Source organism: Oncorhynchus tshawytscha, unplaced genomic scaffold (assembly GCF_018296145.1).
Source record: "Oncorhynchus tshawytscha isolate Ot180627B unplaced genomic scaffold, Otsh_v2.0 Un_scaffold_1341_pilon_pilon, whole genome shotgun sequence".
Classification (NCBI taxonomy): Eukaryota; Metazoa; Chordata; class Actinopteri; order Salmoniformes; family Salmonidae; genus Oncorhynchus; species Oncorhynchus tshawytscha.
Genome location: NW_024609828.1, coordinates 403814 through 692171, shown reverse-complemented (window position 1 = coordinate 692171; position 288358 = coordinate 403814). Strand labels below are relative to the sequence as shown.

General features: G+C 43.2%; 11 protein-coding genes across 20 annotated transcripts in view; 3 read left to right on the top strand and 8 right to left on the bottom strand.

Annotated features, from left to right (window-relative positions):
* The window catches only part of grid2ipa (glutamate receptor, ionotropic, delta 2 (Grid2) interacting protein, a), a 68126-nt gene extending 44379 nt beyond the window's left edge, over nt 1-23747 (bottom strand). For 2 of the 4 annotated variants that reach the window (XM_042319214.1, XM_042319215.1), the window contains exons 1-5: nt 23270-23747; nt 21489-21545; nt 20133-20386; nt 19497-19829; nt 19175-19329 (exon numbers count right to left, since the gene is read on the bottom strand). In XM_042319214.1, the coding sequence (XP_042175148.1) occupies nt 19175-19329; nt 19497-19829; nt 20133-20386; nt 21489-21545; nt 23270-23351 (881 nt within the window). In that variant the 5' untranslated portion in view covers nt 23352-23747. Of the gene's footprint in view, nt 1-19174; nt 19330-19496; nt 19830-20132; nt 20387-21488; nt 21546-21676; nt 21725-23269 lie in introns of all 4 variants that reach the window. The other 2 variants (XM_042319213.1, XM_042319212.1) reach the window with 2 other exon arrangements.
* A 1827-nt stretch (nt 23748-25574) lies between these two features.
* Nucleotides 25575-36500, bottom strand: e4f1 (E4F transcription factor 1). 3 transcript variants are annotated; one of them, XM_042319219.1, is made up of 14 exons: nt 36350-36500; nt 35703-35845; nt 35511-35601; nt 32865-33055; nt 32565-32685; nt 32305-32457; nt 31682-31854; nt 31196-31393; nt 30189-30303; nt 29632-29849; nt 29176-29374; nt 28707-28879; nt 28326-28406; nt 25575-26876 (listed from the first exon to the last, which is right to left on the bottom strand). In XM_042319219.1, exons 1-14 carry the CDS (start codon nt 36444-36446, stop codon nt 26508-26510), a joined length of 2322 nt encoding a protein of 773 aa, XP_042175153.1. In that variant the 5' UTR covers nt 36447-36500; the 3' UTR covers nt 25575-26507. The 3 variants fall into 3 exon arrangements, with proteins under 3 accessions (XP_042175153.1, XP_042175151.1, XP_042175152.1); XM_042319217.1 differs by having other exon boundaries at nt 31154-31393; nt 36350-36499; XM_042319218.1 differs by having other exon boundaries at nt 31154-31393; nt 32865-33046; nt 36350-36499.
* A 75-nt stretch (nt 36501-36575) lies between these two features.
* On the top strand, nt 36576-53459 carry zgc:113333 (beta-N-acetylhexosaminidase). 3 transcript variants are annotated; one of them, XM_042319222.1, is made up of 14 exons: nt 36576-36730; nt 39846-39941; nt 40143-40401; nt 41015-41124; nt 41379-41466; nt 44564-44728; nt 45000-45183; nt 45433-45504; nt 49230-49434; nt 49858-49940; nt 51244-51319; nt 51654-51752; nt 51912-52001; nt 52169-53459. In XM_042319222.1, exons 2-14 carry the CDS (start codon nt 39856-39858, stop codon nt 52359-52361), a joined length of 1710 nt encoding a protein of 569 aa, XP_042175156.1. In that variant the 5' UTR covers nt 36576-36730; nt 39846-39855; the 3' UTR covers nt 52362-53459. The 3 variants fall into 3 exon arrangements, with proteins under 3 accessions (XP_042175156.1, XP_042175154.1, XP_042175155.1); XM_042319220.1 differs by lacking the exon at nt 36576-36730 and adding an exon at nt 37189-37367; XM_042319221.1 differs by lacking the exon at nt 36576-36730 and adding an exon at nt 37386-37523.
* Nucleotides 53460-53560: 101 nt separating this feature from the next.
* narfl (nuclear prelamin A recognition factor-like) lies at nt 53561-59981 on the top strand. Of its 2 annotated transcripts, none has more exons than XM_042319223.1 (11): nt 53561-53680; nt 54352-54447; nt 54776-54919; nt 55069-55198; nt 55320-55454; nt 56373-56491; nt 58099-58228; nt 58351-58423; nt 58572-58709; nt 59039-59196; nt 59529-59981. In XM_042319223.1, the coding sequence occupies exons 1-11, from the start codon at nt 53615-53617 to the stop codon at nt 59768-59770; spliced, it is 1431 nt and encodes a 476-aa protein (XP_042175157.1). In that variant the 5' UTR covers nt 53561-53614; the 3' UTR covers nt 59771-59981. The 2 variants fall into 2 exon arrangements, with proteins under 2 accessions (XP_042175157.1, XP_024263271.2); XM_024407503.2 differs by having other exon boundaries at nt 55066-55198.
* Nucleotides 59982-61608: 1627 nt separating this feature from the next.
* On the bottom strand, nt 61609-67278 carry hagh (hydroxyacylglutathione hydrolase). Of its 2 annotated transcripts, none has more exons than XM_042319190.1 (9): nt 67121-67278; nt 66216-66406; nt 66053-66117; nt 65784-65901; nt 65584-65692; nt 63702-63805; nt 63371-63472; nt 62774-62853; nt 61609-62545 (listed from the first exon to the last, which is right to left on the bottom strand). In XM_042319190.1, exons 1-9 carry the CDS (start codon nt 67191-67193, stop codon nt 62446-62448), a joined length of 942 nt encoding a protein of 313 aa, XP_042175124.1. In that variant the 5' UTR covers nt 67194-67278; the 3' UTR covers nt 61609-62445. The 2 variants fall into 2 exon arrangements, with proteins under 2 accessions (XP_042175124.1, XP_042175126.1); XM_042319192.1 differs by lacking the exon at nt 67121-67278 and adding an exon at nt 66564-66800.
* An 86-nt stretch (nt 67279-67364) lies between these two features.
* fahd1 (fumarylacetoacetate hydrolase domain containing 1) lies at nt 67365-68934 on the top strand. Its single transcript, XM_024407502.2, has one exon. The coding sequence runs from the start codon at nt 67646-67648 to the stop codon at nt 68300-68302; it is 657 nt and encodes a 218-aa protein (XP_024263270.1). The 5' UTR covers nt 67365-67645; the 3' UTR covers nt 68303-68934.
* An 8496-nt stretch (nt 68935-77430) lies between these two features.
* Nucleotides 77431-103815, bottom strand: LOC112239615 (heparan sulfate glucosamine 3-O-sulfotransferase 6-like). Its single transcript, XM_042319216.1, has 2 exons — nt 102885-103815; nt 77431-79543 (listed from the first exon to the last, which is right to left on the bottom strand). Exons 1-2 carry the CDS (start codon nt 103451-103453, stop codon nt 78925-78927), a joined length of 1188 nt encoding a protein of 395 aa, XP_042175150.1. The 5' UTR covers nt 103454-103815; the 3' UTR covers nt 77431-78924.
* Nucleotides 103816-124914: 21099 nt separating this feature from the next.
* Nucleotides 124915-130810, bottom strand: LOC121846131. Its single transcript, XM_042319194.1, has 4 exons — nt 130402-130810; nt 128324-128590; nt 126591-126706; nt 124915-125413 (listed from the first exon to the last, which is right to left on the bottom strand). The coding sequence occupies exons 1-4, from the start codon at nt 130704-130706 to the stop codon at nt 125163-125165; spliced, it is 939 nt and encodes a 312-aa protein (XP_042175128.1). The 5' UTR covers nt 130707-130810; the 3' UTR covers nt 124915-125162.
* An 859-nt stretch (nt 130811-131669) lies between these two features.
* LOC112239612 lies at nt 131670-134983 on the bottom strand. Its single transcript, XM_024408047.2, has 4 exons — nt 134581-134983; nt 134117-134383; nt 133795-133901; nt 131670-133328 (listed from the first exon to the last, which is right to left on the bottom strand). The coding sequence occupies exons 1-4, from the start codon at nt 134871-134873 to the stop codon at nt 133087-133089; spliced, it is 909 nt and encodes a 302-aa protein (XP_024263815.2). The 5' UTR covers nt 134874-134983; the 3' UTR covers nt 131670-133086.
* Nucleotides 134984-138430: 3447 nt separating this feature from the next.
* Nucleotides 138431-143434, bottom strand: msrb1a (methionine sulfoxide reductase B1a). The gene is made up of 4 exons (XM_042319206.1): nt 143223-143434; nt 142068-142210; nt 139706-139820; nt 138431-139521 (listed from the first exon to the last, which is right to left on the bottom strand). Exons 1-4 carry the CDS (start codon nt 143275-143277, stop codon nt 139502-139504), a joined length of 333 nt encoding a protein of 110 aa, XP_042175140.1. The 5' UTR covers nt 143278-143434; the 3' UTR covers nt 138431-139501.
* Nucleotides 143435-146304: 2870 nt separating this feature from the next.
* On the bottom strand, nt 146305-252513 carry pitpnc1a (phosphatidylinositol transfer protein cytoplasmic 1a). Its single transcript, XM_042319204.1, has 9 exons — nt 251802-252513; nt 172074-172222; nt 165370-165458; nt 163499-163506; nt 159991-160062; nt 157018-157116; nt 152919-153074; nt 151389-151452; nt 146305-147897 (listed from the first exon to the last, which is right to left on the bottom strand). The coding sequence occupies exons 1-9, from the start codon at nt 251847-251849 to the stop codon at nt 147581-147583; spliced, it is 1002 nt and encodes a 333-aa protein (XP_042175138.1). The 5' UTR covers nt 251850-252513; the 3' UTR covers nt 146305-147580.
* Between the last annotated feature and the right edge of the window lie 35845 nt (nt 252514-288358).

Here is a 288358-nt window from a genome sequence, read left to right as displayed (position 1 = left end):
CCAACTTTAGCCACACTATTAGAGAGGACATGCAGCAAGAAAACGTCTCTGTAACTTTCCAGTTAACGAGACATATAAACAATGCTCCAATATTTTCTGACTTTCAACTTACTATTTGCCCACATAATGTCAAATAACTACCACAGAACATTGCAGGACATACTGCACTGTATGCTCTTCTCCAGAGCTGCATCGTTTGATATGTGTGACACTTGTCACCCATATGTTTTGCAGAACATTGAAGTGTTCCAGGACTTGCTAACCCATGGGTTGTTCGTCAGTTTAAGAAGTTCTGCTGGCGACTGCATCAGAAATGGAAGAGAGAATTTATTAAAGGAAGTAGGCTGCTTAAAAATAGAACACATCCATGGGGAGAGATGGGTAGATTGGCTGGGACAGAAGCACAAGCTGGCTGGTCAAGTTTAGAAGAAGCTGGAGAGGACAGTGACTTCACCTATGAATCCACAGGGCAAGTGCACACCAAGGCAGTGATAATCAAATAGAGAAGGAAAGATAATGAAAGAGAGAGAGAGAGAGAGAGAGAGAGAGAGAGAGAGAGAGAGAATAATAAAGTCTGTGATAACACCCAGTGACAGATCATCTGGGTCCACCCATTATAAACAGAGAGTTAATATTGATGAGAGGGAATGAGACAGTGGTGGAGGTGTGACGCACACGCTGCTGTTCTCGCATGGTAATCTATGTAGGAGGCAGTGGAGACGTAGCCTTGTACGAACCATCCTGATCTCGCGATCTCACATTCAGTTTCGTTACACAGACACTATATGAATCCGGGTAGCGAAACCGAATGTGAGCTTGCAAGATTAGAATGGTTCGTACGAGGCTGGTGGAGATGCATATGTTAGTCAAATCTAGCTCATCACTGCCCAGCAAAGGTCAGAGGGATGAAAACAATAAAGTACAGCAAGCAACACAGGACAATCTACATTAGTCCAAATGGCAACAGCAGGAGCTGCAGGGTTTTTAGACTATATTCCAGAGACTGAACCTCATCAGCAACCATTTACATCAATCAGGACCTCAATCTCCTCAAAACTGAGCAAAACTGTTTCACAACAAACTGGATGCTGTAGTACGATGACATGTGAACTCAAACCTGTGCAAAGTACAGTTCAAAAGTACTATCATGACACAAGGAGAGACCCAGATGCAGACACAGGAGGCAGATGGTTGGAGTTTAAGCTGTTTAATAATCCAAAAAGGAATAGGCAAAGGCAGGCTGAATGGTCAGGCAGGCGGGTACAGAGTCCAGAACAGGCAATGGTCAAAACCGGGAGGACTAGTAAAAGGAGAACAGCAAAGGCAGGAGTATGGGACAAGAATGCTGGTTGACTTGAAACATACAAGAAGAACTGGCACAGAGAGACAGGAAACACTGGGATAAATACACAGGGAAACAACCAACACCTGGGTGGGGTGGAGACAATAACAAGGACAGGTGAAACAGATCAGGGTGTGACAGTTCCATAACCCTCCCAATCAACTAAGTACTGGAAACCCCTGCCCCATGGTTGAACCCTCAGGAGGTGTCTCACCGTAAATGCTGCCTGGCCATCAATGACACGGGGGGGAGGGACGGGCCTGGAAACAGAAAACAAAGGACTGGGAGACACAGGCTTAATCCTGGACACATGGAAGGTAGGGTGAATACGGAGGGTACGGGGTAACACAAGACGGACAGCAGTGGAACTCAGGACTCTGATAGGAAAAGGACCAATGAAACGGGGAGACAGCTTGCGGGACTCTACCTGAAGGGGCAGATCCTGAGGGAAAAGCCACAAACTCTGTCCAATGCAGTAGCGGGAAGCTGGGGTCCGGCAACGGTCCGCTTGTCAACAATACCTGGAGTTGGCCTTGAGAATAGCATCTGGGCTGAGGGCACGCTAACCTCCTGCTCTTGTTCCGGGAAAAATGGAGGTTGATACCCCATGGAACACTCAAAAGGGGAGAGTCCCTTGGCAGAACAGGGAAGGGTGTTCCCGGGCATACTCCACCCAGACCAGTTGACGGCCCCAGGTAGTGGGGTTGGTTGCAACCAGGCATCTTAAGCTGGTCTCCAGGTCCTGATTAGCTCGCTCCGACTGGCCATTTGATTGGGGATGGAATCCGGAGGACAGCCTGGCTGATGCCCCAATAAGGATGCAGAATGCCTTCCAAAACTCAGATGAGAATTGAGGACCCTGGTCAGAAACCATATCCACCGGGAGACCATGGATCCAGAAGACGTGATGCACCATGAGAAAACCGATCCACCACTGTCAGAATGATGGTGTTGCCATCAGACGGGGGAAGCCCAGTAACAAAGCCCAGAGAGATATGGGACCAGGGACAATGAGGGACTGGTAGTGGCTGAAGAAGGCCAGAAGGAGCTTGCCGTGGAGTCTTGTTCTTGGCGCACACCATGCATGCGGTGACGAAGGCAGAGACGTCAGGAACCATTGTGGGCCACCAGAAACGTTGTCAAAGGAAGGCTAGGGTAGGGTGGGAACCAGGATGACAGGTTAGTCTGGAGGAATGAGCCCATTCCAGGACCTGGGACCGAACTGAGTTAGGGACAAACAGCCGGTTGGCCGGGCCCCCTTCAGGTCCAGGCTGGGAACGTTGTGCCTTGCCGAACCAGGGTCTCAATACCCCAATCCACTGTGGCTGCTAGGCATGAGGTAGGGAGAATGGTTTCGGTGACCGAGGGTGTGGCAGAGGAACTGTATCGGTGAGAGAGACGGCAGGCTTCACATTTTTGGATCCTGGGCGGTAGGAAATGGTGAAGTTGAATCTGGTAAACAACAGAGCCCACCGGGTCTGCTTAAAGGTAAGGCATTTGGCTGTACGGAGATAATCCCAATTTTTATGGTCGGTCCAGACCAAGAATGACTGTTCTGCTCCTTCCAGCCAGTGCTTCCACTCTTCCAATCTTGACCACCAGGAGTTCTTGGTTGCCTACGTCGTAGTTCCTCTCTGCAGAATTGAGACGATGGGACAGGAAGGCACAGGGATGAAGCTTTTGGTCCTGTGGAGATCGCTGGGACAGGATGGCCCCCACTCCAACATCAGATGCATCCACCTCAACCACAAATTGAAGCGGCAGTTCCGGATGGATAAGGATGGGTGCTGTTGTGAACCGGAGACCATTTGAACGGTACTTTGGGAGAAGTGAGGGCCGAGAGGGGGGCCGCCAGGGTGCTGTAACCCCAAATGAAACGGCGGTAGAATCCTAGGAAATGTTGCAACTGCACCCTGGATGTAGGTTGAGGCCAATCCACCACTGCTTTCACCTTTCCAGGATCCATCTGGACATTACCCTCAGCAATGACATATCCCAGAAAAGTGATTATAGAGCGGTGGAACACACATTTCTCGGCTTTCACGAACAGTTGGTTCTCCAGGAGGCGCTGAAGGACCTGCCTGACATGAAGAACAAGTTCATGGGCAGACCGGGAAAAAACAGGATGTCGTCAAGGTAGACGAACACAAAACATTTGAGCATGTCCTGGAGCACATTGTTTACCAAAGCCTGAAAGACAGCGGGGGCGTTGGTGAGTCCAAACAGCATTACCTGGTACTCATAATGTCCGCTGGCTGTGTTGAAGGCTGTCTTCCACTCATCCCCTTCGCATATCCAAACCAGGTGGTAGGCATTACGAAGGTCCAACTTGGAAAAAACGGTGGCCCCCTGAGGGGTAACAATTCAAAAAAACAAAATTGAAAACAAGCAACACCTGGAGGGGTTGGAGACAATAACAAGGACAGGTGAAACAGGTCAGGGTGTGACAAGCACACATTTTAGTTGTCAACTAAACAAAATCATTAATATTTTCATGATTGATTTTTAATGTAAAAATACAATGTTATCTTCCATCTGTCTGGTTAACAACAACCAGTAAATCTTACAGAGTGCAGACAGAGTCACAAACACAGGAAAAGTAATGATTATATCATGACAAGACAGTGAACAAGACAATCTCTGCCCAGGTCTGTGCTTGCCCAGGTCTGTGTCTGCCCAGGTCTGTGTCTGCCCAGGTCTGTGTCGGCCCAGGTCTGTGTCTGCCCAGGTCTGTGTCGGCCCATTACAGACTGGGTCACAGCTCTCTGACTAACACCTAATGAATAAAGGGATTATGGGCAATGAGAGTCAGTGGCGTCATTATTCCCTAACACTTAATGTTTTTGGTCCAGCCCAAAAACGTAAAAATATGTTTGTCTCATTTCAGTCTGATATGAGTTTCCATAACTACACATCACTTGCGTTATGCAGTATAACATTTTAAAAGTTTTACTGGCAGATTGTAATTACAAAAATAAACACTACAATATACTGCGCTAGACAGTATCAGGCACTGCAAAAGTACCTAGAGTGACACGGAGCCTGCAGTGATAGGTCAAGATTTCTCAATGCAGTGGACCGCTCTCGTCCCTTGACCCCCCCCCCAGCACCAGTTAGATGTTAATGTTGTCATGACTGTCCTGTGAGGATCACAATGGGTCAGATCAGCTTGGCAATGGTTCACAATAACCAGACCTTCTCTCACCCACAGAAGAGGGGAGGAGGGAACTGGTGGGGGTTTTGACACCTAACGCCCTGTCGTAAATTTAAGTAGAAGAAGAACATCTATCTACCCTTTAGTATCAAACAAAGGAATGGCTATGTTTCACAGACAGTTTTCCCACTGAAACTCTCACACAGACAAAAGTGGATACTGGAACAATATTTCTCACATAACAATGTGGGGAATGGTCAGTGGGGAGCTATAGAAACTAATGTCATATTGTTTTTTATTTTGTGATGTCATTAAAACTGGTATAAAAGAAATACTATAACTTGAAAAGTATTTACACTACAGTATGAAGTCTCCATCCTTAACGTTGTGCATATAATATGAAAACATATTAAAGTATTTTGGTTAAGATAGGAATGTGTGTGTTCGGAGGTATGAGAGAATCTATCTCCTATAAACTGTGCATAAGTAAGTAGCCATGCCCCGAGTGAGGTCGGAGAGCGTGTCAGACTGACGGAACAATCCACTTTTGACAAGAGTGCATAAAAGGATTGCCCACAGTAATTAACATTAGACCAGGAAATGTGAGGCAGTAGCTACATGTTTGAAATGGTTGGAACTTTGAACCTCAACAAGAGATGAAGAAATAAACTCACCTTCCTTTAGACCAGAGAGACGGCAAGCTGCAGCTCATGTCCATCGTGTCCAAATCCTGACTATCAACACGAAGAGGAAAACAAACTCCCCTCTCAGACATTCACTGGTACAGCTGATTAGCTGTCCTGAGTCAAACCATCCTCCTACTCTTGTCAAATCACCGTAGTACACTACTCTCATCATCCCACTGGAACCATCAGCAGGGCTGACTCTTATCTTCAAATAAGCAGCTTCAGGAGAGAATGGATCAGAGTGAACTCTGTAGTTCTGTTCAGGACAACACGATGAACAAAGGCACCCATACGTAAATACATTCATGATTTCTTATTCCAAACGGGTGGCGGTTCATGTGCAAACTATATGATTACTGTGAGAATAGTTCTGAAAATGTATTGACGATAAGTGTCTTTTCCTCTCTCCTTCTCCATGTCGTTGTGTAAAAACCGTATTGTGTGTTAGTGTATATGTTTATTCTGTGTAAGTATTTAGTTAGCTAGTAAATAAATAATGAAACCAATTTGTGTCGTACTGAATCATGAGTAAGGCTGGGTTTTTTGCAGAAGCATGAGGTTACAACTGTTCAGAATGATGAAATGATACAAGGTAATGGTAAATAAGATGACTGTTTATCGATGTAATATATACCTTATGGAGTTTAATTCAGGAGATGGAAACTCTTTAAACAACCTGTTCCATGGTGCCCCAAATTCATAATGAGTCAGTCATTAAATTATTAATTTATTCGGGTAACAATTAAACGTAGTTAGTGGATTAAATAAATAACAGTCATCATATCAATGAAAGTAAAGTCATGACAATGTCATCACTCAGTAAAACGCCTGTTACTCAGTCAGAGTCTGTAGCATAGCACAGAGCCAATATGGATATTTGGAACTTCTTCCGAAAGAGAGGCAAAAAGAAGCAAGCAGGTTGAGCATGAGCATGCAGCAGTGTATGATGTGGAGGGGGCAGAACAGCCAGAAAGTCGAAGTTCAGCATTAGCAGCTGAGTTAGCCACAGGTTTGTGCAGGGTTGGTGGTAGCTAACTAGCTAGTCTCCCTCAGCATAAGGGTTGGCTAATGCTAGTAAGCTAACATTAGTGCTCAGAATCTTTAAGTGACAGAAGAGCACAGATGGAGCGAGAACAGAGGTGGGTTGAGCACACAGTAGACTGTATCACTTCAAGATGCTCTGTAGATTATTTATTTGCACAAATTAAAACAGGTGAAATACAGACAATGAAAACGTAAAACATGGTTTACAAAGAATTTGCAGGTTAGGTGAAAAAGCCACTGAAATGACTATTAAAACATTTTTTTACAACTAGGACAGGAAAAGAGAGGAGGGTAGACAAGACACAGTAACATAAAAGACTAAGATACAGCAACAGAAGAGGGCAGACGACACAGAGAAAATGATGGAGAGCGGCAGAGGAGGGGTGAGCACACAGTGGACTGTATCACTTAACCTCTCTTGGGTAGGGGGCAGTATTTTCACGGCCGGATGAAAAGCATACCCAAAGTAAACGGCCTGTTACTCAGGCCCAGAAGCTAGGATATGCATATAATTGGTAGATTTGGATGGAATACACTCTAAAGTTTCTATAACTGTTAAAATAATGTCTGTGAGTATAACAGAACTGATATGGCAGGCGAAACCCAAGGACAAACCATCCCCCCCAAAAATAATTCAGCCTACCACTATTTTCAATGGCGGTCTCTTTTATTAGAAGGCGAAGTCCTCCCTGATTGCAGTTCCTAGGGCTTCAACTAAATGTCAACAGTCTTTAGAAAGAGTTTCAGGCTTGTTTTTGGAAAAATGAGCCAGAAATTGTAGTTTTCTAGGTGGCTCCTATTTTGGCTGTAGTGTTTCCAAGCGCGTGGAAGAGAGTGCGTTCTTTGGTATTTTTCTCCGCTAAAGACAATAACGATTCTCAGTCTTAAATTGTATCATTTATTTACGTATTAGGGTACCTAAGGTTTGACTATAAACTTTGTTTGACTTGATTGGAAAAGTTTATTAGCAACGTTTGGGATTTATTTTGTATGCATTTTGATGGAGGGAAACTGGGTGGATTATTGACTGAAGCACGCCAGCTAAACTGAGTTTTTATGGATATAGAGAATGACATTATCGAACAAAAGGACCATTTGTGATGTAACTGGGACCTTTTGGAGTGCCAACAGAAGAAGATCATCAAAGGTAAGGCAGTTATTATATCACTATTTCTGACTTTCGTGTCGCACCTGCCTGGTTGAAATGTTTTTCATGGTTTTGTGTGCGGGGCGCTGTCCTCAGATAATCACATGGTGTGCTTTCGCCGTAAAGCCTTTGAAAATCTGACACAGCGGCTGGATTAACAAAAAGTTAAGCTTTATTTTGATGTATTACACTTGTGATTTTATGAAAGTTAAATATTTATAATTCTGCAGTTTGAATTTCACGCTCTGAAATTTCACAGGATGTTGGCCAGGTGGTATGCTACCATCCCATCTGCCCATAAGAACTTGAAGCTGCTTTATGGATTCTAATTACTGCACAGCGTGCATGCATGCTTGTGTGCGTGTGAGTGAGAGAGATTGGGTACTGTGGGATTCTTTAATCAGTTTGGCTAATTGGACAGGCCGGAGTCTGTTTGAAGTTGTTGAGTGGTATGGAGGTTTTTGGCAATACATTGTAGATGTATTTGGTCCAGAGAAGAGAGTAGAGAGTGTTCCAGAGTAGAGGCACAGTAGATTTGTAATTGAGTACGGGCAGTGTCTGCTGTGGGAGGTGGGAAGGTGCAAGTTATCTGTTCCTGGACCCAAGGAAGAGTAGCTGCCTTGGCAGCAGCTAATGGGGATCCATAATAAATTAAATCTCTCAATGTTCTAATCTCTCAATGTTCATCTCAAAGTGCACCAAATTAATGCATTTGGCTGTTGAAATTCCTTTCTTTTTTTTGGCTGGGGGAGAACACCTCCGGATATCCCTACTGGCTTTGGGCTAAGCCCCAAATCCTACAAAACGCCCCTGATGAGGGCAGAGAAGAGAGAAGTTTTTGGGAGTAAGATTCTGCTGTGACACATACAAATGAAACCCAAACTACATGATCTTCTCCCATTATCACATCTGTCACATTATGTTACATTACCTCTTACCTCCCCTCCCACTGAGGGAGGGAGCAGACTAAACTCTCTCCAGTCAACACTGGTTATGGAATAATAATATGAGCCTTCTGTTTTTGGAGTGGAGGAGAGTGAGCTAGGAATATTCCTTGATGGTGAGAGAAACTCATCATCACTGCACAAAATTTATAAGAAGCAGAAAGCAACAAACAACGCCCAAGCCAGGACATTCATTTATTTTGACAATTGATAACACGTAAACTAGAACCCCCACCGTTGGAAGCCTACAGTAGCTATCAACTAAGTATTAGTACCATTGCGTTCTGACAAAACAGTCCTCTCTACCAACCATCAATAGTACAGTTGTTGACAAATAGCAGCTATCTTCTAAACTCCAAACTCTATGACATTTCACCATCACAACTGGCCTCAGGGCATTATCAACTGTTAAACTTGCAGGCTTGTTTTCGAGTTGCTGTGCGTTTTGTTGCCAACCTGTTTTGCTACCTGACAACTTTACGGTTTTCACTTTTTAATTACCGTTCATATATTTATTTATTTTTTCCTCAACTTTTTCACTCCGGACGCTTTATCTGGACACGATTCGTCAGGACCTCCAACAGCCGAAGCTAAGTAGTAACATTAACATGATGCCTTCTAATTGCAGCCGCTGTACTCGCCTTACGGCGAGGATAGCTGTGCTGCAAGCCCAGCTTCAGACGCAATCGTTAGGCAAGGGTCATTTCAGTGTAGGAAAGGATGAAACAGCGTCTGTGCCACCAGTAAGTACAGATAGTAGTATAAATCCCCTGGCACAGTCCCCGCAGCCGGACAACTTTCTCACGGTTTCTGGAAGGAAATGCTGTAGGAACGCTCAACCGGTGTCGCTCATTCAGCCGACAGAAACTTTCAACCGGTTTTCCCCATTAAGCAGCGAGTCGGAGTCAGAGGCCGATTCTTCTCTGGTCTCTACTCCTCCCGTTACGGGGTCTGAGACGCCGAAGCTTTCCACCATTAGCTCTGACAAATTGAAAACTCTAGTCATTGGCGACTCCATTACCCGCAGTATTAGACTTAAAGCGAATCATCCAGCGATCATACACTGTTTACTAGGGGGCAGGGCTACCGACGTTAAAGCTAATCTGAAGATGGTGCTGGCTAAAGCTAAAACTGGCGTGTGTAGAGAGTATAGAGATATTGTTATCCACGTTGGCACCAACGATGTTAGGATGAAACGGTCAGAGATCACCAAGCGCAACATAGCTTCTGCGTGCATATCAGCTAGAAAGATGTGTCGGCATCGAGTAATTGTCTCTGGCCCCCTCCCAGTTAGGGGGAGTGATGAGCTCTACAGCAGAGTCTCACAACTCAATCGCTGGTTGAAAACTGTTTTCTGCCCCTCCCAAAAGATAGAATTTGTAGATAATTGGCCCTCTTTCTGGGACTCACCCACAAACAGGACCAAGCCTGACCTGCTGAGGAGTGACGGACTCCATCCTAGCTGGAGGGGTGCTGTCATCTTATCTACCAACATAGACAGGGCTCTAACTCCTCTAGCTCCACAATGAAATAGGGTGCAGGCCAGGCAGCAGGCTGTTAGCCAGCCTGCCAGCATAGTGGAGTCTGCCACTAGCACAGTCAGTGTAGTCAGCTCAGCTATCACCATTGAGACCGTGTCTGTGCCTCGACTTAGGTTGGGCAAAACTAAACATGGCGGTGTTCGCCTTAGCAATCTCACTAGGATAAAGACCACCTCCATTCCTGTCATTACTGAAAGAGATCATGATACCTCACATCTCAAAATAGGGCTACTTAATGTTAGATCCCTTACTTCAAAGGCAATTATAGTCAATGAACTAATCACTGATCATAATCTTGATGTGATTGGCCTGACTGAAACATGGCTTAAGCCTGATGAATTTACTGTTTTAAATGAGGCCTCACCTCCTGGCTACACTAGTGACCATATCCCCGTGCATCCCGCAAAGGCGGAGGGGTTGCTAACATTTACGATAGCAAATTTCAATTTACAAAAAAAAAAAAAATGACGTTTTCGTCTTTTGAGCTTCTAGTCATGAAATCTATGCAGCCTACTCAATCACATTTTATAGCTACTGTTTACAGGCCTCCTGGGCCATATACAGCGTTTCTCACTGAGTTCCCTGAATTCCTATCGGACCTTGTAGTCATAGCAGATAATATTCTAATCTTTGGTGACTTTAATATTCACATGGAAAAGTCCACAGACCCACTCCAAAAGGCTTTCGGAGCCATCATCGACTCAGTGGGTTTTGTCCAACATGTCTCTGGACCCACTCACTGTCACAGTCATACGCTGACCTAGTTTTGTCCCATGGAATAAATGTGGTGGATCTTAATGTTTTTCCTCATAATCCTGGACTATCGGACCACCATTTTATTACGTTTGCAATTGCAACAAATAATCTGCTCAGACCCCAACCAAGGAACATCAAAAGTCGTGCTATAAATTCACAGACAACACAAAGATTCCTTGATGCCCTTCCAGACTCCCTCTGCCTACCCAAGGACGCCAGAGGACAAAAATCAGTTAACCACCTAACGGAGGATCTCAATTTAACCTTGCGCAATACCCTAGATGCAGTTGCACCCCTAAAAACTAAAAGAAATTCTCATAAGAAACTAGCTCCCTGGTACACAGAAAATACCCGAGCTCTGAAGCAAGCTTCCAGAAAATTGGAACGGAAATGGCGCCACACCAAACTGGAAGTCTTCCGACTAGCTTGGAAGGACGGTACCGTGCAGTACCGAAGAGCCCTTACTGCTGCTCGATCATCCTATTTTTCTAACTTAATTGAGGAAAATAAGAACAATCCAAAATTCCTTTTTGATACTGTCGCAAAGCTAACTAAAAAGCAGCATTCCCCAAGAGAGGATGACTTTCACTTTAGCAGTGATAAATTCATGAACTTCTTTGAGGAAAAGATTATGATTATTAGAAAGCAATTTACGGACTCCTCTTTAAACCTGCGTATTCCTCCAAACCTCAGTTGTCCTGAGTCTGCACAACTCTGCCAGGACCTAGGATCAAGAGAGACGCTCAAGTGTTTTAGTACTATATCTCTTGACACAATGATGAAAATAATCATGGCCTCTAAACCTTCAAGCTGCATACTGGACCCTATTCCAACTAAACTACTGAAAGAGCTGCTTCCTGTGCTTGGCCCTCCTATGTTGAACATAATAAACGGTTCTCTATCCACTGGATGTGTCCCAAACTCACTAAAAGTGGCAGTAATAAAGCCTCTCTTGAAAAAGCCAAACCTTGACCCAGAAAATATAAAAAACTATCGGCCTATATCGAATCTTCCATTCCTCTCAAAAATGTTAGAGAAGGCTGTTGCTCAGCAACTCACTGCCTTCCTGAAGACAAACAATGTATACGAAATGCTTCAGTCTGGTTTTAGACCCCATCATAGCACTGAGACGGCACTTGTGAAGGTGGTAAATGACATTTTAATGGCATCGGACCGAGGCTCTGCATCTGTCCTCGTGCTCCTAGACCTTAGTGCTGCTTTTGATACCATCGATCACCACATTCTTTTGGAGAGATTGGAAACCCAAATTGGTCTACACGGACATGTTCTGGCCTGGTTTAGATCTTATCTGTCGGAAAGATATCAGTTTGTCTCTGTGAATGGTTTGTCCTCTGACAAATCAACTGTAAATTTCGGTGTTCCTCAAGGTTCCGTTTTAGGACCACTATTGTTTTCACTATATATTTTACCTCTTGGGGATGTTATTCGAAAACATAATGTAAACTTTCACTGCTATGCGGATGACACACAGCTGTACATTTCAATGAAACATGGTGAAGCCCCAAAATTGCCCTCGCTAGAAGCATGTGTTTCAGACATAAGGAAGTGGATGGCTGCAAACTTTCTACTATTAAACTCGGACAAAACAGAGATGCTTGTTCTAGGTCCCAAGAAACAAAGAGATCTTCTGTTGAATCTGACAATTAATCTTAATGGTTGTACAGTCGTCTCAAATAAAACTGTGAAGGACCTCGGCGTTACTCTGGACCCTGATCTCTTTTGAAGAACATATCAAGACCATTTCGAGGACAGCTTTTTTCCATCTACGTAACATTGCAAAAATCAGAAACTTTCTGTCCAAAAATGATGCAGAAAAATTAATCCATGCTTTTGTCACTTCTAGGTTAGACTACTGCAATGCTCTATTTTCCGGCTACCCGGATAAAGCACTAAATAAACTTCAGTTAGTGCTAAATACGGCTGCTAGAATCCTGACTAGAACCAAAAAATTTGATCATATTACTCCAGTGCTAGCCTCTCTACACTGGCTTCCTGTCAAAGCAAGGGCTGATTTCAAGGTTTTACTGCTAACCTTCAAAGCATTACATGGGCTTGCTCCTACCTATCTCTCTGATTTGGTCCTGTCGTACATACCTACACGTACGCTACGGTCACAAGACGCAGGCCTCCTAATTGTCCCTAGAATTTCTAAGCAAACAGCTGGAGGCAGGGCTTTCTCCTATAGAGCTCCATTTTTATGGAACGGTCTGCCTACCCATGTCAGAGACGCAAACTCGGTCTCAACCTTTAAGTCTTTACTGAAGACTCATCTCTTCAGTGGGTCATATGATTGAGTGTAGTCTGGCCCAGGAGTGGGAAGGTGAACGGAAAGGCTCTGGAGCAACGAACTGCCCTTGCTGTCTCTGCCTGGCCGGTTCCCCTCTTTCCACTGGGATTCTCTGCCTCTAACCCTATTACAGGGGCTGAGTCACTGGCTTGCTGGGGCTCTCTCATGCCGTCCCTGGAGGGGGTGCGTCACCTGAGTGGGTTGATTCACTGTTGTGGTCATCCTGTCTGGGTTGGCGCCCCCCTTGGCTTGTGCCGTGGCGGAGATCTTTGTGGGCTATACTCAGCCTTGTCTCAGGATGGTAAGTTGGTGGTTGAAGATATCCCTCTAGTGGTGTGGGGGCTGTGCTTTGGCAAAGTGGGTGGGGTTATATCCTTCCTGTTTGGCCCTGTCCGGGGGTGTCCTCGGATGGGGCCACAGTGTCTCCTGACCCCTCCTGTCTCAGCCTCCAGTATTTATGCTGCAGTAGTTTATGTGTCGGGGGGCTGGGATCAGTTTGTTATATCTGGAGTACTTCTCCTGTCCTATTCGGTGTCCCGTGTGAATCTAAGTGTGCGTTCTCTAATTCTCTCCTTCTCTCTTTCTTTCTCTCTCTCGGAGGACCTGAGCCCTAGGACCATGCCCCAGGACTACCTGACATGATGACTCCTTGCTGTCCCCAGTCCACCTGGCCATGCTGCTGTTCCAGTTTCAACTGACCTGAGCCCTAGGACCATGCCCCAGGACTACCTGACATGATGACTCCTTGCTGTCCCCAGTCCACCTGGCCATGCTGCTGCTCCAGTTTCAACTTCCACCTGACTGTGCTGCTGCTCCAGTTTCAACTGTTCTGCCTTATTATTATTCGACCATGCTGGTCATTTATGAACATTTGAACATCTTGGCCATGTTCTGTTATAATCTCCACCCGGCACAGCCAGAAGAGGACTGGCCACCCCACATAGCCTGGTTCCTCTCTAGGTTTCTTCCTAGGTTTTGGCCTTTCTAGGGAGTTTTTCCTAGCCACCGTGCTTCTACACCTGCATTGCTTGCTGTTTGGGGTTTTAGGCTGGGTTTCTGTACAGCACTTTGAGATATCAGCTGATGTACGAAGGGCTATATAAATAAATTTGATTTGATTTGATTTGATCAAGTACAGGAAGATGAGAGGAACACAAAACTAATCAAACTGGCCAAAGGCTTAGTCAAACAAACCAAAATCCTACCCACATTATAAAAATAAATATATGTTTTATTGTCACATACACTAGATGCAGTGAAATGTGTTTAACAGGGTCACTAATAATAGTACAGCGCCCCTGGATCAAATTAGCATAAAGTGCCTTGCTCAAGGGCACGTAGACAGATTTTTCACCTTGTCGGCTCAGGTTTTCGAACCAGCAACCGGCCCAATGCTCTAACCGCTAGGCTACCTGCCACCCCTCTACTGTATCTTATGGTGTACACAACACCTGCATAACTGTCTATTTCACAACACCTGCCCAAATCACAGTACTGACATCACTCAGATTACTAGGCAGCAGTACTCACCTGAAGCAGGTCATCATCAGCAGCATCGCTTTCTACAGGGTTCATAAATCCAAACCAGAGGAAGGAAGTGTGTGTGTGTATGTGTGTGTGTGTATGTGTGTGTATGTGTGTGTGTGTGCATGTATGTGTGTGTGTGTGTCCAAAGCCTGTCACTGCAGTGTGCAGATGCAGCAGATGTGAGAGTGACTGCGTGTGCATCTCTCTACCACCAACAGCAAAGTGTCTGCAGAGAAGCTAAGAGCTGGATAGGGACTGAAAAAACGATCATAATCAACAATGAGATGCAAAAAATGTGTGTGTGTGTGTATAAGTCTCTCAGACACACAGAAAGTGCCTGCGCACACAAAAGTGTTTATTTTCTACTTCGCTATCAATGCTGAGAAGAAAGAAACGTGATATTCCCTGGGGATTTTGACAGTTTCCCTCTGTACCGGAGGGATAAATGGGCTGCGTCCCCAAATGCCATCCTATTACCTACATAGTGCACTAGTTTAGAGAAGAGCCTGGTCAAAAGTAGTGCACCTTATAGGGAACAGGGCGCCATTTGGGATGTTCCCATGGAGTATGCAAACCAAACTGACATCTCCAGCCTGAGGAGGATTTCAAACAGGCAGTCCTCACCACGAGACAGCCCACTGGTGACATCTGATCAAAGTCATTGAGCTTCACCACATAACTGATTCTGTTCCTGCCACCATTCTGAGGAAAAAGTATGAGGAAAGCAGTTTTTCTATGAAATATTGATTGTTACGCAATTAAATTGCTCTTGTTCCTCCAATGCAGACCTATTGTTGTTGAAGACTACCATATCGATTAATACCTCAGCCAGGGCTTGTATTTATAAAGCATCTCTGAGTAGGAGTTCTGATCTAGAATCAGGTCCCCCCTGTCCATATAATTATATTCAATATGATCTAAAAGGCTAAACTAATCCTATATCAGCACACTTACTGGTCCTGGTCGATTAAACACACTAAGGTCTATTCGACTCTCCCCAAGCTCATTTCTGTGTAGTAGAACACTAAAACACAAAGGGTATTGGTAGACCACTTGACCACTTGAATATGATTAATTACAATGAACATTCAAAGCTCCCCCTGTGGGTAAAATCAATTGTTCTGATTCAATGCACAGTAAGTCATCCAGGTGAGCTGAACTGAACCGATCAATCTAAATGGGCGAGATGAATTTTGGATTGCTCAAAGGGTTCCGTTTTCCAGGACTGTGGAGGGTGGATCAGTTTTAATATTGCATATATATTGTAGCTTCTATCAATGTAATTGTCTGCATCATTTCCAATCCGCCTTATATATTTTCATATAAATATATATATTATTTTAAATATATACAATACCAGTCAAAAGTTTGGACACACCAACTCATTAAAATGTTTTTCTTTATTTTTACTATTTTCTACATTGTAGTTTAATAGTTGAGTACATCAAAACTATGAAATAACACGTATGGAATCATATAGCAACCAAAAAAGTGTTAAACAAATCCAAATCTATTTTAGATTCTTCAAAGTAGCCACCCTTTGCCTTCATGACAGCTTTGCACACTCTTGGCATTTTCTCTACCAGCTATTTGTATTTATTATGGATCCCCACTAGCTGCCAAAGCAGCAGCTACTCTTCCTGGGGTCCAGGAAAATTAAGGCAGTCTATACCATTTTAAAAACATTACAATATATTCACAGATCTCTCTGTGTGCCCTCAGGCCCCTACTCCACCACATATACACATTACTAAGTACGTAAGTAAGTAAGTGTAAGTGTTTGTGTGTGTGTGTGTGTGTGTGTGTGTGTGTGTGTGTGTGTGTGTGTGTGTGTGTGTGTGTGTGTGTGTGTGTGTGTGTGTGTGTGTGTGTGTGTGTGTGTGTGTGTGTGTGTGTGTGTGTGTGTGTGTGTGTGTGTGTGTGTGTGTGTGATACGCCAATATTGTGCTGCTTCTCAGTCCCCGCTGTTCCATAAGGTGTTTTTAAAATGTAATTTTACAGCTTGCGTCAGTTACTTGATGTGGAATAGAGTTCCATGTAGTCATGGCTCTATGTAGTACTATGTGCCTCCCATAGTCTGTTCTGGACTTGGGGATTGTGAAGAGACCTCTTGTGGCATGTCTTGTGGGGTATGCATGGGTGTCGGAGCTGTTGTGCGTGTTGACATGCATTCAACATGTCAATAACCTCTCATAAATAAAGGTAGTGATGAAGTAAATCTATCCTCCACTTTCAGCCAGGAGAGATTGACATGCATATTATCTGAGCCAATTGCAATTTGCAATTGCAAAGGCACCTGCCCACACAACTGAACAGTAGTCAAGGTGCGACAAAACCAGGGCTTGTAGGACCTGCCTTGTTGATATTGTTGTTGAGAAGGCGGAGCATCGCTTTATTATAGACAGACTTCTCCCCATCTTAGCTACTACTGCATCAATATGTTTTGACCATGACAGTTTACAGTCTAGGGTTACTCCAAGCAGTTTAGTCATCTCAACCTGCTCAGTTTCCACATGATTTATTACAAGATTTAGTTGAGGTGTAGGGTTTAGTGAGTGTTTGGTTCCAAATACAATGATTTGAATTTTAGGAATATTGTGGGCTAACCTATTCCTTGCCACCCACTCTGAAATTAACTGCAGCTCTTTGTTGAGTGTTGAAGTCATTTCAGTCACTGTAGTAGCTGACTTGTATTGTGTTGAGTCATCCTCATACATAGGCAGTCTGGCTTTACTCAAAAATGTAGATTCTTCAAAGTAGCAATATTTAGCCTTGATGGCAGCTTTGCACACTCTTCTCTCAACCAGCTTCATGAGGTGGAATGCATTTCAATTAACAGGTGTGCCTTGTTAAAAGTTCATTTGTGAAATGTATTTCCTTCTTAATGAGTTTGAGCCAATCAGTTGCGTTGAGACAAGGTAGGGGAGGTATACAGAAATACTCCCTATTTGGTAAAAGATCACGTTCATATTATGGCAACAGCTCAAATAAGCAAAAAGAAACTACAGCCCATTATTACTTTAAGACATGAAGATCAGTTAATGAGGAACATTTCAAGAACTTTGAAAGTCTCTTCAAGTGCAGTCGCAAAAACCATCAAGCGCTTGAAAATGGCCCTCATGAGGACCACCACAGTGAAGGGAAGACCCAGAATTAACTCTGCTACAGAGGATAAGTTCATTAGAGTTACCAGCCTCAGAAATTGCAGCCCAAACAAATGCTTCACAGAGTTCAAGTAACAGACAAATCTCAACATCAACTGTTCAGAGAAGAATCAGGCCTTCATGGTCCAATTGCTGCAACAACAACAAAAAAACACTACTAAAGGACACCAATAAGAAGAAGAGACTTGTTTGGGCCAAGAATGAATCATGAGCAATGGACATTAGACCGGTGGAAATCTGTCCTTTGGTCTGATGAGCCCAAATTTGAGATTTTTGGTTCCAACCACTGTGTCTTTATGGGACGCAGAGTAGGTGAACGGATGATCTCCGCATGTGTGGTTCCCACCGTGAAGCATAGAGGAGGAGGTGTGATGGTGTGGGGGTGCTTTGCTGGTGACACTGTCTATGATTTATTTAGAATTCAAGGCACACTTAACCAGCATGGCTACCACAGCATTCTGCAGTGATAGGCCATCTCATCTGGTTTGCGCTTAGTGGGACTATCATTTGTTTTTCAATAGTGCAATGGCCCAAAACACACCACCAGGCTGTGTAAGGGCTCCAAGAAGGAGATTGATTGAGTGCTGCATCAGATGACCTGGCTTCCACAATTACCAGACCTCAACCCAATTGAGATGGTTTGGGATGAGTTGGACTCCAGAGTGAAGGAAAAGCAGCCAACAAGTGCTCAGCATATGTTGGAACTCCTTCAAGACTGATGGAAAAGCATTCCAGGTAAAGCTGGTTGAGAGAATGCCAAAAGGATGCAAAGTTGTCATCAAGGGAATGGGTGGCTACTTTGAAGAATAGAAAATATATTTTGATTTGTTAAACACTTTGTTGGTTACTACATTATTCCATATGTGTTATTTCATAGTTTTGAATGAGTTGTTGTGTCCAAACATTTTTTTTTAAATATATGTTTTCCCCTAACCCTACCACCCCTCCCCTAATTTAAGTAAACTAATGGACAACACTTAGGCTTCTACTTCCAGCTCATATAGTACATACTATATACATTTTACAGACACAGTATATTTTACATTAGTTATCCTTTGTTTGTTTCTATTCCCATCCTTCAGCTACCCTCAACCCTTCCATCTCTGAACAGAATCCAATTTGGATCTATTTGCCATATATGATATTCTATTTGCCATATCTTTTTCAAATGTGCTGTGATGTTTCACAAAAAGTTTTGAACCTATATACATTTTACGGACATCCCCCCCCCCCCAGTACATTTCAAACTCTCCCTCGTAGGGTAAGCATTAGAATAGTCTAAATCGCCTCAATATTTGCAGCCATAGGTGACAATATCTCTCTAGGAGCTGATCCGTCGTCAGTATTGTGGAATCATTCTCTTTCTAATGACGCACTTAGTGAACGTTCTCTCTATGTGGTGTTTTGGGAAACGTATGTGACAACTTTGGCCGTTTTAGGAACAATGCATTGTTCAAATATTCGTAAGCTTAACGGGAAACCGGGCCCTTTTCTGACCCGACCATGACACAATGCCACAAAGAGGCAGCATGATAGCATGTTATAATCAGCTGATTGGTACCTGACGCTGTCAATCAGCTGCTGATGGTCCTCATTGATTAAGATGTCTGGGAGGGCTTCAGCTAGGTTCTCCACGTTCCGCTCGGCTGCGTACTGCTTCAGAACACCAAACAGCTGTTCCTTTATATCTGGCTCATCACCAAGCACCTCCTCCACCTGCAAGAAGAAGATAAACACAACTTCCTGTTGACCTCTTTGGGCTTCTGAGTGTGGAGACCTCCACAGATGGAGACACAGACAGAGACAGAGTTGGAGACAGAAACAGACACAGATGCAGAGACAGAAGACAAAGATGCAGGCACACACCCCTGCCACCCACACACCTTCTTGTTAAACTCCAGGGCCTTGTGTGCACGGTCCTGCCTGATACTATCCCCGCTCAGTGACACCTCCCTCATACTGTGGCTGAGGCGCTTGATCCTCCGTCTCATACTGAGCACGCCCAGACGCAGTGGGCGTCCCTGTGCCACCTTGATCATGGCCGCCGCCGTTTCGTGATGCTTGACGGGGATCCCGTTGACCTCCATGACGTAGTCACCGGCCCGGAGGCCGCTGCGGCCCGCCGGGGAGTTGGGCAGGCAGTCATCCACCAAGAGGGGGCAGTCTCCCACGATGGTGAAGCCGAAACGGCCGTCGGGGCCTGGATTGATGTCCATCTAAGGAACCGTCAGATTAGAATTAGATGTGAAGACAATAAACTGTCTATTTGATAACTATCTGCATGGAAAGTAATGGAGATTGTTTTGAAAGTACATGTCATTTTGCCCTAGACTTATGTGTTACCCAGCTCACAGTTCCAGATCAGTAGTAGTGATCACACTGAGGCTTAGGTAACATGCAACAACACTGTCACAACCAACTCCTATCTGCCTTTAAAAAATGTCTCTAGTGAAAAACCGAGGTCAAATGTCCACTATCTGCATCACTGAAGCCTAAATGATTTCCCAACTGTTCCAGACCTGTTCTATGCGTGACACCACTCCGATGCTGGGGGGTACAGTCTTCAGAGTCTGTGCCAGGGCCACCAGGGCCTGGGTGCTGAGAGAGGACACCTCCTGGCCCTCGATGTCCACCACCTGGTCCCCAGGCTGCAGGCCCGCCAGGTAGGCACTGCTGCCCTCAATCACAGACAGGATGTAGCTGGGGCCCGCGCCCCCCAGAGTGAACCCAAACTCCTCCGGCCAGTTCTGATTGGTAGCCGGGAGGGTCAGGTCTGGAGAGTAGTCAGGATTGGGTTGGTTACTTAAGCCTGTTATACATAGCCTGGGTGCCAGTCTGTTTCTGCTGTCTTGACAACTCCTTATGGAACATGTTTGACTTGGCAATGACAGCAATGTAGTTGACAAGAGCACAAACAGATCTGGGACCAGGATACTTCTAACACAAACACTGCTATTACCAGGGTCTAGAGTCCATGCCTTTCTCAAATACTATCCCCAAATATACCAGATTACAGACCCAGTCACATGCACGCCTCCTGCTGTGGTAGAATGGTAAAACCTCATGGGTCCTTATTTGTTTTTACACCAGTAGGAGGCGTGGCAGGAATTCAGGGACTATAATGAGAATCCAGGTTTCCCCAAATACACTGGTGGAGACCCAGGTAAGACCACGGTCAGACCTGCCTCTGGACCAGGGATCCAAAGCAGGGTCTGATAACCCGGGATGACCTGAACACACCAAAGACAGAGCCAGGTAAAACCAGGGTACCTTGATGTATTTGGGGTATAAGAGTGTAGATTATTTTAATAACAATGTCATGCAATGTCACATTATGATACCATTTAAATGGAGACTCAGCGATATGAGCAGCTGTGTGAAGAACCAAAGATACTGGAGAGTGAGTGCCATGCAAGAGGCTGCACTTGTGAGCATGCACACCACAGAGCATCTGCACATGTTCACGAGAGTTTGCGTCACTCTCCTGCAACATGATAGCTGCGTGACAACAACTGCGGAGGAGATTTGCCTCTTGCTTCGCGCTCTTTGATGTTTTGGAAGTCGTCCCGATCTGCTAATGGTACATTTGTATCGCTGAGTCTACCTTTAACTACATTGTAGTCTCTTTTCACAGTTGCTTGTCTCAGAGGCGGAGACAAGTGGCAGTGAAGACACTACTACAATGTAGCTGTACTTGACTGACCTGGGTTGAAATACTTTATCTGGGCTTGATTGAGCTTGCCTGGCACAATGGAACCAATGGAATAGTTGCAAAACTACAAACCTTACCCATCTGGAACCCCAGGCAGGCTAAACCAAACGCTAAATGTATTTGAACCCAGATCTGGGACTTGAAACTAGTTTAAAAGTCTTACTGATATTCATTGGATTATTCATTGGAGGACAGCCCATTTGTTGACGGAAAGCATCATCTGAATGGGCGAGAGAACCAGAGACTGAAGCGTCACAAGAATGAAATGGGTTGAGAAGGTTTTTCTGCTCTTAAGGGACATCCACAATGGTCGAACACAATGATATCACTTTTTAACAGACACTATCATACCTCCATAGTATAACGCCCCGCTTGGAGGGTTCGAGAGTGGAACATCAACTATTGGAAAAAACTTGACTTTATTATATAATAGCGATCAATGAGAAATAACCCAATCAATAACAAATATACTTTTATTTTGAAGAGTGAATATAGTCAATGTTTCGAGAGATCAAATATTAGCACCACATAGTTTTGAGCCCACCTGTCCTCTCCGTCAAGAACAGGTCAAACTGAATACGTTTCCACCATATTGTTTTTACAGATCAACCTGCTTTAAGACCAGTGATCATGATGGACAGAACATGAGCAAATGATGCTGTTTTAGACTGTTGGGACTCAGCCTATGTCTGTCATAGCTTTCTGTTCTGAACTGCTGGCCCTCCCCTGGTCACTGGCCTCATTCTCATACTGCAGTCAGTGGGTGCCACTCAATACTCCACAAAATGGCTTCCTATTCTCGTCTCCTCACACTCATCTGCACTGATCTGAACAGACGCGATAGCTGAAGGCAAAGTGGCAGATCGAGGCCTATCAAAATGACTTGCTTTATCTTGTCAAGTTGTTTCAGATCAGTGCAGTTGAAGGAAAGCTGGATACAAGGAGAGGAAACATCTTTAGATTATTGAGATGTACCCATTCATTCTCCTCACTCTCTCCTGTACCAGATTGTTAACCTCCTAACACTGAAGTCTACAGCCTCAGCCTTATTCATTTAATAGGCCATATGATGATCCTATGAGGATTCATGTTTAATGAAAAGATTAATAGGTTCCATGACTACAGCAGGCAGTTTATGCAATTTCAATGATTGAAGTGGCAATCTTTCTCTCATTATGAAGGGGTGCATGAAGACACACACACACACACACACACACACACACACACACACACTCTCTCTCTTTCTTTCGCCCTCTGTCTCTTTCTCTTTCTGTATCTCTCTTTTTCTGTCTCTATCTTTCTCTCTTAGAAACGGGTGCATGAAGAGACACACACACACACACACTCTCTCTCTCTCTTTCTCTCACTCAGTACCAATGTGTAAAGGTAGCCTATTGTATGTGGATTTCTTAAAGTGAACAAGAAATGGATGGTCAGATCAGTTTGAGACAATTCAAAGGAGAAAAGCTGGCAACAGTGGCATCATTACATAGTTCTACACTGACTTTGCAGGGAAAATAACAAAGTGATGGTGTTATGAAAATGTACGAGCCCCGGATTATCTGAATAAAAGTTCCGAACACAGTGAGAACAGGTCGTTCTATATTTCACGTTGTAAGTATTGTATGTATTGTGTCATAAAACAACTAAGTCTAAAGTAACGTGTCAAAATAAATTGGGACATCTAGACCTGTGAGAAAGTACATTGGTTAAATCAAACATTTCTTTCTCCGATGTACCAGGACACGCAACCCCACCGTCGAGATTAAACTTCCCACGGCCTTCTTCTCTCTTCTCCAAATCTGAAATACTTCTGAAGCCCGCGACCTAGATACACACACACAGCTTTAGTCCTTTTGTTCTCTTCTGTCTCTTCTCCTCCTCTCTTCAGAAGAGAGGGATGAAGCAGATAAGAGGAATAATGAAAAGGAATTAAAGACTTACAGAAATCTTTGGAGGCACCGCGAGGTCCAGACTTGCTCTGGCGCAGCGAGAAGCGGCCTTTGCGGCTCAGAAAGCGCCTCATCTTGACGCTGGTGGTGTCTACTGAGATGTCAAGGTTTGCGAGGACACGTCCAGTCAACGGCCCAAAGTCCCCGTCTCTGGTGCCCAGTCACGCCCTTACCCTCTCTCTGGCTCCTGTACCCAGCTCCAGCACCCCCACCAAGACCTACAACCCAAACCCTCTCAAGAGGTCACATCAGCATACAAGTAGGCTGATGTCTCCCTTTCACGGATCAAAGAACCAGAGATATGAGGCAAAAGAGGAGAAGGAGGCTGGGAGAGAGAGGAGACGGTCTGTAAGTCAGGCTCCCCATTGCAGGTAAAAATCTGCCGGCCCACAGCCCTAGCTAGCTGCTATCGCGGAGCGCCCATACAAAAACTGGGACACTTTGTCCTCTAATGATTCTTTCGTGAGAAAAGGTAGCGCGAAGCCCCATTTTTCTATAAATACCTCTGCCTCTCTCTCTTTCTCACACACTCTCCTCCTACCCTCTCTCGCTCTGGTTCTTTCAGATGGGGCCCTCTCTAAGGGCTGAGGACTGACCCAGAAACAGTGAGGAGAGCCAGCCAGGGACACTTCTCACTGATTAGAGCGTGTCAACCTCAGTGTTGAGGCACTGTAGTCTATAGGCAGTAGGCACACAATGGCTCCTCAAGGTTCATCTAGGAAACTGGAGATTGAGGGAACAGGTTAGAGGTAACACATTCCAGGTAGCATACCATCCTTACATTCCTGAGGCGAAGAAAAGGAGCAAGGCTGGTGAATGTCTATTATACCTGATGGTAACTTCCAGAACCTTGGCTGAGGATCAGCACGAGAGCAATCCTGGTTCCCTGTTAGACACTGACGTCAAGCTTGCACCCCCCCCAATCTGGCTACCTGAAAGTGAGACCTGTTCAATTTCAAATCACCCGTTACAGTACTCTTGTAGATCTGAAGTGATAGCAATATGGTGATAGCTCCACCTTGCACTGCAATAGGGAATGTGGACCAGCCATCGCATTGTTTACATATATAACCTTTCTGATCTAGTGTCTAAGAGTAGGGGTGAGGTGTCAGTTTTAAATTTGGCAGTATCCCTCAGTATGAGCCCTGAGGAAACCATTTCCTATTGGTAACAGTGTTCACCCCTCCGGGGCTGACTTGACCTCAATGGAATCGTGATCAGTGTGTTTCCAGTGGGAGATGCAGGCAGCAGCACTACAGCTGTGGAGTGTCCTCTGTTCTAACAGTGATCATGGCTCATGTGAAACTCTGCCAAATACATCTCTAGAGATGATCATGTTCAACAACATACAGTATGAGGAAACTAATCAGGGAAACAGTGATTGTGATGTTTGAGTAGGTGTGTCTTTGATTGGACACAACGTAAGCAGAGTAAGGTTTAGTTATGAATGGCTGGATCACCATGCCAGTATACAATACAACGGGCCAGAATCAATGCTTTGTTTAGTAGAGATGGGGACATACTCATTAGGTGTCTAATAATTTACTGTATTTACTTTGCTAGCCACAGGCATGACAACAAATCCCCCATGGGGGGGGAACACAATTATATTTCCTAATTCCACAACCAAAAATAGTTTGTACAAAATACTTCAAAGGCAACACAATTGCAGAAAAATATACATCAATACACCATTGGCATTACATCATGTGAAAATGCCCTGTTCATCTTACAGTAGAAGACTATGGGGGATTTTGGACTTTGATAAGGAAAAAGCCAAAGACATGGTTATACGTTTTGTTTCAGGATTGTTTTATTCATATCAAGTAGCCTGATCCCATTGCATCTATGATAGTTCAATGGACTCTCTCAGAGTAAAGGGCAGCTGTACAAAAAACCCAGAGGGGTGAAAAGATTTGTCTTCATTCTGACAGTCTTGAGAGAATGTGAGCAAAAAGCATGGGAGTAAAAAGAGTGAATGAGAAAAGTAAAGAGAGAAGAGACAGAAGGCAACAACAACCACGGGCAAGGTGAGCAGCAAGGCTGCTTTGTCCTGAATCTGCCAGGCTGATGAATCCACTCCCGCTCCTCCATCTGGGGCTCACTGAGAGCTGCTGGGTTGCCCACGGCAACTGTAAACACCAGACCCAATCAATCGATCAATAACTGAATCAACCGATCACTTCTCAACCTGCTTTTCAGTCAGGTATACAGTATATTTTTCACATCCACAGGACAAAGAAATTCCTTTTAGTCTTCTGCAGAAACTCAATCCTCAAAGATGACATACAAAGTTGTACTGAAAGTAGCATTTATTCATTCCACGCAAACGGAGCCAGTCAAGTAATAGATCACAGCATTTGGCAGTAGTGAGGCGTCTGTCCGTCTACTGTAAGGGTGATGTGTAATGGAGACACATATCAGCAGTACAGTCCAACAGCATCAGATCACAGTCATATTCACTGGGCAACCAAGAGTAGAAATTGTCTAATAAGAAATGCTCATTTAGTTTTTTCCGTTGCCAAACGTTTTAATATGGTATGCCCTAATGAATACAATCCAGAGACTCTCACGAACAATCACTAAAGCATTTTAAGTCTATGGTCAAGCATAAGAATATTTTATAATGACTCTGTCCAAGGTAAACAACTCCAGTCATTAGGTAGTATAATTGTTTTAATTAAGGGCGGGGTGTATTTTATAAAGTTGACATCTCCTGGTGTAATGTCTAAGTGTAACAGAAACAGTGAACATTCTAGGGCTTTTGAGACTATCAAGGCAAAAGGTAAGTACTTGAGCTCCTGTGACCTCGCTATAAGCTTACTGTTCGTACCTTGTGATTGGTTGCGCAGTGTTGACAACCAATGGCATTACAGTTAAGTGTACTAAAATGAAGGCAGCTCCACTTCTGTCCAAGTAAAACTTACACTTCAGTCCTCCTTACTTCAGTGACTTAAGACATAATACTCTTCCAATAACTGATTGCAATCCTTACCCAACAGAAATGGACTAATACTGTCAAATAAAATGTCAAACTTTATACAAACAGAATCTTTCAAACTGTCCATAATACAAGCTAACTCCTCAAACATAGACCAATGTTCCCATTCAAAGTCCTGAGTTCTCATAAGAAACTCTTCATAAGACATTCTGTTCTTATAAAAACACACCGTATTCATAACTCATGCAAAGTCCTGAGTTTTCATAAGACACTTCATAACACAAAGAAATCATATAATGACTGTCTGGATCTCCACCTCCTCCGATGACGTAATAACAAACTCCTCCTCCTGCTGCTGTTCCATCACCTCGACCATGTCCTCGGCCCCCGATGTTGTTACCATGGTGACCGTGCCATCGGGCGTTTCCAGTGCGCCGCCTCCTGCCAGAAGGGTTCCATCGCTGATGGCCGAGGCCAGGGTCATGGCGACCTGCGCGGTCAGGTTCTCAGGCGTCGCTATGGTGATGGTGTCGCCACAGTCGGAGATGGATGTGCCCTCGTCCATGGAGACATTGCGCACAATGATTTGGTGGCCGCCGATGCCACCACGTGATTGGTTGACGATCTGCTGCACCACCTTCATGATGTGGTTGCCCATCTGAAAGGTGGGTAGAGCGGGGTGAGTATTGAGATGCCTTCTTAAAGTCTACCTAATAGTTGATTTATCTATGTCAGGGATCATCAACTAGATTCAGCTGCTGCCCGATTTTGTCCTGAACGGATGGTCAGGGGGATGAAACGTAGACTGTAAATTGACCACAAAAAGTCCAAACATATGTTTGACTAAAATATAAGCATTTCAAGACCTGCTTATATTTGTATATGATCACATGGGAATACTTGGGAACAGATTCCTTAAATTAAAATCACTTGGAGATGGTTTCCTGGTGTTTTTACAGTCTTATGTCCAGCAATGAAAATCTTTAAAAAAAACACATTTAGTTAAAAATACATTTTGCTCAGAAAACTTGAGGGGCCAAATAAAACCACCCGCCAGTTGGGGAATGAAACTAAGTTTCAGTGCAATTTTGAAATGTAGACAGATCAGTTGTTGGATTTTTTTGTGTTATGATGAACTTCACAGGGTGGCGAGGGTCTTATTATTCTGGTGACATGATGATCGATGCTTGACAGCCGTTTGACATGTACATATATTCTCTCTCTTATCCATAATAATCTGATCATGTAGACTAGCCTACCTGCAATGTATCTGAGAGCTGTTGGCTAGAGCGCACGTGCCAGAGGAGGCATATTTGCTATTTAACAGTTTTTGGTAGAGTTGAAAATGAGATGAAAACACATTTAACTTTAGATTTTTATTCGGTATATGAAAAAGTAAGCCGGGAAAAAAAACGACATTTTGAAGGGCCTCCCGGGTGGCGCAGTGGTCTAAGGCAGTGCCACCAGAGACTCTGGGCTCGAGCCCAGGCTCTGTCGCAGCCGGCCGCGACCGGGAGGTCCATGGGGCGACGCACAATTGGCCTAGCGGTGTCCGGGTTAGGGAGGGTTTGGCCGGTAGGGATATCCTTGTCTCATCGCGCACTAGAGACTCCTGTGGCGTGCCGGGCGCAGTGCACGCTGACCAGGTTGCTAGGTGTACGGTGTTGCGCTGTGTTAAGAAGCAGTGCGGCTTGGTTGGGTTGTGTTTCGGAGGACGCATGGTGCCCGACCTCTCCCGAGCCCGTACGGGAGTTGTAGCGATGAGACAAGACAGTAACTACTAATAATTGGATACCACAAAATTGGGGAGAAAAAGGGGGTGAAAAAAAAGGACGTGTGCACTGATATCAGCAACAAGTCAGTTTGGTGGAAACACTGGTGGATAATCTGCAGATTTTCTTTATGCAGATTTGATATTTGCATGAAAATCTGTCACCAATTGGATGGAAACTTGGCTTTGGTCGCATGTTAAATATATGTCTATGACCAAGCAAACCGTGAAAGGTGTTTATGTGTAGGGAGGCGAGCGCGTCTAAGCCATCAAGACATAAAACCACTAGAACACAATTTCTTGGCTCCAGGAGAAATAGGAGAGCAGAGCACTGACCTGATTCTGGTTGTCTTGGATGAGAGTCACCTCCTCGCCCTCGCCCTGCCCCTCCTCCTCCTCCTCCTCCACTCCTGGGGCCTGGGGAGAAGAGACAGGACACGTGAACTACAGAACCTTCCATACATACTGACAGCATCATTTATGAATGTGATGATGCATCTCATTTCTGTGAGAAAAATAGATGAATATTCTATGAACAACTGCGTTTACATCAGCACCTTGTCTGTGTTGGTGCCTAAAGCTCTGCCAGGTCAAGTTGAAACATTCAGTGAATTCAGCAAAAAGTCTGGACATATTACTTTCACATTTTCGGCAGTGTGGAATGGGTAATAGATCCATAAGGAGAATAACCCCCCGCCCATCTATGAATGGTCTCACCCTAATGATGTATTCCTGGGTGTCAGCCACCACAGAGGAGAACTCCACCAGCACAGCGTGGGGGTCGTCTGACATGATGGCTGCTGTGGCCAGGCTGTCTGCAGACACCTGCTCCTCTGAGACCAGCATGCCTTCCTCCCCAGACCCCTCCTTCTGGCCAGCATAACAGCCACCTGGACACACAAACACATCAATGTAATCCTGTGTAGTGCTATTTGGCTGTTTGCTTGTGTCAATTGTGGAATTGATAACATGTATAGGCTAATATGGAAAATTGATTACTTCATCAATTAAAAAATCAGGGCCATTGTCAGCCTATCCAAAGTAATGTAAGTCGGGAGTACACGCATAAAGAATAGTAACACTAATATCACTGATAAGATCAATGCCAGATACATCGGATTCTATGAATCTGACATTGATTTGAATGCTATACATGACCCAGGAGACAAGTGTTAATCATCCTGACCTTTGGCACGTAAATGGCGGTTGAGGGTGCCATGCTCAGCAAAGCCCCGCCCACACTTGTGACACTTGAAGGGCTTCTCTCCGGTGTGATGGCGGATGTGGCGCACTAGAGAGCCCTTCTCCCTGAAGCCCCGCGAGCAGAACTGGCACACGTACGGCTTCTCCTGGGCGTGCGTCCGCTGGTGCACCTGCAAGGCATTCTGGGACAAAAGGGGAGGGGGGAAAAAAATTATGAATTAATCGACATCTGTTAGTCAACCAATTCACTTCTGACATGCGAGAAAAATGACTGAGATAACCGCTCAAACGAAGAAGCACCCCGAAACTTGACTTAACATTAGCAGACTCCTGCCATTTAAGAGACTAAATAAAACTTACGAATTCAACAACTTTCAGTCGGAATATTTTGCCTGCTCACGGCCTCCTTGGTTGAAATAAAAGTTGAGTATGAACAAACCTTGGTCTTGTATCCCTTGTCACAGCTGTTGCAGTTGTACGGCCGTTCCTCCGAGTGGGCCCTCATGTGTTCCCGGACGTGTCCGATGGTCTTGTACAGCTTGCCGCACTCACCACACTTATACCGCCTCTCACTCAGGTGGACCTCCATGTGCTTCTTCAACAGGTAGCCTGTCAGGAACTCTTTCTGACACATCACACACTTGAAGGGCTTGCAGCCTGCAGAGAACACACAGATGAGCTACTGTAGGTCGTGTTCATCAGTGAACGCAACAGGTAGTCCCTCCCCTTCAGACCGGTTTCCTTGGAGACTAATGAACACGACCCAGGGAGAGAGAGACACTGGGGAGATTTGAGAAAATGTAATAAACATGGAATACATGATATAGACGTATCTGATTTTGAAACCTTGGCTGAATCCTCTTACCACCCCAATCATTTGATATCAATGGATCACCTATGGTGTGTGTGTTGACTAATGATGTAAAGAAACAATGGGTTATGCCGAGACTATCGTTAAAGGAAATCATTAAAAAGAAATGGAGACAGTGGTCTTACCGAGGTGACCTTTGACATGGAAGCGGAGGTAGTTGAGCGCCTTAAAGGAGCGACTGCAGTGAGGACACTTGTGACTTTTAGACGGCGGCAGATCCTCCTGCTTGTCAGATGTGTCCTACATGGCAGGGCAAGGGACATACACCATGTTTTATCAACCTCCTGCTGTAGGTGAGAGTATACACCATGTTTATCAACCTCCTGCTGTAGGTGAGAGTATACACCATGTTTATCAACCTCCTGCTGTAGGTGAGAGTATACACCATGTTTATCAACCTCCTGCTGTAGGTGAGAGTATACACCATGTTTATCAACCTCCTGCTGTAGGTGAGAGTATACACCATGTTTATCAACCTCCTGCTGTAGGTGAGAGTATACACCATGTTTATCAACCTCCTGCTGTAGGTGAGAGTATACACCATGTTTATCAACCTCCTGCTGTAGGTGAGAGTATACACCATGTTTATCAACCTCCTGCTGTAGGTGAGAGTATACACCATGTTTATCAACCTCCTGCTGTAGGTGAGAGTATACACCATGTTTATCAACCTCCTGCTGTAGGTGAGAGTATACACCATGTTTATCAACCTCCTGCTGTAGGTGAGAGTATACACCATGTTTATCAACCTCCTGCTGTAGGTGAGAGTATACACCATGTTTATCAACCTCCTGCTGTAGGTGAGAGTATACACCATGTTTATCAACCTCCTGCTGTAGGTGAGAGTATACACCATGTTTATCAACCTCCTGCTGTAGGTGAGAGTATACACCATGTTTATCAACCTCCTGCTGTAGGTGAGAGTATACACCATGTTTATCAACCTCCTGCTGTAGGTGAGAGTATACACCATGTTTATCAACCTCCTGCTGTAGGTGAGAGTATACACCATGTTTATCAACCTCCTGCTGTAGGTGAGAGTATACAACATGTTTATCAACCTCCTGCTGTTCCCCATTGACTAACTCACCACCATCTCCTCAGCCTCCATCTCCACACACTCCTCCATCACCTGGATCTCTGTCATCCTGCCCTCCATGTCCCTGACCTGCAGGACCTCTTTAGGCATCCCGTCCAGTGCCTGCTCCTCGGCCTCCTCCACCTCCTCAGTGACTGCCTCCAGAGCGATGCCAGAGTTGATGATGGCCTGGCAGATGAGGTTGTCCCCCTCGGCCACCAGGGCATCTGCCTGAGCCTGGTCCAATATAACCTAGGGATGGGGAACCAGACAAGAAAAGTGGGTCCAACGTGGCCCTAGGAAAAATGTGTAACATCCAAAGAGGTTATATTAAACATCAGAGATTTGGGATACAAAGGAAATGCTTGAGGGTGGGTTTCTCTATTTTCTTTCATCTGCACTGATGTGATAGAAATGGACAGGCATTCACAACATGGCCTTTACCTATCCTGTGATTTCAGATCACTACAAATTAACAGGTGTGAGAGGAGACGAGTAAGACATTTTACAGTACTGGAATGCATCCAGATCTCCACACACCTGCTGTTCCTGCCCTTCTCCCTCTACCTCCATGTGGAAGTGGACCTCGTGGATGACTTCCTGTCCTCCGCTGTCAGTCTCCACTACGCTGACCACTGCCGCCTGCGCTTCCTCTTCCTCCTGCTGCTCCACTTCCTGCTGAGCAGCCAATGAGGCGGCCTCTGCCTCTACTCCTGAAATACAAATATGACACCATCAATACCTATATATTTCCCTGTCCAGCTACTTATCTACCGATAGATCCATATATTTAATCTTTCTATCCATATATTTACCTTTCCATATAGTAATCTCCCACTTTCCATATAAACAAAAGTACACTACCAGTCAAAAGTTTTAGAACACCTACTATTGCAAGGGTTTTTCTTTATTTTTACTATTTTCTACATTGTAGAATAATAGTGAAGACATCAAAACTATGCAATAACACATATGGACTCATTTAGTAACTAAAAAAAGTGTTAAACAAATCAAAATCTATTTTACATTTGAGATTCTTGAGGTTCATGCGGTAGTCACCTGGAATGCATTTCAATTAACAGGTGTGCCTGTATCCTACCATCTATCCATATATCTATCTATCCATGCATGCATGATCCCTCAATCTTTTGACAGACTGCTACCTTTCTGCTGTCCGTCCTTGCTGACGAGGATCTCCTTGTACTGGTTGAAGCGGATCTTCTCAGTGCATGGGGTGATGGACTTGAGATGTCTGGTCAGAGCCCCTGACTCCCTGAAGGAGAGCCCACACAGGTTACAATGGTACGGGCGCTCGTCTGGGGGAAGAGAGGGAGAGAGACTGATGATGGAGATAGGAAACAAAGCTGCATGTCACATGCAGAACAATCTCATTCTGAGCCCACCCACTTCCAGTCCACTGTACCTGTGTGACGGCGGTTGTGACGAATCAGGGAGCCTTTGGTGCGGAAGGCACTCCCACAGAGCTCGCAGGGGAAATTCTTATTCTCACTGTGGGTGATCATATGGGTTCTCAAGATGTTTGTCTAGAAAAAAGGTAGACAGAAAAATAGGTTTGTTTGATTGAGCATAAACAAGGGAAGAACAAAATCACTGACAGTCATGATTTCCAAACTTTCTTCCAGACTAGACAAGGTAGTGACAATCTGTACGGGTTCATTCTCAGATCTATATCAACAGGAAGCACAGGTGGAATACAACTCACCGTTTTGAATGTCTTCTCACATGTTTGGCAAATGTAGCGTCCATCTTTGTTGACCCTGTAGACTGGCTTGTCTGCACCGTCAGGGCTGTGGGCCTCGGTCCCCTCTGTTTGGACAGTAGACTTCCCTGTGCCACCCCTCTTCCTGCGACTTCGAGAGGAGTAGCCTTCAACTTCTACCTCACCTGAGAGAACTTAAGGCTGGTTAATTCAGTTCCCTCAAATAATTTAACCCATTTAAAAAAAAATGTTTTTACCTTTATTTAACCAGGTAGGCAAGTTGAGAACAAGTTCTCATTTACAATTGCAACCTTGCCAAGATAAAGCAAAGCAGTTCGACATATACAACGACACAGAGTAAAACAAACATACAGTCAATAATACAGTATAAACAAGTCTATATACAATGTGAGCAAATGAGGTGAGAAGGGAGGTAAAGGCAAAAAAGGCCATGGTGGCAAAGTAAATACAATATAGCAAGTAAAACACTAGAATGGTAGTTTTGCAATGGAAGAATGTGCAAAGTAGAAATAAAATAATGGGGTGCAAAGGAGCAAAATAAATAAATAAATAAAATACAGTTGGGAAAGAGGTAGTTGTTTGGGCTAAATTATAGGTGGGCTATGTACAGGTGCAGTAATCTGTGAGCTGCTCTGACAGTTGGTGCTTAAAGCTAGTGAGGGAGATAAGTGTTTCCAGTTTCAGAGATTTTTGTAGTTCGTTCCAGTCATTGGCAGCAGAGAACTGGAAGGAGAGGCGGCCAAAGAAAGAATTTGTTTTGGGGGTGACTAGAGAGATATACCTGCTGGAGCGTGTGCTACAGGTGGGAGATGCTATGGTGACCAGCGAGCTGAGATAAGAGGGGACTTTACCTAGCAGGGTCTTGTAGATGACATGGAGCCAGTGGGTTTGGCGACGAGTATGAAGCGAGGGCCAGCCAACGAGAGCGTACAGGTCGCAATGGTGGGTAGTATATGGGGCTTTGGTGACAAAACGGATTGCACTGTGATAGACTGCATCCAATTTGTTGAGTAGGGTATTGGAGGCTATTTTGTAAATGACATCGCCAAAGTCGAGGATTATTAGGATGGTCAGTTTTACAAGGGTATGTTTGGCAGCATGAGTGAAGGATGCTTTGTTGCGAAATAGGAAGCCAATTCTAGATTTAACTTTGGATTGGAGATGTTTGATATGGGTCTGGAAGGAGAGTTTACAGTCTAACCAGACACCTAAGTATTTGTATTTGTCCACGTATTCTAAGTCAGAGCCGTCCAGAGTAGTGATGTTGGACAGGCGGGTAGGTGCAGGTAGCGATCGGTTGAAGAGCATGCATTTAGTTTTACTTGTATTTAAGAGCAATTGGAGGCCACGGAAGGAGAGTTGTATGGCATTGAAGCTTGCCTGGAGGGTTGTTAACACAGTGTCCAAAGAGGGGCCGGAAGTATACAGAATGGTGTCGTCTGCGTATAGGTGGATCAGAGACTCACCAGCAGTAAGAGCGACCTCATTGATGTATACAGAGAATAGAGTCGGTCCAAGAATTGAACCCTGTGGCACCCCCATAGAGACTGCCAGAGGTCCGGACAGCAGACCCTCCGATTTGACACACTGAACTCTATCAGAGAAGTAGTTGGTGAACCAGGCGAGGCAATCATTTGAGAAACCAAGGCTGTCGAGTCTGCCGATGAGGATGTGGTGATTGACAGAGTCGAAAGCCTTGGCCAGATCAATGAATACGGCTGCACAGTAATGTTTCTTATCGATGGCGGTTAAGATATCGTTTAGGACCTTGAGCGTGGCTGAGGTGCACGCATGACCAGCTCTGAAACCAGATTGCATAGCAGAGAAGGTATGGTGAGATTCGAAATGGTCGGTAATCTGTTTGTTGACTTGGCTTTCGAAGACCTTAGAAAGGCATGGTAGGATAGATATAGGATATAGTCTGTAGCAGTTTGGGTCAAGAGTGTCCCCCCCTTTGAAGAGGGGGATGACCGCAGCTGCTTTCCAATCTTTGGGAATCTCAGACGACACGAAAGAGAAGTTGAACAGGCTAGTAATAGGGGTGGCAACAATTTCGGCAGATAATTTTAGAAAGAAAGGGTCCAGATTGTCTAGCCCGATTTGTAGGGGTCCAGATTTTGCAGCTCTTTCAGAACATCAGCTGAATGGATTTGGGAGAAGGAGAAATGGGGAAGGCTTGGGCGAGTTGCTGTTGGGGGTGCAGTGCTGTTGACCGGGGTAGGAGTAGCCAGGTGGAAAGCATGGCCAGCCGTAGAAAAATGCTTATTGAAATTCTCAATTATGGTGGATTTATCAGTGGTGACAGTGTTTCCTATCTTCAGTACAGTGGGCAGCTGGGAGGAGGTGTTCTTATTCTCCATGGACTTTACAGTGTCCCAGAACTTTTTTGAGTTAGTGTTGCAGGAAGCAAATTTCTGCTTGAAAAAGCTAGCCTTGGCTTTTCTAACTGCCATTAACCCATTTCAACTGGGCATAAAAGTCAAAACAGGAGGAAATTGGGTTTCTGACAGAATATAAAGTCTTTGCCATGAGAAGAAACCTTAAATCAATCAAATAATGTCTTATCAGTTACGGACAGATGATACTGGAGGGTGCCAGAGTGCAAAAAGTCAAGGAACATTGACTGACCGTTGTTGTTGGACTTGTCTGGTTCATCTGAAGACAGTCCACTTCCATCCATTCTTGTCAAGGTAGCAGAGGTTCCATCTGGGGCAAAAACCTGACCAAACAAACGTTTTGACATATCACCCCATTAAATTTATGAATTCTCAAATCTAAACCGAGTAGGCACCGGGTGTACAATTGCCCGGGCAAGCCTACCTCTTGGTTGTCATCTCGGGGTTTATTGACGGGCACCTGAGGTTCCTGTGCCCGCGTGCAGTTCTGCTGAAGCTTGTGCTGGATGAATGCCTCCAGCGTACAAAACTCGGACTGGCAGCGTCCGCACTTGTGGACATCTTCATCTGCAAGTGAAATGCGTGAAAAACATGCGTATAAGAAGAACAACACACTTAAAAATAAATTGTAAAACGTTCAATGTTGTTGTTGACTGGCTAGCTAATTAATTGACACATGCAAGTGATTGGACATTGACATAGCGAAGTTAGCTAGCTACTGTAGCAAGTGCAGCCGCCAGCTAACTTAGCTAATGTTAGCATATTTAGCAAGCCTAGCTGGCTGGCAAGGCTAAAACCGATAAGTGTAAAGTTAAACTACAATCCGAGGATGCAAACTAACTAAATCTGACCAGCGCGACCTACACTAGTTGGCTAGCTAGGTGGATAGATAGATAGCATTGACCCGATACAGCGCAAGCAAAGATGTGGCGCAAGCTAGAGTGCACCGACCTTATTTTGTCGCCTACCAAGCAAGCTAGCTAGCAGCTAAATAAATTGAATCAATTGGAGTGGGCCTACATATATGACAATAAAAATATATGACTGTTTTTGCACGTAAACTGTCTTTACCTTCATCTCCGAGAGTTGTTTGAATTGTGACGATGTTGTTGCCGTGATCCGTTTGCTCGCTCACTGTTTCTGCCGTATTATTATTTTCTACATTCATGTCGTTTGAGTTCTCCGTCTCTGTCGCAACGCTACTCGAGAGAAAACATGGCGGATTTACGACCTCGTAGTCATAACAACAAAAGTGCAATACGAGGGAAGGAGGGAGAAGAGACAAATCATAGGACGACTTGGATTTTGAATTATGCGTTTTACCAGATTTTGGTAAAAATTGGCCAACTCTGATGTCTGAAATTATCATGCGCAGGATTTAAATAAATATTATCAAGAATTTGCAAAATATTCCAGAATTGGAAATATTTCACGACATGTCTGCTCTACAATGTGAGTGTATTCCATAAAATCTATGCCCCTGTCATTCTCTACAAGAGGGCAAACTTGTCCACAGCATGACATTGATGCGATGCCTCATGATTTCCGTATTCTTTTCATTTGGAGACCCACGGTGCGGTGTGACCCCGAGCCGCGAACTGTCAAACGAATGCAACGTAACCCGATTGTTGCCTGGGGTCGAATTTTTGAGACTAATTCCATGCATGAAACACAGGCACAGTAGCTATTCCAAAGATTATGATAACAATGCGCGTGCCTTATTTCCCACACGTCAAACAATACGTGGACAGATCAGATAAAAGTCAATTTACTAGCCTGGATGATTTAATTATGTGAGGATGGGTGCAACTTCTATCTTCTCTGGTATTTCTGCTGCACAGAGCAGAGCGCTATCTTTTCGCAGTGCTTTTTTATGATTAAATGCTGGGTGGGTGCATTCATTTATAGCTCAGTGGGTAGTGTGTGTGACGAGATGCCACTAGTGTAACGCGGAAGTTCGTTGAAAGTTGTCGTGCATTTCGTGTACAGTAGACCTTCCACAACATTCGGTGTTCAAGTTCCTTTTTCCCCCGGGAATTGTAAGTGCGGAAACATTAGGACAACAAACTACATGCACGCTCTTCGCGGGGTAAGGATTTATTGTACCCTACCGCCATCTACGTGTTAATCTAAATCGTCATTGAGTTGATGCGTTGACACATGTGAAGTTGGATAGTCTACTGTTCATGCAATTCATTCATATTGAACATAACAATGGCAGCGCTGTAGTGGAGGCAATACGCAGGTATATGAAGTATATCCACTTTTTCCAAGTGGGAATTGCAAATTTGCTACCAATTTTTTATCCACGCTGATGCATATCAAAGTAGCCTAGTGTAGTGGCAGTATACACCGTAGCAATTATGTAGGCTAGTATAATAGTGAAATCATGCACAAAGATTACTACACAATCGCAAAGTACGTGAAGTATGTTCGCAGGGGCGCAGCACACATAGCCTAGTTATAACCGAATACAATCTTTCAGACAGGGGTGAAAGTGCAATTAATTTATTCCCGGTACGGGACTTCCTATTTCCACTCGCAACATATTGCCAGCCTCCAAACAAACAGTGGTGAATGGAAACATACATCTATTACACAAAACACCAGCAACTGTAATGAAGTGGCAATTGTATTTATGCTAGAATGTATGCGCCCACCGCTGTCCGCGCGACTCTCGTGTGCCGTCCACTCTTCTCTGCGTTGGCAAAATGTTAGTGAGCTCGTAGAACAGCAACGCATTTTGGAGAGTAGGCTGCTCACATATTCATGCCTCTGACCGGTACTGGTACGGCGTAACCCCTCTATTTATTTTGGCTGGACACGGTACTGGACCGCATTACTTTCACCCCTCTTTCAGGCAGCAAGAGCGCGCAGCCGCTTGGAGCAGCTCACAGAATAACGACATAGGTAGCGGGCCATTTCCTGGTTGCAATTGATTTAATTGTGTTCAGTTAATGTGACAAAATTAGCAAGTATAGTGTACAGCATGGATGAGCAACTTTGATAGGGGTGGAAGCCACACAAAAACGGACCGCATCAAGAGGGGCCGCAGTGGCTCGTGGGTCTGCTTACCTTCATCCATATTCCTTAAATTTTAGAACGGGAAATATAGCAAAAGTGCACATAGAACAGATCTACCACTCCTTAGACCAGCTTTTGATGAGAATGACAGATCTATAACACATATTTCTATGTGAATTTGATGGGTCACCCAAAACATTACGTATTGCAGCTTTAATAGAAAATGACTGAAGAATTCTACTTGAGTAAAAGTAAAAATGTACTTAAGTACAGTGATGGAAAAGGTACTAAACTGTCATACTTAAGTAAAAGTCAATGCTATAGGCCTACATCAAATTCCTTATAGAGCAAAAAAACGTGTCAATACATTGCCCCTTGATCACCAGCGTATGTTGTAAAAGCGTTACATGGTCACAGCCCATATTTTTAAAATTTAAACTTTATTTAACTAATCAAGTCAGTTCAGGACAAATTCTTATTTACAATGATGGCATACCGGGGAACAGTTGGTTAACAGTGGGTTAACAGTGGGTTAACAGTGGGTTAACAGTGGGTTAACAGTGGGTTAACAGTGGGTTAACTGCCTTGTTCAGAAGCAGAACAACAGATTTCTATTTTGTCAGCTCGGGGATTCGATTCAGCAACCTTTCGGTTACTGGCCCAACGCTCTAACCACTAAGCTACCTGCCGCCCCATAGTAATGGATAATGCAGAAAATACATGATAGTTCAGGGGCCTTACTTTAACAACGTTAACCATTTTCACTGTAGTGTCTAAAACGTCTTCAAATCAAATCAAATCAAATGTTATTTGTCACATACACATGGTTAGCAGATGTTAATGCGAGTGTAGCGAAATGCTTGTGCTTCTAGTTCCGACAATGCAGTAATAACCAACAAGTAATCTAACTAACAATTCCAAAACTACTGTCTTATACACAGTGTAAGGGGATAAAGAATATGTACATGAAGATATATGAATGAGTGATGGTACAGAGCAGCATAGGCAAGATACAGTAGATGGTATCGAGTACGGTATATACATATGAGATGAGTATGTAAACAAAGTGGCATAGTTAAAGTGGCTAGTGATACATGTATTACATAAGGATGCAGTAGATGATATAGAGTACAGTATATACATATGCATATGAGATGAATAATGTCGGGTATGTAACATTATATTAGGTAGCATTGTTTAAAGTGGCTAGTGATACATGTATTACATAAGGATGCAGTAGATGATATAGAGTACAGTATATACGTATGCATATGAGATGAATAATGTCGGGTATGTAACATTATATTAGGTAGCATTGTTTAAAGTGGCTAGTGATATATTTACATCATCTTGGCAGCAAGAGCCTCTCAGTGGATGCTGCAGTGTACCCAAGTGGCGTCGGGAGCAACTGCTTGCACGCGCGTTACCACTCCACTATGTCTCCCTGTCATGGCTTTTGTGTATTTGACTGCCATGTGGGTATTATTAAAAACTTGAACTTGAAAATGAACTTGAAATACTATTTTCTATTTCTTTCTGTCAGCTGAAGCACCATGGTAACAAAAAGGCAGGCCCTCAGAGCTGTTGTACTTTGTCTGGTGCTTGTTGCTGCTGTCAAACTTCTGCTTTCGGAATACAGGTGAGACATCCTACCATGGGCACAATCCTCATTCAGTGAGGTGTTTGTAGACTTAAATGATATAATATTGTGTTTTTCTTGGCCTCTTGGGTCAGCCGTTCGGTCTGTGTGCTGAGATTATTTCATTAAAACTTTCTCAAGCCTTTATTAGTCTTCAGAAGAAAATAAAAAAAGTTACTGTTTAAATCTGTCTTGTTCCAGAACTGAAAGGAAACAGAAGTTGGCCACCATGGATCCTGGCTCATTTTGGCACCCGGGGCCAAAGGTGAAGGAGGCTGTTACTGTACACAAGTCAGAGGATATAAACTCTTTGTTTAACTTGGCCCAGAAACCAGAGGTTCCAGAGCCTCCAGTAAAAAAAGAAGCAGGCACAGCACCTCTGGAAACCAGCAAAGGCCCTGCAAGAATAGTGCACCTGGATCTGAAAGGTGCTGCACCCAAAGTCAAATACATCAAGCAGGTGAGAAAAGTTCTCTCCTTGAGGTGGATCCCCCCAAAAATGTTATTTGCAGGGCCTCACTCTGGATAAGAGCATCTGCTAAATGACTGGTCTGCTAAATGACTAAAATGTAAATGTATTCTTTATAAGGTGTATCCCTTTCCTGCAGTCAAATGACCGAGTGACCTGATGGGTGGAATGTTGTTCATATCATTTAATAATTAATAAACATAAAAGATTCAGTGTATCTATGTCAAACGGCTTTGTTTTATTTCAGTGTTCTGTGATGTACGTATATAAAGTGTCAAATTTGGTTGCAAACTCCCAACGTAATACATTTCAACTCTATATCTGACATGGTACAGGTGTCTTCTTTTTTGAAGTCCGTAACCATGTGTGTGAGGTGTATTACTTTTGTTTCAAAGTAGAATTGTTTAAGACTACAAAGAAACACTCTGTGTAACCCTGATTTAGCCCACTGCAGTAAAAGGTTTTAAGATGTATATTTTAATGGAGATACTGGCATATGGGTAGTCTTGATTATATAGTATAGCATTAGAATTGAATTGAAAAACATGCAGTATAACAGCTGTATCCACCAGAACCAAAGTCATTGTGACGGTTTCCATTCCAGATCTTCCCGCTCTTCTCCTCTCTGGGTGCTGATGGTGTTCTGCTAGAGTACGAGGACATGTTTCCCTATCATGGAAACCTGACGATTCTCAGGTCACCGTATGCCTACAGGTGTGCACCAGATGGTGATGTCTCAGTCAATTTATGATTGATAGGAAAAAACTAGGGCCTGGAGTTTTCCTTGTCAGATCGCATGTCACAAGAGAAACTCCTGACCCTGATGATATAGAACTAGGATGGACAACTAGGATGGACAATTCATAGAGACCTGTATTACCTTTCTATTGGATTATTGGTGTTCTATTTAAATATGTGTCACAATGATGAACAGTCTGCTGTATATCTCTGTGTTCTCTGTTAAACAGCATGGAAGATATAGAGGAGATAAAGAGCCTAGCCAAACTCAACAAGCTGGAACTGATTCCTTTAGTGCAAGTGTTTGGACACCTCGAGGTAAGTCAGGGATACTGTATCAGTGATGTAGTGGGGGACAAAATAGGTGGTTACGCTGTTCACAGTGAGTAAAGTAATGCTCACTATACTTTCAATGCATCTCGTTGGCTGGCCCTCGCTTCATACTCGTCGCCAAACCCACTGGCTCCAGGTCATCTACAAGACCCTGCTAGGTAAAGTCCCCCCTTATCTCAGCTCGCTGGTCACCATAGCAGCACCCACCTGTAGCACGCGCTCCAGCAGGTATATCTCTCTGGTCACCCACAAAACCAATTCTTCCTTTGGCCGCCTCTCCTTCCAGTTCTCTGCTGCCAATGACTGGAACAAACTACAAAAATCTCTGAAACTGGAAACACTTATCTCCCTCACTAGCTTTAAGCACCAGCTGTCAGAGCAGCTCACAGATTACTGCACCTGTACATAGCCCATCTATAATTTAGCCCAAACAACTACCTCTTCCCCCTACTGTATTTATTTATTTATTTTGCTCCTTTGCACCCCATTATTTCTATCTCTACTTTGCACATTCTTCCACTGCAAATCAACCATTCCAGTGTTTTCTTGCTATATTGTATTTACTTCGCCACCATGGCCTTTTTTTGCCTTTACCTCCCTTATCTCACCTCATTTGCTCACATTGTATATAGACTTATTTTTCTACTGTATTATTGACTGTATGTTTGTTTTACTCCATGTGTAACCCTGTGTTGTATATGTCGAACTGCTTTGCTTTATCTTGGCCAGGTCGCAATTGTAAATGAGAACTTGTTCTCAACTTGCCTACCTGGTTAAATAAAGGTGAAATAAAAAAAATATTAAAAAATTATTTCCACAAAAGGTGGGTAAACGCCCACGCAAAATAAGAAAGTTGCGTAAACAGCATTTACCTGACACTAAATCCTGCACTATTTAAACACTTGCCCCCCAACCCGCCTTCACCAAAACACGTGTAAATATTGGACTATAAATTGTGCCTTCCTGTATTATACTTATGGTAAAATGTTTATTCTACTGAGCCATTTACTTTATGTTCGTATTCTTGTATTTTATTATTTCTTATTGTTGTTGCATTGTCCAGAAAAACCTGCTAGTAAGCATTTCATTGGATGATGTATACTACAGTGCCTTACGAAAGTATTCGGCCCCCTTGAACTTTGCGACCTTTTGCCACATTTCAGGCTTCAAACATAAAGATATAAAACTGTATTTTTTTGTGAAGAATCAACAACAAGTGGGACACAATCATGAAGTGGAACGACATTTATTGGATATTTCAAACTTTTTTAACAAATCAAAAACTGAAAAATTGGGCGTGCAAAATTATTCAGCCCCTTTACTTTCAGTGAGGATCTCTGAATGATCCAATGTTGACCTAAATGACTAATGATGATAAATACAATCCACCTGTGTGTAATCAAGTCTCCGTATAAATGCACCTGCATTGTGATAGTCTCAGAGGTCCGTTAAAAGCACAGAGAGCATCATGAAGAACAAGGAACACACCAGGCAGATCCGAGATACTGTTGTGAAGAAGTTTAAAGCCGGATTTGGATACAAAAAGATTTCCCAAGCTTTAAACATCCCAAGGAGCACTGTGCAAGCGATAATATTGAAATGGAAGGAGTACCAGACCACTGCAAATCTACAAAGACCTGGCCGTCCCTCTAAACTTTCAGCTCATACAAGGAGAAGACTGATCAGAGATGCAGCCAAGAGGCCCATGATCACTGGATGAACTGCAGAGATCTACAGCTGAGGTGGGAGACTCTGTCCATAGGACAACAATCAGTCATATATTGCACAAATCTGGCCTTTATGGAAGAGTGGCAAGAAGAAAGCCATTTCTTAAAGATATCCATAAAAAGTGTTGTTTAAAGTTTGCCACAAGCCACCTGGGAGACACACCAAACATGTGGAAGAAGGTGCTCTGGTCAGATGAAACCAAAATTGAACTTTTTGGCAACAATGCAAAACGTTATGTTTGGCGTAAAAGCAACACAGCTCATCACCCTGAACACACCATCCCCACTGTCAAGCATGGTGGTGGCAGCATCATGGTTTGGGCCTTCTTTACTTCAGCAGGGACAGGGAAGATGGTTAAAATTGATGGGAAGATGGATGGAGCCAAATACAGGACCATTCTGGAAGAAAACCTGATTGAGTCTGCAAAAGACCTGAGACTGGGATGGAGATTTGTCTTCCAACAAGACAATGATCCAAAACATAAAGCAAAATCTACAATGGAATGGTTCAAAAATAAACATATCCAGGTGTTAGAATGACCAAGTCAAAATCCAGACCTGAATCCAATCGAGAATCTGTGGAAAGAACTGAAAACTGCTGTTCACAAATGCTCTCCATCCAACCTCACTGAGCTCGAGCTGTTTTGCAAGGAGGAATGGGAAAAAATTTCAGTCTCTCGATGTGCAAAACTGATAGAGACATACCCCAAGCGACTTACAGCTGTAATCGCAGCAAAGGGTGGCGCTACAAAGTATTAACTTAAGGGGGCTGAATAATTTTGCACGGCCAATTTTTCAGTTTTTGATTTGTTAAAAAAGTTTTTAAATATCCAATAAATGTCGTTCCACTTCATGATTGTGTCCCACTTGTTGTTGATTCTTCACAAAAAAATACAGTTTTATATCTTTATGTTTGAAGCCTGAAATGTGGCAAAAGGTCGCAAAGTTCAAGGGGGCCGAATACTTTCGCAAGGCACTGTATGTGTATCCCGTACATACGACTAATAAAACTTAAACTAGAAACACTACACAGCTGGTCTGTTTGCATTATACTCATGTTGGTTCCTCAGTCTCTCCTGAGGCTATCATGACCTTAAATAAGCGGATCACTTGTTTCATATTCTAACCATACCAGAAAAGCAAGAATAACTATACATTCCTTGGAATGCTCATTTTCAGTCATGACTGCACTAAGTGAGACCAGAGCCATGCTAGATATCTATCTAAATATATGGCTCTGAGTGATACTATTCCATTGTATTGTGTAATGAAATTGAACCACTGTTGCCTGTGGGGTAAAAACTATGCCACAAATCTCCTCTTTAATCTGTCCTCCTCTTATTTCCTCTTGATAGTTTGTGTTGAAGCATGAGAGGTATTTCCACCTGAGGGAGGTGAGGGCTTTCCCTAACAGTCTGAACCCCCACCATCCTGGCTCTGTGGCTCTGGTCAAGGACATGGTCTCCCAGGTCATGGACTGTCATCCTGATGCACGCTGGTTCCACATGGGGGCTGATGAGGTTTGTGGGTGGGTGTGTGCGTGTGTGCATGATTTTGTGTGTGTGTGTACGCCGTGTGTTTGTATGTGTATGAACTAGAACACTACTAATGTATGTAATTGTATCAGTCTGTAGGACTTTCGGTTCAGCAGGATATTGAGATATGCAAATAAAGTGCATGTAGATTGTTATCATACCAATGAGATAGGCCTACATTTTTCATACCCCCTGGTTTGTATAGTTCCATTCATAATACAGTGTGTGTGTGTGTGTGTCTCTCCATGTTCCTCAGGTGAGGGGTCTGGGAGAGAGCCAGGACTCTAAAAACTGGTTACATAGCAATAAGGGGGATGTTGGGAAAATGTTCCTGAACCATGCAGTGTCATTGGCCCGTTTCATCACAGAGAGAAGGTCAGGGGTCAGAGTGATTCTGTGGGATGACATGTTGAGGAAGATCAGCCCTGCCACTATTAAAGGTGTGATGATGAGATCTCCTAGCAGTCCTATTGTACTGTGGATTGATTAAATGAATGTATGTTTTTCTAATTAGAACTGACTGACTTCAGGACACACAAGTGCTTCTATGTTATATCTTTATTTTAAAACTTTATACCATGTTTATTACAATGAATTATGCGATGTGCATTACAATGGAAATTGTTAAACCCCACTAAGTGTCTGACTAGTTGCTCTATAGCTGATTGTTCATCTGTTCATACCCCTAGAGTCAGGCCTGCAAGATCTTGCTTCCCCAACAATATGGAACTATTTGAAGAAAATGGATACAGATGGTATTGGTATGTTTATGTTTTCAGCCATTAATACTTTTTTTGTAATAATATATTTTTTATTCAAAAATTCCACCCCAGATACAAACATACACATACGAACAACAATTTACGGACGCGCACAAACATTGACTAGAGTTAATCTGCCCAGATTCACATGCTCACACCCCAATCCCTAGTGCCTGCATCATTGTTGTCTCACATGGCCTTAAATTGTACCAATTTGTTTTTTTCGGTCGTCCATGCTATTTAAATAATAAATCATGAGATTTTCCATTGTGTTAATGATGGCGCATTGATTGATTCCCAAGTTTTTAGTACATGTTTTTCAAGATGAGTGATGAGAGAATTGTCCAGCCCATTGTATCTCACTACACCCCCATATACCATATGTCTTGAGATATGCAAGCAGACGGGTTAAAAGTAAGTTGACATTGTAATACTTATAACATGCCAACTTTCTAGCTCCACCAATAACCTTTGGACTGTATAGCATTCCCAGAAAGCATTGATTATTGAGTCATATTTAGTTTTACACTTAAGACATGACTGTCGTTGCGCTGTAGAATTTGTGAATGTTGTCTCTTGTACAGTATAATACATTGTATACATTCATTTATACTGGACTAAGTGTACATTTTCGTGAACTAAATTCGTTAGGTATGCTCCGACATCCCCTCCATCTTGTGCAAACAAATCAAAAAATGAAATGTTATTAGTCACATGTGCCGAATACAACAGGTGTAGTAGACCTTACAGTGAAATGCTTACTTACGAGCCCCTAACCAACAATGCAGTTTCAAAAAATACAGATAAGAAATAAGATAAGAAATAAAAGTAACAAGTAATTAAAGAGCAGCAGTAAAATAACAATAGTGAGACTATATACAGGGGGGTACCGGTACAGAGTCAATGTGCAGGGGCACCGGTTAGTTGAGGTAATATGTACATGTAGGTAGAGTTATTAAAGGGACTATCCATAGATTATAACAGAGAGTAGCAGCGGTGTAAAAGGGGGAGGGACAATGCAAATAGTCTGGTTAACCATTTGATTAGATGTTCAGGAGTCTTATAGCTTGGGGTGTAGAAGCTGTTTAGAAGCCTCTTGGACCTAGACTTGGCACTCCGGTACCGCTTGTCGTGCGGTAGCAGAGAGAACAGTCTATGACTAGGGTGGCTGGAGTCTATGACCATTTTTAGGACCTTCTTCTGACACTGCCTGGTATTGAGGTCCTGGGTGGCAGGAAGCTTGGCCCCAGTGATGTACTGGGCCGTTCGCACTACCCTCAGTAGTGCCTTGCGGTCGGAGGCCGAGCAGTTGCCATACCAGGCAGAGATGCAACCAGTCAGGATGCTCTCGATGGTGCAGCTGTAGAAACTTTTGAGGATCTGAGGACCCATGCCAAATCTTTTCAGTCTCCTGAGGGTGAATAGGTTTTGTCGTGCCCTCTTCATGACTGTCTTGGTGTGCTTGGACCATGTTAGTTTGTTGGTGATGTGGACACCAAGGAACTTGAAGCTCCCGACTTGCTCCACTGCAGCCCCGTCAATGAGAATGGGGGCATGCTCGGTCCTCTTTTTCCTGTAGTCCACAGTCATGTCCTTTGTCTTGATCACGTTAAGGGAGAGGTTGTTGTCCTGGCACCACACGGCCAGTTCTCTGACCTCCTCTCTATAGGCTGTCTCATCGTTGTCGGTCATCAGGCCTACCACTGTTGTGTCATCTGCAAACTTAATGATGGTGTTGGAGTCGTGCCTGGCCGTGCAGTCATGAGTGAACAGGGAGTACAGGAGGGGACAGAGCACGCACCCCTGAGGGGCCCATGTGTTGAGGACGGATGTGTTGTTACCTACCCTTACCACCTGGGGCGGCCCTTCAGGAAGTCAAGGATCCAGTTGCAGAGGGAGGTGTTTAGTCCCAGGGTCCTTAGCTTATTGATGAGTTTTGAGGGCACTATGGTGTTGAACGCTGAGCTGGTGTCAATGAATAGCATTCTCACATAGGTGTTCCTTTTGTTCAGTTGGGAAAGGGCAGTGTGGAGTGCAATAGAGGTTGCATCATCTGTGGATTTGTTATGCAAATTGGAGTGGGTCTAGGGTTTCATGGATAATGGTGTTGATGTGAGCCATGACCAGCCTTTCAAAGCACTTCATGACTACAGACCTGAGTGCTACGGGTCGGTAGTCATTTAGGCAGGTTACCTTAGTGTTCTTGGGCACAGGCACTATGGTGGTCTGCTTAAAACATGTTGGTATTACAAACTCGGCCAGGGAGAGGTTGAAAATGTCAGTGAAGACACCTGCCAGTTGGTCAGCGCATGCTTGCAGTACACATCCTGGTAATCCGTCTGGCCCTGTGGCCTTGTGAATGTTGACATGTTTAAAGGTCTTACTCACATCGGTTGCAGAGAGCGTGATCACACAGTCTTCCGGAACAGCTGGTGCTCTCATGCATGTTTCAGTGTTATTTGCCATGTAGCAGCATAGAAATCATTTAGCTCGCCTGGTAGGCTTGTGTGACTGGGCAGCTCTCGGCTGTGCTTCCCTTTGTAGTCTGTAATGGTTTGCAAGCCCTGTCACATCCGACGAGCTTCAGAGCCGGTGTAGTACGATTCGATCTTAGTCCTCTCTAGGTAGATAGTGTGGTCTACAGCGTATCACAAGATACTCTACCTCAGGCGAGCAATAGCTCGAGACTTCCTTAAATATTGTTCACCAGCTGTTATTTACAAAAATACATAGTCCGCCACCCCTTGTCTTACCAGATGCAGCTGTTCTATCCTGCCTGTACAGCGTATAACCAGCCAACTGTAAGTTGATAGTTTCGTTGTTCAGCCGCGACTCCGTGAAGCATAAGATATTACAGTTTTGAATGTCAGTTCCTTTTAAGTCTTGGTTCCAACAGTTTAAGAGATTGTCAGTTGGATAGGCTCTCTGCAAGGTTTTCTATATCTTACCTATCATATGAACATCCATTTATGACTCAAATAAGATTCCCTCAAGGTTGCTCTGATGTCCAAAATATTTCAAATTGAAATTTTGTGATATGCAACTTTTAAAATGCATATATTTGAAAATATCTACATTGGTCAGTCCAAAATTGCTTTTGAATTCTGTCATGGAAATAAATGTATTTCTTGTTACCAAGTCATTTACAGTTTCTATGCCTTTAGTTTTCTATGTGGACCACTTTATTGGTGAATTGTGAAAAGCTATCCAAGGATTGTTCCATAGGGTTGAATTTTATGGCAGTGATATTGGTTCTTCTAGAATACATTTCATTTTCTTCATATTGTTAAAGTGTTCTTAACTATGAAGTTGTTAATGTTCTTAGCTTTATCCTTTGAAAATAGACACATGAAAATATTCTGGGGATGAGCATGTGCATCTTCAATATGTACCCAGGGTACATACCCATTGTTCCTCTTTAGTGAGTTCAACTATATGTCACGAGTAAAAGCCTTGGGTAGCAAGTTGATACAGTTCCAATTCTGGAAGGTTAAACCACCCTCCGACTGAAAAACATGTCACATTTTTATTTTATGAATTTTATTTGTCCATATAAAGTATGTTATGACCGAGTATACTTTTTAAAGAATGTCTTCGGTGGGGCAAATGTTATTACCGATGACAGAGAATCTAGACCATTGTAAAACTGTTTACAGCTTTTGAATAAGAGAGGGAAAATATGATGTTTACCAATACCCCATTTTATTGTTTTTTATTTTGAACAGGAACATTGATATCTAGATACCATGAGGCCGGTTTCAAGGGTATATGGTTCGCCAGTGCATTTAAAGGGGGCACAGGTATTGACCAGCGATGGACCCCTCTTGACTATCAGCTACAGAACCATCTGTCCTGGATAAAGGTCATGAACTCTATGACCAAATACCCCTCCATAACCCTCCATGGCATCCTGCTAACAGGATGGCAGAGGTAAGACGTTGATTAGGGTTGCAACATTTCTGTTACTTTTGCAAAATTCCAAGGTTTTCCAGAAATCCTGGTTGGAGGGTTCCGGATTTCATGCTTATTCCCTTCTGATTCCAGGAATCGTTCAACAGGGATTTCTGGAAAACCTGGTAATTTGGGGGAAATTACCAGAATTTTGCAACCCTGACACTAATCAACCACAATTGACTCTGATACTGATGTAATGTTCAAAGTGTGTGTACTAAACCAGAGCATGCGGAAGATATACTGTATAAGGCATGATGTTATATAGTTGAACTAGATTAATTGACTCATTACTCACTCCGTTGGCCCATTAAACTAAACCAACAGGATGATCCTGTCTTTTACTGTGTGTCTGTGTTATGAAGTGCTGCACCTAAGTGTTTGAAATATTTTACCCTCCAGGTTTGAGCACCATACCGTGTTGTGTGAACTCCTCCCAGTTGGCATTCCCTCCCTGGCTATGTGTCTACAGAGCTTAAAGCATGGTAAGTGCCAGGGGAACTGTAAAATAGTAACCTTCTCGCAGTCATAAGGACAAAGATTCATCAGGAGGCAGGCAAGTAGAGGTGCAAATTTGTGTTATTTATTCTATTTGCACAGTGCTGTTGATGATGGTGATACATGTACATGTTGATATATTTGCAAATGTCTGACTTCAAAATGTCAGTATTCAAAAAGAAAAAGCCTCCTAACAGGCAAAAACTAGCCTAAGCATAAAGGCACAGGTGGTAGAACCCTGCACGGGCATGAATTTTAAGCCCGAGCCCTACCCATGCCCGTGACGTTCAGGCCCTACCCTACCCAGGCCTGATTGCTTCTGCCATATTTAAGGCCCGGCCTTGCCCGAAACCAGAAATCCGAAATAAACTGTGAATATCCATTGCAACAGCTCCGCTTGGGCTTCTCTGCTCAATGAAGAGACATGAGACAGCAGTTAGCTGTAAGCTACTTTTCATCCCTCTAACACTCTAGGAACATCCTAGGAACATTATTATTTCCTGTGAAATAATCTCCTGGTTTATATTTGATGAGGTTGAAGCACTTCTTACACCTTGTTATGATCTTGGCTCAGCTTGAAAATGATAGTGATCAGTTTAGTTATACCCAAGTCCTGCCTATACCCTAGCTATTGATGAAAAAACAGGCCCTATCCGGCCCTAACCCGATGTATAATGTCGGGTCCAGCCGGGATTGGGTTGGGTAGCAGAGCTCTAACAGGTGGGGTCTGCTAGGCTCAGTTGCAGCCTCCCCAAACAAATCCTCAACCAGAACTCATGAGAACATACCCAAATGGACACTTAAAGGAAGAATCCACTCAAAAACTATATTTTGGAAAATGCATCATATGATTCAAAACGTATCATCATCATGATGATGTGGCAAGTGACACTGCTTCTTGAAAATCCTATATCTTGAAAACTTGACTGCTGACAAAAAAACGTAGGGACTGTATCAACAGTAGAGTAATGAAAGAAATACCAAAAGATAGTTGTTGAGTCGATTTCTTTCTTTAAATACAATAAACCACACCTATCCTGGCACTATGTGAGCGTGGGTGCACTCAACATTTACAAGTCTGAGAAACCAGACATGTGCTCCAAACAAAAGACAATAAAGCAATTGACAGAAAACTAGTGAATATAATGAAATTAACCAAAGCTTCTTACTCAGAAGTGTTGCGCAGTTTGTGAGCTCTCCAAAGAACGTGTCCACTACGGACATGAGATCGGTAAAGTATCACAGTACACCGGTCTTGTAACTAACATTATGCATGCGTCTGTTGGACAGGTGCATTTGATGAAAATGCAAAGATGGAGGCTCACCACATACTGGGCTGCAACATCAAGGTGGAGAAAGATATCTGGTTAGTAGTAGTCTCAGTTAGTAGTAGAACAGTACTATTTAATCAAATGTGAGTCAACTTCAACTGAAATACTGTTTTGTATTATGAGAAAGACCAATTGCAATTTTCTAGAGAAAGGAAAACGTACACCTGAAAGTTGGTGAGGAGGTGGAACTTGGTGATTTCTCTTTTGTGTCAGAGCAAGAGTGTGTGGCTACGTTCCTTTCTTAAGTCAACCTGTACTGTACCATGTCACATATGGTTTACTTGAAATGCCTTGCTTTGTGAACTTAACAAAACATATGTTGTTTGGTAAAGTGCTTGACCTTTCTCTCCTGTTTGTCTGCCTCTGTAGTGAGGGGAGTGGAGCCTTCTCAGGCTCTCAGATCTACCACATGGTGTTTTACATTCACACAAACCTGCAGAAGGAGGTGGATGCCCTCATGAAACACTAGTAAGCATCCATCGCTTCAATTTTTATTTGTGATTCCAGAGTATGAAGAATACAGCTTAAGTAATTAGAAGCAAAGAAGTAATTCAGATGCAAAGAAAATACCATATATTTTTCTGATGACAATTTATTGTCTATTCATCTGATGATTATCTCATACAGCCACATCAAAGGGGGTTTCAGTCGCTACCACAGAAAATATAATTTTGCAAATCCAAGAATTATAGCATTCTTCCAAGGTCGGCTGAAGAAGTAAGTATTGCTTTTTTAAATTCTTTATGGTTAGCCATCACCTTTCTCCTCATCATTAACACCACAGAGACATTATCTGGATGTATGAGAGATATTCTGCCACTTGGAGGACAATGGAATAAAAAGTGCCTCTTCTTCGTTAGTTAAACCCTTGTCTCCTCTTCCAGACTGTTGGATAAGTGGGAGACGTACATAGAGAACTTCCGTATGGAGATGGAGGCTATCTACTTCCCAGACACAGTGGAGGAGTGGATGGAGGAGAATGTCAACGCCAACATGGATCTACTGAGAGAGAACGCCCGGGATGCCGAGCGAATTCTAAAACTGAACGGACAGCCCAAGTCACTGAAGACCTTATAGTGTATATATGTTATAGTGACTGGTCTTGTACAGTCTCCAGACCTGATGCCGTTGGGTTGTAACTTTGCACATAGTACCTGTTGATGGTATGTCTAAAGGAGTTTTTCAAGACCGTGTGACTTGACCAGGAAATACTCTGGACGATAGTTATGCCGGTGCTAGTTGTAGCCTGTAACTAGGGTCCACAATTTGGCTCTCTGGCTACAAGCCATTAACTGTTTGATTGTGCTGAATAGTAACGTGTCAGATGGCTCATATTTACATTGCAAATCATGCTCTTTGAATACAGTATGGTAGCAGAATCTGCACTGAATCTGTTTCTTTGTATGTTTGTTTATTTGTAGAGGGGAGTTCTGATGAGACTGACATTCTGTTATAACACTGTCTGTATTGCATTATCATTATAGGTTTCCTGTATATGTTTTTTCTAGATCCTCCCTGTTGCCACATAATGATGCAACTAAGGGTTTTGCCAGTAACCATGGTATAATATGTTTTTTACTGCTTGGAATTTTAGCATGAGGGCCTTGGATGGTCTATGAGTTATGAGCAGATATAAATTAATTATTATGTGTATGCTTAAGTGTATGCTTGAATATGAAGACTACAGAAAGGAACACTGATCCTGTTATGATCAAATTGCACTGTAAGATTCATGCAGTCTATATTATACTGCAATGTTAACATGCCTTTACATGCCTTTAGAGCGTAGCTCTTTATGTTCTATTGATATGCTGCTGCACAGTCTCAGGTTAAAACAATGTCTGATTGTACAACATTGTTGAACATTGGTCATTACAAATGAACTGTGCAGTCATTACAAATTGAAGATTGTGTATTTTGCACATATTAGTTGATTATGCTTGATTATCAAGTGTTTAACTTGATTATTGTTATTTTATTGTTAATACTTGATATTTTCTTTAAAGAGGATCTCTGACAGTTCCCTGGATGTGTAGGTTATGGTATCATATTTCAAGTTTTGGTCACCTTTGGTTTCCTTTATCATAGCCTAAAAAGTACATTGATTCATAGATTTATATGATTTGATTCTGGTATGTGAATTCTGAGAGCTTAAATAAATGGGGTTCATACGCACATGATTTATTTTCATTTCATCGCTTCGGTAAACGTGGGTACTGTTTAAAAATACCAAGTATCAAATCTGGTTGGTATGAGAGAAGCACATTCTCTGACGAAACATCTTTACGACACTCAAAGTAAACACAAACTGCTTTACAGCAGCACTAAACATGGTGTCCCAATTTAGCGGTGTTTTGCAGTTGACAGATCTAGATGATTTTATCACTCCTTCCCAGGTAAATAACACTTAACCATACAACAATCATGTTATTAAACACGTTTTACATAATTTTAGCATAGGTATAATGTGGTTATTTTAATGTTAACGACTCACTGGTCGCCACTCTCAGTAGCTAGTTAGCTAGCTAGCTACTGTAGTTAGCTAACCTCTAAAGTACTGGCTAGCTGTCAAATAGAGTATGATCTGTCCAACTCCAAAAGCGTATATTGCGTTATTGGCATTGCTGTGTGAATTGATTGAAGCAATGGTGGTTTTCAATTGAACCCGCTTTTGTTCTTTTTTTAACCTAGTTAACTCGTAGCGGATGCTGGTGGGGGAGCTTTAGGAGGACTGGCTCATTGCAATGACTGGAATGAGATCATTAGAATGGATTCAAAGATGTTGTTTCCTTCCAGCCTCCTCTACTACCTAGTTGGTTTGCGCTCTCGCTAGGTCATCGAAATGACATGTGACTCATTTGACTAGCTAACGTTAACTTCCTAGGTTGAACAACTTAGCCAAAGATGTCCACTTTTATCTGTCATCAGACACACCATTAGTTCCTTTTACTTTAATTTAATTGGTTCTTGTACTGTAAGCACGATGTGACTAAGCTAGCTAGTATTGTTTGTGATTGTACTTTCCCCCCTAAACTGATTGCTACTTGCTCCCCTTGTCCTTTCTTAGGAATGTGTGAAACCAGTCAAGGTGGAGAAGAAGCAAGGCAGATCTGTGGCTAAAATTCAAATAGAAGATGATGGGAGCTATTTCCAGGTTAAACAGGTGCATATGCTTCAATGTTTCCCGCATAGTGACCACAGCTGGAGCTGTGATGATGTTACATTGACTAACATGTCAACTGGCATGAGCCTACTTCACTGAGGGTGAATCTCAAAACGTTCTTGTTGCTCTTCTCATCTCTCCTTCACCTGAACTTGTTCTGAAGACACAGGATCGGTAAAAGCAATATGGCTGCCTTATGGGATTTGTTTTGTCAAGTACTTTCTCAAATTCATTTAAGTAGCAGATGCTACTTTTTGAGACAAACATTTTCTTTCTCACTGTTAACCTACAGTACAATATTACTCCAACTTGTTCTTTGTGTCTCCAGGATGGTGGAAAGCAGAAGCTGGAGAAAGCTAAGATCACTCTGAATGACTGCCTGGCCTGCAGTGGCTGCATCACCTCAGCTGAGAGTGTCCTTATCACACAGCAGAGTCATGAAGAGATTTACAGGGTGCTACACAACAACAAGGTAGTGTGTGTGTGTGTGTGTTGGCATCCATCTGAAGACCCACAAACAGGACCCACCAGTCATACTCAACCCAGCGTGTTTAGGGATGATGATGGTGTCTGTATCTGTCTCCTCTGTGTGTAACTAGTCTCCCTTCATCTCCCCAGCAGGCAGGTGTAGCAGAGCAGAAGGTGGTGGTGGTGTCTGTGTCCCCACAGTCCAGAGCCTCCCTGGCAGCACGCTACGGCCTGAGCAGCAGTGAGGCAGGCAGGAGGCTCACCGCCTTCTTCAAGGGTCTGGGTGAGTACGAAGGTTAAAAGATAAACCTTTGTGTATCTGTGTAATATAGGACATCGGTTTATCTGACACATTAGTGAGATACATTATATTTAGATAAAATATACTGACTGTTGTGTTTCAGGGGTTCACCACGTGTTTGACACCAGCTTCAGCAGGACCTTCAGCCTGTTGGAGAGTCAGAGAGAGTTTGTGGAGCGGTTCCATCGGAAGGAGCAAGACAAGCAGGCCCTGCCCATGCTGGCCTCTGCCTGCCCAGGTAACCAGCTGTACCTCAACACCTTAACTAGCCCCTGATTATCTCCAGGTCAGAATCCTTCCAATAGAACTTCAGAAACCAGGGCCCAATTTCACAAAGTTCATCAGATTAGAAGTGGTGGGTACTTATATTTGTCCTGTTTCACACATGTACAAGTGTGTTTTAATTTGAAATGTGTTTTTTGCATATCCCAGCTCCCTCTGAGACACCCTAGGAGAGTGGGGTCACGGCCAGAAGAGGGAATAAGAGGGGGGACAGATCATCTCCTACTCTGAGACACTTTATAAATACAGGCCCTGGTCTCTTCCAGGTCCAGTAATAATACAGGCTTGTCTTCAGGTTCATTAATAATACAGGCTTGTGTTGTCTTCAGGTCCTGTAATAATACAGGCTTGTGTTGTCTTCAGGTCCTGTAATAATACAGGCTTGTGTTGTCTTCGGGCCCTGTAATAATACAGGCTTGCGTTGTCTTCGGGCCCTGTAATAATACAGGCTTGCGTTGTCTTTCGGGCCCTGTAATAATACAGGCTTGCGTTGTCTTCGGGCCCTGTAATAATACAGGCTTGCGTTGTCTTCGGGCCCTGTAATAATACAGGCTTGCGTTGTCTTCGGGCCCTGTAATAATACAGGCTTGCGTTGTCTTCGGGCCCTGTAATAATACAGGCTTGTGTTGTCTTCGGGCCCTGTAATAATACAGGCTTGTGTTGTCTTCGGGCCCTGTAATAATACAGGCTTGTGTTGTCTTCGGGCCCTGTAATAATACAGGCTTGTGTTGTCTTCGGGCCCTGTAATAATACAGGCTTGTGTTGTCTTCGGGCCCTGTAATAATACAGGCTTGTGTTGTCTTCGGGCCCTGTAATAATACAGGCTTGTGTTGTCTTCGGGCCCTGTAATAATACAGGCTTGTGTTGTCTTCAGGTTGGATCTGCTATGCAGAGAAAACCCATGGAGAGTTCATCCTGCCCTACGTCAGCTCCACCCGCTCCCCACAGCAGATGATGGGCTCTCTGGTGAAGGGCTTCTTCGCTGGCCAGCAGGTTGGTCGGGGCTCATTGACACTAGAGTCCTGCATAGGTCTGTTTTTTGGAGCCGCACCCACCCCAGCCACATAAATTCTGAGCCTACCCGACATCAAGAGAGATCTTTCTGTACAATCCTACCAAGCCTCATAAAATTCTTCCGCGAGTTGATCCGTCAACCCGCCAAATAACATCTATTTATTTAGTGTTTGTGACTCCTGTGTAGTAGGCTAATATTCTTCTTCCCTGCATGAATGAATTTGTCTGCATGTCTATTCAACATGAATTAAGAACCATATATATTTTTTCTTCACTATGCAATGCGTCACATTGACAACTCAAATCGCTTTGTAAAAAGGAGCCTTCCAATTAACCTTCTTACCTCATGAAAGCCTGTAGCCGACATAACGAAACAAGACCTTTACATTCAATATTGTTTAGATAATCAAATAATTGAATTGAAACTTAAAGGGATTCCCTGGTACTATTGTATACTTTCTAGCCAGTAGTTCTGAAAGTAGCATCCACGAGCTAAAAGTGGTCCCCGGTAATGGTGTACTACATCACATATTTGCAGATATGTGCTCCACGTCATTGCTCTCTCTCTTGCTCTGCTGTGTGTGATTCTTGCTAGTTGTCTCTCAAATAGCGATGGGCTGGAACTTGAATTGCTAGGGGGCTGGCCCATGTGGGGGAAGTTAGGGAAAATGGCACACCACAGTTTACAGAAAACAGTCGCTTTTAAACTAGGGATTTTGTGGTTAATTGAGGTAAGACAGTAATTCTGCTCATAGATTATGCGTATATAAACTACACATTGACACATCCAGCCCAAAGCGGGAGGTTTAAAAAATATTGACAAGTCACTAAAGTACTTATTCCCAGAATAACTTATTTACTAGGCTGCACTTTGCCTGAATTAACACAATAATTCACTGAATTATCATAAACAAATACCTGCTTGCACTTTTTGCAGGCTGTGCATCCATCTACCGAGTTGTTGACCGTGTCCATAATGACTCGCGCAGCACCTGTTTCCACGATTGTGTATTCCTCCATCATAACTTTTCTTTATTTGTCCTGTTACTTTAGCCATTTTCGCATGAGATAGGCTAGCCAGGGGAAGTAAACTTGGCAATGTATTCTTACGTGGGGGAAGGGAACATAAGCTCCACATATGGACAAATAAAAATGTTTCAGCACAACACAAATAATGGACAGTTCCCTGCTGGTAGCCTTCTATCTCTGCCTCACCACTCACAGAATGGAATTCACATAATGCAAAACGACAAGCTCCTGGGTTTGTAAAAAAAAAAAGAAGTGTTTTCTTGATTTAAAAAGCTTCTGACCTGCAATATAATTGTTCTGAACCGGAAGCCCCCCAATAATTCCGCCAGCTGATGATTCGGGAGTCTGACATTCAGCGATGAAGACTGCAGGGTTAAATATCTAGATGTTAGTTTTGGAATAGACTAAATGGAGTCAGGTGATCTAGATCAGAGATGTAGAGTAACGTTTAATAGATGATAAGAATTTGTGTTAATTTTGGATGATGATTCTATCATGTCTGTATAGTAGGATGAGATCTTGTAAAGGATATGACTGACAGGTGTGTGTTGTTGCAGGGCCTGAACCCACAGCAGATCTACCATGTGACTGTGATGCCCTGCTATGATAAGAAACTGGAGGCCTCCAGGCCTGACTTCTACCTGGAGGAGGCTGACACCAGAGAGGTGGACTGTGTCATCACTTCAGGTAGGGAGGACATTAAACCACTATGGCAGATAGTATTCAAAGTGTCTGTGTGGGTTTTCTGTTTTGAATCACATTTTTAAATGTACATTTTCTGATGTCTGTTTCTGTTTATTTCATGACAGGAGAAGTTCTGAAGATGCTAGAGGAAGAGAAAGTGTTGCTCAGCGATGTGGAGCCAGCCCCATTAGATACAATGTAAGGGTTTGAACCTCATCTTTTACGTATAAATTAATACATACTTGTGTGTCAGGAGAACTCCAGAAGGTGTGTGTGTGTGTGTGTGCAGCGTGCGTCAGAAGAACTCTACACTTGCTGATGTGTGCATGCACTTGTGTCCCTGCAGGTTCAGCAGTGTGTGTGGTGATGAGTTGCTGGGCCATGCAGGGAGCGGTTCAGGAGGATACCTCCATCACGTGTTCACACACGCTGCCAGACAGCTGTTTGGAGAGGAGGTGAAGGAGCTCACCTACAAGACACTCAAGTAAGTCAGTTTGGCCCTGCAGTATTAAAGCCCTGTTAGGAGCTCACCTCTGCTAATTGGTTAGCTTTCACTTAGTTGTGTCAACTGTGAAATAGTGCAGGCAAAATACTCAGTCTCTCTTCATTTCCATGAGATGTGCACGGAAGTCTGTCTGCTTCCTATCAGCCATGGATGTATAGATTTGTTGAGAAGAATAACCCTGAGATTAGAGCATGTTTAAGAAACAGCGTTTCTGATTGGACAAATCCAAGTTGTCCTTCCCTGTTTCAGTCTGATTTCTTGCATTTGGTGCCTAATGAACACAACCCTGATTAACCTGTCCCCTTTAGGAACAAGGACTTCCAGGAGGTGACCCTGGAAAGGGACGGTGTGGTCGTGCTGCGTTTCGCCGCAACCTACGGTTTCCGCAACATCCAGAACCTGGTGCAGAAACTCAAGAGGGGAAAGTCACCCTACCACTTCGTAGAGGTCATGGCCTGTCCGTCAGGTGAGGAAAGAGGAGGCTTTGTTTGTTGGTTTACATTTGCGTTTAATATAAACACAAGATACTATATACAAATGCATGTTTTTTTTCATCCCACATTCAAGTGGGTGGAATTGAATTATGTCTTGTCCATTGATTTATTTACTGCTATGGTTGAAGTCTCTATTCTACATCTGCACAGAAGCTACCACAGGCAGCAGCTAGTGTTAGAAAGCACACTGCGTGAATTCCGCTGGGGAATGGTTCCTGTTTGTAATGGCATTTTTTTGGTTCAAGTCAAAGTGAACTTGTAAAACCAGTTGTGTGTTGTGTTTCCTCACTGTGTGTGTATACAGGTTGTCTGAATGGAGGAGGCCAGGTGAAGCCCTTACCAGAGCAGAACAACAAGGAGTTGCTGCAGCAGGTGGAGGATCTGTACAAGGAGGAGCGCCCTCTAGTGCCAGAGGAGGACCAGCACGTGGCAGAGCTTTACCAGTCCTGGCTACAGAGTGTAGGAGAGGAGAGAGCCAGGGAGCTGCTGCACACACAGTACCATGCAGTGGACAAGGCCACCAACGGACTCCTTGTCAAATGGTGAAGAAGAGGGTGAAAGGATGTTGAAGGGTTTATGTAAGTGAATGGTCTGTGCTGAAGTGTCAGGGTGCATCTCAAGTGTCTAAAGTAGCCCTCTCTGTTTCATCTCCATTGAGTTTAACACAGGTTAGGTGGAAGCAACATGGCCGGTTCTTGTTGGGTATTTTCTGTCACCTGTCTTAGTTGTTTAATATCAGTAGAAATAAAGAATGATGCACATACATTTAGTCTATTGAGATGCATCCCTATTCTAGGGTTATTTGAACCATTTGAGTGAAATCACACAACTTGACCTTGGATTAATGTTTAGGCTCCATCTGTACTGGATGACTGAATGTAGCACTTTCCTTCACCGTCTCTTTCTGGTCTCTCTCCTCTCTCTCTGGTCTCTCTCCTCTCTCTCTGGTCTCTCTCCTCTCTCTCTGGTCTCTCTCCTCTCTCTCTGGTCTCTCTCTGGTCTCTCTCCTCTCTCTCTGGTCTCTCTCTGGTCTCTCTCCTCTCTCTATGGTCTCTCTCTGGTCTCTCTCTCTCTCTATGGTCTCTCTCCTCTCTCTCTCTGGTCTCTCTCCTCTCTCTCTGGTCTCTCTCTCTCTCTCTCTCTGGTCTCTCTCCTCTCTCTCTCTGGTCTCTCTCCTCTCTCTCTCTGGTCTCTCTCCTCTCTCTCTCTGGTCTCTCTCCTCTCTCTCTGGTCTCTCTCCTCTCTCTCTGGTCTCTCTCCTCTCTCTCTGGTCTCTCTCCTCTCTCTCTGGTCTCTCTCTGCTTTTAAGGACTCCTCATTTCTTTTCTCTGTCTATCCACCCCTCTCATCTATCCTTCTGTCTGTGCTTAAAGGACTGTCTGTCAGATCAAATGGAGCATTATCGCCAAGTGCTTAATTACTGTGGTGGCCTGTCATTTATTTATTTGAAAATAAAAGAGACTCTAGGAGCTCAGATGCAAACATTTGATAAAGACAGCTTGGTTGTAGAAACGTTGGTAATTCAATTTTTGCATCTGAGCTCCTAGAGTGTGCGGCTCTTTTATTTTCAAGTTTTCTACTCCGCTAGCCAGCACCTAGCCAGCACGCTAGCCAGCACCTTGCCTAAATAGGTGTGAGTTTATTTTTCTTCTAGATCTGTCATTTATTTATACCGACATAAAGCCTGTATACATTCAGGCTATAGATTATATACGCACAAGCTAATTCATACCAGACCACTGGTATGGTTGGACAATTATGACTACATTTAAGTGTGCACTAATTATGAATACAACAGCAAATTCTGTTATTTCTCTTGTATGCACTGAAAAGTATTTGGACTCTTGAAATGTTTTCTAATGGAATTCTAAAGAAATATTTTAGTTTAAATGTATATCATTTCTGCCTTATTGATAATAAATCTATGATACATATTTTGCATATTAAAATGTTAGTGTAACTTTCAAGTACGTTATTCACCATGTACCAGCAGTCATTGATATACATACTGACACGATACTAAGGAACAGTTTGAGCTGTAGAAATAAGCATACACTTTCAATATTTACATTCATGTTTTCAGTGTTTTCTTCCTTTGTATGGCATGGTGAGAACAAGAGGCACATACCTTCATACGGTATGCTCTGTCAGTTAAGCAGCTAGGTTCAACCATTTAATATGGACTAAGTAATATTAGCAATGTCAAAATATATTGCTTATATATTAAACTACATTTTTAGCAGCTCTTTTGTTACAGATATGTGGTGAAATGTTAATACAGAATGTCAAGCAAACATCACCGTTTTACCCTAAGAATTCTGCAAGCGGGTAATAGTCATTAGGGATATGAATCTCTCACATATGAAATTAATTGTTAGGCCAACAATAGAAACAATCTGCTTTATTGCTTTTTCTGTGAAGGAGACAATGGAGCTTTTAATAAAACCTATGCATCACGAACTTCACATTGGCACTCAAAAAAGACTGATATGTATGTATATATATGGAGCTTTTGATTAACAAAGAGCATAAGTTGTCTTATTTTCTATAGTATGAGAGATGTTAAGAAGCGCTTCAGTCTTGATTTTCTATATGTCCAGCAATCACACTAAGGTAGCCCTGGCTTCTCTAAAGGGACTATACCCCACTCCTCCGAAATATTGTCTTGAGTGAATATACCATATTAAAGTAAAACACTTGATAAGAAACCTTTATACAGAGACAAAAAGTCTAAATTAATTTACAAACATTGACAATTAAGACAATCTACTTATTCAAGCTTCACCCTGCTCTTTATAGTTTCGTTTTGTTTCAGCAGATAAGAATTGTTGGTTTATTAAAATATTATTTTTCACATGACAGAATATCAATACTGTATTCACTCTACATCAAACTGTACATTTCAGTAATCAAACCTGATTAAAAGCTAAATTAAAACTTAATTCAAGTCAAGATTCTTGAATCAATCTTCTGCAATACATATCAAATTGTATTCTGTAAATCTCTAATCTCTAGTCTTCCCCGTGACGAGACTACAATGTTTTGCTTGATGCTTGCATTAGGTCTACAAGCTAATGTACAGAATGTTGAAATTGAGTAAATACAGTATTTTATGTAGTGAATGAAACAGGTAGGAAATATTTTGCCATAGTTGTTAGTAACAAGTCCAGTGCACTGGTACGCATGTAGTGGAACGGATTTCACTAGACTCCATTCTGCAGTCAGTCCTTGGGGACCCGGAAGCCATCTTTCTCCTTACGGAGACTCCTCATGGTTTCAACAGGGTCATTCTGCCCAGCATGCTCTTGCACAGACTTCTCTCTGGAATAGAAAGGAAAGAATGTCACTTCAATTATTTCACTACATACAGAGTGAGCATTGGCAATTTCCATGCTAAAAATCCTCTCCCTCGTCTTCCCCGCATTCCTCTATGACACAAAGCTCAAGAGGGCACTTGTGGATTGTCTGATGCTCGTATAAGAGATCAGTGCTGCTTGTGCCCACCTGAGCAAGTGCTTTATAAAAATGTCAATCATTAGTTGTACTTACTTCACTCTCATAAAGGGGTTGAATTTGAATTCTTCAGCCACAGTGGAGGGGATGGTTGGTTCTCCATTACTGACTTTCTCCTACGGATTTAATAAAATGCAGATTATACATTTTCTTGATTACATTAAAGATCACCATGGCCATGTGTTCACACAAAATGTCCAATGCATCTGTTAATCTCAATATAATTTCTGGGTAACAATTCAATAAATTAATGTGATTTTAATTGAAAACAATGGTCAAAATAGCTTCTTAGCAAAAGGGAAATTTCTAAATATTTAGCTATGACTGTCTTGGAGTGGTCTGAGTGGGAGGGGAAAACTGAACATTTGTTATTGGCAGAGAGGTTTGGAACCCTTTCTTATTGGTCTATTAACTAATTAACCGCATGGTGATTTCACCATGGAAGGCCAAAACTCCATCCTACCAAAAACAGCAGACAATCTTTTAAAAGCAGCTCTTACACTAAGGGCATTAATCATAATGTTTTACAATTTCACAGTATTATTCCAACCTCAGTGAGGAAATGTATATAAAACCCAGGGAAATCATGTGTTTGACTGCACTGGGCCTTTAACTAAATGTATCAAGATATACCTTTGCCCATGCTAGTTTTTTCTTGATGACCTCGTTGTCGGGCTCCACATGTCGAGCGAACTTCAGATTGTTGATGGTGTACTCATGACCACAGTAAACACGCTGGAACACAAACACACTATTGTTCCCATCTGCTGCATGACTGTCGTGTTAACACGACAGAGGTTGTCAGCACACGTGCTTGGTCACATATAATGTAATAATAACTGACCGTTTCTAACCTATAAAAGACAGACACTGAATAGTGTTAATCCAGTAGCTGTCATTACATGTAAAGAAAGTTATCATATGTAGAAGTTAATTTAACACAGTGTGATAGAGGTATATTTACTGTTTCAGGGGGCAGACGTCCCAGCACGTCTATCAATGCCCTGTACATCTGTTCAGCTGTACCCTCAAAAAACTTCCCACAGCCAGCAACAAACAGTGTGTCCCCTAAACAGGAAGATTACAAGGGTCAAAGGGCTGCCATGAAAATCTGCTGATTTAATACTACATAGATAACTACTGTAGGTTTACTTAGGTAACTCATGTTTAATGATCAGAACTGTTTAAGAGATTGATGTCCCCTATGACTGGAACTGCATTACGACGGGTCCATCCAGACTTCAATAGAGTTCTCGTAGATTAAAAAGAAGAATTTTATATATATATCCCTCCAAATGTGTGTATTCGGCTATTTCAGCCACACCCATTGCTGACGTGTATAAAAAAAAGAGCACACCGCCATGCAATCTCCATACACAAACATTGGCAGTAGAATGGACTTACTGAAGAGCTCAGTGACATTCAGCGTGGCACCGTCACAGGGTGCCACCTTTCCAACAAGTCAGTTTGTCACATTTCTGCCTTGATAGTGCTGCCCCAGTCAACTGTATGTGCTGTTATTGTGAAGTGGAAACATCCAGAAGCAACAACGGCTCAGCCGTGAAGTGGTAGGTAGACCACACAAGCTCACAGAACGGGACCACAGAGTAGCACATAAAAATCATCTATAACACTCACTACGAAGTTCTTAACTGCCTCTGGAAGCAACGTCAACACAAGAACCGTTTGTCAGGCGCTTCATGAATTGGTTTCCATGGCCTAACAGCCACACACAAGCCTAAGATCACCATGCGCAATGCTAAGCATTGGCTGGAGTGGTGTAAAGCTCGTCGCCATTAGACTCTGGAGCCGTGGAAACGGGTTCTCTGGAGTGATGAATCACGCTTCACCATCTGGCAGTCCGACGGGCAAATCTGGGTTTGGCGGATAACAGGAGAACGCTACCTGCCCCAATGCATAGTGTCAACTGTAAAGTTTGGTGGAAGATAAATAATGGTGTGGGGCTGTTTCTCATGGTTCAGGATAAGCCCCTTAGTTTCAGTGAAGGGAAATCGTAACACTACAGCATACAATAACATTCTAGACAATTAAATGCTTCCAACTTTGTAGCAACAGTTTGGGAAAGGCCCTTTCCTGTTCCAGCATGACAATGCCCCGTGCACAAAGAGGTCCATACAGAAATGGTTTGTCGAGACCGGTGTCAAAGACCTTGACTGGCCTGCAGAGCCGTGACTTCAACCCCATCGAACACCTTTGGGATGAATTGGAACGCCGGCCTCGTCGCCCAACATCAGTTCCCGACCTCACGTCATGGCTGAATGGAAGCAAGTCCCCGCAACAATGTTCCAACATCTAGTGGAAAGCCTTCCCAGAAGACTGGAGGCTATTATAGCAGCAAAAGGGAAACCAACTCCATATTAACGCCCATGATTTTGAAATTAGATGTTCGACGAGCAGGTGTCCACACACTTTTGGTCATGTAGTGTACCTCAGGAATGGCTGAACGAACCAATTTGGAAAGAATGGGGTTTTAGGATAAATGCCGAAAATAAGGTCTGAGGTTAACACAGGCTCAGGAGAGCTTATACGTTTTGTTCTATGAGAATATCAGTCAGTTAACTTGACCTTATTGAATTATGAATTCTTTATGTGCCGTTTTGATTACTAAATGCTTCAAAATGCACAAAGGGACATTAGCTGACATATATTATCTCATAGAACAAAACGTATAAGATTTCCTAAGCCTGTGTTTACCACAGTTCTTATTTTCGGCTTTTATCCAAAACCCCTTTTATTTTCCCATGGGATTTAGCCAACATGCCATTATTATTGCTCTCTATTACAGTAGGTGATACAGTCAAATTGGAAAGATACCAGTAGCTTACCTGTGAAGACAGCTGGAGGCTCAGTGCTGTTGTCTTTGGTCACAAGGTAGCAAATGTGGCCAGTGGTGTGGCATGGCGTAAACAAACACTTGACTGTAAGTGAACCAACCTGGCAATGAAATACAGGTGTTTTGTTTTAGGTCTGTTATGGTTATTACTTAGGTTATTCTGCTGGTAGTTACTCAGGTATACGGCCTTACTTTGAACGTGTTGGAGTGTTTGACTTTCTTAGTGAGGGCATCCACGCGATCATCTCCTCCGTACACAGTGAGACCAGGCACCAGCCTCACCATCTTCTCATTGCCTCCCGCATGGTCCCTGTAGAGAGAAGGAGACAACGCATGGTACATGGAAATCCTATAATGCCGGTATATCTAATCTCAGTGTTATTGGACTGCTCACAATGGTAATTTCGCTGAGTCATTTGCACTGAGTGATATTCAAAACAATGATTGACATCTGGACTTACCAATGGTGATGGGTGGTCAGAACTGTTGTAAGTCTCACACCGTGCTTTCTGATAGCTTCTACAACCTGAAGAGACAATCAAATGATTATAAAATGTATATACATAATATCCTACTGTTGATCCATCAAAACAAACCTACAGCAGGCTATATTTCATTTCATACCTTCACTGGTTCAACTGGGTCTATGATGGCAGCTTCCTTTGACTCCTCATCAATGAGAAGGTACATGTAGTTGTCAGTGAGGGCTGGCAGCAGTTCTACCTTCATGTCGCTCTCCTCCACCAGTAAAGACTTCCTTATCGGGATATCAGGAGCTTCCTTGTGTAGAAGGGCTGCTTGGACGTGCGCAGGGGCTACACAATATTTACAATTCATCACATTAGACATAACAGAACTCACTAACCAATTTGTCATCGTAAAAATATAAATAGTTGACATAATATTAACCAATCCATTTTCGTGGAAAAATACAGTTCACATACAGGGTAAACAGACGGTAAACGTGCTTACAATGCACACAAGGGCTACGTGGTTCTTGGAGAACAGCCAAGTAAAGTTTAGCTATTGTAACCCTGTCAGAGAGAGCTTGCTGTCAATTTATTCAAGCTGTCATTCACATGAAAGTAAACAAGTAAGCCAGAGAACACAAAACCAAAGTACTATGGAGTAAGATCAGAATAATACATTAAAATAACTGGAATCCAATGGTTTGCAAATATTTCGATTGCTGCCAAATTCTATGCATAGTAGCTAAGCCTTCAGATCAGTCTGTGTGTGAGAGAATTGTAAGAGGAAATGCCAGACTAGGAAGGGGATGATGTAATAGCATCAGGGGCTTGCTAAGCGCTAATCAACACCAGTTAGCTAGCCCGGGACAGCTGCTTCAAAGATATACGGCTGCTTTGACAGTAGCTAGCTAGCATTTGAATATGCTGTGTAAATTACAAATATGAAAGCTAGCTAACCTTACGTTGGCGTGCCATCAGTGACAGCTCGTTTAGAAACTTTCAGGGTTGTTATGTAGCTGTGTAAAGAACCTGAAAGATCGGGATGTGAGCGAAACATACCAATTTTATACGTTGCAGCGGCTCCAAGAACGCCAAGAGTGCAGGCACTCGCTACCAGTGACCTGTAAAACATAGCCAGCAACACTGTAGCTGTTTGCTAATATCGCAATCGCATGTACAGGAACCAAACACTTTTGGTTTAAAGAAGAGTTCCGCCTTCTTTAACGTTGACCTCCACAGATACGCCAATCGAATGCGAGGGGAGTAACTCGTGAATATCAGCTGATAGGCTGGAGAAAGCGAATCCACGGGACCTTACGAGGTCATATTTGTAATCAGGTTTGAGTTTGTAATATACATGCACTGATTTAGCTTCATTGTAATATTTATATAATGCATTTCCTTCGTATCGAAATATCTCATATTTTTTAATGAACTTTTATTATGTAACACGTCACCTTTTTTGTCCACTCTGGGATACCGTACGTTTGACGGGTTTGTTCAAGGAAGCTGCAGCGGGCAAAGGTCGTTTTGATGGTAAGAACTGCTTCGGAGCAGCTGTAGACTTGACAAGATTTCTTTACAATGACTTCACGGAATATATCTCGATTTTGGGAGTGGGGAAAGAAGATCATCTGTGTTGGGAGGAACTACGCCGACCATGCAAAGGAGCTGAATAACATCGTCCCAACAGAGCCCGTGTTGTTCCTGAAGACTCCATCTGCATATCTGACAGAGGGCTCACCTATCCTCATTCCCAAATACTCCAACAGTGTACACCATGAAATCGAGTTGGGGGTGGTCATCGGGAAAGGAGGCACCACTATCCCCCAATCCTCCGCGATGCAACACGTCGCAGGGTACGCCCTGTGTTTGGATATGACAGCTCGGGACGTCCAGGATGACTGCAAGTCTAAAGGTCTTCCGTGGACTCTGGCCAAAGCGTTCAACACATCTTGTCCCGTCAGTGAATTCATCCCCAAAGAGCGTATACCCGACCCGGGAAACGTGAAGATATGGCTCAATGTGAACGGCCAGATGCGCCAGAATGGCTGCACCTCTCAGATGATTTTCTCCATTCCCTTTCTCATCAGCTACATCAGTGAGATCATCACCCTAGAAGAGGGGGATCTGATTCTCACAGGGACTCCCAAGGGTGTATCCGCTGTGCAGGTGCACGATGAATTACATGCTGGCATAGATGATGTTGTCAGCATGACATTTAAAGTTGGCAGACTTTGACAGATCATTAGCAAACTCTTAAAATCTGTGTTTTATGGTACATTTCTGTAATTTGCTTTTAATCAGAGCAGAGAGCTGGATGAAATGTATGGAATTTCACTGGAGTCATTAGGCAGGCCTATTTCATGCAGAATGGCCACACTGATCAAGTACATTGTTGCAGTTCTGAAACCAGCAGAGGGCAGTGCTTACTCAAAGATTCTAATACAGAATTACAATGTAGCCTATTAGACTAAAAAAATGTATTGATTTTACAATGGGAAATATGATAGATACAAAACTTGAAGTCTTGTTTTGAATTTCCGGTCCAGTAGATTTCACTAAATCAGATGCTCAACAAGTGGACCAGGTGCTGATCTTAATCTTATCCTGACCAATTGTTGTTTTCTGCTCTAGTCAACAGCCTCTGCCACAGCACATCACTGTGATCACAGTTAGAATGTTCACCTTAAAAATCTTGTCTTTTTCTCCTGTTTGTGAGGAACATTGCCCATGGCATTTTGAACTCCTGTCTACTCTACTATGAATAGGGGAAAAAATCTGGGGATTTTTCTCTTACAGATCCAATCCTCTTCAAAGCCAAATCAGCCTGAAGAAGTAGTCACATTAAACATTTACAGCCTGTTAATTTATATTGGCGTGACTTTTATCATCTCCAACATTTCACAGATGAAATTGAGTCTCCACTACAGTGTCACCGATGAGTGATGTTTGAGACGTGACTTATTGAGGGAGTTTAGGGAGGTTTTTGCTCTAGTTGTGTTGTGGGCCTGCTGCATGTTATCCCATTATAACAGTGGAGAGGAGACTGTCTTCATCCACTGGCTTTATGAGACAGCATATTACACCTGTGTTTTTTGGAAGTGATCAGAGTATCAGACTTCTGGCCTGAGGTAACTCCTTGTCACCCTCCATCTCCACTTGAATCTCTATCTTTTGAAGAGGAACAGACTAAAGAGCTTTTCACATAACTGAGTCAAACTAACCTGAGCGTTTCTGTACTGAGCTTGCCTAATTATGTGTCCACCATAGTGGCTAGTTGATATTGATATCGGAGCCAGCAAAGCTTGATTCGGGGCGGCAGGGTGGTGTGAAAATGGTATGATTTCTTTCAACCTGCAACAACTCTCAACTGGAATGTTTCTTGTCATAGGATCAAACAAGCCTTTTTCATTTACAGTGGGGCAAAAAAGTATTTAGTCAGCCACCAATTGTGCAAGTTCTCCCACTTAAAAAGATGAGAGAGGCCTGTGATTTTCATCATAGGTACACTTCAACTATGACAGACAAAATGAGGAAAAAAAATCCAGAAAATCACATTGTAGGATTTTTAATGAATTTATTTGCAAATTATGGTGGAAAATAAGTATTTGGTCACCTACAAACAAGCAAGATTTCTGGCTCTCACAGACCTGTAACTTCTTATTTAAGAGGCTCCTCTGTCCTCCACTCGTTACCTGTATTAATGGCACCTGTTTGAACTTGTTATCAGTATAAAAGACACCTGTCCACAAACTCAAACAGTCACACTCCAAACTCCACTATGGCCAAGACCAAAGAGCTGTTAAAGGACACCAGAAACAAAATTGTAGACCTGCACCAGGCTGGGAAGATTGAATCTGCAATAGGTAAGCAGCTTGGTTTGAAGAAATCAACTGTGGGAGCAATTATTAGGAAATGGAAGACATACAAGACCACTGATAATCTCCCTTGATCTGGGACTCCACACAAGATCTCACCCCGTGGGGTCAAAATGATCACAAGAACGGTGAGCAAAAATCCCAGAACCACACGGGGGGACCTAGTGAATGACCTGCAGAGAGCTGGGACCAAAGTAACAAAGCCTACCATAAGTAACATACTACACCGCCAGGGACTCAAATCCTGCAGTGCCAGACGTGTCCCCCTGCTTAAGCCAGTACATGTCCAGGCCCATCTGAAGTTTGCTAGAGAGCATTTGGATGATCCAGAAGAAGATTGGGAGAATGTCATAGAGTCAAATGAAACCAAAATATAACTTTTTGGTAAAAACTCAACTCGTCGTGTTTGGAGGACAAAGAATGCTGAGTTGCATCCAAAGAACACCATACCTACTGTGAAGCATGGGGGTGGAAACATCATGCTTTGGGGCTGTTTTTCTGCAAAGGGACCAGGACGACTGATCCGTGTAAAGGAAAGAATGAATGGGGCAATGTATCGTGAGATTTTGAGTGAAAACCTCCTTCCATCAGCAAGGGCATTGAAGATGAAACGTGGCTGGGTCTTTCAGCATAACAATGATCCCAAACACACCGACCGGGCAACGAAGGAGTGGCTTCGTAAGAAGCATTTCAAGGTCCTGGAGTGGCCTAGCCAGTCTCCAGATCTCAACCCCATAGAAAATCTTTGGAGGGAGTTGAAAGTCCGTGTTGCCCAGCAACAGCCCCAAAACATCACTGCTCTAGAGGAGATCTGCATGGAGGAATGGGCCAAAATACCAGAAACAGTGTGTGAAAACCTTGTGAAGACTTACAGAAATCGTTTGACCTCTGTCATTGCCAACAAAGGGTATTTAACAAAGTATTGAGATAATCTTTTGTTATTGACCAAATACTTATTTTCCACCATAATTTGCAAATAAATTCATAAAATATCCTACAATGTGATTTTCTGGATTTTTTTTTCTCATTTTGTCTGTCATAGTTGAAGTGTACCTATGATGAAAATTACAGGCCTCTCTCATCTTTTTAAGTGGGAGAACTTGCACAATTGGTGGCTGACTAAATACTTTTTTGCCCCACTGTAGCTTCTTTTCAGGAAAGGACTCCAGATTTTCAGGCTTGTGTAAATTCTGTCTGACTTGATTACAGTCCGTCATTTCTCAGTTTCTCAAATCCACAGTAAAATGTATCCTCTTATCTGTAACTGGCTCACGCTGTGCGGCTCAACCGTTGTCTATAATGGCGGTAAATAAGGGCAGCGTGGGTCTGCCAGCTCTGCCCTCTCCGTAACCACGTTCTTCCAGGGGTTTTAACATCTGTTCCAGGTTGAATTACATTTCTCCCACAGGCCTCTGCTATCAGGATCAATCACAGTCGCAGCCTGTCTCTCCCTGTAACCTGAGTCTGTGTGTAGTATACACCATCATCATCCCACACCTCAGAGGCATTCTATCACCCAGCCTCACAACTATATGTCCCATCAGCCTCCAGGGTACTAGAGTTATGTCCAACTTGTTCATCATCATGGCAACTATGAAAGGTTCCGTTTTAATATGTCTTAAGAATCTCACTGTAGCTGTAACTGTACCCAACTGTCGTCTATGATACAGTCTGGTGAACTATGATTGGGTTATAGCATATGCATATAGGTTATAGCATATGCATGTGTACTCTTTCAGGTGCTCCTTTTTACGAGATATGATTATCGTCATCTTAGCTTATATGTGTCTGTGGGTATTATCCTCTAGTCTCCTCTCTTAGGCTTGAACAATAGGTTCAAAGCCAAGTGTGGAGCCATGGCTTAGCATTCAGCAATGTGAAATGGCATGTTGTCATCGAGCGAGAGGCCTGAGAAGGTACACTTAACATTCTCAGGGAGTGGATTACCTGCAGTTAGACCACAGCGTGTCTTCAAACCAACCCAACACTCACACACTGACAGTAACAATGATGTCATTCATTGCAGGGCATCAAGCCAGTGGGGTAAAAGTGAGCCAAAGAGTGAAGTCGCTCTTTGAAGAAAGGGAATCCCATTGTGAAAAGAAAACACATCATTCTTTCTTTTGAGTGGAGAAACAAAAGCAATTCTGCTGTAGGGTATAGCTTTTGCATTTCTACACAAAAAATAAGCCCCAAGTTAACATGACCAAATACTGACACTCACTCACTCAGTCACACAAGAAAGGTATCAGTTACCATTTAATTTGTCTGAAATGCTCCCCCTGCGTGTGAACGCAGAGGTGAGTGTGGTGGATCTTTAAAAGATGACAGGGCTGGTAGCTGTCATTCCAGGAGCCGGCAGAGGTGAGGCACACAGGCAGGAAGGAAGGCAGATGAGTTTTGGAGGTTCATTTTACACAGACAGTCTGTATGACACACTACAACACCTTCATCCATCCTCAGCACTCATCAGCAACTCATGACTGGGTGGCAGGGGTAGTAGCAGGTAGTTATCTCTCCTCTCTTGGCTTGAGGACACTGAGTTCCTGCATTTGGGTTCATACAGACAGCAGCTCCCACCTTTTTTGTCGATTTCTCACCCCAAGCTCAAGCTCATCTGTAGGCTGGCGGTGATTGGGAAACAGTAGACAACTTAAAAAATGTTATTGTGTCTGTTCATGTGAAGTCATTTTTCAAGTACTATTGAGAAGGTCCTATAGACTTGACTTTGAGAGTCCTATAGAGTTTTTTCATAGTCTTGCCACGTCTGCGTTTAGGAAATGACAGTTTGTGATGTTCTACTTGCGTGCTGTGCTGTATGTATGTCACCAGACTGTACTGTGGTGTGGCCATCCTAAGAAAGCAGACGCCACAAGCACACACAGCTAGTGGAAAGACCGAGTGAGGGAGGATTCAATATCACATGCATGACAACAAGGCACAGATATGTCCACATGGCAACAAATAGGAAACTATCGAGGAATAGATAGTATGGGATTTCATTGCTGGCGATTAGCTGAGAAAAATATTGTGTGTAAGTTTGGATTGTTTGTGTGTGTGTGCGTCTGTATGTCTGTCAGTCTAGGAAACCAATAGTTACATAGTTTATCTTCTTGTCCGCTTCATAAATGTCCTAATTAATGATGGAATCTTTGACTATAGTTGATCTCCCACACATGGAAGTAATTACTTTGTGTTCAAGTCAATCCATCATAAATAATTTATAAGTGGGTGGTTGGGTTTAATAAAACCATGGAACATATCAAGAACCAATTAGTGCTTTAAATAGACATGGCAAAGCTTTACCATAGACTTATATAAAACTTGTCCTATACCATGGTACTTATATACTGACTTATGGCAGAATGGAGTCCTTGGCAGCTGAAATTGAACCGCGTAACATAACAGGTGTGCACTTCATTAAGGCTTAGCATGGTAGCACCTGAAAGGGGGGTACAATGTGGTGGATCTTTCTGTAGAAAGAGTTCTACATGGAACCCAAAAGGGTTCTACCTGGAATCAAAAATGGTTCTTCTATAGAACCCTTTTGGGTTCTAGATAGCACCTTTTTTTTCTAAGAGTGTAGGGCTCATTGTCTCTGAAGGTACTATGCTATCAATTGAAGACATATTCAACGGTGCACTAGGTAGTAGATATATATTTCGAGGCAATCTCTAGTCTTAAATAATTTGGTGATGTCATTGTGCTTTTTAGATGTTAAGTGATATAGATTCCGTTGTTTAGTGAAAACAGAATGCCTGGAATGTGGTGACTGTCGACAGTACAGTAGAAAATAATTTATTTAAAACCCTGTTATAGTTTCAAGTGTGAAGTTTTCTCATCCAATTGATAATAGCAATTTAGCTCTGCACCTTGCCATTTATGGGTGTCTGCCATCCAATGAAATGTAATTGTGTGATTTTTCCAAAAAAGACCCAATAAGCTAATTATAAATGACTGGCAACTTGGTGTCACGCCTTGGTCTTAGTATTTTGTGTTTTCTTTAATTATTTGTTCAGGCCAGGGTGTGACATGGGTTTATTGTGTTGTCGTATTGGGGTTTTTGTAGGCATTGGGATTGTGGCTGATTAGGGGTGTGTCTAGCATAGGCTTGGCTGCCTGAGGCGGTTCTCAATCAGAGTCAGGTGATTCTCGTTGTCTCTGATTGGGAACCATATTTAGGTAGCCTGGGTTTCACTGTGTATTTTTTGGGTGATTGTTCCTGTCTCTGTGTAGTGTTCACCAGATAACCTAATTACAGCCTTTCACGTTTCGTTTGTTGTTTTGTATTTATTTAGTTATTTCATGTATCGCTATTTTTTTCATTAAAGAACATGAGTAACCACCACGCTGCATTTCGGTCCGACTCTCCTTCAACAGACGAACGCCGTTACACTTGGATGCTAAGTGGTATTGAAGCAAGAGTTTTGTCCTGAAATAGTATGAAGTCCCATTGTAAAACTTCCTAATCCCCATCTCTAAAAAACATTCCCTGAAACAGGCTTACTCACCACCGGTTTAAAGTTAAACCATTTTGACCCAAATTACTCTGAACAATTAAAGCCAGAGTCACTGTTTTAACAAGATACAGTGTACTACCCTAACCACAGAGTGTGTGGAGTCTTGTAGAACGGACTGTCTTCATTTATGAGTAATCAAAAGAAACCTCTTTTACACTGTAACCCTGCTTTTATCTGGTGTGTACAAATCAGCCTTTTTTTCTTCAAACTGAGAACCCTCAAAATCGTTCAACCCTCCTTCGTGACTGGTTCTGATTAGTCTGCCATATGCCCATATACGTCTCATCCGTCCCTTACGCAAAATATATAGGTCCCTCATCACGGTTCATCTCCAATAATTACAGGGCTGTAACCGTATCCACGTCAGGTGATTTTCATAAGGGTAAACAAATCCACAATGCTAGGAAGTGATGGCATGCATGAAATGTTGGCCTCATTCTTAAGAGCTGCATACCACTAGGGCCACAACAAATTGCCTAGTTGGGGAACGGAAGACATTAAGGTTTATGAACCTGTTATTTAATTGATGTACCCCTTCAGTCATGTACGGGTTTTATAGGTCTACATTGTTAAAACCTCCATCCTCTTCAATGTAAACAAATCAGTCAGAACAACTGGATCACAGTTTCCCTCTGGGTTTATCTGTGGAATTATCTGTGTATGGAAACTGAAGTGCAATGATTGGTTATTGTACACTACAGTAATACTACAGTCATAGCATCACAGTTTGTCATTTCTGTTGGATAACTTAGTAGTGTCTTCTAAACTACAAAATCCCCCTTTTGGCTCGCGTATGAGAAATGATGTCTTGGTACTACTGTTTTCACGATGGGGCGCAATGATGTCAGGGTTGTTTTACGTTAGCATGTTCAATGTAACCAGGATGGAGTCTTTGACTGTCTACATGATCTGTCACATTACCAGACTTATTAAAGGGTTGAATCATATCTAGCAGATACATAGATCTTCAGTACATAGAGCCGTCAATTCGGATGCCGACAGTGGATATCAATGAGAGTTATGTTATGCATGCCCATAGAATGGAATGATTCAAATACATAGCCATTCGTCAGGGTCCCATTGTGCAGTGTTTTGGGACAGCTTTGCCCAGAGCATCCACTCATACCATGCTGTGGTTGCAGTCGGGTTGCAGTCCCATTAGAGCCACAGTAGTTCAGCCCAGTGTATAATAAACATGTAGCCAATGATTCATGTTCCTCTGATTTCATTAAGTTTACTGTTAGGCTGGTACCGAAGACATTGGTGCTAACGACTTGCCCAGATGGAGGGGGAATATGAAAAAATGGACACACGCGCAGACACAGACACAGACAAAAATACACACACACACACACACACACACACACACACACACACACTCCTACCACTGGGCTGGCACTCAGAAAAGGCAGCTATCAGCAAGACAGCTAAATAAAATGTGGGACAGATGAAGTGAGCCAGGGACATTAAATGGTACTGAGGGCACTACTAGCCTGTGGCCAGACGTATTTAAGTGAGGCGGATAGGTGGGAATGTGTGACAGGCATAGCCTACTGGGTGGAGGTACTGTATCCTACTGGGTGGAGGTACTGTTTTCTACTGGGTGGAGGTACTGTATCCTACTGGGTGGAGGTACTGTAGACTCCTGGGTAGAGGTACTGTATCCTACTGGGTGGAGGTATTGTAGACTAATGGGTGGAGGTACTGCATCCTACTGGGTGGCGGTACTGAATCCTACTGGGTGGAGGTACTGTATCCTACTGGGTGGATGCACTGTAGACTACTGGGTAGAGGTACTGTAGACTACTGGGTGGAGGTATTGTAGACTACTGAGTGGAGGTACTGTAGTCTCCTGGGTGGAGGTACTGTATACTACTGGGTGGAGGCACTGTAGACTACTGGGTGGAGGCACTGTAGACTACTGGGTGGAGGCACTGTAGACTACTGGGTGGAGGCACTGTAGACTACTGGGTGGAGGTACTGTAGACTACTGGGTGGAGGTACTGTAGACTACTGGGTGGAGGTACTGTAGACTACTGGGTGGAGGTACTGTAGACTACTGGGTGGAGGTATTGTAGACTACTGAGTGGAGGTACTGTAGTCTCCTGGGTGGAGGTACTGTATACTACTGGGTGGAGGCACTGTAGACTACTGGGTGGAGGCACTGTAGACTACTGGGTGGAGGCACTGTAGACTACTGGGTGGAGGCACTGTAGACTACTGGGTGGAGGTACTGTAGACTACTGGGTGGAGGTACTGTAGACTACTGGGTGGAGGCACTGTAGACTACTGGGTGGAGGTAGGCAGGAGGCAGAAAGTAGTGCTACTGCCAAGGTAACTGGGTACTAAACCTAAACTGAGCCCATTCATTAACTGTTAATCCTGGAGCTGTTCTGCATCCATCCCAGTCTACATTTCAGGGGGAAAGTTGGCTTCCTTTTTAAAAAGTTGTTCCACCAGAGCAGATGTGTTTTCTCCCTTTTGAAAGAAAGGAGTGGTGCTAATTCTGCCCAGAGAGGGAAGGATGGGGTCTTTTTAAGACAGCTGACATATTTCATCATTTAAGGCCACAGCACACACAGCCCTCAGACTGTACATGTGGTCTCACTATGTGGAGGGAGAGAAAGAAGGAGATCGAAGGGGGGGCGAGAGGGAAGGGGCAAAGAGAGGGAGAGAGAAGATGAAGAGGAAGAGAGGAAAGAGAGGAGAGGAAGTCTGTGCATGTTTTCTACTGAGGAGTTAGACAGAGTTTAGCCTCTTATTCGAGGCTTCTGAGTTCTCCGAGAATACACAGAACACAATAATACAAGGTCTGGCTATGCTAAACGAGGTAGAGTTGGGTCTACAGACCTCCAAGGGTCTGCTGATGGTGGGTCTCAATGAGACCTGTTGTAGCTAGTAGAACACTGACAGGTCACAAGAGCATAACCGCACCACTGTGTTACAGTAAAAAAACTAACATTATGTGTTCATTTCAAATGAAGCTTTACTAAACATCTCAACATCTCATTTCACTATGTACAATAGTGTTGTAAACTTCAGTATGGTTTAATAGAACATTTTTACAGAGTAATATGAATTGAAAGGAAATAAACTTTGACAAACATAATCTTTAAGCATGACATTTACAAATGACCTGGTAGAGTTAAGTGAACTGGTAACGTCAAGATAATGATACTCATTGTACATTGCGTTTCATCATTGAAGGGTAAACTATACATACAAATCTGTTTCGTTTGCCTGTACCCTAAGTGAGGTATCAATGTTGGATGCATCAAAGGTTTGCAAGTAAGAGCATCATTTTAAATGAGGCTTAAATAACTTTGCGTTAAAAGGTGAAATAAGTATCACATCATAATTAGCTCTTTACCCAAGGAGAAGAAAAAGGATTATGTGTACAAAGTCTTTATAATAGAGGTTCATCATCCAATGGAATACTGTCCCAATGTAATACTGTCCCAATGGAAATGCTGTCCCAATGTAATACTGTCCCAATGGAAATGCTGTAAACAGGGTCTGGTATTAGATTGACTTGACAGATAATGATAGATAGTTACACATTTGGTTTTTATATCTACAGTACCATTGAAAACACAAGTCAAAAGAAAAGGATTGTCAACCCTGATAAAGAAATGTTTTGTTGCTTAGTTGGGTGGTCACAAGAATAATTAAAGCTACGTACACTTATTGCAATAAATACACTTTTCTTACGGTATCTTAAACATGCACACACACACACACACACACACACACACACACACACACACACACACACACACACACACACACACACACACACACACACACACACACACACACGCACACACGCTGGTCAGAAACAGGTTGGTTATAATCCTTTGTATAATCCATTGTAACATGAGTCTCCTCACACAGAGGTATCAAGTCATCACTGTCCTTTGGTCTACTTACTGTGTGACATGTATCATGATCTCCTGGTTCATGTACTTTACACTGGCAAAACAATGAGTTCTTACATTATTCTTACATGTAGCAACATACACATACTGTAACTGAAACTATAAACGACAGCTTTATATCATTGTTCCATAAAATACCAAAAAATGCCAACATTTTGTATAATGCATACCATGTCACAAGTCAAAGTGGTAACCTAGAACCCCTGTTCCCTCATTGACAAATGTAATGTCAGTCTTGTGTTTCCTGTCTTGATGAAAGCAGTGTCCTCTCCACATGGTTTAAAGTAATATGTCAGTCTTGTGTTTCCTGTCTTGATGAAAGCAGTGTCCTCTCCACATGGTTTAAAGTAATATGTCAGTCTTGTGTTTCCTGTCTTGATGAAAGCAGTGTCCTCTCCACATGGTTTAAAGTAATATGTCAGTCTTGTGTTTCCTGTCTTGATGAAAGCAGTGTCCTCTCCACATGGTTTAAAGTAATCCTTTTCATCCTTTGGCTTGATTTCCATGTAACATTGGTGGACGGCTCAGTCCCATCCAAAGTCTTGTCCTGTCATCCGGGAGAACCTGAGGTTGAATGGCCTGTAGAAGTCCCTGAGCCTCTGCAGTACCTCTGGTGAGATCTGTGGATGAGGCCTTCCTTTGGACTTCCCCAGACACCGGGGCCTGCTGCTTCCCTCTGGCTTCTTCAGACAGGGGAATCCCTTCGTCTGGTTGAAGTAAAAGTGCTTGTCACTCACCACCCTCTTCAGACCCAGGAAGTCCTGTACCCGGCCCATCTCCCCCGCCGGGTCGGACACCAGCCGCTCGCCGCTGACGAACAGGAAGTGAGATAAGGGGAAGTGCTGGAGCCAGTTCTCCAGGTGCTTGGCGTACAGGCCGATGCGCACGGCGCTCCACGAGGTGTCGACCAATCCCGTAGAGGTATTCTTGAGGGCCAGGCTCTGGAAAGAGGGGAGGCCGGGTTGTTTGGACAGCGTCTGGGTATAGTCGGAGATTGCCCGGGTCACGGGGTCGCGGACGACTACAATGAGCTTAGTGTGGCAGTTCATGGTGCAGAGGCGACGAGGAGCCTCCTTGGTCACAAAGTAGCTGGGCGTCTTCTCCATGGTGATCTGACCTTCCAGGGTCCGAGGCATCAGGTTCCTGACAACAGACATGGAGAATAATCAGTTACTGTCCTTCACTCAACAACATGACAAACTTCACACTATGCAGTGTCATAAAGAGCTGGAACACTGATTCATAATATACTGTACATTGGATATGATTCTTACATCTGTGTGTTTTTACAGAAATAGAGAAGACATTACAGACCATTTCAGATACACATCTTTGTCTGAGCCAGATATACATCCTTCAAGTTCAAAACTTTGTCCATTTTGTTTTTAGTGGAACCATTTCATTTCCAAAAAATACTATTCCCTCTACAAGCTCAGGTATGAAAAATTGCATTCTTAACTGCCACAAATCCAGCACTGTATACCTAAATTAAACCTTCTCCAAAACAGTAATGATTAAAAGAGTACAGTCTATGTTTATGAACCAGTCCCCAGCCCATCCCAGTCCTGGTATAGGAGCCATGGGAAACTGGGAGGCCGCAGAGCCAATATGGATCTGATGAGCCAAAGCCACAAGAACCACTTAACAGCAATTTCCTTAAGACTTCCTTCTCCAGCCCCCTGTCCTCCCCCTTTCTTGCACCGCAGAGTGATGTGTTCCCCCCGCAGGCAGGCTCTGTGAAGAATCTAGCAATACCAGACGAAACAAATTCAGGACGACTATGAAACACAAGGCTAGCTAAGCTGCTTAGCTCAGTTACACCGCTTTTCTCACAGCTAATTTTAGTCTTAGATCATAGACAACCTCTGGTGAGAGATACTGAATACTGGAAAGAGATACAACACATAGAGTCCCAACTCTGTCCTGTAGGCAAAGATGTAACTGAGGTGTCATAAGAAACTGTTCCATAAGAAACAGTCTAGATTGAGTTCAGTCAGAAGAATAAGCCTCTGTCACCTCTCTCAGCATCTGTTCTCCTATCTGTTCTGTGAATGTTCTGACATGGCTGTTTGCCTCAACAACAACACCAAAATCAAGTTCAGTGAAGTTTACTATCAAGCTAAAGTATAAATCTGTCGATGTTCCCTTGAGCAAGGCACTTAACCCTAATTGCTCCAGGGTTGCCGTTGATAATGGCTGATCTCTGGCTCTGACTCCACTCTCCGAGGGTGTCTCAGGGGGGTGGGATATGCAAACAAACAAACTTGTATACTACAAATGTAAGCACCCACCTAATTATGAATTATCTTATCTACTGTACTGTACTGTACTGACCAGGGAAAACTCCTAGCTCTATTGTCTATAATTCTGCTTCATCTAAATTCAGATTAATAAATTCTGTTAAATGCCTTGTGTGTCTGGTCTCGGGGATTTGTGGGTAATGTATGGAGATGGTCCAATCCTCTACTGACGTCTGAGGCCGCTGTTTTGTGGTGAGAATGAATTCAGGGAACAAATTGTTTTACTTAACAAAGGATGAGAAGAAATGTTAGTTTATAGCAATAACTTTTCCATCCATCCATTCATTCATCCATCCACATCATAAGCCTACAGATGTAGGATCTTAATTTGAGTCAGTTTGCTACAGCAGGAAAATAATCCTGCAGCAACAGTATGTGAATTATTATGTGGAATATAACTAATGGACATTTTTGCTGGGGTTCATCCATTTTTCGTAAGGGAAAATCAAGTCTGAGTTTATCAGAAGCTTCAGAAGCCTTTTTAAACCTTAAATAAACTCTAAGTTTTACATTTCCTGCATTTTAGGAAAGTTATCCTGCAACAAGGTGACCAAATTAAGATCCTACATCTGAATCGTCTGTTATTCTTAAGGAGACCATATTGTGGCTTTACTGAAAATAAACAACTTCAACACATACTCTATGGACAGCCAGCACTTGAAAAAGTCTGTTTGTTTTTTATGAAAAGTCTTGAAGATTCGCCAAAACAATAATGCAGAATGACAGGAGTCCTTTCAATTGCTTCTATGATTGACAACAGATGAAGCACCCATCAAATGAAGTTCAAAGAGTTCGTCCAAACAATGTGGGATCCTAGTTTAATTTTGCCAGTTATTCACCAGCAGGACTCTGGCAGTGGTTGCTGACTGACTTTGACGATGGTTCAGAGACTTTGACGACAGTTCAGAGATGTTTCTGGGTAAATCAAACTGTTCATTAGGCCTTGTGTCTGCTGCCAGACATGACATGGCACTCAAACAGAATGGTTTAGCTGAACTATAGTTGGATTGAAAACCAAACCAAGAAAGGAGGGAAGTGAATCAAACTAATAAGTCATCTCAAACAGATTATAGTCATGATAAGCACAGCACCTCTGTACATTGAATATTTTATTTAAAAGACTTTTCAAAATGCTATTATATTTAAGTAATCGATAGCATGGGCATCATCTTGGTTGGTTTTTGAGGACTAACAGTGATTTAACTCCTCTCTATAATCTCTCTATAACATATTTTGACTTTAACGTAGTTGATTTACTAGGTGGATCAATACCTTCAACCCTGTTGACATTCTAGAGAGCTTCAACAATCTCTAAAGGCTCAAATCATACAGACAACAGAGTGGAGCAACAACATGACCCCCTATTAGCCCTGAGCTAAGCACTGGTTTACAATAGTTCAAAGAGTCATCTGAAGTCAAAGTACAGGGGTATTGTAGACTAGGTCTCCTGTAATTGCAGGTGGACAGACTAGAGCAGTGGTACTGTAACACCAGTGGAGGCTGCTGAGGGGAGGACGGCTCATAATAATGTCTGGAACGGAGCAAACACTGCAGCATTATACTCAGCTAATGTCTTTTCTGTTTACATGTAGCAAATAAACACGTCCCATTTATGATTAACATCCCAAAATGTTCATCACCTGTCCTGTCTGTCTGTCCCCAGTCCTGCTCTGCCAGATCGATGTGTCTGTCTCGGTATATCTGTGATGACAACAGATACGGCAGGACAGTGACAACAGATATGGAGGTGATGATGTTGGTTGGGTGGCTCTTCTGTCTGTCTCCTGTCTGGCTTTGGGTGTCTCTCCTCGTAAGTGATGTTTGTCATTGCTGTAATTGGCCATAAGGACGTCTCCTTCCATAGTTATAAATAGTTAATGTGATGCCCCTTCTCGCCACCTTCCCCAGGTCCCTATCTATCCCCCCTCACAATCTGCCTCATCATTACACAATCAATAAGAGCCACTCTCTCCCTATTACCAATGTCTTTGTGTGCCTTAAGTGTCAAGCACAATCAATATGAATCTGTAGAATATTGGGACATGTGCTTCAAAGGACATTCTTCTAAATTAAAAACAAGGAACAGCAATCGTCCAGCTAACTATAACAGAGTTTAGTTTAAGAGCTAGCTAAATCATAGCGTAGCCCGAGAGCTAGTTAAAAGTGTAGCCCAGGAGCTAACTAAAACTGTACCCCAAGAGCTAGCTAAAACATCTATGTCTGACTGTTACAGCACTTGGAAAGGGAGCAACAGGGCGAGGTAGAGTTCTCTATTTGGGGCTTTCTTGGAGAGCTTTGCTGAGCTAGCCACATTAGCTAGTGGGTCCCCGCTGTTGGAGGATGTGGGTATTTTACCCTGAAGTGATATGCTTCTGATTATACGACTGATATGTAGCAACCAATCCGGAGCGGAGCGTAAAACCCCCCGCGGCTAGGATGTGGCTGACACGTTTCCTGCCTTCACGATCATAACCCTGTAAAGTACTGGTACTACTACACAACATACTGTGCCTTCCTGTAATACAAACATGGGAAGTTTTCTGTCTATGGAAACGTGAATTGCTAAGACTTCACTGAATTAAGAATCATGACTGTACCAAAATGTTTATAATATCAAACAGTCAAGAAACACTATTTATTTGTATAAACCTCACACCATTCTGCTTTAGAAGTGTAAAGTAATCATAATGCCTCCACTTTACTCAGAGGCAGAAGAGAAGCTGATTGAAATGGACGTTGCAGGATCTGCTCACTAGGCATATAGAGCACAGAGCTTGTTGGAAGTAGTCTCTAAGTATTCAGGGCCCATATTCACAGAATCTCAGCGTAGGAGTGCTGATCTAGGATCAGATCCCCCCCCTGCCCATAAAATCTTATTCATTAAGATCTGAAAGCCAAAACTTATCCTCGATCAGCATTCCTTCTCTGAGACGCTTTTTGAATACGGACTCAGAACTCTGCCTGTGAGATCCAATTAGACTGAAAATCAGCCCCATAAAAGAGGCAGGAGAGCAAACGGCAAGCTGAAGAAAACAACAACTCCCAGCAGCCCTGCTGTGCACAGAGGGTGTCGGACAGAGACAGACGGCCTAGGGGACAGGCAGGGCAGGGCTGTCTGGCTGACTGTGGAAACCTTTCCCACTATGCAGTGCTTCCTGCCTCTCTGGATAGCTTGATAGCATGTTGTGTACTGTATTCTCATTGACATGGCACAATATCAGGCTAAAACCTGGAACATTTTAGGTTTAATGACTGTTATGTGATGTTATGTAAATGACATTGACATTCTAAATGCACAGTGGATGTTTTGACTCTAACATGTTTAATATTCACATGGAAAAGTCCACAGACCCACTCCAAAATGCTTTCGGAGCCATCATCGACTCAGTGGGTTTTGTCCAACATGTCTCTGGACCCACTCACTGTCACAGTCATACGCTGGACCTAGTTTTGTCCCATGGAATAAATGTTGTGGATCTTAATGTTTTTCCTCATAATCCTGGACTATCGGACCACCATTTTATTACGTTTGCAATTGCAACAAATAATCTGCTCAGACCCCAACCAAGGAACATCAAAAGTCGTGCTATAAATTCACAGACAACACAAAGATTCCTTGATGTCCTTCCAGATTCCCTCTGTCTACCCAAGGACGCCAGAGGACAAAAATCAGTTAACCACCTAACTGAGGAACTCAATTTAACCTTGCGCAATACCCTAGATGCAGTTGCACCCCTAAAAACTAAAAACATTTCTCATAAGAAACTAGCTCCCTGGTACACAGAAAATACCCGAGCTCTGAAGCAAGCTTCCAGAAAATTGGAACGGAAATGGCGCCACACCAAACTGGAAGTCTTCCGACTAGCTTGGAAAGACAGTACCGTGCAGTACCGTAGAGCCCTTACTGCTGCTCGATCATCCTATTTTTCTAACTTAATTGAGGAAAATAAGAACAATCCGAAATTCCTTTTTGATACTGTCGCAAAGCTAACTAAAAAGCAGCATTCCCCAAGAGAGGATGACTTTCACTTTAGCAGTGATAAATTCATGAACTTCTTTGAGGAAAAGATTATGATTATTAGAAAGCAAATTACGGACTCCTCTTTAAATCTGCGTATTCCTTCAAAGCTCAGTTGTCCTGAGTCTGCACAACTCTCCTAGGACCTAGGATCAAGAGAGACGCTCAAGTGTTTTAGTACTATATCTACTACACAATGATGAAAATAATCATGGCCTCTAAACCTTCAAGCTGCATACTGGACCCTATTCCAACTAAACTACTGAAAGAGCTGCTTCCTGTGCTTGGCCCTCCTATGTTGAACATAATAAACGGCTCTCTATCCACCGGATGTGTAACAAACTCACTAAAAGTGGCAGTAATAAAGCCTCTCTTGAAAAAGCCAAACCTTGACCCAGAAAATATAAAAAACTATCGGCCTATATCGAATCTTCCATTCCTCTCAATTTTTAGAAAAGGCTGTTGCGCAGCAACTTACTGCCTTCCTGAAGACAAACAATGTATATGAAATGCTTCAGTCTGGTTTTAGACCCCATCATAGCACTGAGACGGCACTTGTGAAGGTGGTAAATGACATTTTAATGGCATCGGACCGAGGCTCTGCATCTGTCCTCGTGCTCCTAGACCTTAGTGCTGCTTTTGATACCATCGATCACCACATTCTTTTGGAGAGATTGGAAACCCAAATTGGTCTACACGGACAAGTTCTGGCCTGGTTTAGATCTTATCTGTCGGAAAGATATCAGTTTGTCTCTGTGAATGGTTTGTCATCTGACAAATCAACTGTAAATTTCGGTGTTCCTCAAGGTTCCGTTTTCGGACCACTATTGTTTTCACTATATATTTTACCTCTTGGGGATGTTATTCGAAAACATAATGTACATTTCAATGAAATATGGTGAAGCCCCAAAATTGCCCTTGCTAGAAGCATGTGTTTCAGACATAAGGAAGTGGATGGCTGCAAACATTCTACTTTCAAACTCAGACAAAACAGAGATGCTTGTTCTAGGTCCCAAGAAACAAAGAGATCTTCTGTTGAATCTGACAATTAATCTTAATGGTTGTACAGTCGTCTCAAATAAAACTGTAAAGGACCTTGGCGTTACTCTGGACCCTGATCTCTCTTTTGAAGAACATATCAAGACCATTTCAAGGACAGCTTTTTTCCATCTACGTAACATTGCAAAAATCAGAAACTTTCTGTCCAAAAATGATGCAGAAAAATTAATCCATGCTTTTGTCACTTCTAGGTTAGACTACTGCAATGCTCTACTTTCCGGCTACCCGGATAAAGCACTAAATAAACTTCAGTTGGTGCTAAATACGGCTGCTAGAATCCTGACTAGAACCAAAAAATGTTATCATATTACTCCAGTGCTAGCCTCTCTACACTGGCTTCCTGTCAAAGCAAGGTGTTACGATCGACTAGGAGTGGTGGGTGGAATCAGGCGCAGAGAGCAGGGTTCAGTCTTTCCTTTCCTTTCTCCTATAGAGCTCCATTTTTATGGAACGGTCTGCCTACCCATGTCAGAGACGCAAACTCAGTCTCAACCTTTAAGTCTTTACTGAAGACTCATCTCTTCAGTGGGTCATATGATTGAGTGTAGTCTGGCCCAGGAGTGGGAAGGTGAACGGAAAGGCTCTGGAGCAACGAACCGCCCTTGCTGTCTCTGCCTGGCCGGTTCCCCTCTTTCCACTGGGATTCTCTGCCTCTAACCCTATTACAGGGGCTGAGTCACTGGCTTACTAGGGCTCTCTCGTGCCGTCCCTGGAAGGGGTGCCTCATCTGAGTGGGTTGATTCACTGATGTGGTCATCCTGTCTGGGTTAGCGCCCCCCCTTGGGTTGTGCCATGGCAGAGATCTTTGTGGGCTATACTCAGCCTTGTCTCAGGATGGTAAGTTGGTGGTTGAAGATATCCCTCTAGTGGTGTGGGGGCTGTGCTTTGGCAAAGTGGGTGGGGTTATATCCTTCCTGTTTGGCCCTGTCCGGGGGTGTCCTCGGATGGGGCCACAGTGTCTCCTGACCCCTCCTGTCTCAGCCTCCAGTATTTATGCCGCAGTAGTTTATGTGTCGGGGGTTAGGGTCAGTTTGTTATATCTGGAGTACTTCTCCTGTCCTATTCGGTGTCCTGTGTGAATCTAAGTGTGCGTTCTCTAATTCTCTCCTTCTCTCTTTCTTTCTCTCTCTCTCGGAGGACCTGAGCCCTAGGACCATGCCCCAGGACTACCTGACATGATGACTCCTTGCTGTCCCCAGTCCACCTGGCCGTGCTGCTGCTCCAGTTTCAACTGACCTGAGCCCTAGGACCATGCCCCAGGACTACCTGACATGATGACTCCTTGCTGTCCCCAGTCCATCTGACCGTGCTGCTGCTCCAGTTTCAACTGTTCTGCCTTATTATTATACGACCATGCTGGTCATTTATGAACATTTGAACATCTTGGCCATGATCTGTTATAATCTCCACCCGGCACAGCCAGAAGATAACTGGCCACCCCACATAGCCTGGTTCCTCTCTAGGTTTCTTCCTAGGTTTTGGCCTTTCTAGGGAGTTTTTCCTAGCCACCGTGCTTCTACACCTGCATTGCTTGCTGTTTGGGGTTTTAGGCTGGGTTTCTGTACAGCACTTTGAGATATCAGCTGATGTACGAAGGGCTATATAAATACATTTGATTTGATTTGAACTCTGTATAGATACTATCCAAACATTCTTCCAGTTTAACTGCATTTCACCTACAGAATGTAAACATGTCAAAGGAGCATTTGTAGGCTTCCATTTCCCCGAAGAGAAAACACTAACTGGTCTCTGATGATGTGATTGGATGTACAGATGAAACACTACAACAGGAAACGGGACACACTGTACAAGAAGAGAGCCACCGAGCCTTTGACGTGTGTACGTGTGACAATGAATAAAGAAAATCTCTATATATATTTAACCTTTATTTAACTAGGCCTAGGCATGACACCCTACTGAAGCCAGGGCCGGGCAAACACTATGACACTATCAAGGATCATGGCAGGCTGACATGCTGGCAAACTGTCTCTGATGTCAGGTCTTTGTGACAGCTTCTTAAGGGACAGCTGAGCTGACCAGTCATAGTGTTGGCCTGGCTGTGGTGCCAGTAGGGTGTCATACCTCGGGCTGTGGCGGTCATAACATTTTGTCAGACGGTGATTGTCATACAAATGACTGTTGGTCTCACGGTAAATGACCATTAATTAACATAAACACTTTTAGCATTTTCTGGCTTCCACACATAGCCTGATGCAGACCTTTAGAAGATCTACATTTTAAAAAGTCTAATAAATGCATGTAATATAGCCTACACCATCACAATAAATCCATTAAATATTTTAGACAGGTCTAAAGAAACATGATGTGAAGAAAATGTAGTCTAGTTCAGAAGAACAGAAGGGCATACTCTAAGTCTTTATGTTAGGCCCTGATCTAGTTATGCCATATGGCTCTGGGCTACACTAGTTCATTTAGCAGACAAGACTCTAATGTTGCATGAAAGGCATGAGCTCTGCTGTACACACTTCTTCAAGGCTGTAAACACTTCATCAGTCTCTCATTCAAAATTTGACAAGCACTTGATAATGCCTCGAATTTCCCGGCTGCATCCCCTTTGTGTGGCTGTAATGCCCCCTAAAAAATACATGCCTTTTGTGGCCAGTGGCCGCTGTGCTGAATATAATCATTATAATTCCCTTCTCCCTGCTGCGTGCAGAAGCACCTCTCACAGTAAGTAAGGTGGTCGGGTCTTTCTCACAGGCTACAAGTCAAGACCGACACATCGGGGACGGAACTGCATGGATCCTTATTCAATTCTGAGGCGCATATTGATGATATCTGAAGAACTGTCCACATTTACCTTTCGTCAGCCAACAAGATGAGTAGGCCTAACGAACAGAAAAAGCACTAGCTTATGTCAATCTACTATCCCCCATAGTACAAAAGTTGACCTATTCTATTCTGTGCGACAAAATAAATATTCCAAACATAGTCTGGGACAGTTGTCAGATGCGATTGATAACAAATTAATAGAACCACTACCATAAAAAAACGTTTAGCTTAAAATGTTGATCAACTATTAGGCTATTTCTTCACATTATAAGCAGGGCTGCTGAGGTTGAACACCAACACTAGCCAAGCAATAAACAACACTCTGGACCAGTCTCAGTAAAGACCAGAACCCACAGAGCTGTAGCGATGGAGCCAGAGTTGGGGGTGCCCCCATGATTGCACGACTGAGAATTAACCATGAACCCACCCACACATCCGTACCATATCACTCTACCCTCTCTGTCCCTCTCCCTCCAACCACTCTATCAAATGACTCTATCAAATGCTATGGAGCCAGAGACCAGGGGTGCCAATGTTTGATATCCCCATACCACACACACATCCACATCACTGCACCCCCCCCCTTCCCCCTCCCCCATTACATTCTATGATGCTGGGGGTGCAATGTCTGAGTAATCTGAATCACAGCAACATCACCCCCTCCACATGCATCCACACCACTGGTGCCTTGACTCCCCCTGCCCCCTCACCCCCATGACACTCTATTAAACACTATGGGGTCAGAGACAGTCTCAGAGATACAGTAACACTACCCACACACCCCAGACACAGCCTCACAACCACACCACTTCTCCACCCTTCCCTCCCTCCCTCCCTCCCAGCCTCCCTCCCTCCCTCCCTCGACACACACACACACACACACACACACACACACACACACACACACACACACACACACACACACACACACACACACACACACACACACACACACACACACACACACACACACACACACACACACTATGAAGCACCAGAAAGGCCAGGACAACAGGATCTGGTGTGTCTCAGAGACGTAGTTAGTGTCACACGAGAGGTGGATGCCTGTGGATTCACAGTGTGCCTCCCATCAGGCTCCACTGCCCACATCCACCCATTCATACTCAGACAGGAAGAGGAAAATAATGGTTGTACATAATATATAGTAGAGTAGGGGGAAGTATCTACACCAGAGCTTGGGACTAAAAGGTTATATTTTCAAAAATATGATTCTGAGGTAATTCCAACATGAATTGGGGGTATTTAGAGCATTATATAGGAAGAGAACATTGAACAGAACAAGGCTATGTCAATAACTCAATTTTGACAAAAATGCATATTGAACCGTATAGTCCCAAACTCTTGTAACAGGCTCCTTAAACAAGAGTAGGATACCATTATCATTGGTGTGATAGAGAGGAGATGGACTTGCCGAATCTGTAAAAAAATAAATAAATGTGTGCGTGTGTGTCGTGCACATGCGTAGGCTTCTCTTTTAGAGATGAAGTGCAGTGGAGCCCATTACTAATTAGTGACTAGAATAGAAGAGCCCGATCATAATGAAGTATCATCACAGGGTCGGAGGTCAATGATGCGTCGCCGGTGAGTTTTCTGGGGAACGGCTAATGGCTTCAACATTTACACATATTAAAGTACATAGGCCAAGCAGTCAAAAACCATGTAGCCGCTGTCAGACCTGGGCTCAAATACTATTTGAAATCTTTCAAAAACTTTAAGCGTTTGTTTTAGACTGCCCATGATTGCCAGACGGGCGGGGCTTGGACTTTTGGTTCAATTGCAACAGGCAAGGTTAATGAGGCACAAATAAAGTATTTCAAATGATTTTGAATAGCATTTGCACCCAGGTTTGGCCTCTGTTTTTGTAGGACGCCAACGGTCAAGTCCATGACATGCTGCTGCCATTCTATATTCAACTGTACATACATATGAAAGTTATCTTTACAAACATATATTTACAAGATTTATACGTTACTGCATTCAGCTCTCATATGATTGAGAACTTGAAACAGTTTGATTACGTGTGACAAAGCCATTGGCCCGTGAGCCATCAGGGTAATTTCAGCTTATTTCCATGAAACGTTTTTCATCCTTTTTAACCTAACATTATTCTTTGTGGGGATGGCAGAGAAACCATGCATGACAACCCAAGGCATCTGAAATATTTTATTTTGGCCTGTCGAAGCGAGCTATTATTTCTCCTCACAAACACGCTTCTCCTTCCTACTCCTGATTGACTGACTGACTTCTTTTTACTTCTTTCTACTGTCTCCTCAGTACTTTCTGGGATCGCTTAAAATGGACCACAATGCATCTCAAATTATTATAATTCCCACCATATGGGGTGTGAGTATAGGGCCTAGTAGCCTACCGTATCCCAATGGCGCCACCCCTCCCCCACCTCCACCTTACCTCCAACCCACCCAGGCCCAACACTATTAAAACACTATGCAACTGAACGCTACAGCCACTTCCTGTTCTGTTTGCAACTGAACGCCACAGCCACTCCTGGTCTGTTAGACAACTCAACACGGCATTCAGCCTCTACTTATCATTAATGGCCCAAGGGCAGGACAGTGAGGGAATGAGGTGTGGGGAAAATCCCCTTTACTCTAATGGAAAATCAGGCTTGAGTACTGTACTGTAATAATGGGTTACTTTTATAGTCCGTTTTATACATTGTCTGGACTGAGAGTGATGCTGTGAGATTTTGTGTTCTACCTTAAAATACAGTAATAGTATGTTTTTATAAGTTTAGCAGAGTTAAATCATTGTTGTGTAAGATTTAAAGAAGAAAAAACCCTTAATTGATTTGGAATTTGTATTTAATTAAAATGTTTTCATATTTTATAAACAATACAAAACATACACATACAATCGACAACATAATACAAACATCAACTACATCACATCTGCCCAGACCCACTAGCACACATCCCCAACTCCAGCACCCGCATCACTTTCCGTCACATGGCCTCAAACTGCACCATTTTGTTTCTCTCCGTAGCCCACGCACTTTCAATATTTAAATAATAAATCATTACATTTTTACATTGTGTTAATGATGGCGAATTGATTGATTCCCAAGTTTTTAGCCCATATGCCATATGTCTTGAGATATGCAGACAGACCGGTTAAAAGTAAGTTTACATTGTAATACTTTTGACAGACAACTTTTTACCTCTGCTCCCAACTTCCGGATTTTATAGTATTCCCAGAAAACATGGATTACTGAGTCATTATTAGTTTTACACACAGAGTTTCTTATTCGGTACTAATGCTATGATCAAGCCTCATGGATTGATGCAGTGAGTGGCCTACAGTACCTTTTTCATGTGTAGAGAGAGAGTATGGTGTAGCTGTGTGTTAAACAGCCCATTTAAACTGTGTTCGGCTTCCATAATGGTCACTGCAATAGATATTTTAACATGTGGTTGATAACACCAATGAGCATATCACTGATAACAACAATGACGAACAAGGACAGTGAAAATCCACCTGTTGTAATCATCACGTCCATATTGTTGTGAATTGTTAGATACTACTTCACTGTTGGAGCTAGGAACACAAGCATTTTTCTACATCCGCAATAACATCTGCAAAATATGTGTATGTGACCAATACAATTTGATTTGATTTGATTACTACATGACTTAATTGATGGCACTTTGTGAGCCTATGGGATTTCCAGTGGTATTGACGTTTCCCCGTGCCCATATGCCATTGCCCTGAAAGGATTTATACTATCATTTAATTGCAATCCGATGGGCTGAGGCCTTCGGTGTCAGGGTAAAGGTCAGCCAATTGACAAGCTGTCAAAATATTGATGACATCACTTGCGTATTGGAGTTTTCCTGAAATTGAAATGCAGTAATGATCTTTTCATGAATCACGCAGTATCATCATTGCGCACATTCACTGACTGGCTGAGTACTGTATGCTTGTTTGTATTCATACACAGTACAAATCATGATAAGAGGACATGCACATTCAACAACTTGCCTACTGTATGTTTTTAGAATATCTTTCTGTATGAAAGTGAGGAGTGGAACAAGAGAACAGCATCTTATTCATAATTCTTTCATCTTTATGAAAGCAATATGAAAAATAAGTGGAGATCCATTTTGTCTAGTTAAAACCTCTTTGGGCTGAGATCCCACTAACGGGTTCGATATGACAACAGCCAGTGAAAGTGAAGGACGCCAAATTCAAAACAACAGAAATCCCATAATTAAAATTCCTCAAACATACAAGTATTGTACACCATTTTAAAGATACACTTCTTGTTAATCTCATCACAGTGTTCAATTTCAAAAAGGCTTTACAGCGAAAGCAAACCAAACGATTGTGTTAGGTCAGAGCCAAGTCACAGAAAAACACAGCCATTTTTCCAGCCAAAGACAGGAGTCACAAAAAGCAGAAATAGAAATTAATTAATCACTAACCTTTGAGGATCTTCATCAGATGACACTCATATGACTTCATGTTACACAATACATGTATGTTTTGCTCGATAAAGTTCATATTTATATAAAAAAATCTCAGTAGTTCCAAAACATCCGGTGATATTGCAGAGAGCCACATCAATTTACAGAAATACTCATAATACTCATAATAAACATTGATAAAAGATACAACTATTATGCACGGAATTATAGATACACTTCTCCTTAATACAAACGCTGTGTCAGATTTCCCAAAAACTTTACGGAAAAAGAACACCATGCTATAATCTGAGTACGAGACCAAAACAACCCAAACAGATATCCGCCATGTTGGAGTCAACAGAAATCAGAAATAGCATTATAAATATTCACTTACCTTTGATGATCTTCATCAGAATGCACTCCCAGGAATCCCAGTTCCACAATAAATCTTTGTTTTGTTCGATAATGTCCATCATTTATGTCCAAATACCTCCTTTTGTTAGCACGTTCAGTTCACAAATCCAAATTCATGACGTGCACCTGGCAACCTTGGTTAGTGTGCACTGGCCCGGCCCACCACAGGCGTCGCTGGTGCGCGATGATACAAGGACATCCCTACCGGCCAAACCCTCCCTAACCCGGATGACGCTGGGCCAATTGTGCGTCGCCCCACGGACCTCCCGGTCGCAGACGGTTACGATAGAGCCTGGGAGCGAACCCAGAGTCTCTGGTGGCACAGCTGGCGCTACAGTACAGCGCCCTTAACCACTGCACCACCCAGGAGGCCTCACAGAGCTCACTCTCACGTGAACGAGCGTGGCTAGCTCTTGGCTCTCTGGCAGACCTCTGACTCATTCCCCTCTCATTCGCCCCCACTTCACAGTAGAAGCATCAAACAAGGTTCTAAAGACTGTTGACATCTAGTGGAAGCCTTAGGAAGTGCAATTTGACCAATACCCCACTGTATCATAGGCAATGAGTTGAAAACCTACAAACCTCAGATTTGGGGAGGGGAGGGGAGGGGAGGTTAGCAGGAGAAAGCACAAATGTAGAAAAGCATGTTTCATACAATTTGGTTTATTTATACAGTATAACTCAATAGGACTGGATAGAATTCCATGATGTCTCTTGATCCATCTGTCTTAAATCAAGTCTTTAAGGCGGTGTCACACTGGTATACACAATGATTTAGTGGTTTGTAATATTTGTAATATTTGTTAGTCATCAATCCATTAATCAAATTGAAAAGTGAATAGGAGTATTTTCTACCATCAGCCTTTCCAAGAAGTCTGTTTTCTCCCAGTCCCTCCCTGCTTTTCCTGTAGAGGTGTTTACATGCCATCTAAATGACAAATGTTTTCCCCCAGAATGAGCCAACGTGGCATTTTGTCATTTCCATACAATAAAGATCCAAAACGTTCATAAGAAAGCAGAAAAACAAATGAGTTCATTATAAAGTCTTCAACAACAGGAGGCCGATCTAGAAAAACAGTGACAACTCATGTACTTCATTGTGCCCATGTCGCGGTGACATATGCATAACAATCCATGCCATTGTGCCACGGAAAGTTGAGGTTTGCCGGTTTTCCTGTTTCAACTGTGTCTGGTGTGGCTCTCACAGGGCCCATATGAAAAACATTGGCCCTAAGTCTATTTAAACCCATGAAACAACACAGAAAGTCATTAAATCCCCCTTTTGATTCTGATGGGACCATTCTGTGGCTTTTTCTAGTTTAGTAATGTCCGTAGGCACACATGCAAACTACACAGACAAACACACGCAAGCAATCACACACTCACAAGCATAGAAGCACGCATGGATGTACCGTTCACACACACGCCCACCCACTCTCTCTCTCTCTCTCTCTCGCACGCACGCACGCACACACACACACACACACACACACACACACACACACACACACACACACACACGCCCACCCACTCTCTCTCTCTCTCTCACGCACGCACACACGCATGCACGCACACACGCACACACACACACACACACACACACACACACACACACACACCCCACCCACTCTCTCTCTCTCTCTCTCACACACACATGCACGCACACGCACACACGCATGCACGCACACACACACACACACACACACACACACACACACACACACACACACACACACACACACACACACACACACACACACACACACACACACACTAAAGCTCCGGAAAGCTGAGGAAAAGAGCTGGCAAGAATCACAGAGAGAAGTCAGTGGAAACTTAACACTTAAAAGAGGTCTGAGCAGTTTTGTCTCATAGCAGACAATGATTTTTGGAAGACAATGCGTGGGATGGGATTGTGTGTGTGTATTAAGTCTCTCCAGTATGCATATTGCCCCTGTATGTCCCTGTGGTTGACAGTCATAAATGATAAGGTTTTTTATGACAGTGCACGAGCAGTCCCTCTCCCACTCTATTAGAATCAGATGCAGTCATCATATTTCACTGTCCAGGACACATGGCTCCAGACATATTATCACACTGCACTGTTGTCAGCTCCCCCAACTGTCTTTCTCTGTCCATAATCATGTGTCTCTCTGTCAATGACAACGCACTTGGACCCAAATCTGCATGAGGCAAATGGTCACACAATGTAGATAAGTTACAGTTGTAGATAAATCATTTATACAGTCTTTTACACTCCCTTTGGCACTAATTTCAGAACCTTGTGGTCATTTTTCAAAACTCCAGACACAAAACTCAGAATGGTCATCACTTGTAACACAGGCTGTCCAATGTTCAAAACATTGCATTGTGCATTCATATCTTTAAAGAAACCTTGCACTTGCAGAATCATTGGTTCAAATAACTAATTTATCATGAAATACCATAGGAACATTCATTTAGATCATCCTCACACAAGATACCGATAGTTTCACTGTGTAGTTGTTCGTACAATCATTAAATATTGTAGTACAAAAAATGTGATACATGTTTCATTATGGTACTACACGTAAGTACATCACTGTAAAAGGACTGATAAAGAGAATAGTACAGACACAGTGGAATCATTGAACAAAATCTGACATTTATTGATGAAATACAATAAAATCACTCAGGTTTCTTTGAATCAAAGCAAAAATAATTAGCAACAAAAAAGAAAAAACTACAGTAAAACATCACCTGCAGTGTTCCTCACCTGGCTTACTGTAAAACATCACTGCAGTGTTCCTCACCTGGCTTACTGTAAAACATCACTGCAGTGTTCCTCACCTGGCTTACTGTAAAAAGCAAAACAAAGGATTGATTACTGTACTTCTATATTTCCCTCAACCCTGTCTTGTGGATTTGGCCATAGGTTCTCATCCACATCACAATGAATGTTTTCATGAGCCAAATATCTTGGGAAGAATCTTCAGGCATGGCGAATCCAGGCCTGACACTGGTCTGCCGTGATGTCATTGCATGCGTCATCCATGGCCTGGAGAAGGGTGGCTTGTTCGTGAGGGCGCCTATCATATACCTTCCACCTCCATGTGGAGAAAAATTCCTCAATCGGGTTTTAGGAAAGGAGAGTATAGGGTGGTAACTACTCCTTTCCCTGTACTTACAGGGTGATACATTGTGGATGGGCCTGAAACCATGCTTGCACCATTTGAGCATGGTGGAACCTGACATTATCCCACACAATGACATAGGCCATGCCATCAGCTCTACAATATATAGAGTAGAGAGCTTAAGTTGTTGTTCGACCTAACATTAGAATGGGCCAGATGCGTAATCTAAGCAACTTTGGCCATGGTATGATTGTTGATACCACACATGATGATTCCAGCATCTCAGAAACAGCTGCCTTCCTGGGACTTTTATGCACTACAGTCTCTAGAGTTTACAGAGAATGGTGAGATAAACAAAACACATTCAGTGAGGGGCATTTCTGTGGGCAAAAACACCTTGTTAATGAGAGAGGTGGTCCTACCCACTACTAGATAGGTGTACCTAATAAAGTGATGTCAAATCTGAAAACATGGTCTGGAAAAGTGGTACATGGGACCATAGAAACAGTGTCTAATAAAGAATGATGATGAAATATTACATCCATAGATAATGTAGTCCAATTGGTTCATGTTCCACGGTAATTGGTGTCAATGGATCTCGTTATCCTGAAACATTCATGATCTAAACATGGAATATTGTTCGCCAGTTTCCATACAACTATGAATTTAGAGTAATGCAACAGTTACTTATCATTTTGAGCAGTTGCAATAATTGATAGTTAGATCATTGTAATGAAATGAATAGACAGTCATTTCAGATGTGTGAATTGCATGAATTGCATTTGAAATGGTAATACTTTGATGCTAAGCTGTGTCATTTTAAACAGGCAGGTGATTTTAGTTCAATGATCAAATGATCTTAGCTTTATGTGTATTGTATCCAAGCAATTGGAAAAAGTGTGAGAGCTTTGAAAAATTTGCATTTTGATCATTGGTTGTGAGTTTTGTGTCTAGAGTTTTGAAAAATGACATCAAGGTTCCGAAATTAGTGCCAAAGTGTTTGTAAAAAACTAATATTGTTCTAGTTTTAAAGCATTTCAAAGCTATATTTTTAGTTTATTATATTCCAATACAATAAGCGAGATTCACAGGCCATTTGGCGGGTAGCTAAAGCTCTGTTGACGGTATGCAGCTCTCATGTATTCTGAGAGGAAGACAGAGGTTCACACACACACAGACATGGCAAAGCAAAGGGCTCAAGAGGAGGCTGTCACAGTGTGTGTGTGTGTGTGTGTGTGTGTGTGTGTGTGTGTGTGTGTGTGTGTGTGTGTGTGTGTGTGTGTGTGTGTGTGACGTGACAGTGTGTTGAGTTTCTGCTAACTGAGCATGGCGGGCACAGAGGGGTCAGGTGTGTTACTCTCATGGGGACCCCCAGTCAGTGACACCCAGGTGAGAGGGTTACAATTGTTCCAAATGGATGGGTTCCCACCACCAAACTGTCACTGTCCTCTCTCTGTGATCTAATGTGAATGCAAACAGATTCACTGTCTTTCACACTCTTCAAGATTCAGTGACAATAATTTCATAGCCTGGTCGCAGATCTGTTTGTACTGTCTTGCCAACTCCTATGGTCGCTGGGAGTTGGCAGGACAGCACAGACAGATCTGGGTACAGGCTTTTTGTTTCTCTATATCTGCCATTGTACTGTATATGATAACAATAACTGTTCTGCGATAGGAAAACAATGCACCGTGAAGAAGAAAGGAATAACTCTTGTTTAATCCATTCTTATGTTCCTTCCCTGTTTGTCCTATCACCTTGTTTTCACCTTCCATCTTACTTTCACTGGCCCCAAAGTGTTGACCCATTAGTCTATTCAGCAGCATCTTCTGACAAAACACTGAATAGCAAGCAATGATTATGATCTTATTACATCCCACATAACTGATGTAGCTGAGCATTACAGAATGGTTCTGGTAACATACGTACTGTAGCTGAGCACTACAGAATGGTTCTGGTAACATACGTACTGTAGCTGAGCACTACAGAATGGTTCTGGTAACATACGTACTGTAGCTGAGCACTACAGAATGGTTCTGGTAACATACGTACTGTAGCTGAGCACTACAGAATGGTTCTGGTAACAAACGTACCGTAGCTGAGCACTACGGAATGGTAACATACGTACTGTAGTGTTTGTATAATTTCATCAACGGTCTGTTCAAACAATGTGTTGCTCATGACATCACTTATGTGACTGAACACTGTTTCTAGTTGCCGTGGCCACATCTGCATGTGATTGTGATGGTGTTGTGCCTGCTACAGCCCCGGCAATTAAAACACACATAGTACCACACTACCCTGCCCTGCCTCCTGGAAACCACTGCTGTCGCAGATATTATACATAAACACTTCATCTCCTTCATCTGCCACTCTTAATGAACAGAGAGAGAGAGAGAGAGGGATGGAGGGAGGAATGCAGGGAGGGAGGGAGAGAGAGTGTGTGTGCCTGCTGAGCACTGAGAGAGAGAGCAGAGAGAGAGAGAGAGAGAGAGAGAGAATGGTAACATACGGGGGGTTCTAGTACCAGCAGCATGCTAAAATGATCAGTGGCAGAAGTGTTTCCATGTGTTCGTATGTTTTAAGTTTAAATGCTGCTAAAAAGATTAAGAAAAAATAATTAAAATATTAAATTACAGATGAGAATTTCACTTTATTTTTCAAACTCAAACTATCTGTCAAATTCTCTCCCACTTCATCTTCCTCCATGTTGTTTCTATATGAGAGAAAGGCTTATCTACAATAGCCTGATCCTAGATCAGTATGTTCTGTAGCTACAATAGCCTGATCCTATATCAGTATGTTCTGTAGCTACAATAGCCTGATCCTAGATCAGTATGTTCTGTAGCTACAATAGCCTGATGCACCGTGCTGAGCACTGAATGGTTCTGGTAAGCACTGGTGGTTCTGTGCCTATATAATTTCATCAACGGTCTGTTCAAACAATGTGTTGCTCATGACATCAGTATGTGTTGTAGTTACAAAACACTATCCTGATCCTAGATCAGTATGTTCTGTAGCAGCATGCTAAAATGATCAATGTTTCCAGCCTGATCCTAGATCAGTATGTTCTGTAGCTACAATAGCCTGATCCTATATCAGTATGTGTTGTAGTTACAATAGCCTGATCCTAGATCAGTATGTTCTGTAGCTACAATAGCCTGATCCTAGATCAGTATGTTCTGTAGCTACAATAGCCTGATCCTATATCAGTATGTGCTGTAGTTACAAAATCCTGATCCTATATCAGTATGTGTTGTAGTTACAATAGCCTGATCCTAGATCAGTATGTTCTGTAGCTACAATAGCCTGATCCTATATCAGTATGTGCTGTAGTTACAAAATCCTGATCCTATATCAGTATGTGCTGTAGTTACAAAATCCTGATCCTAGATCAGTATGTGCTGTATGTAGCCCACTCCTCTGACTATCATTGTCATCCTAAACATGTCAAACACAGTCAGAGGAATCGGCCAAACTAAAGAACGTGGAGCCTTTTCACACTTACTACACTTTTCATCAAAATACCGTCAGCTACAGTACATGTATTACTCAAATATAAACTGACATACTTGCAGTGGTGGGAAAAGTACCAAATTGTCATACTTGATTAAAAGAAAGATACCTTAATAGAAAATGACCTAAATAAAAGTGAAATTCACTCAGTAAAATACTACTTGTGTCACGCCCTGACCTTAGAGAGCCTTTTTATTCTCTATTTGGTTAGGTCAGGGTGTGACTTGGGTGGGCAAATCTATGTTTCTATTTCTTTGTTGGCCTAGTATGGTTCCCAATCAGAGGCAGCTGTTTATCATTGTCTCTGATTTGGGATCATACTTAGGAAGCCATTTTTCCCACCTTATATTGTGGGATCTTGGTTTTTGTATAGTTACTTTGTAGCCTGCAGAACATTACAGTTGTTTATATATATATATAAATAAATAAATATATATATTTTGGTGTTCATCAAATAAAGAAAGATGGGCGCTTACCACGGTGCACCTTGGTCTACTCATTTCGACGAGTATGACAACTTGAGTATAAGTCCAAAAGTATTTGGTTTTAAATATACTTAAGTATCAAAATTACATGTAATTGCTAAAATATACTTAGGCATCAAAAGTAAAAGTATACAATTCCTTACATAAAGCAAACCAGATGGCACAATTTTCTTGTTTTTTAGTCAGGGGCAAACTCCAACACTCAGACATCCTTTACAAATGAAGCATGTGTATTTAGTGAATCTGCCAGATAAGAGGCAGTAGGGATGACCAGTGATGTTCTCTTGATAAGTGTGTGAATTTAACCATTTTTCTGTCCTGCAAAGCATTCAAAATGTAATGAGTATTTTTGGATGTCAGGGGAAATATGAAATATTTTCTTTAGGAATGTAGTGAAGTAAAAGTAAAAGTTGTCAAAAATATAAATAGTAAAGTAAAGTACAGATACATTTAAAGCACATGACACGCTCCCAACAGTTGTCCCCCTTGAAGCAGGGCAGTGTGAACAGAATTGTCTTGTTGAGCCAACACTCCTACAGTATAATTCTTACAGTAAGCATTTCACTGTTGGATTCCACGCATGTGACAGATAAAAATGTATTCGATTTAAATGGTAATAGCAGAGCAATGTTTTTGAAACAGCTGAAATGTGTAGACATTTTCCTAATATTTGAAAATTGTTTCATTGAGTTTTTACCTGAAATTGCCGTAACAGCCTGAAATAGTTTTCCTGGGGCCCAGAGTTTTTCCTGAGCAAACTTCAGGCCCTAGTTGTAGTAATAAATCAGCTGTAAAAAAATATATTTATATGGGTTATGATGGGACCAGATCATTTTTCTAATCAGGTCATATGGTTTTTAAAAGAAAACTTCTGGACAAACTCCTGACACTGGGGAGGATGAAAACATCAAAACCCTATTCATAAAATGTCTCAGAGTAGAAGTGCTGATCTACGATCAGTTTAGCTTTTTAGATCATAATGAATAACATTACATGGACAGAGGGAACATGGTCCTAGATCAGCGCTTCTAGGCGCTGTCAAACAGTCTCTCTCCTCAGCTATGACATTCTCCAGCAGGATCCTCCAGTCCAGACATCTGAAGGTAATCAGAACCTCCAGCCTTCTCTAGCTTCATAGGCCTACAGTAAGGCAGGTAAAGGGCCATCAACATCCATATCCCTGCAATAGGGTTGCTAGGGCCATAATTACACCCCAATTACAGCTATGGTCAGCTGCGTCATCTATTACCAGCAGATCCTATCACCTCCAAAGTAGCTACAGTGCCTGGGTGGAGATTTTTCCTGTATATGCCAAGACATTATATGTTTCAGCCTGTATCACACTGTGGCTGTATTCACTCTTGGCCAAATACAAAATCAAACTACTGCAAAGAAATGTATATATTCTATTGAGACCAATTCCTGCTGTATATGAAGTATAGACAATGAGTTAGGCCTGCTTATTGATTCCACCCTCCTTACCTACAAAGACGAGACTGTAACATTTAAGTTAACATTTAACATTTGAGTCATTTAGCAGATGCTCTTATCCATAACGACTTACAGTTAAACTTACAATACCATAGCTAGGTGGGACAACCACATATCTCAGTCATAGTAAGTACATTATTCCTCAATAAATCAGCAAGGTCAGAGCTAGTAAGGAGGAAAAAGTCAGGTTAAAGCCTATGATCATTCAAGAGGACATGGGCTTTTAATGGGAGTGCACCATTCCATTCCAATAGAATAGACATGGATTGTATGTTAATATGGGAAGTCATGTTGAACTGAAGAAATGGTGTTTAAAACACTGTCATGAGGATTAACAACACCCCAGGGATTTATAACCTCTTCATCTACATCAAGTCAGGCAGGGTTGTATTGACACATACACACGCTCACACACAGACACACACACACACACACAGTACTTGATATCTGACTGTCAATGTGCAAATATCTATGTATGTTAATGACAAGACCTTCAGCAGAGTTCTTCACAGGTGAATAGCTTCCCCAGGGGAGAACACTGCTCCTCATCTACCTGTCATCCTATCTCCATTCATCATCCTACAGTGGCTGAGGTGTCATCTTTCTCCAAGGCTCAACATGCAGCTTCAACTGAAACTGTTGTGAACAGTACAAATACTGTTCAAGTACTACTAAATGATATGTTAGATGTTTGTATTGCAACAGATTTGATATATATCAAAAGCAGCCCCGGGCCCCAATTCACAGATTCGATTCAAGACATCGCAATATCAGAGCTGGCTAGAATGGTTTTTACTGGCGCTGATAAACACTCCATGGACATTGTAAAGTAGCAGAATATGTACCTTACCTGTACCACTCAAGGCCTTTCTCGTAGAACCTGTCGAAAAAGTGAGGTTCTGCCCCGACAGCTCTCACGTCCGGATGAATCCGTAGGAACTCCAGCAGAGCGCGCGTTCCGCCTTTCTTCACACCGATTATGATGGCTTGTGGGAACTTCTTACTCTCAAATGTGTTGGACACCGGGATGCCGTTAGCAGCTAGATTTTCCTTGGTGCTCTCCGGTATCTCTTGTGGGAGCAGTCCGCCTTCAACCCACTGTAGCTTGGCGACCTGTTCGTCTGCAAGGTGGAGCGCGGCGCCCGTTGAAGTGTCTGTCCTGTTCCAGGGAGTCGGTGCGCCCGGCTGGTGAGGATAGAGTCGAGCTGACGGTCGCAGGTTGTCGTACGTACGGTCCGATATATCATAGTCTCTGTTTACAGTGTGATGGTCGAACATCTGTCTCGGCGCGGAGTCACATAATCCGGTAAGACAGTAGAAGAAATAGGTGAAAATCACGACCATGGTAAAACACACGGATACTTTGGACAGCGCCTTTCCAAAGTTGAGCCTTGTTCTACAGCCCACACTACATCCCATGAGTCGCTGTCCTGTTCGGTGAGCAAGGAGCAAAATGTTGTCAGCATACTGCTTTTCCTTACGTTGAGTAGCCTAACTGTTCTCTATAAGCCTATTTCCTGAATGCTGAAAAGTGTAGCAGTTTCATAATCATAACACCCCAAAATTGGAGCATTGTCGTTGAACTTATCAAGGTTATCCTCATACCGTTGTCACGCATCATTACACAAGACAGAAAACGGGTCTTTAACCTTTTTAAACAAGCATTTGTCATTCTGCATGGCTCAATACTTCAATTTTCATTGAGTAATGATTCCACTGCCTTGCTGTGCGCTCAAGTCAGCTCTGGTGATCTCCCATGCACGGTTTCCCCTCTCCTTCAAAGATTGCTGACACACCCAACAATCTCTACCCTTCCCTTCTCCAGCAATGGACAACATGACGTTTAGCAGCATTCAATGGTGTAAGCTATTGTCAACTACTGGTTCTTTATTCTACTGTACTTGTTATACACCTTACTTCATCCTTCCAGACCTGGGTGTGTAACAAGCATACATTTGAATCAATCTACAGCCCACATAAAATAATACCATCACAATTTAACACGGTGTATCAACTTTTAAAATCAAAAGGGCAATGTATTTTTATGGTGCATGCTGACTCAGGAAAAGGACCAAAAACGAATAACAACCTTTCCGCCTTTGAACCTCATGATAGATGAAACGTTCCTCTTATGAATGAGAAAGGCCCTCAGGACATCCATCCAAACCCTTGTACTTTATCTGCACCTTGAGACTCCTTGTCATAAGAACAAGTGGTGCGGCAGTCCTTTCATATCTACTGACACAAGTCTCACAACAAAGACTTGAAAAGCAGGGCCCTGCCCCAAACTCCTTCCCAAGCATACCTGTTGTATATACAGTGTTATGGTTTGATGTAACCTAGTAGGACACAAGTGTAAAGGGATAAGAATATGTACATAAAGATATATGAATGAGTGATGGTACAGAACGGCATAGGCAAGATGCAGTAGATGGTATCAAGTACAGTATATACATATGAGATGAGTAATGTAGGGTATGTAAACATATAAAAGTGGCATTGTTTAAAGTGGCTAGTGATACATGTATTGCATAAAGATGGCAAGATGCAGTAGATGGTATAGAGTACAGTGTGAGATGAGTAATGTAGGGTATGTAAACATTATATTAAGAGGCATTGTTTAAAGTGGCTAGTGATATATTTTTTAAATTAATTTTTCCATTATTAAAGTGGCTAGAGTTGAGTCAGTATGTTGGCAGCAGCCACTCAATGTTAGTGGTGGCTGTTTAACAGTCTGATGGCCTTGAAATATAAGCTATTTTTCAGTCTCTCGGTCCCTGCTTTGATGCACCTGTACTGAGGTATATGTGTGTGTGTGTGCACATGCATTTGTGTGTGTGTGTCAGGTTCTTTGAACCTGACCAATATCAGCATCTCCAGTTTGAAGGGAGTAGAGAGGGAGAGATGCCAAGATAATGAAGGGCGAGAGGGTAGCAAGAGAGGATGGAGATAAGAGAGAGAGAGGGAGAGGTGGCAAGGTAATAAAGGGAGAGGGAGGATAGCAATAGAGAGGAGGAGAAAAGGTGTGAGGTGTATAAAGGCATCAGCATGCTTCAGTTCAGCTTCAGCTAGGTGAAGTCAGCTAGCCCAAGTCAGCTAGGTGAAGTCAGCTAGCCCAAGTCAGCCAGGTGAAGTCAGCTAGCCCAAGTCAGCTAGCCCAAGTCAGCTAGGTGAAGTCAGCTAGCCCAAGTCATCTAGGTGAAGTCAGCTAGCCCAAGTCAGCTAGGTGAAGTCAGATAGCCCAAGTCAGCTAGCCCAAGTCAGCTAGGTGAAGTCAACTAGCCCAAGTCAGCTAGGTGAAGTCAGCTAGCCCAAGTCAGCTAGGTGAAGTCAGCTAGCCCAAGTCAGCTAGGTGAAGTCAGCTAGGTGAAGTCAGCTAGGTGAAGTCAGCTAGCCCAAGTCAGCTAGGTGAAGTCAGCTAGCCCAAGTCAGCTAGGTGAAATCAGCTAGCCCAAGTCAGCTAGGTGAAGTCAGCTAGCCCAAGTCAGCTAGGTGAAGTCAACTAGCCCAAGTCAGCTAGGTGAAGTTAGCTAGCCCAAGTCAGCTAGCCCAAGTCAGCTAGGTGAAGTCAGCTAGCCCAAGTCAGCTATGTGAAGTCAGCTAGCCCAAGTCAGCTAGGTGAAGTCAGCTAGCCCAAGTCAACTAGGTGAAGTCAGCTAGCCCAAGTCAGCTAGGTGAAGTCAGCTAGCCCAAGTCAGCTAAGTGAAGTCAGCTAGCCCATGTCAGCTAGCCCAAGTCAGCTAAGTGAAGTCAGATAGCCCAAGTCAGCTAGGTGAAGTCAGCTAGCCCAAGTCAGCTAGGTGAAGTGAGATAGGTGAAGTCAGCTAGCCCAAGTCAGCTAGGTGAAGTCAGCTAGGTGAAGTCAGATAGTCCAAGTCAGCTAGGTGAAGTCAGCTAGCCCAAGTCAGCTCGTTGAAGTCAGATAGCCCAAGTCAGCTAGTTGAAGTCAGATAGCCCAAGTCAACTAGTTGAAGTCAGATAGCCCAAGTCAGCTAGGTGAAGTCAGATAGCCCAAGTCAGCTAGGTGAAGTCAGCTAGCCCAAGTCAGCTAGGTGAAGTCAGATAGCCCAAGTCAGCTAGGTGAAATCAGATAGCCCAAGTCAGCTAGGTGAAGTCAGATAGCCCAAGTCAGCTAGGTGAAGTCAGATAGCCCAAGTCAGCTAGGTGAAGTCAGCTAGCCCAAGTGAGGTAGGTGAAGTCAGATAGCCCAAGTCAGCTAGGTGAAGTCAGATAGCCCAAGTCAGCTAGGTGAAGTCAGATAGCCCAAGTCAGCTAGGTGAAGTCAGCTAGCCCAAGTCAGCTAGGTGAAGTCAGATAGCCCAAGTCAGCTAGGTGAAGTCAGATAGCCCAAGTCAGCTAGGTGAAGTCAGATAGCCCAAGTCAGCTAGGTGAAGTCAGATAGCCCAAGTCAGCTAGGTGAAGTCAGCTAGCCCAAGTCAGCTAGGTGAAGTCAGATAGCCCAAGTCAGCTAGTTGAAGTCAGATAGCCCAAGTCAGCTAGGTGAAAGTATTTACTAAAATAAACTGAAGTAAAAATGTTAATAACATTTTAATAAAATAATTACAAATAGAAAGAGTTTGTGCAAATAATATATGCACAAACTCTTCTGAACTGTTTTGTCTGGGAAGCATGCAGACGCCTTAAGAGAGAGATGAAGGCGGAGAACATCGAAAGATAGTTTTGAAACAGTCAAAAGGAATCATGAACCAACATTTGGCACATATCTCTCAGCTTGTCTTTCCTATTTGTTACACGTCATTAACATTCCCCTATTCATTTTCTATGAAGAATAGTTTTGCTGCAAGCTCCATGCATAGTCCATTCAGAGACCAATTAACAGTAAAACAAAGTCAAAGTCGACGTGACTCAAACGTACGCCTGTCGAAAAAGACGTGTTTGAAACGGTGCTTAAACAATGGTCTCTATGGATACTGGCATCTGCAGAGCAAATATAGAATAATGATAGGTTTTTAAGCATAAACAGCCATTGTAAATCCATGTAAGGAGAGGGCAGACTGGCACTGTGGAATTCACAGCTCTGAAAATGACTTCCTGGCTGCGTTCAAAATGACACCCTATTCCCTATATAGTGCACTACGTTCGACCAGGGCCCATAGGGCATATATAGGGTGCCATTTCAGACGCAACCTTCTGTGATTTAGGAATAGGAAAGACGGACATAGAGTCACAATGAGGTCAACATGCAGCCTTTCTTTCATCAGACGTTTTTTGGCTCTTCTTCCGTACTAATTGCTCTATCTGGGCCTGTATGCTGACAGTTCTGGATCCAGAAATGTAAACGTCAAAAATGTAGAAACAAACAGTCTTTTCTGGTGGTGATGTTGAAAACACATGTATGAAGAGAGAATGTGTGTGTCTGGCGGTGGGGAGGAACGGTGTATACGTGTGTGTGTGTGCGTGCTGGTGTTCATGTGTGTGTCTATATGTCTACGTGTGTGTGTGCGTGGCTGGTGTTCATGTGTGTGTCTATATGTCTACGTGTGTGTGTGCGTGCTGGTGTTCATGTGTGTGTCTATATGTCTACGTGTGTGTGCTACTGATACATTTCCATAGCTAGCGGCCGGCAGATGGTGTGTACATGTGTCAGCCATTATGGCAAATTACAAGTCCTCCCCACCGAAAAGGAGAACGTTCCGCTCTCATTTAGTCATTTCCAGGACTGGAGAAGAGGAGCTCTGGGCTATAGTTGTGAGAGCCACAAGATTCCCAGCAGAGATGGTTGAAAACCATTATGACAGATCCCTCTACCACCACCCATGAGAGGGTAGTTATCGTCTGTCTACATTGATATCTGGAGTCCTTTAGAAAACCTTACCCGATGCCTATATTGTGGTTGCCTCCCAAATGACAACCTGTTCCCAATAGAGTGCACTACTTCTGACCGGGTCAAAAGTAGTGACCATATAGAGAAGAGTGTGCAATTTGGGACGAACAGATTTGATCTGAATGTTACTATGTCCTCTTCATCAAGATATTTAGTAATAATATTGGAATATTTAGTAATAATAATGGAACTTCTATTGTGATGTGTATCTCTTCTTCTGTAGTGATCTAAAGTAGACCACCCCTCACTCCAATCACCAGAGATCTAGTGTAGTACAAGGCAGTGTCTGAAGTTTGTCTTGTGTGAAAAGAGAATAGAAATCTCCCTTACCCCCAGGTGCGCTAAGTCCATCTCTCCATTCCCACACACACACACACACACACACACACACACACACACACACACACACACACACACACACACACACACACACACACACACACACACACACACACACACACACACACACACACACACGTATACACACACCTCTGATTGTAAAAGGATATCCCCTGGGTCTACAGTCAGACAGGATCACAGAATTCAAAGAGATACAACAAAGTCGATGGTGACACAGTTCTATATAGTGAAAGCACCACCCCTCCTCTCTTCCTCCCTCCCTTTTTTTCATTCCCTCTTTCATCTGAATGCCACAGGTGAATGATAGATGGATGGAGAGATGGAGGGTTGGGTGAGGTGACTGATCTCTCCATTTAACCCACCCTCCAGGGTCCCTAAACCAGTGTATATCCTACCCCCAGGCCTCCCCTCCCCTCTTCCATCCCCCCAGCCTAAAGCACTACCCAGACCAATACAAGTGCATCCATGCAGCTGGCCTCCAGGTTGGCTGTCATAGCATAGCAGACCCTAAGGCTTGTAGGGACACCACTAATAAGGTGGTCTTTTGGAATAGAAATTTATTGGAACTTGCTCTAAAAACCTCAAAGGCTGTTTGGATCAACAGACTGTTGCACACATGATGCTGCTGGGCTTAGATATGGTGTAGATGGTGTATGATGTGGGATTGGAAACATTGGTTTACACACCTGTTGTTGACTTGTGGTTGAAGTCTGGTTAAAATATGCATATATTTTGTGAATCCAACAGAAAACAATCTCTATATATTGATCAGTATTTTGAAAAAAAAGATTTCATTGATGTAATGTATTTTTGCCTGGTGGGAGGTTTGTTCATTATGAAAGATCAATATAGCAGTGTGTTCCTATTTAATACATGTATAGTGACAGCATCCACTGTGATAGGACTGTGAACAAGATCTATGCAGGTCTTTGTCACACATCCAGAAGCCAGCTGAGGAGAAACCGTTTCTTTTCTATTTTTATCACATTGGCTCTAAAGAGCTTTTCAAAGTCCATACAGGAGTCTTTCATCTAGTTTTATTTACCTTCACAGGAGTCTCTATTGTACCGAGGGAGGGAATCAGGTACAGAGCAATTCCCAGTAAGGCTGGGAATTACTCTGTATGACAGTTATGTCATCACATAAGCCACACAGCGTTTGGGAAACGCCTGCTCTACTAATCCAAAACACTGTGGTGAAAGGGGTTCAGAATGTCAAAGTGTGTATGTGTGTGTGTGTGTACATGTGTATAGAGTGTGTGTACATGTGTAGCGTGTGTGTGTTTGTGTGAGAGAGCGTGAGAGAGAGAAAGAGTGTGAGAGAGAGGGAGAGAGAGAGAGAGTAAAATGAGTGAGAAGGAGAAAGAGGTAGAAAGAGGGAGAGAGAGCTCTGATTAGCTCAGTATACAGTTTCCTGCCTTGGAGCTTGCTTGAGGGATTAACCAAGACTTGTGGCTGCAAAGCTGACAGCCCCGTAAAGGTGTGTGTGTGCATGTCTGCGCGTGCCTGTGGAGTGTGAGTGCATATGTGCACACGCATGAGAAAATGTGTGTGGGAGGGGAAAGATGCCCTTTAATCTTTGTCTGTATTCCATATTCACGTGCACAACTGTCTCTGCAGTATCATACACACACACACACACACACACACACACACACACACACACACACACACACACACACACTGAGGTGTTGTCTAAATGCTTTTGGGAGAGTCCCTGTGGCTTTCTTTCATTCAAGCCTCATAGTCTTAACCTCTACTGCCATGACGTCAACATGAAACCACAACCCCCTTGTTTTATGTGTTACTGTCACCATTCATTTCCACCCAGCTCTCTTCCATTGAACGGTTCTCGTACCGGAAAGGGATGACTGGATCCTGGGCTGGGTGGCTGGACCACACCAGAATCACTCTCCAGCTGGGTTTTCTCCTTAACACTTAAAGCCGATCCACAACACTATATCAATCCACAATACCACGTGGCTGTGGAAACACAAATAGAGAGAGCATGAGAGAGAGGAGAACAAAAACAGCAGCCGTTAGTTGGTTTTCTGGAGTCAGTCATTATTGATTGGTCAAGAATGCGCCTTTTGAAATTCTCCCTGTCACCAAAGGAATGTGGCATGCCACCCTGACATCACCTGAGATCTCACAGAGGCACAATAGGTGAGACACTGCCCTCTTGATTGATTGATTGATTTATTTTATTTGTCAGTTATATATATATATACATAGCTGTCCTCTTAGACCATGTGTATATTAATATATGATGCATATATCGTAGTACATAGCTGTCCTCTTAGACCATGTGTCCTCTTAAATGATGGTGTCCTCTTAGACTATGGTGTCCTCTTAGACCATGGTGTCCTCTTAAATCATGTGTCCTTTTAGACCATGGTGTCCTCTTAGACCATGGTGTCCTCTTATTATGGTGTCCTCTTAGACCATGGTGTCCTCTTCTACCATGGTGTCCTCTTAGACCATGGTGTCCTCTTAGACCATGGTGTCCTCTTAAATTATGGTGTCCTCTTCTACCATGGTGTCCTCTTCTACCATGGTGTCCTCTTCTACCATGGTGTCCTCTTAGACCATGGTGTCCTCTTCTACCATGGTGTCCTCTTCTACCATGGTGTCCTCTTCGACCATGGTGTCCTCTTAGACCATGGTGTCCTCTTAGACCATGGTGTCTTCTTCTACCATGGTGTTCTCTTAGACCATGGTGTCCTCTTGGACCATGGTGTCCTCTTAGACCATGGTGTCCTCTTGGACCATGGTGTCCTCTTCTACCATGGTGTCCTCTTCTACCATGGTGTCCTCTTAGACCATGGTGTCCTCTTAGACCATGGTGTCTTCTTAGACCATGGTGTTCTCTTAGACCATGGTGTCCTCTTCTACCATGGTGTCCTCTTAGACCATGGTGTCCTCTTAGACCATGGTGTCCTCTTCTACCATGGTGTCCTCTTAGACCATGGTGTCCTCTTAGACCATGGTGTCCTCTTAAGTTATGGTGTCCTCTCAGACCATGGTGTCCTCTTATACCATGGTGTCCTCTTAGACCATGGTGTCCTCTTAGACCATGGTGTCCTCTTCTACCATGGTGTCCTCTTAGACCATGGTGTCCTCTTAGACCATGGTGTCCTCTTAAGTTATGGTGTCCTCTCAGACCATGGTGTCCTCTTATACCATGGTGTCCTCTTAGACCATGGTGTCCTCTTAGACCATGGTGTCCTCTTAGACCATGGTGTCCTCTTAAATTATGGTGTCCTCTTAGACCATGGTGTCCTCTTCTACCATGGTGTCCTCTTCTACCATGGTGTCCTCTTCTACCATGGTGTCCTCTTAGACCATGGTGTCCTCTTCTACCATGGTGTCCTCTTAGACCATGGTGTCCTCTTAGACCATGGTGTGGGGGGTGAGGGGGTTTCCTTCAAAAGTCACTCCCTTAGGGAAGTATGGGTACCTCTACCTCAGTCTTGGCATATTCACTCTTAGGGAACTCTGGGTACCTCTACCTCAGTCTTGTGTAGAGGAGAGGGTTGGAGTTGGGCGTCTGTGTTCCCCCAGTGGATGGAGGGGGTTTGGTCTCTCTCTCTCTCTCTCTCTCTCAACCTCATTCGCATAATCCGTTTCTACAGTTGATAGGTTGTTTGTCACAGATTGCTGTAACAAAATGAGTTACAACTGAGTCAAGTTTAAAACCCCCAGCCTGAAAGCAAAGTAAAGATGCTGTAACAGTTCCAACATCCAGTACATTTGAAAGAGCCGCTGCACTGTGGCTGAACCTGCGCTCCTCTAAAATGTATGGGGGTGGAGAGAGGAGCAGAAGACCAGTTTCTCATTGACGTAACAGTTGGATTAATAAAAAGTTGTATTGTTGAATTGAAGTAACGTTTATCCATAGAGCAGTGGTTCCCCAACTTTATTAAACCACAAGCATAAAGCACAGAATATGAGGATTGTACAGCATTTCATTTCACCATCCATATTTAGAGCGGACTAATCTAACCCTCTCTCATATCTTTGATGAATATGGACCACACAACACGCATTCCTAACCAAGTCTTAATACCTGTCAGTCTGGTCCACAGTACACTCACGGTACACTCCGTACATGGCTACAAAGACATTGAACCCAGTGGAAAGAAGCTGACGAATAGACAGAATAAATAAATGTCAGTTGAATGATTTGGAGGATTAGGAGGTATTTGCCTCCTTGGCACGCCATTCAAAGAGCAACATGTGAAGGCAGATGTGTGAATATTAAAACTGAACTGGCAAATTTTAGATACTAAATCAATGTTTTTTCAATGGTGAAATAATAATCATGTTTGAATGTATTATTTTTGTTATTTCAAAAAGTGAAAGTCCGGATCTGGTGAAGTTGATGGTCTTGGCGTTGTCCATATACAGTATAAAGTAATGTCAATGAATCCCTCAACATCTCTTTCATGTCAGGATATTATATGCTCTTAGAAAAAATGGTTCCAAAGGGTTCTTCGGCTGTCCCCATAGGAGAACCCTTTTTGGTTCCATGTGTGTGTGTGTGTGTGTGTGTGTGTGTGTGTGTGTGTGTGTGTGTGTGTGTGAAGCAGGTTAGGGAGGTGTGTTCACACAGGAGGAGCTGAAGGACAGAAAGCTGTAGAAATATGGAATTCCCCTCAATCAGGTGATGAGGGGGATCCAGATGTTAATAGAAATGAACCCACATGTGCACACACACACACACACACACACCATGTCTCCTCCACGGTGTAAATTTGGAACAATCCCGTCTCTCCTCCTCTCTTCCTCCAACTCTGGTGTTTATCCACACTAAAGAAAGACAGCCCTTCTCCATATCTCCCATCTATTTCATCACAGTATCTCCTGTTCTCATCCAAACACACACATCCTCTCTCTCGTCTCTGGTTAGGGCTTCTAGTGTTATATGAGATGAAGATCATGCTGTGCGCATTTGTGTGCGTGTGTGTGTGCGTGTTTGTGTGTGTGTGTGCATTGCATGCATAGGTCTGCATGTGTGTGTGTTCGTGTGTGTGTCTGCAAGTTAGGACCCCCCAAGGACCCAGATGGTAGTCCTGATTGCTAACTTCTGTGGTATAAATTCAGGGTGTTTTCGGAGATCCAGATCCCCTTTCTTCTCCTGAATTTAAGAGGACACCATGGTCTAAGAGGACACCATGGTCTAAGAGGGCACCATGGTCTAAGAGGACACCATAATTTAAGTGGACACCATGGTCTAAGAGGACACCATGGTCTAAGAGGACACCATAATTTAAGTGGACACCATGATCTAAGTGGACACCATGGTCTAAGAGGACACCATAATTTAAGAGGACACCATGGTCTAAGAAGACACCATGGTCTAAGAGGACACCATGGTCTAAGAGGACACCATGGTCTAAGAGGACACCATAATTTAAGTGGACACCATAATTTAAGTGGACACCATGGTCTAAGAGGACACCATAATTTAAGTGGACACCATGGTCTAAGTGGACACCATGGTCATAAGAGGACACCATAATTTAAGTGGACACCATAATTTAAGTGGACACCATGGTCTAAGTGGACACCATGGTCTAAGAGGACACAATGGTCTAAGAGGACACCATAATTTAAGTGGACACCATAATTTAAGTGGACACCATACTTTAAGTGGACACCATGATCTAAGAGGACACCATGGCAATTACCCATAATTCAAATCATCCCCCAGCATATGAGGGGGGTTATGGAGTCATGTGGATGTGTGTATTTGGATTTGACGTTTTGATCTGAACACAGCCTCAACACCATAAACACATTATAACCTGAACACAGCCTCAACACCATAAACACATTATAACCTGAACACAGCCTCAACACCATAAACACATTATAACCTGAACACAGCCTCAACACCATAAACACATTATAACCTGAACACAGCCTCAACACCATAAACACATTATAACCTGAACACAGCCTCAACACCATAAACACATTATAACCTGAACACAGCCTCAACACCATAAACACATTATAACCTGAACACAGCCTCAACACCAGAAACACATTATAACCTGAACACAGCCTCAACACCATAAACACATTATAACCTGAACACAGCCTCAACACCATAAACACATTATAACCTGAACACAGCCTCAACACCATAAACACATTATAACCTGAACACAGCCTCAACACCATAAACACATTATAACCTGAACACAGCCTCAACACCATAAACACATTATAACCTGAACACAGCCTCAACACCATAAACAACAACACAGCCTCAACACCATAAACACATTATAACCTGAACACAGCCTCAACACCATAAACACATTATAACCTGAACACAGCCTCAACACCATAAACACATTATAAACCTGAACACAGCCTCAACACCATAAACACATTATAACCTGAACACAGCCTCAACACCATAAACACATTATAACCTGAACACAGCCTCAACACCATTAAACACATTATAACCTCAACACCATAAACACATTATAACCTGACAGCCTCAACACCATAAACACATTATAACCTGAACACAGCCTCAACACCATAAACACATTATAACCTGAACACAGCCTCAACCATAAACACATTATAACCTGAACACAGCCTCAACACCATAAACACATAACCTGATAACACCATAAACACATTATAACCTGAACACAGCCTCAACACCATAAACACATTATAACCTGAACACAGCCTCAACACCATAAACACATTATAACCTGAACACAGCCTCAACACCATAAACACATTATAACCTGACCACACTGAACCTCAACACCATAGACTGCTGGGCAGACTGGCGGCTTGGGCAGACTGGCGATGCTGGGCAGACTGGCGGCGCTGGGCAGACTGGCGGCGCTGGGCAGACTGGCGGTGCTGGGCAGACTGGCGGTGCTGGGCAGAACACATTATAACCTGAACACAGCCTCAACACCATAAACACATTATAACCTGAACACAGCCTCAACACCATAAACACATTATAACCTGAACACAGCCTCTCTTCATATAGTGTTGCAATGCGTTTCCTTTCTTATTCTGTTGCTTTGGTCTACTGTACCATCAAAAGCAGACAAAGGTAAACAATCAGAGATATAATTAACCTTTACAAGGCCTTCTCTCTCTCTCTCTCTCTCTCTCTCTCTCTCTCTCTCTCTTCCCCCCCCAGTCCTCCCTCCGTCCCTCTACAAAAAGGAAACTTGTCCCTGATCCAAGAGACACCCAGTACAATACCAGCAGCGTGGTTGGTTGGTGTATAGTGTAATATTCACTTTGAGGCTCTCAGAGCCAGCCGGTTCTGTCTGGCGGTTCCATCTCCAAAGACAACGATGACAGCCCAGATAAGAGGTTGTTTTTCCAAACACCTGCTATTCATCCAACATCCAACTGACCCTTAGAGCAGCTTCATGCTCTCCCGCTGACAAGCGAGGCACACTGCCTAGTGCGGGGAGGCTGCTACCGGAGGAGCTGGGTTGTGGAGGTGGTACTGGATACAGGCTCTCTTGAGCACCGAGCCTTGCCCTGGTTGAATGCTCTCTGATTTGCCCTGCCAGTGTGGCGAGGTGGAATAGCCCGCACTGGGCTGCTGGTGCCATGTTTTGGGCTTCATGTGGCATTGGCACCTCTCCCGTAAGCACAGAAGATCTCCTCCCATGACCAGAAATCCTTGTTGAGCATCTGGAGGTTACAGGAATGTCAACTTTACGCCTGGTACAGTAGATGGTGTGATAAAGTCTGCTATAAAGGAGGTTAGGCCATTTGAAGACCTATATCATTTCTCAGATGTTTCACGTTGTTTATGTTCTCAGTAGAGACCCACATAGAGACCATCTTGCTCGGCAGTTCACGTAGAGTACCTCACATTTTACTGTACTTGTCGTCCAATTTCACAACATACCCTCTCACTATAAATGAACTGACCAAAATGAACTAAGTAAGAGAGGCTAGTAAGAGAAAGACTGAGTTAGCTTTAAATCATATTGTTACAATGTCGGTTTCTCACAAGTTCTAACACACCAAAGGCCTTTACTGTACAATGTTGCAATGTTTATAGTCTGTATGTTGTGACAGACATGCTGCCAATAGATACCATTCATCTTATGCAGTCTGTAAACTACACATCAGGTTACATTACACTTCACCTCTATCTGAGAGGCAGAGACCTAATAACCTCATTATTTCCCAGGTTCTCCTCTACACTTGAATCGCCGTCTAGAACACATGTTCACCTGACAGAGTGGAATTAGAACAATGCCCAGCCTGGAGCAGTGTCACGGGACCCGGATGTTCTGCACATTCCCTTTGGTCCTCAGTAGAAAATCACATTCCCATTCCATTTATAAAACACTGTTTATGCTTTCATTCATCACGTAGGGACTGGGAGAGAGACAGATGTTTGGCTCGGCTATGTATGCCCATCGGAACCTGGGTTCAAATACTATTTGAAACCTTTTCAAATACTTTGAGCAATTGCTTTAGCCAGTATGGAATGCCAGGTTGGTGGGGTTTGGACTTCTGGGACTATTCTATTGGTTCCATTGCAACAGGCAAGCTCAATTAAGAGCTTGATCAAGTATTTGAAAGGTTAGCAAAGAGGATTTGAAACCAGGTCTGGCATGTCCCTGAGAAACACATGGATGGCAGCCTCCTGATGTAGGACCAGGCAGCCGTCCTATAGCACCATGTGTAAGATGGTGAGGTGGTGGTGGTAACACACATCTTGTAGATATTATTCCATGATGAAAGGATGGTTGTGTATTAGTGTTAAGGACAGGAAATAAAAGCTTTGTTCTCTGTATACACAGTGCAGTACGTGCAGGGGCCTTCGTCATCTGACCAAGGCCTCTGTGGTGTGCAAAGCAAACCACCAAACCAGTGTAATTGCTGATGGATGCCTTGAGTATGTGTTTACCTTGATGAGGCTGTATAAAGGCCTATATACTGTATGTAACATACTACTGCCACTGGTCACTGTTATAGGCCTATATATGTACAGTACAACTGCCACTGGTCACAGGAAATGGTCATTTACCGTGTGGTTCCAAATAAAAACAGGTGCCTCTATGAAAAACATCTACCGACAAGTGTCTGTGGTATCATCAGATCAAGATGTGCTATGAATGAGTCAGTGGATATGTGTGTGTGTGATCTGAGGAGTGTTTTGACTTGATGCTGGGGGGAGGTACTTTAATCTGATTAAAGCTTTCCTGTCTTTTATTATCAGAATGGGGCCCCAAAGGTCAGGGGAGGAAAAGCCCCAAAGGTCAGGGGAGGAAAAGCCCCAAAGGTCAGAGGAGGAAAAGTCCCAAAGCTCAGGGGAGGAAAAGCCCCAAAGGTCAGGAGAAGAAAAGCCCCAAAGGTCAGGAGAGGAAAAGCCCCAAAGGTCAGGGGAAGAAAACAAGAGTTAGAGCCTCACTCTGTCCCACCATATTCTATCTGAAGGTTACTACTTCCTCCTTGCTGTGAGGCTTCCTCTGGACATACAGCTGTGATGTTCCTTGCAGCTCGTACCCCTGTCTGCTTCTAATGGGCACTCACTATGCCATCTGCATCCTCTGGTACGCCCATTACAGCTCTGTTTTCAGACAATATAGTCTCCAGATTACTACCTCAGATTACTACAGAGACAGTACACAGCACAGCTTCCCAACAGGTTTACAGAGACAGCACAGGTTTCCAACAGGTTTACAGAGGCAGCACAGGTTTCCAACAGGTTTACAGAGACAGCACAGGTTTCCAACAGGTTTACAGAGACAGCACAGGTTTCCAACAGGTTTACAGAGACAGCACAGGTTTCCAACAGGTTTACAGAGACAGCACAGGTTTCCAAGCAGCCATCTCTATGAGAGGGCATGACATGAGGAAAGTAATACCCTACCACATTAATTAGAGACTGGGGGTGAGGGCTGCTTCCTAAATTATTGTCACGACTTCCGCCGAAGTTGGTCCCTCTCCTTGTTCGGGCGGCATTCGGCGGTCGACGTCACCGGCTTTCTTGTCGCTACCGATCCATGTTTCATTTTCGTCTGGTTTTGTCTTCATTATACACACCTGATTTCTATTACATTAATTATGTTCCTTATTTAACCCTCTGGCTTCCCTCTCTGTTTTGTGTGTTATTGTTGTCATGTGGGTTCGTGGTCTTGTGCTTTGGATTTTTGTGTTTTCCATGTTGGAATATTATTCTTCATTTTTGAGTAAACTGTCAGACTATACTCATCTCTGTGTCCCGCGCCTGACTCTACCTTTCACCATTCACCAACACCCTCACAATTATACCCTTTTCCCTATTTAGTGCACTACTTTTGACCAAAGCCCTATCTTTGAACAGAGCCCTAGGGGCCCTGGATGGTCGAAAGTGATGTACTATATAGGGAATAGGATGCCATTTGGGACTCAGGCAAGGTCAATGCTGCCGGTCATCAGGCTTGTATCAGAGGAAGAGGAACGTGTCATTAATTAACCAGTAAGGGGATTAGACACGGTTTCAGCAGAGCCCCATTTGTTTCCTCCATTATGATATCAAGACTCGGTTCCCCAATGTCTACAAATGGCTGAACTTGGCTTGGAGATACAAGCACACAAATACACTACCCTCCAGTGGTGGAAAAAGTCCCCAACTGTCATACTTGAGTAAAAGTAAAGATGCCTTAATAGAAAATGACTGAAGCAAAAGTGAAAGTCACCCAGTAAAATAGTACTTGAGTAAAAGTCAAAAAGTTTTCGGATTTAAATATACTCAGAAGTGAATGTAATTTCTAAAATGTACTTTAGTATCAAAAGTAAAAGTATAAATCACTTAAAATTCCTTATATAAAGCAAACCAGATGGCACCCTTTTCTAGTTTTTTAAAATTAATTCAAGGATAGCAAGGAGGCACACTTCATCACTCAGGCATAATTTACAAATGAAGCGTGTGTGTTTAGTGAGTCTGCCAGATCAGAGGCAGTAGGGATGACCAGAGATGCTCTCTTGATACGTATGTGAATTGAACCATTTTACTGTCTTGCTAAGTATTCAAAATGTAACGACTACTTTTGGGAGTAAAGGAAAAAGTCAAAAGTAAATCATTTTCATTAAGAATGTAGTGAAGTAAAAGTACAAGTTGTCAAAAATATAAATGGTAAAGTAAAATACAGATACACAAAAAAACGACTTAAGTAGTACTTTAAAGTATTTGTACTTAATTAAGTACACCACTGGTAGTACCTATGGTGTTAAAGTTTATGGTGTAGGTATATATATAAACAAGTATTTGCAATAAATGAATGTGAACCCCCAGAGGACATGCCTGAAACTCAATATGCTATCAAATCAAATCAAAGTTTATTTATATCACTTGACCATTTGTGATTGACCACAACTCTCTCTTGACTAATGATCCTAGAGATCAAACCAACACATTATTCCAATGGTATTTATTGTGAAGGTTGACAAACAAACAACACCAGTCAAATTGAGGAATTAGTTGACAACCTGCTTCAAAAGCACTAGGACAATGCATGTTTGCGTTCCCTGTCCCCTAATCCCATACCTTACACTGCCACCTTTGAACTCTCCCTCTCTGATCCTCTGTCCTTTGAAATGAGCTACTCCACACCTGCTCCACAGAAATATAAAGAACGAGAGACCTTGAACGTGCCCCCAATCCTTCCTTTGTTTGGGATTCCTCTGGAGCAGTGGCTGTAGGTGTTTAACACACATCTGCTCAGCAGTGTTGTTTAAGGTTTGGTACTGTACTGTACTGTACTAATCTACCATGCTGGTGTTGGTACTGTACTATACTATACTGTACTACTCTACTATCCTAGTGTTGGTACTATACTGTACTGTACTATACTGTACTACTTTACAATGCTGGTGTTGGTACTGTACTGTACTGTACTACTCTACCATGCTGGTGTTGGTACTGTACTGTACTGTACTACTCTACCATGCTGGTGTTGGTACTGTACTGTACTGTACTGTACTACTCTACCATGCTGGTGTTGGTACTGTACTGTACTGTACTAATCTACCATGCTGGTGTTGGTACTGTACTATACTATACTGTACTACTCTACTATCCTAATGTTGGTACTATGCTGTACTGTACTATACTGTACTACTTTACAATGCTGGTGTTGGTATTGTACTATACTGTACTACTCTACTATCCTAGTGTTGGTACTATACTGTACTGTACTATACTGTACTACCCTACCATGCTGGTGTTGGTACTGTACTGTACTGTACTACTCTACCATGCTGGTGTTGGTACTGTACTATACTGTACTACTCTACCATGCTGGTGTTGGTACTGTACTATACTGTACTACTCTACCATGCTGGTGTTGGTACTGTACTATACTGTACTACTCTACCATGCTGGTGTTGGTACTGTACTATACTGTACTACTCTACCATGCTGGTGTTGGTACTGTACTGTACTGTACTACTCTACCATGCTGGTGTTGGTACTGTACTGTACTGTACTACTCTACCATGCTGTTGTTGGTAGTATACTGTACTGTACTACTCTACCATGCTGTTGTTGGTACTGTACTATACTGTACTACTCTACCATGCTGGTGTTGGTACTATACTGTACTGTACTACTCTACCATGCTGTTGTTGGTACTATACTGTACTGTACTACTCTACCATGCTGGTGTTGGTACTGTACTGTACTACTCTACCATGCTGGTGTTGGTACTATACTGTACTGTACTACTCTACCATGCTGGTGTTGGTCCTGTACTGTACTACTCTACCATGCTGTTGTTGGTACTGTACTATACTGTACTACTCTACCATGCTGGTGTTGGTACTATACTGTACTGTACTACTCTACCATGCTGTTGTTGGTACTATACTGTACTGTACTACTCTACCATGCTGGTGTTGGTCCTGTACTGTACTACTCTACCATGCTGGTGTTGGTACTATACTATACTGTACTACTCTACCATGCTGTTGTTGGTGCTATACTATACTGTACTACTCTACCATGCTGCTGTGGGTGCTATACTATACTGTACTACTCTACCATGCTGGTGTTGTTACTGTACTGTACTACTCTACCATGCTGGTGTTGGTACTATACTATACTGTAATACTCTACCATACTAGTGTTGGTACTATACTGTACTGTACTACTCTATGGTGGTGCTGCCCACTCTATCAAAGTGGGCAGCACCGTCAACAGGTGAAAACATGTAACTGCACTCTTCATGGAAGGTGGAAGGTTTGGGATAGTTACAGTATGCAGAGCTGGTAAGAGCTAGCCTGCCTGTCCTCCTGACCACTATATTCTGTCCAGTCGCGGTCAGAAAGCTTTTTCCATCCACTTACTTATTGAAATATTTAGATTACTAGAGTACTACAGTTCATATTTTATTACAGTCTATCTCAATCCCGTACAAGCATTTTTTTTCATAACAAGAATCCACAAGAAACAGAACTTTGTGGGCTTTTGCAAAACAGTAAATCCATTTTCAAGGTGAAGTTGCCTTCTCAAAACATAAGTAAATTCATCAAAAGAACATGACTGCCTGCAAGAACATTAACACAACCATACTTATCTCTCGAGTCCAAGCAGACAAAACAGGAAGTTAAAGTATTTTAAAAATCCCAGTAGATCAACACATTTTATTTCTATTTCTATTTTTTGGTCACTAAATCCTGATGATTAAAATTGGAAGCACAACTATCTAAAGGTGTGGAATGATGGGCAAATATTTCACCAAACAATTTCATACACAGGAAATCAAATATAATTCCTGGTAAAAACATTGAAAAAAATAAGCACATTGTGTGCAGGACTCATTCATCGGTATCATCACAATCCAATTCCATGTATTCAATTCAAAAGTTGGTTCGCTGATAGTTTAAAAAAAACTTTCCATAGCTACACAGAAACACAATTCACAATAGAACATGGAAAAGTGAATACAATGGAGAAACACTACTGATATGAACCTATAAGTCTAAATCCACACCAAAGCAAAGCTCTATACTGGAAGGTCACAATGTGGGAGATGAAAAGGAACCCAACTTAATTGTTTGCGTCTCTGCATATCCGCAATACTGCAAAAAAAAAATCTAAATCATAACAATTAGACAGTCCCCATTGTCTAGATCTTCCCATATATTTTACATAGTATCACACTGATGGGATGATTTAGAATTTTGCCCAGTAGTATTTACTGATTGCCGGGAAATTTCACACATTTCTCTTCTGATGAAAACAATGTGTTAATAGTCCATGAACGGGTACTAAGGCAAGAAAATGATCAGAAGTTCTGTAAATGTACACTGTAATGTGAACGCAACATGTTAAGTGTTGGTCCCATGTTTCATGAGCTGAAATAAAAGATCCCAGAAGTGTTCCACACACACAAGGTTATTTCTCTCAAATGTTGAGCACATATTTTTTTACAACCCTATTAGTGAGCATTTCTCCTTTGCCAAGATAATCCATCCACCTGACAGGTGTGACATATGTAGAAGCTGATTAAACATCATTACTTTGATTAAACATCATTACACAGGTGCACCTTGTGCTGTGAACAATAAAAGGCCACTCTAAAATTTAATTTTTTGTTTTGAGGGAGCGTGCAATTGCCATGCTGAGTGCAGGAATGTCCACCAGAGCTTTGCCAGATAATTTAATGTTAATTTCTTTTACCATCAAATCAAATGTTATTTGTCACATGCACCGAATACAACAGGTGTAGATCTTACCGTGAAATGCTAACTTACAAGCCCTTCACCAACAATGCAGTTCAAGAAATAGAGTTAAGAAAATATTTACTAAATAAACTAAAGGAAAAAATGTAATAAAAGTAACAATAAAATAACAATAACGAGGCTATATACAGGGGGTACCGGTACCAAGTCAATGTGCAGGGGTACAGGTTAGTCGAGGTAATTTGTACATGTAGGTAGGGGTAAAGTGACTATGCATAGATAATAAACAGTGAGTAGCAGCAGTGTAAAAACAAAAGGGGGGAGTCAATGCAAATAGTCAGGGTGACCATTTAATTAATTGTTCAGCAGTCTTGTGGCTTGGGGATAGAAGCTGTTAATTAAGGAGCCTTTTGGACCTAGACTTGGAGCTCCGGAACCGCTTGCCGTGCAGTAGCAGAGAGAACAGTCTATGACTTGGGTGACTGGAGTCTTTGACAATTTTTTGGGCCTTCCTCAGACACTGCCTAGCATATAGGTCTTGGATGGCAGGAAGCTTGGTCCCAGTGATGTACTGGGCGTACGCACTACCCCCTGTAGCGCCTTATGGTGGGAGGCCGAGCAGTTGCCATACCAGGATGTGATAGAACCGGTCAGGATGCTCTCGATGGTGTAGCTGTAGAACTTTTTGAGGATCTGGGACCCATGACAAATCTTTTTTGAGGGGGAAAGGTTTTGTTGTGCCCTCTTCAGGACTGTGTTGATGTGTTTGGACCATGTTAGTTTGTTGGTGATGTGGACAACAAGGAACATGAAACTCTCGACCTGCTCCACTACAGCCCATTCGATGTGAATGGTGGCATGTTCGGCCCTCCTTTTCCTGTCGTCCACAATCATCTCCTCTGTCTTGCTCACAGTGAGGGAAAGTTTGTTGTCCTGGCCTATAGGCTGTCTCATCATTGTCGGTGATCAGACCTACCACTGTTGTGCAAACTTAATGATGGTGTTGGAGTCGGGTGTGAACAGGGAGTACAGAAGGCGACTACCACAAGCCGCCGTCAACGTGGTTTTAGAGGATTGGGCACTACGTCCAACTGACCTCACAACCGCAGACCACGTGTATGGTGTCATGTGGGCGAGCGGTTTGCTGATGGCAACATTGTGAACAGAGTGCCCCATGGTGGCAGTGGGGTTATGGTATGGCAGGCATAAGCTACGGACAATGAACACAATTGCATTTTATCAATGGCAATTTGAATGCACAGAAATAAGGCCTATTTTGAGGCCCATTTTTTAAAGGTATCTTTGACCAACAGATACAAATCTGTATTCGCAGTCATTTAAAATCCATAGATTAGGGCCTAATGAATGCATTTAAATTGACTGATTTCCTCATATGAACTGTAACTCAGACAATGCAAATAGTCCAGGTAACCATTTGGTTGTTCAGGAGTCTTATGGCTTGTTTGGTCCAATCTAGTTGGTTGTTGATGTGGACACCCAAGAACTTGAAGCTCTCAACCTGCTCCACTACAGCCCCGTCGATGAGAATAGGGGCGTGCTCGGTGCTCCTTTTCCTGTAGTCCACAATCATCTCCTTAGTCTTGGTTACGTTGAAGGATAGGTTGTTATTCTGGCACCACCCGGCCAGGTCTCTGACCTCCTCTCTATAGGCTGTCTCGTCGTTGTCGGTGATCAGGCCTACCACTGTTGTGTCGTCAGCAAACTTAATGATGGTGTTGGAGTCGTGCCTGGCCATGCAGTCGTGGGTGAACAGGGAGTACAGGAGGGGACTGAGCACTTACCCCTGGGGAGCTCCAGTGTTGAGGATCAGCGTGGCAGATGTGTTGCTACCTACCCTCACCACCTGGGGGCGGCCAGTCAGGATGTCCAGGATCCAGTTGCAGAGGGAGGTGTTTAGTTCCAGGATCCTTAGCTTGGTGATGAGCTTTGAGGGTACTATGGTGTTGAACGCTGAGCTGTAGTCAATGAACAGCATTCTCACATAGATGTTCCTTTCGTCCAGGTGGGAAAGGGCAGTGTGGAGTGCAATAGAGATTGCAACATCTGTGGATCAACCAATCATGTTGTAAAGCAAAACATTATAATTATAAGATGAGATTATCAACATGAAATTCATGAAATTGTAGGCTACTCCAAAATATGATCGATAAGTGATGGAAGGTATACTTTTGATTCTTTCCCCTTGGATACTGCTGTAAGAGTAAGCCTACAACATATGAAAACAGTCATAGAAATCATTAATGTCTTCAAGGATCTCCTTATACTCTGCGGTATCCCGGTCCAGGTGCATCTCTCTTTTCACCCATATTTTGAGGTCTTTTGCTTGACCATCGTTGATTATCCCCTTGTAGAGATATTCATTGACCAGGTCAGTGTAGCCATATCTGTAGTAGCTCCTTGTGCCTTCATCAGACATGTCAACTTTACCCTCGGTACGTAGTGCGGCGTCAACAAATCCTACAATAAGAGTGCATATTTTCACATTTACAAGGGATTTTTACACGTTGAGAGAATGAATGTTAGTGATTCAAACACTAGTCCTTCTCAACTACACATTTTGTCTAGGCAGCCAATAGTGCACGGGCGCTAGATCTGCACTATCAATTATCTAGCTAGGCTTGATGTGCATATCCGGTAATACACTCATGTCTCCTGTAGACGGCACGTATATAAAAGCCTCCTCCATTCAGGCTGCAAATGCATAGTTTACCTCGTTAACTAGCTTTAATGGTGAAAAGGCAGAAAATAACAGGGAAAATATGCATACTATCTTTATGAAACACCTTTTTCCACCACCATTTTCATATTTTCAGACAATTTAGGATGCTGCACACAGCGTTCAGCCAATTAAAGGAGTCCAACATCCTAAATGATCAGAAAATACAAAAATGGTGATGGAAATGGTGTTTCATAAAGAAAGTATGCATTTTTTCCCTGTTTCCACCCCCCGCCCACCTTCTCGCCACTAAAGTGAGGAAAATGATGCCTTTACAGCCTGAATGGAGGATGCTTTATGTATGAGCTGGTCCATGGGGGACATGAATGTATTACCTGGGAATGCACATCAAGCCTAAATGACATAGCTGCAGGACATAGAGGTGCTGAGGGTGCTGCGCACCCACTGAAAAATCATAATAAAACAAAAATTACACACAAAACAAATAATCTCACAAAGTAGTGCACTGGGCCTTTTTCTATGTCAAATCACAGCACCTTCACCCCAAACATCTTCCCGCAGCTATGCTAAATGATAGTGCAGATCTAGCGCCGGGTGCGCTATCGGGTGCCTAGGCTACTACAAGTTCATAAAACAATCTAAAACATTGACGGAAAAGCAAATACTGAATACCTTTGTAAGATTTATGTTTAACACTAAATATCCATATGATGAGGGGAAAATATACACTGCCGGTCAAAAGTTTTAGAACACCTACTCATTGAAGGTTTTTCTTTATCACTTTAACACTTTTTTGGTTACTACATGATACCATATGTGTTATTTCATAGTGTTGATGTCTTCACTATTATTCTACAATATAGAACATAGTAAAAATAAAGAAACACCCTTGAAGGAGTAGGTTTTCTAAAACGTTTGACCGGTAGTGTATATACTGTATGTATATATATTTTTTACCAGCATCATGTCTGAGCATCTGGGAAGCTATAGGATGACCCATGATAAAAGCTTGCTCCAGCATTTTTACTGCACAATCATCTTTTCCGCTTAGCATTGTTTGTGTCAAAATCCACCTGTGAACAGGGGGGGTAAGCATTAAAGATAACACACAGAGCAGGGGAGCTGCACAGGCAATGTCCAGAAACAACCTCTTACACTTACCCCCGTGGAACTTGTGGTTTTATGAAAATATGGGATAGGTATAATCGGATTGTAAAGAAAAATAATGTGCCATTCAAAATCCTCAATGGAAACGGTTTTAAAAAAACAGTTACTTTCAGGAATTTTGTTAATTTATCATTTGTAACCAGAAAAGTCTGTCATTGTAAGGGTAAGAGGTTGTTTCTGTTTTTTTCCCCAATTTCCAATTAAGTTTACACTTGTTCAGTCCCACTCAAGCAGGGTTGGGGTCAATTCTGAATTGAGAATTGCTCTTTAATTTGAATTTAACTCTTGAATTAGGAAGCAGAATTTGAATTCATCTTGAATGAGATTTAAAGTATAATTTAATTCCATGAAATTCAATGAAATTCAAATGGCTTATTTATTCTATCACCATAGAAATGTTTATTTTGACATCATGTACAACCTGGTCTCAGAGCATATTGTGTTATTCTGTACGTATCCATTTAATATGATAGGTTACATTTCGCATGATATGCCTTAAATTGTGGATGTCCATCACCCATTTCGTATGATATGGTACGAATTACAATTCATAATATATTACAAATTTGCAAAACGCACAATATGTTACAAAATGTACAATAATACCTGCTAGGTGGCTAACATTAGCTAATGTTAGCTAGGCTAGGGGTTAGGCTTAGAAATTAAGGTTAGGGTTAAGATTAGGAGTTAGATTAAAGGGTTAGGGGAACGTGTTAGCTAAAATGGTTAAGGTTCAGGTTAGGGAAGAGTTAGTTAAAAGGGTTAAGGTTAGGGTTAGGGGATGAAGAAGGGTTAGCTAATATTCTAAGTAGTTGCAAAGTAGAAAAAAGTAGTAAGTTGAAAAGTTGCTTATTAGCTAAAATACGAAACACCCACCCATCCACCCCAACCAACCACCCTACTTTAATTTTTTGCCTTAAGTTACCATCTGTCTTATGTAACCATACCAAACGTAACATGTCATACTAAATTGTGTCCCGGATTTACATTCACTATGTTACGTCTAGACTATGAGACCAGGCTGTCATGTAGGGTTACCAACACCATGTAGCATACATTTAATTTAAAAAATGCATTCTCCTAAAACAATTTTAAATAATTACAGTGGTCAGCAAATATTCTAAGATCATATTGTGGGTTGTCTATAATAATTAATAAATCCCTCAATATTTTTTAATATCAGATAATTTTTGGCAAGAATGCATTACATCAAACACTACAGTATGGAAGGGAACATTCTAACATCTCATATAATAAAACAAATATTTGGAATGGTATGTGTATTTATTGCATTAATGAGTGGCATATCCTTTGGATAAAACATTTGTTTCATGTCTCAGTTGATTTGGCTTGAATTGCTTTGAATTAAATTATACTTCCTGCAATTGAAATTCAATTCAAATGATGCTTCCTGAATTGACCCCAACCCTGCGCTCAAGGATGAATAACTATTTACAATCGTTAAGGGGAGGGAACTTGTACACATATCGGGGGAAAGCCTTGAGCATTTCTAAAGCATTCACCTGCATATTTTAGATTCTTTGCTGCTACCAGTGGTCAGAGCATCTCTGTGATCCTGGTAAAGAACCCTCATGGTTAACAGGTTCTGTCCAGTTGGGTCATAATCAAGGCTCATGATCATCTCATGAAGCCTTGGATTCACTTGTAGGAGACGATCCAGTCGTACATTGTTTAGGGCCTTCTTCAGAGAATCTTTAGGTGGAATATGGTCTGCCTCTGTAATGCCTTCATTCTCCTTATCACACCAAGATGGTCGAAATTTCTTGTCACTTATGAGGAGAGAAGAAGAATTAGTAGGTCAGGTTTACATAATTTGTTTAACCTCGTCCCCAGTCTCGAATTGCTGGCGTGTAGAGCCTGGTAACAGTGTGGGACTAATTGGAATTCTGGGGGTGTGGATTTATTGAGTGAAATGCTAATCAATTAAAATTCTGAGTGAATCACACGATTATGAGGCGTGAATCTAAATCGAGACGGGAATGGAGAGCGAGCCTGTGACAGTAGATGGGACTTAAAAAATATTTAAAAATCGGCGAGGAAAATGTATGTTAAATCACATTGACCGTATTACTATTTCTAAAATGCATACTTTCCGATTTTCTAAGCTCACTTTAAATCACTTGTGGTGCTGGCGTTTGAAGTCCACAATGTAGGGGGGAGGTTCTAAGGGTTATGCTAGAGGATGGACTGAGAGATCATTCAATTAAAACCAGAGGTTGTTTCATCCGCTTCTGCCATAGACAACTATTCAACTTCCATTCTGAGGCCCTGTGAAACCATATGGTTCGACAGAGAGCCAGCTGGTGGACGAGATTATTAGTTTGTCAATGGGGTTGGAATTATATACATGCTGTCATGAACATTATGTCCTAGGCCTATCCATAACAAGGCCTATTGTATTCAGCTATCAAAGTAGACTTTAATCTAACCCCTTTTAAACATTGTGTGTTTGTTGTTCATCTATTTCTTCTGCGTCCATTGATAGTAACCATTAGTCTGTGTGATTAACGGTAGCAATGTTTGCGGATCCCGAAGGGGTTCACGAGCGTTTTTTCTCACAAAAACGTTGTTCGAGTTCGAATGATTTGAGCTACAAACTATTGAGACTCTCACAAACATGTACTTGTAATCTGTTTTGCTCTATAACGCTCACAAGCTACACAATAGTAGTTCGAAGGTAAAGAGTTATTCTACATAGAAGATCAAAGGAAATCAATAGGGTCTATAATACTCTAATAAGTTCACATAGTTGCTGTTATAAACTCCAAACTCAACACAGTTGTCACTGACTAGTTAAATATTAATTTCCCAATGAGCAAACACTTTCTATACTTACTACATTCTTATAAATTGCTTTTAATCAGGTTCTTGTTTGGCGGACCTTATTTTTCTTATTGACATCCATCAATAAAACTCATGAATGCTACTGTTTTTGTCATTTACTTGTAGCCCTGGTTGTCCTGAAAATAAACTGCTGAAACACTTCTCTGTGAGGCTAAATATAAGGGTTGGACATGCAGATAAATGACAGTAGCGATTTCTATTTTTTTTTTTACACATATTTAACACCTTATTTTTGGGGGCACAAAACTACCTCTCTACTTCCATTAGCTTGTATGGGTTACCATCAGACTTCCATTGTTTGTATTGGTTAACTTCAGACGAGTACTGGGACACTTGTGTGGGTCAAAGAGAAAAACAGAGAACACCATCGTGTTTATTCTCCACTTTCTATAAGTTTGTAGGCCAAACCTTCTGGACGCTACAGACGTTTTCGTGAGAAGACTGAGTTTTGGGATGTCTCATGGTCTGTAGTTCGGCCACCTTCCACTACAGATGTGGAACGCTGACATAGGCGGATGCTGTGGGTTGAGATGCAGCCCACGCCAAAATATCTGTTATCTTCAGTTTAAACTGACAGATTTTGATGGGGATATTTTTATTATGTTACTTAGACTGACACACATCATGTAGATGGCTGAAGTATTCCGCTCACACAGTAATTGATTCTGGGTTGATGAGATTAGGCCTTGGTCTACCTGTAACTCCACACAAAAATGTACCCAAATGAAGGACTTACTCTTTATATTTGTGAACATGTCCAAGGCCGTAACCTTTCATTATGTCATCCTCATGTTCGGCATGACGGCACGGTTCTACTCTCTTCTTCCTAGAGTTTCCAGTTCTTCCAGAAGCTTCATTCGACTTTTCCTCCTTCAACCGTGTTCTCTCGTCACCAAAACACTTGTGAGTTCCTGGAGAAATAGAACGTTTCTCCTCTCTGTTCTTTTTAACCACTTGAATCAATATAACCACCCCTACCAGCGCTGCTGCCCCCCACCCTACTGGCCCCAAGAACTCTAACAGCCCGTCTGGAAGACCCATTTCAACTCCTGGTAGTCTGCAATGTCTTGTAGCCCAACTCTTGGTTCTCAGCAAATGTGTCCTCTCTGATCTTAACTCTGAAAAGTTATAATCTTGACACACAGGTTTGTCATGCGGCTTGTGGGATGGGCGGAGTTGTGCAATATATGACCAATGAGTCCAAATTCTAAGTGTGTGTGTGTGTGTTTCTAAGTGAAAGAGAAAGAGATATTTTATACATTACTGGGTGATTACTGCCTGGATACATACACACATGCACACACCCACATACTGTACACACATTCAAACAGAAATATGCTATTTGGAACAAACATGTCTCTCTGACATGGAGATCAAGGAATCATGTTGTCTCTTTTCATGGCCTTTTTAATCTGACTCTCAGCGTACATCATTACAATTGTCCATTGGTGTGTCATAATTATGGACAAAACACACAGCAGCGTTGATCACATTTATTTACCAGGACCTCAGAGTTGTATTATGAAGGAGGACGGCACCATCAACAGGTGGACACCTGCTACTGCACTCTTCAGGTAGATGAAGGATCTGTGGAAGTAGAGGGTTTTACAAACAGCTAAACTTTACACACGACAAACAGAAGATTTAATACAAATAAGAAAGTAATGTCCACTCACTGTCTGCTGCTTCCAAAATAGATGATATTTTAATGACGGTTTTCCCAGGCATTGAGCTAGTGCACACTGCATAATGTTACAATAACTGCAGAGAATCAGGAAATCTAAACATTTTGCAGAGAATCTATAGGCTGTACATTTACCAAATGCAACAGGCAGACTGGATCTACTACTAGTACACTGCTGAACATAATCAACCAGGCACAGACTATACAGTAGGCCAAAAAAACGTTGCAACAATTATGAACAATAAATTATACTCCTCATTATGATATTTATACTGTTAGATTCTGAACAAACGGAGCAAAAACTCAAACGGACGACTACACAAAGCTCAAACCAAGTTTATTCACCCACTGGGTCATACAGCTGCAAAGACAAGGCATGATTACACAAGCAGATATATTTATTACCTTCTAATATGTGGGATAATGTCCTTACACATCTAGACAGCCAATACATCGCTGTTGCTAGGCAGAAACGCAATTGTCCCTCTCACTGGTGTAGTTATAGCACTGCCTGATACTAAAACCTTCATGCATGGAAGTATATGTGTGAAATAGGACTGCAGTATGTTAGAGTTGCGTCAATTCGAATCTGGTATCAGGATAAATATGACAATGAGTCGCCGATTGTATACTATGTATTTTTTAGTAGCTAAGCAATAAATGGTAAATGCAATTTTCGTATATACAAGCTCTCTGTCCCACCTCGCAGGGCAAAACAGAGAACTGACTTGTTCCTGACAAAGATATTATAATATACCCTGGTGACAGTAGTAGTTCCGGCTTCCGAGCCGGCCTGTCAGAGTAGAGACTGGGCGTGGTTTAAACTCACCCAGCCTATCGTTGATTGTTGTCGTACGAGCTGGTACCAGCCCCCGGGCGCTCCAGTTGATAGATGTAACTTGCTGTGTCGAGTATCTATGCGCTCATTCCCTAGATACCGTTATCACATATCTGGTTTCTGTTATTGTTAAGTTTGAGTTGTAACAAAAACAGTCTGTGGTTTGCTACACTATGTTCTGTATGTGTCCGTTTTTATGTTATTTTGTATTTTTCCATCATGAGAAAGGCCCATGGTCCTGAAACTGTTAACAATGTTTCAAATCAGCTATGTTGCATAACACCTACATACATCCACACAAGCCAACAGCAGATAATATTCAATCACATATATGGTAACAGGCTATAGTGCATAACACAGAATCCTCATAAGTAGGAGAGTCATTGTGGTGGGTCTCTCTGGCCTGCCTCCCAGAGTTTTCTTATCACTTCATTTGTTGACTTGACCTCAAGATGCATTCCTCGCCCCTCCCTAGTTTCTCAGCTGGCCTGCCTTATCAGAGACTATTGCCCTTCGACTCCCTCCTTAGAAACATGGAGCAGAATATGAACTTTCTACACTGTAACTTTCCATAAATCCCTATCTACCCTTCCTTGACCCCAGCATATGCTTTCCTTATACATGCAAATTAATCAATGAGTTCTAGAATGGCAACATGAATTAGTATATTTCAAACTAGAATCCAACTATACTGAATTCCATAATTTGCATATCATAGAAACGTTTTTTACTTGGGAACTCCCGTTACACGGACCCAAACATCTATGCACGTGCGCTATCGTACATAAATGTATTTCTAAATGTATTTTGCGACGCGCGCGCGACGTGTCCGGTCTGGTCAGCATGTTAGATTACACAATCTGTATTTACTCTGTGTTGTCTGAGTTTGTTTGCCATTTCTACCACCGGAAAACACGAACATGACGTTTAATGTAATCAAGGATCTCCTTATACTCTTGGGTATCCCGGTCCAGGTGCATCTCTTTTTCCACCCATGAAATGAGCTGTTTTGCTTGATTCTTGTTGATTATCCCCTTCCTGTGGTACGCTTCGACCAGCTCAATGTAGCCACATCTGTAGTAGTGCCTTGTTCCTTCATCAGACATGTCAATGTTACCATCGGTATATGGTGCGGCCAATCCTAGAATAAGTACATCGTTTCAAATAGGGAAAATTTGAACTTTAAAGTGGCATTTTACTCAAAAAGCAATTATGCATTTTTATTTAAAAATATGTTTTTCATTAGTCCATTTTTGATGAAATCCCAAATTGTCCCACACATTGAAGGCATTTAGCTTCAAGTCGCCAGGAAAGCAAGAGCAAGTGTTGATAACAGTATTCTAGGAACTAAACAAGTTTTCTATTAGTCTAGCTCTGATGCTCCATTATTCAAAATGATGATATTCTGAGACCATATCAATGGTGGACTGGTGAGAAATATACTGTATGCATATCTTCGTTTTTTTGTAAAATACTCCTAATATAACATACAGGCAAACTCAGCGACTAAGACAAACTTAGTGAAAATGTTACTTTTGTAAGCGACACTAAAGATCTACAGTGTCTACTGTAAGATGAGGGAACAGGAAAAGAATCCATGTTTTTACCTGCGTCTTCTCTGAGCTGCCAGGAAGATATAGGATGACCCATGATAAAAGCCTTCCTCAGCATAAGTGCAGCATCTCCGTCTACGATTGTCTCTGCCAGCAGATGACTAGAACACAGAAAACATGACAACGGAAAAGGTGATGACCACACCTATGTTTTGATGGCTGAGAATAACTACGGTGCCATGTACGACGTTACACATCATCATCATGGTGGACATTTTGCTATTCTGCCTTAACTGGACAATGTATTTTCCTTGATATCTGCTAAACCATACACGATAACACAGAAAAGGTGTTGCCTACTCTAAAAAGCATTCACCTGGATACTTGAGATTCCCTGCTGTTTCCAGTAGTCAGAGCATCTCTGTGATCCTGGTAAAGAACCCTCATGGTTAACAGGTTCTGTCCAGTTGGGTCATAATCAAGGCTCATGATCATCTCATGAAGCCTTGGATTCACTTGTAGGAGACGATCCAGTCGTTCATGGTTTCGGGCTATCCTCAGAGAAGCCAATGGTGGAATATGGTCTGCCTCTGCCATGCCAAAGTTACCCAGACCAAACTGAGATGGTCTACCTTTTTTAACACTTATGAGGATAGAACAGGAAGTATCAGTGGGCTAACATCATTCTTGTGTCAATTCAAAAGGAATTATACAATGTAATAGGAATTATATCATGAAAATAATGGTATAATAGGCCTATCCATGCTCTTATGAATAAAAAGGCACATTGTACTCAGTAAAGAAGACTTGATAGAAATATGTAAAAAATGATAGACCTACTTTTTATAAGTGTCAACCACTCCAAGGCCGTAAGCAATTATGATGGTAGTTTCATTGCTGCTCGGCTGTCCTTCTGTCTTCTTGCTGGCAGCATTTCCAGTGGGTTCATTTCCAGAAGCTTCATTTGACTTTACCTTCACGGAACGTGTTATTATGGGACTTCCTGGATGATATGAAGGTTTCTTATGAATCGCCTTAATCAATATAAAGCCCCCTACTGCGACTGTTCCCAATGCTACTGGAAACGCAAGGGGCCCCAAAAACGGTATCAGACCCAAGGCTGGAAGACCCATTTCAACTCTTGGTAGCCTACAATGTCTTGTAGCCCAACTCTGGTTTCTCAGCAAATGTCCTCTCTGAGTTGAGCTCTTATACTCTTGACGCAGTTAGAAATGTTTGCCAGATGGCACAGAACAGTGGTGGTGCTGTAGAGCAGCAAATGACCAATGAGTCATGAAGTCTATAAATAGGCCTCTTTGTTTGTGTTAGAAAAGGCAGGCCATGGGGAGGAATGCTCAAAGTTGGAATTGCTGGAGAAGAGCTCATATCCACATTCTGAACTTATGTACTTTAAGGGAGAACTTGTAGGATAGTAAGGGTTTGAACAGGGGTTTATTAAGTGGGTGGGGCAATGTTCTGAGTGTTCCATATAGAAATGCAATGCATAGAGCAGCTCACATGATGCCCTACTGTTTATGACTGAGAACCATGTGTCACGCCCTGGTCTTAGTATTTTGTGTTTTCTTTATTATTTTGGTCAGGCCAGGGTGTGACATGGGTTATTTATGTGGTGTGTTTTGTCTTGGGGTTTTTCGTAGGTATTTGGGATTGTGGCTTAGTGGGGTTTTCTAGCATAGTCTATGGCTGTCTGGAGTGGTTCTCAATCAGAGGCAGGTGTTTATCGTTGTCTCTGACTGAACTATATTTAGGCAGCCATATTGTTTGAGTGTTTTGTGGGTGATTGTTCCTGTCTCTGTTTGTTTGCACCAGATAGGCTGTTTAGGTTTTCACGTTACGTTTTTGTATTGTTTGTGTTTATTAATTAATTAATTAATTAATTAGACAGAACACAGAGCTGGGGAACATCGCAGAAAAGTCCAATACACTGATTGACACATCTCTGCCACCTGTAACACAGAAAACATCACAGAAAAGTCCAACATACTGATTGACACATCTCTGCCACCTGTAACACAGAAAACATCACAGAAAAGTCCAATATACTGATTGACACATCTCTGCCACCTATAACACAGAAAACATCACAGAAAAGCTGCCTCTCTGCAAGGTGTTGAAAGCATTCATGTTAACTCCAATGCTTCCCACAGTTGTGTCAAGTTGGCTGGATGTCCTATGGGTGGTGGACCATTCTTGATACATGCCGGAAACTGTTGAGCGTGAAACCCCCCTGGCACCTACTACCATATCCCGTTCAAAGCCACTTCAATATTTTGTCTTGGCCATTCACCTGATGGTTTATTATGGACCCTTAAAATAAAGTGTTACCCATCAGATCCTACTTGTAAATGAATAAACATTTATATTTGACAAAGAAGAAAATCACTGAATAAATGCCTTATAGATGACAATTGGCTTATATAATACCTTATAACAGCCTAACTACATATGATTAAATGATTCCCTGTCATGTGTTCTCCCCTGCCCACTTAGCTAAGGGATTAAATATTAGGCTACCAATAACTGAATAGAAGAAAACAGAGAGAGAGAAGGAGATAGAGAGATTGTCAGTCCCTTGATGTTTCGGCTATATAATACAGCCAATGGATACATTAAGGAACTGGCTGTTTCTCTCTCTGTCTCTGTTTTCTCCTATTGAATTCAATATGAAACCTTATGTGTTTGTCATAGAACGATGCCAGGACTAGTTTAAGTGGATGTAGATCGTTTTCCAGCATTGTGCTTCGTCTGAGTATCTGTCTGCCAAGAAGTGACGGGCCTTTCAGCGAATGAAATAGGTGGGACTTTCCAGTCTCCAGTGGAAGTGGCTATGTAATGTAATTCAACACCAACGTCCCTCTTTACCAGAGATCATAAACTAAGACCCACTCGCTGTGGCTGAAGAGACTGAGATTCAGAAGTGAATAAACATTGATAAAACAATTGAAATACACACAGTTCCCGAGTTGAACTTTAACAGAGGATTATTTGGCAATTATTAGTCATTCATTTTGTGTTTCTTGTCATACGTGATGACTTGTATTTAATAAAAATCAGTAGCACTGTATTTAATGTCTAATAGATGGCTATTGGCTTATGTGTTATAAAAGCCAATCTAACTACTTTTTAGGCTATTAATCCCAGGACACTTCATGCACTGTCCTGCACACCTTCAGCAGCTCAGAGACTCCAGACAATCCTACTGCTCTACCATTACTGTGACTCCCTACCCCTGCTGCTCACCTTACTGTATATATATATATATCTACCTTAACATTGGAGAGGGGAGCTGGGGAGCAGGGTCAGAGTATATTCTATAGTACTCTATATCAGAGAATACAAAAATACCCTCCTTAACCCTCCATTAGTGTCTTTGTGTTGTTTTTCAAATGAGTTATATTCTACACAGGATAACTCCTGCTCACAGAGGTCAAACACACTGAATTCCCACCTTGAGGGATGAATTTGAGTGAGCTGCTGAATATTCAGGAGTAGCAGAGTCCCTCTCTTGCTCCGTCGTATCAGAACTCATGACCCAGTCCATTTCCACACAACAGACCTGAAACAAACCACATCCAGGAAGGATTCCCTCTGTTTTAACATTCTGTATCCTTGTTAAAAGGGGACACATAAAACATGTTAAATACCTTCTGTTGTAAAATGAGTTGGTGGAAAACTAAAACCTCCACTGACAACAATCACACGAAGTCACAAACAACCCCTACACACGTTAGGCCTCCTGTAGGTCATAAGGGTGAATCAGTCCCTCTCTGACTGCACACACAACACACCTTCACTGGTCCCCAATTCTCAGGGGATTTGGACACACTGTCCTGGTGGATGGTCTGAGAGAAAGCAGGCCATGTTGAGGAATGCTGGAGAAGAGCTCATATCCCCATTCTGAACATACAGTGAGCTCTACATGTATTGGGACAGTGACACGTGTTGTTGTTTTGGCTCTGTACTCCAGCACTTTGGACATGAAGTGATTCAATGGCTTTGAGGGTATTTGACAAATTCACTTATATGTGTATTAAAGTAGTCAGAAGTTTAGTAATTGGCCCCATATTCCTAGCACACAATTTATTATTTTATTTTATTTCACCTTTATTTAACCAGGTAGGCCTGTTGAGAACAAGTTCTCATTTACAACTGAGACCTGGCCAAGATAAAGCAAAGCAGTGAGACACAAACAACAACACAGAGTTACACATGGAATAAACAAACGTACAGTCAATAACACAATAGAAAAATCTATATACAATGTGTGCAAATGAGGTAAGATTAGGGAGGTAAGGCAATAAATAGGCCATAGTGGTGAAGTAATTACAATTTAGCAATTAAACACTGGCATGATAGATGTGCAGAAGATGAATGTGCAAGTAGAGATACTGAGGTGCAAAGGAGCAAAAAAATAAATAACAACAATATGGGGATGAGGTAGTTGGATGGGGTATTTACAGGTGGGCTATGTGCAGGTGCAACGATCTGTAAGCTGCTCTGACAGCTGATGCTTAAAGTTAACGAGGGAGATAGGAGTCTCCCTCATTCAGGTTAGCAATGATTACATCAAGCTTGTGACTCTACTAACTTGTTGGATGCATTGTGTTTGTTTTGGTTGTGTTTCAGATTATTTTGTGCTCAATAGAAATGAATGGTAAACAATGTATTGTAATTTTTAAGTCACATTTATTGTAAATCAGAATATAATATATTTCTAAACAATTCTACATGAATGTGGATGCTACCATGATTACAGATAGTCCTTAATGAATCGTGAATAATGATGAGTGATAAAGTTAGAGGCACAAATATCAGGTTAGCATTTTTGAAGGGTTTTGTGAGTCTAGCCCACATTCATTGCCAGACCAAATGACAAGCCCGTCCTGATGCGTGGTCTCATGTCTGCCACAAGGTGGGAGTATAATGCATAAAAAAATACAAATAAACTCACTGTGAAAGATGTGGAACAAGATTAGTTGTATAACCTGAGTAATGATTGAGTATATACTAACAATTTAGTATTTTCAGGTCTGCTAATCTCTTGAGCTGAGTACAGAAAAATACTGGCCTGATTGATGTGTTAGTCATAAAGATGGCTGAAAAACTATTTTCATATTTTAATTTCAAATATAAACCAACAAATAATGTAATCTTCTATAAAAGTACATCTTTATTTCTCAGTTTAATTTCTCTTTTTGTTTGCATATTATACATTGTGACCGTTAAGACCATTGAGGTTTTATTTACGTCACTGTCTATCTTTAAGAGGCTCATAACATCATTGATAGAACTGATTAACATACATTGGTAGATTGAGCCACTTTTGTTTGCTTTCACTACTATATATAAATTAGGACATCTTGAAGTTACATTCACCACTATGAAGGCTACATAGTGATCCCCCATTTGACTGACAATGTGAAGATAAAAAATAAAACAATGATTTAAGTGACAGACTATCTTTGTGTAATGGTGTAACTCCTTGTACTTGTCTGTGTTATGATTGTGTATCATTGTTATATTATGATGGTGTAGTATTGCATAATGTAGCTGACTATTTGGTCGGAGTTCCTCTGTACTTGTCCAGCGAAGACATTGACCATCAGTGTCCTGGAGGTCCCAAAGTGGGCTTTATCCCAGGACACTTCATCCACTGTCCTGCACACCTTCAGCAGCACAGAGACTCCAGACAATCCTACTGCTCTACCATCACTGTGACTCCATACCCCTGCTGCTCACCTTACTGTCCATCTACCTTATCTGTGGAGAGAGAAAGGACAACATTTTAATTCAACGTTTTTAAGTGTAACATTAACTATCCAGTGGTTAACGTGTGCTCAGTCAGATTGGTTAGGTATCAACCAGAGACATTGACATGTTTTGACTATAATCTAATCAAATTGGCTTGACATTCCGTGACAACATCATTTAAGTGAAACCGTACCTTTAGGGACGAACTTCAGTGAGCTGCTGAATATTCAGAAACGTGAGAGTCCTTTCTTTGGCCCGTCTCCCACAAACTCATGACCCAGTCCGTTTCCACACTTCCCACATCGGACCTGAAACACACAACTATGAGATTCCATCTCTCCGTACAATAGTAAAGTCAATTCTATGTGCCAAATTTTTATCAAGAAAAAGGTGTTTTCCTTCATAAAAACTCTGTTCACAACGTTGACATCGGCAAACCGCTCCCCCAAACAACACCATACACATGGTCTGCGGTTGTGAGGCCGGTTGGACGTACAACATATTCTAAAATTACGTTGAGGTGGCTTATGGTAGAGAAATTAACATTAAATTCTCTGGCAACAGCTCTGGTGAACAGTCCTGCAGTCAGCATGCCAATTGCAATAATAAGCTTTTTGTGCCTATGGAAAATGTCGGGATATTTTATTTCAGCTCATGAAACATGGGACCAACACTTTACAAAGTTGCGTTTCGATTTTTGTTCAATGGACAATCAACATATCAAACATGATTATTAGGACCCTCCCAAGTTCAAAATGAAACACTGCTTAGAAATGCAGAAATTGAATGCAATACTCTACACACATCCTGTTAAAATGAACATGGGCTCATCAGTGTATTGACCACCAACTACTTAGCAATGAACAGTCAACAGAGGGACACCCCTATGGAGTAGGGATAAGTTGTCACCCATATTTTCTGTCACGATCACTTTCGCAGTCAAAAAGCAAGCCGAAATTTACCGCTCAGATTATTTAAAAAATATGACTTAACTTTATACGTTTCTGTGCAGTAAACCTAATACATTATCATAGCATATTTGGCTATATGCTTGGCCTGCCAATATTGTTCTTCTCAGACCATATTATATTTCATAACTCAAGCTTTGATAACAAAATAGATCAGTTGCGAGGCATAGTTGAGCATTAATTGAAATAGATTTTCTATTTTTCTATTTTACTGGACTAATTAATAGTACCTGCATCTGATGGTCAGTCTCAGCGGAGGAAAGGAGAGAGCAGCAGACTGGTGGTCAGTCTCAGCGGAGGAAAGGAGAGAGCAGCAGACTGGTGGTCAGTCTCAGCGGAGGAAAGGAGAGAGCAGCAGACTGGTGGTCAGTCTCAGCGGAGGAAAGGAGAGAGCAGCAGACTGGTGGTCAGTCTCAGCGGAGGAAAGGAGAGAGCAGCAGACTGGTGGTCAGTCTCAGCGGAGGAAAGGAGAGAGCAGCAGACTGAGTCTCAGCGGAGGAAAGGAGAGAGCAGCAGACTGATGGTCAGTCTCAGCAGAGGAAAGGAGAGAGCAGCAGACTGAGGGTCAGTCTCAGCAGAGGAAAGGAGAGAGCAGCAGACTGATGGTCAGTCTCAGCAGAGGAAAGGAGAGAGCAGCAGACTGAGGGTCAGTCTCAGCGGAGGAAAGGAGAGAGCAGCAGACTGAGGGTCAGTCTCAGCAGAGGAAAGGAGAGAGCAGCAGACTGATGGTCAGTCTCAGCAGAGGAAAGGAGAGAGCAGCAGACTGATGGTCAGTCTCAGCAGAGGAAAGGAGAGAGCAGCAGACTGAGGGTCAGTCTCAGCGGAGGAAAGGAGAGAGCAGCAGACTGATGGTCAGTCTCAGCAGAGGAAAGGAGAGAGCAGCAGACTGATGGTCAGTCTCAGCGGAGGAAAGGAGAGAGCAGCAGAGCATCCGTCTGTCACGGTCCCTGCTCTCTACCTTCCTCCAGTGACACTGACCAGAGGGTACACATTATTTCTGCCTCATGCACAAACTCATGCTGTTCTTATGACCAGAGAAAGTGAAATATTCATCGATATTAAAATAGACATGAGCTGCTAATAATAAAGACGCAGGCCTAGCGACACACTTGGCTACTAACTCATTGCAGCTGCAGCGCGAGTGGAATGAAGGAGAAGAGTATTTATGTTTTGTAAAAGTGTTGAATAAAAACAGTGTTGACAGTGCTGAATAAAAACTTCAACATGAAGTCAATCATAAAAACAGCAGCTCTGCTGTATTCCCTGACAATTAAATAAAGGAGCCCAAGCCTTTATCGTTGGCTTTTCTACAGAAATGTTTGGTGATCGACTACGAATGCCTAGAAGATCGACCAGTCAATCGGTTGGTGACCAGTCAATCGGTTGGTGACCAGTCAATCGGTTGGTGACCAGTCAATCGGTTGGTGACCACTGCCATAGACAATGATCTTGGGTTAGTTTTGAATTTCCCCCACTAATGGATAAGATTGGGGAAGGGGAAGCTTAGCTGATCTTAGATCTGTACCGAAGGTAAACTTCACAACTCTGGTCCAATGCAACTCCACACCCAAACTGAGAGGATCTCACCTTGAATGCCCCAGGTCTCTCCTCGTGCTTGGACACACTGTCCTGGAGGACGGTCTCAGTGAAGGCAGGCCAGGGGGAGGAATGCTCGTACTTAGATCTGCTGGAGAACAGCTGGTGTCCACACTGGGCACACACATACAACCCTGGGGAGATAGAAGATTACAGTGAGATTAGCCAAAAGTAGATCTAGGATGTATGTTCAACACATTCTCTTTGAGTGAAGTTACAGGATGATTTGACCAGTGAAAACGTCATTAATCCACCAGGAACAATCCTCAATGGATAAAAGTGCAGTTGACTCACATTATTTCCTTAACCAAACCGGTTTGTCATCTATTAACCCTGGGGAGGGACTCATGTTCAACACATTCTCTTTGAGTGATGTTACAGGAGGACATGTCAAAACCTACATTTAGGAGAAATGATGACATAAGTGGCCACATTAAGATCTAAATATACTTGTATTGGCGCTACATTGTATACTTATAAATAATACAATTTGTATTTTCAATTATACTTTATAGTTACTGCAACTACTAATGTTTGGTTTACATTTGTTTTCTTGGCCCAGTGGAGTAAGTTGCTACAGTTTAACTGGCTGGTGGTTCAATTTTCCATCACGGTTTGGTAAGAGCCAGAGGGCAATCGGAAGTAATGTAACGTTTTGGAACGTTCAGACAGAAACATGTTAGCCATGCAGAGCAAACATGGCTCTCTGACATGTAGAATAAGGACTCACGACGGCTCTATTCATGGTATTTCTATCTGCAACGTTCGAAAACGTTTGGCAATTTAACGTGGCCCTTGTGTAATCAGTGATTACAAGAGCATGCTACTTTTAGTTAGCTACTGATTGAGCATAAGTTAGGTCATAGCATAAGTTAGGTCATAGTCCAACACAGTTGGGCTAACGTTACTGTAACAGATACCAGACGTTATAGTTGTGCCACAACGTCCCAAATCAAATGTATTTATAAAACCCTTTTTACATCAATGTCAAAAGTGCTTATACAGAAACCCAGCCTAAAATCCCAAACAGCAAGCAAAGCAGATGTAGAAGTTACTTTTACTGACTAATCTCATGTTTACAAGTTAGCTTAGCTACTGTAACTGACTAACTTCAATGCTATCTTAGCTAGCTGAGGAGCCTTTTACCAGTTTTAAAGTGGTCTTTAAAGACCTCACCACCGAAGAAGGAACAAAATGACATTACTCCACTTGCAATTAACCTTAATGAGAGTATAAAAGTGCAGTTGACTCGCACTCTTTCCTTAATCAATCCGGTTTGTTATCTATCGGCTTTGAGAAAAGTTCAGACTTGTGCTTGCTTTGGGACAGCAGCAGTGGGCTGGTACTGCTGAATGACGTCGATTGTTCAAAGCTCCAATTAAAGTGTACTTCCGGTTGCTTTACAGTGAGGTTTCAAAATAAAAGCCTCAACTCCAACGGTTAGTGCTTTCATGGATCCTTGGGACGTCCCTACTGTAAACCCTAACCTTGGGAGCAGTTAGGATTTTTTTACAACCAAATCTCTAATTTTGATGTAAATTGAAAGTTTCTGAGAAACCTAACGCAACCAGTGATTCATTAATTTGATATTTTTGCACGGTCTCTATGCACACTTACAGGGCCCTACACACCCCCACTCACATAGGCCTACAATCATCATACACGCTGCTGCTGCAAATCTGTTTACCATAAATCCTGATGCCTAGTCGCGTTATCCCTATACGTGGGCTCCTGAGTGGCCCAGCAGTCTTATGCACTGCAGTGCGAGAGGTGTCACTGCAGACCCTGGTTCGATCCTGGGCTGTATCACAACCGGCCGTGATTGGGAGACCTACAGGGCGGCACACAAGTGGCCCAGCGTCGTCTAGTTTGGCTGGGGTAGGCTGTCATTGTACATAACAATTTGCTCTTAATTGACTTGCCTAGTTCAATAAATAATAAATACATACTGTAACGACCCTGGCTTTATAAGCACGGATATAAGTCTTTATAAGAGCTGGACTTCGGGCTAGAAGGTTGACGGTTCGACACCTGCTCCCTGCCTGTTTCATTACATTGGTGTCAGAAGTGAGATCGGTCCTTGCATCCACGAACTTGCGTGTGCTTGCCCAGTGAGCGCGTTACTATAAGACGTTGAGTCACAAGCTAAAACGAGGACGCGCTCTTTAAATGGAAGGAGTTGTGTAACAACCCTGGGTTTATATGCACAGATATCCACTCTCCCACTTGAGCATGCTGCTCAGTCAATAGCACGCTGGACTTCGGGCTACAAGGTTGAGGGTTTGAGACCTGCTTCCTGCCTGTTTCAAAACAATCCTTTATCTACCTCTGTCACTCCAGTACCCCTGCACATTGACCCTGTATATAGTATTCTTACTTACTTTCTCGTTTTTTTATTTCTTGTGTTTTTGTTCTACATTGTTATTTTTGTATTATTCTTATTGATTACTGCATTATTGCGATTAGACCTGGCAAGAAAGGCATTTCACTGTACTTGTGCATTTGACATTAACACTTCATCAAATCAAATTGTATTGGTCACATGCGCCAAATACAACAGGTGTAGACCTTACAGTGAAAAGTTTACTTACGAGCCTCTAACCAACAATGCAGTTAAAAAATATATGGATAAGAATAATAAATATAAGTAACAAGTAATTAAAGAGCAGCAGTAAAATAACAATAGCAAGACTATATACAGGGGGGTACCAGTACAGAGTCAATTTGAAGGGGCACTGGTTAGTTGAGGTAATATGTTCATGTAGGTAGAGTTATTACAGTGACTATGCATAGATGATAACAAAAGCGGTGTAAAAGAGGGGGAGGGGCAACGCAAATAGTCTGTGAAGCCATTTGATTTGCTGTTCAGAAGTCTTATGGCTTGGGAGTAGATGCTGTTAAGAAGCCTCTTGGACCTAGACTTGGAGCTCCAGTACAGCTTGCCGTGCGGTAGCAGAGAGAACAGTCTATGACCAGCCTAGCTGGAGTCTTTGACAATTTTTAGGGCCTTCCTCTGACACCGCCTGGTATAGAGGTCCTGGATGGCAGGAAGCCTGGCCCCGGTGATGTACTGGGCCGTTCGTAGTACCCTCTGTAGTGCCTTGCGGTCGGAGGCTGAGCAGTTGCCATACCAGGCAGTGATGCAACCAGTCAGGATGCTCTCGATGGTGCAGCTGTAGAGCCTTTTGAGGATCTGAGGAGCCATGCCAAATCTTTTCAGTCTCCTGAGGGGGAATAGGTTTTGTCGTGCCCTCGTCACGACTGTCTTGGTGTGCTTGGACCATGTTAGTTTGTTGGTGATGTGGACGCCAAGGAACTTTACACTCTCATACCTCCTCATCCTTGTTTTGCAGTAAGGTGGCACTGAAAAAACATGAACAAATGCTCCAAAAACACCCAAATACATCCTTTTAGAAACAAAAACGCTGTTAGTATAGCATGAAATTGTGTCATTCCGGACTTTATATTCCATTTATTGCGACTCGAGCTGCTTCCCCAATCCAGCTGTTCCATTCTCTGTGTAGCCTGCTGCTACAGGTAACTGACGAAATAAAAGAAACACCAACATAAAGTGTCTTAATAGGGTGTTGGGCCACCATGAGCCAGAACAGCTTCACTGTGCCTTGGCATAGATTCTACAAGTGTCTGGAACTTCCTGTGTGATAGCACCTGCTTTCAATATACTTTGTATTCCTCATTTACTCGTGTTTCTTTTGTTTTGGCAGTTCATGTAGAATGGACGGAGAGGTATCACTTGAGTCTCAACAAAATGGAATATAATGTTGCGGAAGTTAGAAATAACACAATGTAATGTGTACAACATGTGAAGACTTGCATTACTATACTTAAAGCTTTTCTGTCTCTAAAAGTGTTTCCCCACCTTTGTTCATGTTGTTTCAGAGCCCCCATAGTGCACAACTAGGATGAGGAAATGAATCATTGGTTGGGGGTAAGTTTCTCAAAAACAAGTGAAATCACATAAAAAGTGTCTGGACCCTTCCACAACATGCTATTTACATAAACAATGTAGGTTGGTTGTAAAAAAGCTATAGCAAGGACCCTACCCCAACGTACAATAAGCATCCAGTGACTGCAAGTCACAAGTTGACCCTACTAACCTAACCCATGTGTCACTTCAGTTTAATAAACTAAACAAGAAACTGATGAACTACAGATATCACAATTCCCCCACGTATTGTCATTTCGTTTATATGAATGACACCAGATGTTTGAGCAATATTTAATTTATTGATTTGATATAAAACACAACAACAACATGATTGCAAATTCATGACTTAAATCATCCCTAAAAGCCAAATCACAACATTGATCAGATGTTTTGTCCTGTCGTAGTCTGTAACAAGCAAAGGAAAAGCCCCATACCGTATAGAAGACAGACATTTCAAAGGTACATTTTCTCCCCAGTTTAAAAGAAAAGCAGAGGCTGGATATTCAGACCATGCATTTTTCTATATGTCTTTAAAAGGGCACCATGGCCAACAAAACCATACCAACAGAATTCAGATTCAGAAAGAGAACGCCTCCACTTTAGAGCTCTACACAGACCTCTTTCTCTCTCTCCAATGCAGAGAATACAGCAATTCCATAGCATTGAAAGACATCAATGAATTCAGCATTTTTACAATAGATAACTCTTAAATATACCTATTTACAAAACAAAACACAGGATAAAATAACACTCTCCTGAAATCCACCGTTTTACTCTGTTCACAGCGACCTACAACAAACCATGAATAACAACCAACACACAATTACATCTGAAATTACATGGCGTCAATTTCCAACCAATAAGAGGGCTTGACTGCAAGGAGAGAGGAGGAAATGAGTTTGATCATCCCACACATTTATATCCATATGAAGAAAGATTGAGTGTGCTGATTGAAGAGTCTATTTATCAGATCTCTGTGTATCTAGGTAACAAACCCTGAGATACAGTATCAACTGAGATGAAAGAGGACTGAGACACTGAAGAGAAGCAAAGTATTCAGAGGAATGTGAACTAAATTAAATCAGACTATAATTGACCTCCACATGAGCTTTCTGGCTGGTAGATGGTGCTGGTTGCTGTGTTTTAATGGGACCAATGGAGAGGTTCAAGAGGTTTTTAAAAGACACTCAGTGTGTGTGTGTGTGTGTGTGTGTGTGTGTGTGTGTGTGTGTGTGTGTGTGAGTGTGTGTGTGTATGTGCGTGAGTGTGTGTTTGCACGTACATGTATTTGGTGTGTGCCTTGAGACTCCTCTCCAAGTGTTGCGTGGTGATCAGACTGACTCTCTCTTTGCAAAAGCAGACCAAGACACAGTTAGTTGGTGACAGTGGCTGGCTTCAGGGTGATACCAGCAACTGTCTGTGGAGAGGCGTTTACCACACCACCAAGTTACAGGAGGTCTGTGAACAACACTCCCTTTTACATAAGTTGTCTAGGAGACAAAATGGCCACTCCCTGAATGTAGATAGGTGTATACCACACCTATGGGTCCCCCTCTCATTCAGGCTGGGGGCTAGGGGTTGAGCCCCAGGAGAAGATGCTAGCCAGCCTGAAGCCTGAGTCCCTGCGATTGGGATCGGGGAGGGTCAAGGTCTCTGGGGCTGACTTCTTCCTGGGTCGGTCCTTGGGCACGGAGAGGTACTCTGGAGGCTCCGTGGAGAGGGGGGTGGAGGGGGCGCTGGAGGGCCCGTTGCGGGCCACTGAGGCCAAGGGGGTCTCGGTGATGGAGATGGATGGGGGGAAGGGGCCGATCTTACGATTGGTGGCCTCCTGGGTGGCCCGCTCGTACTCTCTCACCTCGTCCATGGTCATTTCTTCAGGGGGAGAGAGAGGGATATATTTCAACCCCATGACATCTACTGTATGTCTTAGCATTGTAGTGTAATAACACAATTACATTATACAGTAAATACGTATCTGACTTCACCTGTTGCATTTAAAAGAGTTTCCATTTCAAAGGCTCTTGGAGATGAATACAAGCAATACATGAAAGGATGTTCCCTGCTCTGAACACAAATCTGAATTCATAATCAGTTGTGTGTGTTCCAAAGGAGACACAGTAACACAGTCATCATCCTCGCTCACAAGTGTGTGTGTGTGTGTGTGTGTACGTGTGTGAGTGTGTCAAATAAAATCAAATTCATCACATGCTTTGTAAAAAACATGTGTAGACTAACAGTGAAATGCTAACAGTGACTTGCTCACTTGTGTGTGTGTGTATGTGTATGTGTGTGTGTGTGTGTGTTTGGGTCTGTACACGTGTTCTGTGCCGTTCCGGTAGGACAAACAAAGCATGAAGTTTGATTCAGTCAATGACAATACATGCGTTTGAATGGATGACATGAAATGAGTCAGAGAGGAAGAGGGAGATGAGTCACCAGCAGACAGAGAAACAGTGAAGGAAGAGTGAAGACATACGGCTAGCTGTCACAAGGCTCTCTACCATGTCCAGTGATGGTGGTGGGTGGCAGGTGAGTTTATGCTGTGCTATGCTGTGGTTGTTGGACATGGCCAACTCTAATGTACGTGTTTCTGGTACTCCTGCACATCATCCCAAGTTATATCTGTGGAGATGTTCCAGACCACCACCATGCCACCTGTTAGCTAGCTAGGGCACTTTGTGCAGGAGGAGCAAGGTCTTGTGGGAAGGGTCGGCAAGAGGTCAGGTGGTCACAACCATAAAGAGCTGAGGAAGTCGGCGTAGTCTGCAGATAGTTAACCATTTTTGACAAACACTTGCACTTTCAATTGAGATTCTCATTTGAGAAGTAGTATTTAAATCAAAGACTTTACCTGGCTCTGGGAAAGCAGCCCCTTGGTGAGATAGAGTACGTACTGGGCAGGTATGGATATAGGTTAAAGGCCCAATGCAGACATTTTTTAAAATCTTAATATCAAATCATTTTGGGGGAACAATTAAGTACCTTACTGTGATTGATTTCAATTAAAATGGTAAAATAGAAACAAACATTGTATCTTAGCAAAGAACAATTTCTCAAGCAATAATTTTTATAGGACTGTCTGGGAGTGGTCTGAGATGGGAGAAAAAACAGCTGTTATTGGCAGAGAGGTTTGGAACTCTTTCTTATCAGTCTATGAACTAATTTACCACCTGGTGATGTCACCAGGCAGGCCAAAACTCCATCCCATCAAAACAGGCTGACATTTTAGATAGCTCCAACACTAAAAGGGAATTATCATAATGTTCAGAATTTAACAGTATTATTTCAACCTCATACACTCTTGGAAAAAAAGATGCTATATAAATCCTTACAGGGTTCTTCGGCTGTCCGCAGAGGAGAACCCTTTGAAGAACACTTTTTGGTTGCAAGTAAAACTCTTTTGGTTCCTTTCTACATGTAAACAAAAATGGTTCTATCTAGAACCAAAACAGGTTGTACCTGGAACCAAAAAGGGTTCTCCTATGGGGACAACTGAAGAACCCTTTTGGAACCCTTTTTTTGTAAGAGTGTAGTGTGGAAATAAATATAAAACACAGAAAATCACATTTTTGACTGCACTGGGCCTTTAATGTGAAGTGGAGCAGCGCATTAGTGGGTGGACACAGGGTGGTTTGATATAGTGGTGGTTTATGGTATAAGATACACGCTCTCAGGAATATTATTTGACAAGCCTTAGTAATGTAGGCTGTGGAAAAGCACAATGCAAGGATGGAGGGAAGGACCACAGCTGGACAGCAGGGCCGTGTTCGTTTAGGACACACAACGTTTGAAAATGTTTTGCAACAGAACATCAAAACTTGTTTTTCTTATTGGACAGGTAGTCCCTCTGATTCAGTTGATTTTCTTCTGTTTGGTGCTAAATTAATATGACCCAGATGATATACAGCCCACAGGAGGTTGGTGCCACCTTAATTGGGGAGGACAGGCTCGTGGTAATGACTGGAGTAGAATTGGTGGTATTGTATCAAATGTGTTTGATTGCATTCCATTCACTCCGTTCCAGGCACTATTATGAGCCGTCCTCCCCTCAGTGGCCTCCAGTGATACAGCCACTTTCACTGAATCTCCCACAGCTCTTGGAGGAAGGGGAACAATGCAATCTAGATTGACCTAAGGCTATAGTGTATCTACTGTGCTAATTATGTACTGTATACTAGTTCATGTTGTATGTGAATAGGGATAAAGAGCAGGCTCGTGTGGTCTTAAATGTTCCTCTATCGTTAAAGCCAGGCTCCGTAAGTCCCAAATAAAATAGCTACTGACTCTTGGCATACTGTCACGTTCTCTCATCTTATGACCCATACAGTACTGAGTCAAGTGCTCTCTGTACCTGTGTGCAGACTCTCTGAATCATTATCTTGCAGTGGATACATCTCAAGTGGGAGCTTCTCTGATGAAGGTCAGCGAGAAAGCGTATTGGTTGTGAGAAATGGGCTTTATATTTTTTTTAAATGAACCTTTATTTAACTAGGCAAGTCAGTTAAGAACAAATTCTTATTTACATTGACGGGGACTGCGGCCTGGGATTAAAAATAACATTTATAAATACTGAATCAATCAATAATGAATCATTATTGTTATAATTAAGAATGTTTTATGTTCCTTCTCCATGACAATCGTGATGCGTCAGCTTTTCACAAACACAAAGTTAAGTACATAATTCATAATTCATGGCTCTCCAGGCAGGTTAAAGCAACCGCTTAAGCTATTTGAAACACTGTAGTGTTGAACTCAGGTCTTGTTGCAGTGTACCTTGTGTTTGACCATCCTGGCCACACAGATCCATTTTATAAGCTGTTTGCTCATGTTGAAACAGTGAAGCAAATCAATGAAACACTGAAGACATGTTTAGACAAGAAATTCTCAGACTAAAAACCTCATACAAAATAATGGTTATTAACACAAATCAATGCTTGTATAGATGAGTTACTGACATTTTGAGATAGCTTTCAGGAAACAGTCAAATGAACACAAACTCAAATATACAGATAATAGATAGTAGTAGTGCTTGGTGCCGTGGCCCAGGTCCTACATTAGGCAGAGCGAAGATCATGGTCACATAGAAGTAGATAGTAGTTATGCACCAGAGGCTGGTCTAGCAGGTAACTTGGCCACTGCAGCACATACACGTCACCCCTCAGTGTGGGTAAGAATCCTGGCCCCAGCACTAGTCTGCATCTCCCCCCTCTCCATCTCCTTACTCACTAAAATACAAATACTATGAAATATACATTTAAAAAATGTAATAATAATAATATATACATACACACAGTATAAACAAGCTAGCTCACATCTGAGCGTACATGTCAACTAACTGGGACAGAGACAAGATGCAAACTCACCAATCCACTCATCCACCCAGGCAAAGGCTTGTCTGTGTCCTAGGAGCAGGACGTCACGGATAACCTGAGGATGGAGAGAGGAGGAGAGAGGTGAAGAGAGAAAGGAAGTGAGAAGTGAGTCAGAGAGGAGAGGAGAAGTGAGAGGAGGAGTGAGGGAGGGAGGAGTGAGGAGGAGTCAGGGAGAGGGGAGGGAGAAGGAGGGACAGGGAGGGAGGAAAGGAGGGAGGGAGGGAGGGAGGTCAGAGGGAAAGGAAGCTAGAAGACTTAGTGAGAGGACAGGTGAGTCAGAGAAAGAAGGGTGTGAGTCAGGAAAAAGGGTTAGCTAGAAGACTTAGTGAGAGGACAGGTGAGTCAGAGAGGAAAGGAAGCTAGAAGACTTAGTGAGAGGACAGGTGAGTCAGAGAGGAAAGGAAGCTAGAAGACTTAGTGAGAGGACAGGTGAGTCAGAGAGGAAAGGAAGCTAGAAGACTTAGTGAGTCAGAGAGGAAAGGAAGCTAGAAGACTTAGTGAGTCAGAGAGGAAAGGAAGCTAGAAGACTTAGTGAGAGGACAGGTGAGTCAGAGAGGAAAGGAAGTTAGAAGACTTAGTGAGTCAGAGAGGAAAGGAAGGAAGCTTAGAAGACTTAGTGAGTCAGAGAGGATGAGTCAGAGGAGTTAGAAGACTGAGTCAGAGAGGAAGGAGGTTTAGAAGACTTAGTGAGTCAGAGAGGAAAGGAGGTGAGTCAGAGAGGAAAGGAAGTTAGAAGACTTAGTGAGAGGACAGGTGAGTCAGAGAGGAAAGGAGGTTGGAAGACTTAGTGAGAGGACAGGTGAGTCAGAGAGGAAAGGAAGCTATAAGACTTAGTGAGTCAGAGAGGATGAGTCAGAGAGGAAAGGAGGTTAGAAGACTTAGTGAGTCAGAGAGGATGAGTCAGAGAGGAAAGGAGGTTAGAAGACTTAGTGAGTCAGAGAGGATGAGTCAGAGAGGAAAGGAGGTTAGAAGACTTAGTGAGTCAGAGAGGAAAGGAGGTTAGAAGACTTAGTGAGTCAGAGAGGAAAGGAGGTTAGAAGACTTAGTGAGTCAGAGAGGATGAGTCAGAGAGGAAAGGAGGTTAGAAGACTTAGTGAGTCAGAGAGGAAAGGAGGTTAGAAGACTTAGTGAGTCAGAGAGGAAAGGAGGTTAGAAGACTTAGTGAGTCAGAGAGGAAAGGAGGTTAGAAGACTTAGTGAGTCAGAGAGGAAAGGAGGTTAGAAGACTTAGTGAGTCAGAGAGGAAAGGAGGTTAGAAGACTTAGTGAGTCAGAGAGGATGAGTCAGAGAGGATGAACTTTAAGAGTTGTTCTCTGTCTTTCTTCCACTCCTCCACCAGTTAATGTTAGCCATGTGTGTCCCTGTATGAGTAATGCTGTGTGTGTGATGTTAGGGAAAGAGACCCTTAGGCAAGGAGAGGGACAGCTCAGAGGGGGAACAGGGGTATAGGTAGGGGTGGAGGGGGCTAAATTGAATTGTGTGTGTGAATACAGAAATGGTGGGTGGACATAACTGGACTGACCTTGTGTACAAACTGCTCCACCCGTGTCTGAAGACCCCACACCTCGAACTTGACTGTCACCAGTTTGTAGGAGCACATGATGGGTTCCTGGTTGTCGATCCAGCCCTCCTGCAGAACACCCCGGTCTGTCTTCTCTGATTTAAAGTACCGCAAGTCCTACAGGGAACCATGGAAACACAGTATGGACAGTATTAAAGCTACAGACCGGGATTGGTGCATCCAATGTTGGACATCTTTTGACATAGTGACATTGAAGAATATAACTTTCACATACCTCATGAGCTTAGTGCCACTGTCTCACCTCATTGTTTTGTCTCTATACAGGAATGCAATTCAATTCCTGACCCAATGAGTTTTGCAGTAAACATCGTGACAAGTATGAATGAACCATGTTTCTTTGTCCAGCAGTCCAGCAGAATGGATGGTAGGTACCAGGTGGGTACAAGTCTCATGGAGAGCTCAGCCTGGAGCAGCCCGCTGGGGGGGGTTCTCATTACAAACAGTACCCATTACGCATGAATTAATCACACTTCCCTGGGGACTCATTATACTGTAATGCTCATTAGCAAGGTCAGGTGTCTCAGTGTTGGGATGGTGAGAAGGGATGCGTCTCACACGCATGCACACAGAAACACACAGAAACACACACACACACACACACACACACACACACACACACACACACACACACACACACACACACACACACACACACACACACACACACACACACACAGGAGAAAACTGGAGGCACTTTACGTGATTGCAGATGAGACGCGTTATAACGTTTGGTTAGGTTGGGTCAGAGGTGAGTGTGTGTGTGTGTGTGTGTGTGTGGGGGTGTATAAGCTATGTTATGTGCACAGTCTGCTTTTCAGGTGCTTCTTGATCATGTGACCTTACCAGGAGAGAACTCTGGGACTAGATGGTATACAGTTACGAACAGAATTGACTTTATGTAGCAGGTTAGGAGAACTTACGCAGCAGGATAGGATAATTAACCTAGCAGGTTGTCATCATGAGAAAGGAAAATTATGTGGATATATTGAAGCAACATCTCAAGACATCAGTCAAGAAGTTAAAGCTTGGTTGCAAATGGGTCTTCCAAATGGACAATGACCCCAAGTATACTTACAAAGTTGTGGCAAAATGGCTTAAGGACAACAAAGTCAAGGTATTGGAGTGGCCATCACAAAGCCCTGAACTCAATCCTATATCAAATTTGTGAGCAGAACTGAAAAAGCGTGTGCGAGCAAGAAGGCCTACAAACCTGACTCAGTTACACCAGCTCTGCCAGGAGGAATGGGCCAAAATTCACCCAACTTATTGTGGGAAGCTTGTGGAAGGATGCCTGAAACGTTTGACCCAAGTTAAACAATTTAAAGGCAATGCTACCAAATACTAATGGAGTGTATGTAAACTTCTGACCCACTGGGAATGTGATGAAATAAATCATTCTCTCTACTATTATTCTGACATTTCACATTCTTAAAATAAAATGATGATCCTATCTGACGTAAGAAAGGGAATTTTTATTAGGATTAAATGTCATTGTGAAAAACTGAGTTTAAATGTATTTGGCTAAGGTGTATGTAACCTTCCGACTTCAACTGTATATCATTGTTCTGGTATAATGTGAATTTGGGTTGCAAAATTCCAGCAACTTTCCCAAAATTCTGGTTGGAATATTCCAATTTATTTGTTTATTCCCTCCTGATTCCAGGAATATTCCAACCAGGATTTCTGGAAAATATGAGAATTTGGGGAAATTTACCAGAATTTTGCAGCCCTAGCTTAATGTAATAGTATGACCATTTGTCAAAATCATCTCTTTGTACTTACATTTGAACAATGACAAGTGAAACGTTACTGCAGTTGGCAACATATAAGACTAAGTCTCTGCTCTCCTGAACACAGCAGGTATCAGGGATCTAAAAATGGCTCAGATCAAATCAAATATACTTAAATAGGCTGGTTGACATTGTATTGTATTCCAGGAAAAAGCATCTGGTGGCTAGGGCATCAATCCCCGTCCTCTGGTCAAACATAAAAGACAGATCCATTGCTGTCCCCCTGACTCTAATAACAGACATGGTATTAGAACCCCCCCCACACACACACGTATGGAGAGGCAGATAGCCAGTTGGTGATCAGAGGAGTGAGAAGCTTTAAGAGGCTGTTTGAGGAAGATAACGCCGTGTATTCCTCCATTCCTCCACCCCCTTCCCTCCATCCACCCCTACATCAACCCTCCCTGAGGCTTGTGAAGAGAAAGAATGGAACGTGTATGAGAGCAGGGACACAGCAGTGAACATGGTTAATGGCAGCCAAGACCAGCTAGAGGTCTCTCTCTCTGATGAAACTAGCAGCTAGCTGACCCTCGGGGCTGAGAGGGGAGATATGACCAGCTAGAGGTCTCTCTATCTGATGAAACTAGCATCTAGCTGACCCTCAGGGCTGAGAGGGGAGATATGACCAGCTAAGGGCTGAGAGGGCTGAGAGGGGAGATATGACCAGCTAGAGGTCTCTCTCTCTGATGAAACTAGCAGCTAGCTGACCCTCAGGGCTGAGAGGGGAGATATGACCAGCTAGAGGTCTCTCTCTGATGAAACTAGCATCTAGCTGACCCTCAGGGCTGAGAGGGGAGATATGACCAGCTAGAGGTCTCTCTCTGATGAAACTAGCAACTGAGCAGAGGGGAGATATGACCAGCTGACTCCTCAGGGCTGAGAGGGGAGATATGACCAGCTAGAGGTCTCTCTCTCTGATGAAACTAGCAGCTAGCTGACCAGCTCAGGGCTCTCTCTCTGATGAAACTAGCAGCTAGCTGACCCTCAGGGCTGAGATATGACCAGCTAGAGGTCTCTCTCTCTGATGAAACTAGCAGCTGACCATCAGGGCTGAGAGGGGAGATATGACCAGCTAGAGGTCTCTCTGATGAAACTAGCAGCTAGCTGACCATCAGGGCTGAGAGGGGAGATATGACCAGCTCTCTCTCTCTGAGAAACTAGCAGCTGCTGACCCTCAGGGCTGAGAGGGGAGATATGACCAGCTAGAGGTCTCTCTCTCTGATGAAACTAGCAGCTAGCTGACCATCAGGGCTGAGAGGGGAGATATGACCAGCTAGAGGTCTCTCTCTCTGATGAAACTAGCAGCTAGCTGACCCTCAGGGCTGAGAGGGGAGATATGACCAGCTAGAGGTCTCTCTCTCTGATGAAACTAGCAGCTAGCTGACCATCAGGGCTGAGAGGGGAGATATGACCAGCTAGAGGTCTCTCTCTCTGATGAAACTAGCAGCTAGCTGACCCTCAGGGCTGAGAGGGGAGATATGACCAGCTAGAGGTCTCTCTCTCTGATGAAACTAGCAGCTAGCTGACCATCAGGGCTGAGAGGGGAGATATGACCAGCTAGAGGTCTCTCTCTCTGATGAAACTAGCAGCTAGCTGACCCTCAGGGCTGAGAGGGGAGATATGACCAGCTAGAGGTCTCTCTCTCTGATGAAACTAGCAGCTAGCTGACCATCAGGGCTGAGAGGAGAAATGAGCAAATGAGATATGAGAGAAATGGGGATTTGTACACACTCTTAGAAAAAAGGGTTCCAAAAGGGTTTTCGGCTGTCCCCATAGGAGAACCCTTTTTGGTTCCAGGTAGAAGGGTTCAACCTAGAACCAAAGTAGTTCTATCTGGAACCAAAAAAAGGGTTCTTCAAAGGGTTCTCCTATGGGGTCAGCCAAAGAACCCGTTTAGGTTCTAGATAATACAGTCTTAGAAAAACTGCACTATCTTAGATATTTTGTTATCAGACTCTTACACTTTTTCTGACTTTGTGAAACGACCAGGTTGCTAGCACCCAGAGCTCACCCCCCCACTCCTCCCAAAAAGTACACTTCCACACATTCTAACATGGGTTTAACAATGGTAGAAACTCACGCCAGCCAATGCTTACACCAATCATATGGTTTTAAATCCATGCCGGTGAGTGTACAAGTACACACTTGTACTGGAAAACGATGGAGAATTGTGACTGTCGAAGTCCACTGCTGCTGAAACAGTGACTTGGGATTCCTAACCCTTGACTTCTAACCTTTGACCTCCTCACCTCAGACTCCTTGTAGTAGCGCTCTGGGATCTCGTCGTAGGCGATATCCACTAAGCACACCTCTATCTCCTCCTCCCCTTTGGGCTCGCTGTCAAAGATCTGAGGGATAGAGAAAAAGAGATGGGCATGTCATTTTAGAGAGAGAGAGAGAGAGAGAGAGAACATAATCAACTGTTCTCCATGATGAGGACGTTGTATTTCAGCCACACCTTATCTATGTAGATGTATATCAGTGATCTTAGGAGTGAAGCTTAATCAACGGTCATTCCCACAGCAGCCACTAGGTGGAGCTCTGATGTTTGGATAAATTGAGCGAGCGAGCATTTCATGATACTGATCGGCCAGAGCTGCCAATCATATAGAGAATCACATTGTTTGAAGGGGGAAAGCGAGGCTTTTAACGGTTATGAATGCTTTACTCCTTTCCTCATTAAAGCCATTAGACCTCGTCAGGTGACAGGTGCTTTCGCCCGGAGGATACATTTAGCTCATTTAGCAGGGAGAAAGAAACAGGAGAGACAGAGACAGAGCTGGTGCAGTAATAACCTCCTTGAAATAGTTGAATAATCCAGACAAAAATCCATCCATTACTGACATCAATGTATATTCATCTACCAACCTTTGCATGATAAGTAGACTGAGAGGATGAAAAACTGAACTGAATAATGATGTCTTTGAGAGTAGAGGAAGTAAGCCTTGGGAAATTGAGGCATTGATGGGATGAATTTAAAATTCAGCAAATACATACTTTAGTCTCAGGAATGAAGTCAGGGTCGTGTTCGTTTTGCACCAAACACAAGAAAATCATCTGAAACAGGGAGGGATTACCTGGAAATGTCCAATAAGAAACTTTTCTTTTGTCTATAGCAAAACATTTTGAATGGTTTCCGTTATGTCCTAATGAACACGACCCAGGACAGACCAGATCAGTTTTATGATATGACATCATGTAAATGTTGTGGAATGGTAAGGTCAATGTGTCCCCCACCAGGAAATGAGGATCAGTGGTGACAGGAACAAGAAGCAACAGTCCTTGTTTTAACGGACTGGATCAGAGATGCAGACAGACACACACAATATCTCCCTATATCTTATTTCCTTTCTATCTTACTCCCCCTTCTCTCAACTCTGGTTGTCTGGATATCAGTCCTTCATACTGTAGGGAATTCAAATATGTAGCCAAGGAGCTGTAGGCAATCATCCTTTTCTCCCTGACATACCAACTCTCACAAAGAGAAGATGCAGCAGGCGAACGCGGCTGAAAACAACTGTTGTCTACATCTCAAATGGCACCCTATTGCCTATGCAGTGCAGGGCTCTGGTCAAAAGTAGTGCACTATATAGGGAATAGATTGTCATTTGAGATGCAGATATGGTGTACTAAGGATGTCCTTGACATGTCCTTCAAACCAGAAGAAGGGGGATGAGTTATGAGTAAACCCATTGTGTAACATGAAGCAATGGGCATCTGATAGCAAACCCAACCAAGATAATGTATTGAAACTCTCCTAACAAAGAGGTATTTGATATAAACTCTCCTAACACAGAGGTATTCGATATAAACTCTCCTAACACAGAGGTATACAATATAGACTCTCCTATCACAGAGGTATACGATATAGACTCTCCTAACACAGAGGTATACAATATAGACTCTCCTATCACAGAGGTATACAATATAGACTCTCCTATCACCCTCTCCTAACACACAGACCACAGTTATCCATATTTTATTTAACTAGGCAAGTCAGTTAAGAACACATTCTTATTTACAATGACAGCCTAGGAACAGTGGGTTAACTACCTTGTTTAGGGGCAGAATGACAGATGTTTACCTTGTCAGCTCAGGGATTCGATCTAGCAACCTTTCAGTTACTGGCCCAATGCTCTAACCACTAGGCTACCTGCCGCCCCAACAGATAAACCCATATCCAACTTGATTTGATATGATCCACATTGAAAGGCTGGAGAAAGAACCACTTCCACTTGACTCGGAGGCCTGGGCCCATATTAATAAAGCCTCTCAGAGTTGGAGTGCTGATCTAGGACAAGTTTTGACTTGAACAAGGGGAACCTGATCCTAGATCAGCACTCCAAATAAAGATGCTTTATGAATATGGGCCCTGAAGCCCGCAGACTGAATGGTAATCTCACTGATTTTAGTGAGGGAGAGGCTAGCCAATGAAATAAACGTGCATTCTGATGAGTTGGTTGGGGCATTGTGAATATATTAGACCCGTGTTCTTATTCATCCCAGCATCCCCCTGTTCTGACTCCATCCACTCGTTTAGAAGTGAGAGAAAAAGATGGGACTGAATGTTGTATGTGGCATTCAAGTGCACACACCATGACCACTCACAGACACACACCATGACCACTCACAGACACACACCATGACCACTCACAGACACACACCATGACCACTCACAGACACACACCATGACCACTCACAGACACACACCATGTCCACTCACAGACACACACCATGACCAGTCACAGACACACACCATGACCAGTCACAGACACACACCATGACCATGCACAGACACACACCATGACCACTCACAGACACACACCATGACCACTCACAGACACACACCATGACCACTCACAGACACACACCATGTCCACTCACAGACACACACCATGACCAGTCACAGACACACACCATGACCATGCACAGACACACACCATGACCATGCACAGACACACACCATGACCATGCACAGACACACACCATGACCATGCACAGACACACACCATGACCATGCACAGACACACACCATGACCATGCACAGACACACACCATGACCATGCACAGACACACACCATGACCATGCACAGACACACACCATGACCATGCACAGACACACACCATGACCATGCACAGACACACACCATGACCATGCACAGACACACACCATGACCATGCACAGACACACACCATGACCATGCACAGACAACCATACTGACATTGTCATTGCTGCCTTTGTTGTCCTCATACTTGGTCTCTATGTGAATGGAGAACTTTGGCAGAAAGGAGCACTGGAGAAGAGGAGAGAACAGCAGGAGATTACACACAGAATATAGACACATTAAGACAATATTTTGACTTGTTATGTCTGAGTCCCAAATAGTACCCTATTGCCTATGTAGTGCACTATTGTTGACCAGGACGCACTATGTTGGTCCCATAGTGGGCCAAAACACTACATAGGCTATTGCCCATTTGGGACATAACCTAAATGTAGAGTGGTTAAATCCGAATCATCTCCAACAAGGTGTGGAGCACTGGGGAAACGGATCTCCATGGGAGATGGGATAGTATCTTTCTACCACTATCCATACAAGCTCAGGAAAGACAGAGGGAATATCTTCCTGAGTCTTTGTGGTCAGCCTGCAGGGTGAGGTGTTTTATGGGCAGTGTGTGTGTGTGTGTGTGTGTGTCATGCTGAGTGTGATTGTGTGTGTTTTATTGCCCCTGTCTTCAGTAATAATGATTATATTATATCGCCCTGTGGATTTACTGGCTCCTCGTCCACACCCTGAACCTCCCCCCAATCCCCCCCATGGCTAGTCAACTATCACTCATACCTTCCTCCCCATCCCCCCCATGGCTAGTCAACTATCACTCATACCTTCCTCCCCATCCCCCATGGCTAGTCAACTATCACTCATACCTTCCTCCCCGTCCCCCATGGCTAGTCAACTATCACTCATACCTTCCTCCCCATCCCCCATGGCTAGTCAACTATCACTCATACCTTCCTCCCCGTCCCCCATGGCTAGTCAACTATCACTCATACCTTCCTCCCCATCCCCCATGGCTAGTCAACTATCACTCATACCTTCCTCCCCGTCCCCCATGGCTAGTCCCCTCATACCTTCCTCCCCGTCCCCCCATGGCTAGTCAACTATCACTCATACCTTCCTCCCCGTCCCCCATGGCTAGTCAACTATCACTCCTTCCTCCCCGTCCCCCATGGCTACCTTCCTCCCTTCCTCCCCCCCCCATGGCTAGTCAACTATCACTCCTCCCCGTCCCCCATACCTTCCTCCCCCCCATGTCCCCCATGGCTAGTCAACTATCACTCATACCTTCCTCCCCGTCCCCATGGCTAGTCAACTATCACTCATACCTTCCTCCCCCGTCCCCCATGGCTAGTCAACTATCACTCATACCTTCCTCCCCGTCCCCCATGGCTAGTCAACCCGTCCCCCCCCCTCATGGCTAGTCAACTATCACTCATACCTTCCTCCCCGTCCCCCATGGCTAGTCAACTATCACTCATACCTTCCTCCCCGTCCCCCATGGCTAGTCAACTATCACTCATACCTTCCTCCCCGTCCCCCATGGCTAGTCAACTATCACTCATACCTTCCTCCCCTATCACTCCCCCTCCCCTTCCCCCATGACTAGTCAACTATCACTCATACCTTCCTCCCCGTCCCCCATGACTAGTCAACTATCACTCATACCTTCCTCCCCGTCCCCCATGACTAGTCAACTATCACTCATACTTTCCTCCCCATCCCCCCATGGCTAGTCAACTATCACTCATACCTTCCTCCCCGTCCCCCATGGCTGTCAACTATCACTCATACCTTCCTCCCTGTCCCCCATGACTAGTCAACTATCACTCATACCTTCCTCCCCATCCCCCATGGCTAGTCAACTATCACTCATACCTTCCTCCCCATCCCCCATGACTAGTCAACTATCACTCATACCTTCCTCCCCATCCCCCATGACTAGTCAACTATCACTCATACCTTCCTCCCCATCCCCCATGGCTAGTCAACTATCACTCATACCTTCCTCCCCGTCCCCCATGGCTAGTCAACTATCACTCATACCTTCCTCCCCGTCCCCCATGACTAGTCAACTATCACTCATACCTTCCTCCCCATCCCCCATGACTAGTCAACTATCACTCATACCTTCCTCCCCATCCCCCCATGACTAGTCAACTATCACTCATACCTTCCTCCCCATCCCCCCATGGCTAGTCAACTATCACTCACACTGCTCTCACCATAGGCTTTGATTAGATTAACTCTTTAACACCGCAATTACAATAAAGCTCAATAGATCTCCAGTTACATAACGGTATGAGAGACTGAGTGTGTTTCTGTATGTGTGTGTGTTCATACGCCTCTTTAGAATAGAGAGAATGGGAAGGAATGAATATGTCCACAGCGCAGCAGCATGGGGTGGGGCCCAGGCTATAGGCTTGCTGCAGGAGGTTGTGTGTGTGTGTGTGCTTATCTAGAGAGAGGGTGTGTCCTTATCTTCATCTGAACCAACATTATCTTCAGCACATCCATCCCTTTTGTTTCTTTAAATAACATCTCCTGTCCTACAAAACGACACAGCAGGAGACGCCTTCAATCCCTCCACTTCAACAGAGCTGTTTGTATACTACACCCAATCTACTGACACAATATCATATGTAGTCAACTCCTGTTAATGAGCACGTGTTCCACCTCTTCCATTAATTTAGCCTCATTAAAGTGTGCACACACACACACACACACACACACACACACACACACACACACACACACACACACACACACACACACACACACACACACACACACACACACACACACACACACCAGGTTCAGTGCATTGTGTAACCGAGCAGCTCTCCTTTAATAATTTCAGTAAAAGCCCATACATGAATGAGGCTGTGTCCCAAATACCATCCAATTCCCTATGTAGAGCCCATAGGACTCTGGTCAAAAGAAGTGCAGTATATAGGGGAAAGGGTGCCATTTAGGACGCAGACTGAGGTGGTTGAAAATAAATCCTCAATGGCTAAATATAGAACCAGAACAATAGATGAAGCTGTCTGTAAAACTAATTGAAAAATTATAGGCGAATTAAATAATATTCCATATTGAAGTCCCTTTAATGACATTCAAGGCCTAATCAAATTGAGCTTGTGCTTTACATAAGAGTCTAAGCTATTCAGTGAACATATGGAATTGTTTTAAGATGGTCAAACCAAGGATCATTTAGCTATTAGATTTGGAATTTAAGGACCCACACAGCATTACTGTGGCATTGTATTGCTGCTCTGTACATCTCTGGGGGAACCATTCACTGATATAAAACAGAGATGGAATTCTACAGGAATACAACATTTCATACTCTTCTGTCTGTCATCAGAGCACAGCTCACCTAACCATTGACTTCTGGCAGACTGCTCTGCATGTCTACTAGGTTATTTAACTAGACATGTCAGTTAAGAACAAATTCTTATTTACAATGACTGCCTACCCCGCTCCAGCCTCGGACGACTCTAGGCCAATTGTGCACTGCCCTATAGGACTCCCGATCATGGCCGGTTGTGACACAGTGTGTGTGTGTGTGTGTGTGTGTGTGTGTGTGTGTGTGTGTGTGTGTGTGTGTGTGTGTGTGTGTGTGTGTGCGCGTGCGTGCGTGTGTAAGGAACATCAGTGGTATACTCACAGTGTACTCTGCGTCACAGCAGGTGAAGAATCCAGGACCAGAGAGAGATGGAGAGAGAGAGTGAAAGAGGGGAGGGAGTTAAACAAGAGGAGAGAGAGAGAGAGAGAGAGAGAGAGAGAGGGGAGAGAGAGAGAGAGAGAGAGAGAGAAAGATGGGAGGAAGGGGGAGGAGGGGGAGAGAAAAGAGAGGGAGAGAGGGAGTGAAAGAGGGGAGGGAGTTTAACAAGAGGAGAGAGAGAGAGAGAGAGAGAGAAACAGAGAGAGAGACAGAGAGAGAGAGAGAGAGAGAGAGAGAGAGAGAGAGAGCGAGAGAGAGAAAGATGGGAGGGAGGGGGAGAGAGAGAGAGGGAGAGGGGGAGTGAAAGAGGGGAGGGAGTTTAACAAGAGGAGAGATGGAGAGAGAGAAAAAGAGAGAGAGAGGGAGAGGGGGAGTGAAAGAGGGGACAAGAGAAGAGAGGGAGAGAGAGCATCATGTGTTAAGAGGACACCTGAGAAGGACAACAAGGAGCAGCAGGAGCTTGTTTTCTTTTACAGCGCTATAATAATATGATCCTCTCATCATGTTATCATCCATCACTCCCTTCATCCCTCCCAACAAGCTATTGGGATTCTTCTCTCTGAGGAAAGAAATATTGTGTGTGTGTGTGTGTGTCTGTGTGTGTGTGTGTGTGTGTGTGTGTGTGTGTGTGTGTGTGTGTGTGTGTGTGTGTGTGTGTGTGTGGAGGGATGAAGCGGGGGAATACGTTGGGTCTGAACAGATGGAGAAGGTTGAGAACAGATAGAGAAGGTTGAGAACAGATCGAGAAGGTTGAGAACAGATAGAGAAGGTTGAGAACAGATAGAGAAGGTTGAGAACAGATAGAGAAGGTTGAGAACAGATAGAGAAGGTTGAGAACAAATAGAGAAGGTTGAGAACAGATAGAGAAGGTTGAGAACAGATAGAGAAGGTTGAGAACAGATAGAGCTCTTAGTCAGTCCAGTCCAAACTAGCCAGCCAGAACAAACAGTCCCTGTGCAGAGTACAGTACAGTCCATCACCTAGCTATAGACTATTATCACAATGTCTATCAGAGTACAGTACAGTCCATCACCTAGCTATAGACTATTATCACAATGTCTATCAGAGTACAGTACAGTCCATGGTTTGAATCCCCGAGCCGGCAAGGTGTAAAAATGTGTCGTTCTTCACCTTGAGCGAGACAGTTAACCCCCAACACCACCTGCTCCCCGGGCGCTGATGACGTGGATGTCGATAAAGGCAGCCCCCGCACCTCTCTGATTCAGAGGGCTTGGATTAAATGTGGAAGACACATTTGGGTTGAATGCATTCAGTTGTACAACTGACCAGGTATCCCCTTTCCTCCTTTCCATTATCAGACACACTGTGCATTCCTGTACTGCTCTTCTGTGATGGTGGAGGTAGTAGTGTAGAGGTGTTACAGTGTAATGGTCCTAGTAGGTTACCTGTGATGGTGTAGGTAGTAGTGTAGAGGTGTTACAGTGTAATGGTCCTAGTAGGTTACCTGTGATGGTGTAGGTAGTAGTGTAGAGGTGTTACAATGTAATGGTCCTAGTAGGTTACCTGTGATGGTGTAGGTAGTAGTGTAGAGGTGTTACAGTGTAGGTCCTAGTAGGTTACCTGTGATGGTGTTACCTGTGATGTGTAATGGTCCTAGGACTGGTTACCTGTGATTGCCTGTAAAATAAAAAAATAAAAAGTAGGTAGAGGTAATGGTCCTAGGAGTTTACAGTGGTTAATGGTCCTACCTATGATGGTGTAGGTAGTAGTTACCTGTGATGGTCCTAGGTACCTGTGATGGTGTAGGTAGTAGTGTAGAGGTGTTACAGTGTAATGGTCCTAGGAGTGGTTACCTGTGATGGTGTAGGGGTAGTAGTTCCAGGCCTTCTCTGTCACATAGAAGATTTTAGGGACCACAGCCCTGGCCCAGCTAGGGAGCTTACTGAAAGAGACAAAAGAAGACAAGTGAGCTGAATGAAATAAGGGAGGAGTAGAGTGAAGAAAAGAGAGAAGCAAGGGAACGAGGGATGAGAAGAGACAAGAAGAGGGGAGAAGTAGAGGTAAGGTGGAGCACAGTGAGAGAAATAGAACAGCAACAAGCGGAAACGAGAGAAGACATGACATCCATCTGAATCATAGACCTGAACCTTCCCACCCCTTGCTATCCCTTCTTCACTGTTAGACCCTATACAGTATCTGGCGCCAGCTGTGAAGAGCTGAAAATAGAGACTGCTGGGTGGCCATTGCGGCTCAAAATTCTGTAGATGATGGTGATGTTACTGGGCAACCTGCAGTAAAAGGGAGAGGACGGAGCACAGAGAACACAGACAGGGGTTTTCTCATTCAGAACTAAAGGAACCTCTGTGACCATCATGGTCTGACCTTGTAGCCAATCAGGGAGAACCCATTCAAATATGTCCTATCTAAACCAGAGAACCAGAGCTGGAAGGATGAGCAGCAAAGATGTCTGCTGCTGTGATGCTGAGGTGGATGTTTATATTTTGGCAAAGTTTGGAAAAGCAAAATGCTGAGTTAAAACTGTTAAATACGAGGAGAGAGGACAAGAATCCTATGAGAACAAATTAAATTGACACTGAGATTTTGAGCCCTTGGGTGGAGGCATAAACTTTATTAGAGGCATAAAGTATATTTTATCCCAATTCCATCCGGACACTACATTTGTGTGGATGAATCGAAGCAGAAAGCCCGCAACAGCAAAAGCCAACAGTTACAGCCCAAACGGCTGTGTATGAGGGACACAGACCCATAAATATTGTGGGTGTCACGGGTGGGGCAGTTTACTGCAGTCAATATCATACATTGGAGAAGTGCAGACTGCTGCACCAGGCCAGCCATAAAGTTGCAAATAGCTCTGTCAACAGAAGGTGGGCGGCTGCCATTTTAAACAGCCAAATGCCACTGGGGGAGGATTCCCACTCAAAATGCTAAATTTACTGAGTAATGTTGGAGCACAACCCTCCCTCCCTCGGCCTTATTGATTAGATGGCTGAATCACACGAGGATGGGGGCACCTTAATTGGGGAGGATGGGCTGGTGGAACGGTATCAAATACATAAAACACATTGTTTCCATGTGTTTGGTGCCATTCCATGCGCTCCGTTATGGCCAATATTATGGTCCGTCCTCCCCTCAGCAGCCTCCTGTGGACTGAATATTGTGTTCCTGTTGGTCCCAGTCTACAGATCCTCCAGTCGCTAATCTCCTGTCAGTTCCACAGAGGACTGACATACTGTGTTCATTGCACTCTCACTGACGGACCTTTAAATAGCATAGAGGACCACTTTTATGTCCTCACCCCCCCTTGCTGCACACACAAACTCTCACACGCACTTACGTACTTGTCTGTCTGTGGTAGCAGGTGGTCTGTGGGTGGGAAGGCAGGTACAGCATCCCAACGTGACTGTTTAAATGATCCACCACTTACACAACACTGATCTCCTCTCCCATCAGAGCTCACACAGGCAGCTACCAGTCTTACTTCTGTCTGAAAACCCCCACTCCTCTCTGTCTTTTCCAGTTCTTTCTCTTTCTGCCTCGCCTGGCATTTTAAAATCTAAAACCGTCACTCAAATCTCTACAGGGAAGTGACTGGTAACATAATGTGCTAAATTAGAACTAAGGTTTTGAAATTACGTTTAAAAACTTGAGTTTCAGAAGTGGGCATCTGTAACCTGTGAACTGGGACCCTGTACCACCCATAGATACCATACATTACTGGTACCACCCATAGATACCATACATTACTGGTACCACCCATAGATACCATACATTACTGGTACCACCCATAGATACCATACATTACTGGTACAACCCATAGATACCATACATTACTGGTACAACCCATAGATACCATACATTACTGGTACCACCCATAGATACCATACATTACTGGTACAGCCCATAGATACCATACATTACTGGTACCACCCATAGATACCATACATTACTGGTACCACCCATAGATACCATACATTACTGGTACCACCCATAGATACCATACATTACTGGTACCACCCATAGATACCATACATTACTGGTACCACCCATAGATACCATACATTACTGGTACCACCCATAGATACCATACATTACTGGTACCACCCATAGATACCATACATTACTGGTACAACCCATAGATACCATACATTACTGGTACAACCCATAGATACCATACATTACTGGTACCACCCATAGATACCATACATTACTGGTACCACTCATAGATACCATACATTACTGGTACCACCCATAATCATGACCTGCTTCCAAAATGTCACTATATTCCCTATTGTCAAAAGTAATATTGCATTATAAAGGGATTAGGGTGCCATTTAAGATGTCGCCCATCGCTGACACGGTTTGTACCTATCTGACCCCCTGGAAACCAATCAGAGTGTCTCCTCGTGTCCCAGACATCTAATGAAGTCAGTGAATGGGAGCTAGATAACGCTCCATAGGGACCAGACCCATGGAATCAATAGAGAGCAGTTCCTTCCGCCAGGCAGGCAGGTCTGCTGTGATCAGAATGAAACAGTCTGGAACACAGTTAGACCTGATGGATTTCCCAGAGCAGCACACTGCAGGGCCGGGACTTTCTGTGACTGTCCGACAACGCTGTCCACTTAGTGCATGAAGAACCCCTTGGGTTGTGATGGTTGCCTGGCTGGTGGAGGATTTGGCTAAATTTGGATGTGGGAGGCTGTTTCCATTGGCGACCGCATCTTGACCATTTTCCAAACTGGAATGAACCCACTCTGCTAAACTGTGTCCCTGGTCACATCTCTGATGATGAGTCAGTGACTCAGTTGATTGACTCTGATCTGTCAGTATTACTACAAGAGAAAGAGAAAGATGTGTGTGTTTGAGATAAAGAGAAAGAACAAAACGCTTTAAAAAGAAAGAAATAGGGAGAAGGAGTGAGGGAGAGACAAAGACAGAGAAAGAGAGACAGAGGTATACAGTATGCATGTTTGAGTATGAAAGAGCAGGCGGGCTTGCTTGTGCATGCAGTGTGTATGTTATCATGTGTCTCTGTGTGTGGAAGTGTGTGACTGATTGGGTCAAATCCAGGGCCAACTCACAGAAAGGGCATTAGTGAAGCAGAACGTGTATTTCAGACTCACCAGTGCGTTTAACAGCAAATTCAATTGTGATCTAAATCTACATAATGGAGAATCAAATATTCAATTTCACACAGTAATCATGTTCAACAGAGTGTGGAGATGGACTAACAGAGAAAATGGGATTGAAATGACACATGCAATAAAATAGATTGCTCTTCTATGGCTAGAACCTGTGAGACCTATAATGTCTTAAAATCTTTATGTCCTCTTATGAGTGTTTTATGGAACCTCCATGTCCATACGGCAGCCCATACTGTGTACAGTATGTTTTATTCCATTCTATTCTGATCTATTCTATTCCATTCTATACTATTCCATTCCATAATGTTCTATTATTTTCTATTCTATTATGTTACATTCTATTCTATTAAGTGACCCATAATGATATGAGGATATCACAATACTATTTAAGTTCCTCGGCATACACATCACGGACAAACTGAAATGGTCCACCCACATAGTCAGTGTGGTGAAGAATGTGCAACAGCGCCTCTTCAACCCCAGGAGGCTAAAGAAATTTGGCTTGTAACCTAAAACCCTCACAAACTTTTACAGATGCACAATTGAGAGCATCCTGTTGGGCTGTAGCACCGCCTAGTACGGCAAATGCACCGCCCACAACCGTAAGGCTCTCCAGAAGGTGGTGTGGTCTGCACAATGCATCACCGGGGGCAAACTACCTGCCCTCCAGGACACCTACAGCACCCAATGTCACAGGAAGGCCAAAAAGAGGGCAACAACCACCCGAGCCAGTGCCTGTTCATCCCGCTAGCATCCAGAAGGCGAGGTCAGTACAGGTGCATCAAAGCTGGGACCGAGAGACTGAAAAACTGCTTCCATCTCAAGTCCATCAGACCGTTAAACAGCCATCACTAACACAGAGAGGCTGCTGCCTACATACAGACTCGCAAAATCATGGGCCACTTTAATAAATGGATCACAAGTAACTTTAATAATGTTTACATATCTTACATTACTCATCTCATATGTATATACTGTATTTTATACCATCTATTGCATCTGGCCTATGCCGCTCTGTCATCACTCATCCATATATTTATATGTACATATTCTTATTCCATCCCTTTAGATTTGTGTGTATTAGGTAGTTGTTGTGGAATTGTTAGATTACTTGTTAGATATTCCTGCACTGTCGGAACTAGAAGCACGAGCATTTAGCTACACTCGCAATAACATCTACTAAACAGGTGTATGTGACCAATAAAGTTTGATTTGATTTGATTTAGATTATAAAATGGCTGGGCCTGAGTAAAAGTGACTGGGCCTGAGTAAAAATGGCTGGGCCTGAGAAAAAGTGACTGGGCCTGAGTAAAAATGGCTGGGCCTGAGAAAAAAGTGACTGGGCCTGAGTAAAAATGACTGGGCCTGGGTAAAAGTGACTGGGCCTGGGTAAAAGTGACTGGGCCTGAGTAAAAGTGACTGGGCCTGAGTAAAAGTGACTGGGCCTGAAAAAGTGACTGGGCCTGAGTAAAAGTGACTGGGCCTGGGTAAAAGTGACTGGGCCTGGGTAAAAGTGACTGGGCCTGGGTAAAAGTGACTGGGCCTGAGTAAAAGTGACTGGGCCTGAGTAAAAGTGACTGGGCCTGAGTAAAAGTGACTGGGCCTGAGTAAAAGTGACTGGGCCTGAGTAAAAATACAGCAAAAATAACTGAACATTTTTACAATCACATTGCATCATTTAACACATGATAAATGTGACCAAGAAACACCACAAAATGTCCTTGTCCAACAAGCCCTTTTTAGGCCTACTGCCAAGTACAGATGTAAGATCTTAACTTGAGCATGTTTGCTACAGCATGAAAATAATTCTGCAGCAACAGGAAATGTGAATTGTTATGTGGAATATGATTACAATATACATTTTTGTGGGGATAGATACATATTTTGTAAAGGAAAATCAAGTCTGAAATGTCAATGTGTAAACTACAAACTTCAGAAGCCTTTTTAAACCTCCAATACACCACCAGTTTTACATTTACTGCATTTCTACTAAGATCCTACATCTGTAGCCAGCAGCTACACACGTTACAACCTCTTACAGCAACACTGCTGACAAAACAGGCAGACTGTCCAACTCAGACAGTAAACAATCATAATGAAATACACAACATCATAGGAGGCGTGTGAGTTTCATGTTTAGTGTAGCAATTCAGCCCCAACTAGAGGAACATTTTCAAGGAACATTCGGGGGGGATGGGGCCTTTTATAAACACATTTCAGGCAATTCTATGACATTCATTATCAGAATCATTAATATGATACCACAACCATGACAGGGTAGGCCTAGGATACTCTACTGACACTGACAAACTGAGATCAATGAAAATGACCTTGTCTTGAATGCAACCATCTAATCTAGGCCTACGAGAAGGGGACACACATTGTACAATATGACATCCATCTAGCCTGGAGGAGTATTGTCCTAAACTTTCCAGTGGCACTGACTCACCCAATGAAGACAGTGAATATGGCACTCCCCAAGGATATGTCAGACGCTCTCCGCTAGTGCCAGGAGATTAGTCCTGCTGTAGCTTACTAATGGGAATAAACTACACAACACCTTGTGCTTAAATCATTTGACAGGATCCTTCGGAGTATACAGTATGTGACTTTTGCGTTTACTGTGTCTTCTGTGGGCATTATTCAATCTGGCAGGACCATGGCTTTGTGACGTCTGGTTTGCTTAATATGAGGAATTTGATGTATAGCATTTAATTAAATTTTTTACTTTTACTGAAGTGTGATAATTGAGTACTTTCCCCACCACTGTACACATAAATCCAGATACTTTTATACTTTTACTCAACTAGTATTTTACTGGGAAACTTTCACTTTTACTTCAGTCGTTTAAGTCGTTTTCTATTAAAGTAACTTTACATATATTTTTTGTGTACTTTTTACCCTTTTTTCTCCACAATTTCGTGATATCCTATTGGTAGTTACAGTCTTGTCCCATCGCTGCAACTATCGTACCGACTCAGAAGAGGCGAATGTTGAGAGCCATGATTCCTCCGAAACAAAACCCTACCAAGCCGCACTGCTTCTTGACAAACCGCTCGCTTAACCCGGAAGCCAATGTGTAGGAGGTACAACTGATGACCGTGTAAACGTGCATTTGCCCAGCCCGCCACAGGAGTCGCTAGAGCGCGATGGGACAAGGATATCCCGGCAGGCCAAACCCTCCCCTAACCCGGGCGACGCTGGGCTAATAGTGCGCCGCCTCATGGGTCTCCCGGTCTTGGCCAGCTGTGACACAGCCTGGATCTGTAGTGGCGCCTCAAGCACCGCAGTGCAGTGCTTTAGACCGCTGCGCCACTCGGGAAAACCTTTATTTTCACTCAAGTATGTCAATTGAGTACTTTTTCCAACACAGTTGGTAAGTACACACTTACTTGTTGAGGTAGACCCGTTTTTCTGTGAACTGTCCCTGTCCATGTGTGGGGTCCTCGTAGGGTTCGTTCTGCACCACCTCCACTCCTTCTCCACGCTCACTCTGCTCATGGCTGTGCTTACTGATCATATACAGCTGGCCAATCCTGTACTGGAAGACAGACAGACAGACAGACAGACAGACAGACAGACAGACAGACAGACAGACAGACAGACAGACAGACAGACAGACAGACAGACAGACAGACAGACAGACAGACAGACAGACAGACAGACAGACAGACAGACAGACAGACAGACAGACAGACAGACAGACAGACAGACAGACAGACAGACAGACAGACAGAGACAGACAGAGACAGACAGACGTGGTTTTAGATCCACCATTCTAATGTTAGCTGTACAACAAATTGGAATGTTTCCAAACATTGTAGGAACGTTCATTGTTTGCAGGAATATTTAGAGCAAGACGACAGCTTTAGCATGAGGCCATTTAAAGATCATTAATAAGTTAAGATTAGTTGAGTATAAATAGGAATTTTATTGAGTGAAAATCTAAGTTTGTTGAAGAACGATGGTAAAATAAAACCAGTAGTAAATCTCCCATTTAATGTTAGGCATCAGAACAATAACTTCATGACCATCATTAAACATATAAGCCCAGATCAGGTGCTATCCCAAGATCATAAATACCAGAGTTACAACAACCATGGCATATTCACACCTGGTAACCATCTCCATAACAACCAAACACATGGTTTAAAAGAGTCACCCACACCATAACAACAGAAACGTCCATATCAGTCCCACCCCCGAGCTGGCTCTAAACAACAGAACAATAGCAACAGTTGTCCACGCTAGGTGATACCATATCCCAGGGCCTCCAGTCTAGTCAACACTTACAATCCTTCACTCATCGCACACCGGCATGGACCGTGAGGGCGTAACGACCATGTTGCTGTGAGCGACAGGGATGGTGTCATACGGTAACAATTTCCAACTCGGTGGAAAACATGAGTAGGGAGAGCAGGAGGGGGGGATCTCGACAGCTTTGGGAGCGCAGTTTTCCGACTGCTGGCATTCCCATTCGTAGTCCAGGAAATCAATACTGAACTGTGACTAACATATATGACCCTGGTAGTCCTCTCAGGGACACAGGGGCTCAGTGCCTGTATCCCAAATCCCTACATAGTGTACTACTTTAGACCAGGACCCATAGGGCTCCGGTCAAAACTAGAGTACTATATAGGGACTAGGGTGCCATTTGGGACTCAATCAGTGGCTCAGAGTGTAGCTTCCTATAGAGTTTCAGAGAGACCTAGACTAATCTAGGAGGGGGAACAGAAACAGGCCACGGGGCTCTGACTTGTGGCTGACACCTCTTTTGATGATGTACCTCCAAGACGTCGAAGAGTAAGGTGTGGAGGATTAGGGAAAAAGAAGACCATTCTTAGAAATAGCACTATCAGCAGAACCAGTGGCAGGAAGAAACAACATGTGGGGGTGTGAGTGCAAGTTAAACTACAAATACTTATATTATGCCCAACAATCCAATCATTTTGGAACTTTCAGACTGTGGTAATGGCTGGTTCACTAAAGCAAATGGGGGAATATGCTATATATTCTGGTCACAATAACAACCTTTTTGCTGTCACACCACATTAGGTTTCTGTCACAATGGTACCCTAATTCAGTATACCTTATTATTACAGTAGGCTTGGTGGTGCAGCTCCACCGTGGGACTCCTAATCCCGTTAATTACCCTAATTCAGTATACTTTATTATTACAGTAGGCTTGGTGGTGCAGCTCCACCGTGGGACTCCTAATCCCGTTAATTACACTAATGCAGTATACCTTATTATTACAGTAGGCTTGGTGGTGCAGCTCCACCGTGGGACTCCTAATCCCGTTAATTACCCTAATGCAGTATACCTTATTATTACAGTAGGCTTGGTGGTGCAGCTCCACCGTGGGACTCCTAATCCCGTTAATTACCCTAATTCAGTATACCTTATTATTACAGTAGGCTTGGTGGTGCAGCTCCACCGTGGGACTCCTAATCCCGTTAATTACACTAATGCAGTATACCTTATTATTACAGTAGGCTTGGTGGTGCAGCTCCACCGTGGGACTCCTAATCCCGTTAATTACCCTAATGCAGTATACCTTATTATTACAGTAGGCTTGGTGGTGCAGCTCCACCGTGGGACTCCTAATCCCGTTAATTACCCTAATTCAGTATACCTTATTATTACAGTAGGCTTGGTGGTGCAGCTCCACCGTGGGACTCCTAATCCCGTTAATTACACTAATGCAGTATACCTTATTATTACAGTAGACTTGGTGGTGCAGCTCCACCGTGGGACTCCTAATCCCGTTAATTACACTGAGACCCCTTTGACGCACAGGAGTGCAGTGCCATTCATCACAATGGGCTCCCTGACGCAACTGCGCATTAGGGCGAGGTGACACTTTTAATGGAATTCTATGATCTGATATGTGATGTTTAGTGCTGCCTCTGTTTACAGGGCCTCTCGCGGAGGTGATTTCTCAAACTGAAGGCTGAAGTACAGACGTTAAATTAAATGATGTTCTCTCTCTCTGCATCTATTTTTCTCTCTCCATCTCCATATCTCTCAACTAAATTAAATTCAGTAGACTTTATTAACATGGCAAGTTAAATGACTTATGTTGTCAAAATACACTTATAACAACAATGGTGGGACCAACTGCAATAAGGTATCAATAATAACAGTAATAGTAGTAGTGGAAATGGTATTACCATTAACAGCAACAATATGAATTAGAATAACAATAATAATCTCTCTCACTTCACCTCGCTCTCTCTCTATGTATCTATTTCTCTGTCCATATCTCTCTCTCTATGTATCTATTTCTCTGTCCATATCTCTCTCTCTATGTATCTATTTCTCTGTCCATATCTCTCTCTCTATGTATCTATTTCTCTGTCCATATCTCTCTCTCTATGTATCTATTTCTCTCTCTCTATGTATCTATTTCTCTGTCCATATCTCTCTCTTTATGTATCTATTTCTCTGTCCATATCTCTCTCTCTATGTATCTATTTCTCTGTCCATATCTCTCTCTCTATGTATCTATTTCTCTGTCCATATCTCTCTCTCTATGTATCTATTTCTCTGTCCATATCTCTCTCTCTATGTATCTATTTCTCTGTCCATATCTCTCTCTCTATGCATCTATTTCTCTGTCCATATCTCTCTCTCTATGTATCTATTTCTCTGTCCATATCTCTCTCTCTATGTATCTATTTCTCTGTCCATATCTCTCTCTTTATGTATCTATTTCTCTGTCCATATCTCTGTCTCTCTCTCTATGCATCTATTTCTCTCTCTCTATGTATCTATTTCTCTCTCTCTATGTATCTATTTCTCTCTCTCTATGTATCTATTTCTCTCTCTCTATGTATCTATTTCTCTGTCCATATCGCTCTCTCTATGTATCTATTTCTCTGTCCATATCTCTCTCTTTATGTATCTATTTCTCTGTCCATATCTCTCTCTCTATGTATCTATTTCTCTCTCTCTATGTATCTATTTCTCTGTCCATATCTCTCTCTTTATGCATCTATTTCTCTGTCCATATCTCTCTCTCTATGTATCTATTTCTCTGTCCATATCTCTCTCTCTATGCATCTATTTCTCTGTCCATATCTCTCTCTCTATGCATCTATTTCTCTGTCCATATCTCTCTCTCTATGCATCTATTTCTCTGTCCATATCTCTCTCTCTATGTATCTATTTCTCTCTCTCTATGTATCTATTTCTCTGTCCATATCTCTCTCTTTATGTATCTATTTCTCTGTCCATATCTCTCTCTCTATGCATCTATTTCTCTGTCCATATCTCTCTCTATGTATCTATTTCTCTGCATCTATGCATCTTTTCTCTGTCCATATCTCTCTCTCTATGTATCTATTTCTCTGTCTATTTCTCATATCTCTCTCTCTATGTATCTATTTCTCTGTCCATATCTCTCTCTTGTATCTATTTCTCTGTCCATATCTCTCTCTCTATGCATCTATTTCTCTGTCCATATCTCTCTCTCTATGTATCTATTTCTCTGTCCATATCTCTCTCTCTATGTATCTATTTCTCTGTCCATATCTCTCTCTCTATGCATCTATTTCTCTGTCCATATCTCTCTCTCTATGTATCTATTTCTCTGTCCATATCTCTCTCTCTATGCATCTATTTCTCTGTCCATATCTCTCTCTCTATGCATCTATTTCTCTCTCCATATCTCTCTCTCTCGCTCTTCGCCAAAGCACAGTACCCCAGCCCGCTGAGGCTCTAACACAGACTTATATTCTGTCGAATACAATTTTTCATAAAGCTCAAAATGTACGCAAGATCTCATTCAGATGTAGGCTGCCTACACGTCAATTGCAAAGACTGGCAACCACATTGTCAGCTGTTATAGTCAATGGCTTCATTCAAAATGGCACCCTATTCCCTATATAGTGCACTACTTTTGACCAGTGCCCATAGGAGAGCTCTATGTAGGGAGCCAATTTGGAAGCATCAAATGCAATAAAATGCAATAAAATGCAAATGAATTACTTAAAAATCATACAATGTGATTTTCCGGATTTTTGTTTTAGATTCCGTCTCTCACAGTTGAAGTGTACCTATGATAAAAATTGCAGACCTCTACATGCTTTGTAAGTTGGAAAACCTCCAAAATCGGCAGCGTATCAAATACTTGTGTGTGTTCAACAGAAGACAGGGTTGTCATCCAACTATCACTGGTAACCAGTGGTGTACTTAGTAGGGTTGGGACAATTTTTTTTTTTATTATTTAAAAAAAATATATTATTATTTATTATTTAAAAAATATTATTTAAATATTATTTATTATTTATATATTATTAAAAAAAAAAAAAACTTTATTTAACCAGGCAAGTCAGTTAAGAACACATTCTTATTTTCAATGACGGCCTGGGAACAGTGGGTTAACTGCCTGTTCAGGTGCAGAACGACAGATTTGTACCTTGTCAGCTTGCGGGTTTGAACTCGCAACCTTCTGGTTACTAGTCCAACACTCTAACCACTAGGCTACGCTGCCACCCCAATACCAGTATCATGATGCTTGTCAGTATCGTGGCAAGGAAACAAAACACAAAACAGATTTAACTTCTTTAGGAAAACAGCCCTAATGTTGGAAACAAACTTCATTGTGTGTTCACCCAGAGTCACATTTACTTTTTTTCCAGGCTATAGCACACAATATTTTACATACAGTAGGTTTTTATAGGACCAAAGACTCTGCTTCGTGTTTTCATTCTTGCCATGGGAAAAATCTTGCAGTACTGGTATCGTCACAACCCTAGTATCAGTACTAAGAGCAGTAGCAGTGGACTATTAGCATGGAGCAGGCCTGTGGTTATCTATTTGACCCTGTGTAGTGTCTCTATCGATCCTCCCTCCCTTACAGAGAAATGACAGATGAAGGAGGGAAAGAGAATGTTTTATAGAGAAACGACAGATGAAGGAGGGAAAGAGAATGTTTTACAGAGAAACTACAGATGAAGGAGGGAAAGAGAATGTTTTATAGAGAAACGACAGATGAAGGAGGGAAAGAGAATGTTTTATAGAGAAACGACAGATGAAGGAGGGAAAGAGAATGTTTTATAGAGAAACGACAGATGAAGGAGGGAAAGAGAATGTTTTATAGAGAAACGACAGATGAAGGAGGGAAAGAGAATGTTTTATAGAGAAACGACAGATGAAGGAGGGAAAGAGAATGTTTTATAGAGAAACGACAGATGAAGGAGGGAAAGAGAATGTTTTATAGAGAAACGACAGATGAAGGAGGGAAAGAGAATGTTTTTACACAGATGAAGGAGGGAAAGAGAATGTTTTACAGATGAAGGAAAACGACAGATGAAGGAGGGAAAGAGAATGTTTTACAGATGAAAGGGAAAGAGAATGTTTTATAGAGAAACGACAGATGAAGGAGGGAAAGAGAATGTTTTACAGAGAAACGACAGATTTTTTATAGAGAAACGACAGATGAAGGAGGGAAAGAGAATGTTTTACAGAGAAACGATGAAGGAGGGAAAGAGAATGTTTTAGATGAAGGAGGGAAAGAGAATGTTTTATAGAGAAACGACAGATGAAGGAGGGAAAGAGAATGTTTTATAGAGAAACGACAGATGAAGGAGGGAAAGAGAATGTTTTATAGAGAAACGACAGATGAAGGAGGGAAAGAGAATGTTTTACAGAGAAACGACAGATGAAAAGAGAATGTTTTATAGAGAAACGACAGATGAAGGAGGATGAAAGAAAGAAATGTTTTATAGAGAAGATGAAGGAGAAAGAGAATGTTTTATAGAGAAACAGACAGAGGGAGGGAAAGAGAATGTTTTACAGAGAAACGACAGATGAAGGAGGGAAAGAGAATGTTTTATAGAGAAACGACAGATGAAGGAGGGAAAGAGAATGTTTTATGAGAAAAGAGAATGTTTTATAGAGAAACTACAGATGAAGGAGGGAAAGAGAATGTTTTATAGAGAAACGACAGATGAAGGAGGGAAAGAGAATGTTTTATAGAGAAACGACAGATGAAGGAGGGAAAGAGAATGTTTTATAGAGAAACTACAGATGAAGGAGGGAAAGAGAATGTTTTATAGAGAAACGACAGATGAAGGAGGGAAAGAGAATGTTTTATAGAGAAACTACAGATGAAGGAGGGAAAGAGAATGTTTTATAGAGAAACGACAGATGAAGGAGGGAAAGAGAATGTTTTATAGAGAAACTACAGATGAAGGAGGGAAAGAGAATGTTTTATAGAGAAACGACAGATGAAGGAGGAATGTTTTATAGAGAAACGACAGATGAAGGAGGGAAAGTTTTTACAGAGAAACGACAGATGAAGGAGGGAAAGAGAATGTTTTATAGAGAAACTACAGATGAAGGAGGGAAAGAGAATGTTTTATAGAGAAACGACAGATGAAGGAAGGAAATAGAATGTTTTATAGAGAAACTACAGATGAAGGAGGGAAAGAGAATGTTTTATAGAGAAACTACAGATGAAGGAGGGAAAGAGAATGTTTTATAGAGAAACGACAGATGAAGGAGGGAAAGAGAATGTTTTATAGAGAAACTACAGATGGAGGGAAAGAGAATGTTTTACAGAGGAACGAAAGAAGGAGGGAAAGAGAGTTTTATAGAGAAACGACAGATGAAGGAGGGAAAGAGAATGTTTTATAGAGAAACGACAGATGAAGGAGGGAAAGAGAATGTTTTATAGAGAAACGACAGATGAAGGAGGGAAAGAGAATGTTTTACAGAGAATGAAGGAGGGAAAGAGAATGTTTTACAGAGAAACGACAGATGAAGGAGGGAAAGAGAATGTTTTATAGAGAAACGACAGATGAAGGAGGGAAAGAGAATGTTTTACAGAGAAACGACAGATGAAGGAGGGAAAGAGAATGTTTTATAGAGAAACGACAGATGAAGGAGGGAAAGAGAATGTTTTACAGAGAAACGACAGATGAAGGAGGGAAAGAGAATGTTTTATATGAAGAGGGAAAGAGAATGTTTTATAGAGAAACGACAGATGAAGGAGGGAAAGAGAATGTTTTATAGAGAAACGACAGATGAAGGAGGGAAATGAGAAAACGACAGATGTTTTATAGAGAAACGACAGATGAAGGAGGGAAAGAGAATGTTTTATAGAGAAACGACAGATGAAGGAGGGAAAGAGAATGTTTTATAGAGAAACGACAGATGAAGGAGGGAAAGAGAATGTTTTATAGAGAAACGACAGATGAAGGAGGGAAATAGAATGTTTTATAGAGAAACGACAGATGAAGGAGGAAAGAGAATGTTTTATAGAGAAACAATAAACGGAGGGAAAGAAAAGACAGAAAGCATCTTTCTGCAGGAATGCAGCCATTGTGTGCGGAAACACATTTCAAGCATATTTCAAAGTAAACAATAAATAATCTTTACATTGTTGTACTCCAAGTCTCAAATGCAAATGGAACCCAATTCCCATATATAATGTGCTATATTTGTCCAGAGTCATATGGGCCCTGGACAAAAGCAATGCACTATAAAGGGAATAGGGTGCCATATGAGAAGAAACCCCTGCCTCGGGTTGCAAAATTACTGGTCATTTACCAAAGTTACTGGAATCATCAGTCATTTTGGTAATTAACCACCCCAGAAGGAAAGCTTAGACTCTAGAGAATAAACAGAGCCATACCATGCTGGGTCTAGTACACTGTGAGCTCCACATGATGTGAACAAGTGGATTCAGCTCCAGTTAGCTAACATGCTAGTATATTCTGCATAGGGACTATGATAGAGTGGATTCAGCCCCAGTTAGCTAACATGCTAGTATATTCTGCATAGGGACTATGATAGAGTGGATTCAGCCCCAGTTAGCTAACATGCTAGTATATTCTGCATAGGGACTATGATAGGGACAGAGTAAAACTTTAGCAAGTCTGTTTTTTAGATTTAGTCAAATCAGTGTCGGTCTAAGGAGCCAGAGAACACTATAGCCCACTGTAATCTCTGAAATAGCAGACCATTAAACTCAGAGCAGAAAGAGCTCTGTGGTCGTGTCCCAAATGACACCCTATTCACTATATAGTATACAAAAGTAGAGCAATAATAGGGTGTCATTTGTTACGGCCCCGTGAAAACAGGTCCTCTATAGCTGTAACTCTGACAGATGTCCTCTGACTCTGTAACAATGGTGTCTGAGTTTTGGCCATTACCCGGTGTAGTAACACCCACAGAGACAACCAAGGACACATTTGGGGAACAGAGAAAGGGTGTTGATACGTAGGGTGAAGAGAGGGAAGAGGAGGGAGGTTGTGGCGAAAGAGAGAGATGATGAAGAGGAAAAGGAGGTCGGTAGATGAGAAAGGTGAAAGAGGGGAAGAAGAGGTTGGTAGAGGAGAAAGGTGAAAGAGGGGAAGAGGAGGTCGGTAGAAGAGAAAGATAACGGTGAAAGAGGGGAAGAGGAGGTCGGTAGAGAAGAAAGGTGAAAGAGGGGAAGAGGAGAAAGGTAGAGGAGAAAGGTGAAAGACGAGGTCGGTAGAGGGAAAAGAGAAAAATGAAAGAGGGGAAGAGGAGGTCGGTAGAGGAGAAAGGTGAACGAGGGGAAGAGGAGGTTGGTAGAGGAGAAAGGTGAAAGAGGGGAAGAGGAGGTCGGTAGAGGAGAAAGGTGAACGAGGGGAAGAGGAGGTCGGTAGAGGAGAAAGGTGAAAGAGGGGAAGAGGAGGTTGGTAGAGGAGAAAGGTGAAAGAGGGGAAGAGGAGGTCGGTAGAGGAGAAAGGTGAAAGAGGGGAAGAGGCTTTGGGTGGTGAGTGATTCAATGTTGTCCCTTTTTCTGGTATTATTCATCCCCTTGTTAATTGCCTCTTAGCCATTCCACCATCTCTCCATCCCTCCGGCTCCCACTCCACTTATCTCTATGCACATCTGTCCAGCCTCCGGAGAGAAAAAGCGAGGGAGCGAGAAGAAAGGAGCGAGAGAATAATGAATGATTTACAGGCACTTTAACCAAAGAGGCCTTTCTAACCAGCTACCTGTATTCATCTGTATGAGTTGCCTTTCTAAAGAGAACAATGAAACGCACATCTCATTCATCAAACAGCTCTCTGGGCAACAGCTAAAATGGCACCCTATTGCCTACAATGTACACTACCAGAAGTAGTGCACTATAGGGAATAACCCTATTCCCTATATCCTGCACTACGAAAAGTAGTGCACGATATAGGGAATAGGGTGCGATTTGGGACAAAAACCTTGTGAAAAGCAGGCTTCTGTCTCATCACAAAGGTAGATGATGGGGTGCATAGCTCGAGGCTAATGCATATATACAATGGAACTTACACTGAATACAAGGTAAAGAGGTTTGTTTTCGCTTGTTAGTTTGTTTACCCGTGTGTATGTGTGTGTGCGCGTGTCATTCACCTAGCACAATACTATCATTATATATTTCTCTTATCTAATCGCCCTCCTTTCCTTCTCTCTCTTGTCTGTCTCTCTATCCCCTCATTCTCTCTTCCTCCTTTTCTCTTAATCTCATTCCCGCTTTCTCCCTCTCTGTTGAACCTCTCATGCTCCTTTTCTTAACTGTCTATTTTCTCCCTTCGAACCAATTGTTTGATCAATGACAGTTGGAAATGAAACTGCACACACACACACACACACACACACACACACACACACACACACACACACACACACACACACACACACACACACACACACACACACACACAATTATTCCAGCTGTTGCTCTGGAACACAACTTCTGTTGTTTCATCTCCTGTTGTTTTCAGAGAGAGAACAGTCACTACTTGATGTGTTATTGGCCTGAGTGAGTGTGTGTGTGAAAGAAAGTGAGAGAGAGAGCGAGCAATAGAGACAGAGAAAGCGAGAGAGAGAGAGAAAGACAGACAGAGAGAGAGAGAGACAGAGAGAAACAGAGACAGAGAGAGACAGAGATACAGACAGAGATATATGACCATATTAGAGAAACATATTTCCCTCAGATTACACAGATCCACAAAGAATTCGAAAAACAAATCCAATTTAGAAAAACTCCCATATCTACTGGGTGAAATTCCACAGTGTGCCATCACAGCAGCAAGATTTGTGACCTGTTGCCACGAGAAAAGGGCAACCAGTGAAGAACACACACCATTGTAAATACAACCCATATTTATGCTTATTTATTTTATCTTGTGTCCTTTACCATTTGTACATTGTTAAAACACTGTATATATAATATGACATTTGTAATGTCTTTATTGTTTTGAAACTTCTGTATGTGTAATGTTTACTGTTAATTTTTATTGTTTATTTCACTTTATATATTATCTACCTCACTTGCTTTGGCAATGTTAACACATGTTTCCCATGCCAATAAAGCCCCTTGAATTGAATTGAATTGATATATAGAGCCAGAGAAACAGAGAGAGAGAGAGAGAGAGAGAGAGAAACAGACAGAGATATATAGAGCCAGAGAAACAGAGAGAGAGAGAGAGAGAGAGAGAAACAGACAGAGATATATAGAGCCAGAGAAACAGAGAGAGAGAGAGAGAGAGAGAGAGAGAGAGAGACAGGGAGGGAGAGACAGAGACAGGGAGAGAGAGACAGAGTCAGAGAGAGAGACAGAGAGAGAGAGAGAGAGAGAGAGAGAGACAGAGAGACAGAGACAGAGACAGAGACAGACTGTGGGAGGTATAAAGTCAGTAGTAGTGATGATACAGAACTGCAGCAGGACTGCAGAGGAGAGTCTCTGTCATGGGAGCTGTTGCCGTGAATAAGACAGGACAGTGTGTGTGTATGTGTGTGTGTTTGCTGGCAAGGTGCCCTTACTCAGAGAGTGGTGAGGCCTTTCCCTGTGGTGATTGGCTGTTACCGGTGGCAGCGGGCTGAGTGGAAAACCCTACATCTACTGCAGCCTGGAGGGTGCTGCTTCAGCACAAATAACACTGTGTGTGTCTGTGTGTATGTGTGCGCTTGTACGGTGTGTGTGTGTGTGTGTGTACGTGTACAGAGTGTGTGTGTGTACAGTGTGTGTGTGTGTGTACAGTGTATATGTGTGTGTGTACAGTGTGTGCATGTACAGTGTGTGTGTGTGTGTGTGTGTGTGTGTGTGTGTGTGTGTGTGTGTGTGTACAGTGTGTGTGTATGTGTGTGTGTGTGTGTGTGTGTGTGTGTGTGTGTGTGTGTGCGTGTGTTTGGGGGTGGGGGTGAGTGAGTGTGTACATACAGCATGTGTGCCTATGCTGCTTCAGCAGACAATTATTTGATGTGTGTGTGAGCAGTTCTACTGTATCTGTGTGCTAAAACATTCATGCGTGTGTGTACTGTACATGTGAGTGATTACATGAACATGTGACATTAGGTGTGTGTACGTGAGTATCAGCACATACACTGAGGACCGTAGTCTGACTCATATCTACATCATGTTCTGCCCCTATGGGCAAGACAAGGATTCCTTTGGACAATGACACACTGTCCACCACTAAGTTTAACACATTTTTTCACTATACATTGTGTCAAAGCCTAAACCAAATTGTACAATATGTCAAAATGGCTTCCCACTGTACAAGCCATTTAACGGTTTTCCAATGAAAGTGGAGGAGCACAATGGAGGCTCCCTCATCAAATGATGCATCTCTGCTGTTCTGGAACTCAAATGTCAAATCACTTGAACCTTCCAATGCTTCTGTTTCCAACCTTTGGGTGCGCTGTGCGTCTGTCTAGCTAGCATTAATAATGTGAAGGCTACACGACTGTCATTACATACAAACACGCTGTGGTAATGTGACAGTGATACTAATAGTGGGAAAGACTGCTATCCCTCTCTCTCTCTGTCTCTCCCCCTCTCCTCAGCCCCCATCTCTCCCACACCCTTCTCTCCTCCTCTCTCCCTCCCTCCCTCTCCCTCCTCTCCTTGATACCTGTCTCCACTAACATGTGTCTGGACATCATCTGAATAGAGATGACATAATTGACAGATCACTACGGTTCACTCAGCTGGTTTACACTACAACCTGCCAGTAGGTGTACTTGTGGAAGCCTGTTTTCATTTGCACACACACTAGAGAGAGATGGGGGAGAGAAGATGAAGGGGGGAGAGATAGAGGGAGATCGAGATGGGGGGAGGAAAGTGTGAGATATAGGTAGATAGGGAAGGAGATGGAGGGAGAGGGAAGGAGAGAGGGAGGGAGGGAAGGAGATTGAGAGAGGGGGTGGAGCGGGGGGGAGAGAAGGAGGTAGGTAGGGTTGGGAGATGGAGAGAGAGGGGGATTGATGGAGAGGGAGGGAGGGACAGAAGGAGGTAGGTAGGGAAGGAGATGGAGAGAGAGTGGGAGGGAGAGAGGTAGGCAAGCCTGTCTCCTCCTCTGTTATATCTGTCTCTTTCCGTTTTGTCACCAAAGCCCCATATACCACCAACCACTGCGACCTGTATGCTCTCGTCGGCTGGCCCTCGCTACATATTCGTCGCCAGACCCACTGGCTCCAGGACATCTATAAGTCGTTGCTAGGTAAATATCCACCTTATCTCAGCTCACTGGTCATCATAACAACACTCACCCGTAGCACGAACTCCAGCAGGTATATTTCACTGGTCATCCCAAAAGCCAACACCTCTTTGGCCGCCTTTCCTTCCAGTTCTCTGCTGCCAGTGACTGGAACGAATTGCAAAAATCGCTGAATTTGGAGACATATCACCCTCACTAACTTTAAGCATCAGCTGTCAGAGCAGCTTATCGATCGCTGTTAGCTCCACACTCATAATGTACTGGGAGTCTGGGTTACATCATGTTAGCTCCACACTCATGCTGTACTGGGAGTCTGGGCTACATCATGTTAGCTCCACACTCATACTGTACTGGGAGTCTGGGCTACATCATGTTAGCTCCACACTCATACTGTACTGGGAGTCTGGGCTACATCATGTTAGCTCCACACTCATACTGTACTGGGAGTCTGGGCTACATCATGTTAGCTCCACACTCATACTGTACTGGGAGTCTGGGCTACATCATGTTAGCTCCACACTCATACTGTACTGGGAGTCTGGGCTACATCATGTTAGCTCCACACTCATACTGTACTGGGAGTCTGGGCTACATCATGTTAGCTCCACACTCATAATGTACTGGGAGTCTGGGCTACATCATGTTAGCTCCACACTCATACTGTACTGGGAGTCTGGGCTACATCATGTTAGCTCCACACTCATACTGTACTGGGAGTCTGGGCTACATCATGTTAGCTCCACACTCATACTGTACTGGGAGTCTGGGCTACATCATGTTAGCTCCACACACTCATAAGGTACTGGGAGTCTGGGCTACATCATGTTAGCTACACACTCATACTGTACTGTGAGTCTGGGCTACATCATGTTAGCTCCACACTCATGCTGTACTGGGAGTCTGGGCTACATCATGTTAGCTCCACACTCATACTGTACTGGGAGTCTGGGCTACATCATGTTAGCTCCACACTCATACTGTACTGGGAGTCTGGGCTACATCATGTTAGCTCCACACTCATGCTGTACTGGGAGTCTGGGCTACATCATGTTAGCTACACACTCATACTGTACTGGGAGTCTGGGCTACATCATGTTAGCTCCACACTCATACTGTACTGGGAGTCTGGGCTACATCATGTTAGCTCCACACTCATACTGTACTGGGAGTCTGGGCTACATCATGTTAGCTCCACACTCATACTGTACTGGGAGTCTGGGCTACATCATGTTAGCTCCACACTCTACATCATGTTAGCTCCATCATGCTGTACTGGGAGTCTGGGCCACATCATGTTAGCTCCACACTCATACTGTACTGGGAGTCTGGGCTACATCATGTTAGCTCCACACTCATGCTGTACTGGGAGTCTGGGCTACATCATGTTAGCTCCACACTCATGCTGTACTGGGAGTCTGGGCTACATCATGTTAGCTCCACACTCATGCTGTACTGGGAGTCTGGGCTACATCATGTTAGCTCCACACTCATGCTGTACTGGGAGTCTGGGCTACATCATGTTAGCATCATGCTGTACTGGGAGTCTGGGCTACATCATGTTAGCTCCACACTCATGCTGTACTGGGAGTCTGGGCTACATCATGTTAGCTCCACACTCATGCTGTACTGGGAGTCTGGGCTACATCATGTTAGCTCCACACTCATGCTGTACTGGGAGTCTGGGCTACATCATGTTAGCTCCACACTCATACTGTACTGGGAGTCTGGGCTACATCATGTTAGCTCCACACTCATGCTGTACTGGGAGTCTGGGCTACATCATGTTAGCTCATCATGTGTAGCTGGGAGTCTGGGCTACACATGTTAGCTCCACACTCATGCTGTACTGGGAGTCTGGGCTACATCATGTTAGCTCCACACTCATACTGTACTGGGAGTCTGGGCTACATCATGTTAGCTACACACTCATGCTGTACTGGGAGTCTGGGCTACATCATGTTAGCTCCACACTCATACTGTACTGGGAGTCTGGGCTACATCATGTTAGCTCCACACTCATACTGTACTGGGAGTCTGGGCTACATCATGTTAGCTCACACTCATACTCAGTCTGGGCTACATCATGTTAGCTGGGGAGTCTGGGCTACATCATGTTAGCTCCACACTCATACTGTACTGGGAGTCTGGGCTACATCATGTTAGCTCCACACTCATACTGTACTGGGAGTCTGGGCTACATCATGTTAGCTCCACACTCATGCTGTACTGGGAGTCTGGGCTACATCATGTTAGCTCCACACTCATACTGTGTACTGGGAGTCTGGGCTACATCATGTTAGCTCCACACTCATGCTGTACTGGGAGTCTGGGCTACATCATGTTAGCTCCACACTCATGCTGTACTGGGAGTCTGGGCTACATCATGTTAGCTCCACACTCATGCTGTACTGGGAGTCTGGGCTACATCATGTTAGCTCCACACTCATACTGCTGGGAGTCTGGGCACACTCATACTGTACTGGGAGTCTGGGCTGCATCATGTTAGCTCCACACTCATACTGGGGGCTGCATCATGTCTGGGTACTGGGAGTCATCATGTTAGCTCCACACTCATGCTGTACTGGGAGTCTGGGCTACATCATGTTAGCTCCACACTCATGCTGTACTGGGAGTCTGGGCTACATCATGTTAGCTCCACACTCATACTGTACTGGGAGTCTGGGCTGCATCATGTTAGCTCCACACTCATGCTGTACAGAAGTTAACACACTTGAATAATATGACACGGCATGTAGAAAGGTTGAAATTATTAATTACTGATTGCAAAACAATGTCCATATGTAAAATATGCTGATTTCAAAGCCAATTGCCATCAAAAACGTTATTCATTCACTTAATAGGTCTCTCTGTCACGTCTGTCCATCAGCCAAAGATGGTCTATTGCCTCAGCACCTTGTTTATAGCAGGGTGTCATCTGAATGACATCATTACTGGTTAAAGAGACAGCGCTCACTTTTAGAAAATAAACTACTTGTATGCAAATGTTGTTGATCAGTACAATAAAACAAGTCCCAGATGGAAAGGAAGCAGAGCGTTTGTTATTGTATTTGTAGCCCCATGTAATGAGCCAAAACAAGCTTGATAACTCAATGCATGCAAACAGTACTATTAAATATCCATTCCCCTGTATGGTGGAAAGGGCGAGGCTACATCTTGATTTACTTTGTTTATCAATAGAGATTTACCACTAAAATAAATGATTACTATTATGTTGTTATGTTGATTGGTAAAACCAAAGTCAAATTGAATGTATAATTAATGAATTAATGCTTTCTCTGATGTTGATGTAAAACTATTCAAATGCAGCGATATTGAACTCTAAAGATGCCCAACAATTGAACAGAGCAGGAGCTGAGTTTATCTGTCTGGATCAAGAGCCATTCTGTGACTCTGGCTGATAGAGGCTTCCTTCTTCTTTAGCTGTGGTATCGTTTTGGTATTGAGCATCGTGATACTGGACCTGGTATCAATGTCAAAACTCTGGTATCGTGACAACACTAATAGAGTGGGGGGGGAGCGAGAGAGGGAAGAGAGATGGAAGGGGAAACAGCAGGGGGAGAGAGAGAGGGAAGAGAGATGGAAGGGGAAACAGCAGGGGGAGAGAGAGAGAGATGGAAGGGGAAACAGCAGGGGGAGAGAGAGAGGGAGGGGGGGAAACAGCAGGGGGAGAGAGAGGGAAACAGAGGGGAAACAGCAGGGGGAGAGAGATGGAAGAGGATGGAAGGGGAAACAGCAGGGGGAAAGAGAGGAAGAGAGATGGAAGAGAGATGGAAGGGGAAACAGCAGGGGGGAAGAGATGGAAGGGGAAACAGCAGGGGGAGAGAGAGGAAGACAGGAAGGGGAAACAGCAGGGGGAGAGAGAGAGAGGGAAGAGAGATGGAAGGGGAAACAGCAGGGGGAGAGAGAGAGAGAGGGAAGAGAGATGGAAGGGGAAACAGCAGGGGGAGAGAGAGAGAGGGAAACAGAGAAGAGAGATGGAAGGGGAAACAGCAGGGGGAGAGAGAGGGAAGAGAGATGGAAGGGGAAACAGCAGGGGGAGAGAGAGAGAGGGAAGAGAGATGGAAGGGGAAACAGCAGGGGGAGTCCAGAGAGAGAGGGAAGAGAGATGAAAGGGAAACAGCAGGGGGAGAGAGAGAGAGGGAAGAGAGATGGAAGGGGAAACAGCAGGGGGAGAGAAAAGGGAAGAGAGATGAGAAACAGCAGGGAGAGAGATGGAAGAGATGGAAACAGCAGGGGGAGAGAGCCCCAGAGAGAGGGAAGAGAGATGGAAGGGGAAACAGCAGGGGGAGAGAGAGAGAGGGAAGAGAGATGGAAGGGGAAACAGCAGGGGGAGAGAACCAGAGAGGGAAGGAGAGGAAAAAACAGCAAATGGCAGGGGGAGAGATGAGAGAGGGAAGAGAGATGGAAGGGGAAACAGCAGGGGGAGAGAGAGAGGGAAGAGAGATGGAAGGGGAAACAGCAGGGGAAGGAGAGAGAGGAAAGAGAGATGGAAGGGGAAACAGCAGGGGGAGAGAGCGAGAGAGGGAAGAGAGATGGAAGGGGGGGAAACAGCAGGGGGAGAGAGAGAAACAGAGGGGGAAGAGAGATGGAAGGGAAGGGGAAGCAGGGGGAGAGAGAGAGAGAGAGGGGGAAGAGAGATGGAAGGGGAAACAGCAGGGGGAGAGAGAGAGAGAGGGAAAGAGATGGAAGGGGAAACAGCAGGGGGGAGAGAGAGAGAGGGGGAAGAGAGATGGAAGGGGAAACAGCAGGGGGAGAGAGGGAGAGAGATGGAAGGGGAAACAGCAGGGGGAGAGAGAGAAGAGAGAGATGGAAGGGGAAACAGCAGGGGGAGAGAGAGAGGGAAGAGAGATGGAAGGGGAAACAGCAGGGGGAGAGAGAGCAGAGAGGGAAGAGAGATGGAAGGGGAAACAGCAGGGGGAGAAGCGACAGGAAGGGGAAACAGCAGGGGGAGAGAGCGAGAGAGGAAGAGAGATGGAAGGGGAAACAGCAGGGGGAGAGAGAGAGGGAAGAGAGATGGAAGGGGAAACAGCAGGGGGAGAGAGCGAGAGGGAAGAGAGATGGAAGGGGAAACAGCAGGGGGAGAGAGCGAGAGGGAAGAAGAGAGATGGAAGGGGAAACAGCAGGGGGAGAGAGCGAGAGAGGGAAGAGAGATGGAAGGGGAAACAGCAGGGGGAGAGAGAGAGAGAGGGGAAGAGAGATGGAAGGGGAAACAGCAGGGGGAGAGAGAGAGAGAGAGGGAAGAGAGATGGAAGGGGGAAACAGCAGGGGGAGAGAGAGAGAGGGAAGAGAGATGGAAGGGGGGGAGAGCGAGAGAGAGATGGAAAGAGGATGGAAGGGGAACAGCAGGGGGAGAGAGAGAGAGGGAGAGAGAGATGGAAGGGGAAACAGCAGGGGGAGAGAGAGAGAGAGAGGGAAGAGAGATGGAAGGGGAAACAGCAGGGGGAGAGAGAGAGAGAGAGGAAGAGAGATGGAAGGGGAAACAGCAGGGGGGAGAGAGGGGGAGAGAGAGAGGGAAGAGAGATGGAAGGGGAAACAGCAGGGGGAGAGAGCGAGAGAGGGAAGGAGAGATGGAAGGGGAAACAGCAGGGGGAGAGAGCGAGAGAGGGAAGAGAGATGGAAGGGGAAACAGCAGGGGAGAGGGGAGGAAGAGCAGAGAGAGGGAAGAGAGAGATGGAAGGGGAAACAGCAGGGGGAGAGAGCGAGAGAGGGAAGAGAGATGGAAGGGGAAACAGCAGGGGGAGAGAGCAGAGGGGGAGAGAGGGAAGGGAAGAGAGATGGAAGGGGAAACAGCAGGGGGAGAGAGCGAGAGAGGGAAGAGAGATGGAAGGGGAAACAGCAGGGGGAGAGAGAGAGAGGGAAGAGAGATGGAAGGGGAAACAGCAGGGGGAGAGAGCGAGAGAGGGAAGAGAGATGGAAGGGGAAACAGCAGGGGGAGAGGAGAGGGAAGAGAGATGGAAGGGGAAACAGCAGGGGATGGAAGGGAGGGGGAAGAGAGATGGAAGGGGAAACAGCAGGGGGAGAGAGGGGAAGAGAGATGGAAGGGGAAACAGCAGGGGGAGAGCGAGAGGGGAGAGAGAGATGGAAGGGGAAACAGCAGGGGGAGAGAGCGAGAGAGGGAAGAGAGATGGAAGGGGAAACAGCAGGGGGGAGAGAGGAGAGAGGGAAGAGAGAGATGGAAGGGGAAACAGCAGGGGGAGAGCGAGAGGGAAGAGAAGAGCAGATGGAAGGGGAAACAGCAGGGGGAGAGAGAGAGAGGGAAGAGAGATGGAAGGGGAAACAGCAGGGGGAGAGCGAGAGAGGGAAGAGAGATGGAAGGGGAAACAGCAGGGGGAGAGAGCGAGAGAGGGAAGAGAGATGGAAGGGGAAACAGCAGGGGGAGAGAGAGAGAGGGAAGAGAGATGGAAGGGGAAACAGCAGGGGGAGAGAGCGAGAGAGGGAAGAGAGATGGAAGGGGAAACAGCAGGGGGAGAGAGCGAGAGAGGGAAGAGAGAGATGGAAGGGGAAACAGCAGGGGGAGAGAGCGAGAGAGGGAAGAGAGAGAGATGGAAGGGGAAACAGCAGGGGGAGAGAGAGCGAGAGAGGGAAGAGAGAGATGGAAGGGGAAACAGCAGGGGGAGAGAGACAGAGAGAGACAGAGGGACAGGGTATGTACATTGTCAATGGTAGGCTTCGAGGGGACTCCTATGGTAGGTACACCTATAGCTCACCTCTTGGCAGTAGTACTGTAGACTACTTTAATCACTGACCTCAACCCAGAGTCTCTCAGAGCGTTCACAGTCAGCCCACTGACACCCCTATCAGACCACAGCAAAATCACAGTCTACTTAAACAGAGCAATACTCAATCATGAGGCATCAAAGCCAAAGGAACTGAGTAACATTAAGAAATGCTATAGATGGATGAATGCAGTTTGGAAACCTACCAAAAAACAATTAGGCAACAACAAATTCAATCCCCTTTAGACAATTTCCTGGGTAAAACGTTCCACTGTAATAGTGAAGGTGTAAACTTAGCAGTAGAAAATCTTAACAGTATATTTGACCTCTCAGCCTCCCTATCAAATCTAAAAATCTCAAATAGAAAACCGAAGAAAATTAACAACAATGACAAATGGTTTGATGAAGAATGCAAAAATCTAAGAAAGAAATTGAGAAACCTGTCCAACCAAAAACATAGAGACCCGGAAAACCTGAGTCTACGCCTTCACTTTGGTGAATCACTAAAACAATACAGAAATACACTACGGAAAAAGAAGGAACAGCATGTCAGAAATCAGCTCAATGTAATTGAAGAATCCATAGACTCTAACCACTTCTGGGAAAATTGGAAAACACTAAACAAACAACAACACGAAGAATTATCTATCCAAAATGGAGATGTATGGGTAAACCACTTCTCCAATCCTTTTGGCTCTATAACAAAGAATAAAGAGCAAAAACATATACATGATCAAATACAGATCTTAGAATCAACTATTAAAGACTACCAGAACCCACTGGATTCTCCAATTACATTGAATGAGTTACAGGACAAAATAAAAACCCTCCAACCCAAAAAGGCCTGTGGTGTTGATGGTATCCTCAATGAAATGATCAAATATACAGACAACAAATTCCAATTGGCTATACTAAAACTCTTTAACATCATCCTTAGCTCTGGCATCTTCCCGGTATTTGGAACCAAGGACTGATCACCCCAATCCACAAAAGTGGAGACAAATTTGACCCCAATAACTACCGTGGAATATGCGTCAACAGTAACCTTGGGAAAATCCTCTGCATTATCATTAACAGCAGACTCGTACATTTCCTCAATGAAAACAATGTACTGAGCAAATGTCAAATTGGCTTTTTACCAAATTACCGTACAACAGACCATGTATTCACCCTGCACACCCTAATTGACAACCAAACAAACCAAAACAAAGGCAAAGTCTTCTCATGCTTTGTTGATTTCAAAAAAGCCTTCGACTCAATTTGGCATGAGGGTCTGCTATACAAACTGATGGAAAGTGGTGTTGGGGGTAAAACATACGACATCATAAAATCCATGTACACAAACAACAAGTGTGTGGTTAAAATTGGCAAAAAACACACACATTTCTTCACACAGGGTCGTGGGGTAGACAGGGATGCAGCTTAAGCCCCACCCTCTTCAACATATATATCAATGAACTGGCGCGGGCACTAGAAAAGTCTGCAGCACCCGGCCTCACCCTACTAGAATCCGAAGTCAAATGTCTGCTGTTTGCTGATGATCTGGTACTTCTGTCACCAACCAAGGAGGGCCTACAGCAGCACCTAGATCTTATGCACAGATTCTGTCAGACCTGGGCCCTGACAGTAAATCTCAGTAAGACCAAAATAATGGTGTTCCAAAAAGGTCCAGTCACCAGGACCACAAATACAAATTCCATCTAGACACTGTTGCCCTAGAGCACACAAAAACTATACATACCTTGGCCTAAACATCAGCGCCACAGGTAACTTCCACAAAGCTGTGAACGATCTGAGAGACAAGGCAAGAAGGGCATTCTATGCCATCAAAAGGAACATAAATTTCAACATACCAATTAGGATCTGGCTAAAAATACTTGAATCAGTCATAGAGCCCATTGCCCTTTATGGTTGTGAGGTCTGGGGTCCGCTCACCAACCAAGACTTCACAAAATGGGACAAACACCAAATTGAGACTCTGCACGCAGAATTCTGCAAAAATATCCTCCGTGTACAACGTAGAACACCAAATAATGCATGCAGAGCAGAATTAGGCCGATACCCACTAATTATCAAAATCCAGAAAAGAGCTGTTAAATTCTATAACCACCTAAAAGGAAGCGATTCCCAAACCTTCCACAACAAAGCCATCACCTACAGAGAGATGAACCTGGAGAAGAGTCCCTAAGCAAGCTGGTCCTGGGGCTCTGTTCACAAACACACCCTACAGAGTCCCAGGACAGCAGCACAATTAGACCCAACCAAATCATGAGAAAACAAAAAGATAACTACTTGACACATTGGAAAGAATTAACAAAAAAACAGAGCAAACTAGAATGCTATTTGCCTACACAGAGAGTACACAGCGGCAGAATACCTGACCACTGTGACTGACCCAAAATTAGGAAAGCTTTGACTATGTACAGACTCAGCGAGCATAGCCTTGCTATTGAGAAAGGCCGCCGTAGGCAGACATGGCTCTCAAGAGAAGACAGGCTATGTGCTCACTGCCCACAAAATGAGGTGGAAACTGAGCTGCACTTCCTAACCTCCTGCCCAATGTATGACCATATTAGAGAGACATATTTCCCTCAGATTACACAGATCCACAAAGAATTCGAAAACAAATTCAATTTTGAAAAACTCCCATATCTACTGGGTGAAATTCCACAGTGTGCCATCAAAGCAGCAAGATTTGTGACCTGTTGCCACGAGAAAAGGGCAACCAGTGAAGAACACGCACCATTGTAAATACAACCCATATCTATGCTTATTTATTTTATCTTGTGTCCTTTACCATTTGTACATTGTTAAAACACTGTATATATATATATAATATGACATTTGTATTGTCTTTATTGTTTTGAAACTTCTGTATGTGTGATGTCTACTGTTAATTTTTATTGTTTATTTCACTTTATATATTATCTACCTCACTTGCTTTGGCAATGTTAACACATGTTTCCCATGCCAATAAAGCCCTTGAATTGAATTGAATTGAATTGACAGAGAAATTGGGAGAGAGAGAGAGAGAGAGGGACAGAGAGAGAGAGAGAGAGAGAGAGAGAGAGAGAGAGAGAGAGAGAGAGAGAGCAAGAGAGAGGGATGGAGAGAGAGAGAGAGAGAGAGAAAAGAGAGAGGGATGGAGAAATTGAGAGAGAGAGAGAGACATAGGAACAGAGAGAGAGAGACAGAGGGACGAGAGAGAGAGAGAGAGAGACGAGAGATCTAGGAACGGAGAGAGAGAGAGACATAGGAATGGAGAGAGAGAGAGAGACAGAGGGACGGAGAGAGAGAGAGAGCGAGAGAGAGAGACATAGGAATGGAGAGAGAGAGACAGAGGGACGAGAGAGAGAGAGAGACAGAGAGACAGAGAAATTGAGAGAGAGAGAGAGACAGAGACAGAGAGACAGAAATTGAGAGAGAGACAGATAGGCAGAGAAATTGAGAGAGAGAGACAGAGACGGAGAAATTGAGAGAGAGAGAGAGAGAGAGAGAGAGAGAGAGAGAGAGAGACGGAGAAATTGAGAGAGAGAGAGAGAGACGGAGAAATTGAGAGAGAGAGAGAAAATAAGAGACAGGCAGAGAGAGAGAGAAATAAGTGCTATGAGAGAGAAAGAAGGAGAAGGAACGATAGACAGGTGGAAGTAGAGGAGAGACACAGGATAGAAAGACAAGTAGAGAGGAGAGACACAGGATAGAAAGACAAGTAGAGAGGAGAGACACAGAATAGAAAGACAAGTAGAGAGGAGAGACACAGAAAGACAAGAAAGACAAGTAGAAAGACAAGTAGAGAGAGACAGAATAGAAAGACAAGTAGAGGAGAGACACAGAATAGAAAGACAAGAAAGACAAGACAAGTAGAGAGAGACAAGACACAGAATAGAAAGACAAGTAGAGGAGAGACACAGAATAGAAAGACAAGTAGAGAGGAGAGACACAGAATAGAAAGACAAGTAGAGAGAGAGACACAGAATAGAAAGACAAGACAAGTAGAGAGAGACACAAAGAAAGACAGAGATAGAAAGACAAGTAGAGAGGAGACACAGAATAGAAAGACAAGTAGAGACACAGAATAGAAAGACAAGTAGAGAGGAGAGACACAGAATAGAAAGACAAGTAGAGGAGAGACACAGAATAGAAAGACAAGTAGAGGAGAGACACAGAATAGAAAGACAAGTAGAGGAGAGACACAGACAAGTAGAAAGACAAGTAGAAAGACAAGAGAGAGACAGAATAGAAAGACAAAGACAAGAGACACAGAATAGAAAGACAAGTAGAGAGACACACAATAGAAAGACAAGTAGAGAGGAGAGACACAGAATAGAAAGACAAGTAGAGAGGAGAGACACAGAATAGAAAGACAAGTAGAGAGGAGAGACACACAATAGAAAGACAAGTAGAAAGGAGAGACACAGAATAGAAAGACAAGTAGAGAGGAGAGACACAGATAGAAAGACAAGTAGAGAGGAGAGACACAGAATAGAAAGACAAGTAGAGAGGAGAGACACAGAATAGAAAGACAAGTAGAGAGGAGAGACACAGAATAGAAAGACAAGTAGAGAGGAGAGACACAGAATAGAAAGACAAGTAGAGAGGAGAGACACACAATAGAAAGACAAGTAGAGAGAGAGACACACAATAGAAAGACAAGTAGAGAGGAGAGACACACAATAGAAAGACAAGTAGAGGAGAGACACAGAATAGAAAGACAAGTAGAGAGGAGAGACACACAATAGAAAGACAAGAAAGACAAGTAGAGGAGAGACACACAAAAGACAAGTAGAGGAAAGACAAAAGACAAGAGAGGAGAGACACACAATAGAAAGACAAGTAGAGAGGAGAGACACAGAATAGAAAGACAAGTAGAGAGGAGAGACACACAATAGAAAGACAAGTAGAGGAGAGACACAGAATAGAAAGACAAGTAGAGGAGAGACACAGAATAGAAAGACAAGTAGAGACACAGAATAGAAAGACAAGTAGAGAGAGAGACACAGAATAGAAAGACAAGTAGAGGGAGAGACACAGAGAAAGACAGAACAGAAAGACAAGTAGAGGAGAGACACAGAAAGACAGAAAGACAAGAAAGACAAGTAGAGGAGACACACAATAGAAAGACAAGTAGAGGAGAGACACAGAATAGAAAGACAAGTAGAGGAGAGACACACAATAGAAAGACACAGAAAGACAAGTAGAGAGGAGAGACACACAATAGAAAGACAAGTAGAGGAGAGACACAGAAAAGAAAGACAAGTAGAGACAAGAGAGACACAGAATAGAAAGACAAGTAGAGAGGAGAGACACAGAATAGAAAGACAAGTAGAGGAGAGACACACAATAGAAAGACAAGTAGAGGAGAGACACAGAATAGAAAGACAAGTAGAGAAAGACAAGTAGAGAGAGAGACACAATAGAAAGACAATAGAAAGACAAGTAGAAAGACAAGTAGGAGAGACACAGAATAGAAAGACAAGTAGAGAGGAGAGACACAGAATAGAAAGACAAGTAGAAAGAGAGAGACACAGAATAGAAAGACAAGTAGAGGAGAGACACAGAGAGAAACACAATAGAAAGACAAGAAAGACAAGAGAGGAGAGACACAGAATAGAAAGACAAGTAGAGAGGAGAGACACACAATAGAAAGACAAGTAGAGAGGAGAGACACAATAGAAAGACAAGAAAGACAAGTAGAGGAGAGACACACACAATAGAAAGACAAGTAGAGGAGAGACACAGAATAGAAAGACAAGTAGAGGAGAGACACACAATAGAAAGACAAGACAAGTAGAAAGACAAGTAGAGGAGAGACACACAATAGAAAGACAAGTAGAGGAGAGACACAGAAAGACAAGTAGAAAGACAAGTAGAGAGGAGAGACACAGAAGAAAGACAAGTAGAGAGGAGAGACACAGAATAGAAAGACAAGTAGAGGAGAGACACAGAATAGAAAGACAAGTAGAGGAGAGACACAGAATAGAAAGACAAGTAGAGAGGAGAGACACAGAATAGAAAGACAAGTAGAGGAGAGACACAGAATAGAAAGACAAGTAGAGGAGAGACACAGAATAGAAAGACAAGTAGAGAGGAGAGACACAGAATAGAAAGACAAGTAGAGAGGAGAGACACAGAATAGAAAGACAAGTAGAGAGGAGAGACACACAATAGAAAGACAAGTAGAGGAGAGACCCACAATAGAAAGACAAGTAGAGGAGAGACACACAATAGAAAGACAAGTAGAGGAGAGACCCACAATAGAAAGACAAGTAGAGGGGAGAGACACACAATAGAAAGACAAGTTGAGAGGAGAGACACACAATAGAAAGACAAGTAGAGGAGAGACACAGAATAGAAAGACAAGTAGAGGAGAGACACAGAATAGAAAGACAAGTAGAGGAGAGACACAGAATTGAAAGACAAGTAGAGAGGAGAGACACACAATAGAAAGACATGTAGAGAGGAGAGACACACAATAGAAAGACAAGTAGAGAGGAGAGACACAATATAAAGACAAGTAGAGAGGAGAGACACAATAGAAAGACAAGTAGAGGAGAGACACACAATAGAAAGACAAGTAGAGAGAGAGAGACACAGAATAGAAAGACAAGTAGAGAGAGAGACACACAATAGAAAGACAAGTAGAGAGGAGAGACACAGAATAGAAAGACAAGTAGAAAGACAAGTAGAAAGACAAGAGAGAGACACACAATAGAAAGACAAGTAGAGAGGAGAGACACACAATAGAAAGACAAGTAGAGGAGAGACACAGAATAGAAAGACAAGTAGAGGAGAGACACAGAATAGAAAGACAAGTAGAGGAGAGACACAGAATAGAAAGACAAGTAGAGGAGAGACACAGAATAGAAAGACAAGTAGAGAGGAGAGACACAGAATAGAAAGACAAGTAGAGGAGAGACACAGAATAGAAAGACAAGTAGAGGAGAGACACAGAATAGAAAGACAAGTAGAGGAGAGACACAGAATAGAAAGACAAGTAGAGAGGAGAGACACACAATAGAAAGACAAGTAGAGAGGAGAGACACAATAGAAAGACAAGTAGAGGAGAGACACAGAATAGAAAGACAAGTAGAGGAGAGACACAGAATAGAAAGACAAGTAGAGGAGAGACACACAATAGAAAGACAAGTAGAGAGGAGAGACACAATAGAAAGACAAGTAGAGGAGAGACACAGAATAGAAAGACAAGTAGAGGAGAGACACACAATAGAAAGACAAGTAGAGAGGAGAGACACAGAATAGAAAGACAAGTAGAGGAGAGACACACAATAGAAAGACAAGTAGAGAGGAGAGACACAGAATAGAAAGACAAGTAGAGGAGAGACACAGAATAGAAAGACAAGTAGAGGAGAGACACACAATAGAAAGACAAGTAGAGAGGAGAGACACAGAATAGAAAGACAAGTAGAGAGGAGAGCAGGGAAGATATATTTGTTTTTACATTTATTTTATTTCACCTTTATTTAACCAGGTAGACCAGTTGAGAACAAGTTCTCATTTACAACTATGACCTGGCCAAGATAAAGCAAAGCAGTGCGACACAAACAACACAGAGTTACACATGGAACAAACAAACGTACAGTCAATAACACAATAGAAAAAGTATATATGGCGTGAGGAGGTAAGGCAATAAATAGGCCATAGTAGCGAAGTAGTTACAATTTGGCAAATTAACACTGGAGTGATAGATGTGCAGATGATGATGTGCAAGTAGAAATACTGGTGTGCAGAAGAGCAAAAAAGTAAGTAACAACAATCTGGGGATGAGGTAGGTAGATTGTATGATCTATTTATAGATGGGCTGTGTACAGCTGCAGCGACCGGTAAGCTGCTCAGATAACTGATGTTTAAAGTTAGTGAATGAGATATAAGTCTCCAACTTCAGCTTGGTTTGCAATTAGTTCCAGTCACTGGCAGCAGAGAACTGGAAGGAAAGGCGGCTAAAGGGGGTGTTGGCTTTTGGCATGACCAGCGTGCTACGGGTGGCTATTGCTATGGTGACCAGTGAGCTGAGATAAGGCTGACCTTAGCATAGACTTATAGATTACCTGGACCCAGTGGGTCTGGCGGCGAATATGTAGCATGGGGCAGCCGACGAGAGCATACAGGTCGCAGTGGTGGGTGGTATATGGGGCTATGGTGACAAAACGGAAAGAGACAGACATAAGAGATAACAGAGTAGGAGACAGGTGGGAGGGGTGTTGACTGAATGTAACAACAGAGTAGGAGACAGGTAGGAGGAGTGTTGACTGAGTGTAACAACAGAGGAGGAGACAGGTGGGAGGGGTGTTGACTGAATGTAACAACAGAGGAGGAGACAGGTAGGAGGGGTGTTGACTGAATGTAACAACAGAGGAGGAGACAGGTAGGAGGGGTGTTGACTGAATGTAACAACAGAGGAGGAGACAGGTAGGAGGGGTGTTGACTGGAATGTAACAAACAGAGAGTAGGAGACAGGTAGGAGGGGTGTTGACTAAATGTAACAGAGAGGAGAGGAGACAGGTAGGAGGGGTGTTGACTGAATGTAACAACAGAGGAGGAGACAGGTAGGAGGGTGTTGACTGAGTAACAACAGAGGAGGAGACAGGTAGGAGGGGTGTTGACTGAGTGTAACAACAGAGAGGAGGGGTGTTGAGACAGGTAGGAGGGGGTGTTGACTGAGTGTAACAACAGAGGAGGAGACAGGTAGGAGGGGTGTTGACTGAAGTGTAACAACAGAGGAGGAGACAGGTAGGAGGGGTGTTGACTGAGTGTAACAACAGAGGAGGAGACAGGTAGGAGGGGTGTTGACTGAGTGTAACAGAGAGGGAGACAGGTAGGAGGGGTGTTGACTGAGTGTAACAACAGAGTAGGAGACAGGTAGGAGGGGTGTTGACTGAGTGTAACAACAGAGGAGGAGACAGGTAGGAGGGGGGTGTGTGTGACTGAGTGTAACAACAGAGGGAGGGTAGACAGGTAGGAGGAGACAGGTAGGAGGGGTGTTGACTGAATGTAACAACAGAGAAGGAGACAGGTAGGAGGGGTGTTGACTGAATGTAACAACAGAGGAGGAGACAGGTAGGAGGGGTGTTGACTGAATGTAACAACAGAGGAGGAGACAGGTAGGATGGGTGTTGACTGAATGTAACAACAGAGTAGGAGACAGGTAGGAGGGGTGTTGACTGAATGTAACAACAGAGGATGAGACAGGTAGGAGGGGTGTTGAGCTGATGTAACAACAGACCAGGAGACAGGTAGGACGGGTATGTTGACTCTGAACCTGAGAACAACAGTGCCTCTGACAGGTAGGATGTGTGTTGACTGAGGTAGCCACACAGAGCAGGGTAGACAGGTGGAGGGAGACTGAATGTAACAGGGGGGAGACAGGTGGGAGGGGTACGGACTGGGTTGTAACAGAGGAGGGAGACCAGGGTGGGTGTTGACTGACAGGCTCAACTCTCTTTCTTGTAGGAGGGGTCTCTCTGTTTTTAACCCAGATGGCTTTTTCCTCATTCTTGTCTGAGTGTAACTCAGAGGAGGGAGACATCTCTCTCCTCTAGGAGGGGTGTCTTTCTGTTGCTAACAACAGGGAGGAGACAGGTGGGAGGGGTGTTGACTGAATGTAACAGAGGAGGCAGACAGTTAGCCGGTTGTGAGTAAACAGTCAACATTAGACTCAGATGAGTGAACCACAGGGTAAGAGTTAGCCTCTGACTGGATGTTATCATCTCACTGGCAAGGCTATGCAGTGACTGAGGGGGTGTCCCAAATGGCTGCCTATTCCTTACATATGGACCCTGGTCAAAAGTAGTGCACTATTTATTTTTGAACATTTTAATTTGAGTCATTTAGCAGACGTTCTTATCCAGAGCGACTTACTGTAGTAAAACATCTTCTTACTGGTCCCCCGTGGGAATTGAACACAAGTGCCATGCTCTAACAACTGAGCCACAACGGCAAAGATCAAAGGAGTGGGCTCTATACATCTCTATGGACAGCAGCTGTCATGACATTTCTCTTTCTTAGCTCGCTCCAGAACTAAATGTGGAAACAAGTGGAGATTGGATCATGGAAACACACGGCCGGAAGAGATAGAGTCATGTGTTACTTTACTCCGTTACACATTAAAGTCATCTGATTATGTAACACGTTCATTTTGAAACGCATTAGCTACAACGCAGGTGATCTGTCACAAGACTGTTAGTGGAAAGAATGTAAGAGCTGACCCTCACCCTACAGTACCTCTGTCTACAGGGTCCTCTTACTGTATGGTACGGCTATGTCTCTCTGGGTAACCTGGGAGCTGACCCTCACCCTACAGTACCTCTGTCTACAGGGTCCTCTTACTGTATGGTACGGCTATGTCTCTCTGGGTAACCTGGGAGCTGACCCTCACCCTACAGTACCTCTGTCTACAGGGTCCTCTTACTGTATGGTACGGCTATGTCTCTCTGGGTAACCTGGGAGCTGACCCTCACCCTGGACAGTACCTCTGTCTACAGGGTCCTCTTACTGTATGTTACGGCTATGTCTCTCTGGGTAACCTGGGAGCTGACCCTCACCCTACAGTACCTCTGTCTACAGGGTCCTCTTACTGTATGGTCACAAGCTATGTCTCTCTGGGTAACCTGGGAGCTGACCCTCACCCTACAGTACCTCTGTCTACAGGGTCCTCTTACTGTATGGTACGGCTATGTCTCTCTGGGTAACCTGGGAGCTGACCCTCACCCTACAGTACCTCTGTCTACAGGGTCCTCTTACTGTATGGTACGGCTATGTCTCTCTGGGTAACCTGGGAGCTGACCCTCACCCTACAGTACCTCTGTCTACAGGGTCCTCTTACTGTATGGTACGGCTATGTCTCTCTGGGTAACCTGGGAGCTGACCCTCACCCTACAGTACCTCTGTCTACAGGGTCCTCTTACTGTATGGTACGGCTATGTCTCTCTGGGTAACCTGGGAGCTGACCCTCACCCTACAGTACCTCTGTCTACAGGGTCCTCTTACTGTATGGTACGGCTATGTCTCTCTGGGTAACCTGGGAGCTGACCCCCTCACCCTACAGTACCTCTGTCTACAGGGTCCTCTTACTGTATGGTACGGCTATGTCTCTCTGGGTAACCTGGGAGCTGACCCTCACCCTACAGTACCTCTGTCTACAGGGTCCTCTTACTGTATGGTACGGCTATGTCTCTCTGGGTAACCTGGGAGCTGACCCTCACCCTACAGTACCTCTGTCTACAGGGTCCTCTTACTGTATGGTACGGCTATGTCTCTCTGGGTAACCTGGGAGCTGACCCTCACCCTACAGTACCTCTGTCTCCTCTTACAGGGTCCTCTTACTGTACCTGTCTACAGGGTCCTCTTACGGCTATGTCTCTCTGGGTAACCTGGGAGCTGACCCTCACCCTACAGTACCTCTGTCTACAGGGTCCTCTTACTGTATGGTACGGCTATGTCTCTCTGGGTAACCTGGGAGCTGACCCTCACCCTACAGTACCTCTGTCTACAGGGTCCTCTTACTGTATGGTACGGCTATGTCTCTCTGGGTAACCTGGGAGCTGACCCTCACCCTACAGTACCTCTGTCTACAGGGTCCTCTTACTGTATGGTACGGCTATGTCTCTCTGGGTAACCTGGGAGCTGACCCTCACCCTACAGTACCTCTGTCTACAGGGTCCTCTTACTGTATGGTACGGCTATGTCTCTCTGGGTAACCTGGGAGCTGACCCTCACCCTACAGTACCTCTGTCTACAGGGTCCTCTTACTGTATGGTACAGCTATGTCTCTCTGGGTAACCTGGGATGCAGGCCTGATGTAGACACACAAACGGCTTAATCTGTTAACCCAGAAGTTAAATATTGTGTAATTTGTTCTGCTGCGTGATTAATGTCTGCACTCATTGAGAGTTCCGTCAAAAATGTAGTCTCTACCTTCGCAGTTTAAGCACCGCCTTCGCCCAATCCTGATACGTCCATATAACCAGTGATGAAAACCCCAAAATGGAACTAATGCTGCTCGTTATCTCACGCATCCCATTGAGTCCTGGCCGATTCTTCAGTCTACATGATCTGTCCACTGAAGATGATGTATGGAGATGATGGTGCCGATCCGACATGTATTGCGATTCCCACGATTCTATATGTATCGTAGTTCAATACTGCTGCAGGGGGACAAGAGAGAGCCCTGAGAAAACAAGTTGTCATCATGGAAATAAAAGTGCTGAAAACTAATTGGCTCCCCATTTAAAAAGAAGATGGTGCAGATACAGTCAACTAGCTCAAAAATAATATTGCGATATTGTCAAAATGATATGAAAAATCGTGAAAAATAATATCCCGATATGTAACAGTATTTATTTTTTCCCCCATTCATTAATAAGAAATAATCAAAGACCAGCAACATGAAAAACAAGCTGAAAACAAACCTCAGTTCTTAGACCTTTTCTTTCTCTTTCTGTCTTTGTCTTTCTTCTCCTCTCCCCTCCCTTCATTATGAGCTGGGCTGACGGGAGCTGGGCTAACAATGCATGACAGATTGGTGCTTCAGGCCAGAGGAAGATCCTAATAGGAGATAACTCACTAGAGAGGTAGGAGTGCACTTCATAGGGAATAGGGTGCCATTTCAGACGCAGCCCTTAGCTTAGCTCTGTCCTTTTCTATTGTTAATTCTCACCCAAATGATATTCTCACAGTGTCCTGAAAACCCATGTGTCTTAGTTATATCTAAATGAAATAAAGGCCCTGTGTGTGTGTGTGGTTGTTTTCTTTGTTTCTTGACTCAATCTGAATAACAGACAGCCCCAGGGGGACTCTTATCGGTGTCGCACCATGCAGTGGAACTGAAGTGCAGGCCTGTCAGTAGTCAAGTTACATTTCCACGCTGCTTCTGAAATAGTTTGACCCCTAGCCAGGGCTGCTGCTTGTCTGAATACATCCTGGAGTGCCAACGCAACGCAAGCCAGGCGATGACAATGTGTGTCAGTGTTTGTGACTGGCGTGTGTGATGTGTGTGTGATTGTATGTGTGTGTGTGACATGGACCATATACTGTACACGTACGTGCACACACACACAATAAATATAAATCGCCCTCTGTGTGACCTAGTCAGGCTCGTGACAAAAAACACATACACACTTCCCAGCTTTTGTTAGCCCCAAGACATTCCCCACGGTCCATAAGAGTGATGACCGACTCCTGACAGAAACGAATTACAGAAACCGGGGGACAGTTCAGGATGATTAGCAGGATGGTCATCAGGATGATTAGCAGGATGGTCATCAGGATGATTAGCAGGGTGGTTATCAGGATGGTCATCAGGATGATTAGCAGGATGGTTATCAGGATGATTAGCAGGATGGTTATCAGGATGGTCATCAGGATGATTAGCAGGATGGTCATCAGGATGATTAGCAGGATGGTTATCAGGATGATTAGCAGGATGGTTATCAGGATGGTCATCAGGATGATTAGCAGGATGGTCATCAGGATGATTAGCAGGATGGTTATCAGGATGGTCATCAGGATGATTAGCAGGATGATCATCCGGATGATTATCAGGAAGATTAGTTGGATGATTAGCAGGATGATTAGCAGGATGGTTATCAGGATGATTAGCAGGATGGTTACCAGGATGATTATCAGGATGGTTAGCAGGATGATTATCAGGTTGATTAGCAGGATGGTATTCAGGATGATTAGCAGGATGGTTATCAGGATGATTAGCAGGATGATTAGCAGGATGGTCATCAGGATGATTAGCAGGATGGTTATCAGGATGATTAGCAGGATGGTATTCAGGATGATTAGCAGGATGGTTATCAGGATGATTAGCAGGATGATTAGCAGGATGGTCATCAGGATGATTAGCAGGATGTTATCAGGATGGTCATCAGGATGATTAGCATGATAGTTATCAGGATGATTAGCAGGATGGTCATCAGGATGATTAGCAGGATGATTAGTAGGATGGTCATCAGGATGACTAGCAGGATGATTAGCAGGATGGTATTCAGGATGATTAGCAGGATGGTTATCAGGATGATTAGCAGGATGATTAGCAGGATGGTCATTAGGATGATTAGCAGGATGGTTATCAGGATGGTCATCAGGATGATTAGCAGGATGGTTATCAGGATGATTAGCAGGATGGTCATCAGGATGATTAGCAGGATGATTAGTAGGATGGTCATCAGGATGACTAGCAGGATGATTATCAGGATGATTAGCAGGATGGTTATCAGGATGATTAGCAGGATGGTTATCAGGATACTAGCAGGATGATTATCAGGATGATTAGCAGCATGATTATCAGGATGATTAGCAGGATGGTTATCAGGATGATTAGCAGGATGGTTAGGATGATTATCAGGATGTTTACTCATTGGGTGACAGGAGGGGAGTTTGAGGAACCAGTGTTGACCTTTATGTCAAACCAATCGGTGGTTTGAGATCTTTGTTGAGGCTCATTGAGTGTGGCTCCAATAGAGATAGACTGTGTGCAAAATGTCACCCTAGACCCCATATAGGGCCCTAATTTTGTCCAGAGCCCCGTGCTTTTTTCCTGGGCCCATAGTTCTCTGGTAAAAAGTAGTGCCATTTGAGAAGTACAGACATAGCTAATATAATCCACTCTATTGAGGTCAGTGGTGTCTCCACTCACTCCACACAGAGTGAAGACAGACGCCAACTAGCCTAGACAGCGGCAGAGTCAAGATGGCTATTCAGTTCATTTCATTCACGAGCAATACTTGTTTCTTTGTAAGGCAACAGGGTCTTTTGTCCGTTTTTCTTATACAGAAATATACCTATTTTTCATCTCATACACAAGGGCCAATGATCGGTCAATGTATTCTTTACATTCCACTTCTATTGACAAGGGCCTGTGTACAGGAAGAGGGTTCTTGTTGTCATGGAAACGAAACAATTACCTTTGATAACGATGACGTGTCCATGACAGTAATATCATGATGCTATGTACACAGGGTTTGCAGTACAACAGAGAAGTGGAACCCTATCACATATATTTCACTACTATGACCAGAGCTCATAGAGAACGGTAATACTGCATAATAATGGCTGGAATGGAGTCAATGGAATGGAATCAAACACATCAAACACCTGGTTTCCATGTGGTGGTTACCATTCCATTGACTCCATTCCAGCCATTATTATGAGCCGTCCTCCCCTCACCAGCCTCAGCTGCTCTGAACGTGAGTGTGGAGTGTTTCCAATTCCACAAAATTCTAATTTTTGTTGTACATTTCACAGATCCAATTCCTGCCACATATCTAATAGTGACAACTGAACGATACACTCCATCTCCTCTCCCAACAGCATATGGGCTGTCTAATTGGGTGTCATCATATTTGGGCCAATCAGCAGTAATGACAAGGAGACGCTCAGGGGAACGTGGTACAACACAGCTGGAGATCCCAAAGGAGACTGCATACACCCACAATCACACACACAGCCCCCCCCCCACACACACTATGTAGTCGGCAGAGACTTCATTAGGAGCTCTGATTGGCTGAGGGGGCAGAAAAGAGGCGTGTGATAAATCAGGATTAATCAGCGGCGTGTTGAAGTGCAGTGAGTAGGAGGACATGGTGATTCCCTGCCTGTCTGTGTGCCTGTGTGGAGGGCTCTGCCAGTAACAGGTGATCTGATTCTGTAGATGACAATAAACATAGAGGAAGAGACACAAACAGAAGCCTACACACTACTGCTATTTTCTCTCTTCCACACACACGCACACACACACACTTTCTCAATATCACTATTTGAGCTCAGTCATTTTACACACATGGCTGCTGTGGGTCATGGCTAGAGAGCAGTGAGAGTCAGATGGTCTGGTCATTCATCCAGCCCCACACAGAGCTGAGGAGAGGAACCATACCAGAGTCTGTGGCCCCGTCACTGACCTGCTGGCTGTCTGATACATGGCTTTCAATTACCCCCAGTCACATATCCTGGTGGATAACATGTCCAGCAACAGACAGCACCACCACAGCTTCCTAATGGGTGTATTTCTACATCTATTAAATGACACTGTGTTTGAAGTTCAGTACACGTCCTTATACAGTCAGTATGTAGGCCTTTATTCACAGTAGTTAAATAGACTCTCATAGCCCTGGATTGATACAAAACCATACTGCTCTGACATCTCGCTGCAATTTCCCTGAGGTTCCCAGCAATCACATATCCGCTAAACGTTGTGAATATCAACACAAACATAAATTAAGTTGAATGCATTGCCATGTCGCCATACTGCAGTTTGTTTGAATCACAGTCATAGTCAATTAAGCTGCGGACCCTTTGGTGAGCCCTAATGACCTTGTTTCAGGTTGGGTGTTTGTTTGACAAACTCAGTTCCTAAATGTTCTAACTATTTACCTTGATGTAGCCTATTAGTCCAGCTGAACTTCAGTCAGAAGACAGCTGTGAGGAGTCCTATTAGTCCAGCTGAACTTCAGTCAGAAGACAGCTGTGAGGAGTCCTATTAGTCCAGCTGAACTTCAGTCAGAACAGCTGTGAGGAGACCTTTTAGTCCAGCTGAACTTCAGTCAGAAGACAGCTGTGAGGAGTCATATTAGTCCAGCTGAACTTCAGTCAGAACAGCTGTGAGGAGTCCTATTAGTCCAGCTGAACTTCAGTCAGAACAGCTGTGAGGAGTCCTATTAGTCCAGCTGAACTTCAGTCAGAAGACAGCTGTGAGGAGTCCTATTAGTCCAGCTGAACTTCAGTCAGAAGACAGCTGTGAGGAGTCCTATTAGTCCAGCTGAACTTCAGTCAGAACAGCTGTGAGGAGACCTTTTAGTCCAGCTGAACTTCAGTCAGAAGACAGCTGTGAGGAGTCATATTAGTCCAGCTGAACTTCAGTCAGAACAGCTGTGAGGAGACCTATTAGTCCAGCTGAACTTCAGTCAGAACAGCTGTGAGGAGTCCTATTAGTCCAGCTGAACTTCAGTCAGAACAGCTGTGAGGAGTCCTATTAGTCCAGCTGACCTTCAGTCAGAACAGCTGTGAGGAGTCCTATTAGTCCAGCTGATCTTCAGTCAGAAGACAGCCGTGAGGAGTCCTATTAGTCCAGCTGATCTTCAGTCAGAAGACAGCCGTGAGGAGTCCTAATTAGTCCAGCTGATTTTCAGTCAGAACAGCCGCGAGGAGTCCTATTAGTCCAGCTGATCTTCTGTCAGAAGACAGCCGTGAGGAGTCCTATTAGTCCAGCTGATCTTCAGTCAGAAGACAGCTGTGAGGAGTCCTATTAGTCCAGCTGAACTTCAGTCAGAAGACAGCTGTGAGGAGTCCTATTAGTCCAGCTGAACTTCAGTCAGAAGACAGCTGTGAGGTGTCCTATTAGTCCAGCTGAACTTCAGTCAGAAGACAGCTGTGAGGAGTCCTATTAGGGGGCCAAGCTTAAGCTTGTCAGCAGATGATCAAAGAAGACAAACTAGTGCAGCCACCGCAAACGACTTCTGAGACAGTTTAAGAAACAACTCTCTAATGATATGAAGTATTCTGATAGAAGTTATACTGTTTGGACTTTTTATTGAGGGCTGGATGGTAACAGAGTTAAACAAACTGGAACAACATGGCAGAAGTTGAAACTTGGAGCTGTATAGTTCATGTGAACTGTGAATCATCAAACTATGGTTGATAGGATTCAACAGCGTGTGTGCTTGTCGGTGTGTGTATGCACACGTGTGTGTGTGCATGTCGGTGCGTGTATGCACGCGTGTGTGTGCATGTCGGTGCGTGTATGCACGCGTGTGTGTGCATGTCGGTGCGTGTATGCACGTGTGTGTGTGCATGTCGGTGCGTGTATGCACGCGTGTGTGTGCATGTCGGTGCGTGTATGCACACGCGCGTGTGTGTGCGTGTCGGTGTGTGTGTGTGTGCGCGTGACGGTGCATGTACTGACACGCGTGTGACCAGACAAATGCGTGTACTGCGTGTAGACGCGTGTGTGTGTGTGCGTGTCGGTGTGTGTGTGACAGCGGCTATACTGCATGTATGCACGCGTGTGTGTGCGTGTCGGTGCGTGTATGCACACGTGTGTGTGTGCATGTCGGTGCGTGTATGCACGCGTGTGTGTGTGCGTGTCGGTGCGTGTATGCACGCGCGTGTGTGTGCGTGTCGGTGGTGTATGCACACGTGTGTGTGTCGGTGTGCGTGTCGGTCCGTGCGCTGCCAGAGGGTCAGTGGAATAAGGTCCAGTTAATCACGGCCCTGCAGGAGAAGATGAGATATCCCACTGCTCTCCACTCGCCCACTGAGCTGGCAGACAAGGTGTGAACATGCAGGATAGGAGTGGGAATCAGCACACATACGCACGCACACACACACACACACAGACACACACACTGAGTGGGTCCCTGGCAGCATGGGGCTGTTCTTCACACAGCTCCATCATACAGAGTGTCCTTACAGAACAGAAGCTCAATCAGACCAGCAGATAATAGATCAGCACAGACACATGCAACACATTAACTACTGACCTACAGATACTCTGAGCACAGACACATGCAACACATTAACTACTGACCTACAGATACTCTGAGCACAGACACATGGAACACATTAACTACTGACCTACAGATACTCTGAGCACAGACACATGCAACACATTAACTACTGACCTAGAGATGCTCTGAGCACAGACACATGCAACACATTAACTACTGACCTACAGATACTCTGAGCACAGACACATGCAACACATTAACTACTGACCTAGAGATGCTCTGAGCACAGACACTTGCAACACATTAACTACTGACCTAGAGATGCTCTGAGCACAGACACATGCAACACATTAACTACTGACCTAGAGATGCTCTGAGCACAGACACATGCAACACATGCAACACATTAACTACTGACCTACAGATACTCTGAGCACAGACACACGCCACACATTAACTACTGAAGGGAACCATACTGCAGACCTGACGGAGGATATACTGCAGACCTGACGGAGGCTATCCTACAGATCTGACAAAGGCTATACTGCTGACCTGAGAAAGGCTATACTGCAGACCTGACAGAGGCTATACTGCAGACCTGACGGAAGCTATACTGCAGACCTGATGGAGGTTATACTGCAGACCTGATGAAGGCCATACTGCAGACCTGACGGAGGCTATACTGCAGACCTGACGGAGGACCTATACTGCAGACCTGACGGAGGCTATACTGCAGACCTGATGGAGGATATACTGCAGTCCTGACGGAAACTATACTGCAGACCTGATAGAGGCTATACTGCAGACCTGACGGAAACTATACTGCAGACCTGACGGAAACTATACTGCAGACCTGACGGAGGCTATACTGCAGACCTGACGGAGGCTATACTGCAGACCTGACAGAGGCTATACTGCAGACCTGACGGAGGCTATACTGCAGACCTGACAGAGGCTATACTGCAGACCTGATAGAGGCTATACTGCAGACCTGACAGAGGCTATACTGCAGACCTGACGGAGGCTATACTGCAGACCTGACAGAGGCTATACTGCAGACCTGACAGAGGCTATACTGCAGACCTGACAGAGGCTATACTGCAGACCTGACGGAGGCTATACTGCAGACCTGACGGAAGCTATACTGCAGACCTGACAGAGGCTATACTGCAGACCTGATGGAGGCTATACTGCAGACCTGATGGACGCTATCCTAAAGATCTGACGGAGGCTATACTGCAGACCTGATGAAGGCCATACTGCAGACCTGACGACCTGGTGGAGGCAATACTGCAGACCTGAAGGAGGACATACTGCAGACCTGACGGAAACTACAGTGGGGCAAAAAAGTATTTAGTCAGCCACCAATTGTGCAAGTTCTCCCACTTAAAAAGATGAGAGAGGCCTGTAATTTTCATCATAGGTATGGAGGCAGTTCTACAGACCTGACGGAGGCAGTTCTACAGACCTGACGGAGGCTATACTGCAGACCTGACGGAGGCAATTCTACAGACCTGACGGAGGCAGTTCTACAGACCTGACGGAGGCAGTTCTACAGACCTGACGGAGGCAGTTCTACAGACCTGACGGAGGCAGTTCTACAGACCTGACGGAGGCAGTTCTACAGACCTGACGGAGGCAGTTCTACAGACCTGATGGAGGCAGTTTTACAGACCTGACGGAGGCTATACTGCAGACCTGACAGAGGCTACACTGCAGACCTGACAGAGGCTATTCTACAGACCTGACGGAGGCAGTTCTACAGACCTGACGGAGGCAGTTCTACAGACCTGATGGAGGCAGTTTTACAGACCTGACGGAGGCTATACTGCAGACCTGACAGAGGCTACACTGCAGACCTGACAGAGGCTATTCTACAGACCTGACGGAGGCTATACTGCGGACCTGATGGAGGCAGTTCTACAGACCTGATGGAGGCTATACTGCAGACCTGACGGGGCTATTCTACAGACCTGACGGAGGCTATACTGCGGACCTGATAGAGGCAGTTCTACAGACCTGACGGAGGCTATACTGCAGACCTGACGGAGGCTATACTGCAGACCAGACGGAGGCAGTTCTACAGACCTGACGGAGGCTATACTGCAGACCTGACGGAGGGTATACTGCAGACCTGACGGAGGGTATACTGCAGACCTGACAGAGGCAGTTCTACAGACCTGACGGAGGCTACAGAAGGTTGCTCTCGGAGGATGTGTTGGTACCATTCTTTATTCATGGCTGTGTTCTTAAGCAAATTTGTGATTGAGCCCACTCCCTTGGCTGAGAAGCAAGCCCACATATGAATGGTCTCAGGACGCTTTACTGTTGGCATGACACAGGACTGATGGTAGCGCTCACCTTGTCTACTCCGGACAAGCTTTTTTCCAGATGCCCCAAACAATCGGAAAGGGGATTCATCAGATAAAATTACTTTTCCTCAGTCCTCAGCAGTTCAATCCCTCTACCTTTTGCAGAATATCAGTCTGTCCCTGGTGTTTTTCCTGGAGAGAAGTGGCTTCTTTGCTGCCCTTCTTGACACCAGGCCATCCTCCAAAAGTCTTTGCCTCACTGAGTGTGCAGATGCACTCACACCTGCCTGCTGCCATTCCTGAGCAAGCTCTGTACTGGTGGTGCCCCGATCCCGCAGCTGAATCAACTTTAGGAGACGGTCTTGGCGCTTGCTGGACTTTCTTGGGCGCCCTGAAGCCTTCTTCACAACAATTGAACCGCTCTCCTTGAAGTTCTTGATGATCCGATAAATGGTTGATTTAGGTGCAATCTTACTGGCAGCAATATCCTTGCCTGTGAAGCCCTTTTTGTGAAGCACTCCATCACTCTCCTTCTTGGTCAAATAGCCTGGATGTGTGTTTTGTTTTGAAAAACAAATGATAGTCCCACTAAGCACAAACCAGAAGGGATGGCGTATCACTGCAGAATGCTGTGATAGCTATGCTGGTTAAGTGTGCCTTGAATTCTAAATAAATCACTGACAGTGTCACCAGCAAACCACCCCCACACCTCCTCCTCCATGCTTCACGGTGGGAACCATACATGCAGAGATCATTCATACACGTACTCTGCGTCTCACAAGACCTGCCAGTTGGAACCAAAAATTTCAAGCAAGTCTCTTCTTATTATTGGGGTCCTTTAGTGGTGGTTTCTTTGCAGCAATTCAACCATGAATGCCTGATTCACACAGTCTCCTCTGAACAGTTGATGTTGAGATGTGTCTGTTATTTGAACTCGTTTTGGAGGGGCTGTAATCTGAGGTGCAGTTATTCTAATGAATTTTTGCATAGTCTTACACACAGTCTTACACACAGGTCCTCTCACAGTCTTACACACAGTCTTACACACAGGTCCTCTCACAGTCCCCAAATCCAGAACAAATTCAAGAAAGCGTACAGTATTATGTAGAGCCCTTATTGCATGGAACTTCCTTCCATCTCATATTGTTCAAATAAACAGCAAACCTGGTTTAAAAAACAGATAAAGCAACACCTCACGGCACAACGTCTCTCCCCTATTTGACCTAGATAGTTTGTGTGTATGCATTGAAACAGTATGTAGGCTACGTGTAAAACAGTACATCATATAACATCATTACACCACTACATATCTACAGCACAACATTTATAATACCACCATACAACAATATTAAAATGTACGTATGTGTGTGTGCTAGTGTGTGAGTATGTGTGTGTAGAGTGCGTGTACGAGTGTGTGTGTGTAGAGTGAGTGTGTGAGTGTGTAGAGTGCGTGTGCTAGTGTGAGTGCGTGTGCTAGTGTGTGTGAGTTTGTGTGTTAGTGTGTGTAGAGTGGGTGTGTGTGTGTGTTAGTGTGTGTAGAGTGCGTGTGTGTGTGTAGAGTGCGTGTGTTAGGTTAGTGTGTGTGTGGTGTGTGAGTGTGTAGAGTGCGTGTGCTAGAGTGTGAGTGTGTGTGCTAGTGTATGAGTGCGTGTGCTAGTGTGAGTGTGTGTGTAGAGTGCGTGTGCTAGTGTGTGAGTGTGAGTGTTAGTGTATGAGTGCGTGTGCTAGTGTGTGAGTGTGTGTGTGTAGAGTGCGTGTGCTAGTGTGTGAATGTGAGTGTGTGTGCTAGTGTATGAGTGCGTGTGTTAGTGTGAGTGTGTGTGTGTGTAGAGTGCGTGTATTAGTGTGAGTGAGTGCGTGTGCTAGTGTGAGTGTGAGTGTGTAGAGTGTGCGTGCTAGTGTGTGAGTGTGTGTGTGTGTAGAGTGCGTGTGCTAGAGTGTGAGTGTGAGTGTGTGTGCTAGTGTATGAGTGTGTGTGCTAGTGTGTGAGTGTGTGTGTGTAGAGTGTGTGTGTGTGTGCTGGTGTGCTAGTGTGTGAGTGTGAGCGTGTGTGCTAGTGTATGAGTGCGTGTGTTAGTGTGTGTGAGTGTGTGTGTAGAGTGCGTGTGCTAGTGTGAGTGTGTGTGTGTGTGTGTAGAGTGCGTGTGTTAGTGTGTGTGTGTGTAGAGTGCGTGTGTGTGTGTAGAGTGTGTGTGTGTGTGTGTAGAGTGCGTGTGCTAGTGTGTGTGAGTGTGTGTGCTAGTGTGTGAGTGTAGAGTGCGTGTGCTAGTGTGTGAGTGTGTGTGTGTAGAGTGCGTGTGCTAGTGTATGAGTGCGTGTGATAGTGTGTGAGTGTGTGTGTGTAGAGTGCGTGTGCTAGTGTGCTAGTGTGTGAGTGTAGAGTGCGTGTGCTAGTGTGTGTGTGAGTGTAAGTGTGTGTGCTGTGCTAGTGTGTGAGTGTAAGTGTGTGTGTAGTGTATGAGTGTGTGTGTTAGTGTGAGTGTGTGTGTGTAGAGTGCGTGTGCTAGTGTGTGAGTGTGTGTGTGTGTAGAGTGCGTGTGCTAGTGTGTGAGTGTGTGTGTGTGTAGAGTGCGTGTGCTAGAGTGTGAGTGTGTGTGCTAGTGTATGAGTGCGTGTGCTAGTGTGTGAGTGTGAGTGTGTGTGAGTGTGCTAGTGTGTTAGTGTGAGTGTGTGTGCGTGTAGAGTGCGGGTGCTAGTGTGTGTGTGTGTGTGTGTAGATTGCGGGTGCTATTGTGTGTGTGTAGAGTGCGGGTGCTAGTGTGTGTAGAGTGCGGGTGCTAGTGTGTGTGTGTAGAGTGTGTGTGTTAGTGTGTGTGTGTGTGTAGAGTGCGTGTGCTAGTGTGTGTGAGTGTGTGTGTGTAGAGAGCGTGTGCTAGTGTGTGTGAGTGTGTGTGTGTTTAGAGTGCGTGTGCTAGTGTGTGTGAGTGTGTGTGTGTTTAGAGTGCATGTGCTAGTGTGTGTGAGTGTGTGTGTGTTTAGAGTGCATGTGCTAGTGTGTGTGAGTGTGTGTGTGTTTGTGTCTTGTTGTTGTTTCTGGCCACCTCATCTGCTCAGCGTGCTATTGCAAGACCTCTCCGCTCACTGCCAGTCAGGATGGGGCACTGCTGGTGCTGCCTGCATGGAGCTGGGTCCCCCTCCCTCTGACATCTGTTGCTTTTGTCTGTCCGTCCCAGCAGACCCAACAAACAGATCTGGTCAAGGCCAACCTGACCCTGTCCTCTGTGGAGTGTGCCAAGGTTTTATTATGCATCGAAATGTACATAGAGCATTCATACACGTACACACACACACCTCTATGTAGATGTTCACACACACACACGCCAGTCACAAACACTGACACACACACATTGTCATCGACTGGTTTGCATTGCGTTGGCACTCCAGGATGTATTCAGACCAGCAGCAGCCCTGGCTAGGGGTCAAACTATTTCAGAAGCAGCGTGGATCCTAGTTGTATAGTATTAGGCTTTGCTGACAGCCTATAAAAACCATATAGTTCATGTGAGGTCTGAGCAGGCTGCATGCCAGCCCTGGATGCCTGTATGTCAGTCATTTTGTGTGACTCAGAGCCCATACTGTTGTCGTGTCTTTACCATCATTAAACTGAAGACTTTGTTTTATCAAAGATTCTCTGTAATTAGTTACTCGATTAAACTGAATAATCATGTAACTGTAATTAACTAGGAAGTTGGGGCACCAAGGAAAGTATTCAGATTACAAAGTTATAATTTACCAATATAACCTTTCAGATATTTTCATATCTGATCAAAAGTCTTCTGATTAATAATTTTATTTATTTAACCTCACGTTAGTCTCATTCCAAACGTTGTAAATTGTTGGTTATATGCACGAACCCCGTCTTCACTATGAGTCATCCATATATCAATTGTCTTAAATCGTTTATTTATTACTAACTAAGTAATTCACAGAAATGCATAAACAAACAGTAAATATGGTTACATGAAATGATAGGATGTGCCCTAGTGGGCTGAACCGGCATGGCGGCTTGTTAGACAAAGGGGCAATGGGGGGGTCGACTAAGAAGTCACTACAGAGTTAACTATAACAATTAAAATGCTATACCTTTACACATGAACGCTCACTCATTCGGGAACAGTTGCAATCAACATATATATTTACGCTCAGTGTGTCGTCTTGATCGCTGGTGAAAAGTCTTTCTTTTGTAGAATTGTCTGTCTCTCTCCCTCTGTCTTGGTTAGAGGGGATAGTTCAAAGTGACATTCGTTATAGAATGGATGTTTCGGCAGTTGTCGTTCTTCACGTTCAATGATGCCAAATTCCTAGCTGCAGACTAGTTTTATTTATTTCACCTTTATTTAACCAGGTAGGCAAGTTGAGAACAAGTTCTCATTTACAATTGCGACCTGGCCAAGATAAAGCAAAGCAGTTCGACACATACAACGACACAGAGTTACACATGGAGTAAAACAAACATACAGTCAATAATACAGTATAAACAAGTCTATATACGATGTGAGCAAATGAGGTGAGATAAGGGAGGTAAAGGCAAAAAAGGCCATGGTGGCAAAGTAAATACAATATAGCAAGTAAAACACTGGAATGGTAGATTTGCAATGGAAGAATGTGCAAAGTAGAAATAAAAATAATGGGGTGCAAAGGAGCAAAATAAATAAATAAATTAAATACAGTAGGGAAAGAGGTAGTTGTTTGGGCTAAATTATAGGTGGGCTATGTACAGGTGCAGTAATCTGTGAGCTGCTCTGACAGTTGGTGCTTAAAGCTAGTGAGGGAGATAAGTGTTTCCAGTTTCAGAGATTTTTGTAGTTCGTTCCAGTCATTGGCAGCAGAGAACTGGAAGGAGAGGCGGCCAAAGAAAGAATTGGTTTTGGGGGTGACTAGAGAGATATACCTGCTGGAGCGTGTGCTACAGGTGGGAGATGCTATGGTGACCAGCGAGCTGAGATAAGGGGGGACTTTAAATCAAATCAAATCAAATTTTATTTGTCACATACACATGGTTAGCAGATGTTAATATGAGTGTAGCGAAATGCTTGTGCTTCTAGTTCCGACAATGCAGTAATAACGAACAAGTAATCTAACTAACAATTCCAAAAAAACTACTGTCTTATACACAGTGTAAGGGGATAAAGAATATGTACATAAGGATATATGAATGAGTGATGGTACAGAGCAGCATAGGCAAGATACAGTAGATGATATCGAGTACAGTATATACATATGAGATAAGTATGTAAACCAAGTGGCATAGTTAAAGTGGCTAGTGATACATGTATTACATAAGGATGCAGTCGATGATATAGAGTACAGTATCAACGTATGCATATGAGATGAATAATGTAGGGTAAGTAACATTATAAGGTAGCATTGTTTAAAGTGGCTAGTGATATATTTACATCATTTCCCATCAATTCCCATGATTAAAGTGGCTGGAGTAGAGTCAGTGTCATTGACAGTGTGTTGGCAGTAGCCACTCAATGTTAGTGGTGGCTGTTTAACAGTCTGATGGCCTTGAGATAGAAGCTGTTTTTCAGTCTCTCGGTCCCAGCTTTGATGCACCTGTACTGACCTCGCCTTCTGGATGACAGCGGGGTGAACAGGCAGTGGCTCGGGTGGTTGATGTCCTTGATGATCTTTATGGCCTTCCTGTAGCATCGGGTGGTGTAGGTGTCCTGGAGGGCAGGTAGTTTGCCCCCGGTGATGCGTTGTGCAGACCTCACTACCCTCTGGAGAGCCTTACGGTTGAGGGCGGTGCAGTTGCCATACCAGGCGGTGATACAGCCCGCCAGGATGCTCTCGATTGTGCATCTGTAGAAGTTTGTGAGTGCTTTTGGTGACAAGCCGAATTTCTTCAGCCTCCTGAGGTTGAAGAGGCGCTGCTGCGCCTTCCTCACGATGCTGTCTGTGTGGGTGGACCAATTCAGTTTGTCTGTGATGTGTATGCCGAGGAACTTAAAACTTGCTACCCTCTCCACTACTGTTCCATCGATGTGGATGGGGGGGTGTTCCCTCTGCTGTTTCCTGAAGTCCACAATCATCTCCTTAGTTTTGTTGACGTTGAGTGTGAGGTTATTTTCCTGACACCACACTCCGAGGGCCCTCACCTCCTCCCTGTAGGCCGTCTCGTCGTTGTTGGTAATCAAGCCTACCACTGTTGTGTCGTCCGCAAACTTGATGATTGTTACCTAGCAGGGTCTTGTAGATGACATGGAGCCAGTGGGTTTGGCGACGAGTATGAAGCGAGGGCCAGCCAACGAGAGCGTACAGGTCGCAATGGTGGGTAGTATATAGGGCTTTGGTGACAAAACGGATTGCACTGTGATAGACTGCATCCAATTTGTTGAGTAGGGTATTGGAGGATATTTTGTAAATGACATCGCCAAAGTCGAGGATTGGTAGGATGGTCAGTTTTACAAGGGTATGTTTGGCAGCATGAGTGAAGGATGCTTTGTTGCGAAATAGGAAGCCAATTCTAGATTTAACTTTGGATTGGAGATGTTTGATATGGGTCTGGAAGTTTACAGTCTAACCAGACACCTAAATATTTGTAGTTGTCCACATATTCTAAGTCAGAGCCGTTCAGAGTAGTGATGTTGGACAGGCAGGTAGGTGCAGGTAGCGATCGGTTGAAGAGCATGCATTTAGTTTTACTTGTATTTAAGAGCAATTGGAGGCCACGGAAGGAGAGTTGTATGGCATTGAAGCTTGCCTGGAGGGTTGTTAACACAGTGTCCAAAGAAGGGCCGGAATTATACAGAATGGTGTCGTCTGCGTAGAGGTGGATCAGAGACTCACCAGCAGCAAGAGCGACCTCATTGATGTATACAGAGAAGAGAGTCGGTCCAAGAATTGAACCCTGTGGCACCCCCATAGAGACTGCCAGAGGTCCGGACAGCAGACCCTCCGATTTGACACACTGAACTCTATCAGAGAAGTAGTTGGTGAACCAGGCGAGGCAATCATTTGAGAAACCAAGGCTGTCGAGTCTGCCGATGAGGATGTGGTGATTGACAGAGTCGAAAGCCTTGGCCAGATCAATGAATACGGCTGCACAGTAATGTAATAATCATGTAATGTTAGTAATCAATATCAAATACTTGTTCTTATTCTGTCGGTATCGATAGTCTAAGAGTTTAACCACGTGGTATGGTTAAAAGATTCAACAATGGTCTGCAACCTTTGTACTCCCGTGATTGAGAGAAACATGGTCTGGTGATAATTTCTCAAGGTTGGGTTTTATTCGGAATGGCAGAAAAGGGCTGTCCCAGGATATCTGACCCTAACTGGGCTCAGGGGCGGTCCTCTGATTTAGCTCAAATCAAAAGGGAATTGTATTTTTCTTCATTAAACAGTCCACAGTCATATTACACACTTATACAAACAGTATCCTACTCACTCATTCATCTTACACAACAATTAGATGTAAACCTCATATCTGAGGCTATTATATAAACAGCGTTAGCTGTTCGTAGCTGGATTCTTCACCCATCTTTTACACTTTCTCTGGAACATGGAATTTGTTCATACCTCACTTTCTGTGAGGTGGAAGGATTTCCTTTGTCTCCATGAAAAACATACCCTCTCTCTAATACTGTGTGACCATGAGGCAGGGTCTTCTGAGGAATTTACGACCTCTGACCACAGCAGCCTAGTTGAAGGAGGAAAGGGGAGGTAGGGAGAGGGGGATGGGGTATACTATACTCAGAGGCCAACGTCATGACACTATTTATAGAATAGTGCACTACTTCTGACCAGAGCCCTATAGTTCCTGGTCAAAAGTAGTTCACTAAATACGAAATAGGGTGCCATTTGGGAGATAGGCATTCTCTACACAGCAGAGCAGAGAGGGAAGGTGCCTGTCCAGCTCTGCTCACTGGGATTTCACTCCCTCACACTCTTTCTCTTTCTGGCATGTCCCATTAAGTAAATCAACCAATCAGCGGAGCAACATGCCTGTCAATCCCTCACTGAGAGGAGAGGTGGGGAAGAGACAGAGATGGAGGGGTACGGAGGAGAGAAAGGGGAGGGCAGCAGGGGGATATTCCCCTTGAGAGACCAGTCCAGAGAGAGACAGAGAAACACTAGTATGAGAAGCAGCCATTGAAACTCTACCAGTCACGACTATCCAAACTCAATGCCATTGTATTCCATGTCTCCTCTCAAGATATAAATAGGTCTGTACTGAGGCAGTGTTAGCAATATAGTGCACTACCTTTGACTAGAGCCCTATGAGGAAGAGGGTGCCATTTGGGATGCAGACAGAGGGTGTTTTGCAGGGAGCAGGATTGATGTCTCTGTGTGGAGTGGTGTTGTCTGTTATGATCCAGTCAGGGAGACCTTTAAAATGATGACACCGTTTTACCATCAAACACTGAACTTTAGGTTACAAGTTCATCTTGAGTAAACCATTTCACACCCTTTCTTTGAAATATGGTACTGTGTGTTAAAGGCTACATCTGTGTTTCTGTGTGTGTGTGTGTGTGTGTGTGTGTGTGTGTGTGGGAGGGGGTGAGTAAACATACTTTAATGACTGCTACTGAATGGATAGAGGCCATGGGTCAGCTAGACTCAAGTGGTCCTAGGAGAATATACACACATCACTTCATCTTCAAAGAGACGACTAATCAGTAGTGTCGCTGCACATGTTCCCATGGCAACCGGGGATACTCACTCGCCTCTGTGCTCGGGTCAATTCTCAATTGTTTTCCCTGCGTGTGTGAATATGTTTTTCTCTACTTGTCTATGATATCGCTATCTCTCGCCCAATGCTACAGCCTACATTAACCCCTTGCCTACCTCTGGCCGGAGGCAGAGTATGCACTATGCGTGCAGACAGACTGAAATCTCAGCTCATTTTAATGTATGCGGAGAGACATCTCTATGATTCTCTATGGTTGGCCTTCAAACTCTGTGTAGACTGGATCTATAATTAGACTGACGGTTCACAGAGGTGATGGGGCAAGGTTCATTGGCTCACTGATGGTGAAGTGGGAGCTCAGTTCACAGGGTTCAAACTAGAGGTCGACCGATTATGATTTTTCAACAACGATACCGATTATTGGAGGACCCAAAAAAAGCCAATACCGATTAATCGGCCATTTTAATTTTTTATTTATTTGTAATAATGACAATTACAACAATACTGAATGAACACTTATTTTAACTTAATATAATACATCAATAAAATCAATTTAGTAAATAATGAAACATGTTCAATTTGGTTTAAATAATGCAAAAACAAAGTGTTGGAGAAGAAAGTAAAAGTGCAATATGTGCCATGTAAGAAAGCTAACGTTTCAGTTCCTTGCTCAGAACATGAGAACATATGAAAGCTGGTGGTTCAGGAAGTCTCCTTGTGGAGTGCAACGAGAGAGAGGGAGGTCGTTATTGCATTGGACTAGTTAACTGTAATGTTGAAAGATTATATCCCCCGAGCTGACAAGGGGAAAATCTGTCGTTCTGCCCCTGAACAAGGCAGATAACCCACTGTTCCTAGGCCGTAATTGAAAATAAGAATGTGTTCTTAACTGACTTGTCTAGTTAAATAAAGGTATATAAAAAAAATATATATTTAAAAAAAATCGGCAAATCGGCGCCCAAAAATACCGATTTCCGATTGGTATGAAAACTTGAAATCGGCCCTAATAAATCGGCCATTCCGATTAATCGGTCGACCTCTAGTTCAAACCACAGTCTACTACACTCTACTACATCACACCCAGTATTACAGACCCTTACACTCTACTACATCACACCCAGTATTACAGACCCTTACACTCTACCACATCACACCCAGTATTACAGACCCTTACACTCTACTACATCACACCCAGTATTACAGACCCTTACACTCTACTACATCACACCCAGTATTACAGACCCTTACACTCTACTACATCACACCCAGTATTACAGACCCTTACACTCTACTACATCACACCCAGTAGTATGGTGCCTTCAGTTGCAGCCTGTCTCTCTCTCCTGTTCATCTGGCTGTGATAGATGTGGCCCTAACTTTAACACAGACACGAATGTGTCAGTCCTGTTCTATTTAAAGCAGCCATTGTTTGTTCCTCAGGAGACAGGATGTCCACAATAAACTAGGTTTGTCCCCGAGTAGACAGGATGTCCACAATTAACTAGGTTTGTCCCCGAGTAGACAGGATGTCCACAATTAACTAGGTTTGTCCCTGAGTAGACAGGATGTCCACAATTAACTAGGTTTGTCCCCGAGTAGACAGGATGTCCACAGTAAACTAGGTTTGTCCCTGAGGAGACAGGATGTCCACAGTAAACTAGGTTTGTCCCCGAGTAGACAGGATGTCCACAGTAAACTAGGTTTGTCCCTGAGGAGACAGGATGTCCACAGTAAACTAGGTTTGGGGTGAGAGATAGGAGAAGTGAGACAGGTGAAAGGGGTGAGGAGGGGTGAGAGATAGGAGAAGTGAGACAGGAGGAAGGGGTGAGAGATAGGGGAAGTGAGACAGGAGGAAGGGGTGAGAGATAGGGGAAGTGAGACAGGAGGAAGGGGTGAGGAGGGGTGAGAGATAGGGGAAGTGAGACAGGAGGGGTGAGGAGGGGTGAGAGATAGGGGAAGTGAGACAGGTGAAAGGGGTGAGGAGGGGTGAGAGATAGGGGAAGTGAGACAGGTGAAAGGGGTGAGGAGGGGTGAGAGATAGGGGAAGTGAGACAGGAGAAAGGGGTGAGGAGGGGTGAGAGATAGGAGAAGTGAGACAGGTGAAAGGGGTGAGGAGATGAGAGATAGGAGACAGGTGAGACAGGTGAAAGGGGTGAGAGATAGGAGAAGTGAGACAGGTGAAAGGGGTGAGGAGGGGTGAGAGATAGGGAAAGTGAGACAGGTGAAAGGGGTGAGGTGGGGTGAGAGATAGGAGAAGTGAGACAGGTTAAAGGGGTGAGGAGGGGTGAGAGATAGGGAAGTGAGACAGGTTAAAGGGGTGAGGAGGGATGAGAGATAGGGGAAGTGAGACAGGTTAAAGGGGTGAGGGGTGAGAGATAGTGGAAGTGAGACAGGAGGAAGGGGTGAGGAGGGGTGAGAGATAGGGGAAGTGAGACAGGAGGAAGGGGTGAGGAGGGGTGAGAGATAGGAGAAGTGAGACAGGAGGAAGTGGTGAGGAGGGGTGAGATATAGGGGAAGTGAGACAGGAGGAAGGGGTGAGGAGGGGTGAGAGATAGGCGAAGTGAGACAGGAGGAAGGGGTGAGGAGGGGTGAGAGATAGGGGAAGTGAGACAGGAGGAAGGGGTGAGGAGGGGTGAGAGATAGGGGAAGTGAGACAGGAGGAAGGGGTGAGGAGGGGTGAGAGGGAGGGAGAAAGGTGATAGAAGATTTCCTGCTCTGTTTAGCTAAACAGAGATAGCTCATTATCAACCAAGCAATCATGTAAGAACCCCATGTAATTATAGGCCAATAAGAACCTCCATCTATCTAAGGATGCTTAGACTGTAGCACACACACAGAGAGCATGTTCCCATCCTAGTAGGATTTGCATGACCATATCAACCCCCCTACAGTAAGACAACTCCATACAGCAGCCTCTACACTGTAGATGAAAGCCTAGACATGTTTTTAGCCTGGATTAGACCTTACATAACAAACAGAGCTTGCTGACTGTACATTACACTACTTTGTTGTGAGTCTACTCTTTCATCTGTGCTTAGATAAGCTCTCAAGTCCTGAGTAGTGTTTTTTCACGCCAGATGGTAGAACAGATGACTGTGTGTGAGATGAGACCTCAGGATCTTTCTTTTTCAGAGTGGAAAACTTACCCAGTTGGAGGAGAGGAGAGGATATGAGAGGAGAGGAGTGGAGGAGAGGATATGAAAGGAGTGGAGAGGATAGGAGAGGAGTAGATAGGAGAGAATATGAGAGGAGTAGAAAGGAGAGGAGTAGGAGAGGAAAGGATATGAGTGGAGAGGATATGAGGGGAGAGGAGTGGAGGAGAGGAGGAGAGGATATGAGAGGAGTAGAAAGGAGAGGAGTAGGAGAGGAAAGGATATGAGAGGAGAGGATAGGAGAGGAGTAGAGGAGAGGATATGAGAGGAGATGAGAGGAGTAGAGATGAGAGGAGTAGAGGTGAGAGGAGTAGGAGAGGAAAGGATATGAGAGGAGAGGAAAGGATATGAGAGGAGAGACTGGAGCTGTTCTGGACACAGTGCACAGCCAGAGATAGCAGCTCACAAAGACATCTAGGCCAAATACTTCATGTGAATACACAGGGCAAAGAAAAACTACACTGAAACACCGATATAAAAAAGCTCAGCTCACAACAGCTGTTGATATATACAGCCATTACATAATAGCTGTGGTTGGTAATGGTGTAGAAAATATAGGCCAGTGAATATGTGTTAACATTAGGTCCCTGGAAGAAAGATACATTAAACTTTATAACCTAAGTCCCAATTTATGTTGATCCTAAAACGTGGTGTGACGCAATAGTGGAGCCTCCGGAGGCACGCAGAGGCCAAATTGAGCTCCGTACCGCATCGCCGTGCGCCTCTCAAATGTTGTAACAATGCGAAGGGCTCCGTATAGCTCCGCATTGACATGACTGGTTGACAGTAGTTTGGAGCGGGAGGTCCTGTATAAACACAAACTCATTTCTTTGACAACTTCCTTCACAACAGCTCTGCACTGCTCAGTGAAGGGTAAGAAGTATGAACGTCCTGATGGCGTATCACTGTAAATGCTGCACAGCCAATGCAGACGTTGGACTGACCATGCAGCACCTTTAAGGGCAATTCCACAGTAACGGAATTTCCCTTTAAAATCTAGGCCAAACAAAATAAATTATTTCAAATTTGAACAAACCATACAACTCTATGCACAAGGACTACTTCAACAATTTACACAGAACATTTTACAAAAACTAATTTAGAGGAAGATCTGTGCAGATAAAATCTCCCTCAGATTTTAATGTGAACACATCTTCCAAAAACTCGTAAATATCTGCTCCCAATAAAGTTTCAAAGATTTCTGTAGAAAGAATGGGGTGTCACCTTGAGTTTGAAAAAATATATTTGGGTTATTGAATTGCAGTAAGTGAAGTGGATTTACACCGGGTAACGGAATCACATCATGGGTCCCTGATCTGTACCACAAATAAATGCAGAATTATGAATATGAATGTCATTCTATTCATGTTTCACAAGTTTGGACATCACAGCCCAGCACAGCAGAGATCAGTAGAGTACAGTGCAGAATAATACAGCACAGCAGAGATCAGTAGAGTACAGTGCAGAATAATACAGCTGAGATCAGTAGAGTACAGTGCAGAATAATACAGCACAGCAGAGATCAGTAGAGTACAGTGCAGAATAATACAGCAGAGATCAGTAGAGTACAGTGCAGAATAATACAGCACAGCAGAGATCAGTAGAGTACAGTGCAGAATAATACAGCTGAGATCAGTAGAGTACAGTGCAGAATAATACAGCTGAGATCAGTAGAGTACAGTGCAGAACAATACAGCACAGCAGAGATCAGTAGAGTAAAGTGCAGAACAATACAGCACAGCAGAGATCAGTAGAGTACAGTGCAGAACAATACGGCTGAGATCAGTAGAGTAAAGTGCAGAACAATACAGCAGAGCAGAGATCAGTAGAGTACAGTGCAGAACAATACGGCTGAGATCAGTAGAGTACAGTGCAGAACAATACAGCTGAGATCAGTAGAGTACAGTGCAGAACAATACGGCTGAGATCAGTAGAGTACAGTGCAGAACAATACGGCTGAGATCAGTAGAGTACAGTGCAGAACAATACGGCTGAGATCAGTAGAGTACAGTGCAGAACAATACGGCTGAGATCAGTAGAGTACAGTGCAGAACAATATGGCTGAGATCAGTAGAGTACAGTGCAGAACAATATGGCTGAGATCAGTAGAGTACAGTGCAGAACAATACGGCTGAGATCAGTAGAGTACAGTGCAGAACAATACGGCTGAGATCAGTAGAGTACAGTGCAGAACAATACAGCAGAGATCAGTAGAGTACAGTGCAGAACAATACGGCTGAGATCAGTAGAGTACAGTGCAGAACAATATGGCTGAGATCAGTAGAGTACAGTGCAGAACAATACGGCTGAGATCAGTAGAGTACAGTGCAGAACAATACAGCACAGCAGAGATCAGTAGAGTACAGTGCAGAACAATACAGCATAGCAGAGAAGAGCAGAGTAGAGTATAGTAGGGCAGAGTATTGTATAGCAGGGCAGAGTATAGTAGAGTAGGGTAGAGTTCATCACGGTACAGTATAGTTCTGTACAGTACAGTACAATATACTGTACTCTACTCAACATACTACTGTACTATATTCTACTATTCTTTACTATACCATACTGTACTACCGTATTGTATTTGACTGTAATGTACTCTACTCACTGTACTCTGTTATACACACTGTACAGTACTATACTCACTGTACTGTACTCTACTGTAATCTACTCATAGTACTGTACTGTAATCTACTCTGCTCTGCTCTCTGTACTGTACTCTACTCTACTCACTGTACTCACTGTACTGTACTCACTGTACTCTGGTCTACTCACTGTACTGTACTGTACTGTACTGTACTCACTATACTCTACTCTACTCACTGTACTGTACTCTACTCACTGTACTGTACTCACTGTACTCTACTCTACTCACTGTACTGTACTGTACTCTACTCACTGTACTGTACTCTACTCACTGTACTGTACTCACTATACTCTACTCTACTCACTGTACTGTACTGTACTCTACTCACTGTACTGTACTCACTATACTCTACTCTACTCACTGTACTGTACTCACTATACTCTACTCTACTCACTGTACTGTACTCTACTCACTGTACTGTACTCACTGTACTCTACTCTACTCACTGTACTGTACTCTACTCTACTCACTGTACTGTACTGTACTCTACTCACTGTACTGTACTCTACTTACTGTACTGTACTTTACTCAACGTACTCTACTATACTGTACTCTACTCACTATACTCTACTCTACTCACTGTATTATACTGTAATCTATTCACTATACTGTACTCTACTCTACTCTGCTCTCTGTGCTGTACTCTACTCTACTCACTGTACTCTGGTCTACTTACTGTACTGTACTCTACTCACTGTACTGTACTCTACTCACTACTGTACTCACTGTACTCTACTCACTGTACTCTACTCTACTCTACTCACTGTACTGTACTCTACTGTATTCACTGTACTGTACTCACTGTACTCACTGTACTGTACTCACTGTACTCTGGTCTACTTACTGTACTGTACTCTACTCACTGTACTCTACTCACTGTACTCTACTCACTGTACTGTACACTACTCACTGTACTGTACTAACTGTACTGTACTCTAGTCTACTTACTGTACTCTACTCACTGTACTGTACACTACTCACTGTACTGTACTTACTGTACTGTACTCTAGTCTACTTACTGTACTCTACTCACTTTACTCGGGTCTACTTACTGTACTCTCCTCACTGTACTGTACAGTACTTACTGTACTGTACTCTAGTCTACTTACTGTACTCTACTCACTTTACTCGGGTCTACTTACTGTACTCTACTCACTGTACTGTACAGTACTTACTGTACTGTACTCTACTCACTCTACTCTGGTCTACTCACTGTACTGTACTCACCGTACTGTACTCTACTCTACTCACTGTACTCTACTCTACTTACTGTACTGTACTGTACTCACTTTACTCGGGTCTGCTTACTGTACTCTACTCACTGTACTGTACTTACAGCATAGTATAGTAGAGTAGGGTAGAGTTCATCACGGTACAGTATAGTTCTGTACAGTACAGTACAATATACTGTACTCTACTCAACATACCATTGTACTATATTCTACTATTCTTTACTATACCATACTGTACTACCGTATTGTATTTGACTGTACTGTACTCTACTCACTGTACTCTGTTATACACACTGTACAGTACTATACTCACTGTACTGTACTTTATTCTACTCACCGTACTGTACTCTACTCACTTCACTGTACTCTACTCACTGTACTCTACTCACTGTACTCTACTCACTGTACTCTACTCTACTCTACTCTACTCACTGTACTCTACTCACTGTACTCTACTCTACTCACTGTACTGTACTCTACTCTGCTCACTGTACTGTACTGTACTCTGCTCACTGTACTGTACTCTACTCTGCTCACTGTACTGTACTCTACTCTATTCACTGTACTGTACTTCACTGTACTCTACTCACTGTACTCTACTCACTGTACTCTACTCAACTCACTGTACTCTACTCTACTCTACTCACTGTACTCTACTCTACTCACTGTACTCTACTCTACTCACTGTACTGTACTCTACTCTGCTCACTGTACTGTACTCTACTCTGCTCACTGTACTGTACTGTACTCTATTCACTGTACTGTACTCTATTCACTGTACTGTACTCTATTCACTGTACTGTACTCTACTCACTGTACTGTACTCTGCTCTGCTCACTGTACTGTACTTTACTCTGCTCACTGTACTGTACTGTACTCTGCTCACTGTACTGTACTGTACTCTGCTCACTGTACTGTACTCTACTCTACTCTGCTCACTGTACTGTATTCTACTCTGCTCACTGTACTCTGCTCTGCTCACTCTACTTACTGTACTGTATTCACTGTACTGTGCACACATCTATAAATCTAAATATACATATATGATAGGTTCAGATCTGGTCCAGTCCAGTCCATCTGAGGTTGTTAACATCAAGGCCAGGGCCTCCCGAGTGGCACAGCGTTCATCACTACAGACCCGGGTTCGATCCCAGACTGTGTCGCAGACCCAGCGTCGTCCGGGTTAGGGGAGGGTTTGGCCGGCCGGGATGTGCTTGTCCTATTGCGCTCAAGCGACTCCTAGTGGTGGGCTGTATGCATACACGCTGACTTCAGTCGCGTACATTGGTGCGGCTGGCTTCCGGGTTAAGCGAGCAGTGTGTCAAGAAGCAGTGCGGCTTGGCAGGGTCGTGTTTTGGAGGATGCATGGCTCTCGACCTTTGCCTCTCGAGTCGGTACAGGAGTCGCAGCGATGGAACAAGACTAACTACCAATTGAATAACTACCAATTGAATGGAGAAAAAGGAGTAAAAAGTACAGTAATTTCATACAGATTTTTTTGTAATTCCGTTACCAGTTTGGTAACAGAATTACAAGTTTTAAATCACTTAATAAATTCATAATATGCTCCTATAAACTTCACATTGGTGCACATGAGTCATTTTCCATGGAAACGAAAGCCATTAGAAGACAGGTTCTAATAGCCGTGTAAATACTACTGTATCATTAGAAAACACTTGAATGACATTTACTTCATATCAGTTTGTTGACAGGAATATGTAAGTATTCATGTATTACTTTAATACATGAAGGTCAGTCAATAAGGAGCATTTCAAGAACTTTGAAAGTTTATTTAAGTGCAGTCGCAAAAACCATCAAGCGCTATGATGAAACTGGCTCTCATGAGGACCCCCACAGGAAAGGAAGACCCAGAGTTACTTTTGCTGCAGAGGATATGTTCATTAGAGTTACCAGCCTCAGATTGCAGCCCAAATAAATGCTTCACAGAGTTCAAGTACGAGACACATCTCAACATCAACTGTTCAGAGGAGACCGTGTGAATCAGGCCTTCATGGTCGAATGAGTATGTGTGTCCAAACCTTTGACTGGTACTGTATTACTCAGCATAATTGACCACAGACTTCTCCCTCCACCCCCAGCCTGTCCATTATCAACAGCCCGTCTCTAAATGAATAAACAGTACTACCCAGTATGGGCCAAGCTTAGTGGGCTCTTTCAGCCCCAACTGGGCTAAATCATAGAATGACTCTCAAATTGCACCCTATTCCCTACATAGTGCATTAATATGGGCCTTGGTCAAAAGTAGTGCACTTGATAGGGAACAGGGTGTAGTTTGGGACGCAGACATTCTCTAATGTAGTCTGCCTGGGGAGTCTGCCTGACTCCAAAGTGTGTGTGGTAGAGAGACTCCATCACAGTAATAGCTAATGGGCCGTGTCCTCCAGACAGAGTAACACAGTGACATAATTCAACCGTAACACTGACAACTGATTGGCTGGGAGGTAGAGTGAGAGAGTACATCAGTGTCCTCCCACCCACAGCGGCGTTGACAGAAAGCGGATGTTTTCGGTTTTCAGGGATACAGTATTTTCAACCTAACTTCCGTTTCCCCTGAAAAGGGGAGGTTGGCACTCCGCCCAGATGTCTTTCTACTCCTGCTACGTTAGGTTAGTGTTCTCCTGCTGCTTCACTAGCCCTGATATAGCCTCCATTATTTACACTCCATGTTCCATAATACTGGATGCTACTACAGCCATATCAAGGCTTGCTACCTTTATCTGAGATATGGTGTAATAGTCTTGGATGAATTACAGGGTAATACAGGAGTATAATAGGACATGTGCCTTGCTGTAGAGGATTTTTAAGGGATGGCTACTGAAGTGTTGTCAGGTGTTCTATAGAGGATAGTGGAAGGGAAAGACACACTGCTCTGCTAAAAGTCCATTTGTTAGTGAAACAGTCATGCTTTTATTTCAGTTCATATCAGAACATAGCCATGAGTGTCACACTGAGAATGAATAGTGTTGTAGTGATCCTGCTGTGATGAAGTGGAAGTTAATGGAGACATGGGCTCATCTGGTGACTGACAATTGTAGATACAAACAGCATGTGTAAGTGATGCATTGTTGAGTCAGTCCACACGCACACACACACACACACACTCTGGAGTCTTTCTACAACACACACACACACACACACACTCTGGAGTCTTTCTACAACACACACAAACACACTCTGGACTTTCTACACACACACACAAACACACTCTGGAGTCTTTCTACACACACACAAACACACTCTGGAGTCTTTCTACAACACACACACAACACACTCTGGAGTCTTTCTACAACACACACAAACACACTGGAGTCTTTCTACAACACACACACAACACACTCTGGAGTCTGGAGTCTTTCTACAACACACACACAAAACACACTCTGGAGTCTTTCTACAACACACAAACACACTCTGGAGTCTTTCTACACACACACAAACACACTCTGGAGTCTTTCTACACACACACACACACACACACACTGGAGTCTTTCTACAACACACACAAACACACTCTGGAGTCTTTCTACACACACACACACACTCTGGAGTCTTTCTACAACACACACAAACACACTCTGGAGTCTTTCTACAACACACACACACACTCTGGAGTCTTTCTACAACACACACACAAACACACTCTGGAGTCTTTCTACAACACACACAAACACACTCTGGAGTCTTTCTACAACACACACACACACACACACACAGTCTTTCTACACACACACAAACACACTCTGGAGTCTTTCTACAACACACACAAACACACTCTGGAGTCTTTCTAACACACACAAACACACTCTGGAGTCTTTCTATGACACACACAAAAACACACACTGGAGTCTTTCTACAACACACACAAACACACTCTGGAGTCTTTCTACAACACACACACAACACACTCTGGAGTCTTTCTACGACACACACAAACACACTCTGGAGTCTTTCTACACACACAAACACACTCTGACACACACACAAAACACACTCTGGAGTCTTTCTACACACAAACACACTCTGGAGTCTTTCTATGACACACACACAAACACACTCTGGAGTCTTTCTATGACACACACACACAAACACACTCTGGAGTCTTTCTATGACACACACACAAACACACTCTGGAGTCTTTCTACACACTCTGGAGTCTTTCTATGACACACACACACACACACACTGGAGTCTTTCTACAACACACACAAACACACTCTGGAGTCTTTCTACAACACACACAAACACACTCTGGAGTCTTTCTACAACACACACAAACACACTCTGGAGTCTTTCTATGACACACACACAAACACACTCTGGAGTCTTTCTATGACACACACAAAAACACACTGGAGTCTTTCTACAACACACACAAACACACTGGAGTCTTTCTACAACACACACAAACACACTGGAGTCTTTCTACGACACACACAAACACACTCTGGAGTCTTTCTACGACACACACACAAACACACTCTGGAGTCTTTCTATGACACACACACACACTCTGGAGTCTTTCTAAACACACTCTGGAGTCTTTCTACACACACACACACAAACACACACACTGGAGTCTTTCTACACACACACACAAAACACACTCTGACACACACACACAAACACACTCTGGAGTCTTTCTATGACACACACACACACACACACACACTCTGGAGTCTTTCTATGACACACACACAACACACACTCTGGAGTCTTTACAACACACACAAACACACTCTGGAGTCTTTCTACAACAACACACACAAACACACTCTGGAGTCTTTCTACAACACACACAAACACACTCTTTCTACAACACACACAAACACACTCTGGAGTCTTTCTATGACACACACACACACACACTCTGGAGTCTTTCTACACACACACAAACACACTCTGGAGTCTTTCTACAACACACACAAACACACTCTGGAGTCTTTCTACAACACACACAAACACACTCTGGAGTCTTTCTACAACACACACACACACACTCTGGAGTCTTTCTACAACACACACACAACACACACTCTGGAGTCTTTCTACACACACACAAACACACTCTGGAGTCTTTCTACACACACACACACTCTGGAGTCTTTCTAACACACTCTGGAGTCTTTCTACAACACACACACAAACACACTCTGGAGTCTTTCTACAACACACACACAAACACACTCTGGAGTCTTTCTACAACACACACAAACACACTCTGGAGTCTGGAGTCTTTCTATGAGTCTTTCTCTGACACACACACACACACACTTTCTATGACACACAAAACACACTCTGGAGTCTTTCTACGACACACACACAACACACTCTGGAGTCTTTCTACGACACACACAAACACACTCTGGAGTCTTTCTACACTTTCTACACACACAAACACACTCTGGAGTCTTTCTACACTCTGACACACACACAAACACACTCTGGAGTCTTTCTACAACACACACACAAACACACTCTGGAGTCTTTCTACACACACACAAAACACACTCTGACTTTCTCTGACACACACACAAACACACTCTGGAGTCTTTCTACGACACACACAAACACACACTCTGGAGTCTTTCTATGACACACACAAACACACTCTGGAGTCTTTCTACGACACACACACAAACACACTCTGGAGTCTTTCTGACAACACACACAAACACACTCTGGAGTCTTTCTACAACACACACACAACACACACTCTGGAGTCTTTCTACAACACACACACACAAACACACTCTGGAGTCTTTCTACACACACACACAAACACACACTCTGGAGTCTTTCTACAACACACACACACACACACACTCTGGAGTCTTTCTACGACACATTCACACAAACACACTCACACAAACACACTCTGGAGTCTTTCTACAACACACACAAACACACTCTGGAGTCTTTCTACAACACACACACAAACACACTCTGGAGTCTTTCTACAACACACACACAAACACACTCTGGAGTCTTTCTACAACACACACAAACACACTCTGGAGTCTTTCTACACACACACACAAACACACTCTGGAGTCTTTCTACGACACACACAAACACACTCTGGAGTCTTTCTACAACACACACAAACACACTCTGGAGTCTTTCTACAACACACACAAAACACACTCTGGAGTCTTTCTACAACACACACACAAACACACTCTGGAGTCTTTCTACACACACACAAACACACTCTGGAGTCTTTCTACAACACACACACAAACACACTCTGGAGTCTTTCTATGACACACACACACAAACACACTCTGGAGTCTTTCTACGACACACACAAACACACTCTGGAGTCTTTCTATGACACACACAAACACACTCTGGAGTCTTTCTACGCACACACACACACAAACACACTCTGGAGTCTTTCTATGACACACACAAACACACTCTGGAGTCTTTCTACACACACACAAACACACGTCTTTCTACAACACACACAAACACACTCTGGAGTCTTTCTACAACACACACAAACACACTCTGGAGTCTTTCTATGACACACACAAACACACTCTGGAGTCTTTCTACAACACACACACAAACACACTCTGGAGTCTTTCTACACACACAAACACAAACACACTCTGGTCTTTCTACAACTTTCTACACACACACACAAACACACTCTGGAGTCTTTCTACAACACACACACAAACACACTCTGGAGTCTTTCTATCTGAGTCTTTCTACACACACACAAAACACACTCTGGAGTCTTTCTATGACACACACACACAAACACACTCTGGAGTCTTTCTACAACACACACAAAACACACTCTGGAGTCTTTCTACACACACACACAAACACACTCTGGAGTCTTTCTACAACACACACACAAACACACTCTGGAGTCTTTCTACAACACACACACAAACACACTCTGGAGTCTTTCTATGACACACACACAAACACACTCTGGAGTCTTTCTATGACACACACACTTCATTCAGAGAGATTTCCTCTCCAAGGTGTCTTTAGAGCAAGTCCAGTCCAGGCCAACAGCATGATTAAAAGTACTGCAGTCACAATGCTGGCTGGCACTGAGAGCTCCAGAGAGCTCAATGGACACATGCTCGCTCGCTCGCTCGCGGGCACACACACACACACACACACACACACACACACACACAGTTTTATTGGAAAGAATATGCAGAGTAGACACTTTGTAATCTAAAGTGGTTGCCAGAGCAACAATGACTCTCAACTCTCATTGCTTTATTCTGTCTATGTGCTCCCTCCATTCTTCAGGCCTCATTACACTGTGGCCTGAGCACAAGGAGAGGACAGTTCATCTCTCCGTTCAGGAAGAGGCCAAACAGGATCCTAAACTGCCAATTTACTGGATGAGAACCATTATAACCAGGAGCACTGAGGTTGAAATACTTTAAGACGTACTGGAAGTCCAAGTGCTGTAATGAAAATCAATGTAGGCTACATACCACAACGTCCTCCTTGTTTACAGGCATTTCCCTCCCTTGCCATACATTGGAGAGGACAGAGGCAACGAGGCAAATCCTTTAGTAGGAACTACATCATGTGTTAATATGACCACTTCCCTTTATGGACAAATTCTTGACGGAGTGCCTGAAAATGCAAGCCTCTATAGCACACATCACTGTTCCTATAACAACGCTACACTGTATCATTGCTTTACCAAATAGTCTGGAATGCATCGGTGCCAATTATTGGCAAGACAATGGCAAGTTGGCATGGTGGAGCAGAAACAGACTGGCCACCAGGCCATGGAGGAGACGCAGTGAGGGAACAGAGAGGGTTCTGCATATCACACTACACTCACCCCCTGACATCTAGCAGATGGGATAGCTGAGTGTGTCTTCTTCCGTCTGGTCTCTCTGTGCCAGGCCAGTCTGAACGATGAGATCCAGACAGAGGCAAGGGAACGGTCCCCTCGTAGCCAGAGAAGAGAACCTCTACCTTGGTGACTGGAGAGCAAGGCTGAGACTGTTAGTTTCAAATAGCTCCGCCACCATGAAGAATACTGTATTTTTATGCTGCGTTTTACACTCACACACACACACACACACACACCAATTTCAGAGGATTGAAGATGGGTTTCTCTCATTGTGAAATGTGAGATTAATACAATACAAGTTGCTGTCAGTCAATAATAATAATCATCATCGTCAGAGAGAGATTGGAGACACAAAGAGATGAGATAGAGATTACAGAACCACTTAGCCTGTCATGAGCCACAAGCCTCAGAGCCACTGAATAAGCTGTTGCCATGACATTCTATTTGCCTAAATTGAAAGGAGAAAGAGTGTTCTCTTAATTACCTGCAGTTCAGTCTGTTGCTACGCGCTACAGTAGTGTTCTTCCTTCTGGGTTTGGCCACCAGCAGGCTTTTGTCCCGGCCCAGCACGACAACACCTGGTTTAACTACTCAACTAATCCTACAAAACTTTGATTAGCTGAATCAGGATCAGCAAATCATGTCTCGTGCACACCATGTATTTCTATAGGAACGTTCTGTAACCTCCCACAGTCTGGAATAAGTCCCAAAATAAGTGTCATTTATTCTGAAGTTATCACCTTATCATATTTCCCAAGCTAAAAATCGATTCACATTGGAAGAAAACATTAAAAGTACATCTACTAAGGCTGACCATATAAATGGACAGATACTGACTCCTGAATATACGTATCGACTGTTAAATGTTACCTTACAGGTATTTTATATGTCTGTAATGTCTACTTGTTAATGTTTTTTCAATGTACAGCAGGTACATTTTGAAGTATTTTTGTTTGTAATGTATTTTTCGTGACGTGTCTGACCCCAGGAAGACTTGTTGTTGTCATGGCGTCTTCTAATGGGGATCCAAATCAAATCACCGTATCACCTTGAAAGTGATTATACAGTCTAACTCCCCTGTGATGACTGTCATTTCTTCTGTGTACCTAGCCTACCTGTCTGGGTGAATAGGGAATAGAGATGTCAGTGATGTTAGTGGTGCTGACAGAGGGTTGGTTGGTTCACACTGTGATGCCAGAACATGATTACGTCGGTGACCCGCGAGCTGAATACTAAACATTTCCTCGATGCTCATCAGGGAGTCGTTAGCGGTAACACCCCGAACAGCTGTAGCCTCTTCAAAGTGAGGGAAGAAAGCTCTACTACCAAATGAACAAACTGACAACTGACTTGAGCCAGAATGCACATACAGAATAGAGGTCGACCGATTAATCGGAATGGGCGATTAATTAGGGCCGATTTCAAGTTTTCATAACAATCAGAAATCTGTATTTTTGGATGCCGATTTGCCGATTGTCTTTTTTTATATACCTTTTATTTAACTAGACAAGTCAGTTAAGAACACATTCTTATTTTCAATGACGGCCTTGGAACGGTGGGTTAACTGCTTTGTTCAGGGGCAGAAAGACAGATTTTCCGCCTTGTCAGCTCGGGGGATCCAAACTTGCAACATTACAGTTAACTAGTCCAACGCTATAACCACCTGCCTCTCGTTGCACTCCACACGGAGACGGCCTGTTACGCAACTGCAGTAAGCCAAGGTAAGTTGCTAGCTAGCAAGAAACATACCTTATAAAAAACAATCAATCATAATCACTAGTTAACTACACATGGTTGATGATATTACTAGATATTATCTAGCGTGTCCTGCGTTGCATATAATCTGACTGAGCATACAAGCATACAAGTATCTAAGTATCTAAGTATCTAAGTATCTGACTGAGCGGTGGTAGGCAGAAGCAGGCGCGTAAACATTCATTCAAACAGCACTTTCGTGCATTTTAACAGCAGCTCTTTGTTGTGCGTCAAGCATTGCACTGTTTATGACTTCAAGCCTATCAACTCCCGAGATGAGGCTGGTGTAACCGAAGTGAAATGGCTAGCTAGTTAGCGCACGCTAATACCGTTTCAAACGTCACTCGCTCTGAGCCTTCTAGTAGTTGTTCCCCTTGCTCTGCATGGGTAACGCTGCTTCAATGGTGGCTGTTGTCGTTGTGTTGCTGGTTCGAGCCCAGGGAGGAGCGAGGAGAGGGACGGAAGCTATACTGTTACACTGGCAATACTAAAGTGCCTATAAGAACATCCAATAGGCAAAGGTTAATGAAATACAAATGGTATAGAGGGAAATAGTTCTATAATTCCTACAACCTAAAACTTCTTACCTGGGAATATTGAAGACTCATGTTAAAAGGAACCACCAGCTTTCATATCTTCTCATGTTCTGAGCAAGGAACTGAAACGTCAGCTTTCTTACATAGCACATATTGCACTTTTACTTTCTTCTCCGACACTTTGTTTTTGCATTATTTAAACCAAATTGAACATGTTTCATTATTTACTTGAGGCTAAATTGATTTTATGTATTATATTAAGTTAAAATAAGTGTTAATTCAGTATTGGTGTAATTGTCATTATTACAAATAAATTAAAAAGTAAAAATTGTCCGATTAATCGGTATCGGCTTTTTTGGTCCTCCAATAATCGGTACCGGCGTTGAAAAATCATAATCGGTCGACCTCTAATACAGAAGCACGTACGCACACCACACACAAACTCCAGTTGTTCATTTAGCCCCCAATACTTTGATATTTCATTCACTGTTCCTTCCTCAGTCTCCCTGCATGAGATGTAAGATCTAGCTGTTCAATCACTCAAACATGGATGTCATATAACTGTGTGCAGTGTTCCTGTGTCACTAGACAGCAGATAAGAGGCTGTTTGTGGGTGATTTTAAATCAAATGCCAATAGCTTAGGGACCTGTGGGGAAAGGCAGAGCATAAGAGCAGAGTAGTACAGGGGAGCTGGTGAAACAATAGAGCTCCTGGGTAGTGTTCAGTAGGCACCAAACGGAAAAACATAATGAAACAAATAAATCTAAAAGAGCATTCTGATTGGAGTTCATGTAGTGACTATTCATTTCGACATGTTTTCTCCAGTTTTCAGCCTATTGAACACTGCCCGGAGCTTTCAAAGCTCAACTCTGGGAGACGCAATCAAATCATCTGATAGCCAGTACAGAAAAAGACATTGACCCATTCTCTGTGTTGTCTCGTCAGTAGATTAGTCTGTGTGTCGTTATTGGTCGTTTGTTTCACGAGACAAATGATTGGTTATTTGTAAGAAATTAGTTTAGTTTTTTATGCCTCAGAGAGATGCTATGAGACACCATTGTAATGCAGGGCCAATATTATAGACACTCCATCACACCCCTCAAGCTCCATGGGAGAGCTTCAGCGAGAAGAAAATAGCCTAGCATAGTCTAAACACACGCACACACCACAGAGCACATCACAGACCACATCACAGAGCAAATAAAATGTGATTTGTTTGATTTGATTTTCTAAATCCTTAAGCAGTGCAGCGAACATGGAGTTGTGTCCCCCGAAGCTTCACACATCAAAACAATCTATTCTCTGACTTAATTACACTTTTCTATGTCTCTCTTGATGGCTCTGCAAGCCATGCAGTGATGACATGTGATGAGAAGATTCGTGACAGTTCCGTTATCACATGGAAAGTATTAGCAATGCAGATGACCTGCACCAGGGGATGGAATCATTTAGAACAGGAAAACTAGGGTTGGGTAGTAACTGCTTACATGTAATCAGTTGATTACAAAAAAACAAACTAATCGGTTACATCACCAGCAAAAATATTGTAATCAGAATACAGATACTTTTGAAAAACGAAATTACTTCTTGGATTACTTTTAAATGCAGAAAGGATGTTTATGGGAAATTAAACCTTTCTGTTGTTTTCTCAACGACATTCAATTCAGCATTGAAAAAAGGCGCAACTTTAAGTTTATTCCACCTGAGCGAGTCTGACGACAAGTCAGAGGCCATTATGATGACACCAAATGCATTCTCATGCCTCTTAAGGGGGAATGTAATCCGATTACATTACTGAGTTTGGGTAATCCAAAAGTTACGTTACGGATTACAATTTTGGACAGGTAACTAGTAACTAACAGATTACGTTTAGAAAGTGTCCTACCCAACGCTGAGGAAGACGCATTGAGCTATGATTTAGTTAGAACAAGGTAACCACCAGGATTTTCTCTACTTGAATGGACTAAAAGAAACAAGTAGCTTACATAATCAACACTTGATATAGTCTATGCTTTTGATATAGCATAGGCCAACATCCATCTGCCTCTGAAGCACTGTCTCTGAAGCACTGTGTCTCTGAAGCACTGTGTCTGAAGCACTGTGTCTGTGATATTTCAAGGTAAAAATGTGTTTTTTATCTGACAGATACTTATTTGTGAACATTCAGACAAATGCAAAGGGTCATTTCAATTCTGAGACAGATCCATACTGCCATGCAACTGGCTGGAGCTAGACCACGTCATCAAACTGACTGGAGGTCAGTCCAGTGATATCATCAACAGATTAAACCGGCAGCCTGGTCGGGAGGGAAAATATAATCTTCAATCACAAGTGAGCCCAAAAAAAGAACCCCATCTGGTTTATAGCCAGTGGCCAGACCGCCAGTGTTCAGCCAGCTAGACTAAGCCTGTCCAGAGCCGTGATATAGTGACAGACCAATAATCACAATCACACGGCAACACACAAGAACAATTTACTGGTGGGGTTGATGAGAGAACAATACGGTTGGATGAGGTTCGATAGACTTCAGAGGGTGATACTTTCTCACTTGGTCTCTTCAATGGGGAGTAGGCAATGTTCTCGTTTGTTAATAACTGTGTGGAATAGTACACCTGGTCACGTAGATGGTTAGATCATTACGACCTCAAAGAAACACTAGGGGTAGTGAAGACAGTAAGGCCAACTATTCCTAACATACCAAAACACAACAAACACTCTACAGATACCAATAAGCTTAAAACCTTCTTGAATCTAGGGGGCACTATTTTCATTTTTGGAAAAATAACGTTCCCTAAGTAAACGGGCTATTTTGTCAGGACAAGATGCTAGAATATGCATATAATTGACAGCTTAGGATAGAAAACACTCTAAAGTTTCCAAAACTGTAAAGATATTGTCTGTGAGTATAACAGAACTGTTATTGCAGGCGAAAGCCTGAGAAAAATCCAATCAGGAAGTGACTCTTATTTAGAAACCTCTGCGTTCCTATGCGTCCCTATTGAGCAGTGAATGAGATATCAACCAGATTCCTTTTTCTATGGCTTCCCTAATGTGTCTAGTGTCACAATACATAGTTGCAGGCTTTTATTTTGAATAATGAGCCTGAACGTCAACATTGCGTCAGTGGTCAGCTGAAGTCTCTCAGAGTGTTTTGTGCGTAAAGGGCAAATGCGGCCATTGTTTCTCTCTTTCCTACTAAGAAGCCACCTGTCCCGGTTGATATATTATCAAATAGATATTTGAAAAACACCTTGATGATTGATTATAAACAACATTTGCCATGTTTCTGTCGATATTATGGAGCTAATTTGGAATATTTTTCGGCGTTGTCGTGACCACAATTTCCGGTCGTATTCTCACCCAAACGTGAAGAACTATCGGAGGTATTTCGGCTACAAAAATAATATTTTTGGAAAAAAGGAATATTTGCTCTCTAACTGGGAGTCTTGTGAGTAAAAACATCCGAAGCTCATCAAAGGTAAACGATTTAATTTGATTGCTTTTCTGATTTTCGTGACCAGGTTGCCTGCTGCTAGCTAGGCATAATGCTATGCTAGGCTATCGATAAACTTACACAAATGCTTGTCTTGCTTTGGCTGTAAAGCATATTTTCAAAATCTGAGATGACAGGGTGATTAACAAAAGGCTAAGCTGTGTTTCAATATATTTCACTTGTGAATATGAATATTTTCTAGTAATATTTATGTCCGTTGCGTTATGCTAATTAGTGTCAGTTGATGATTACGCTCCCGGATCTGGGATGGGTAGTTACAAGAGGAAATAAATCCATTCCATATGCTCAAGTCCAGGAGGCGGGAATTAGAAACTGAAGCACCACCTGGAAACAACAGATGGCCTACAGATAGAACAGAACAAACAAAGATATGTCCCGCATTAAAAGCCAAGGCTATTTTAGTCATTCATGACATTATGGAGCTATAACATTGAATTGAGCTTGAAGTGATGTTATGGCAATGGCACACATAGGATACTTTTATTTTGAAGTGGTTGTAATTGGATATAGCACATCAGATATGCCCATTGAATGATAACATTCTCAACCTCGTCCTTTTGATCATTTCCTCCTTTAAGTGGACTCTGAAAGTCGAGTAGTTTCAACCTGCAAGCGGAGAGTCCTGAAAGAAAACGACTTAAAACTCTGAACTCACTGTCCCTTCTGTTAATTGCACATCCCACGCAGCAGCTAAATGAGAGGCCATCTGTCAAACTATTCTGCTGTGCTCGGTCTATTTTAAGGGATAACCTTCACCGCTCTCATTTCCACGGCAAAACAATGTCACCATGGAAAGCATTGTAACTGAGGTGTTTGTTTGGACTGTACCTGCTGCGAGACCAGAGAGTCCATATAGAAACACCTCAGCCAATGTTCTGTAGAGACCAGAGAGTCCATATAGAAACACCTCAGTCAATGTTCTGTAGAGACCTAAAGATGGTCCATATAGAAACACCTCAGTCAATGTTCTGTAGAGACCAGAGAGTCCATATAGAAACACCTCAGCCAATGTTCTGTAGAGACCTAAAGATGGTCCATATAGAAACACCTCAGTCAATGTTCTGTAGAGACCTAAAGATGGTCCATATAGAAACACCTCAGCCAATGTTCTGTAGAGACCTAAAGATGGTCCATATAGAAACACCTCAGTCAATGTTCTGTAGAGACCTAAAGATGGTCCATATAGAAACACCTCAGTCAATGTTCTGTAGAGACCTAAAGAGGGTCCATATAGAAACACCTCAGTCAATGTTCTGTAGAGACCTAAAGAGGGTCCATAGGTACGTGTCTCTATAAGCAGAAAGTGTTGCAGAGACCTAAAGAGGGTCCATATAGAAACACCTCAGTCAATGTTCTGTAGAGACCTAAAGAGGGTCCATAGGTACGTGTCTCTATAAGCAGAAAGTGTTGCGCCCTGACCTTAGAGAGACATTTTATTTCTCTATTTGGTTAGGTCAGGGTGTGATGAGGGGTGGGCATTCTATTTTTTGATTTCTAGGTTCCTTTATTTCTATGTTTTGGCCGGGTATGGTTCTCAATCAGGGACAGCTGTCGATCGTTGTCTCTGATTGAGAATCAAACTTAGGTAGCCCTTTTTCCCTCCTTTCAGTGTGGGTAGTTAACTTTGTTAGTGGCATTATCGCCCAGTTAAGCTTCACGGTCGTTTCTTTGTTTTGTTGGCAACATTTTTATCAAATAAAGAAAATGTACGCCCACCACACTGCGCTTTGGCCTACTTATTCCTTCCAGGATGACGGCCGTGACAGAAAGCTTTTCGGTTGACTTTATGACTTACACCCCTTTATGACATTTCCATGGCAACTAAGGGTTAATTAGCTTATTTTTACGTAAGAGAACCTCGTTCTTGTGAAGTGTTGACATGTTTGGAATGGGTGTAATGACTCCTGGATCCTGTGACTTTATGACACAGTAATGGGCCTAATTGATGTTTCAGGGGAAACAGATGATTCCTCTTGCTGAGGAATAGAGGAATGTAGTGTCAACTCTGGTCGTCATCTTATAGCAAACAGGAATCTAAAGGTTGAAGAGGGCCTTCATTTATCATTTCAACCAAGATGTTCAAGAGTTACAAGTTGATACACAGGGTCAGACAGAAAGTAACAAAGATTCTGAAATGCAGATTTGTGTGCCTCGAGGTCAGGAAGTCATAGGCTTACTTCTCCAGAAGGACTATACTAAGGGTTTTTGTCCCCCCACAAGCCATCATTGTTTGGCCTTAGCAGGAACACATACCCTCATTCCCTGCATATACTGTAAACCTCTCTCAGGTCATGACTGAGGGCAGGGGTATCAGAACACAGCAAGGTCATGAAACAAAGAAGGCTCAGGATCCTATTCTGGCATCAAACAAACAGACTGTAGGTAGCAGAGCTCTCTCTCTCTCTCTCTCTCTGAAGATACAGTAATATAATCCACAGGGAACTAAAATAGTTTTTCTGCCCATTGAAGATCAAGTGTAATGCCCCTGAGATCAAACATACTGTATCTCATCATCCCAGAATGCAGTAAATGAACTGCCAGTGTCTTGCAGCCAGGGAACTCCCACAGCCTGTGAACACATCTGCATCATTTTGTCAACAAATTGAAAAGCACTGCGGTGCCAGCAGACCACTGTTGTATGGTTAGAGTGGCCACGGTGGGAGTGTTTCCTCTAATCAGGAACAACACACAGAGCTTCACAACAACTACAGACCCTGTCTGGGATGCAGCTGTAGAGATGATATGTGACAGAACTCATAAAACCATTATAACATTTTGGAGTTGACTCTTTTAAAAAAAAAAAAATATTTTACAAAGCTTAATTTTTTAAGTTCAAAATGTTTAAATATACATTATATACCGAACAAAAATATTAACACAACATGTAAAGTGTTGGACCCATGTTTCATGAGCTGAACTAAAAACATCCAGATAGGGTTGCACATTTTGGGGAATATTCAGAGGTGGAAACCTTCCGTGGGAATTAACGGGAATATATTGGAATTAATGGGAATATATGCAAATTAATATTAATACCAGTGAAATGTAGATGTTTTTTGCATTGGATATATTTACCATATCATATGGATACATAAACATAAACATTTTACCTTATCATAAGTAGACATAATTGCAAATTATTAAATCCTTACAATAGAAATTTTAAAAACTATTTAGTTACGGATTTAACTTTAATTAAATGAGTTGACTCTTCACATGGGATGGTTTCACTGAACAACAAAAGGGAATATTGAATGATCCCCAATGATTCATTGCATCTCCCAAAAACGTTTTCAACATACATCTGTAAAATTATAGTCTAGAAATTAAAGCCTTGGTTGTCTTCCTCTCAGGCTTCCATGTCTTCTCCCTGGACCTCCTCAATATCTATCTCTTGAACATCAAACTCTGAGGCCTCATCTTCACTATCACTTTCTAACCTTGTTGAGGATGGCTCGTTGTCAGGCTCAAAAAGCCTCAAATTTGCCCGGAAGGCCACCAATTTTTCAACCCTTGTATTGGTCAGCCTGTTGCGTGCTTTGGTGTGTGTGTTCCAAAACATGGACCAGTTGCGCTCTGAGGCGGCTGATGTTGGTGGGATTTGGAGGATGGAGGAGGCAACAGGGGAAAGAGCCTCAGATCCACAAAGTCCCTTCCACCAGGTGGCTGATGAGATATGTTGGGACGACTGCCATATTGCATTTCCATCCTAAAGCCCTTGCTTGGAAGTGTACTTCACCAGACTGCCAAGAACCTTACCCTCATCCAGGCCAGGGTGGCGAGACATGGTCGTGATGACACCATAGGCCTTGTTGATCTCTGCAACATGTACACTGCAGCATGTATGGGCTTCAGGCAGGAGTATTCATGCTTTTTAATGTATTTCAGAACTGAAATTTCCTCTGCTTGGAGCAACAGTGAATTGGGCAGGGCAGTACGGATTTCTTCTCTTACATCTACAGGCAGGGTCTGAACATGAGACAGGATGGAATTGTCCCTCAATCCGTGCAATGGCAACTGCTATAGGTTTCAGGAGTTTCTGGCTGCTTACCACTCTCTCCCAAAATACATAATCCAGGAGACTCCTCTTGATGGGGCTGTCCAAACATGATGTCAACACCTCTCCAACGGGTGTTCCTTGGCAGCTTCAATGTGGTGCTCTTATTCTTCTCACTTTGCTTGGTGAGGTAGATTGCTGCTCTAACTTGATGACCCTTCACATACCTAATCATTTCCTTGGCTCTCTTGTAGAGTGTATCCATTGTTTTCAGTGCCATGATGTCCTTGAGGAGCAGATTCAATGCATGAGCAGCACAGCCAATGGGTGTGATGTGAGGGTAGGACTCCTCCACTTTAGACCAAGCAGCCTTCATGTTCGCAGCATTGTCTGTCACCAGTGCAAATACCTTCTGTGGTCCAAGGTCATTGATGACTGCCTTCAGCTCATCTGCAATGTAGAGGACGGTGTGTCTGTTGTCCCTTGTCTCTGTGCTCTTGTAGAATACTGGTTGAGGGGTGGAGATGATGTAGTTTAATTATTCCTTGCCCACGAACATTCGACCACCCATCAGAGATGATTGCAATACAGTCTGCATTTTCTATGATTTGCTTGACCTTCACTTGAACTCTGTATCCAGCAAATGAGTAGACAATGCATGTCTGGTTGGAGGAGTGTATGCTGGGCGAAGAACATTCAGAAATCTCTTCCAATACACATTGCCTGTGAGCATCAGAGGTGAACCAGTTGTATACACAGCTCGGGCAAGACATTCATCAGCATTTCTCTGACTACGTTCCTCCACTGAGTCAAAAAAACATCTGAGGACCATGAGCTGTTGCTATTGCTAAGGTGTCGGATTCATCATTTTCACCTCGAATAGAAGTGTAGGGACTTTTGTCAGAGATTGCTTGTTGTGAGCGCTGAGGGAACTTTATGCACTTGGCCAGATGATTCTGCATCTTTGTTGCATTCTTCACATATGATTTGGCACAGTATTTGCAAAAGTACACAGCTTTTCCTTCTTCATTAGCTGCAGTGAAATGTCTCCACATATCAGATTTTTCCTGTAAAGATTTTTTTTTAAATTGTTTAAAAAAAAAAACAAATACAATTTCATGTACAGATACATAGTTAAACAGATAGATTAAACAACACCTTTGTAAGATAAATGTTTTAAAATTAAACATGTATGGAAACAGGTGAATTAACACTCCTCAGTTAGCAGGCTCAAGCATGCTAAAACCTACATGGTATCAAAAAATAATTAGCATAAATTGTTAACAAGTTAGAAATGATTTAAAACACACTTAGGCTACTATTTACTAGTTAACAAAAAATCATGTATGTCATATAAAATATATTCACCCACCCAGTTTTGTAATCAAAACTTACCAGAAAGCATGTAGTGTAGTAGTGTGGGCTCAATAGCATCTCATTAGTGTGCAAGATCTTGAGAATCAGCTGTACATGTGATGGAAGAGTGTACTGTGCAGGCAGAGTGTTGCAATTCCATTGAATTGAGGATAGTTTAACCAAAATGTGCCACAAGACGTAGAATTGCCTTACGTGTATCCCACAAAAAAGGTTCACTGTTATTAGCTAACTTTTTAGATGAATTTAAGCAACATATCCTAGGGTTTAACTTCCCATCGAAAAATTCAAGATACTGACTAGTTTTCTGATCCACGCCCCTGCCCTTTAAAGGCATCTGTGATCAATAGATGCATATTTGTAATCCCAGTCATGAGAAATCCATAGATTAGGGCCTAATTTATTTATTTCAATTGACTGATTTCCTTATATGAACTGTAACTCTGTAAAAATCGATGAAATTTTTTGCATGTTGCGTTTATATATTTTTCACTATAGAACAACATGTGAACGATCCAATTATTTTTAAATTAAGTAATTTCTTAGAAACCATCCCTAGAAGGACAAAAATAGGAAATACTAATGATCATTACAGGAGTTTACTTGTGTCATTAAATTAAGGGAATGAACACCCCCACATACAGTGCATTCGGAAAGTATTCAGGCCCCTTCACCTTTTCCACATTTTGTTACGTTACAGCCTTATTCTAAAATTGATTTTTTTAAATATATATATCTACACACAATAGCCCATAATGTCAAGGTGAAAACAGGTTTTTTAGAAATGTTAGCTAATTTATCAAAAATTTAAAAACCTGAAATACCTTATTTACATAAGTATTCAGACGCTTTGCAATGAGACTCAAAATTGAGCTCAGGTGCATCCTCTTTACATTGATCATCCTTGAGATTTTTCTACAACTTGATTGGAGTTCACCTGTCATAAATTTACATGATTTGGACATGATTTGTCTATATAAAAGGTCCCACAGTTGACAGTGCATGTCAGAGCAGAAATCAAGCCAGGAGGTCGAAGGAATTGTCTGTAGAACTCCAATACAGGAATGTGTCGAGTCACAGGTCTGGGGAAGGGTACCAAACACTTTCTGCAGCATTGAAGGTCCCCAAGAACACAGTGGCCTCCATCATTCTTAAATGGAAGAAGTTTGTAACCACCAAGACACTTTCTAGAGCTTGCCAAACTGAGAAATCAGGGGAAAAGGTCCTTGGTCAGGGAGGTCACTCTAACAGAGCTCCAGAGTTCCTATGTGGAGATGGGAGAACCTTCCAGAAGGACAACCATCTCTGCAGCACTCCACCTTTATGGTCTTTACAACAACCCGAAGCACACAGCCAAGACAACGCAGGAGTGGCTTCGAGACAAGCCTCAGAGTGTCCTTGAGTGGCCCAGCCAGAGCCCGGACCAGCCCCCGTTGACATAATATGGGCTGAGAGCTGTGACTACCAAATCTAACGTTAATGATAACCAAATTGTGCTCCCAACAACACAGAACGAATGACCAAGAGCAAGCCTAGCCATCTGGATACCCAGCTGCCTGAAACAGGGAGTCAGAGCAGGGTTGCTCCTGAAAGACACAAAATAACCAGCAGATAAGCCTGTGTTATTCAATCAATCGGTCAAACAAACGATCAGTTAACTCTATATTTGTACCAGAGTGAAAACAGTTACAGAGGCATTGTAGTTACAGAGTGACACAAGTCCTAACTGATGGTCGTATGAGTAGGCTAGAAGAGTGACACAAGTCCTAACTGATGGTCGTATGAGTAGAATAGCAGAGTGACACAGGTCCTAACTGATGGCCGTATGAGTAGAATAGCAGAGTGACAAGTCCTAACTGATGGTCGTATGAGTAGAATAGCAGAGTGACACAAGTCCTAACTGATGGTCGTATGAGTAGAATAGCAGAGTGACACAAGTCCTAACTGATGGTCGTATGAGTAGAATAGCAGAGTGACAAGTCCTAACTGATGGTCGTATGAGTAGAATAGCAGAGTGACACAAGTCCTAACTGATGGTCGTATGAGTAGAATAGCAGAGTGACAAGTCCTAACTGATGGTCGTATGAGTAGAATAGCAGAGTGACACAAGTCCTAACTGATGGTCGTATGAGTAGAATAGCAGAGTGACACAGGTCCTAACTGATGGTCGTATGAGTAGAATAGCAGAGTGACACAAGTCCTAACTGATGGTCGTATGAGTAGGCTAGCAGAGTGACAAGTCCTAACTGATGGTCGTATGAGTAGAATAGCAGAGTGACACAGGTCCTAACTGATGGTCGTATGAGTAGAATAGCAGAGTGACACAAGTCCTAACTGATGGTCGTATGAGTAGAATAGCAGAGTGACACAAGTCCTAACTGATGGTCGTATGAGTAGAATAGCAGAGTGACACAGTCCTAACTGATGGTCGTATGAGTAGAATAGCAGAGTGACACAGGTCCTAACTGATGGTTGTATGAGTAGAATAGCAGAGTGACACAAGTCCTAACTGATGGTCGTATGAGTAGAATAGCAGAGTGACACAAGTCCTAACTGATGGTTGTATGAGTAGAATAGCAGAGTGACAAGTCCTAACTGATGGTATGAGTAGAATAGCAGAGTGACACAGGTCCTAACTGATGGTCGTATGAGTAGAATAGCAGAGTGACAAGTCCTAACTGATGGTCGTATGAGTAGGCTAGCAGAGTGGCACAAGTCCTAACTGATGGTCACATGAGTAGGCTAGCAGAGTGGCACAGATCCTAACTGATGGTCACATGAGTAGGCTAGCAGAGTGGCACAGATCCTAACTGATGGTCACATGAGTAGAATAGCAGAGTGACAAGTCCTAACTGATGGTCGTATGAGTAGGCTAGCAGAGTGACACAGTCCTAACTGATGGTCACATGAGTAGGCTAGCAGAGTGACACAGATCCTAACTGATGGTCACATGAGTAGGCTAGCAGAGTGGCACAGATCCTAACTGATGGTCACATGAGTAGGCTAGCAGAGTGACACAGATCCTAACTGATGGTCGTATGAGTAGGCTAGCAGAGTGACACAAGTCCTAACTGATGGTCGTATGAGTAGAATAGCAGAGTGACACAGATCCTAACTGATGGTCGTATGAGTAGAATAGCAGAGTGACACAGGTCCTAACTGATGGTCGTATGAGTAGGCTAGCAGAGTGACACAGATCCTAACTGATGGTCGTATGAGTAGAATAGCAGAGTGACACAGGTCCTAACTGATGGTTGTATGAGTAGGCTAGCAGAGTGACACAAGTCCTAACTGATGGTCGTATGAGTAGGCTAGCAGAGTGACACAGATCCTAACTGATGGTCGTATGAGTAGGCTAGCAGAGTGACACAGATCCTAACTGATGGTCATGAGTAGAATAGCAGAGTGACACAGAGTCCTAACTGATGGTCACATGAGTAGGCTAGCAGAGTGACACAGATCCTAACTGATGGTCACATGAGTAGAATAGCAGAGTGACACAGAGTCCTAACTGATGGTCGTATGAGTAGAATAGCAGAGTGACACAGTCCTAACTGATGGTCGTATGAGTAGGCTAGCAGAGTGACACAAGTCCTAACTGATGGTCGTATGAGTAGAATAGCAGAGTGACACAGATCCTAACTGATGGTCGTATGAGTAGGCTAGCAGAGTGACACAGATCCTAACTGATGGTCGTATGAGTAGGCTAGCAGAGTGACACAGATCCTAACTGATGGTCACATGGTAGCAGAGCACAAGTCCTAACAGATGGTCGTAGAGTGACACAGATCCTAACTGATGGTCACATGAGTAGGCTAGCAGAGTGACACAGATCCTAACTGATGGTCACATGAGTAGGCTAGCAGAGTGACACAGATCCTAACTGATGGTCACATGAGTAGGCTAGCAGAGTGACACAGATCCTAACTGATGGTCGTATGAGTAGGCTAGCAGAGTGACACAGATCCTAACTGATGGTCACATGAGTAGGCTAGCAGAGTGACACAGATCCTAACTGATGGTCACATGAGTAGGCTAGCAGAGTGACACACACAGACAACAACATACTGTAACATCTCTACATGTTTTGCTTGGTGTCTTAGATATGCATATGAAGATTTGGCACTTAAACCCAATAAACCAAACAAGGAAAGTATGGCGTAGGCCTAGCATACTTCCAACAGCACCACCCTGTGGTTTAGCGTACAGTACTCTAAATAGCTCCTACAATCAGTGTGGTACAAAAGTTCTTCACAAGAAAATGGCATACCTACCTACTCCATCCAGTTTGCAACTAGCATGGTAGACATTCCATACAATGACCAACGCGATACCTACCATGCAACAGCCTAAACCTTTCACAGTTTTAGGTTTAGTAGGACAGAAGAAAACGCAAAATGTTCAGAAAAACTGGGAGATATAAGTACTCTAACTTACCTCTTCCACAGTGAGCGGCATACATATTCTATATTCCTTCATCAACATATTCTTCCTCCGTCAAGACTGTTGTCAAAAAAACGACTGGAAGTTGAAACGACGTTTAGGTTCTGTGTCTTTTGGCGGTCTATGGCAACTCAAACTTATGCCAGCGCTAGGCAATTGTCATCAAAGATAAGCACGAGACTGATAAAAAACAAAACAATCTTTATATTTGATTAGAACAACTATGCTATCTCAGTCCAACGTTGAATGTGAGCGTCCGCTATCCCACTGCAATCACACGACCGAGCAGAGCAAAGTAAATGCAGTCATCTTCTCGCTGAAATCATGAAGGAACATCCACTAAAACGACCCATTAGCTAAATAATTGGCACGGTAAAGATCAGCAACGCTTCTGATTGTAATATTAGTTGTAAAAGAAAAGCATTACAAAAACGGTGATGAACTCTAGGCTAAATTCCTCTGAGCACTATCCAAGACTCATCCGAAGTGTCGTGTGTGGCAGCTCTAACGTCCCGGACAAAGCAAGCACACAGTGAGCTCTGAAGTGAGCCACGTTGGTCCCAAATCAAAATTGGCGAGTTCGCTGTTGTTGTTCAGCTACATCATCAAGGTGATGCTGCTGTCTGGCGGTAAACTGACGATACTCTATTGCAACATTCAGCACTCCCTCTTTACTTCGCAATGAACAGAAAACAACTGCCCATTCATTCCGATGTGGAAAGAGGCAACCTGGTCTCAGAGCATATCGTAATATTTATTACGTAAATCCGAGATACTCATTTTGGTATGGTATGTTACGTTGTGTATGGCATGTATTAATTTGTGGATGTCCATCACCCATTTCATGTGATATTTTACAAATTACAATTCATATTATTTGTTAAGAATTTTCTAAATGCAAATATTTTACGAATTTGCATGTTGTACAATATGTTACGAATTTTTTAAATATACAATTTGTTACGAATTAGCTAAACGTATGATTTGTTACGAAGCTAGCTAGGTGGCTAGGTGGCCAACATTAGCTAGCTGGCTAATGTTATCTAGGTTAGGGGATAGGGTTAGGGTTAAGTTTAGGGGTTAGTTTAAAATTTTAGGGTTAGGGGAAGGGTTAGCTAAAATAGTTAACGTTAAGGTTAGGGAAAGAGTTAGCTAACATGCTAAGTAGTTAAAAAAGTAGCTGAAAAGTAGTAATTATTTGAAAAGTTAGCTGATCTAAAATGCCAAAATTGTCCACGATGAGAATTGAACTGTCACCAAAGCCCCATAAACTACCCGACCTGTACGCTCTCGTTGATTGGCCCTCGTTTCATACTCGTCGCCAAACCCACTGGCTGCAGGTTATCTACAAGTCTCTGCTAGGTAAAGCCCCGCCTTATCTCAGCTCACTGGTCACCATTGCAGCACCCACTCGTAGCACGCAATCCAGCAGGTATATCTCACTGGTCACCCCCAAAGCCAATTCCTTATTTTTTTCATCTTTCCTTCCAGTTTTCTGCTGCCAATGACTGGAACAAACTGCAAAAATCTCTGAAGCTGGAGACTCATATCTCCCTCACTAGCTTTAAGCACCAGCTGTCAGAGCAGCTCACAGATCACTGCACCTGTACATAGCCCATCTGTAAACAGCCCATCTATCTACCTACCTCATCCCCATACTGTATTTATTTATTTATCTTGCTCCTTTGCACCCCAGTATCTTCACTTGCACGTTCATCTTCTGCACATCTACCATTCCAGTGTGTAATTACTATATTGTAATTACTTCACCACCATGGCCTATTTATTGCCTTAACTCCTTTATTTTACCTCATTTTCACTCACTGTATATAGACTTTTGTTTTCTTTTGTTCTACTGTATTATTGACTATGTTTTGTTCATTCCATGTGCAACTCTGTGTTGTTGTATGTGTCGAATTGCTATGCTTTATCTTGGCCAGGTCGCAGTTGCAAATGAGAACTTGTTCTCAACTTGCCTACCCGGTTAAATAAAGGTGATTTTTTTTTACAAATAAAACTCTCAACCTTGGGTTGCTAGATGTTGTGTTGTATGCCCACCCATCCATTCCAACCAACAAGGCTACTTTCATTTTTCCTAATCATCTGCCTTATGTAACCATATCAAACATAATATATCATACTCGTTCCAATCCAGGATTAGAATTACTATGTTACATCTATTCTATGAGACCAGGCTGAAATAGGATGCTGCAACTGAAGTCACCCTACAGCCTTCAACCCTGGGCGCATGAGCAGCGGTGTATGCAGCTCAGCCAGAGATCACCAAACATAAATAACCCGTTTCACAAAACCTACAATAAACCAATGTATTTTTTTCTTCAGTAAAATATTTAATTTGTGCAATCATAACTGTGCGCTATAGCTTATGAAATACATGGATTGCATAACCTTCCCTAATGTGAATAATGGTAGGCTATAGGATGTGTTTTGCCTACATCGCAGTGCATGGATCTAGTAAAAATAGTTCAAATAAAGCCAGTTCACAGATTCATACCGTAGCATCACAAATCACTGTAAAGCCCCAAAACGGTACGTCACAATGAGAAGCGAATGTTAATTTTCCGGATTTTATTTTGAAAAGGACACATGTGTGTTTGCCTACGGGAAAATTAAAGGTGACACACCGTCACAACTCGTGCTAAATTACAAAGGCCTATGTTATTTCAAAGCAATCAGTGCAGTGAAATTGCAGTGCACTCATTTGCTACATTCTGCCCTACAGTCTCGTGCGGTCAGGCGGGCGCTGTCCATGGTGCTGAAATGGCCGATATGTCAAACCTCAGAGCTTGCAAGGGGTGATAGTCTACTACAGTGGTTTTAAAACATCTCTCCCAGACGTTCCACACAATGTTGTTGTAGCCCTGAACTAGCTCACCTGATTCACCTATTCAAGGGCTTGATGATTAGTTGACAAGTTGAATCAGGCATGCTAGCTGTGGAATAATTACAATACATGGAAAGGCTGGAGGTCCTGAGGAAAGGTTGAAAACCCTGGCCTATTACATTAAGGCATAGCACCCCACCAGGCAAAAAAATGGTTGAATCAATATCATTTCCACATCATTTCAACAACAACAAAACGTATACTGTCCTGTCTCAGCCTCCAGTATTTATGCTGCAGTAGTTTATGTGTCGGGGGGCTGGGGTCAGTTTGTTATATCTGGAGTTCTTCTCCTGTCCTATTCGGTGTCCTGTGTGAATTTAAGTGTGCTCTCTCTAATGCTCTCTTTCTCTCTTTCTTTCTCTCTCTCGGAGGACCTGAGCCCTAGGACCATGCCTCAGGACTACCTGACATGATGACTCCTTGCTGTCCCCAGTCCACCTGGCCGTGCTGCTGCTCCAGTTTCAACTGTTCTGCCTTATTATTATTGGACCATGCTGGTCATTTATGAACATTTGAACATCTTGGCCATGTTCTGTTATAATCTCCACCCGGCACAGCCAGAAGAGGACTGGCCAGCCCACATAGCCTGGTTCCTCTCTAGGTTTCTTCCTAGGTTTTGGCCTTTCTAGGGAGTTTTTCCTAGCCACCATGCTTCTACACCTGCATTGCTTGCTGTTTGGGGTTTTAGGCTGGGTTTCTGTACAGCACTTTGAGATATCAGCTGATATACGAAGGGCTATATAAATAAATTTGATTTGATTTGATTTGCAATACGTGATGACATTGAATCAATGTGGAAAACTGATTGGATTTGCAAAAAGTCATCAATGTAAGGGAATGTCGTCTTTTTTCACACTGAATTCACATTAGTTGACAACTCAGCCAAACGTAAATAATAACATTGAACTGATATCTGTGCCAAGTGAGAAATTTAATTTTGATTGCAGATTATTTGCAAAAAGTAAATAGCTCCTTGCTCTCATAAGGAGGTGTTGTATTAATGTATGAATTAATAATTACATCAGATAGGCATCATAGCTGATTAACAGCACCCATCTTTACTTGACACCCAGTACCATGACACTTTGCTTAAAAGCCAGTGCCATAACACTCTACTTGACACCCAGTGCCATAACACTTTACTTGACATCCAGTGCCATAACACTCTACTTGACACCCAGTGCCATAACACTTTACTTGACACCCAGTGCCATGACACTATACTTGACACCCAGTGCCATAACACTTTACTTGACACCCAGTGCCATAACACTTTACTTGACACCCAGTGCCATAACACTTTACTTGACACCCAGTGCCATAACACTCTACTTGACACCCAGTGCCATAACACTGCCATACTTGACACCCAGTGCCATAACACTTTACTTGACACCCAGTGCCATAACACTTTACTTGACACCCAGTGCCATAACACTTACTTGACACCCAGTGCCATAACACTCTACTTGACACCCAGTGCCATAACACTTTACTTGACACCCAGTGCCATAACACTTTACTTGACACCCAGTGCCATAACACTTTACTTGACACCCAGTGCCATAACACTTTACTTGACACCCAGTGCCATAACACTTTACTTGACACCCAGTGCCATAACACTTTACTTGACACCCAGTGCCATAACACTTTACTTGACACCCAGTGCCATAACACTTTACACCCAGTGACACCCAGTGCCATAACACTTTACTTGACACCCAGTGCCATAACACTTTACTTGACACCCAGTGCCATAACACTTTACTTGACACCCAGTGCCATAACACTTTACTTGACACCCAGTGCCATAACACTTTACTTGACACCCAGTGCCATAACACTTTACTTGACACCCAGTGCCATAACACTTTACTTGACACCCAGTGCCATAACACTTTACTTGACACCCAGTGCCATAACACTTACTTGACACCCAGTGCCATAACACTTTACTTGACACCCAGTGCCATAACACTTTACTTGACACCCAGTGCCATAACACTTTTGACACCCAGTGCCATGACCATAACACTTTACTTGACCCCAGTGCCATAACACTCTACTTGACACCCAGTGCCATAACACTTTACTTGACACCCAGTGCCATAACACTCTACTTGACACCCAGTGCCATAACACTTTACTTGACACCCAGTGCCATAACACTTTACTTGACACCCAGTGCCATAACACTTTACTTGACACCCAGTGCCATAACACTTTTACTTGACACCCAGTGCCATAACACTTTACTTGACACCCAGCCATGCCATGACACCCAGTGCCATAACACTTTACTTGACACCCAGTGCCATAACACTCTACTTGACACCCAGTGCCATAACACTCTACTTGACACCCAGTGCCATAACACTTTACTTGACACCCAGTGCCATAACACTCTACTTGACACCCAGTGCCATAACACTTTACTTGACACCCAGTGCCATAACACTTTACTTGACACCCAGTGCCATAACACTCTACTTGACACCCAGTGCCATAACACTCTACTTGACACCCAGTGCCATAACACTCTACTTGACACCCAGTGCCATAACACTCTACTTGACACCCAGTGCCATAACACTCTACTTGACACCCAGTGCCATAACACTCTACTTGACACCCAGTGCCATAACACTCTACTTGACACCCAGTGCCATAACACTCTACTTGACACCCAGTGCCATAACACTCTACTTGACACCCAGTGCCATAACACTCTACTTGACACCCAGTGCCATAACACTCTACTTGACACCCAGTGCCATAACACTCTACTTGACACCCAGTGCCATAACACTCTACTTGACACCCAGTGCCATAACACCCAGTGCCATAACACTTGACTTGACCCCAGTGCCATAACACTCTACTTGACACCCAGTGCCATAACACTCTACTTGACACCCAGTGCCATAACACTTTACTTGACACCCAGTGCCATAACACTCTACTTGACACCCAGTGCCATGACACTTTACTTGACACCCAGTGCCATAACACTCTACTTGACACCCAGTGCCATAACACTCTACTTGACACCCAGTGCCATAACACTCTACTTGACACCCAGTGCCATAACACTCTACTTGACACCCAGTGCCATAACACTCTACTTGACACCCAGTGCCATGACACTTTACTTGACGCCCAGTGCCATGACACTTTATGGCATGGTCATAACAACATCATAATACTGTATGTCATAACCTGTCATAATATGGTCAAACATTGTCATGACCCATATATTTACACCTGTTGTGACATATATTGCATTATTTTATGACTGGTTATCAGACCTGCATAGGTGTATCAAAACCCACAATCCCAGAAATGAGTTTTTCCCTGCAAAGAAAATTCCTTTCGTTTAAGTTTGTTTCTTAAATCCTTTGTTGATGTTGTAATTTCGTTTAAAAGTTTGTTTCTTTAATCCTTTGTTGATGTTGTAATTAATAAATTAGTCATGTTTTTTTTCATCATATTTAAAATAATTTTCTGCCTCTGTCATGGAGATTTATGACCATCCTGTGTTACTTTACTTGGACTAGGAAGACACTTTATGACAGTCAGAAAAGATTATGACTATCATAATCATATAAGCCAGATAGGCCCATCACATACAGTACATGCCCTTATAACAGTCATCAGTCAGAAAGAGAGTGTCTTGACCTGCTCCTGAAATCTGCTCCAGCATTCATCCCAGTCATCCACAACAGAGCTTTAGGGTAGGTGCATGTCTGACATCAATGTGTCCGCAATTACAATGATAATTTAATATATATACAATATAAACATACTGTTGACATGTAGGCTATGGTATAATCCAATGTTTTGCCTTGTGTGGTACGTTTTGTAGGTCCATGTTATAACAGGTTATGACAAGTCATATCAGCTGTTTTGACATATTATGACATGGTTATGACAAAGTCATATCAGCTGTTTTGACATATTATGACATGGTTATGACAAGTCATATCAGCTGTTTTGACATATTATGACATGGTTATGACAAAGTCTTATCAGCTGTTTTGACATATTATGACATGGTTATGACAAGTCATATCAGCTGTTTTGACATATTATGACATGGTTATGACAAGTCATATCAGCTGTTTTGACATATTATGACATGGTTATGACAAGTCATATCAGCTGTTTTGACATATTATGACATGGTTATGACAAAGTCATATCAGCTGTTTTGACATATTATGACATGGTTATGACAAGTCATATCAGCTGTTTTGACATATTATGACATGGTTATGACAAGTCATATCAGCTGTTTTGATATATTATGACATGGTTATGACAAAGTCATATCAGCTGTTTTGACATATTATGACATGGTTATGACAAGTCATATCAGCTGTTTTGACATATTATGACATGGTTATGACAAGTCATATCAGCTGTTTTGACAAATTATGACATGGTTATGACAAAGTCATAACGTGTTATGATGCTGGGTGTCAAGTAAAGTGTTCCCCAAATATGAAAACAATTATTAATCTACTGAAAGAACATTCACCTTAAGGTGTGGCCTTGCTTCTTCCCTTCTTTCTTCAGCTTACTTATCTCCACCACATAGGCCTGGGCTACTGATCAAACTCACGTAGAGAATAATCTAGCTCGATATGTTATCTCTAATGTATTATCGTTCAATATAATAATCCCTGAGCATCAATGCATGTACGTATCTCTAACACTAGATGTCATCGCTGAACGTCTATTCTAAAAAGCCTTAGCCAGTTTGATGAGGGTGAAAGAAAGAGAGAGAAAGCAAGAGGGAGAGAGAGCGAGAGTGAGAGATGTGTAACATCACACATTTCTACATGTTTTGCCCACACAGAATACAGATTCCTGCATATTTCTCCCGTTTGACTGGTTTGGATTGAGAAAACGTCATGTGCTCAGGCCAAGGGAGATGGCAAGAAGCTGCTGGATAACAGTCTCCCAGGTAAAGTCAGGTGTTTTATTTACAGCAAGTGATAAATGTTCAGCAATCGACAAAAATACAAAATGAAATCCAGAAAATAAGAACTAGAATAAACTTTTTAGCAAACACCGAGAGTGAACTACAGCTTTGAAATGTAGTCCTTCAGCCTTGAACTGTAGTCCTCTGAGGAATTCTTCACAACGGGCATCTCGCACTTGAAACTTGAAACATGATATTGTGTAACATTGAAAATTGTGAACGGATAGGCAGGTAACTAGCAGTTTAACCCCTTCCTCCAGCGCTGAAGGTCTGAAACAGACAGGCATAAACACCAGTTGCTAACCCTCCTATCTGAATGAACCAAACGTCCATACAATTGCTCATCTAAAAAATAATACAAAGCTTTACATTTATATTCTCAACATAACAAACAGGGAGAAACTATACCCCAGTGTCAAAACTGGTGCCTTCAAACTGGGAATGGGCACCAAATCCGGGTGTAATTGCATTATTCTAAATGATTGGTTTTGACTAGAGGGAATACAGACTTTTCATAACCTGTTAGTATATCTTACTTAGCAGGTTAGGATAATTAACGTAGCAGGTTAAGAGACAAATGTAATGGCAAAATGTAGATTTCTGGTTAATTAGACATACCCAAAAGTAACTGCTATTCATGTGTAATTACATGATTCTGACATGCAAACATGTGGTATATGGGGAAAGAAGACATCTGGGAGATTAGGAGGAAATGATCAGAAGATAGATGGGAGTTACATAGCTCAGAATACACAAGATCAAGTACACACAAAATAAGAGTTCTTTTTATGTTTAAGATCATCTTTCATTGACAAGCTGTAAGTGAATTATTGATGACTAGAGCTGGAAACACATCACATGGCTTCCACAACATGTGAACAATATCAGAAAATAAATGGGATTGATACATCTAACAATTAGAAATGGGCAGATGTTTTAGTAAGTTGTGTCAGGTGTGTCCCCCCAAACCTCTCCAAAGTGACATGTGTATGGAAATCAGATACTTCCATTGCTATAACATATTTACAATCCCTAAAGAATGTTTGTTCAGCATAAAAACACAATTTATACCATATCAGCTTCACTCAAACATTGTGGTGGTGTTCTGGGGTATCCAGGGTACATTCAGGTGTCCTTTCAACCTCTCCAAAGTGTCCTAATGTGGTAATTGCACTGTTTATGCACACTGGATGTGCCTTAAAGTTATTGTTCACTATAAAAACTAAATTCCTACAACATCAACCTCTCTCAAACATTGTGGTGGTGTCGGGGGACATACAGGGGATATGGATGCCTGCAGCGGGTAAGCAGGCAACATCATATTTTTGATGCGCACAGATATAGTCACTCGGTGGACATTCGATGTTGCCATTAAGTCATACATCATCAGATAATATTAGCAATATGCCATATTTGTTCCTACCAACCTAAGGATTCATTTGATACCCCCCATGTAGCCATAGCTCAAACACACCCCAAATGGAAGCTTACCTTGTAAGAGTATTGCTGTTTGGTGAAAACGTTGTGTAAAATAAACATTTTGACTCTCGAGGCTGGTGATGAATAACGGTAGGTCACAGGCAGACACATAAGATATCCTCATGATCTGTGGAGTCCCGGCTTTCGGTGTGTATCAACGTGTTCCATGTTCATTTAGTTTATACTTCACAACGCTAACCGGAATGTAAGTAGCAGCCATCTTGAAATAAGGTCATCGGCACAGCCATTAAGTCATACCAGTACCATACCAGTAAGTCATACCAAAGATTTGAAGGCATCAATCAATAGCCAATATAGTCAGCTTTCAGCAGAGACCCGGCTTTTGCAGATAGGGGCTACCGTTCTCATACCAGACTTCATTGAATAAAACAAATCAAAAAGGGTCCCTGAATATGGGGACTTTACATTTAACAGGTTTAAAGAGACAGGTTAAGGTTAGGAAAAGAGGTAGGGTTAGCTAACCCTAACCCAACCCAAATAAATGCATTAGCGGGTGAAGATATTTGAATTGTTTACACTGTGTGAGGCTAGCGTTAAACCGCATCGTTATATGGATATACTAGTTGAGCCCTTGGCCTCAAGCTCCTCCCTAAAGCAGCAGACAGCACAGTGGCCAGTCTATATCAGCACCAAAGATACTGAACTCTTTTCTCCTTTTGTCCCCACAGGTTCAAGACTAATGCCTTTGGCCTCCAGCTGGTGTGGAGCTCCATGCTTGCTGACAGGGCTTGGCTGGAGGTTGGGGCTGAGAGCCAGGTACTGCACAGCCTGCTGGGGCTACAGTACACCCAGGCCAGGCAGCTGTCCAGGGGACAACTCTCCTCTCTGGCTGGGGACAGATGGCAAGACCGGCTGATGGTGGGTGTTTTGTTTAATTTAATCTCTATCTATCTATAGGTTAGCCGGAAGTCTGTCAGTCTGTCTGTTATTATTTTTTATTGAACCTTTGAATGCAGGTTGGTCTCATTGATTGACTTTTAACCCTATTTGACCCTGCTGGTCATCTATGAACGTTTGAACATCTTGAAGAACGATCTGGCCTTAATGGCCATGTACTCTTATAATCTCCACTAGGCACAGCCGGAAGAGGACTGGCAACCCCTCAGAGCCTGGTTCCTCTCTAGGTTTCTTCCTAGGTTCTTGCCTTTCTAGGGAGTTTTCACTAGCCACCGTGCTTCTACATCTGCGTTTCTTGCTGTTTGGGGTTTCAGGCTGGGTATCTGTACAAGCACTTTGTGTCATCTGCTGATGTAAGAAGGGTTTCATAAATACAGTTGATTAGATGATGGATCATACACTGAGAAAGGTCACACCCCTCTGGAGGACAAAAAAAGAAACATATGAGAGATGAAATGAAAACAATTGTAGCTACGCTTCTCAGGGACGACTTTACATTCAGCTGTGAGTGAACTCCCATAGCTCATAGCTTTTCATGGTCAAAACTGTGAAAGAATACAATACACATTTATACCGACCTACAATGACGCAAAAATATAAAATTCACCAATGTTCAAAAGTTGTTGAAAATAAAGTATACTGTGTTATTTGGCTGGCTGCCTGTAACCTAACCTTGAGGCTACTGTCACTCCAACTGCATTGCGTGGGTCTTACAGGACATGAGCAGAATGAGATGTTGAAGAGCAGGGGATTGAATAGACCTTATTCACAGCTGAACGTTGTACCTCAGATGGCTTGTTGAAAAGGTAAGGTAGGGGGTGCTTAAATGCCACATGTTTCCATGCATGTGCAGTAACCTCTGTGAGATGTATTTTTGAATATCCCAACTCCCCTGACAGTGGGGTCCCAGCCAACCATTATTGACAGGAAACCTGGAGCAATTAGGAGTAAGCGCCTTGCTCAAGTGCAGATCAAGAGATTTTTCACCTTGTCAGTACAGGGATTTGAACTAGCAATCTTGCAGTTACTGGCCCAATGCTCTAACCACTAGGCTACCTGCTGTGACAGGGCAGATGATAATGAGCCTTCAATGTTCTATTGCGTATCCCAATCGAATGTCCTTTTAGTGCATTCACTCTTAGCAAAAAGGTGCTATCTAGAACCTAAAACGTTTTTTTCAGCTGTCCCCATAGGAGAACCCTTTGAGGAACCCTTTCTGCTTCTAGGTTGATCCCCTTTGGTTCCAGAGGTTGATGGCACTTTAACTGGGGAGGATGTGCTCGTAGTAATGGCTGGAGTGGAATTAGTGGAATGGTATCAAATATATCAAACACATGGTTTCCATGAACCTAAAGGAGTTCTACCCGGAAGTAAAAAATGGTCAACCTGGAACCAAAAAGGGTTCTTCTATGGGAACATCCGAAGAACCCTTTTGGAACCCTTTTTTCTAAGGGTGTTTCACATATAGTCCTCTTTAAAAGCACCAATCTCAGTCTCTTTAAAGTGAACTCCAGGGTAAAAAACAGCAAAAGAACTTAGGTATGTTTATATTCTCACTGCTCTGGCTTTGTGCCAATTCACTTCACATATTTTGTGATCCGAGTCCTCTTTTCATTCACATTGCTATGTTTAGAAAGGAACCAAGATCTTCCAATATTCACTCAATGCACTCTGGGTTTTTACAAAGTGCAGGACAAGCCATTCCATCAGAATGTGTTATCATACCGCTAGATATACATACTTACATTTTGGAAGCTAATAGATTGTATTTAGTTAAAAGATGAGAAGTAATACTTTTAATAAGAAGATACTATTAACATGTAAATACTATTGGTAACAGGATAAATAGCAGAATAACTGCAGATTAAATAATACTGTAACTGAAAATTGTACACCAAATGTAGGCTACTGCCCCTTTAAGAGCTAGAATTGATTTTGTACCCTGTGTTGTGATTCTCAACAATATGTTTTTGTCTTCTCAGACTCTTTAAACCCCACAATCGAATAAACAGTTTATGGAGCTCTCTTAGCCTATAGATCGGACATCGCAAACAAATCATCTGAACTAAACTGCATTTCTGTGCATTCTTGCATTCTTACACGAACCTGCACTTCATCATCTTCTCTCTTTTGTGGCACCAATATGGGGGTTTATGGCCACACCAAGTGACCAGCCCCCCCCCCCCGTTAGCATAACCATTGAGGCGATTAGTGCGTGGCCCGTGGCGCTGCCGAACTAGTGCGCCAGCTCTCCCCACTGGCTCCTGAGCCAGCCTTCGTCATTAAGGGGCTTAATTGAATTGAGGCGGCAGACTCCCAGGGCCTCTTTGTCAAGGCCCAGACTGAACCAAAATCACAGCAGCCAATGCCATTCAGGCTGCCTGCCTGGCCCACAAAGACAGGAGCTGGCAGAGAGCAGGGGCTGCCCTAGATTACACAGGTGCTTCTCTTCTCATAACACTAAGACAGAGACAGAGTACACTCTCCATGCTAATAAAGCCTTTTGAGTTGTAAAGATTGAATTGACTACAGAGCGCGAGCAAGAGAGGGGGACAGAGAGAGGGAGAGGGAGAGACAGAGAGAGAAAGAGAGTGAGAAAGATATAGTACACTCTCCATTCCAATAAAGCTTTAGAGAGAGAAAGAGGTAAGGGTAGAGATTCATGTACAGTAGAGACAGAGTTCCTATCATTATCATTACAGTACAATAGAGACAGAGCTCCTATAATTATCATTACAGTACAATAGAGACAGAGCTCCTATCATTATAATTACTGTAGAGACTCCCAGCTCCTATCATTATCATTAGAATACAATAGAGACAGAGCTCCTATCATTATCATTACAGTACAATAGAGACAGAGCTCCTATCATTATTATTACAGTACAGTAGAGACAGAGCTCCTATCATTACCATTACAGTACAGTAGAGACAGAGCTCCTATCATTATCATTACAGTACAATAGAGACAGAGCTCCTATCATTATCATTACAGTACAATAGAGACAGAGCTCCTATCATTATCATTACAGTACAGTAGAGACAGAGCTCCTATCATTATCATTACAGTACAGTAGAGACAGAGCTCCTATCATTATCATTACAGTACAATAGAGACAGAGCTCCTATCATTATCATTACAGTACAATAGAGACAGAGCTCCTATCATTATCATTACAGTACAATAGAGACAGAGCTCCTATCATTATCATTACAGTACAATAGAGACAGAGCTCCTATCATTATCATTACAGTACAGTAGAGACAGAGCTCCTATCATTATCATTACAGTACAGTAGAGACAGAGCTCCTATCATTATCATTACAGTACAATAGAGACAGAGCTCCTATCATTATCATTACAGTACAGTAGAGACAGAGCTCCTATCATTATCATTACAGTACAATAGAGACAGAGCTCCTATCATTATCATTACAGTACAGTAGAGACAGAGCTCCTATCATTATCATTACAGTACAATAGAGACAGAGCTCCTATCAGTATCATTACAGTAGAGACAGAGCTCCTATCATTATCATTACAATACAGTAGAGACAGAGCTCCTATCATTATCATTAAAGTAGAGACAGAGCTCCTATCTTTATCATTACAATACAGTAGAGACAGAGCTCCTATCATTATCATTACAATACAGTAGAGACAGAGCTCCTATCATTATCATTACAGTACAGTAGAGACAGAGCTCCTATCATTATCATTACAGTGCAATAGAGACAGAGCTCCTATCATTACCATTACAGTACAATGGAGACAGAGCTCCTATCATTATCATTACAGTACAATAGAGACAGAGCTCCTATCAGTATCATTACAGTAGAGACAGAGCTCCTATCATTATCAGTACAATAGAGACAGAGCTCCTATCATTATCATTACAATACAGTAGAGACAGAGCTCCTATCATTATCATTACAGTACAGTAGAGACAGAGCTCCTATCATTATCATTACAGTACAATAGAGACAGAGCTCCTATCATTATCATTACAATACAGTAGAGACAGAGCTCCTATCATTGTCATTACAGTACAGTAGAGACAGAGCTCCTATCATTGTCATTACAGTACAGTAGAGACAGAGCTCCTATCATTATCATTACAGTGCAATAGAGACAGAGCTCCTATCATTGTCATTACAGTACAGTAGAGACAGAGCTCCTATCATTATCATTACAATACAGTAGAGACAGAGCTCCTATCATTATCATTACAGTACAATAGAGACAGAGTTCCTATCAGTATCATTACAGTAGAGACAGAGCTCCTATCATTATCATTACAATACAGTAGAGACAGAGCTCCTATCATTATCATTACAGTAGAGACAGAGCTCCTATCATTGTCATTACAGTACAGTAGAGACAGAGCTCCTATCATTGTCATTACAGTACAGTAGAGACAGAGCTCCTATCATTATCATTACAGTGCAATAGAGACAGAGCTCCTATCATTATCATTACAGTACAGTAGAGACAGAGCTCCTATCATTATCATTACAATACAGTAGAGACAGAGCTCCTATCATTATCATTACAATACAGTAGAGACAGAGCTCCTATCATTATCATTACAGTACAATAGAGACAGAGCTCCTATCGGTATCATTACAGTAGAGACAGAGCTCCTATCATTATCATTACAATACAGTAGAGACAGAGCTCCTATCATTGTCATTACAGTACAGTAGAGACAGAGCTCCTATCATTATCATTACAGTAGAGACAGAGCTCCTATCATTATCATTACAGTACAGTAGAGACAGAGCTCCTATCATTATCATTACAGTACAATAGAGACAGAGCTCCTATCATTATCATTACAGTACAGTAGAGACAGAGCTCCTATCATTATCATTACAGTACAATAGAGACAGAGCTCCTATCAGTATCATTACAGTAGAGACAGAGCTCCTATCATTATCATTACAATACAGTAGAGACAGAGCTCCTATCATTATCATTACAGTAGAGACAGAGCTCCTATCATTATCATTACAATACAGTAGAGACAGAGCTCCTATCATTATCATTACAATACAGTAGAGACAGAGCTCCTATCATTATCATTACAGTACAGTAGAGACAGAGCTCCTATCATTATCATTACAGTGCAATAGAGACAGAGCTCCTATCATTACCATTACAGTACAATAGAGACAGAGCTCCTATCAGTATCATTACAGTACAATAGAGACAGAGCTCCTATCAGTATCATTACAGTAGAGACAGAGCTCCTATCATTATCATTACAATACAGTAGAGACAGAGCTCCTATCATTATCATTACAATACAGTAGAGACAGAGCTCCTATCATTATCATTCTGGGAGATTAGGAGGAAATTATCAGAAGATAGATGGGAGTTACATAGCTCAGAATACACAAGATCAAGTACACACAAAATAAGAGTTCTTTTTATGTTTAAGATCATCTTTCATTGACAAGCTGTAAGTGAATTATTGATGACTAGAGCTGGAAACACATCACATGGCTTCCACAACATGTGAACAATATCAGAAACTAAATGGGATTGATACATCTAACAATTAGAAATGAGCAGATGTTTTAGTAAGTTGTGTCAGGTGTGTCCCCCCAAACCTCTCCAAAGTGACATGTGTATGGAAATCAGATACTTCCAGTGCTGTAACATATTTACAATCCCTAAAGAATGTTTGTTCAGCATAAAAACACAATTTATACCATATCAGCTTCACTCAAACATTGTGGTGGTGTTCTGGGGTATCCAGGGTACATTCAGGTGTCCTTTCAACCTCTCCAAAGTGTCCTAATGTGGTAATTGCACTGTTTATGCACACTGGATGTGCCTTAAAGTTATTGTTCACTATAAAAACTAAATTCCTACAACATCAACCTCTCTCAAACATTGTGGTGGTGTCGGGGGACATACAGGGGATATGGATGCCTGCAGCGGGTAAGCAGGCAACATCATATTTTTGATGCGCACAGATATAGTCACTGGTGGACATTCGATGTTGCCATTAAGTCATACATCATCAGATAATATTAGCAATATGCCATATTTGTTCCTACCAACCTAAGGATTCATTTGATACCCCCCATGTAGCCATAGCTCAAACACACCCCAAATGGAAGCTTACCTTGTAAGAGTATTGCTGTTTGGTGAAAACGTTGTGTAAAATAAACATTTTGACTCTCGAGGCTGGTGATGAATAACGGTAGGTCACAGGCAGACACATAAGATATCCTCATGATCTGTGGAGTCCCGGCTTTCGGTGTGTATCAACGTGTTCCATGTTCATTTAGTTTATACTTCACAACGCTAACCGGAATGTAAGTAGCAGCCTTCTTGAAATAAGGTCATCGGCACAGCCATTAAGTCATACCAGTACCATACCAGTAAGTCATACCAAAGATTTGAAGGCATCAATCAATAGCCAATATAGTCAGCTTTCAGCAGAGACCCGGCTTTTGCAGATAGGGGCTACCGTTCTCATACCAGACTTCATTGAATAAAACAAATCAAAAAGGGTCCCTGAATACGGGGACTTTACATTTAACAGGTTTAAAGAGACAGGTTAAGGTTAGGAAAAGAGGTAGGGTTAGCTAACCCTAACCCAACCCAAATAAATGCATTAGCGGGTGAAGATATTTGAATTGTTTACACTGTGTGAGGCTAGCGTTAAACCGCATCGTTATATGGATATACTAGTTGAGCCCTTGGCCTCAAGCTCCTCCCTAAAGCAGCAGACAGCACAGTGGCCAGTCTATATCAGCACCAAAGATACTGAACTCTTTTCTCCTTTTGTCCCCACAGGTTCAAGACTAATGCCTTTGGCCTCCAGCTGGTGTGGAGCTCCATGCTTGCTGACAGGGCTTGGCTGGAGGTTGGGGCTGAGAGCCAGGTACTGCACAGCCTGCTGGGGCTACAGTACACCCAGGCCAGGCAGCTGTCCAGGGGACAACTCTCCTCTCTGGCTGGGGACAGATGGCAAGACCGGCTGATGGTGGGTGTTTTGTTTAATTTAATCTCTATCTATCTATAGGTTAGCCGGAAGTCTGTCAGTCTGTCTGTTATTATTTTTTATTGAACCTTTGAATGCAGGTTGGTCTCATTGATATCCACTGTCAATCTTTAGCATCAAGTGTTCATCATTCTGTCTGCCAATCTGTCTGAAGATGAATTGTTCTGACTTGGAAATAACCGACAAACATTCACCTTAGGCCTGGCTCATTCATTGGCTGATTCAGGAGAATGTAACGTTGTTTTGAAAGCTGACTTTTAACCCTATTTGACCCTGCTGGTCATCTATGAACGTTTGAACATCTTGAAGAACGATCTGGCCTTAATGGCCATGTACTCTTATAATCTCCACTCGGCACAGCCGGAAGAGGACTGGCAACCCCTCAGAGCCTGGTTCCTCTCTAGGTTTCTTCCTAGGTTCCTGCCTTTCTAGGGAGTTTTCACTAGCCACCGTGCTTCTACATCTGCGTTTCTTGCTGTTTGGGGTTTCAGGCTGGGTTTCTGTACAAGCACTTTGTGTCATCTGCTGATGTAAGAAGGGTTTCATAAATACAGTTGATTAGATGATGGATCATACACTGAGAAAGGTCACACCCCTCTGGAGGACAAAAAAAGAAACATATGAGAGATGAAATGAAAACAATTGTAGCTACGCTTCTCAGGGACGACTTTACATTCAGCTGTGAGTGAACTCCCATAGCTCATAGCTTTTCATGGTCAAAACTGTGAAAGAATACAATACACATTTATACCGACCTACAATGACGCAAAAATATAAAATTCACCAATGTTCAAAAGTTGTTGAAAATAAAGTATACTGTGTTATTTGGCTGGCTGCCTGTAACCTAACCTTGAGGCTACTGTCACTCCAACTGCATTGTGTGGGTCTTACAGGACATGAGCAGAATGAGATGTTGAAGAGCAGGGGATTGAATAGACCTTATTCACAGCTGAACGTTGTACCTCAGATGGCTTGTTGAAAAGGTAAGGTAGGGGGTGCTTAAATGCCACATGTTTCCATGCATGTGCAGTAACCTCTGCGAGATGTATTTTTGAATATCCCAACTCCCCCTGACAGTGGGGTCCCAGCCAACCATTATTGACAGGAAACCTGGAGCAATTAGGAGTAAGCGCCTTGCTCAAGTGCAGATCAAGAGATTTTTCACCTTGTCAGGACAGGGATTTGAACTAGCAATCTTGCAGTTACTGGCCCAATGCTCTAACCACTAGGCTACCTGCTGTGACAGGGCAGATGATAATGAGCCTTCAATGTTCTATTGCGTATCCCAATCGAATATCCTTTTAGTGCATTCACTCTTAGCAAAAAGGTGCTATCTAGAACCTAAAACGTTTTTTCAGCTGTCCCCATAGGAGAACCCTTTGAGGAACCCTTTCTGCTTCTAGGTTGATCCCCTTTGGTTCCAGAGGTTGATGGCACATTAACTGGGGAGGATGTGCTCGTAGTAATGGCTGGAGTGGAATTAGTGGAATGGTATCAAATATATCAAACACATGGTTTCCATGAACCTAAAGGAGTTCTACCCGGAAGTAAAAAATGGTCAACCTGGAACCAAAAAGGGTTCTTCTATGGGAACATCCGAAGAACCCTTTTGGAACCCTTTTTTCTAAGGGTGTTTCACATATAGTCCTCTTTAAAAGCACCAATCTCAGTCTCTTTAAAGTGAACTCCAGGGTAAAAAACAGCAAAAGAACTTAGGTATGTTTATATTCTCACTGCTCTGGCTTTGTGCCAATTCACTTCACATATTTTGTGATCCGAGTCCTCTTTTCATTCACATTGCTATGTTTAGAAAGGAACCAAGATCTTCCAATATTCACTCAATGCACTCTGGGTTTTTACAAAGTGCAGGACAAGCCATTCCATCAGAATGTGTTATCATACCGCTAGATATACATACTTACATTTTGGAAGCTAATAGATTGTATTTAGTTAAAAGATGAGAAGTAATACTTTTAATAAGAAGATACTGTTAACATGTAAATACTATTGGTAAAAGGATAAATAGCAGAATAACTGCAGATTAAATAATACTGTAACTGAAAATTGTACACCAAATGTAGGCTACTGCCCCTTTAAGAGCTAGAATTGATTTTGTACCCTGTGTTGTGATTCTCAACAATATGCTTTTGTCTTCTCAGACTATTTAAACCCCACAATCGAATAAACAGTTTATGGAGCTCTCTTAGCCTATAGATCGGACATCGCAAACAAATCATCTGAACTAAACTGCATTTCTGTGCATTCTTGCATTCTTACACAAACCTGCACTTCATCATCTTCTCTCTTTTGTGGCACCAATATGGGGGTTTATGGCCACACCAAGTGACCAGCCCCCCCGTTAGCATAACCATTGAGGCGATTAGTGCGTGGCCCGTGGCGCTGCCGAAATAGTGCGCCAGCTCTCCCCACTGGCTCCTGAGCCAGCCTTCGTCATTAAGGGGCTTAATTGAATTGAGGCGGCAGACTCCCAGGGCCTCTTTGTCAAGGCCCAGACTCAACCAAAATCACAGCAGCCAATGCCATTCAGGCTGCCTGCCTGGCCCACAAAGACAGGAGCTGGCAGAGAGCAGGGGCTGCCCTAGATTACACAGGTGCTTCTCTTCTCATAACACTAAGACAGAGACAGAGTACACTCTCCATGCTAATAAAGCCTTTTGAGTTGTAAAGATTGAATTGACTACAGAGCGCGAGCAAGAGAGAGGGACAGAGAGAGGGAGAGGGAGAGACAGAGAGAGAAAGAGAGTGAGAAAGATATAGTACACTCTCCATTCCAATAAAGCTTTAGAGAGAGAAAGAGGTAAGGGTAGAGATTCATGTACAGTAGAGACAGAGTTCCTATCATTATCATTACAGTACAATAGAGACAGAGCTCCTATCATTATCATTACAGTACAATAGAGACAGAGCTCCTATCATTATAATTACTGTAGAGACTCCCAGCTCCTATCATTATCATTAGAATACAATAGAGACAGAGCTCCTATCATTATCATTACAGTACAATAGAGAGAGCTCCTATCATTATCATTACAGTACAGTAGAGACAGAGCTCCTATCATTATCATTACAGTACAGTAGAGACAGAGCTCCTATCATTATCATTACAGTACAATAGAGACAGAGCTCCTATCATTATCATTACAGTACAATAGAGACAGAGCTCCTATCATTATCATTACAGTACAGTAGAGACAGAGCTCCTATCATTATCATTACAGTACAGTAGAGACAGAGCTCCTATCATTATCATTACAGTACAATAGAGACAGAGCTCCTATCAGTATCATTACAGTAGAGACAGAGCTCCTATCATTATCATTACATTATACAGTAGAGACATACAGTAGAGACAGAGCTCCTATCATTATCATTACAGTAGAGACAGAGCTCCTATCATTATCATTACAATACAGTAGAGACAGAGCTCCTATCATTATCATTACAATACAGTAGAGACAGAGCTCCTATCATTATCATTACAGTACAGTAGAGACAGAGCTCCTATCATTATCATTACAGTACAATAGAGACAGAGCTCCTATCATTATCATTACAGTACAATAGAGACAGAGCTCCTATCATTATCATTACAATACAGTAGAGACAGAGCTCCTATCATTATCATTACAATACAGTAGAGACAGAGCTCCTATCATTATCATTACAATACAGTAGAGACAGAGCTCCTATCATTATCATTACAGTACAATAGAGACAGAGCTCCTATCAGTATCATTACAGTAGAGACAGAGCTCCTATCATTATCATTACAATACAGTAGAGACAGAGCTCCTATCATTATCATTACAGTTAGAGACAGAGCTCCTATCATTGTCATTACAGTACAGTAGAGACAGAGCTCCTATCATTATCATTACATTACAATAGAGACTCAGAGCTCCTATCATTATCATTATCATTACTGTAGACTCAGAGCTCCTATCATTATCATTACAATACAGTAGATTCAGAGCTCATATCATTATCATTATCATTACAGTACAATATAAACTCAGAGCTCCTATCATTATAATTACTGTAGAGACTCCCAGCTCCTATCATTATCATTAGAATACAATAGAGACTCAGAGCTCATATCACTATCATTACAGTACAATAGAGACTCAGAGCTCCTATCATTATCATTACAGTACAGTAGAAACTCAGAGCTCCTATCATTATCATGACAGTATAGTAGAGCCTCAGAGCTCCTGTCATTATCATTCAGAGCTCCTATCATTATGATTACAGTATTCCAGGAGCTTAATGAGACTAGAGAGGTCCTAGAGAGGTCCTAGAGAGGTCTCAATCTGACCCTCATATCATAATGGCCACCAAGTCAACCCCAACAGACTCACCCCATCGCGACGTCCCCCAAAGGCTAACTCTCTATCCCTCGCTATCTCCCTGCTTGCTAATTCGGCCTGCTAACTGCTAGCTTGTCTAGCTCCGGTCCGCTAACTGCTACCTTGTTTAGCCCGGGCCTACGAACTGTTAGCTTGTTAGCACAGGCCTGCTAACCGTCTGAATCGCCGCGTCCCAAACACTCACTGGACCCATATTTACTTTCTATCTCTTTTTGATTTTTAATTTGTTTATACCTTTCCGGAAACCTGCCTCGCCCAATGTGATACGGAATCGCTATTATTTTTAATTTTTAGAACACACTCAAGAACCTCCAGAAGCTAACCAGCTAACTAGCTACAAGCTATTTAGTCATTGTTAGTTTTTTTTCAACCTGGATAACACTCGCCAGTCCAGCTTCCCTGCCCCATCCACCGCTGCCCCCTGGACACTGATCACTTGGCTACATAGCTGGACTGTCCATTAATCACGGTACTCCATTCTGCTTGTTTATGTTTTATCTGTCGGCCCTGTTGCCTAGTCAACGCCATTCTACCTGCTGTTGTTGTGCTAGCTGATTAGCTGTTGTCTCACCTACTGTTTTAGCTAGCTTTCCCAATTCAACACCGGTGATTACTGTATGCCTCGCTGTATATCTCTCTCAAATGTCAATATGCCTTTTATACTGTTGCTCAGGTTAGTTATCATTGCTTTAGTTCACAATGGAGCCCCTAGTTCTACTCTTCATACCCCTGATAACTCCTTTGTCCCACCTCCCACACATGCGGTGACCTCACCCATTACAACCAGCATGTCCAGAGATACAACCTCTCTCATCATCACCCAGTGCCTGGGCTTACCTCCGCTGTACCCGCACCCCACCATACCCCTGTCTGCGCATTATGCCCTGAATATATTCTACCATGCCCAGAAACCTGCTCCTCTTATTCTCTGTCCCCAACGCTCTAGGCGACCAGTTTTGATAGCCTTTAGCCGCACCCTCATTACTCCTTCTCTGTTCCGCGGGTGATGTGGAGGTAAACCCAGGCCCTGCATGTCCCCAGGCACCCTCATTTGTTGACTTCTGTGATCGAAAAGCCTTGGTTTCATGCATGTCAACATCAGAAGCCTCCTCCCTAAGTTTGTTTTACTCACTGCTCTAGCACACTCTGCTAACCCTGATGTCCTTGCTGTGTCTGAATCCTGGCTCAGGAAGGCCACCAAAAATTCAGAGATTTCCATACCCAACTATAACATCTTCCGTCAAGATAGAACTGCCAAAGGGGGAGGAGTTGCAGTCTACTGCAGAGAGAGCCTGCAAAGTAATGTCATACTTTCCAGGTCCATACCCAAACAGTTCGAACTACTAATTTTGAAAATTACTCTCTCCAGAAATAAGTCTCTCACTGTTGCCGCCTGCTACCCACCCCCTCAGCTCCCAGCTGTGCCCTGGACACCATTTGTGAATTGATCGCCCCCATCTAGCCTCAGAGTTTGTTCTGTTAGGTGACCTAAACTGGGATATGCTTAACACCCCGCCAGTCCTACAATCTAAGCTAGATGCCCTCAATCTCACACAAATCATCAAGGAACCCACCAGGTACAACCCTAACTCTGTAAACAAGGGCACCCTCATAGACGTCATCCTGACCAACTGGCCCTCCAAATACACCTCCGCTGTCTTCAACCAGGATCTCAGCGATCACTGCCTCATTGCCTGTATCCGCTACGGAGCCGCAGTCAAACGACCACCCCTCATCACTGTCAAACGCTCCCTAAAACACTTCTGTGAGCAGGCCTTTCTAATCGACCTGGCCCGGGTATCCTGGAAGGACATTGACCTCATCCCGTCAGTTGAGGATGCCTGGTCATTCTTTAAAAGTAACTTCCTCACCATTTTAGATAAGCATGCTCCGTTCAGAAAATGCAGAACTAAGAACAGATACAGCCCTTGGTTCACCCCAGATCTGACTGCCCTCGACCAGCACAAAAACATCCTGTGGCGGACTGCAATAGCATCGAATAGTCCCCGTGATATGCAACTGTTCAGGGAAGTCCGGAACCAATACACGCAGTCAGTCAGGAAAGCTAAGGCCAGCTTCTTCAGGCAGAAGTTTGCATCCTGTAGCTCCAACTCCAAAAAGTTCTGGGACACTGTGAAGTCCATGGAGAACAAGAGCACCTCCTCCCAGCTGCCCACTGCGCTGAGGATAGGTAACACGGTCACCACCGATAAATCCATGATTATCGAAAACTTCAATAAGCATTTCTCAACGGCTGGCCATGCCTTCCGCCTGGCTACTCCAACCTCGGCCAACAGCTCCGCCCCCGGCAGCTCCTCGCCCAAGCCTCTGCAGGTTCTCCTTTACCCAAATCCAGATAGCAGATGTTCTGAAAGAGCTGCAAAACCTGGACCCGTACAAATCAGCTGGGCTTGACAATCTGGACCCCCTATTTCTGAAACTATCCGCCGCCATTGTCGCAACCCCTATTACCAGCCTGTTCAACCTCTCTTTCATATCGTCTGAGATCCCCAAGGATTGGAAAGCTGCCGCAGTCATCCCCCTCTTCAAAGGGGGAGACACCCTGGACCCAAACTGTTACAGACCTATATCCATCCTGCCCTGCCTATCTAAGGTCTTCGAAAGCCAAGTCAACAAACAGGTCACTGACCATCTCGAATCCCACCGTACCTTCTCCGCTGTGCAATCTGGTTTCCGAGCCGGTCACGGGTGCACCTCAGCCACGCTCAAGGTACTAAATGATATCATAACCGCCATCGATAAAAGACAGTACTGTGCAGCCGTCTTCATCGACTTTGCCAAGGCTTTCGACTCTGTCAATCACCATATTCTTATCGGCAGACTCAGTAGCCTCGGTTTTTCGGATGACTTCCTTGCCTGGTTCACCAATTACTTTGCAGACAGAGTTCAGTGTGTCAAATCGGAGGGCATGCTGTCCGGTCCTCTAGCAGTCTCTATGGGGGTGCCACAGGGTTCAATTCTCGGGCCGACTCTTTTCTCTGTATATATCAATGATGTTGCTCTTGCTGCGGGCGATTCCCTGATCCACCTCTACGCAGACGACACCATTCTATATACTTTTGGCCCGTCATTGGACACTGTGCTATCTAACCTCCAAACAAGCTTCAATGCCATACAACGCTCCTTCTGTGGCCTCCAACTGCTCTTAAACGCTAGTAAAACCAAATGCATGCTTTTCAACCGATCGCTGCCTGCACCCGCATGCCCGACTAGCATCACCACCCTGGATGGTTCCGACCTTGAATATGTGGACATCTATAAGTGTCTAGGTGTCTGGCTAGACTGCAAACTCTCCTTCCAGACTCATATCAAACATCTCCAATCGAAAATCAAATCAAGAGTCGGCTTTCTATTCCGCAACAAAGCCTCCTTCACTCACGCCGCCAAGCTTACCCTAGTAAAACTGACTATCCTACCGATCCTCGACTTCGGCGATGTCAACTACAAAATGGCTTCCAACACTCTACTCAGCAAACTGGATGCAGTCTATCACAGTGCCATCCGTTTTGTCACTAAAGCACCTTATACCACCCACCACTGCGACTTGTATGCACTGGTCGGCTGGCCCTCGCTACATATTCGTCGCCAGACCCACTGGCTCCAGGTCATCTGCAAGTCCATGCTAGGTAAAGCTCCGCCTTATCTCAGTTCACTGGTCACGATGGCAACACCCATCCGTAGCACGCGCTCCAGCAGGTGTATCTCACTGATCATCCCTAAAGCCAACACCTCATTTGGCCGCCTTTCGTTCCAGTACTCTGCTGCCTGTGACTGGAACGAATTGCAAAAATCGCTGAAGTTGGAGACTTTTATCTCCCTCACCAACTTCAATCATCAGCTATCTGAGCAGCTAACTGATCGCTGCAGCTGTACATAGTCTATTGGTAAATAGCCCACCCATTTTCACCTACCTCATCCCCATACTGTTTTTATTTATTTACATTTCTGCTCTTTTGCACACCAATATCTCTACCTGTACATGACCATCTGATCATTTATCACTCCAGTGTTAATCTGCAAAATTGTAATTATTCGCCTACCTCCTCATGCCTTTTGCACACATTGTATATAGACTCCCCCTTTGTTTTCTACTGTGTTATTGACTTGTTAATTGTTTATTCCATGTGTAACTCTGTGTTGTCTGCTCACACTGCTATGCTTTATCTTGGCCAGGTCGCAGTTGCAAATGAGAACTTGTTCTCAACTAGCCTACCTGGTTAAATAAAGGTGAAATAAAATTTAAAAAAATAAACTTCCAAATGGCTCATTAATCCCCTCTCCTTCCCCATGTAACTCTTCTACAGGTCATTGCTGTAAATGAGAATGTGTCTCAGTCAACTTACCTGGTAATTTAAGGTTAAAATACATTTACAAAATAAAATACATGTACACGCACACAGTACATGCACATGCAAACACACACACACACACACACACACACACACACACACACACACACACACACACACACACACACACACACACACACACACACACACACACACACACACACACACGTATCAGCATTGCCATCTTCACCATCCCTGTTAGTTGAATTCTATGTGACACCTATGAATATAATGTGAATAATGCAACAGTAGGCAACATGCAGCTGTTAGAGGCTCGAGCCTCAGAGGTGTCAGTCAGATAGAAGAGGACCACACACACACACCACAGGTGGCTGGTGGCACCTTAATTAGGGAAGACAGAGTCATAGTAATAGCTGGAACGGAATTGATGGAATGTTATCAAACACAGGGTTTCCATGGTTTCCATTGACTCCATTCCAGCCATAATTATTACCTGTCCTCCCCTTACCAGCCTTCCGTGACACACACACACACACACACACAGTGCTGTCAGTCAAATAGAAGAGCAGTTCAGCTATATCGGGTCCAAGGTTTTGCCGCTCCAACTGACACAATATTATTATCATGCAAATGTACCTCTTTGTAGAGACTGTTCTGTCTTTATGAGTTGTCTGAGGGAATTGTTAGTGTTGATGGGGACCTCGGGTTGAGCTGAATAGGACTGTCAGTCATTGCGTCTCAAATGGCACCATATTCTCTATATAGTGCACTACTTTTGACCAAGACCCAAAGGGCTCTGGTTAAAGGTTGTGCACTGTACAGGGAATAGGGTGTCATTTGTGAGACCCCTTATGTTGAAATGCTCAGTGGAGATGAATGATGTTATCGTTTGGTAGTGCATGTGTTGCTGTGATCCAGGGCTCTTCTCATTTTCTTCCACTCAACCATATAGTGGCTATTTTATAAATAGATAAATGAAGGATAAACAAATATCTCTGAAGAACCTTAGGATTTGTACCACTGAAACATTCCCATTAAAAGTATTTCCAAGAACCCCATAGGAGGTGGGGATCATCGAGGAACCTCCATGGTTCCTGCAGGAACCTAACTTTGGATTTGAATTGGAAAAAACAGCAGGTGCAGGTACTTAACTGAACATGTTTTACATCTCCTCAGTTTGAGGTTTCTGCCTTGTTTGATCCAAATATCATGACTCCCACCAAAGGTGGCTCCCCTGCCTGTTCGGGCGGCGCTCGGCGGTCGTCGTCGCCGGTCTACTAGCTGCCACCAATCCCTTTTTCCTTTTCTGTTCGTTTGGTCTTATTGGTTGCACCTGTTCCTTATTTTGTTTCTTGATTTATGTCTATTTAAGCCTGTTAGGCCTAGGTTTGTGTGGGATTCTTCCTCTGTTAGTTTGTGGATGTTCATTCCTATTTTATTTTCTCCAGACTGTTTGGGTCCTGTGTTTGGGTCCTGTGTTTGGGTCCTGTGTTTGGGTCCTGTGTTTGGGTCCTGTGTTTGGGTCCTGTGTTTGGGTCCTGTGTTTGGGTCCTGTGTTTGGGTCCTGTGTTTGGGTCCTGTGTTTGGGTCCTGTGTTTGGGCTGGTCAGTTTATGCGCCTTCTGTTTTTGGCTTGACCGTTTGTACCGGAAATAAATACAATTATTCGAACCCTCTGCTCTCTGCGCCTGACTCCAAACCCACTACTCCTAGAAGACTCTGACACTAAATGTATATTGTTTTATGATTATAACATCTAATATTTCATATTTGTGAAAATGGCGGTGTTTGGCACTTTCTCCCTTTTAAAAGTATTTCTAAAACAGAAAATGGTCACAGTTCAATGGATGTCAATCAACAAAGAGGTAAGAATATGTTGTAGGCTACAGCTGCATTGGCCGCAGATGTCTGCAGGTATAGTGACGAGGAGGCACACATATGTACAATTGGTTTTGGTTTGTCGCATAATGTTATGCAGATCACATGTAGACTATCATCTAATTTGTATTAATGGTTTGTCTAAAACGTTATAGGACTCGGTCACAGCAGCCATCTTCCTCCCCCCTGACCTCTTCAATGAAGATCCCAGCGGTCTCTACGTTCTGGACAAGGTGTGTGTGTATGAAAACCGTTGTAAAAAAGTGAACAGTTCTGTCATTCACATTTAATACAAAACCAATACTGTCAGGTGCACGTTCTGTTGATCATCTGTATATGTTTCTATTCACAGACTTCAACCCCCCCCCCTCCCTACACCTCTGATGAATATAACTGGAAACCCGTTCAATCACCATGCACTGCAAAATCATTCTGACTAGGGAGACGAAGGTTATCAACACATTAACACGCCAGAGGATATACTGATTGAACTTTATCTCATATTTAGATGTTTGAATTCTGCTTTGCCACTAAAATTATAATAAACTTTGACAAATAAAAGATTGCGTTCTTGTTATGCTGATTAATAATAATAATAATTAAAGGGGGTTCTTTGAAGAACCCTTTAAAAGGGTTCTTCAAGGTATTTATAGAGGTTCCCACACAGTTTCAATTTGAAGAACCCCTAAAAGATCTTCCAGGAACCGTTTCTTTTTAGAGTGTAGGAGTTAGGTAATACGAATGCCAGAGACATCCCCAGTAGAATACTGAGCAGGCAATATGCTGGCATTTATAGTCAACTGTTCAGTAATGGAACCATCCCATGAACATTCATATTTCATGTGTGTCCATGGAATGTGTAACAGGTAGCTTGTTTGTGTATGCTTCAGCTTCAGCTCAGTAGCCCAGGCAGGTGAGCAGGCATGGATAGGTGGAGGTTTGTGTCTCAAATAGCATGCTATTCCCTATACAGTGCACTGCTTTTGACTAGGGCCCTGGAATAGGGTGCCATTTCAGATGCACTTGAAATGTGGTCAGTGACATTTTTTAGCACACTAGCATAAGCACACATGCATGCACATGCACACGCACACACACACACACGCACACACACACACGCACACACACATACAAACGTACACACACACACACACTATGCAGTCCCCTCTATAGTGTGTACGTGCATTCGAGTGCATGCATTACAGGGCCTATAGAGATGACATACATGATGTTGAGTCAGACAAGAGATCTCTGCAGTTCTTCTTAAACACTCATCATCCCAAAGGTGAAACTTAATTGATTAGAACAGTGTAACCTTATGAATGGCCTTCATGTAGATCTGGAGTCAAGCACAAGTGGTTCATGTGGCTTCCTCTCAGTCAGAAATGCAGCCAAAGGATATAATTGGAGAAAATTACAAAATTACATCAGATGTTATGAGAAGCTGCTAAGTGCAGCCAGTCTCTTTTGAACCAATCAGAAAGGTTTGAGACCGTAGCAAGCGTTATTAAAAACATTTATCAGGATGCACACACACACACACACACACACACACGTGGAGCGTACACACACACACAGAATCATACGCACACATGCACGCTTATGCACACACACACTCCATGCCTGAAAACCGTGTGAAGTCAAAGACTGTTTATTACTGCCTGCCTAATGATCAACTCCAGCATGTCTACCGACAGGGTAAGCTGTTCCCTCTGCAGTTATCTTCTGTCTTCTGTTACCTGTCAGAAAGGCTGTGTTTTCCGGTCAGAATGACAGCCTATTCCCTATATGGGGTCATTCTACAGAAGTGGTGTAAATTGGGTGTAGAAACAACATTTTGTATTCTACTTCTCCCAAACTTTCAGCACACATGCCTTCCAACACATGTCAGGTAGACATACAGTATACACTAGTCACACACTTTATATTGCATATTTGAAATGCTTAGCTGAATTCCTTACCTCCCCACTAAATGTGTCACTTCTGAAACGTAGTTATAAGTTGCAGTGAAGGGAGATCCATGAACAGTAGTGATCATTCTGATGAACCTTCTATTACAGATACATTTTGGAAATTGTATTTGCATACCAGATTACTCTATTCAGTAAAAACAGGATTTTAAACTGATTTTCAAAATCTTTTCAATTGAATGTAGAGAAAATATAATATCTATTGTTCTCTGTAAAATGTTCAATGTTGATTGTATGAATCTGAAACTTGTTGATTGATTGAATCGTTTACGCATCAAATTAATTATGTTGTTAGATGTTTAAATGATCAGTTCACCTTATTTTTATTCAGGCAAAATAACAGGAGTTTCGGTGTCAAGTGTCAATCACAGAAATAAACAAAGGACTCCAAATGTAAATAACTCGTTTTGGTATAGATGTTGCTATTGAGGGCTTCCACAATGTAAAAGTTGTCAACTGGGCAGGGATTCCTATGGGTTGGGAGTGACCAGCCAATGATCAGAGAGCATTGTCTTCTTCAAATTGGGTTGCCTATGGTTTGTAAACCAAATACTAAGGTAATATCCAGGAGCCAAGTGCAAGATTTATACCAGGACATTGTTCCTAAGATCCAGACCCAGTGAGTTAGCTATGCATCTCAATACTCTACACTTTTTCCTGAAGTGTGCACTTGTGCACTTCACATGTCGTAAAACCGTACTTTACATATTTTTTGATATGTTAAATGTTCGGTAGTGACACTTCTTACAAATACACAAAGACTGACCGACTTGCTCACAAATGTTCTCCAAAGTGTTTGCAGACAGACTACTCACCATGTATCCATAGTGTTTGCAGACAGACTACTCACCATGTGTCCATAGTGTTTGCAGACAGACTACTCACCATGTGTCCATAGTGTTTGCAGACAGACTACTCACCATGTGTCCATAGTGTTTGCAGACAGACTACTCACCATGTGTCCATAGTGTTTGCAGACAGACTACTCACCATGTGTCCATAGTGTTTGCAGACAGACTACTCACCATGTGTCCAAAGTGTTTGCAGACAGACTACTCACCATGTGTCCATAGTGTTTGCAGACAGACTACTCACCATGTGTCCATAGTGTTTGCAGACAGACTACTCACCATGTGTCCATAGTGTTTGCAGACAGACTACTCACCATGTGTCCATAGTGTTTGCAGACAGACTACTCACCATGTGTCCATAGTGTTTGCAGACAGACTACTCACCATGTGTCCATAGTGTTTGCAGACAGACTACCATCACCATGTGTCCATAGTGTTTGCAGACAGACTACTCACCATGTGTCCATAGTGTTTGCAGACAGACTACTCACCATGTGTCCATAGTGTTTGCAGACAGACTACTCACCATGTGTCCATAGTGTTTGCAGACAGACTACTCACCATGTGTCCATAGTGTTTGCAGACAGACTACTCACCATGTGTCCATAGTGTTTGCAGACAGACTACTCACCATGTGTCCATAGTGTTTGCAGACAGACTACTCACCATGTGTCCATAGTGTTTGCAGACAGACTACTCACCATGTGTCCATAGTGTTTGCAGACAGACTACTCACCATGTGTCCATAGTGTTTGCAGACAGACTACTCACCATGTGTCCATAGTGTTTGCAGACAGACTACTCACCATGTGTCCATAGTGTTTGCAGACAGACTACTCACCATGTGTCCATAGTGTTTGCAGACAGACTACTCACCATGTGTCCATAGTGTTTGCAGACAGACTACTCACCATGTGTCCATAGTGTTTGCAGACAGACTACTCACCATGTGTCCATAGTGTTTGCAGACAGACTACTCACCATGTGTCCATAGTGAAGAGGGGTGCATCCCATCACCTGGTGATGTCTGTAGGGTTGTTGCTTAAGCCATGTTCATTCTACACTCTTTTAAAGTGGGTGTAGTGACAGAGACTTCTTCTATATAAACACAACTACTAATTAGATCAGTATCTTTCAATGTCATAAATAAACAACTCAAGATGTTCTATTGAAATAACATAAAAAACATTTACTTTCAAACATGAAGTTTAGGAGTCAAGGTTTGGGACAGTAATCTCTCAATAGAAACAGTTGTACTTTGTACTATATTAATTGAACATTATGTTTGTTATTGCCTTTGATTGACAATATCCTGATGTAAATACATTTGGAAACTGTTCACCCAACAGCAGCACATCTATCCCCTAGAGCCTAGACCATTGTTTCCCAATCCTGTTCCTGGTCCTTGTGCTGTTGTGGTGTTGCATCCCATATGGCACCCTATTCCCTAATAAAGTGCACTACTTTTGACCTGAGCCCTATGGGCCTCGGTCAAAAGAAGTGTTCTACAATAGGATACCATTTGAGATGGAGCCTGGTGTCCTGGCCAGAGATGACTAATCCTTTAAACTGTGATGGATCTCTTCACTGTGTCGTTCCTCTAGGTACACACACACACACACACACACACACACACTCATGCTGAATACCGCTCCCTTTATCAGTCTCACACACCTTCACCCTTCACACCAACTCCTATTGTTTGAGTGGAGGCACGATTGAGAGTTGACAATAACACATTGGAAGATGGAACACCTCTCCAAGCTGTAATAGAAGTGTCAACACTGCAAATGAATGCCGCCAAGCCCGCCCTGTTACTGTTGCTAAGGTAGCTGGGCAAAAAAGTACTTTTATAGTAGCTTAGCATCTGTTAGATATCGGAGGTCTCAAGTCTTTGGAAGGCGAATGAAAGGAGTGGAATTAATTAATTAAATGACCTTGATGTGTCTTCTTAAGTGTTTAAATGTTAATTAATACGGATATATGGAGAGTTCTGTTCAAAAATACACAGAGCATCTGTTTCTGATGAATCGTTTAGCATAATATCTACATACATTGTCCTGCCACAGATATCTATGCATTTCCTAGTTGAGCTGACTTCCCAGGAAAATTCATTAGATGGTAGATTCTCTTTACTTTTATTAGTGCAGAATTATGATGCAATTGAGCAATTTCTTTAAAGAAAGGAGTCAAAGTAGAGAGGAAGCTTAGCATCATAAGTGTGTGTGTTTGCCTGTGTCTGTTTGTGTGTACGTTTGTGTGTGTGTTCGTACATGCGTGTGTGCGTGGGTGGGTGCATGAGTGTGTAAGTGCAGTGTGTGTGTGTTAGTCTTTATTAAACATGCAGATGTGACCTTTTGAAGAGTGATTGAAGCTAGAACTTGGCCCTGTTGCCATGGTTACATATCAGCACCCGTTCTAACAGGGAAAGCATCCCTGCTGATTCAGGACCAAAACCATCATAGACAGGGGTCAATCAGATCCTCTATACACAGGGGTCAATCAGAACCTCTACACACAGGGGTCAATCAGAACCTCTATACACAGGGGTCAATCAGAACCTCCATACACAGGGGTCAATCAGATCCTCTATATACAGGGGTCAATCAGAACCTCTATATACAGGGGTCTATCAGAACCTCTACACACAGGGGTCAATCAGAACCTCCATACACAGGGGTCAATCAGATCCTCTATATACAGGGGTCAATCAGAACCTCTATACACAGGGGTCAATCAGAACCTCTACACACAGGGGTCAATCAGAACCTCCATACACAGGGGTCAATCAGAACCTCTATATACAGGGGTCAATCAGAACCTCTATATACAGGGGTCTATCAGAACCTCACACACAGGGGTCTATCAGAACCTCTACACACAGGGGTCTATCAGAACCTCTACACACAGGGGTCTATCAGAACCTCTATACACAGGGGTCTATCAGAACCTCTACACACAGGGGTCTATCAGAACCTCTACACACAGGGGTCTATCAGAACCTCTACACACAGGGGTCTATCAGAACCTCTACACACAGGGGTCTATCAGAACCTCACACACAGGGGTCTATCAGAACCTCTACACACAGGGGTCAATCAGAACCTCTATATACAGGGGTCAATCAGAACCTCTATATACAGGGGTCAATCAGAACCTCTATATACAGGGGTCAATCAGAACATCTATACAAAGTTAGATAATAAGAATACCAATGCTGTTGTGAATGCAGCAGGTTAGCCAACCATGTATCACGCATGCCCCCCCACACCACACACACACACACACACACACACACACACACACACACACACACACACACACACACACACACACACACACACAAACATATAGTTAGAGAGCCCAATATTGTCCCCTTTGCAATATATCATGAAATCTGACCTGGTCGCCAGCAAGGAGATATTGCTGCAAGGGAGGTGAGATTTCTCTGAGTCCGAAACCTCAACTCAGGTTGCCTTGGCGATGAAACTAAATCCATTCAATATCGCTGCAATTATGCACTCCTGTTTGGAGAGTGAACCACTTATCATGCTCAGGTGGGACCGCAGATGTGGTGTGGAAACCTTTGGGCCCTCTAGGCCTTTCCATCAGCTCCCTCTGCTCCCCACACACATCTAAACCCAACTGCAGCTCGCTGGTCTCCATGGAAACATAGATTGCCTCGCATCAGCCATTCGTTGCAGGCCAGGAAATGTCACCAGCAGACAAGGCCGACCATGTAATCAGTCTGCGTGACTGTTAGACTGTAAGTGGGAGGACTGTGTCTGTGGCTTTGACTGGCTGTGGCTTTGGCTGGCTGTGGCTTTGGCTGGCTTTAGCTTTGGCTGGCTGTAGCTTTGGCTGGCTGTGGCTTTGGCTGGCTGTGGCTTTGGCTGGCTGTAGCTTTGGCTGTGGTTGTAGCTATATCTATGGCTGTAGCTGCATCTACGTGTATGGTTAGCCAGCATCATACCACACTGCATCCCACTGCTGGCTTGCTTCTGAAGCTGAGCAGGTTTTTTCCTGGTCAGTCCTTAGATGGGAGACCAGGTGATGTTGGAGGCCCAATAGGAGGCACCCTTTCCTCTAGTCTAAAACAATATCCCAATGCCCCAGGGCAGTGATTGGGGACATTACCCTGTGTAGGGCATTGTCTTTTGGATGGGACGTTAAACGTGTGTCCTGATTCTCTGTAGTCACTAAAGATCCCATGGCATTTATTGTAAGAGTAGGGGTGTTTATCCTAGTGTCCTTGCTAAATTCCCAATCTAGTCATCATACCATCATGGCCACCTAATAATCCCCATCTTACAATTGGCTCATTCATCCCCCTCCTCTCCCCTGTAACTATTCCCCAGGTTGTTGTTGTAAATGAGAATATGTTCCCAGTCATTTTACCTGATAACATAAGGGTTAAATATGGCTGTAGATGTATCTATGGTTGAAGCTGTGTCTGTAGATGTATCTAGTGTTGAATTTGTGTCTGTAGATGCATCTATGGTTGTAGATGTATCTATGGTTGAAGCTGTGTCTGTAGATGTATCTATGGTTGAAGCTGTATCTGTAGCTGTGTCTATGGTTGTAGATGAATCTATGGTTGTAGATGTATCTATGGTTGAAGCTGTATCTGTAGCTGTGTCTATGGTTGAAGCTGTGTCTGTAGATGCATCTATGGTTTTAGATGTATCTATGGTTGAAGCTGTATCTGTAGCTGTGTCTATGGTTGTAGATGAATCTATGGTTGTAGATGTATCTATGGTTCAAGCTGTGTCTGTAGATCTATCTATGGTTGAAGCTGTGTCTGTAGATGCATCTATGGTTGAAGCTGTGTCTGTAGATGTATCTATGGTTGTAGATGAATCTATGGTTGTAGATGTATCTATGGTTGTAGATGAATCTATGGTTGTAGATGTATCTATGGTTGTAGATGTATCTATGGTTGAAGCTGTGTCTGTAGATGTATCTATGGTTGAAGCTGTGTCTGTAGATGTATCTATGGTTCAAGTTGTGTCTGTAGATGTATCTATGGTTGTAGATGCATCTATGGTTGTAGATGTATCTATGGTTGAAGCTGTATCTGTAGCTGTGTCTATGGTTGTAGATGTATCTATGGTTGAAGCTGTATCTGTAGCTGTGTCTATGGTTGTAGATGAATCTATGGTTGTAGATGTATCTATGGTTGAAGATGTATCTATGGTTGAAGCTGTATCTGTAGCTGTGTCTATGGTTGTAGATGAATCTATGGTTGTAGATGTATCTATGGTTGTAGATGTATCTATGGTTGAAGCTGTATCTGTAGCTGTGTCTATGGTTGTAGATGAATCTATGGTTGTAGATGTATCTATGGTTGTAGATGTATCTATGGTTGAAGCTGTGTCTGTAGATGTATCTATGGTTGAAGCTGTGTCTGTAGATGTATCTATGGTTCAAGCTGTGTCTGTAGATGTATCTATGGTTGTAGATCTATCTATGGTTGTAGATGTATCTATGGTTGAAGCTGTGTCTGTAGATGTATCTATGGTTGAAGCTGTGTCTGTAGATGTATCTATGGTTGAAGCTGTGTCTGTAGATGCATCTATGGTTGTAGATGTATCTATGGTTGAAGCTGTGTCTGTAGATGTATCTATGGTTGAAGCTGTATCTGTAGCTGTGTCTATGGTTGTAGATGTATCTATGGTTCAAGCTGTGTCTGTAGATGTATCTATGGTTGTAGATCTATCTATGGTTGAAGCTGTGTCTGTAGATGCATCTATGGTTTTAGATGTATCTATGGTTGAAGCTGTGTCTGTAGCTGTGTCTATGGTTGAAGCTGTGTCTGTA

Excerpts from the sequence above, each read along its gene's own strand:
- fahd1 (XM_024407502.2), top strand. The coding sequence starts at position 67,646 with ATGACTTCACGGAATATATCTCGATTTTGGGAGTGGGGAAAGAAGATC.
- hagh (XM_042319190.1), bottom strand. The coding sequence starts at position 67,193 with ATGTTTTACAGGTCACTGGTAGCGAGTGCCTGCACTCTTGGCGTTCTT. Across the intron at positions 65,902-66,052 it reads CTGACCACCCATCACCATTG|GGACCATGCGGGAGGCAATG; the intron begins GTAAGTCCAGAT and ends TTCTCTCTACAG. Across the intron at positions 63,806-65,583 it reads GCCTCCAGCTGTCTTCACAG|GGGACACACTGTTTGTTGCT; the intron begins GTAAGCTACTGG and ends CTTCCTGTTTAG.
- pitpnc1a (XM_042319204.1), bottom strand. The coding sequence starts at position 251,849 with ATGTTGATGAAGGAATATAGAATATGTATGCCGCTCACTGTGGAAGAG. Across the intron at positions 151,453-152,918 it reads TGGAGCAGTTTGTACACAAG|GTTATCCGTGACGTCCTGCT; the intron begins GTCAGTCCAGTT and ends CTCCATCCTCAG. Across the intron at positions 147,898-151,388 it reads CTGGGTGGATGAGTGGATTG|AAATGACCATGGACGAGGTG; the intron begins GTGAGTTTGCAT and ends CTCCCCCTGAAG.
- e4f1 (XM_042319217.1), bottom strand. The coding sequence starts at position 36,446 with ATGAATGTAGAAAATAATAATACGGCAGAAACAGTGAGCGAGCAAACG. Across the intron at positions 32,686-32,864 it reads GTGAGAAGACATTCAAAACG|ACAAACATCTTGAGAACCCA; the intron begins GTGAGTTGTATT and ends CCTTTTTTCTAG. Across the intron at positions 29,375-29,631 it reads ACAAGGGATACAAGACCAAG|AATGCCTTGCAGGTGCACCA; the intron begins GTTTGTTCATAC and ends CTTTTGTCCCAG.
- narfl (XM_024407503.2), top strand. The coding sequence starts at position 53,615 with ATGGTGTCCCAATTTAGCGGTGTTTTGCAGTTGACAGATCTAGATGAT. Across the intron at positions 55,199-55,319 it reads CGCCTTCTTCAAGGGTCTGG|GGGTTCACCACGTGTTTGAC; the intron begins GTGAGTACGAAG and ends GTTGTGTTTCAG. Across the intron at positions 56,492-58,098 it reads GCTTCTTCGCTGGCCAGCAG|GGCCTGAACCCACAGCAGAT; the intron begins GTTGGTCGGGGC and ends GTGTTGTTGCAG.
- LOC121846131 (XM_042319194.1), bottom strand. The coding sequence starts at position 130,706 with ATGGGTCTTCCAGACGGGCTGTTAGAGTTCTTGGGGCCAGTAGGGTGG. Across the intron at positions 128,591-130,401 it reads CATGTTCACAAATATAAAGA|TGACAAGAAATTTCGACCAT; the intron begins GTAAGTCCTTCA and ends TCTCCTCATAAG. Across the intron at positions 125,414-126,590 it reads GATGCTCAGACATGATGCTG|GATTTGTTGACGCCGCACTA; the intron begins GTAAAAAATATA and ends CTCTTATTGTAG.
- zgc:113333 (XM_042319222.1), top strand. The coding sequence starts at position 39,856 with ATGGTAACAAAAAGGCAGGCCCTCAGAGCTGTTGTACTTTGTCTGGTG. Across the intron at positions 40,402-41,014 it reads AAGTCAAATACATCAAGCAG|ATCTTCCCGCTCTTCTCCTC; the intron begins GTGAGAAAAGTT and ends TTTCCATTCCAG. Across the intron at positions 45,505-49,229 it reads AATGGATACAGATGGTATTG|GAACATTGATATCTAGATAC; the intron begins GTATGTTTATGT and ends TATTTTGAACAG.
- LOC112239615 (XM_042319216.1), bottom strand. The coding sequence starts at position 103,453 with ATGGGATGTAGTGTGGGCTGTAGAACAAGGCTCAACTTTGGAAAGGCG. Across the intron at positions 79,544-102,884 it reads AAAGGCCTTGAGTGGTACAG|GAACCTGATGCCTCGGACCC; the intron begins GTAAGGTACATA and ends GTCTGTTGTCAG.
- LOC112239612 (XM_024408047.2), bottom strand. The coding sequence starts at position 134,873 with ATGGGTCTTCCAGCCTTGGGTCTGATACCGTTTTTGGGGCCCCTTGCG. Across the intron at positions 133,902-134,116 it reads AGGGAATCTCAAGTATCCAG|TCATCTGCTGGCAGAGACAA; the intron begins GTGAATGCTTTT and ends TCTGTGTTCTAG. Across the intron at positions 133,329-133,794 it reads GCAGCTCAGAGAAGACGCAG|GATTGGCCGCACCATATACC; the intron begins GTAAAAACATGG and ends TACTTATTCTAG.